General features: G+C 49.9%; 8 protein-coding genes and 1 long non-coding RNA gene across 18 annotated transcripts in view; 3 read left to right on the top strand and 6 right to left on the bottom strand.

Moving 5' to 3' along the window:
- The window catches only part of CPLX3 (complexin 3), a 4,841-nt gene extending 4,220 nt beyond the window's left edge, over positions 1-621 (bottom strand). Inside the window, exon 1 of the mRNA XM_034993632.1 lies at positions 322-621. Within this exon, the coding sequence (XP_034849523.1) occupies positions 322-485 (164 nt within the window). The 5' untranslated portion in view covers positions 486-621. The remainder of the gene's footprint in view (positions 1-321) is intronic.
- An 86-nt stretch (positions 622-707) lies between these two features.
- On the bottom strand, positions 708-18,806 carry LMAN1L (lectin, mannose binding 1 like). The gene is given in 15 exon segments (XM_034993634.1): positions 708-1,681; positions 2,737-2,864; positions 3,488-3,611; positions 4,694-4,761; positions 5,103-5,165; positions 5,167-5,196; positions 5,888-6,039; positions 6,376-6,508; positions 7,085-7,140; positions 7,971-8,091; positions 8,449-8,548; positions 9,895-9,953; positions 10,041-10,148; positions 10,262-10,416; positions 13,295-18,806. Coding segments are annotated over 15 exon segments (1,602 nt in total). The 5' UTR covers positions 13,473-18,806; the 3' UTR covers positions 708-1,554.
- A 104-nt stretch (positions 18,807-18,910) lies between these two features.
- On the bottom strand, positions 18,911-37,735 carry CSK (C-terminal Src kinase). Its single transcript, XM_034993631.1, has 13 exons — positions 37,250-37,735; positions 23,612-23,691; positions 23,133-23,246; positions 22,898-23,010; positions 22,331-22,550; positions 21,430-21,523; positions 21,179-21,244; positions 20,996-21,095; positions 20,809-20,899; positions 20,282-20,355; positions 19,999-20,194; positions 19,788-19,874; positions 18,911-19,530 (listed from the first exon to the last, which is right to left on the bottom strand). Exons 2-13 carry the CDS (start codon positions 23,624-23,626, stop codon positions 19,348-19,350), a joined length of 1,353 nt encoding a protein of 450 aa, XP_034849522.1. The 5' UTR covers positions 23,627-23,691; positions 37,250-37,735; the 3' UTR covers positions 18,911-19,347.
- Positions 37,736-62,704: 24,969 nt separating this feature from the next.
- LOC118002935 (cytochrome P450 1A2) lies at positions 62,705-68,343 on the bottom strand. The gene is made up of 7 exons (XM_034993543.1): positions 68,297-68,343; positions 66,647-67,474; positions 65,976-66,096; positions 65,413-65,502; positions 65,030-65,153; positions 64,047-64,133; positions 62,705-63,105 (listed from the first exon to the last, which is right to left on the bottom strand). Exons 2-7 carry the CDS (start codon positions 67,463-67,465, stop codon positions 62,808-62,810), a joined length of 1,539 nt encoding a protein of 512 aa, XP_034849434.1. The 5' UTR covers positions 67,466-67,474; positions 68,297-68,343; the 3' UTR covers positions 62,705-62,807.
- Positions 68,344-83,120: 14,777 nt separating this feature from the next.
- Positions 83,121-90,193, top strand: LOC118003748 (cytochrome P450 1A1). Its single transcript, XM_034994897.1, has 7 exons — positions 83,121-83,197; positions 86,403-87,267; positions 88,036-88,162; positions 88,251-88,340; positions 88,647-88,770; positions 88,916-89,002; positions 89,166-90,193. The coding sequence occupies exons 2-7, from the start codon at positions 86,422-86,424 to the stop codon at positions 89,449-89,451; spliced, it is 1,560 nt and encodes a 519-aa protein (XP_034850788.1). The 5' UTR covers positions 83,121-83,197; positions 86,403-86,421; the 3' UTR covers positions 89,452-90,193.
- A 24,964-nt stretch (positions 90,194-115,157) lies between these two features.
- On the top strand, positions 115,158-162,655 carry EDC3 (enhancer of mRNA decapping 3). Its single transcript, XM_034994304.1, has 7 exons — positions 115,158-115,285; positions 127,952-128,133; positions 131,627-131,946; positions 141,027-141,362; positions 154,940-155,093; positions 157,522-157,739; positions 160,180-162,655. The coding sequence occupies exons 2-7, from the start codon at positions 127,970-127,972 to the stop codon at positions 160,512-160,514; spliced, it is 1,527 nt and encodes a 508-aa protein (XP_034850195.1). The 5' UTR covers positions 115,158-115,285; positions 127,952-127,969; the 3' UTR covers positions 160,515-162,655.
- Positions 162,656-162,988: 333 nt separating this feature from the next.
- Positions 162,989-185,620, bottom strand: CLK3 (CDC like kinase 3). 9 transcript variants are annotated; one of them, XM_034994299.1, is made up of 14 exons: positions 185,543-185,620; positions 181,430-181,536; positions 178,594-178,641; positions 173,068-173,219; positions 172,278-172,494; positions 170,430-170,526; positions 170,087-170,153; positions 167,645-167,761; positions 166,807-166,973; positions 165,576-165,670; positions 165,361-165,490; positions 165,032-165,114; positions 164,479-164,558; positions 163,481-164,235 (listed from the first exon to the last, which is right to left on the bottom strand). In XM_034994299.1, the coding sequence occupies exons 3-14, from the start codon at positions 178,594-178,596 to the stop codon at positions 163,677-163,679; spliced, it is 1,767 nt and encodes a 588-aa protein (XP_034850190.1). In that variant the 5' UTR covers positions 178,597-178,641; positions 181,430-181,536; positions 185,543-185,620; the 3' UTR covers positions 163,481-163,676. The 9 variants fall into 9 exon arrangements, with proteins under 9 accessions (XP_034850185.1, XP_034850190.1, XP_034850191.1 ...); XM_034994300.1 differs by having other exon boundaries at positions 181,430-181,539; positions 185,549-185,588; XM_034994294.1 differs by lacking the exons at positions 178,594-178,641; positions 181,430-181,536; positions 185,543-185,620 and adding exons at positions 162,989-163,474; positions 176,589-176,684 and having other exon boundaries at positions 164,145-164,235.
- An 8,960-nt stretch (positions 185,621-194,580) lies between these two features.
- Positions 194,581-247,489, bottom strand: ARID3B (AT-rich interaction domain 3B). 2 transcript variants are annotated; one of them, XM_034994301.1, is made up of 10 exons: positions 247,392-247,489; positions 244,243-244,865; positions 222,898-222,963; positions 215,342-215,413; positions 215,059-215,131; positions 202,375-202,558; positions 200,964-201,235; positions 200,599-200,853; positions 199,097-199,195; positions 194,581-197,082 (listed from the first exon to the last, which is right to left on the bottom strand). In XM_034994301.1, exons 2-10 carry the CDS (start codon positions 244,795-244,797, stop codon positions 196,919-196,921), a joined length of 1,740 nt encoding a protein of 579 aa, XP_034850192.1. In that variant the 5' UTR covers positions 244,798-244,865; positions 247,392-247,489; the 3' UTR covers positions 194,581-196,918. The 2 variants fall into 2 exon arrangements, with proteins under 2 accessions (XP_034850192.1, XP_034850193.1); XM_034994302.1 differs by lacking the exon at positions 222,898-222,963.
- Positions 247,490-247,934: 445 nt separating this feature from the next.
- LOC118003296 lies at positions 247,935-269,094 on the top strand. Its single transcript, XR_004677302.1, has 3 exons — positions 247,935-248,013; positions 254,072-254,256; positions 268,902-269,094. It is a non-coding gene; the product is annotated as an uncharacterized LOC118003296 (long non-coding RNA).
- Positions 269,095-281,833: the final 12,739 nt, after the last annotated feature.

Genomic DNA, 281,833 nt, shown 5'->3' with positions numbered 1-281,833 from the left:
AGTTGGAAGATGCAGACAGCTAGGACCAGATCGGATTAAGGGATTACTTGTTTCGTCAGAAATGCACGTGCCCCCACCCCATCCCAGGTCCCTCCTGTCCCTGCCCCCACTCCCTCTGGGCCCAGAGTGCGAAGCTGGGACGGGGTCCTGGGTTTGAGATGGGGTGGATCTGGGGTCAGCCTAGAAAGCAGATCCCAGCTTCTTACCATGTCTAAAAAAGTAAGGTAAGGAGACTCGGGGTCTGAAACCGCCCTAGTGGTGGGCCAGGTGGCTGGAGGGGGTGGGGGAAGGTCGTTGGAGGCAGGAAAGGATCCCACTCACTTCTCTTCCACCAGTTGCTTCTGATACTCCTCATACTCTTCTCGGCTCATGCCCTGCGTTTCGGCCGCCGATTTGTCCCCGTCCCCCTTGTCATCGCCGCCCCCCAGGCTCCCGGTGAGGTTCTTCAGCTGGCCGCCCACCATAGTCTTCACCATGAACGCCATGGTCTTCGCTGGCCCTGGCACCGGGCTCCGGGAGCCAGGCACGTCCGCACCTACTTCAGCACTAGGTCTCGCGGACAGCTCCTGCCGCGGGCCGGCGCCCCACGCTCTGAGCCTCCCGCTGCCCGCCCCTGCCCAGGCCCGCCCCCACCTCCCCAAACCCCTCCTCACGGGGGGCGGGGGGCATGCACGGGGCTGAGGAGGCTGGACCACGTGCCCGCTCCGCACTCCCGCCTCCCCCACGTGCCTCCTTCCACGCCAAGCTCCGCCTGGGCATTGCTGACAACGGATTAGGGCCTGCGGGGGTGGGGTCGCTCCCCAGGGAAAGGGGCTGCACTGATGCGCCTGGAACCCTGCTCCCTACTCTTCCTCCACCCCCTCCTCTCCCAGGTCGCTGAGAGCCAGGATTTCAGCTGGCGGTTTCAAGTGGCAGCAAGGGGCAAAGATCCAGCCCTGGGCCCTACCCCATCCTCCCCATCCCGCTGCCCCAGCAGCTGCTCAAAGATCTGGACGCTGGGAAAGGGAGGGAGACCAGAAAGCAGGAATCCCAATTATGTCTCCATGGGTTGCCTCAGAGTTCTCCGTCACTTACCAGCCCCACTGAACCCTAAAGTTGCAAGAAGTGGAGAAGGAGAGGGTTGTTCATGGTGATGTTGGCTGGACTGAGCCAAGAAGGACCCCTGGAGATACCACTCTTTGTTCTGGGTGAATTTGGGGATAGAATTATACACAGTTGGGACTTCCTCTCCCTCCATTGTCTAAGGGCTCAAGGCTGTGGGGTATCTGGTCTTTTGGCAATCAAGCCAGTCCTTGACCTCCTTGCCTGCTTGGAGCCCACTGCCAGCTACCTGTCCAGAAAAGGTGAAAGCCTTCAGAAAGATTAAGGTGAAGTCCGAAGGTAAATGAGCCTATCAAAGCATGGGGCATGGGAAGATGTAAATCACCTTTAATAAGACTGGAGCTCCGCAAAAGTTAAGGTGCAGGCAGGAGCTGGGCACCCAGAAGGAGAAGGTATTGGCCAAGCTCTCTACTCCCTAGACACCATCCACCTCCGTCAGGGTTTTCAGGTGAGTCATGCATGCATGCTGGGGGAGAGAGGCTGCCTCCTCAGAACCCCCAGGGCCCCAGGGATGCGTGGTGCAGGACACAGAGGGCTGCCTGTGGACAAACAGTCCCAAAGGCTCTTGTCCAGCTCCTGCCTACTGCCAGGGAAAGGAGAAGAAGGTTACTTGGATTTCTGCCTTTGGGGTTGTTGAGACCAGGCTCCCACACTCACCTCTCTAGCATCTCTCCCCCAGAGCCTCCCCTGTTCTAGGACCTTTTGTGGCTCCCTGGCCTGCCCCATCAAGACCACATTCTTCCTCTGGCATTCAGGGTCTGTCCAAGTGGCTCCAGCCTTATGGCCACCATTGCAAGCCTACATAATGCATAAGCTTGTCATCATTTCCACTTTGTACCTTTGCTGTTCTCACCTGGAGGCTGTCCCCGCTTCTACTCTGCTGTTAAAGCTCAGCACACTTCACTTCTCCCCCGGCACCACCCCAGACCACACTGATTCTTCTTGTCTTGAAATTCCACCAATAAGGACTGTCAGTCCCATTTCTGAGCACCTTAGCACACTCTCCATCTCTAAATGTTTCATTCATTCAACAAACACCCACCAAGCAGAATTAGTGACCTCCGACCACCTTTTAAATTCTCTTTGCCCAGTTTCACAAACTGGTCCCACACTTTGCTTTGACAGTACTGAACTTGCCACTTCTTCTCCAGAATATTGTGCTTTTTTCATGCTTCCATGCCTTTTCTCATGCTATTCCTCTGCACTGATGCCTTTACTTATCTTGACAGGCTGGAAAACTTCTAGTTACCTTGATGACCCATATCCAATGTCCCTTCCAGGTCAATGCCCTGATCGCCCCAAGCTGGGTCAAGTGCTTTTTTCCTGTACTGTCATAGCCCCTGAGCTTCCTGCCATCATGGCACTGACCACATAACTATCAGTTACTCATCAGTTTCTCACACCAGCAAGTGATTTCTGTGATTGCAGGACTTAGGTGGGGCCAGCAATTGAGCCAGTGGTCAGTAGAGCCTATCAGAAAAATGGGTCCTAGCCTGTGTACTGCTCCTTGTCAGCTGGTAGACCAGGCACAGTCCCCCTGGGCCTCAGTGCCTCATCTCTCAAATCGAGTGGCTATGACCCAGAATTAAGAGATGCCAGGTAGGTGTAGGATGTCTTACCCGTGGGAAGACCCACCTGAAGTGCACGTAACAGAAGAAGCCTATAGTTTGAAGGAGGAGGAAGAACAAGAAGATGCTGGGCCGCAGGCATGAGGAGGCCCCTGGGGGTTGGCCAGGTGGGCGGGGCTTCTTGGTTGCTGCTTCCTGAAAGGGGACATTCTAAAGTCCTGGATCAGCTTCTCACCCAAAAGGAAAAAGGGGACCTGGGATCTGGGCCATGTGTGGGCTCTACTTCCTTTCCCCGGGCTTGGGGCACCCTGGCTCTCATCCAGGGAACTTGGAGAGGGGTCAGAGAACAAAGCATCCCCCACTCTAGCTCCATCTGTGGGAACAGCTGGGAAGGCCTAGGGCCTGGGATCATCAGGGCTCTCCGAAGGCTCTAGAGATGAGAAAGAGAGAAGTAGAGAACGAAAGACAAGGTGATGGTGAGGGCAAAGGTAAGAGCAAGATGGGGCACGGGGAAGGGAGGGCTTTATCACCGAGCTCTGAATACTCCCGTTTCCCTTCTGGTCACTGAGGGGCGTTGGACCCAAGGGTCTCCAGGGCCCTGCTGGCATTGAGAGTCTATGGGAGCCTCCAGAGGGCAGAGAGGGCAGAGAGAAGATCACATGTGTATTACAGACACAGACACTGGTGTGCCTGCCAGCAGTCCCAAGAGGGGAGCACAAGGGCAGGAGGGCCTGGGGATGCAGAAGTGCTAGAGGAAGGGGGCCTGAGCCCAGACCTCAAGGATGGGGTCCTCATGGTACCCCTTCCTTCCCTCTCACCAGTGGGCCCTGAAGGTCCTTCTGCAGGAGGCTCAGGATCTGGGCCAGCTCTAAGAAATGATGCTTGGTGCCCACAGGCAGATAGAAGAGCTCGGCTCTGGAGGCCACGTGGGCAGCTGCATCCCTGGTGGGGGGTGGAAACCAAGGGAGATGACTCATTATGCCTTCTGGTTGCACCCAAACCTCCTAACCATTTCTCATAATCCCTAACAGCAGCACCTGGTGGGAAACAGGCACCATCCATAGGGCACCTTCTTAGGGGCTGTCTTCTTTCTCCAAACCTTCTTCCTGTATCCTCAGACAGCTTTAGCTCAGAGAAAGGTCCCCTTAAAGTTGTCTGTCTCAACTCTAGCCTCCCTGGGCTCTGCTTTCCAGCCCCAGCCCCCAGGGGATTTAGTTCCTCTCCCTCTTCCCATGTCCCCACCCCCAAGCATCTAGATGTGGGTGAGGCACCCAGAAGCCAGCATCTAGCCTGAAGCTTTCCTCCTCTGTGGCATCAAAGTGACCTCCCTGTCCCCAGAGCTCTAGAGGTAGCTCCTGAGGCTTGGCCTAAAGTGGGGTGTTGGGGGGCTGGAGGGGGGGCAAAAAGAAATCAGGGACTGCCCCCCCCCTTCAGCTGGGCCCAATCTTGGTTATGGTTCCTCCAAGAATGTCATTAAAACATCCCTTCTGTGGGGCGCCTGGGTGGCTCAGTCAGTTAAGCATCTGCCTTTGGCTCGGGTCATGATCCCAGGGTCCTGGGATCGAGCCCCGAGTGGGCTCCCTGCTTAACAGGGGGTCTGCTTCTCCCTCTCCCCCTGCCTGGCTCCCCCTGCTTGTGCTTTGTTTCTCTCTAATAAATAAATACAATCTTAAAAAAAAAAAAATCCCCTCCTTCCAGGAGCTGTCACTGAAGGACGGCTCAGATTTATCAACTTTCCCTGGGCAAGTGGGGTGTCTGAGAGGGGCTCTCATGAAGAGTCCCTTCCAGGGAGAGTTACTTTTAAACTAGGAATTTCAGACTTTAAACTTGATTCAGTTAAGTTCAGGTCAACTGGACAAACCTAACTCTGCCCCAGCCCCTCCTTATGTGCCAGACTTCGTGCCAGATGCTCAGGAAGTGAGGAAAGGAATAGGGGGCCAATGGAGGAACTTGAGGCTGAGCAAGTGGGTGGAGCAGGGCTTCTCTGTCCCTCCCCCAGGACCCCTCCTCGCAGGTGCCCTTACCTCATCTCTTGCAGGTCCTGGAGCAGAGTCCTCTGTCCATGGAGCAGGGCGCTGACCTTGGCAGAGTCCTGCAGGAGTGCCGCTCTGTTCTCTAGGGCCCAGGGCACAGCCCCTCTCTTCTCAGAGTCCCTCTTCCCCAAGGACACTGTAGCCCTCTTCCTTCTGGAAGTCCTTGCCAGCTTGCCTGGCCCCTCATCAGTTTAGACATTATCCGACACACTGCGTTTCTCCTCTGTCCAGCTGGGCTTCTGGATTCCCCCTCCTCTCAAGCCCCTCCCCCTGAGGGTCATGGGCTTTCTGCCCTTTGCAGAAATGGTTCTGCCCCTGAAGGAGGCAGAGGCCCAGTCCAGTCCTCTCCTACCTACTACCCCCCAGGGCACAGTCCAAGATGGGGCCAGTGCCGAACAACTCTCAGTGCTTGGGCCTCTGTCTTGCTGAGTGGCCTGGAGAAGTGACCGCCCCTCTCTGGGGTGGGATAGAATCTGGCAGGAGGAGTTCGGGGCCTGGAAGCAGGATCAGAGAGGCCTGGCCTTGGGGTGCGGCACCATCCCCACTCCCCACCCCCACCCCACCCCCAGCAACCCAGCCTCAGCTGCTCTGGCCTGAGGACACAAGTTGAAAGGCCTGAGCTGCCAGAGCCCAGCAAAGCTCCCAGGAGTCACGGGTCTCTTCTGCCCGGCATCTCACATCTTGACTGAGTCCAGCTCTCAGGCCCCGGGCTGGGCGTGCCATGGGGCACGGCTTCTTGGAGGGGAAGCCAGGATGGCAGTGGAGATGAAACAAGGATTCTGGTGCATCTGAGCATTAAGCAAGCCGTATGTGAACCAAATCACATGTGGAGCTACATGCAAATTAGCACCCAGTCTATTTCTGGCACTTGTCTACAGCCTGTGTCCAAATACCTGGCATCTCCTCTCCCCAGCCCCAGCCGCGTGGATCCGTGGGTATGTGCTCATGCAGGGCCACCCTCCCGCACGCTCCTCTGCCTGGCAGGTCCACCCCATCCTGCCACCTGCAGCACCGCACCCCGGCTCTCCTTTCCCTCCAGACCTTGGGGGAGACAAGTTCCCAAGTATAGTGCTTGCTCCTCCTTCTGGACAGAGGGAGCCCACTGGTGCCAGGGACCCAATGCCTGAGGGAGCTTGCTTTTCCAGGCCTGCAGGCAGGGTCTTGGGTGCCCCAGGGGCCACTCACCCAGGCTCCCATAGGCCTCGTGTGGCCTGGGGACCCCAGCTGCTTCTTCCATTGCCTCTCAGCCTGGGCCAACTGTTGGGACAGACCCTGGAGAGCCTGCAGGATCTGGCGGTGTCTGCCCAGCATCTCCTCCAGGCCAAAGCTTCTTTCCCCTGGAGATTGGGGCAGAGCTGGGACATGCAGCCAGCTGCAGTGAGATAGCAGATCCTATCTTTTGGGGGCTCCTTGGAAGCAGGATCAGAGAGGCCTGGCCTTGGGGGAGGGGGAGCAGAAAGGCATGGCTTCTGCCTCCAAGACTCCCCTGGAAGGATTTGCCTGGGTGGTGAGGTGGGGATAAGACAGAGTAGCCGGGACCCAGGGTCTGCTAGATATGGCCTCCTTAGACCTTCATCTCCCCATTAGTTAAAGGACTCCTGGTTTGAAGGGAAGAGGATCCTGTGGTACTCAAATGGGCCCCTGCCCCACCTGCTTGCTCCCTGGGTCCCTACCCTCTTCCTGGACTTCAGAGCTCGGCTGTGGAATCGCATTCTTCCTGGGGCCCAGGGCCAGCTTTGCCCAAAGCCCTTCCAGCTGCCTCGCCAGCCGGAGCTCCTCCATCTCCAGAAAGGCCTGGGGGGGAGGCTGGAAAAAGAAGATAAAACTCAGGCCTGAAACCCGTGGGAGATCCGCAGGTGAAGGGAGCTTTCGCACGGGGCCTCCAACCCTCCTCCTGGAGCACTCCCGCTGGGTCTCCCTCGGCTCAGCCCCCAGGCCCTGTGGTTTCAGCCCAGCTGCTGCCGATCCCCACACCCTTCCCTCCTGCTGCTGCCCCAGCTCCCCACCTCTCTCAGGACGCAGACCTTTGTCCCCGCTGCTCCTCCTCTCAGCTACCTCGCTCGGCCCTTTCAAGCTCATCTCTTCCAGGTGGCCTTCCCTGCTCCCCCTGGCCAGTCAGGGCCCCTCTTCCATGCTCCCGCAGCCCCCAGCCAGCTGGGGAGATGCTTCGGGACAGGGCCTAGCTCTAGGTCACCTCTGGCCCCCAGCACTGCCCAGAACGAGGCCTGGCCTGAGCAGAGCTCAGAGAGATAGACAGATAGCTGTAGAGATAAAGGCTGGGACGATAGGACTGACTGCACGTGATGTGAGCAGAAGCATCTGGGGTGGGGAGGGGTCCCTGGGCTGTCTCTCCCCTGAAGGCCGGCCCAGGGCCGGCATTACCTTCAGACCCGGCTCACTCAGACTGAAGGTCAGGAAGGACAGGATGTCATGGTCATCTGGAAAGGGGGGAGAGAAGGGAAGGGAAGATGCCCCCCTCCATCCAGCTGCCCACTTACTCAGCCCCGCCCCCCCCCCCCGGCTCCATTATATTCCAGGCAGGCAGGAGACCTGGGTGACTTTGGGCAGCTCTATCCCTCGTCTTGCTCACTTCATAAGAAATGTGTGAGGGTCAGACAAGCAGATGGGGGGACTGTGAGGGTTGACCCACACACAGAGCCAAAGGTGGGCCACGGTGAGTGGCTAGAGACAGGGCAACAGACCGGGTGACACCCTCAGGCCCCAGAGCGTGGCTGCTACTGGTAGAAGCAACCACGCAATGACTGCCTCCTCAGCATGGCTCTGACCATGTCACTCTCCTCCTCAGAAACCTGCCATGGCTCCCTAATGTCTGGAGTCTGAAGACCAAAGTCCTAGCCTTCAAGAGCTCCCACTCTCAGATTGCACCCTGCTTTCCAGCTGTGGGTCCCTCCGTAGACTCTTCATTATGTTATATCCTTTTGTTCCAGTTCCGTAAATGTCCCTCATGGCTGTCCCTCTTCCACTTGCCCCACAGTTCCCAGCTAGGGGCACCTATGGGGCCATCACTGGATTAAAGACTTCTTGTGCTTTATCCTATTTGAGACTTTCAGCAACTCTGCAAGGCAGACATGAGCTTCCCCAATAGTAACAGAGGCCCAGAGAGGGCTCGTGCATGACTCCCCAGGCCACATAGAGGGCAAGTGGCTGGCCCACACCCAACCCAGAGCTCTTTAGAAGGTGTGCTCAGGATGGGTCATGGGTCATTAGGTATCACTCCTCTGCTCTTACCTGCCCAGAAGGTCCTCACCTGCCAGGGTGCTGGTGGCTGCCGAGACACCAAAGAAACCTCCAGGAGCCAAAAGCAGGGGCCCCGTGTCAACGCAGACCTCATCTAGGTCGTTGGGAGTGAGGCCACTGTTCAAAGACACCTGAGGGGCACAGAGGACTGAGCCCCTTGCGCATGGAACCCCCTCCTCTCCCCTGACCCTAGCATCATCTCCACCTCTGAGTCACTGACTCCTCTGGTTGTAAAGGCGGCCGCAGGGCCTGGTGTCAGAATGGCGTGGAGGGACGCGCTCACCTGGTCTCGCGCTAGCCCTCCTAAGTATGTGCTCTGGGGGTTAGCAATCTGTGCAGGGAGGAGGGTCCCACGAGAGCGCCGCCCATATGTGCCAGGGACGTGTGGTTGGGGTCATGGGTGCTCACATAGCAACTCTATAGCTCTGAGCCCTATGGTCTGCCCCTCCCTGCCCAGAGAACCTGCAAAAGCAGGAGGGGCTACTCACGCGCAGCCTCTGCCCCCAGTAGGTGATCCGTGCTCTGAAGGGGTACGGCAGGTTGCGGAAGTCCCGGTGGCAGGAGCCCAGCACCCCACTGGCTCCGTTCCTGTGGGCACTTGGAATCCAGCCTGGCCGCACAGGACCCAAGGCCGGGCCGGTGGGGGCGGTCCCAGAGGCCGTTCTGCGTGGGCCTGCGGCACCCCCACCCTCCCCACTGGGTGACCTGGGACGGAACAGGTCCCTGTGGTCTAGCTTGAGCCTCCCTTGCTGTAGTGTGCTTCTTTAGCAGGAGAGAGAGGAGTGGGAAAGTAAGCCTTGCCTGGCAGAGTGCTGGGACTCGGAGTTTACAGAAGAGGCCAAGGCCTTTCTGTGACTTTTCTCTCGGGGGACAGAGTCTGGACCAACAGTGGAGTTCTGCCCTCAGTCCCCCAGGCCCACTGCATCCTCCCATTGTCCCTCCCTTAACCTCCACGTGCCCCTGCGCCTCTGGAAAGGCTTCTCCAAGCTCGAAGGAGCAGGACAGACTCAGGACGGGCAGCACGAGCCGAGGTCTGCGGGCCAGAGGGCTCCCGAGGGTCTCCGGGCACACAGCCCAGCGCGGTCGCGGCTGCCTTCAGCCAGGAGGGAGGCGGCACGGAGCAGGGAGAAGCCACAGCTCCGAAGAGCAGCCCGTGGGACCTTGGGCAAATTACCACATCCTTCCAGACCCGAGTTGCCCCATCTTTAAAATGAGGATAATAATTGAAACTACCTCATGACATTGTTATGTTATAACTAAGACAGTGAGTGCAAAGTGCTTGGTGCTGTGCCCGGCATACCGGTAAGCTCTGCTCCATAAACGCTGGCAATTATTCTAATTGTTATGAGCTAAGGGATGTTTGCTAAGAGACAGCGAGGAGGCAGCCGGGCCCGGGGTGGGACGGGCAGCCACATCACCCGGGAGAAGGGGAAGGCCCTGGCAGGCGGGCAGCTGACGCAGGGCCAGGGCGTGGGCCATCTGGCCTCAAATCTCAGCTCTGCACACAGCTGTGTGACCTCGGGCAAGTCCCTCCACCTTTCTGGGCCTCAACGTCCTCCCTGTAATCAGGGACTAATAATCCCCCTTCTCCAGAGTGTTGCTGATCAGATGAGATGTTATGAGTGACAGCGCCCAGCACAGGTTCTGCCCTGTGTCGTTTCACACCCGGCCCCCCAAGGGGGGGCTGTTAGGTTGAATGAATTGAGGACTCGGTGGGGCAGTTCCGGGGAAGTGCAAGCAAACTCCGGCCCCTGCCCCGGAGGAGGCCCAGCTGGGACCAAGCTGGAGGGAGCCCGGGGCAAGAGGCCCAGGGCGGGGTGGGGGGTGGGGGGCTGTCAGAGGCTGGGCCAGGGGCATGAGTCGGCGGTGTGGGTAACCGCTGAGGCTCTCATGGCCCAGGAGAGGGGTAGGGGTCCGTCCAGACAGGCCCTTACCCAGGCGGCTCGTAGTGAGTGTGTCCATCGCTGGCCAGCACGCTGACGGCGGGGCTGTTCTGCATGGGACGGGATAAGCAGCCTGAGCCGCAGGCACAGGGAGGAACATGGGCAGTGTGGATGGCGGGGGGCAGATCACGACTCACCTGGGTATCCTGGGCCGAGGAGTCGAAGAGGATCCCGATGCCGTCCCACGAGGCCGGCCCCTCCAGGACAGAGCCTACTTGGCCCCTGCCCCGAGTGTACCACACGGCCTGCGGGTCCCCAGCGGCTCAGCCCGGGGGTCCCTCAGGACACCGGAACCTCGGGCTCCCCACCCGCCTCCCGGCCTCACCCCCTCTGCCCAGCCTTGGTTGGGGCCACTCACCACGCCCTGGGCTCCCCGGCGCCCCGGCCCAGTCACCCTCATCTGCACCTCCACCTCCCAGGCAGAGAAGAGGACGGGGACCCTGCTCCACACGGCGCCGCTGCGGTTCTGCATGGATGGGGCCAGCCGCACCTCTTCCAGGCCCAGTATGGCATCTGTGGACCAGGGCAGCTCAGGCCCGGGGCCCCACCGTCCCCACTTCCCCCATCATTCTCTCTCTGGCCTGGGCTGGGCCAGGGGAAAAAAGGAGGTAACATCAAGGCCTGCCAGGAAATAACAGGCCAGCTGTTGGACACGGGAACCCCAGCACAGCTGTGGGGGGGGGGGCTTTGCCAGGGGAGGGCAACAGATGCCAGATCCACGGGGTTGGGGGGAGGTTTACCTGCCTTCTCACACAAGCCTCACCACAAATCTGTGCAGTCTGCTTTTAAAAGACCCCATTTTACACACAAGGAAACTGAGGCTCAGAAGAGTTAAAGAACTAAGTGGTTTGGAACTCAGCTCCATCTGGTTCCAAAGTACAGCTGACCCTTGACTGATGGCACGCAAATGTTTTCGATAACTGCAGTATGATACTGCAAATGTATTTTCTCTTCCTTACGATTTCTTTTCTTTTTTAAAAAATTTATTTATTTTAGAAGGAGAGTGTGAGAGGGCACAAGTGTGAGCAGGGGGAGGAGCAGAGGGGGAGGGAGAGGGAGGGGGAAAGAATCTCAAGCAGACTCCGCGCTGAGCGTGGAGCCTGATCCCAGGACCCTGAGATCATGACCTGAGCCAAAACCAAGAGTCGGGCGATTAACAGACTGAGCTGCCCAGGTGCCCCTTGTCCTTATGATTTTCTTGATAACACTGTCTTCTCTCTGGCTTACCCTATTATGAGAATCCAGGATATAAGACATGTGTTATAACACATATATAAAATATGTGTTCCTTGACTGTCTGTGTATCAGTAAGGCTTCTGGTCAATATTAACAGTTAAGTTTTGGGGGCATCACAAGCTATACCCTAATTTTCTACTGTATGTGGGCTCGGCTCCCCCAACCCCTGCATTGTTCAAGCGTCAGCTTCTTCCACCACAGGAGAGATTTGTGTCTACCCCTTTCTGTGTCTCAGGTAGGAAACAGTCCCTGTAAAGGAAAAGGACGTGCCCAAGGCCACAGGCCAGCAGAGTGCTTTGCTAGGACAGTCACGCTGGGGTTCAGGACTCCAGGCTGTGGAAGCCTGGAGGGACTCCAGTGTAGCCACATGAGGCTGGGGGCTTCCTGGTGGGGGCACCTAGGGGACATTCAAAGGTGAGGAAAGCATGAAAGCAAAGGTGGGAACTGGCTGGCAGGACTGTAAGCAAAGGGTGGAGGATGGAGTGTGGGTGTGAGAATTCTCAGTGGCTGTAGCTAGGGGAAGACCTATGTGGAAGGAGGAGGGAAAGGGGAGAGAAACTGAGGCAGGCTTGGCAGGAATCAGGGGAAGGGAGATCAGAGGTCTCACCCCAGCTGGCTCCCCACCCCTCTGATCTGCCAGCCTGGAACCTGGCCCAAGGCCCAGGCCTTGCCAGGACTTTCCGGAGACTGCTAATCCAGGCTGTTTGCTCAGCAAGGCCAGGGCTGGGGGCGGGGAGGCTCAGAGGCTGTAAGGCCAAATGTCCTGGGGGCCCTTAGAGGCCACCACTGCATCCGAAGTGACTTGTACGAGGCAAGGATTGTCCACTGTATACGACACTTATGCATTCAGCTTTATGTGGATTGTCCATGAGACCTCATCCCAAACTGCGGGCTCCTTGAGTCTGACAGCCCTGTGTCTCTGGGCTGGGCACAGAGGGGCATGGTGGTGGAAGTCTGATGAAAGGATGAGTGAATGAATGAACGGACAAGACGAATATCACTGCGTGATCTTGGAGAACGTGCTTCTGCTCCCCTGTATGGTCTGGGACACTCCAGACTTGACCAGGCCCAGAACAGGGAGTGTTGGTTGTACAGGCTCTGCCTTCGTAGGCCTGAGGCAGAGCCTGGTTTGGTGCTGTGAGAATCAGCCCCTTCCTTTGTTTACCTCCTGTGCCTCTGTGAGGGAAGATGGGGCCAAAGACCCTCCTGACAAGGCCTGTCATCTTAAAGGGATATTTGTTCTGGTCTCAGTCAGGAATCGTGCCCTGTCTCAGAACTTCCCTCTCATAGACACAAACACATACTGGATCTGCTTTCTCTCTTTGCTTTGCCTGCTAGGTGGCTCTGAACCAGATCCATGGCCCAACTCTGAAGGGCGGGCAGACCGCACAGCATGTTTTGGTGACAAGCCATGTTCCTGGACTCATCTCCGGCCTCAGCTTTAACTCTTAATCTTGTTCATTCCTAATTTAAGCTCCTCGGTACTGCCTGGGTCCTTATAAGTCCTCAGAAAGCCTTTTTGAGGGGTGCCTGGGTGGGTTAAGCGTCTGACTCTTGATTTCGGCTCAGGTCATGATCTCAGGGTTGTGAGATTGAGCCCCACATCGGGGAAAAAAAATCCTTTTTGAACGAGATCGAGTAGAAGACAGACTCTGTAGGCCTGGGCTTGGAAGTTCCCGAAGCTAAGATGCTCTCATGCCTGCTTCCACCCAACACACACACACAGGGCAGAGCTGGTGCCCTCTCTGGCAAAACAGCTGGCCATGAGGGTACCTCCTTTCAGGCAGCCCCAGTTCTCCTGGCGGCAAGGAGCAGGGAGGAGGGAGGCGGGTGCTGGTCCAAGTTGCCTTGTGTCTGTGTGTCTGAGGCTCAGCATGTGAGCGAGCATGTGTGTACTTACGGGTCCAAGAGGCAGAGGAAGAAGAGGGGGTCCAAGGAGAGGCAAAAGGAAAAGAGGGAAGTCCTAGCGCAGAGAAAGAGAGAGGCAGAGAGGAGAGACTGAGACTGGTGGATGGGGGTGGGGTTGTGGTGGGTGGAGGAGGAGACAAGCCCTCTTGGGCAGCGGCTGGTACCGGCAGGCCCGCTCCCCACCAAGTCACAGCCACCTGCCCAGAGCTCGTCAGCCCCTCCAGCGGGTCCCCACCCCGCCCCTCACCTCCATGATGACTCCAGAAGGGTATTCCAGCCCCAGGCAGCGCCAGTCTTGGTCCTTTGAAGCTGAGCTTATACTCAAACCTTCTCTGAGGAGGACTGGCCCCCTCAGGGCTGTGGGGGCCCAGGAGCAGGAGGAGGAGAAGGCAGAACAAGGGCTCGGGGCCACCGACCACCAGCATTGTGAAGGGATCTGGTGTCCGGGCCCCTGGGAGGAGCTGTAGCTGGGAGGCCAGGGAGGGGCTCCCGGGACCGGGGACCGGGCCAGGGAGGGAGGAGCTGGTTTCTGGCACTGTCCTCTCCCTTCATCCACGACACAGACATCCTGTTCCTTCCAGGCCTGACCTCAGGCCCAGCCTCTCCCTCACCTCCAGCCTGGCCCCTGACCTCTCGCCCACCTGGTTCTGCCCCTGTTCCTGGGCTCAGGCCATCTTCCCGCCTTCCCTCAGCTCCAGCAGCCGTAAGGCCTCAGGGAGCACAAGGACAGGCCCCGGCCCTCAGCAGCCCTGGCCTCTCCCCTTGCTCAGGACGGGCCTCCACCTTCTGCCTCCTTCCTGCAGATAGGTGACCCGACTATCTGGACTGCCCGGTCATCCTCGGCCTTCCCTGTCCTGCTTGCTCCGCGGGGGCGCTCAGCTCAGTCCCACATTCGCAACACTCACGCCTCCAAGCAGCCGCGTTTCCTCCATGCATAAAGTACATGAAGAAAAGAAAGGGAGTCCTAACAGACAGAGCCAATAAATGCAATGTGTGGACCTTGTTTGGAGTCTAATTTTAACCAATGGAGGGGGGGAAAATGAGACTGTTGGGGGAAATCTGAACAATGAATACTTGATTAAAATAAGGAGGTATTGTTAAAGACCTTAGGAGTAATAATGGTATTGTGGTCACATTTTTTAAAAAAGTGTTTTGTCTTTTAGAGAAACGTAAGAAAGCTGTACCAATGAATTGATATCTAGGATCTGCTTCCAAGGGTCCCGGAGCTCAGAGCTTGGTGGGGGGGAGAAGGGGGCATGGAGGGCACAGCATTGGTCTGGAGCTGCTATTCAAGCTGGATGGTGAGGATGTGGGCGTTCATTAGAGTCTTCTCTCTACCGCATATGTTTATATGATTATTTCCATACTAGAAATGTTTTAAAAAAGAAATCCTATATTTCAAATATTTTCACTCAAATAAATGTTCATTTTCCTGAGCGGCTGGCTCATTTGCCAAGAAATCTGGCTAGCTGAAGTTTCACTGTACTTTGTAAGTTCCCAGTAGGATTAAGTTACTGAAGCTCTACAAATTAATTAAAATCAAGGCGATAAGTGGAAAATTTTAGGACACACTAAAAGGAAACCTTCATTTCTCAACAGTAAGCCCTGGGCCACCTCCACCCACTGTCCCCCTCACCTTCACGGCCCCAGCCATGCTGTGAAGGGCAGCATGTGGATAGGGGTGGCGCCGCTCCCTCGCCCCCCACTCAGTCCTTCTCGCTCCTGCCTTCACTGCCCCAAGACAACAGCTCCAGCAAGGCCTGACAATGACCCTGTTCTTTGCTTCTAGTGGACACTTCTCAACCTGTCTCTGCCACGTGGAAAGCCGCGAAACATTCGCTCCCCTGGCCCTGGCGGCCTGGGCCTGGCCCCTTAGTGGCTCCTTCGCCGCTGCCCTTCCTCCCCGGCCCCTCACGCTGCGGCTCCTTGTGCTTGCGCCTCTCCTCACTCTCCACCTGCTTCCTGGCCAAGTTCGCCTGTGCCCACGGCCTCCAGCACTGTTGCTGTGCTCATGACCCCCAAACCTCTGCTGTCAACCAGCCTTCTCCTGGAGCTGGAGGCCTGAATGATGTCTAACTCTGCAGGGGACATCTCTGCTTGGATGTCCCAAAGGCCCCCAGACAACACACCCATACTAAACTCCTGATCTCCTTGTCCAAGGCTAGGGTCTCAGGGGTGGCAGCCCCTACCCCGTACCTGGTCAAACCAGAACAAGCTCTTCAATCTGCTCTTGCTACTCTTAGACCGCCTTACCTGATCCTCTAATCTCCGAGCCTGTCTCTTTATCTGTAAAATGGGGGAATAATAGCATGTATCTCCAGGAGTTGTTTGGAGGGGTACATGAGATGACATCTAGTGTGTTGAGAATACGGCCTGGCCGATAGTGAGCACTCGGATCAGTACGATGTTAACTGTATTTACTTTCCTCTCCACCTCCTATGGCTTCCCCAGCCCAGGCTGCCACCAGTCACCTCCTGCCTGACCAGCTGCAGCCTCCCCACTGTCTCCCTCTCTCCACTCTGGACGCTCCCAGCCCCAGGGCAAGACTCTAGCCAGAATTATTTTTCTAAAATGCAGATCTGACCACATCACTCCTTGGTCCTGAACACTTCAATCACTCCTGGTCATCTTTGTACAAAATTAAACTCATGGGATCTGCAGAGCCGGGTGGGGTCTGGGCCCTGCTTTCTCTCCAGCCTTGCTTGCTCCTGAAAGCCCCCCACTGGCACCTGAGGCCCAGCCGTACCAGCCTATGGCACCCCAGCACCTTTGCCCAGGCAGTGCCCTTCTGTTGTCAGAAGCACCTCATTCTCTGTCCCTGCCCGAACTCCAGGCGTCTGAGAAGCCACCGAGAGCCTCCTGCTCCCTCCTCCTCGCCAGATTTCTGGGCATCAAGTTGAGCCTAAGTGGGATCCCCATTAGTCATGAGCTCCATGAGGGTAAGAACCCTGTCTTGCTTGTCTATGCCAAGCCAGCGGCCAGCATAGGGCAGAAGGATGAGAGAAAAGAAAGGAGGGAACAAAAAAGCCATAGGCCGAGTGAGAGAAAGGAAGGAAGGAATGGGGAGGACTCACAGGCCACCAGGTGGAAAGCCCTGGCTACCTGGGCCTGCACGCCCGCGGGTCCCTGTCCGCTGGCCCCGCCCCTTCTCTCCCGATCCCACGGCCACGCGCCATTGCAGGGTTCTGAACCACAGCCAATTGTCACAATGCCCCGCCAGTGAAGTCAGGCTGGTAGCATGACATTGGCCACAGCGGGAGTACACCACAGATGTCAGCAAACTAAATCAGAGCTCCCTGCCACGCACCCCCGGGTCTAGCCGTGACCGTCACTGGAGCGCAGCCAGTGGCTTCCTCCCTGGGTGCGGGCTCCCACTGCAGGCACACGCCCTGTGCTCCGGCGGGCGTCCAGCCACCGCTCCTGCCCTAAGGAAGGCTCCCCCTGCGATCACTGCCACTCCTGCACCTCTGTCTTTGCCCCCTCAGCACGTGGATTCGGCCTGCAGGTAAACGTCCTTCCCTTTGGCATCAGACTTGCTCACGCCTCTGCCGCCTTCAAATCCCCTAACTCGTCCTCTTTCCCCTTCTCACAGCTCTTACAATCTCCCAAGACTGGCAGGCTTCCCGCAGAGCTCACACCCCCTAGCCAGGCCTGGAATCTGCATCCCCGCAAACTCCGGTTTTGCTGAAGTCACCAACCCCAGTGGCAGGCTCCGGTCTTCTGGGAAGGAGGGACCTGCTGGCTTGTCTCTTGCCTCTGCCGCAGGGCAGTCTGCCACCTCCCTCTCTGTACCTTGCCTGGTCAGCCTCCTGTCCTTGGCCTTTGAACATGAAGAGCTCTCCCCAGCATGGTCCTGGGCCCTCTTCTCTTCTGCACGTCCTCCCAAAGTGACCTCCGCCTTGACTATGGCTTTCAATCCGAGCCACACACTGATCTGATTCCCCGCTCGAGCCTCTGGGTTCCAACCTTACTCATCGCCTCTTGGCAGTTCAATGGCGCACCTAAGACTCAGCACGCCCTTAGTAGAACTCATGATGTGTGCTGAACAGGAGTCTCCTGGTCCCCCCCCCGCCCCTCCCCACAGCCATTCTGCTCCTCAGGGGTTGCGCTGGCTCCTCGCCCCCCTCACCTACATCATGAAGCCATTGGCAAGCTCACTCAGCTGCTTCTCCCATCCCTCTGGAGGCTGTCCACTCCCGCCATCCTCTCTTACACTGATCAGTCCTCCCTGTGCTCCCTGGAACTTTTCCAATAGCCTGGGTGATCGTTTCAAAAATACCTTCCTGCTCAGAACCTGTCACCAGCTCCCCATGGCTCTCAGGTTGACAAAACCCAGTCCTTGCTCCAGCCTTCTCTCTCCACCTCAAGGCTCCCTGCATAGCTTCACCATCTTTCCAGAGACCCCGGAACAAACTGCCCTCCCTCCAGTCCCAGCATCTCTTCCTGGAGTGCTGCTCACCCTCACCTCCTGTTCACCCTTCTGATCTCAGCTTACATGCTGCCTCTTACAGGAAGCCCTCCCTGACCTATAGACAAGATCCGATTCCTATGGCATACATGTTTTTTCCATAGCACTTATCAGTTTGTGGTTGTCTGTGTGATTGTCCTCCCACCTGGAAACTCCACAAGGTCTGTTTTGCTCATTGCTGAGCCCCAGTCCTAGCACAAAGCAGCTATTCAATATATCTGCTGTTGAATGAATGGTCTGGTCTTGGAAAAACGATGCTGGTGATGTACAGAGGGGATAGATCAGGGGAGACTGCTGATCTGGGCTGGGGAGGGGAGGGAGCAGACCCTGGCAGCTGGGCTGCAGCGGGCCAAGGCACGCACTAGACACATGGCAAAGTCGGAACTCCCTGGATTTCGGGTCCTACTGGCTGGGACCGGGTAAGAGCCGCAACGGGACAAGGGGACCCCCACCCCCGGTGCCTGTCTCAGTGAATGAAATGAGCCTCCCCCAATCTTTGCAGCTTCTGCCCTGACCACCGACCCTGGGCAACCTGAGTGAGGGGAGAAAATGCCACGGCTGGCCCTCATTCTCCATCTGTGGCCCCCAAGATGGCATGGGGAAGGCCCTCCACCTGTGTGTCGTCAGGCACGGGGCTGGGCACACGCTGGGATGCAGCCGTGCTGTTCCATCTTGGGTGAGCTGTGAGAACCACCAGCAGCTCAGAGCCTCCCCTTCCCTCACGCCCCGGGTCCGCACCTTCTCTGAGCCATGAGCCATTTATCTTGCCTCCAACCAGGGAGCCCCGCTTCCATCTGGTCAGGCCCGGCTTCCTTCCCCATCCTTGGCTCCGGCCCTCCTTGCGCTGTCGGCTTGAGCACCAGGGTAGGGCAGGCAGCCGGGGCCCTCCCACGCTCCGGACGGCCGCCTGGGCCCGGGCCACAGCAGGACGGTGGGGGCGGGGGGAGGGCCCCCACGGCAGACACAGGACACTCGCTCGTGCAGCGACACAAAGCGGCGGCTACATCTCCCAGCCGTGCTCCCAGGGCAAGCACAGCCCCACTCACAGAGACAGGGCGATGGACAAGATAGCACAGAACAGGGGGCCGGGCGGGACAGGCAGGCTGGGCGGAGGAAGCGCCGAGGCTGGGCAGCGGTGTCCTCATGTGGTTTATTACGATTCCATCTCACAAGGCAGGTGGGCGGGTGGCAGTGGCACACGAATGGACTCCAAGCCCCTGACAGACGTCTGCCTCGGGCGCATGCAAACAGTGCAACGTGGTCAAGCGCAAACACGGGGCGACCGAGGCGACACGGGACACGGAACACGGGCACAAGGCTGGGGTGATGGGTCCCTAGAGAGGGGCCTGGTCTCCCCAACCCCGGTGGGCAGGACAGGAAAAATAAGATTCGTACTTCTTGTAAAATGCCCATTTGCTGGGTACTTTCTTTCTCCTTATCTTGAAAAATAATAAAAAATAAACACACGGGAAAAAATCTCAAAAAAGGAAAGGAATAAAACTCTAAGAAGGCGAGAGATGGGAGGCCAGGAGAAGCCTGACCACGGTAGGGGACATCTGCCTCATGCTCCCCAGCCTCCTCCCTTCCTGGCCCTTCGGTGGGGCTCCCGAAGCCCCACGGGTGGGTCCATGAGAAAAGGTGCCAGGCCTAGGCAGGATCTCTGGGGGGCCAGAGGGGGCGCAGGCTGGGGCAGACGAAAGAGGCCCACGGGCCCGCTGGGCTCAGTTCAGGCTTGGGCCCAGCAAGTGGGGGCACCAGGTCCACAATCTCTCCAGGTTCAGTCCCCGCAGGCCCACGACCTGGGTGGGGCGGGGCGCTGGGGGGCCCGGCGGTCACAGGTGCAGCTCGTGGGTTTTGATGTGCTCGAGCTGCTCCCGGAGCTGCAGGAAGGAGGGCCGCGCGGCGGCATCCAGGTGCCAGCAGTTCTTCATGACCTCGTAGACCGCAGGCGGGCAGCCGTCGGGGGCGTCCATCTTGTAGCCCTTCTCCACCCGAGGGACGACGTCCTTCAGGGGCTGTGGGCAGGTGGGTGGGGTCAGTCCGTGCAGGGCCTGACCCCGCCCCCGGGGGCCCCGACTCAGTTTCAGGGATCCCCTTCAGACCCGGGCTTCAGAGACAGGCCCAGGAGGCACCTGGAAAGTCCCAAGGGCGGCTCTGCGGCTCAGAACGGAAGGCAGGGCCCAGAATGGCTCCCTCTCCTGCCCAGCCCTCCCTTGCTCCAAAAGCCTCACCATCAGCCCCAGCCATGCCCCGGCCCCAGCACCCGACTCACAATTCTTGGATAAGGCACTCGCCCAAAAGAGTAGATTTCCCAGAGGAGGATTCCGAAACTCCACACATCAGACTTGGTGGAGAATTTCTGCCATGTGGGTGGGGGAAACAGTGTCAGGTCCTGGGAGCTGGGGATTTGGCGGGGGTGGGGGGTGGGGAACCCAGAACCCCCATCCCCCACTCCTCAGGCTCTGGGGAGAGGCCCGTCCCACCTTCTCTCTCAGGGCCTCCGGGGCTGTCCACTTGACTGGCAGCTTGCCCGTGTCCTGGGTGCTGGAGGCCTCCTTGGTGAGGCCGAAGTCGCTGACTTTGGCCACGTTGTCCTCGGACACCAGCACGTTGCGGGCAGCCAGATCCCGGTGCACGAAGTTGTTGCCCTCCAGGTATTCCATGGCCTCGCAGACATCTCTGGGAGAGAGCCAGCCATGCGTCTCCTCAGACGGGGCTCCCGCAGCCGGGCAGGGTCCCCCCCCCAGTGGGTGATGCTTCACTCACAGTGAAAACTTGAGGAGACAGTCTCCGCCCAGCACCGACCGACCCCTCGACCGCAGATAGTCCACCAGGCTCCCCTGGGGCAGGACAGACAGACCAACCGGCCCCACAGGTCAGACTTGCCCTCCAGCCCTCTGGAATCCCGGACTGGGGCTGGGTGAACACTTGAGGGAGATATGAGGAGAGGGGAGGAACGGAGGAAGGGCCCGACATCACTGCTGAATGAGTAGTAGGTTCTACGAGCTGGCCACTGCGCTCAGCAGTTTTCATGCATTCGCCCTTAAATCTCATAAATCTCTAAGGTAAACTCTGATACTATCTCCATTTCACAGATGTGGAAATCGAGGCTTGGCAAGGTACACAACTTGTCACAGGGAACAAATGACGAGTCAGGACAAAAGCTGAGCCCTGCCTGGTGACTTCAGAGTTCAGAGACAGGGGCCCGAGGGAGCAGTGAGGGGCTTGGGACATCTGGAAAGCCCGAGTGCTCGGCGCCAGGACGGGGGCGGGCCCTCAGGGCAGGTGCACACCTTGGCCATGTACTCAGTGACGATGTAGAGCCCGCCTTTCTCTTCCACGATCACGCCCAGAAGCTGTACCAGGTTGCTATGCCGAAGTTGCCTGGGGCAGGAGGGGGGTGATCAGAGCCTGCCAAGCCTCCCCATCTCCTCCCTGTCCCGGGGTGACCTCCGCACCCAGCCTCGGCCCCCAACTCACGTCATGACAGAGGCTTCAGCCAGGAAGGCCTGGGCAGTGGCGTCATTTTTAATGCACTTGACGGCGACTTTGTTCCCTCGGTAATCACCGAGCATCACGTCTGGGGGAAGAGGGCTGGAGGTTGTTCCCTGGACCTTCTGCAGGCCCTTGGCCCTCCCAGGGCTGCCACCCCCTCCCGCTCACCTCCAAACTCCCCCTTCCCAATGGTCTGCAGCAGCTTCAGGTCCTTCATGTTCAGTGCCCAGCCGCCTGGCGGGGGAGGGGGTGTCAGTGAGGGGTGAAGCCAGAGCGGGCGCGCAGCACACACAGCCTGGACCCCGTGTGTGGCGTTCCCTGGAGGTCCCCAGAGCCTCCGGGATGGGGGCAGTGCCAGGGAGCCTGGGTGGGAGGAGGCGGGTAGGCAGGTGAGGACAGGGAGCGGGGATGGCACTCACTGCGGAAGAACTCATCCTGGGCTGCCACTGTGCCCTCCATGACCTTCGGCTTGATGAGCCGCGTACAGAGCCCGTCTGCGTCCGAGGTGTAGTGCTGCGGAGGGCCGGGCAGGCGCTCAGGGCCGGCCCACCGAGCGCCCCCAGCCGCTCACATGCACTTCCGGCTCTAACCGCCAGAGGGCGGCGGAGGCCGAGCCCACCCAGCCGGGACTTGCTTTGGGTTGGGAGGGCTTCTCATTTCCCACCGGGGAAGGATTAGGGAGGCCCCAGACTCAGATCTGTGACCCACTTCCCAGTCACATCCAAGTGCTGGACAGATACCGGGCTGTTGCTACCACGCCGGGCCACGGGCCTCACCAGCATCCCGAGGCGGAGGCAAGCCCTGGCTCAGTCCAGAAACCAGGCTCCGGCCAGATGTGCCCAGGACCCTCCCCAGCCACAGGAGGCATCTGCCGCTGGGGCTCCAGGAAGCCAGGTGTGGCTGGCGGAACTGGCTTCAGGAGTTGCAAGGCCACGTGGCCATATCCATGCAGGTGCAGGAGCCCGGGGGGACCCCAGCCGTCAGGGTACAGCTCATGAAGACATGCTTACATACACACACGTGAGCGTGAAGTTCTGAGGGCCTGGAGGGAAGCCTAGTTCTGGGATGAGCCAGACCCAGCTTCTAGTCCTGGCACCTCTAATGTACGGCTGTGTGATCTGAGGCAGGTCCCTTAACCGCTCTGAACCTGTCTCCTGGCCTGTGAAATGGGGACAGGGCCGCTCTCCCTGTGGCGGCACTGTGGGGGTCAGAGGTCAACCCTGGCACAGAGCAGGCGCTTCGTCAAGGCGGGGGGGTGGACACGCAGGCTCCCAGAGGCCAGGAGAGGTGGGACTGTGCCGGAAGGCAGGCCTGGCTCACCTCTACCAGCTGCATGAGGTTCTCGAAGTACACCTCCTCGTCGATGCTGAGCTTGCTGGCGTGGTACATGATGCGGTAGTGCTCGACCTTGCCATCACAGCTCACACACAGCGTGTAGTCCCCGGGGTAGTTGGTGCTCTCCCGCACCAGGAACAGGCCTGTCTCTGGTGGGCACAGAAGCCGCTCCGCCTGCTCCCGTGTGATCTTGCCATGGAACCAGCTGGGGGGAGGCCAGGCCAGGGCTCATGGCGGCTGGAGCGTACTGACCCCCACATGTCTGCCAGGCTCCACTTTCTGGCTGGCACCTCGCCATGGCCCCCAACAGCTCAGCCAGCCATCGGAGGCCCTCATCTTCTGCTTGCCACCCTTCTTCCTTTGGTCCTCCCAGGCCCACCCCCCACCTTTGAGGTCTAGCACCCATGCCCTTCCCCTCACCTCGAAGAGTCTTCACACATTCCAACCCCTACTCTTGCCTCTGTTCTCCTGACTCCTCTAAGGGGAACCAGGGCTTCCTGTCCTCCTTCCTCCCCGCACTAGAGACCCCGACTGCTCCTCAGGAGTACTCACGGCATGAGGCTGAGCTTGGTGCCGGCCTTCACGCCCTCCCGCTTCTGGACATAGTTGGCTGGGATGATGCCCTCACGGCCCACCTTGTTCTTGGCTTTGTACCAGTTTGGGTCCTGGGGAGAGGACAGCCCAGACACACCTTCAGGCCCACCGTTGCCTGCAGGGGAGCCCGGACCCAGCAGGAAAGCCCAGAGGTGGGAGGGGGTAGGTGTGGCCATGTGAGGTCCCCGATTACCTTGGTGACCGCCACAATGGTGAGCACATCTCCTTTGCAGAAGGGAAGGTCCTGCTCAGCAGTGCCGTGGAAGTTGTACTTGGCAATGCATTCTGTACCGGATGGCCAGGCGGCCTGCAGGGCAGGTGACAGGTGGGCAGGTGGAGGCAGCCCGGAGCCCATCTCCACCGACCTGCCCACCCACTCTTGAAGTGAGAGCCTCTTGGCTGGCTTTTGTGAGCCAGGGTGAGATGCCCCCCACCCTTGCCCCGAGACCTCTGGGTGCGTTCCAGACAAGATTCCCCCACTGCCCCCAGATCTGTACTCCCATCTTGAAGGCCCTGGGTCTAACAGTGCACCCTAGAATTTGCCTTTGCTGAAAGTCAGGGTTGGGCCAAGGGGAGCAGATCGATATGAGCCCTTGTTCTCTCTCTTCCACTCAGAACCCCTCCACAGGTGGGGGAATACTCAACAGCCTTAGACCCCCGCCCCCACAGTACCTGGATTGCTGACATCTTCTCAGAAGGTCTGGCGTCCCCGGGTCACAGGAAGGCCGCCGTGTCACTTGGTACCATGAGAGCTGCCGGGAGAAGGGGAACATCAAGGAAGGGGTGAGGAGTTGGCTCCCCCCCAGTCACTGGGCTCCCATTCCTTCCCCGCAGCAATGTGAACAGGTACCGTAGGCCTCCAGAGCTGGGACTCGGGCCAGGACCATCCACCCTCTCCAGTCCCAGCAGCCTGAGAGTGCTGGATAGGGGGCAGGCAGGAGCATGAAGGCTATGGACCCCCAGGGACAGAGGAGTCCCCAGCCCTCGGCCCACAGGGGCCTTCCAGCCCGACCGAATGGCCAACAGAGGCAAAGGAAGCTCTGGGGTGAGCAGTGCCAGTGCCATCTGCCCCCCCAGCCCCAGGCCCGGATGTTAGCTATGTGGTCTGTGGGGGAAGGGAGCCCAGGGCTCTGTGAACCCGGGGAAGGTGCAGTGTGACTTGGGAAGGGCCTCTGAGTTCCGCTGCCTATAAAAACGTGCCCGGGCAGTATGTCTACAGTCAAATGTACGCCGACCTCACGGTCCAGCCCTCCCACTTCTAGGCACACACCCAAGAGAAAACAGGGCAGCTGTCCGCTGACAGGGCCACGAGAGCATCGCGCAGCACGACCTGTCGCCCACCTCACGTTGGGGACGGCTCCGATGCCCGTCAAGAGTAAGCTGGCTAAACTGTGGTGACTTCACAGAGCTTCACTGCTCAGCAGCGAACGTGAATAAACTGAATAATGAAACCACGGTGATGAATTTCCGAAATGGTATTAACTAAGAAGCCAGACAGAAGAGCACAGGCTGTGTAATCCCATTCTCACTGTATGAAGTTCAAAATCTGGCCAAGTCCATGGTGCAGGATGGCAACTGCCCTTGGGAGGGCTCGGTGCCACCGGAAGGGGGCTGAGTTCTCTTTGAGGTACTTCACTGAGCTGCACCCTTATGACTGGGGCACGTTTTGGTGGGGAGGTTTTCTTCAATAAAGTTGAGCCCCTCCAAAAAAACCTCCAGCCGACCCACACTGCCAGAGCAGCAAGCCTCTCCAGCCTGCACACCCAGCCTGGTGCCCCCTCGGCTGCTGCTGCCTTCCTGAAGCCCAGAGCCCCCGAGCACCTGTCTCACGAAGTCACGGGCTGGGGCTACTGTTCTCCGTTGACAGAGAGGAGACTGAGGCAACTGAGGCTCAGACAGGCCGGGGACTTCTCCATGGTCGCAGGGTGTTAGGAGAAAGCCTCCAGAGTCCTGTTCCCAGGCTCATCTGACAGGATGGACAAGGTCTAGGGCCAGGCAGCAATGCCACCTACCCCAGGCCACACAGTGGGAGGCGACGCTTGAGTGCGCGTGCCGGGGCGTGAGGTGAGCAAGGACTACAGGGCTTCCGCGGGTCTCTTGGAGGAGGGAGAGCCCCAGAGCCGAGCCCTGAAGAGCAGGGAGCTTAGGGACGGGAGGCAAGTGGGAGAAGGTGGCCCGGGTAGGGGTGACAGCCGAGCAAGGGGTTCAGGTAGACAGGGCCGGCCGAGAGCAAAGGGCCCGGCTGCAAGCCCACTGGAGGCGGGTGGGAAGCATACCCTGACCATCCGAGCACCCTACCAGTCTGCTGGTGGAGGCTAGTTTGGAGGGGGGTCCGCCTGGCGTCAGCCCTGCAGGTCAGCAGGGGCTTCAAACGCCCAACTGAGGAACCAGGGTCTGCTTCTGGGGGCCTCAGCAGGGAAGCGCGTGGCTGAGGACAGCAGAAGCCAGGGAGAACCGGCACCCCTTCCAGGCCTCGCTCCTGCTTCTGGTCAGGCAGACCTGGCTCTGTTGAGTTTGCAACTCGGAAGAATGACTCAACCCTTCTGAGCCTCAGATCCCTCACCCTGAAAGGTGGACAGGCAGGCCCTGCACGCAGGCTGAGACCCCTGGACTAAGAAGATCTGGCGCAGGGCTTGGCATAAACCCCGTCTCTCTCCTCCAGACAAAAAGGCTTCCCTTCCTCCCACGATACACAGTGCTTCTTGTCGCCAGAGGCCAGCCCGTAGATCTCTGCTGTCAGCACAGGGAGACTAGGGCCCAACAAGGGGGAGCACAGATGCTCACCACACCGCCCCCACCCCATCAAACACATTCACACGTCTGAGTTGGGACAGGAACCACCTGCTGGGTTCTTGTGGTCCACAAACCGTGGTGAGCGGTGAGCTCTTCTTACCCCCATTTTATAGAAGCAGAAACTGAGGCTCACGAGGTTGAACAACTTGGGTGAAGTCATATAGCTAGTTAGGGGTGATTGCCCAGAACCCGAATGAGGGTTCCACTGGGCTTGGCTGGGTCCCTGACCTTCAGGCCCTTCTGAACAGGGGCTCTGCTAGCTTTCCACAACCCCATGCCTCCCCCTCCCTCCCCAAACTCACCACCACCGCACCACCAGAGCAGGCATGGAGGCTGGGGCACTGTTAGTCACCCCACCCACCCGGCTGTCAGTTTGCAAACACCCCCTTCCCCGCCTGCAGCTGCCGCCACCTCCCCACAGACTTGATGATAATAATACAAATAATAACAGGCCCTGTTTTCTGAGCACTCATTCTGTGCCAGGCCCTGTCCTCGGCATGCTATGGCTCATCCAATCCTCTAACGAGAGAGGCTATTCTTACCCCCATTTTATAGACGAGGTCAAAGAGGCAAGGTGGCCTTGCCTGAGGTTTACACCTCAAGTGAGCATCCCGTCCCACTCAGGTTGTCAGACGCCCGAGCTCCCCGCCCCATGTCCCAGGAGCTGCCATGGGCCGCAGAGAGTGCCGCGGAGGAGAGAAGCAAGCGGGGCCCAGAGGAGGCGCAAGCCCGGCTGCAGTGGTCACGGGGAGGGGGGCTTCCTCGAGGGGCTGCGCTCTGACAACCATAGATTCGGAAAGCAGGGGAAGGAGCTGACCCCTCCCCTTTCTTCTACTGGCTAAAACTTCAGGACCTGGTTTCTCCATCTGTACAATGGGTTGGCGATACCCTGCAGCAGCCAGGGCTGCTCTGGAGACTAGAGTGGGCACCTCCCGCACCAGAAGCAGGACCTGCCTTTGCACAGAAATGCTGAGCGTAAGCTGTGGGCTCTCTGACAGCCCCTCCCTGGTGAAGTCACGAGCCCCGGGTGGCTCAGCGGTCTCCCTCCTGCAGGCCAGGGGCCAACCCCCTCCAGGCCAGAGAGGAAGAGCCAGAACAGCTGGGAGGGGCTACTGTGAACCTAAGCCTCTAGTCCTGCCTGGGCCAGGCACACCTGGGTCCTTTTGGGGTTATGGGAGCCTGCTTTCAGGCCACTTTGGGGAGGCAGTGCGAGAACACTGTTCCTGTTCCTGGCTCTGCCACCAATTTGCTGTGTGTGTGACCTTGGGAAAGTCACTTGACTTTTCTGGGACCCTTGCTGGCTCTCCAGCACCTCAGCCAGCCCTGTGTCCCACCTGCTGTTCCCACCTCCCTGCCTGGCATTCCTTCTCCACTCCCTCCCTCTTCTCTACCCAAGCAACTTCCTTCCTCTCAACCTCCGGCGCACAGCTGAGGAATTGCTTCTGTTTCACGTGTGCCTACAAAATCCGTCTGTGGCAGCAAGAGATTGGGAAACGATCTTTATGTCCATCGATGAGGGACCAAGTAAATAAACGGCCAGATACCCCTAAGAGGGAATGACAGTTCCAGCGGTGACGGGGCCTGAACAGACCTTTAGGTGCTGACACAGAGCACCCATATGACAGAGCAAGCAGAAACGGCAAAAAGCCAGCTCAAGTCGCTGAAGGAAAAGCTTCTGGGGGGAACGAAACAGTGACACGTCTTCCAGGGACCACCCCACAGATTAATCAGAAAGCAGCAGCAGCACCTGCACAATAGGTAGATCTGGCAGATATCTTGTTAACCATGCGATCGAATTAAGCATCACCCATAATGAAAGAAATGACACTGAGTGCCTCCTGCTAGGATGCATGGAGGAGGGCATAGCATCCTCGGGGTGGGATTCCCACAGAGCCTGTCAACCTGACTCAAATCAGGAGGATGCAATCAGGCACAGCCTTGACAACTGGCCCGGACTCTCGAAGTTAGTGTCATAAAAGACCAAACAAATGGGATGCCTGGGTGGCTTAGTTGGTTAAGCGTCTGCCTTCAGCTCAGGTCGTGATCCCAGGGTCCTGGGATCAAGCCCCGCATCGGGCTCCTTGCTCAGCAGAGAGCCTGCTTCTCTTTCTCTCTCTCCCTCTGCCTGCTGCTCCCCACTGCTTATGTGCTTTCTCTGTCAAATAAGTAAATAAAATCTTTTTTTTATTTAATGCTTTTTTTTTTTAAGATTTTATTTGTATATTTATTTGACAGACAGAGACACAGCGAGAGCAGGAACACAAGCAGGGGGAGTGGGAGAGGGAGAAGCAGGCTTCCCGCGGAGCAGGGAGCCCGATGCGGGGCTCGATCCAGGACCCTGGGATCATGACCCGAGCCGAAGGCAGACGCTTAACGACTGAGCCACCCAGGCACCCGTAAATAAAATCTTTTTAAAAAAAAAAAGACAAAACAAATGAACAGAGGCTGGGGAATATTCTCGATTAAACAGGACACTAGAGACACAGGACACATTAACAAAATGGCATTACACAGAGTGAGGAGGTGTTAACCAACCTTACTGCGGTAACTGTTTAGCAACACGCATACACGAAGTCACCGCGCCATACACCTTAAACTCACACAACGTTATATGTCAATTACATCTCCATAAAGCTGGAAAAAAGGGAGAAAGTGACATGACAACAAGATTCAATGAGTGATCCTGAACTGGATTCTGGCTCAGGGGAAAAAAATAGTAGGTATAAAAATCATTTGATGACAGTTGGGAAAATGGAAATGTTAGGTAATATTAGGGAATTTTAACATCAATTTTCTTCAGTGTGATCATGGTACTGTGATTATGCAAGAGGTGCATGCTGAAGTACTGAGAAAGATGTGATGCCTGTAACCAACACTAAAAAAACCAGCAACAAACCCCACATATACACGTCTAGGTATACAAAAGAGGTAAATCAAATGCAGCCAAATGTTAAGACCTGGTGAATCTGGGTAAAGGATATATGGGTATTCATTATACTATTATTTTAGCTTTTTATGATAATTATTATTTTTAAAAATTTTATTTATTCATTTCAGAGAGAGTGAGAGCCACACGAGTAGGGGTAGGGAGAGGGACAAGCAGATTCCCCGCCGAGTGCAGAGCCAGAAGCGGGGCTCGATCTCACAGCCCCGAGATCACAACCTGAGTGGAAATCAAGAGTCCCAACACTCAACCAACTGGGCCACTCAGGCGTCCCTATTATTATTATTATTAAGTAATCTCTACACCCAACGTGGGCCTCAAACTCACGACCCGAGATCAAGAGTCCCACGCTCCACCCACAGTGCAGGCCAGGCGCCTTATTTCAGCTTTTCAGTAGGTTTGAAAAACTCCAAATAGGAGGCTATGAAAAAAGATAAGGTGCAGGACCTCATCCATGGCATGTTACAAGTTGTGTTTTTCAGGGGACATAAAAGTCATCCCTAAACTCAGATATGCAGAGATTATCTTTGAAAGACAGAGGAAACTCCCTCCTCCCTCTCATGCTGTCTCTCATTCTCTCTCGCAAATAAATAGAATCTTAAAAAAAAAAAAAAAAAAACCAAAACTGAAAGACAGAGGAAACTGGCAACACGGAGTCGTCTCTGGGATGGGAAGGGGAGGGAGTCAAGTTTAAGGGAAAATTACTTTCCATTGTGTATTTGCTATTTTGTCCTTTTTGGTTTTTTTTTTTTTTTTTGAAAACCGCATGTATCTATTACTAACTTCCCCCTAAAAGTAAGGTTGAAAATAAGTCACTTTTTGACCCCCCTCCGCCGCCAGGAGCCTTCCTTGGTTCCCCAGCTGTGCCTGCCCGGCTCCAGGACTTCCACAGCGTCTCTCACACACCCCGCACTCCAGTGAGAACCTCACTGATCCTGGCCTGGGAGCTCTGTGGGGGGAAGGCGGGGAGCTGACTCATGTCCCCAGCAGGGGCTGAGCCCAGAGTGGCTGCTCAGTAAAGGAGTGCCGAATGAATGAATGAAGCAACAAAGGAAAGGAGGAAGCTAGGCCGGCTGCGCCACACCAAGGTCCCCTAACTGACAGGACTGTATTTAACCCCGAAGGGACAGCAGTGGTCAGCACACCCACCGAGGACAAGGGACAGGCGGCTTTGGAACTCTGTGAAGTCAGCGCTTCGCTCGGACTTCCTGCCCCAAACCCTGCTCCCAGCAGTCCTTGTGCTGGGGTCCCGGGAACAGGCTGGGCTTTGTGCCCAAGCACTGAGGTCAGTGGCTGCGGCCTCAGGCAGGCCTTTCTTGGTAGCCTGCACTGGCAGGGAGGTGGGAAGACAGGAGAACTGGGAGCACAAAAACTCCCAGGCTGCCCTTTCCCTGCCCTGGGGGCAGCTGTAGACGCGCCCCCCCGCCCCGCCCCCCCAGCATGTGCCGAAGGCCAGGGCAGGTCAAGGGGCTCCTGCCCTGCCCCCCCTCACCAAAACTCTACTGCCTAATGGGGCGTGGGAGCCTTCAGTAACTGTTTACACCCAGCTAAAAATACCCACTGAAAAGGGAAGTGCACAAGAGACCTGGGGAACTCGGGGCCGTGGCCCCCAGAGACTTTGGTTCTGCCACAGGACCCAGCTGGAGCGTCTGGGGGGCAGGGGCAGCTGCCGGGGCAACAGGAAGGTTCACTGTGCCTTCTCATTCTTGGAGCCAGGGTTCCTGGAGCCTCCCTGTGCGACCAGCCCCATGCTGGGCGAGCCAGGATGGGTAGGAGGAAAGGACCCATGAGACCCCAAGGGGCTCTAAGAACCCCACTCATCTGTCTCCCCTCTGGGCCCCGCCCAAGGCCACCACCAAAATGCGGCCCTGCTTCTGTCCTCCTGGCTACCAGAGAGTCAATCATGGCCAGGGGTGCTCGGTGCCCCCACAGACAAGAGTGACAAGGGCAACCCTGGAAAGTTTCCAGGAAGAAGGGGAGGGGAGCTGGAACCCGGAAGCAATTGGGAGTAGGGGTGTGCTCGACCAGGCCAGGATTAAGCTTCCAAAACTGGTATGGAAGAGTTAATTAAGGCAGAAGGTGGCTCAGGGTGGGGATCCACAGAGGCTCTGAAGCAGCCCGGAAGTTCTGACAGGTCACAGGACAGATAACAGGCAAAATTGAGGTTCCGATTTAGGCACGCCCCTTGGAAAGGGCAGTGCGCGCACCTGAGGAGGGCGGGGCGGCCAGCAGTTGGGCTGGTTTGGCAGCAGTAGGATCGGCCCCACCTCTGGTTCTGCAAAGGACACTCAGGCCGAGGGCACCGCGGTGCCCCTGGCCGCACACCAGGCTGTGGGGCTGGAGGGTGCCTGCTGACCCTGGCGGGCGGCCCAGAGCCCTCAGCCTACCCACCGCACACACGTCTCAGGGTCAGGCACTGCAGAATTGGGCACAAGACCCTCCGAGATGCCTAAACGTCTCCGGGGATCAAGAAAGGCCTGGAAGGTTGGCCCCACTTTGGCTCCAGTGCTGCCTGACCCCCCTCCCCACTCACCCTAGGGCTCCCTCAGTCTTCAGCACCCCTGCCCTAAGGGTAGGGGTGAGTTAATAGCTAAAAAATGTTTAATACGAAATTATAGCAACTCACTGCCTTTTTCCTGCCCCCAGTGGCTCTTGGGACCAGAAATCCCATCTAGTGGTTTGGGAGAGGTAGGGGCTGGAGTTAGAAAAGGCTAATGGGAAGCCACCTCCCCCAGGCACCACTGCAGCTTGAGGCTGACACTCCTGGCCCAGAAAAGTTTCTAATTACCGCTCACGAGCCTAATTACCTACATGCGCTGGGCAGCAGGGACTTGGGGCTTCCCCAGGGCCCTAACACAGGCCTCTGTCCCCCTGCCCCCCAGCACGGGCTGCAGGCTTTGCATGGTTATTTGCCTACACTTACATACAGCTTATCAGCACTGACCTCCAACGATGACTTAAAAATCATGAGTGTCCTTGTCCTTTATCCTGAAGTCTCCCATGCACATTACAGGTGGGGGGACTGAGGCCCAGAGGCCCATGAACTGCCTAGAACTTTGGCCTCCAGATTCTTGGTCTCCCCATCTCAGAACTGGGGCCCACAGAACACACAGCTCAAAAGGTAAAGCTATGGGGGCCCAACACAAAGGACTTACGGTCTTGCTACCCACCTGAGGGACAAGGAGGTTATCAACACCCTCCCCTAGCAGGATGGGTAATGAAAATGAAATGAAATGGGCACAAGACCATGGGAAGGAAAGCATGGGAATGACAGCCGACTGACCCAACCCTGTGTTAGTTACTTATTCCTCAAAAACCCCTGTGAGGTTTTACTGTTGATCTCTGTTTGACAGAGGAGGAACCAGGCTTACCCAGCTTCCAAGGGGGTAGAGCAGGGATCTGAACTCAGATCAGTCTAAATTTGGTCAGGAGAAAAATCCCCAGCCTCTCCTTGGGCAGGACGGATGACACTCCGAAAACAGGCAGCTAGGTGAGAGCAGGCAGCTGAAGGGAGGTCTGCCTAGAGCCTGGCCCTCCTGCTCTGGGAAGCAGAGGTTACACTCGTGTGCCCACTCCTTGCTTGTCTGCCATATTCTGCTTTGCACGAAGAGGCCAAGAGTTTGTCCATGGCCATCTAGCAACTACAGAAGCCAGCAACCACAGGGAAGGCAGAAACTCCAAGCAAGGAGCTCAAACGCTTCTTGGTTTTCATGGCCTTTCCCCTCCAGGAAGTCCTCCTGGCTGCTCCAGCCTACGCAGATCCCCCAGCTTCTGAGCTCCCACCAGCCCTGCCAGGAAGTCGAACCACAGGCCTCCCCTGACTCCTCTCTGAGTCTGGTCTCTGCTGCCCAGCAGAGGAGCTCTTGGGCTTCCTTCTCCCTTCTCCCCTTCAGTCTCCCTGCGGCAGGGACAGCACAGGATGCCGGCACAGGTCCCAGGGCTAGCAGAAACTGGGTGCGGGCTGGGCAAGGCTGAGAAGCAGCAGGCAGGGTGGGCAGGTATCAGATGACACCCAGATTTTCACCCAGCCACAGGGCTTCCAACTGTGTGGAGAGCAGCGGGGTGGGGTGGGGTGGGTGGTGCCTCTCTTCTGCTTGTTCCTGCAGCTCTGGGCCCTGATCACGGAAGGGGCGGGGGTGGGGGGGCAGGGGGACGGAGGGAAGCTGCGGTCGGAGGCCCAGCACCGCCGGGGCGCGCCTAGCTACTGTGTGATGAGAAGCTCCTTCATCGCAGTACCTCAAAACCAGGAAGTGAAACTGAGCAGGCAGAAAGGACGAACTGGGCTGCGTGGGGCCCTCAGGTCCCTGGACGCCTGCCAAGGGGAGCTCTTGGACAGTGGCTGGACAAAACACTTCCCCATTCTGGGCCTCCGCCTCCCCAGGGGAAAAATGGGATTCTCTCCCTGGTGTGGCCAGTCTGCCCCACTGGTGACGGATAAAAGAGATGCCCCCCATTGGTGGAGGACTCCCGATCCCCCAGTGGGGTTTGGCCTCTCCCGGGAAGCCCCCGGGGGTTTGGCCCCCAAAGCTAGCCCCGCCCTGCTTGCTTCTCCCCTCAGCCACGCAGGGAGCACACTAGCTCTTCCTTCACCAGCTCTTTATTTTTAGGTCTGAATTTGACTTTAATCATTACTTAGCGGATTCTATTTCCAGCCCTCGAATGAAGGGACCCACAGGAGAGGGAGGGAGGGAGGCAGTGCTCCCTGCCCGGCGTGGGGGGCAGCCTGCTCCTCCACCCATCCTGTCCCCAACCAAGGCAAGGGAACCGAGAAACACCCAAAGGGCTTGCCCCAGCCAGGCCAGCATCTTGGAGGGGACCCCACCCTGTGACCTCATCCCAGCCCAAGCTGTGGGACAGGAGGGCAGTTGTAATGCCCACTTCCCCTGCGCCAAGACCAGGGAGGAGGGAGACACTCCACAGGCGAACATCTAGCAGCTAGAATCTGAGGTCCTGTGCCTGAGGGATCTCTGCACCGAATGGGCCCCCTGGGGGAGGACCTCCGGCCTAGGTTAGTCCTGGGCTACCCTAGGGTCATCTGGGGCTATGGTCTCTCAGGCCCCAGGAGTGCCAAGTTGAGACTGCTTTCCTCCTACTGCCCGCAGTGTGGCCCCAGGAGGGCACTCCCAGTTACTCTGGCCTCCACAGAAGCAGAACGAGAGGAAGAAAGGGGGCGTCACAGCAGTATGCACTCAGGTCAGACCCACGTACCCCCTGCCGAAGAGGAGCCCACTACACACAAGACCTCCCCAGTGATTTGTGGACCGCTATGCTCCCTTTCCAACTGCTAGGCCAGAAACCCTCCCCCCACCACCCCCCACACCACTGGGAAAGGGTAGGGCGATGGGGCTGGCATGCCATCCCTGGGTTGGGGCTCAGGATGCCTGGGCTCTTTGCCCAAGTCGTGGTTTTCCCAGGGAAAGTAGGCCTCTGGCTCCACTAGGGAAATTTGGGGTGGCCTAGGAAGTAGCTGAAGCTGGCCTGGGGCAGGAGGCAGCCGGGCTCTCAGAGGAGAGGCCTTGTCCAGTCAGCTCTGGTGCCTGGAGACCAAAGGGGAATGGGGAGGGTCAGGTTCGTGTCCTGGAGCAGCCAATCACATGGTGATGGGGAGGGGAGAAGGCGAGGAGGTGGGACAGGGCACTGGCCAGCGTAGGGCTCCACGGGCCAAGACCAGCCCTCTGCTGGGTGAGCCACCAGCCGACCCTGGCCCAGGCATGGTCCCCACACACTGAGGCGGCCCGCCGTGGGTGCTTGGTGAACAACGCCAACCTCTCCTCACAAAGTGCTTACTGAAGGCTAGGGGCGGTGCCAGGTACTTTCTAGTACCTTGGTTAGTTAGTTCGGATTCTTCTCATATTCCCCTCTGGCCCAGGAATGGCCATCCCGTGGTGTACATAAAGGAACCCCATCTCGGAGGTGACCAGCCTGAATGGCATGGCTGGGCCTGGAACCACATGGGCTGGGTGCCAAGCTGCCCACTCTTTGCCATACACCAGGCTGCTCTGGGGGCCTGTGGTCCCACCCACTGTCACGGTGACAGGTGAAACAGCGAGCCTACTAGTCAGGGGGCTTGGGGGAGCCTGCTGCAGCCGAGCGGTTTGGAATAGGGCGCAGCTTCTCGGAGGCGAAGTTCCCCGGGCAGAGTTCCACCTTGTGTGGGCAACACGAGAAAATGCTCAGAGACAGAGAACTGAAAGGAAAAAAGGTGTCATGGTGCACATATTCAAATGACAACAGCAAGGAAGGAAACAAAAATCAGGAAAAGACAGGGAGGGAACTCCAAAATGCAAAGAGTAGCTCCTCTGATGAACAAACTGATTCTTGTGTCGTTTTCTACGTTTCCTGTAGCGCTATGTTGTTACTTTCTGCATTAAGAAAGTAACACGCACATAGTTTTCTCCTGAGCTCAGATTTGCTTCCATGGAACCTGACTGCCCCCCAGATCCGGCCCTGACATCTGGGACATCTTCCACGGGACAGCCTTTCTGATACGGAAGAGCCCGTCAGGCACGTGCGGGGCTCTCCCTACCTTCTCCTTCCTGGACCAAGCACCTCTTTCTCTGGGGACTATGTGTCAAGGCTTCAAAATGCCTCAAAAGATAGAGCCCGGAACTGGACCCAGGCCATTCTGCCCGCTGAGGCCTCCTGGCAGCTTGCTCGGGCATCTGCATCACACACTGTGAATCCTCAGCCTCAGCCCCTGCCTGTACTCTGGGCTGCACCATGGTGGCTCAGCCTCTTGGGGCCAGGTGCCCCCTGCAGCAGCCCTGGAGACGATCGTCTGGTCCTTCCTTGCCCCTGACCCAACGCAGAGAGAAGAGCTGCCACTTCTGAGAGGCAGGAAGGCACCAAGCTCACCAGATAAAAAACGCATCTCTGCACCTGCGCTAGCCTAAAGCCAGAGCCTTTCCTACAAAGGCCTCGGGACCCTGGGGTCGCACACATACAGCTCACAGTCAGTATAAAAGCGTCCAACCTTCAGGCCTCAGCCCCAGGCCCCCAGGCTGCAAAGGAAGTTAGGGCCGGGTGTGGGGAGCTTCATAGGCCCACCACATCTGGGTCCCCTCCACAATGCATGTCGGGGTAACTGGAAAAAAACCTCTACATCAAGGGCAGAGTCCTGAGCAGGACAAAACTACCAGCGGCCCCAAGGGGGCCCAGACATAGCTCAACATCCTCCAGGGAACCTCCCACCCTCCAGGGAGCACGAGGATCCTGCCACACTCCCAACCTCCCTCCTGCCCCGTTCCTATGAGGGTCCCACCACGAAAGACACTGGAACCACCAAAGGGTGGGGAGCTTGGAACAGGCGCCCTGTGTGTGCCCACTCTGACCACGCTCCTATGCCAAGGCTGTGGAAACAGGGCTCTCACCTTCCCCATGTGGATCCCATCCATGTTCTGAACCCGGCTGCTCCAGTGCTGGCTGGGCCAGACGTGTGGGAGGCCTGGGGCGGGACTGACTACCAGGCTGTTTCAACTCAGCGCCAGGGCCCCACCACACAAGGTGCCCCCTCCCACCACATCCCCTGTCGGTGGGACCCACCGCAGGCACCGAGGGGAAATCCCACGGGCAGTACCAGGGCTGCCTGAGCCCAGACCCAGGCAGAGCTGGGGCCGGAAGCCCTCTGTAGGGAAGCACGTGCTCACCCCACAAGGTCCCATGGGTCAGGCTGGGGGCCTGGGTCCTCGGTGGGTGAAGGTACCTGCCTGGTTTCCCTCCACCCACAGCAGTGCAGCTCGGCGGAGCACAGGAGGAAAGGATAGACAGCCTGACTCGGCCAGAGACCTGGGGTAGCAACTCCCCCCTGAGCCTCAGTACACTGGTCCTCAAAATGGGAGGGGAGGTGAACCCCTAGTTAAGCTCCAAGGATCTGGTGGCTGGACACGCCTCTTCCTGACACCTGGCCTGGGCCCTGAGGAGTCTGGGAGAATGAAATGACCAGGCTGCCAGGAGATGGGGGCATGGTCCTAATGCCCAGTGTCCCATCCACCCACATAGAGGCCCTGCCCTGTTTCCCCACCCAAGGGTCACAGGTCCCTTGGCTTAGGCCTGCTCTGCTGGGAGGCCAACAGGCTCAACCTCTAGCAAGCTCAAGGGAGGTGGCTGGGCCCTGGGGTTCCTAAGAGAGCCAGCTGGCTCTTCGGCGGGGGAATGAGGGAGGGTTCAGAACAGGGCAGGCCAGGGACCTGCAGGGAGGGCCTGGGGAGGCAGGGAACGGGCCAAGCGTCCATTCTCTAGAGCCCTGGCCTATGCTGCCCCCCTCCCTCCAGGCTCCAGCCAGCCCCAACCCCGGGGTTGGGGGGCAAGGAGGGGACAGACTCGGAGTGGCCTGAGACAAGTCCGCGGGGCTCACAGGGCAGCACCTCCCTGGTGAGGTCCCCTCCCAGTCGGGCTGACAGTGACTCCCGGGAGAATTCGAACCGGAGAGGAGGGGGGTAAGGGACGTGGGGGATGGGGAGTGGACGTGACCGCAGCTGCAACGGAAGCAACAGAAGCGGGACGCGCGACCTCCAACCTCATCCCCTCGGGAAGCATTCGGACGCCCACCTCCTCCAGGCCCTCCAGGCACTCACCTCTCTCGGGGCACTGCGGTCCGGGCCACCTCGCTGCGGGCAGCATCAGCGGCCTGCGGGACGGTCCATGCGGCCAGGGGGGAGGGGAGGGGCGCAGGGGTCCCCGGGGGGTACGGTACAAAGAGGTATTGGTGCGAAAAGAGGGGGAGGAGGGACGGCCAGACAGAGGCAGGGGGATGGCCGCGCGGCCCGGGTCGGGGAGGGAAGAAAGGCGGGGGAAGGGGGGCGGGAGGGAGTCGGGGGGAGGAAACAATGTAGCCGGCGCGGCCCCGGCAGAGTTCCGCTTCCGAACGCCGCCACCGAGGTTCGAGTTTGGAACGTCGCGCCGGCCGCCGGGATCTGCCCCGGACGCTGGATCGGGGGCCGCGGAGGCTCCCCGCGCTCCACGCCCCGGAGGCTCTGGCGGCCACAGGCTGGCTGGGGCGGGAGGGACGGCTGGCCGGGGGCCGGCCCCGACGGCGGCGCGGCCGGGCGGTCGCCCCGCTCGGACCCCACCCCGGCAGGCCCCCCGGGCAGGGTGCGGGGTGGGGCGGGAGCGGGAGGGCGGCGGTGGTGGCGGCGGCGGCGGCCGAGCTCGGCTTGCCCGGGGCTCCGCTGGGAGGAAGCTCGCAGGCCTGGCGAGAGGAAGCGCGGCCCGGATCCTCCGCCCGCGGCAGCGCGCCTGCGCGAGGGGGCCTGCCCGGCGCGCGGCGGGGCGTGGGCCGGAGGAGTGGCGGCCCCTGCCGGGCGCTGGGGGCACTGCGGGGGGTGTGTCCGCGCCCACGCCCTGCCCCCACCTGCCGGCCCGCGCTGAAGGCTCCCGAAGGTCCCTCCGGGAGGGCCGACCTGGCCGCCGTGGGGCGACCTCCGAGCCTTCTCTGGGCTCCGGTCCCCGATGTAGAAGCGATTGAGGCCGGACCTGGGCCTCTCTCCTCGGATCTATAGTGAAGAGCAGGCCTCATTCGCAGCTACTAGTAAGCATTCATTCACTCCTTCATTCAAACGATTCCTGGCTCTGACAGCGTGACAACGTGACACGTTCTGTTCTGAAGTCCGCTAGAAGGGCCACTTCACCTTACTGTCAGGGGGTTCTCAGCAGGATAACCGACAGGCCAACAGACAAGTGCGAAGAAACAACTGATAAAGGTGGAGAGGTGGTGTCCGAGGTCCACAGAAAGCAGGAAAGAGGGGAGGGCTAATGGGAAGGCTTAATAGAACTGGGACCCCAGGTGGGGGAACAGCCTGGACAAAGGCAGGCAATGATGGGAACCCTTGAAGGCTAGGGAACCCTAAATAGCTCAGTATGGCTGCAATTTGCAGAGTGGGTTCAGGAGAGTGGTGGCAGATGGGGTCTCTGCAAGCTGCAGGGAGGAGAGATCCAAGGAAGTTGTGGGACTTTCTTGGCTTTATTTTCGGCCTGGAGGCAATGAGATTGTTGGCAGTAGCTGTGTGTCCTTCGGAAAGTTACTTAAGCTCTCTGCGCTATGGTTTCCCCATTTGGTAAAATGGGGGAAATAATAGCACCAATTTCTTAAGGTTTTGTGGTGAGGAAATGAGTTAAATAATTTAAAGTGCTTAGTGTGCAGTGTTTGGCACGTGATCAGCCCTCAGTTAAGTACCACTGTTACATATCGCAGTTAATGAGGAGCAGGGAAGTGGTCTGCTCTGAGCCACAGGAGCAGACGGTGTGTGTGGCTGTGTGTGCGTGGGGGAGGGGTTAGTGATGGAGGAGAGACCAGACTGGTGTAGGTAGGAGGCGTCAAGGCGCTTCTTAGGGACTGGGCCCTGAAGGAGTCGGGGCTGGGTGGGCAGAGAGGAGGGGCACTGTCTGGTGGGGGAAATGAGGCATACTGGCAAAGTCTAGTGTACCCAGACTGAAGGAATGAGAGGGACAGTAATGGGCCCGTGGGAGAGTGAGCTGGAGAGATAGCGTGGCTGAGTGTGCAAAGAGCCTCAAACGCCAGGAGCATGAGTTGGGTGTGGCAGTCAGTCAAGCGTTCAACTCTTGATTTCGGCTCAGGTCATGCTCTCACTGTCCTGAGAGCAAGCCCGGGGTTGGGCTCTGTGCTGGGCAGTGGAGCCTGCCTAAGATTCTCTCTCCTTCTCTCTCTGCCCCCCACCCTCCACACGTGCACTCTCTCTCTCTCTCTCTCAAAAATTAATTAAAAATAAAAAAGGAGGGAAGTAGTAGTCATACCTCTACCCTTTGAGGAGACATCAAGTCTCAGAGATTGCTATGGTGTAATGGAAAAAAGCATGGACTGGGGGTTCAAATCTCGCAGTTAAATCTCAGCTGGGCCACTGACTAGCTGTGTGACCTTGGGCTAGCTACTTAAGGTCTCTGAGCTCAGTTTCCTCTTTTGTAAGATCAGGCTCAAAATATCCTTCTGCTCATGAGAGATGATGCAGATTCAGCAAGATAACCGCCCTGGGGGTGAGGAGGAGGAGGGTGCTCAGCCCCGGTTGGTTTCCCTTTCTTTCCTCTGAGGTCAAGATGGAATGATAAAGTAGTGCTGTGTGGGGCCACCGCTCAGCCTGAAGGAAAGCGGCAGCTCTGCAAAAGGCTCCTGAAAGGGAGAAGTTGACAGCTCCCCTCCCCCGACGGGGTCAGCTGGTGAAATGGGAAGGGACTGTGGGGATTTGGGGAAAATGCTCTAATTCCTGTCCCAGTTTTGTCACCAAGCCATCATCCTTTATCCCCAACACATATGATTTCCTCCCCTGGTTTGCTGCGGCCGCGAGTATGAACTTTGGAGTCAAATAGAGTTGCGTTTGAATCCTGGCTCCGCCTCTCCACGACGGAATGAAATATATTTTTTACCTTCCCTGCATCCCAGGCCCAGGGGACAAATCAATAAAGCGCCCTGGCCCACTAGGTATGCGCTAGCGGGAGAGCTGGTTAACCTCCAACTCCCCCAGGCACTTCTCATTCACTCACTCACTCCACAAATGCTTATTGAGCACCTACTAAGTGCTTGCCACTGTCCTGGAGGCTGGAGATGAAGGGGCAAGCAAGGCCCACCAGGGTTCTTGCCCACCAGGTTAAACAAACAGGATGATTAGACACTGTGGCAGGAAGGCATGAATGCTGGGTGGAAGAGAATAGGCTAGGGGAGCCAGGCACAGAGGCTCAGCAGCTTGAGGAACAGTCAGAAGGCCAAGGTGACAAGGCCCGCAAGCAGGGGAGAGAGGTATTGGAGGAAAGGGCCAGATCCCAGGGGTCCTTGTGGGCCAGGTGTTTTATTACATGAATTTGGATTTTAATATATGGCCAATGGGGAGCCAGGGGTGATGGGCATCGGGCCCCGTGGACAAAGGTGAGGCACGTGACAACTCTTGCTCAGGTACTATTTGTGGGGAGTGAGGCTCCTGGAGAAAGCAGGCCTAATCCTTGGGTACGGCTGGAGCATCTGGGGGGAAGGTGGTGGTCTTTGCTGAGGTGGGGACAACCTGGGAGAGGGGCAGGGGTGGGGAACGCTCAAGAGCTAGAGTTTGGACAAACCGGGTTTAAAGCCCCTGTGAGACATGGAGATGTCAAGCTGGCACTTGGAGCCAAGTCCTACAGACAAGGCCACTGTGGCTTGAATGTAAAGAACTTTCCCAGAGTCCCACCCCCAAGACTGGGATTTGGGTCTGAGGACCTCCAAAGCCTGGAGCACCAAACAGCCTCAGAACTCAGCAGACTATAGGAAAAGAAATCATCAGAGGAGGGAGGTCCTTGGGTTTTAGGACTGGGGAGGAAATTTAGGAGAAGCACTCCCCCTGCCACCCCCACCCTGCCCCCACCCCACCCCCGCCAGGTAGGCTCCAGCGCTTGCTCTTCCAGGCTGGGCTACTAGTCTCCACCCTGGGGGGGAGTCAAAAAAGAGAGGCTGGAAACTCATGGATGTGGAGGACGGAGCTTAGGACTTCTGGCTTCATTTTAATAATATGAGCTAGACCAGCTCTCCGCAGAGTCGGGTTGGTCGTTGGTTGCCAGAAGTCCAGAGCTTAAGCACCTTTATGGATGGACTGCACTGTGTTCCCCGGGGGGCCTTGGGAAGGGGAGGACCTCTCCTCCCTCCATCCTGCCTCCTCCCCTCCCCCCTTGGTCTGAGAGGACAGTTTAGAGAAGCTGGTGTGAAATAGTTTGAAACTCAGACCTTCTGGGCGGTCCCCCAGGGCAGAAAACAGGAAGCCAAGATTAAAGGCAGATCTCCAGCAAAGTCCCCTTCTAACTTCCTGCAGAGCAGGTGCTCAGGCTGAGCTGTGAGCAGCTACCCTTGCTTGACAGCCCCTCAGGCAGCCTCCTTCGGCCTTGCCATCACCATCTCCACTGGTGAGCGCCTGCCAGGCCCTTGGGGAATGAGCCTCCTCCAGAAAGAGGCTGTGGAAGGTGGAAGTTGGAAGGTTCGGTCACTGGGGAAGAGGCCTAGTGGCACTGATAGGAACTAGCACCTGGGGACCCCCGGGCAGCAGTGAGACCAAGTGGAAAGGGCATGGGCTTTGGGGGTCACTCAGGCCTGCTGTGAATGCCACTGCCCTCCTGCGGGGTCTCGCTGACATGAAGGGTGGAAGCAGTAGAAAGAGGGGCTCGAGGGAAGGTGGCTAGGGAGACCAGACCCATGTCAAGGGCTGGGAGTCCCTAGGGAAGGGCAGAAACCAGGAGACAGTGAGAGGCAACAGCGGCCTCTGACATCTCGAAGCCAGGGGCTGCTCGGCTGGATGGCCACGCTGATATCCACAGCTGCTAAAAGCTCAGGGAAACAGAGGCCAGGATGGGCTTCCCCTGGGACCTCTTTCCCTTCCTGACCTGCAGGACAGCAGGCTTCCATGGGATCCCTCAAGTCAAGAAGCTGCACCTGCCTCATGTAGGGGCAAGGCCTTGGCTTTCTGCACAAGCCTTCGAGCTTCAGCTTGAACTCCCACCCTTACAAAGCTGTCCGTGGGAGTGAGCGTGGCTACCTGGAATGTAGTTTCAATGTCACACATTGAAAACCTCCCTCCTTGGGCTGGCAGAGTTTATCACGAGGACGAGGTGTTGGCCTGGGAAACAGAGGCTTTAGGGACAGACCTTGCTTCTGACTTTGGGCAAGGCCTCCCTGTCTAGGCCTCAGCTTCCCCACCTGTGTGCTGAAGGGTCACAGCTGGGGTTCTCCTGCAGATCTGAATCTTCCAACTTCTGACTCCCCGGGACTAGGGAGCTGCCATTTGCTGAGGACCTACTATGTGCTGGGTACTTCATTATTATTACTGATGATGACGCCTAATATTTACTGAGCGCTTACTCTGCACAAGCTTTTTTTTTAATGTCAGATTAAGGTCCGTTCTCTTCACTGCACCTGTTTGCTCCAGGGAAATTTCCTAGGAAGTCAGTCTTTGTTTCTGACGTGATGGTGCTAGAAGTCTTGGTGGTGGTGGTTTGGTGGCTTCATGGCATTAGTGGTGTTAGTGGTGGTGGTGACCCAACTGAAAGGTCACTGGGGCGCTGGCAGGACCCACTCTTGTGGCCTGAGGCCGCCCGCACGTGGCCCTTCCCCCACCAACCTCAAAGGTCATGGGTCCTGGGCTGCCTGATTCAGAACCTCCCGGAGGTGGGAGGCTGCAGAGCTAAGTCCCGGGCACAGACTGGTTAAGGTACCTGTCGTCCCTGCCAACTGTCTCAATGCTTCCCTCATAGCACATATTTCTCTCCTTCTCAGTCCCTGTCTTCTTGGGATGTTCTGGCTAGTGGGGCACGGATGTGAGATGAGGTGATGGGAGTTACCAGGAGGGTGTGCAGGTGCGTTGTGGGTTCAGAGCAGAGGAAACCTCCTCACCTGAGCGCTCAGACCCAGCCTGGGAAGCAGGCCGATGGGCATCAGGAGCAAAGACAATAGAGCTGAAAGGGGTAGAACTTGCGAGAGGGGAGGGAGGGGGCCAGGATGGAGTGACGGGCCAGGCAGGGGGGCAGGGACCTGGAGCCCAGCCTCCTGGGGACCTCGGGAGTCTGTGGACCTCCTCCCCAGGCAGAGGGTCCCTGCTCTTTGGGAGTTTTACCATAGTGCCGGCCGCGCATTCGGATTTTTAAAGATACCCCTCCTTACAGGTGGAGAATTGACTGACTTTCTGTCCTCCGGGAAGCTGCAATGATTGGCCCAGGTCCCAAGGCTAGATCCCTCCCCTCTGCTGGGCCCCTCATTGGGCTCTGTCAGCATTGCAGCACTGACTCCCCCTTTGTTGGGGGCGTTCCTGATCTGCTCTTGGGGGCTGAAATGCAGCGCTCAGAGGTTGGTTGAATGAATGAGTAACATGAATTAGAGTTAACAATAATAATAACTAGGTAACACTCATATGGGGCTAACAATGTGCTGTCCAAAGGACTTTACATGTCCTTTTTTTTTTTTAAGATTTTATTTATTCATTTATTTGAGAGAGAGAAAGCATGAGAGGGGGGAGGGTCAGAGGGAGAAGCAGACTCCCCGCTGAGCGATGCAGGACTCCATCCTGGGACTCGGGATCGTGACCTGAGCCGAAGGCAGACACTTAACTGACTGAGCCCCCCAGGCGCCCCACACTTTACATGTCTTAATGGGCATTTCATCCTCACAATATACTTGCAAAGTAAGGACCCTTGTTATCTCTGTTTTGCAGATACAGAAACTTAAGAGGGATTCCATGAGGGAGCTCAGTTGCCAGATCCTGGGTGGGGGAGGAAGGACCCAGGATGCCACCACATCCTTATCACCCCATTTCTTTTAACAGCTCTGCGTTAGAGTCCTGGCCTCACTCCTGCCCAGCTGTGTGACCTTAAGTAAAAGTCACTTAACCTTTCCGAGGTTCAGTTTCCTCCTCCGTAAAATGGGAACGAGAGGCCCACCTCACAGGGTACTTATGATGCTAACCGGAGGCCATGAGAAGTTAACCACATAGTCCAGTGCTTTGGCACAAAGCGTGTTCTTACTCCGCAGGCAGGCAGAAGAGAAGTTTTGCTCTGAGTCCCCAAGAGGCTATGTGGTCCTGGCTCCCCCCTCCCCCCACCAGACCCCTTGCCCTCTAAGCACTCAGCAAAGCTCCCTGAGGCTTTTGTCTGAGCCTGCCCCTACAGTTGGCTACAGAATGGCTGGCGAATTCAAGCCCTCCTTCAGCATTTCACCAAATATTGAGGGTGTGTTTACTACTCTCCAGGTTCCAGAGCCCCAGGGATCGGGCAGGGCCAGAGCTTTCTTTTTTTTTTTCTTTTCTTTTCTTTTTTTTTTTTCTGACAGAGAGAGACACAGCCAGAGAGGGAACACAAGCAGGGGGAGTGGGAGAGGGAGAAGCAGGCTCCCCGCAGAGCAGGGAGCCTGATGTGGGACTCGATCCCAGGACCCGGGGATCATGACCTGAGCCGAAGGCAGTCGCTCAACCGACTGAGCCACCCAGGCGCCCAGGGGCCAGAGCTTTCTTGGTTGTCCCCTGGAGCGCTGGGCTCATAAACCCTCTTCTAGGTTGCTGCCCCCACCCCCCCAGTGCTGCCCAGAGACTCTCACCTGCCAGGTGTCATCTTTGAGCTGAGCCAACCTCCACCCAGATATGCGCAGGCTCTGCGTTGCAGATTGGAAGCCCCAGCTAGTGCTGTTTTGCCTTCTTAGAGGGAACTGTTTTGGGGAAAGCAAGAAGAGGGGTCCTGGGGTTCTCCAAGGTGCAAAGATTGGAAACTTGCCCCAGGGTGGGGGTTGACAAGGAGAAGGAGCAGGAGGTTTGCCTGGCTTGGGCTGCAAGCTAGAGTAGCTTAGTGCAGGTCAAGCTACACTCCCCCACACTTGCTCAGGTGTTGTACCTGTGAATAGGCCTGTGTGCCAACACCCTCCCTGTGGGAGATTAGGGGAGCTTTGGAAAGACCCCTCCCTTGGTTGGGAGTGGAGTGGAGCTGGGCAGGGAGGGGACCCTCTCTGAGCTGAAGGAGGTTCCAGAAGGCCCCTGAGTCAGGAATGAGGCCAGGAGGGCCTTTCTTCAGTGGGCTGCAGGGAGCCTGGGGGGAAGCGTTCCCTCCCTCTGGTTGTTAGGCCCCCCAGAGTTTAGTTCTGAATTGGGGGTGTCTGGGAGGGGTGAGCTCTCTGAGGACAGGGGCAGGATCCCTTTCCTCTGTCTGTCCACGGGGTGGCACAGAGCCGTGGCAGGGCGAGTTCTGGTTGGAGAGATGGCCCTCATCCCCTACCCCCCCCCCCCCCCACAGGGGCCATGCAACTCCAGCCCCTCAGCAGCGGGTAGTGCTGGACCTCAATCCCCAGCTCCTCTGGCCAACCAGCAGGGAGAGTGGCAGCTTCGGAGAGAAGTCAGGCCTGCCTGGGTCTGGGAGCCCGGGTCCTAGGTGCTTGATGTTGACAGGGACCTAGCGTTGGTTGAATGAGTGAAGGATTAAGGTTGGAGTGACAGGACCAAAGCTTGGAAGGAGCTAGTGGCTCCCCCCCTCCCCGAGCTTGGGGCGCAGAGAACAGGAGGCTTCATGTCAGCTAGGGTGAGGGTGTGGGACGGGGGGACGCAGCACCCCAAACACCAGAGACCCTTGGAGATTATTTTCAGTGGCAGCCGGCAGCCGAGAGGCCAGGGGCAGCATCCTGTTCAAACCGCACCGAAGCCCTGATCTTAGCTGTCTTCTTGTGGCCGTCTCCCTTGGGGGACTGCCATTTCCCCAGCGTGGTTCTCTGTCTTTTCTGCTGCTTTTGTTAACAATACGTTTATTTTTTGCCTATGGGAGCCAGAGGTCAGTTTCCGTTTGTCACTTAGAAGCCTCCCCAGTCGCCCTGACCCCACACCCATCGTGTGGCAGGAGTATGAGGTAAGGTCCTACGTGGGAAGTGTCAGATTCATAACAGTGATTAGACAAAGGTTATTTTCTTCTCCTTGCACTCCCCACGATGACTTGCCTTCTGCTCTCTTTTAGAATGAGTTTGGTCTCTCTCTCTTTTTTTTTAGATTATTTATTTATTTATTTGACAGAGAGAGACACAGCAAGAGAGGGAACACAAGCAGGGGGAGTGGGAGAGGGAGAAGCTGGCCTCCCACCAAGGCGCCCCTAGAATGAGTTTGGTCTCTGATGGTGCCGGCCTGTGGTCTCACCGTGGCGGAGGGGGAACAGCGCCTCCTGGTGGCCAGAGAGGAGATCCCAAGGGAAAGGGAAGGCAGACGGGCTGGAGGCAGGGCAGAGTCACAGAGCTGGGTGTGGAGAGCAGGAGCATGTCTTTTCTGGAAACAGTTGGCAGCTAGGAGCCTGTAGAGGACCCTGTCCCAGACTCAACTAGGGCCAGAGCTGACCCTCTCCAACTGGGAGTGTTGCAAGGCATGCTCTGGGCAGGGCTGGCCCGTGTAGATGAGGGCAGGGAACCAAGGACAGCTAGAAGGGGAAGAGATAAGGCGATTTCCGGAAAGCATGGGTGGGTTGGTCATCCCTTTACAGAGAGGCAAAAACCAGACCTTCTGGGAACCACTCCTAGTGGTTCTCCGCCTGGCTCTGGAAGGGCTTTTTCCAGAGGGGGTGCTAGTGGGGGACAGCCAGATCACCACCTGGTTGCCAGGATCCTCCAGGGTCCCCCACCTCGGGCTTCTCTCTGATTCCAGGTGCTCTCAGAGCCCCTGGCCTGGCCTCAGCATTGCTGACATCACTGGGATTCTCCAGAATAGCAGGACAAAGGGAGGGTAGGAAGGAAGGCACCCTTTTTGGAACACCTACTGTGTGTGTGCTGGGTGTTTGTACGCTTGATCTCCTTTGATCATTATCCTTCAAGGAAAATAGTGGCATCTAGATCTTATCGGTATGGCAAAAGAGAGGCTCACAGAGGTGATTTGCAGGACCATCCCAAAGCCTGGGCTCTCTCTCCTATCCCACGAGAGGCTCTCCGACAGTGGTTCCAGAGGGGGCCCCAGGTCCTAGGTTTGCTTGGCAGTGTTGGGCAGTGAGCCGGGGGACAGGTTTATAGCCCTCCTGCCAGTCCTCCCTTGAGGAAGAGAAGAGCTGCCAGGGCAGAGTGATCTCCCGCCAGAAGTAGTTCAGGTAGGAGGGTCTAGGTGGAATGGTCCCAGAGCCCAAGGTGGGAGGTGGAGCTGGAGCATGGGTGGAGGCAGGGCTGGGAAGGAGGGCGTGTGGGGGCAGACAAGGATCAAACTCCTGGCTTCACAGTCTGCCCTGAGCTTTCTTAGCAGGCAGGGCGTGTGGGCCCAGGGGTCACACTTCGGTGCAGGGAATTCTGCATGAGCTGCAGGGGTCACCAGCAAAGCTGAGATCAAGTCCAACTCTACAGATGACTGGTGGTGTCATCCTGGGCGAGGGACCTCCCCTTCTGCAACCTGTCCCCGTCTGCCCGGTGGGCATGAGGACACTGTCCCTCACAGAGTGTTGTGAGGACCAGGTGGACAAAGCAGCAGGAGGTCCCCAGCAGAAAGCAAGTGCTCCAGAGCTCAGGCCGACTCTCAAGCAGAGTCAGGGGGGCATCCGGGTTCCAGGTATCTTCCAGATTCTGACATTTAATTTCTTTGAATAGAAGATCCCTGAGAAGAGCTGGGTGGGGGTGGAGGTCCTTATAGAGTGGGCTGCTCTCTCTGGGACCGTCAGGGCTCCTGTAACCCTCATTTGCTCACCATTGCTCCAGGAAGGGAGCAGTGGGAGAGTCCACGGAGGTCAGGAAGTGTCTACACCAGCAGTGTTCCTGGTAGCCCCGGCATGGAAAATATGACAGGTCAGCCTCAGGGATAATGATTCCCTGAAACTGGAAGTAAGGGGACAGAGTTGAACTGGCAGGGAATTGGACAAAGAATTTCTACTTTGGGTGGGACCAGGCCAGGGAATGATGGGGGAGGTGGTGGAGGCCAGCATCCTCTGGCCAATCTTTTGTCTACAAAAATTTCTTATTTTTAAAGATTTTATTTATTTATTTGACAGAGAGATACAGTGAGAGAGGGAACACAAGCAGGGGGAGTGGAAGAGGGAGAAGAAGGCTTCCTGCGGAGCAGGGAGCCCGATGCGGGACTTGATCCCAGGACCCTGGGATCATGACATGAGCTGAAGGCAGATGCTTAGCCGACTGAGCCATCCAGGCTTCCCTACAAAAAAATACCATTGACACACGATGTTACATTGGTTTTAGATGTACAACATAGTGATGAGAGGAGTTTATACACTACACCATGTTCACCGCAAGCATCACCCTACAACACCATGACAATATCATTGACTATGTTCCTTATGCTGTGCTTTTTATTCTGGCGGCTCATTCATCCCATAACTGGAATGGATCACCCACTCCCCCTCAACCATTATGTCCAGACTCCCCCTCGCCTTCCCTCTGGCAACCATCGGTCTGTTCTCTGTATTTATTCCTCTGGCCATTCTTAGTGGCATCTCCAGAATTTCTGAGTAGGAAGGACTTGAGACTTGTCCTGAAGCTGCATTTGCAAAATAAACTTACTTTTCCTTAAGCCGTCTATTTGGGATGGGGTCGCCAGGGCGGTTCAGGAAAGCCTGTGCTTCTCTAAGTGGCCACGAGGGGGCGGCCCAGACCGCATTCTCGCTGCTCCAGCTCCTGGCAGGATGGGGCGGGAGAATTGGGGGGGCAGACCTAGGCCTGAACCTGGAAGAGGGGTGCAGAGTTGTGTGGGGTTGCGTGAAAGGGCCACTCTCCTTCCCGCAGATCACAAGCCTGACTTTTTGGCAGGGGTTGGGTGGGCAGGTGGGCATATTTCCTTGGAGCAATGAGCCCTGCTACTGGACAAATTTACAAAATCAAGACTGCAGCTCTGGCAAACCTCAGGGAAGCCTTCCAGATTGGCATTTAGGAATGGATTTAATTCTCCCTACTTCCTCTGAGAAGTCTGCCTGGATTAACCCAGCTCAAGTCATCATCCCTATTTGTCTCTTCATAGCACCCTTGCTTCTTTTTTTAAGATTTATTTATTTATTTTTAATTTTGTTTATTTATTTATGAGAGAGAGAGCGAGAGTGAGTGTGTGAACAGGTGGGAGGAGCAGAAGGAGAGGGAGAAGCAGGCTCCCCTGCTGAGCAGGGAGCCCGACACAGGGCTTGATCCCAGGACCCCGGGATCATGACCTGAGCCAAAGGCAGATGCCCCAAGATTTATTTATTTTAGAGAGAAAGAAAGAGAGGGAGAGAGAGAGCATGAGTGTGGGGGGAGGGGGGCAAAGGGAGGAAGGGCAGGGAGAAGGAGAATCTCAGGCAGACTCTGCGCTGAGTGTGGAGCCCAACGCTGGGCTCCATCTCCTGAGATCACAACCTGAGTCAAAACCAAGAGTTGGACACTTAGCCAACCGCACCACCCAGGTGCCCCATACCTTTGCTTCTTCTTAACACTCATTATAGGGGCACCTGGGTGGCTCAGGCGTTAAGCTTCTGCCTTCGGCTCAGGTCATGATCCCAGGGTCCTGGGATCGAGCCCCGCATCGGGCTCCCTGCTCAGCAGGAAGCCTGCATCTCCCTCTCCCACTCCCCCTGCTTGTGTTCCCTCTCTCGCTGTCTCTCTCTCACTTTCAAATAAATAAATAAGATCTTTAAAAAAAATTTTTTAAAAACCACTCATAATTTGTAATTAGGTGTTTATTTGTATGTTTATGTTTTTAGTATCTGTCTTTTTAGTAGACTGTAAATTCCATGAGAGCAGAAGATAACCATACTAATCTTGTTTATTGCCACATCTCCACCAGCCACACAGCACCTGGTACATAATAGCTATCCCATCAGTATAACACAAATTCCTTTTTTTTGAAATAGGAAATCTATAAACATGGTCCAAAATCCAAAAGTTACAAAAGGATGAAATATCTCTCAAACCCAGGTCCTCTAGATGTGCATTACCTTCTTTAGAGAAGAGCCTTACTTTTTCCTGTACAGCTTTGCAGGATATTCTCTGCATATATTAGTACACTGTTTTTAAAAACATAAATGGTAACAAAACGAGATACTCTGTCCTGGAGAATCTTCCATATCATGTATAATATTTTGTATGAATCTATTATAATGTGTGTAGTCATTTCCAGATTATTGGGATTAATGGGATGCTGCCAAAAAAAAAAAAAAAAAAATCCTTGAACATATTGTCATTTGTGTAAACTTAACCGGAGGATGAATTTCTAGAAGTGGCATTGCTGGGTCAAAGGTACACTTTTTTTTCTTTTAAGATTTTATTTTTTTTTTTAAAGGTATCTCTACACCCAATGTGGGGCTCAAACTTACAACCCCAAGATCAAAAGTCACACACTCCACCAACTGAGCCAGCCAGGTGCCCCTATACTGTAAAAATTTTGACAAATATTGTCAAATTCATTTTATAGAGGTTTATTTTTTTTAAGATTTTATTTAAGAGAGAGAGAGAATACGCATGAGCAGGGGGGAGGGGTAGCGAGAGGGAGAAGCAGGCTCCCCACCGAGCAGGGACCCCGATGTGGGACTCGATCCCAGAACCCTGGGATCATGACCTGAGCCAAAGTCAGACACTTAACTGACTGAGCCACCCAGGTGCCCTAGAGGTTTATTTTTTAACTAAAATTCACTTTCACCAATAATGAATATAAGTGCCTGTTTTCAGCACCCTTGTCAACACAGTGTTATCAGGTATTTCATCTTTGCCAATCTGGTGAAAAATTGTCATTTTAATTTTAAGTTATAATTCTCTTATTATATATAAGTGAGGCCAGGCATCTCTTTATAGTTTAAAATTCATTTGTATTTTCCTCTTCTGTTAATAGTTCATGTTCTTTGTCCAGTTTTATTAGATTATTGCTTTTCTGTAGGAACTCTTTGTATATTAGGGAAATTAATCTTTTTTTTTTAGAAAAGATTTTATTTATTTGACAGAGCGAGAGACAGCGAGAGAGGGAACCGAGCAGGGTGGGTGGGAGAGGGAGAAGCAGGCTTCCCGTGGAGCAGGGAGCCCGATGCCGGGCTCGATCCCAGGACCCTGGGAACACAACCTGAGCCAAAGGCAGACGCTTAACGACTGAGCTACCCAGGTGCCCCGGAAATTAACCTTTTATCTGTGTGTCATGCAGGGTCATGCAGGGAAACAGAGGGTATTCTTAAATGAGTTTAATTTGAGGAAGGTTTAATACAGGGATTATTTACAAGGGTGTAGGCAGGGAATCGAGGGAGCTGGAGGGCCGTTCAGTCGTCTAAAGGATGCTGCTCGAGTGAATGGTTGAGCCCCAGGGAGAGAGCTGCCTGGGGAGGGATGTCTGAGAGGACACATCCCCCATCTTCCATTACAGCTTCCATTCCATGAATACAGCTAGAAACCAGAGGGCATGAGAGCCTGTGGATGAGGTTCCTGACGGTCAGCTTCCCGTGATAAAGAGCAGGGTAGAGAAGGGTAGAGAGGGGACCTGGAGGGGCAAAATGGAAGATATCCAGCACACATTCATTGTATGTCTTTGACTTTGTTTATGATTCTTTTCAATGCAGAAATGATTTATTTTTATGTAGTAGAATCAATCTTTTCTTTTATAGCTTTTTGACTTATGTCAAATTTAAAAAGGCTTTCTCCGCTCTCAGATTATTTTAAAAAATCAATTTCATGTTTTCTTCTGGCCTTTTATGGTTTTATTATCAACATTTAACTTTTTGATCCATTTGAATTTATTTTGGTGTTAGGAGGGAGGTAAGTATCCGGTTTTTTCAACATTATTTATTCAATAATATATCTTTCCCACGCTGATTGGAAATGATACTTTTTAATAAAAACATGTTTGAACGAATAAGTGAATGACTGAATTGGTAGCATTGCTGAGAACAAAAACTCGTTGCTGTGTCATTTGCTACACAGCACTAGACCCCATTGTTATTCCTGGGCCTTCCCTGGGGTTCATCTTCAAAGGCCCGCTATAACCCTCGTGTCCTCTGAACCTCCAAAGTGGACACAGTGTGGGTCTGCAAGAGGTAGGTCCTGGGTGGCCCAAGAGTGCCGGTGGGCCAGTGGGGAGTGGCGGTAGGCACGGGCATGCATATCAAGTGCTAGTCCTGGGGGTGTGGGTAGAAGGCTGTGGCAGGGGGCGGGAGGGGACCCACTCTTGGTGGGCAGGTGCCCATGGCCAAGGGTGAGCCTGCAGTGGTCCGGTATATATGTGTGTGAGTAGGCCAGGTGTTTAGGTGGATCAGCACCCCAGCCAAGTCTGTGCGTGCTTGCAGCCAGGCGTGTGTTTGCAGGTGCGTCTGCTCTCGCCTGTGCCCTCCAGACCACGGGAGCTGGAGAACTGTGAGAATGGAGGAATCTCTCAGTCCCCAGATTAGAGCTTCCTCTGCGGTGGGGGTGGAGGTGGGGTAATTAGGCCGGTTTGGGGGGTATGGTATGGATCTTCCTGCTCACTGGCCGTGGTCACACCTGGGACCTTGGAGACCTGGACCCAGTGGCGCCACCCTCCTGGGCAGGGGGAGCAGAGACCCTGCTCAGGGCTCTGGCTGGGGTGGGGTTGGGGGGGCACATGTGGAAAAGCAAGTAGCTGGGGCAAGATCCAGCCAGACCTTAGCTTCCACCACACATCAAACAAGGCTGTGCTCTGGGCTGTGGTGTCCACACACCCAGGCCAGGAGTGCCCAGCCACAGGGACGGTCTTATCCAGCCCATGCCCCCCCCGCCCCCGCCACGGCTTCTAGGTGGGGAGACTGGTGCCTAGACAGGGTGGCCTATCCAGAGCCTTTGATCACTAGCCCACCCGGCGTGAACCCTCCACCATATGCCGCTGGGTGCGGACAGGTGTCGTGGAGGAAGAGCCCCCCACCTCCCCCCACCCTCCTCCCGGGCCTTAGAGAGCCCCTAGTCTGAAGGAGGAGATGCTTGACCCACCGGGAGTGAGGGTAATGTGCATGAGAAAGTCGGGGTGCGGGCGGGTACTGCTCTGCAAGTGAAACCCTATGTGTTGGAGGAACTGTTGGGGGAGAGCCAGAGCATCCTTCGCGCTGCCCACCCAGCAGGAGGCCCTATGCTCTCTGGAGGGATTTCTGGGGCCCTGATCTCATCACTGTCTGCAGTGTAAGTTTTGGCCGAGCCGGATCCTTCTCTCTCTCATCTTTCCTGGCTCAGCCCTGGGCCCCCGACGGTCCCTGGACTGGCTTCCTGCACTCGGTCACTCACTCAGTTGGTCAACACTCTCGGGGGCTGCTCGAGCCAGGCCACACACTGGAGACACAGAGATGAACGGGACAGGAGTCCTGGGCTCCTGGGGGAGTCCTGGGCTCCCTGTGGCATGTGCGCAGGGGTGCCTTTGCCAGAGGGTGCGGGAAGCCTCGCGGCCAGTCCAGGAAGCCAGTCCAGGTGGTAGGGACAGAAAGCTCCCACAGCGAGAGGCCTGGAGTACACGGAAGCCCTCCCCTTGAGCGGCACGGGGGTCTCCAGGCTTCCCTGGGGCAGGCGGGGGCCGGGGGGGGGGTAGGGTGGCCTGTCCACTGGGAGGTGAGTTTCCTTCCGGCAGCTCCTTCTCACGCAATTAGCCGGAAGGAGTTGGGGGCCTATTGTTCCCTGGCACGCCAGCACCCCAGGCCTCCCCAGCTTCTGGGGGGGGCGGCGGAAGGAAGTGGGCTGAGCCCAGGCCCTGGCAAAACCCCAGTGAGAGGGTGTAGGGTCCCGGGAATGCTGGCTCACATATATGCGCCTGGTATACGCACAGCTGCAAATGCAGCACGCATGTCATGGGTCTGGTCTTGCCCTGAGACCACCCTTCCCAGCATTCCTGGGGTGGGCGTGCGTGTGTTGAGCATTGACCTGGCACTTTGCATACCATATCTTATCAAGCCTCCCAGCAGCCCTGTGGAGCACGACTGTAATCCCCAGTTGCCCCGTGAGAAAAGCTACACTCAGAAAGGTTATGCAACCGTCCCCGGGCTAGTGCGTGAGCTGGGATTTGGACCTCTCTGTGAGCCACCCTCCTACCTTATCTCCTTTCCTTTCCTAGGCCCTGCTGGGAATTGCACTCCAATCATTCATTATCTGCCCAGAAGGAAGTGGGATGTGCAGAGGTGAAGGGGCCCTGTGGGGGAAACCTCTCAAGTATCACCATGTGATCCTTCTAAAACCGGAGAAATCTGCTGGCCCACGGGGCCTCTGGGGAGAGCACAGGTGGCCTCAGAGAGGACCCGAGGCGGCCCCCCTCACTAGGGCAAGGCTCCTTACCCCAAAGTTCTCCCTCCCTTGCACAGCCTGAGAGCCCACTGCTACAGCCGCATGTCTTTGAATTACGGCCCCAGCTCCAGGGGGATCCTAGGAGCCTGTGGTGTTATGTCTGTCGTAGAGGCATAAGCAGAACGCAGGGGCTTGGGAGCTAATTTTGAGGGAGGGGATCATCGAGAGTTGGGGAGCTGTGCTGAGGGTGCGATGACCTCTGGCACAGCCCCCATTCAGGGACAAGAGCCAATAGCAACGATGAGGGAGAGGGCAGACTCCTGGACTGACTTCCTGAACAGAATAAACTTTACACTAGGAAAATCCAGCCTCTTCTTGGTGTCCCAGATGTGCAGCCACCACCCTTCTTTCGGTCTGTCCCCTCCTCAGATTTCTCTGTCTGTTGGATCATCTTTCCTTGGGGAGCAAGTTGCCTTAGGACGGAGACTTAGCTGGGCAGGTCTGGGTTCCTTTGCATAGGGATAAAGGGGATCCTGGGAGAGAGGTCACCCTGATCGCCAAAGGACCAAGGCAGGACCACCTGGTTCAGTGGCCCAGCCCCCTTCAAAGAAGGCTGGGCTGTATCTGGGAGGGCTGTAACCACTTGGCTCAGAGGTGAACACTGCTCCAGGGGGACCTGTTCACTGACTAACCTGTGACCTCTCACCTATAATTATGGCCTGGGTCAAAAAGATGGCTTGAGCCCATCACATTCCTTTTCAAGAACGCGAACTAAGTCCTAGTCGGTGGTTGATACTTGAGATAAAAGGGATTGGGATCTGACTGGACACGCTGGGGGACAGAGGAGTCATTTAATTTTCCCTGTGAGGCAGAGTTGGGGTTTCCACTGTTTCATCTCCACCAGAAGGACCCCTCCCCAGGGCACTGCACCTCCAAGTTAGCCAGAGCCTCTCGGGATTTTGCCCACAGCCTGAGGTGAGGCTGGCAGAGCAGGGGCCATTGTTCTTGGCCTGTGCTTCCGGTTCAGACGTCAGAGGTGGCTGAAGACAGGGGTCTGAGGCCCAGAGATGGGGAGGGACTTGCCCAAGGTCACCCACACCTAGACCCTGAGCTCAGGGCTCCCAGCCCTCCCCCTGAGTGTCCTTTCCGACTCTCCACACGGCTCACTGATCAAGCTGCCTTTCTGAGCTGCCCCGTTCTATCCAGACAGTCCTGGCTACTGGGCGGGGGGGGGGGGGGGGGGGGGGGGCGGGGAACACAGGCAGGGAAGAGGCTCTGCACATGGTACAGGTGACACAGCCCTGAGTGTCCCCCCAACCCCCTACCAGTTGCCCAATCACAGTGCAAGCTTTCTGAGACGTGGGCTCCTTATCTCCAAAGAGGGTGGAATGGCACTGACCTCCTAGGGTTGTGAAACACATTGTCAAGGAATTGACTACCTGTTTTCTTCTAGGAGTTTTATGGTTTCAGGTGTTATGTTCAAATCTTTGGTCCAGTTTGGTTCAGTTTATTTTTGTACATGGTGTAAGATACCGGTTCATTTTCATCCTTTTGCACATGGCTGTCCAGTTTTCCCGACACCATTTATTAAAGAGACTGTCCTTTCCCCATTGTATGTTCTCGGCTCTTTTGTCATAAATTAATTGACCATATATGCATGGATTTTTTTCTTTTTTAAGACTTTATTTTTAAGCAATCTTTACGTCCAGTGTGAGGCTTAAACTTACAACCCTGAGATCAAGAGCTGTATACTTTAGTGACTGAGCCACCCAGGTGCTCCTCATGGGTTTATTTCTGAGCTCTCTATTCTGTTCCATTGATCTATGTGTCAGTTTTATTTTATTTTATTATTATTTTTTTAAGATTGCATTTATTTATTTGACAGAGAGAGAGTACAAGCAGGGGGAGTGGCAGACAGAGGGAGAGGGAGAAGCAGGGCTCCCTACTGAGCAGGGAGCCCAATGTGGGGCTCTATCCCAGGACCCTGGGATCATGACCTGAGCTGAAGGCAGACCCTTAATCGACTGAGCCCCCAGGCACCCTACTTGTAAGGTTTAATGCAAATACCATACTGTTTTGATTACTATAGCTTTAATATAGTTTAAAATCAGACAGCATGATGTCTTAACTTTTTTTTTCTTTCTCAAGATTGCTATTTGGAGTCCTTTATGGTTCCACATAAATTTTAGGATTGTTTGTTCTATTTTTGTGGAAAATGTCTTTGGAATTTCTATAGGGATTGCACTGAATCTATAGAGTGCTCTGGGTAGCATGGACATTTTAACAATATTAATTCTTCCAATCCATGAGTATGGAATATCTTTCCATTTATTTGTGTCTTCAATTTCTTTTATTAACGTCTTACAGTTTTCAGTGGATGGGTCTTTCATCTTCTTGATTAAATTTATTCTTAAGTATTTGTTTGTTTGTTAGTGTAAGTAAGCTCTATGCCCAATGTAGTGCTCAAACTCACGACCCTGAGATCAAGAGTCGCATGCTCTATGAACTGAGACAGGCAGGTACCCCCCCCTTATTGTTTTTGAAGCAATTGTAAATGAGGTATTTTATTAATCTCTGTCTCTCTCTCTTTTTTTTAGAGAGAGAGAGAAAGAGAGCACGTGTGTGTGTGGGTGGGGGGAGAAGGGTAGAGGGAGAGGGAGAATCTTAAGCAGACTCCATGTCCAGCACGGAGCACTACGGGGCTTGATCTCACAACCCTGAGATCTGAGCTGAGCTGAAATCAAGAGTCAGACACTTAACCAACTGAGCCACCCAGGTGCCCCTTAATTTCTCTTTCTGCTACTTCATATTAGGATATAGAAATGCAACAGATTTCTGTATGTTAATTTTGTATCCTGCAACTTTACTGAATTCATTGATCAGTTCTAATAAGTTTTGTTTTTTGGTGGAGTCTTTAGGGTTTTTTTTTTTAAGATTATTTATTTATTTATTTGACAGAGAGAGACACAACGAGAGAGGGAACATAAGCAGGGGGAGTGGGAGAGGGAGAAGCAGGCCTCCCGCCGAGCAGGGAACCTGACGTGGGGCTCGATCCCAGGACCCTGGGACCATGATCTGAGCCGAAGGCAGATGCTTAACGACTGAGCCACCCAGGCGCCCCAGAGTCTTTAGGGTTTTATGTATTTAATATATCATTTGCAAATAGTGACAGTTTTACTACATCCTTTTCTTTCTTTTTCTTGCTAATCATTCTGGCTAGGACTTCCAATATGATGTTGAATAAAAGTGGCAAGAGTGAGTATCTTGTCTTCTTCCTGATCTTAGAGGAAAAGCTTTTGGCTTTCCACCATTGAGTATGATTTTATTTTTTTTATTTTTAAAGATTTTATTTATTTATTTGAGAGAGAGAGAATGAGAGACAGAGAGCACAAGAGGGAAGAGGGCAGAGGGAGAAGCAGACCCCCTGCTGAGCAGGGAGCCCGATATGGGACTCGATCCCGGGACTCCAGGATCATGACCTGAGCCGAAGGCAGTCGCTTAACCAACTGAGCCACCCAGGTGCCCCTTTTGAGTATGATTTTAGCTGTGGGCTTGTCATACACGGCTTTTATCATGTTGAGGTATGTTCCCTCTACACTCACTTTGTTGAGAGTTTTTATCATAAATGGATACTGAATTTCTCAAATGCTTTTTCTGCATCTATTGAGATGATTATATGACTTTTTCCCTTCATTCTGTTAATGTGGTATATCACACTGATTTGCAGATGTTGAACCATCATCCTTGCATCCTTGGAATAAATTCCACTTCATTGTGGTGTACAATCCTTTTAATTGAATTCGGTATACTAATGCTTTATTGAGGGCTTTTGCATCTATGTTCCGTAGGGATATTCACCTGTAATTCTCTTTTCTTCTTGTGTGCTTGTCTGGTTTTGGTATCAGGATAATGCTGTCCTCGTAAAAATCCTTCCTCTTCTATTTTTTGGAAGAATTTTAGAAGGATTGGTATAAAATTCTTCTTTGAATATTTGATAAAATTCACCAGTGAAGCCATCTGGTCCTGGACTTCCGTTTGTGGGGAAGTTTTTTTTTTTAAAGATTTTACTTATTTATTTGACAGAGAAAGACACAGCGAGAGAGGGAACACAAGCAGGGGGAGTGGGAGAGGGAGAAGCAGGCTTCCCGTGGAGCAGGGAGCCCGATATGGGGCTCGATCCCAGGACCCTAGGATCATGACCTGAGCCGAAGGCAGATGCTTAATGACTGAGCCACCCAGGTGCCCCTGTGGGGAAGTTTTTGATTACTGATTCAATCTCCTTATTAGTAACCATCCTGTTCAGATTTTCTATTTCTTCATGATTCAGTCATAGTAGGTTACATGTTTCTAGGAACTTACCCATTTCTTCCAGGTTGTCTGATTTGTTGGCATATAACTGTTCATAGTTGTCTCTTATGACCCTTTGTATTTCTGTTGTATCAGTTGTAAGTCTCCTCTTTCATTTCTGATTTTATTGATCTGAATCTCTTTTTTTCTTGGTGAGTCTAGCTAAAAGTTTGTCAGTTTTGTGTATCTTTTCATTGATCTTTTCCATTGTCTTTTTAGTCCCTATTTCATTTATTTCCACTCTCATCTTTATTATTTCCTTCCTCTACTAACTTTGGGCTTCATTTGTTCTTATTTTTCTAGTTCCTTGTGGTCTAAAGTTGAGTTGTTTATTTGAGATTTTCTTGTTTCATGAGGTAGGCATTTATTGCTATGAATTTCCCTCTTAGAACTGTTTTTGTTGCATCCCATAAGTTTTGGTGTGTTGTGTTTCCATTTTTATTTGTCTCAAGGTATTTTTTTTAAGATTTATTTATTTATTTTAGAGGGAGAGAGAGAGGGAGAGAGCACAAGGGCACGCATGGTGGGGGAGGGGCAGAGGAAGAGGGAGAGAGAAACCCAAGCAGATTCTGTGCTGAGCATGGAGCCCCACCCAGGGCAGGATCTCACAACCCTGAGGTTATGATCTGAGCTGAAATCAAGAGTTGGATGCTTAACCAACTGTGCCACCCAGGCGCCCCTAAAGAATTTTTTAATTTCTCTTTTGATTTGTTCTTTGACTCTTTGTTTGTTCAGGAGCATGATGTCTAACCTCCATGTATTTGTGAATTTCCAGTTTTCTTCATGTAATTGATTTCTAGTTTCATACCATTGTGAAAACATGCTTGATATGATTTCAGTCTTTTCAAATTTATTAGGACTTGTTTTGTGATGGGCGCCTGGGTGGCTCAGTCGTTAGGCATCTGCCTTTGGCTCAGGTCATGATCCCAGGGTCCTGGGATCGAGCCCCGCATCGGGCTCCCTGCTCCTTGGGAAGCCTGCTTCTCCCTCTCCCACTCCCCCTGCTGATGTTCCCTCTCTCACTGTGTCTCTCTCTGTCGAATAAATAAATTAAAAATTTTAAAAAAAGGCTTGTTTTGTGGCTTAACATGTGATCTATCATAAAGAGTGTTCTGGGGCACCTGGGTGCTTAACTGTCTGACTTCAGCCCAGGTCATGATTCTGGGTTCCTGAAATTGAGCCCCAAATTGGGCTCCATGCTCAGTGGAGAGTTTTTCATCCCTCTCCCTCTCCTTCTGTCACTCCCTTGGCTCATGTTCTCTCTCAAATAAATTAAATAAATAAATAAATAAATAAATAAAATCTTTATTTTTAAATTTTTTATTTTGTTTTATTTTATTATTTTTTTTTAATTAAAGATTTTTATTTATTTATTTGACAGAGAGAGAGATAGCGAGAGCAGGAACACAAGCAGGGGGAGTGGGAGAGGGAGAAGCAGGCTTCCTGCTGAGCAAGGAGCCTGAGGTGGGACTCGATCCCAGGACCCTGGGATCATGACCTGAGCCGAAGGCAGATGCTTAACGACTGACCCACCCAGGTGCCCAAATTTTTTATTTTAAAAAAATTTAAAGATTTTATTTATTCATTTGAAAGAGAGAGCAAGAGTGAGAAAGCAGGAGCAGGGGGAGAGGCAGAGAGAGAGGGAGAAGCAGACTCCCCACTGAGCAGGGAGCCCGACACAGGGCTTGATCTCAGGACCCTGAGATCATGACCTGAACTGAAGGCAGATGTTTAACCATCTGAGCCACCCAGGTGCCCCTAAATAAGTAAAATCTTAAAAAAAAAGAGTATTCTATGTGCACTTAAGAAGAACGTACATTCTCTTACTTTTAGATGGAATGTTCTGTATATATCTGTTAACTCCATCTGGTCTAACATGTCATTAAAGGCCAAGCCTTCCTTATTGATTTTCTATCTGGGTGTTCTCTCCATTGATGGAAGTGGGGTATTAAAGTCCCCTACTATTATTGTATTACTGTCTATTTTTCTCTTTAGGTCTTTTTTTTTTTTTTTTTAAGATTTTATTTATTTATTTGACAGAGAGAGACACAACAAGAGAGGGAACACAAGCAGGGGGAGTGGGAGAAGGAGAAGCAGCCTTCCGGCTGAGCAGGGAGCCCGCTGCGGGGTTCAATCCCAGGACCTGGGATCATGACCTGAGCCGAAGGCAGATGCTTAACAACTGAGCCACCCAGGCGCCCCATCTCTTTAGGTCTGTTAGTATTTACTCTATATATCTAGGTGCTCCTACGTTGGGTGCATATTTACAAATGTCATATCCTTTTGTTGGATTGACCCATTTATCTTATGTAATGACCTTCTTTGTCTCTTATTATGGTCTTTATTTTAAACTCTTTTTTGTCTGGTATGTGTATAGCCACCCCAATTTTCTTTTGGTTTCCATTTGCATGAATATTTTTTTTATCCCTTCACTTTCAGTCTGTGTGTGGCCTTATATCTGAAATGAGTCTCTTGGAGGCAGCATATAGATAGGTATTGTTTCTTTTATCTATTCATCCACTCTGTGTCTTTTGATAGGAGAATTTAGTCCATTTACATTTAAAATAATTATTGATATGTACTGATTGCCATTTTGTTAATTGTTCTGTGGCTCTTTTGTATTTCTTCTGCTCCTTTCTTCTTTTCTTGCTCTCTTCCTTTGTGATTTGACGATTTTCTGTAGTGGTGTGTTTATTTTTGCTTTTGTTTTTTTATTTTGAACATAATATATATTTTTAAACATTTTATTTATTTCTTTGTCAGAGAGAGAGCATGCATACCACACACGTGCACAAGCAAGGGGAGCGGCAGGCAGAGGGAGAAGCAGATTCCCCACGGAGCAAGGAGCCTGATGCAGGACTCTATCCCAGGACACTGGGATCATGACCTGAACTGAAGGCAGAAGCTCAACTGACTAAGCCACCCAGGTGCCCAATCATTGTAGATTTGGATCAAGATATCCTACTAGCGGGCCACCTGGGTGGCTCAGTCGGTTGAGCGTCCGATCTTGATTTCTCCTCTGGTTGTGATCTTGGGTTGTGAGATTGAGCCCCGCCTTGGACTCCATGCTCAATAAGGAGTCTGCTTGGGATTCATGTATTAGGTCTTTGTCCATAGATCCTGGCTCATAGCTCCCCAAACCCTTGGAATTTCCTGTGTTGAGAGTGATGAAGGTGTCTTTTGTTATATTAATGAAGGTAACGTTTGGACTCTCCAGGGAGAGGAAAGGGGCTGGAGGATCAATCAGTCAATGGCCAAAGCCTTAGTCAGTCCTGAGTATGCAATGAAGCCTCCATAAAATCCCAAAAGGACTGGGATCAAGAGCTTCAGGTTAGTGAACACACAGAGTGGGGAGAGTGGGGTGCTTGGAGAGGGCACGGAAGTTCCGTCCCCCTTCTCCAGACCTCCCCCCTGTGTATCTCTTCATCTGGCTATTGATTCATATCTTTTGTCATATCCTTTAATAAACTGGTAAACTTAAGTGTTTCCTTGAGTTCTGTGAGCCACTTTAGCAAATTAAAGGACCTAAGGAGGAAGTGGTTGGAACCTCCAATCTGAAGTTGGTTGATCAGAAGCATAGGTAACAGCCTGGGGCTTGTGACTGGCAACTGAAGTCAGGGGTGAGGGGCAGTTTTGTAGGACTGAGCCCTTAACCTGTGAAGTGTCATGCTATCTCTGGGTAGGTAGTGTCAGAATTGAGTTGAGGGGCGCCTGGGTGGCTCAGTTGGTTAAGCGGCGGCCTTCGGCTCAGGTCATGGTCCTGGAGTCCCAGGATCGAGTCCCGCATCGGGCTCCCTGCTCGGCAGGGGGTCTGCTTCTCCCTCTGACCCTCCCCCTCTCATGCTCTCTCTCTAGCTCATTCTCTCTCTCAAATAAATAAAAAAATCTTAAAAAAAAAAAAAAAAGAATTGAGTTGAATTCTTGGACACCCTGTTGGTGTCTGAGAATTGCTTGGTGTTGCATGTGTGGAGAGCCCCCATGTCGAAACTGGGTCCAGGAATGCCCAAAGATCTGTGAATATACTAAAAGCTACTGGATTGTATGCTTTAAGAAGGTGAATTGTATGCTATGTATATTATGCCTCCATAAAGCTTTTATTTAAGAAAAAGGATAAAAACAAGGGCTGAGGCCCCATGGGTGATCCTTACCCCTCCCTCTGCTTTGGCATGCCGGAGCCTTCACTTGGTGGAGAAACGTGGCCGTGCCTGGACATGCTCACAGCGGGTGTGCTTCATGGTCAGCCCATAGATGGGGGTTAGATCTACTTTCACACCGTCTGGCACACTGAACTCCAGCCGCTGCAGCAAGATGGCTAGGAAGAGGAAGATCTCCCACTTGGCCAGGAGCTCCCCTATGCACCGGCGCTTGCCCATGCCAAAGATCATCACCTTCTCACTCAAGATCTTGTTGATTGAGGTGCCATCAGCAGTGAGGAATCGCTCTGGTTGGAACTCAAATGGATTCCCCCACACCTTTCTGCAGGAGGAACAGAGGAGATGGGATTTCTGGCTGGGGGAGACCCTGGGAGGAAAAGCCTTGGGGAGACTTCTGTGGATGGCACCAGTGTGAGAATAGATTGAGAGTAATGAGAAGAGAGTGGAGAGAGAAACCAAACTGTACTTTCATGCTTATTTCTTTTACAAAGCTATTTCTAAAATGATTGGCCTTGGGGTGCCTGGGTGGCTCAGTCGTTAAGTGTCTGCTTTCGGCTCAGGTCATGATCCCAGCGTCCTGGGATCGAGCCCCGCATCGGGCTCCCTGCTCCACGGGAAGTCTGCTTCTCCCTCTCCCACTCCCCCTGCTTGTGTTCCCTCTCTCGCTGTGTCTCTCTCTGTCAAATAAATAAATAAAATCTTAAAAATAAAATAAAATAAAATGATTGGCCTTGCAAATGGTGCTTTGTCATATCAATTTGTTATTTTAAAGAAATAATGTTTCAACTAAAAGAAATTAAAAGAAGGAAAACATCTCTATCCTACTCAATATACAAGAGGAATCAGCAGTATATCCTGGTTTATGCTTTATTGTTTTGGAGTAATTGTTGACAGCATCCCTTTTCACACTCAGAAGTGCCTCAGTTTGGGTGGTAAATTATATGGTCCCCCTACCTCTAGGCTAGAGTGGGATTTTCCAAAGAGAGGTCGCTGGGCCATTGACATCACAATCACCTGAGGTACTCCACTTTACCTACCAAAGTAGAATTCTGGGGGATGAGGCCCCCTAATCTAACCAACCTTCTGGTTATTTCCTATGTACACTAATGTTTGAGGAACATGGACCTAAATTTTGCTACTTAGAACAGAGTATATATAGCAATTGAGGCCCCACTCCTCTATTTATACCCAGTTCCTAGGGGGACAAACAGCCTTCCTGTCTGCTGAATCTCATGTATTTTTCTGTGGGGGAGGTATACTCACTGGTCATGATTGACATGCCACTGGTTTATGAAGACACAGCGTTCCTTGGGGATGTAGAAGCCTTTCAGTGTCGTGTCCCTTGTCGTGCTGAGGAGGGAAGAGGGCTCTGTCAGGCTCAGGGCAGGAACACCAGGGCATGTCTCTGGGAGCTACTTGCTCCTACTTCCCCCCCACCCCCCGAATAGCTTGCCCTCCACAGTCTCCATAGTCTCCATATCCTATACTGGGAGGGACTATCAGGAGCAGGGAAGGGATGAAACTATCCTTCCCCTTCCTCAGCTCCTTCAACTTCAGCAAGTGTTTACTAAACTTTTGTTTGTGTCCAGCTGTGCACTTGGTCATCCTCTGGAGCCAAGAGACAGGCAGTCTGGGCTAGCCCTGGGGAGTTCCCAGCCTGGCTAAGGAGTCAGGCCTTTTGTTCTGGGAATAACTAGACCAACATATGGGTAGAAGTAAATGTTCACTAACTCTCTTGACATTGTTAAAATCCCAGGACATAATCAAGGACAAATGACTGATCAGAGAATGAAGCTGTGCTAGCTGGATGAGTCAAGAAAGCCTGCTAGTGAAGGGCAAGTTTGTGATTGACCTTGGACAGGGATAGGGTTCTGGTAGTGGAAGAAGAGGTTAGAAGGCATTCCAAGCAGAAGGTCCAGCATAAGCAAAATTGGAGGTTGACTGCATCATGCTGGCCAGGTGCAGTGAGGCCAGCCTGGCTGGGTTGAGAATACTTGTAGGGAGGGAATGTGAGCAGAGGTGAAGGAGAGCTGAGGTCAGGAGTGTGACTTTCTCCTGAAAGCTGGGTAGTTTGATCATGGTTGGACTGGTTAGGGGCAGCCTAGAGGTTGAGGGTCTGTGAGGAACTTGGTGACACAGCCAGAAATGAGAGGCCAAGGTCTGAGCCAGGGCCAGGGCTGAGAAGATGGGAGGAAGAAACATGGTGAGGACTACAGAGGTGGCAGGTCAGGATAAGCTGGCTTTACCTGTGCGGGATGGTGAAGGGGACGAAGGAGGTGTGTCGGAAGATCTCCAGGATGAAGGCCTCCAGGTAGGGCAGCTGGGGTCTGTCGGAGAGCCGGGGCTGCCGGGCCCTGCCAGTCACTGTGTCTGCAGAGAACAGAAGACCAAACAAGGCTTAGGGCTGCCCTGACTGCTCCATGGCATCTAAGTCCCCTATTACGTGGAACTATGCCTTCTATATCTGAGGCCCATTAACCACCCTACCCCCAGCATGTTCTAGGCAAGAGTGGACACCACTGTATGCCCAGGGCTGCTACATAGTAGGTGCAAAACAGCTATATGGACATTGAAGAAATGACCTGGGGATCCCAAGTCTTCTCTCAGCTTGTACATCTCTACCACATACCCAACTCCTCCTGGATCTTTCTCTGTATCTCAGGGTTTGTCACAAGGTATATGAGGCTCCAGGAGATGGCCGTTGTGATGGCGTCAAATCCTGGGCAGCATGGTGCAAGGTGAGGAAGGGAGGAAGACAAGAACAAAAAAGCAGCATTTACTAAGCACCCAGCACTTACGTACCAAGCACTGTTTTCTCTGCCTCCTTCCCCCTACATCCTCTACCCTCCATGAGTTTCCTGAAGGCAGAGACCAGGTCTCCTCAACACAAATTTGAGTCACTAGTTTCATAATTAGCTGCTGGAATGACAGGGATCTAGACTTACAGGCTAGAGAACCCCTTATTGTTCAGGTGGGGAAACTGAGGCCCAGGGGCCAAGAGGGGCTTAGTTGAATTCCCACTGGGATCTGTTGGCCCAGCCTGGACTCCGACCCCGAATATGGGCCAGGTGTCTGTGTCCCACACCATCTGGTATGTGGTTAGCAAATGATCGGGTGGACTCAGGGGCCGGGCAAGTCTGTGGATGAACAACAGGCACTGATGGATGGAAGGGGCATGGGTCTGGTTCCTACCTGCCCCGAAAATATCACTGATAAGGCTGACGAGCTTCTCATGGGGCATGTGGCCACCACCAGCTCTGGAGCCCTTCTCGTTGTGCTTCAAGAGGGCCCCGGTGATGTCCTGGATGCTGCTCTGTGGGGACACAAGCTTGGGGCACCCTGGCACGTCCAGGTCAGACCTTGCCCACCCCACAGGGCACTCCCGCCCGGCCTCCAGGCAGTAAGCTGAGCTTCCGGGGGGGCTGGTAGCAGCCCTGGGTGCCCTTCCTCCCAATAACCCAAGGGGGCCAACTTCAAGGGAGGGGGTTGGGGGAAGTACTGGGAAGCCAAGTGCCACCTGAGCTGCGGATTAGCTTCTGTCAGGGTTCAGTTTCCTGCAGAACAAAAGCCTTCTCATGATAACAGCCCCCCCCCCCCCCGCATGTGGCACTCTGCCAGGGCCCCATTCACAGGCAAATATCTCTGGGGCTCTGAGCGACCCTGAGAGGGAGGCAGTTGGTTGAGAAAACTGAGGCCTGAGAGGGAGAGGGATTGGTCCCAGGTCACACAGCTGATCCAAGGCATTCCAGAGCCTTCCCAGGCCTTCGCAGCACATCAGCAGTGTGTGTACCTGGAGGCTGGGTGAGAGTGGCTACACCCAGGCCCCGCAGGGTGTCCCCTCACCACCAACACCCTGGGCTCACCTCGTCAAAGTCCTGGTAGTGCTCCTGCACAATTTTCTGCAGGAACTGCACTAACTTCTGGTTAAAGGCCTTGAATCTCTGCAAGGCGGGGTTGGGCATATACTGCAGGATGGGGAAGAAGTCCACAGGGTTCCCGGAGGAGGCAGTCTCCACAAAATCACTGCTGCTCTTGATGAGGCTGAGCATTTCCTCATTGCTCTGAGGGAAGTGCTGCCCAAAGCACATGGCACCAATGACATTAGCCACTGAGAGCAGCACTTGGTTGTAGGGGTCAAAGTGCCCAACCTCTGCCATCTGTTCCTGCAGCCTGCTGAGGAGGGCCTCGGCCTCCTTGCTCACGTGCTCTTCCAGGTAGCAGGAAGACAAGGAACCCGGGTCGGAGGCAATGGAGAAACTCTTCAGGGCGCTCTGGGCCAGGCGCCTGCGGGCAGCCCACACTGGTCCAGAGTCTGGGCTGAAGGACATGCTTTGGCCATTGGTAATCAGAGTGAAGCTGTAGAGGTCGGGCCGGCCCTTGAAATCCTCACCCTGCCTCACTAGGGCCTGCCGGACAGTGTCCAGGCCGCTGAGCACCAGCACGGGTGTGGAGCCGATGTGGATTTGCAGCACGTCCCCATAACGCTGGCTCAGCCTGGACAGCGCCAGATGTGGGTTCTTCCCCAAGGTCAGCACGTTCCCCAGCAGGGGCCAGCCCCGGGGCCCCGGGGGACTCTTCAGGCCTTTGGGAACCCGAGGCTGCCAGGCCCTGACCACCCAGAGCACCAGGCAGAACACAGCAGAGGCCAGGAGAAGCTCTGTGGCCATCTGGGACAACGCCATCTGTACCAACTACCAGGGAAGAAGGAGGAGCCAGGCTGAGTGTCAAGATGGAGCCATTCCTTCCTTCCTTCATTCACTCCCTCAGGCATACGTTCGGTGCTTGGCTCCCAGCCGCACAGCAGAAAGACTAAGATACACCCACCGTGGGTCCTATGTCCCAGGAGCGCACCCTGAGAGCATCATAGAACCTGAGGCCTGGAAAGGAACCTCAAAATGCCCAACCTGACCCTCCCCTCTGCCCGTCTCCTCAGTCTCCAATTCTGAGGCTGGAGTGGAGGCAACTGACGCTTCAAAACAGGGAAGCACCCTTGCCAGGCCCCATCGCAGGGTTATGCTCGGCATTGTGCCAAAGGGTCCGTGCCAATGCTGGCTTCCTGCCAATAACTCCTCCCACCCAGGGAACAGGGAGCTGCTCCCACCCAGCAACACCCAGGAGGCCAAGGTCCCACCCAGGGCTGATGCGAACGACTGGTGACGGCCCCTTCCCCAAGGCACTCTTTACCACATCCAAGGAGAGCACCTCCTCCCCATCCCCTCACAATATTAGAGCCTGAGGTCGGGCTGCAGCCAGATCCATGGCTGCCCCCGTGCCAGGTGGGGACCCCTCCCCATTTCTCCATTTGAATCACGCTAAGGGTCCTTAGAGATGGCCCAGTCCAAGCTGTCAATTGAAAAATGGAGAAACTGAGGTCTGGAGATGGGCAGGAAGGACTAGAACTCAGGCCTCCTACACCTAACCCAGGGTCCCTACATTCCTCCATCTCCACTGGTTCCCAGGATACATTGGGCGGGGGGTCCCCAGGGACTGGAAAATGAGCCCCAGAAAGGTACCTGTAGACGGAGGTGCTTGAAATCAGCAGGCTTGTGGAGGCTGGTACAGAGCTTCTGGCTCCGGGGGAGGGGACCTTTTATAAATACCACCCTCTGTCAGATTGGCCTGGCCATCCTGGTCACCTGATATCAAAGTTACCAAATGAAGCTGGAAGGGTCAGCCCTTGGCCTTGGGCCATGATCCCTCAGCTCCACCTACTACCTGTGGCTCAGGGCAGCTCTTCAGGGAGAGGTGCTATGTCCCTAGGGAGGAATGCCCAGCTCTTTTCAGGGTCCCTAGGATCAATAGACCTATTTTTTTCCAGGGCAGGGCAGGTGCTGGGAGCAAAAGTCTTCTGGGTTGTTCCAGGCTCCTTTCCCACTGCCCCCATGGAGGAGAGACCCTGCCTGAGCCCTCGGACCAGGCTGATCTGCTCCCCTCAGGAAGGGTGCTTTGTAGCACCCCTCCGACCACCTGCAAAACTAGGTAGGGAACGGGCATGCTCTGGTCACCTCTGAATTTCAGCCCAGGTCCTCAATCTGAAAACAGATGAAAAGGCTGCTGCATTCTAAAGGGCGACCCCTTAGCCCTCCTTCCTCCTGATAAGAAATGACAAGAAACTTAAAATCAAATGAAGACTATCCATGCTGTGAGCTGTTCCTCATGGCAACTGACTTAGATTCTTCAAAACAGTCAATGTCATTAAAAAATAAAAGGTCCTAGGTTCCTGGGTGGCTCAGTTGGTTGGGTGTCTGCCTTTGGCTTAGGCCATGATCCCGGAGTCCCAGGATGGAGTCCCACGTGGGGCTCCCTGCTCAGCGGGGAGCCTGCTTCTCCCTCTGACCCTCCCCCTCCTCGTGTTCTCTCTCTCAAATAAATAAATAATAAAATCTTTAAAAAAAAATACATAAAAGGTCCTTTTCTAGAACAAAGAGCCTAGAGACAGAACAACCAAATGCTAATGTAAAATTTCACTAGACCCTAGACCTCAAGAAAAAATGTTTTAAAGCTGCAAAAGACATTTTTGTGACAATTGGAGGCACATGAGCATGGACAGAAGATTAGAAAATATTATGGAATTAATGTGTATTTCCTTTTTTAAAAAAAATTTAAATGATTTATTTGAGAGAGAAGAGTGCACAACTGGGGGGATGGGCAGAGGGAAAGGGAGGAGCAGGGATTGGGGGGAGGATTGGGGGGATCCCAAGATACATCCAACATGGGTCCTGTGTCCCAGGGGATCCTTGGGGATTCCAAGACTCTGGGATCATGACCTGAGCCAAAAGGCAGATGCGTAACTGACTGAGCCACCCAGGCGATCCTAATGTGAATTTTCTTAGGTGTGAACATAGCATCGCAGTTATGTGGGAGGATATTGTAGGAAATCTTCTTAGGAGATTAATGTTGCAGCATGTAGGGGTGAGGTGTCATGATTTCTGCAACTTACTTTTAAATGATTCTGTTTAAAGATGAAATCGGAGAGGGAGACAAATCATAAGAGACTCTTAATCATAGGAGACAGACTGGGGTTGCTGGGGGGAGGGGGGTACCTGGGTAATGGACATTAAGGAGGACACATGATATAATGAGCACTGGGTATTATATAAGACCAATGACTCGGGGCGCCTGGGTGACTCAGTCGTTAAGCGTCTGCCTTCGGCTCGGGTCCTGATCCCCATCGAGCTCCGCATCGAGCCCCGCATCGAGCCCCACATGGGGCTCCAGGCTCCGCGAGAAGCCTGCTTCTCTCTCTCCCACTCCCCCTGCTTGTATTCCCTCTCTCGCTGTGTCTCTCTGTCAAATAAATAAATAAAATCTTTAAAAAATAAAAAAAAAGACCAATGAATTCCTGAACTCTATCTCTGAAACTAATAATACACTATACGTTAATTAATTGAATTTCAATAAAAAAGAAATGATTCTGTTTAAAAGTGTACATCCATGTGCGTATGTATATAGAGAGGAGAGTGAGTAGATACTGCAAATGTCAGCTATCCGAGGCCCTAGGGGAAAGTATGCGGGCGTTCAGTAAAAGTAAAGGAGACTTCAGGTAGCAAGAGGGCTGTTGCTTGGTAAGGAGTTCCACAGTGATTCTCTCTCCTCTCCCCGGGAAGGCAGGAGGAACTCACCATCTCAAGGAGCCACGTGAGGAAAGTCCAGGAGACCCTAGCTTTGAGAGCGGGATACCTGCAAGAGGGGAGAGTGGCTTCCCCTTCCCAGCCAAGGGGCCAGGTGGGTTGGAGAATGGGGAAGGGAACTCTGCCATTTGTATTATTTATCACATACTTTATAGAGCTTGATAGTTATGGGCCCAGTTGTTCTAAGAGCTTTACATGTATGAACGAAAAACATTCTCAGTAATCTTGTGGAATGGAAATTAACACTATTTTGTTTTGTTTTGTTTTTATTATATTATGTTAATCACCATACATTACATCATTAGTTTTTGATGTAGTGTTCCATGATTCATTGTTTGTGTACAACACCCATGCAGGACGTGCCCTCTTTAATACCCATCACCAGGCTAACCCATCCTCCTACCCACCTCCCCTCTAGAACTCTCAGTTTGTTTTTCAGAGTCCATCGTCTCTCATGGTTCATCTCCCCCTCTGATTAATACTATTTTTATATTACAGTGGAGTAATAGAAGCACAGAGAAGTGGTGTAATTTGCTCTAGGTCCCAGAGCAGTGTGTTAGAGCTGGCACCCAAACCTTCAGAAGACTGCTCTGGACCAGCACGCTATGCACCTGCCTGGAAAGTATCCCTGGACTGGGGGGAGCAGCTGAATGGTGGGGGCAGCAGAGGGCAGCCTGCATGACCAGAGTGGGGTGCAGTACCAGGATATGAGTCTCCTGAGAGTCAGGTAGATATCCCGTAGGGATGGGACCTCACTGCAGAAGAGAGGGACCCCTGTGGGGGTGAGCTGGTGGGGGCGGGCAAGATGTCAGCCAGGGTCCATCAGCCACATTGGGGCTCTGTGATGTGAGGACAGTTGGGGCTCTAAGGCACTTGATGAAAAGCTGGCCGTGGAACATCTGCGACGGAGGGCATCCTTAACCCAGAGAGATGATACACAGTACCAGCCAGATAAAAAGAGATTGGCTTCTCCTCCAGCACCCTCCCCCTTCGCGCCCTCTGATGGAGAGGCCAGCAAGGTGGGGGGCAGTGGAGGGAAGGAGTACAGAAACAGAGCAAACTTCTCCCCTTCCCACGGGGTCTGGTTGGGTCCCCGGGAGGCTGGGAATGCTCCCTACCTAAATTGGATATGAGAAGCCATGTGTGATTTAGATTGGACTGGGCTCTCTAATTCCTGAAAAGGAGAAAGCTGTGGGGTCAAACTGGGCTGAGGTCAAGGGGCAAGGTTGGGAAGTCTGATAGAGCTGCAGAGCATGTTTGAAGACCTTGGCTGAGAGAAAGGACAACTGTTTTCTGTCTGTATCTCTACTGGGTTCAGTTCACACAATAAAATGATCAAGGTCTGAGGCTAGGCTAAGTTTTATTTACAGAAAACTATTTCTCTCTTTCTGTCTGTCTGTGTCTCTCTTGCCCCCACCTCCCTCCCTCCCTGCCTCCCTCCCTCCGTCCTTCCCTTCCTCACCCTCCTCTCTACCTCTGTCTCTTTCTCCCTCTCCCTCTCTCTTGCTCTCATTCTTCAATGAACTAAAGTCATACTTTATTCAGATCTCCTTAGCTTTTGCCTGATGTCTTCTTTTGTTCCAGGGTCCCATCAGGAAGACACCATATAGTACTGAGTGATCATGTCTCATTAAGCTCCCCTTGCCTGTGACATTGCTCAGACTATCTTTGTTTTTGATGACCTTGACAGTTTTCACGAGTACCAGTCAGGTATTCTGTAGGATGCCCAGTACTGGAATTTGTTTGTTTCTTTCATGATAAGGCTGCGGTTATGGGTAATTGGTAGGAAGACCAAGAAGGAAAGTGCCATCTTAGTCATATCATGCAAGGCTACATGTTGTCAACCTGACTCAGGATGGGTGATGTTGGCCTCGACCAGCTGGCTGAAGTTTGTCAAGTTTCTGTATGGTGAGTCACTCCTTCCGCCCCTTTCCATACTGTGCTCTTTGGAAGAAATTCACTGTGAGCAGCCCACATCTATGGAGTGGGGAGTTCTGCTCCCCATCCTTGAGGTTGGAGTAGCTACATAAAATATTTGAACTTGTACATGACAGACTATCTTTATTTTTAATACAAATCTTAAAACTTTTAAATTATAAGATCCATCCAGAAAAGAGCAGCCATCATGTACAGCTTGAATTTTTACAGATTTAACAAAACCACATAACTAGCCATCAGATCAAGACACAGAACATTACCAACACCCTAGAGCCCCCCCCTTGTGCTCCCTCCCCAAGGGTAACCACAACCCCAACTTCTAATAGTGTAGATGAGTTGTGTCTGTTTTTGTTCTTCATATAAATGAAATCATGCTGTGTGTACTGTTTGTTTGGTCATGGGATATTTTTTTAATTAATAGATTTTTAAAAAGATTTTATTTATTTATCTGAGAGAGAGAGACCTAGACAGAGAGAGTGAGCATGAGCGGGGGTGGGGGCAGAGGGAAAGGGAGAAGTAGGCTCCCTGCTGAGCAGGGAGTCTGCTGCAAGGCTCGATCCCGGGACCCCGAGATCATGACCTGAACTAAAGTCAGACACCTAACTGACTGAGCCACCCAGGTGCCCCACGTGCTTGTATGTATTTCTGCTATGTATAGACCCGTGAGTAGACATGCTAGGTCATAGGCTAGACATATGTTCAGTGCTAGTAGATTCTGCCAAACAATTTTTCAACATACTAGATATGCCCACTAGCTATGTATGAGGGTCCATGCTTCTCATGCTCACTACCATGGAATATTTTTAATATTTTTCATTTTATCCATTCTGGAGTGTGTATTGACTACTTCCCTTTTTAAAATCCCTCAATACTTCCCATAGATTTCAGGATAAAAACCAAACTCCTGGGACACCTGGTTGGGCATCTGCCTTCAGCTTGGGTCATGGTCCCAGGGTCCCGGGATCAAGCCCCACGTCGGGGTCCCTGCTCAGTGGGGAGCCTGCTTCTTCCTCTACCCCTCCCCCGCTGCTTGTGATCTCTCTCTCTCTCTCTGTCAAATAAATAAATTAAATCTTAAAAAAACAAAAAAATCCTTTGTTTAGCACCCAAAGGCTTCAGCAGCAGCTCTTGTTCACCTCTCTGGCTCTGTTTGCCCCCATGAACCCCCTGCCCCATCCCCATCGTCTTCTCCATATGTCTGTCCCTTTGCTTGAAACTCATGCCCCCATCCTGTGTTCTCTGGCTAGCTCCTGCCTATCATTCTATACCCTGCTCAACTGTCACCACAGGCTCCACACTGCCCTCCTTCGTGCTGCGTCCCCTTTGGACTGTGAGCTTAAAGGTTGAGGTGGCCTCTGCTTCTCTTCTTATCTCTAGTATCTAGCACTGGGACTGGCACACAGCATGCATTCAGAATAAGATTTGTTGAATCAATTAGTGTTCCCAAGTAAGAATGCTAACCGGCACAAGAGCTTTGTGAAGACTCTGCTTTGGGCATTTTCCTGCATCGGTTTTATGGAACTTGCTATAATCCTTATGGTTAAAATTTATTGAGCACCTGCTATGCCCTAAGCTCTGTGCTGTGTGCTTAAGGTCGGCCATCTCTGGTTTAGCTTCATAGCAATCCTATCCTGAGGAGAGGATCCCAGGGAAACACACAGGGCTTGGCTAAGTTTAAGGTGAGGGGAAGGGTGAAGGGCACTCCTGGGTCACTCAACAAATTAATTCAGTGCACATTCATCAGTCTGGCTGCTGGTCAGGACTCAGTAATTGACAGCCCCTTTTCTGCTCCTTGGGTGAGTCCTTCTTTGTGCCTCTCATCATTCAATTCTCACTTCTACCACGGCTCTGGTCACAAGGACCTGTGGTTTTTGGCTGGCCCATCGTCTAACCCAAACTCCAGCAGAGACTGTGGGCCCCTTGAAGGCAGGGGCTGAACCCCTTTTGTCTCTGAGCCTAGACCTGGCAGAGAAGGAGCACCTTGATGGACACAGGTGAGTCATTAAATCTAGGGAGTCTCAAATCTACAAGATATGGACCTGGAGCTTCAGTCCTGGACATCCAGTCAACTACTGCATGTGTCCACCCCGAGACCCCCCTCTCACAGCATCTTCATCATGCCCAAATGAAGCACATCACCTCCCCCCACACACACACTTTCCCTCTGATCCTCACCCCAGCCAGAAACCTGGGAATCCTGGAAGTCTCCTTCTGTCATTCACTACTAGCAGAATTCTCAGGATTCTACAGTTTATTTATTTATTTTTAAAGATTTTATTTATTTATTTGACAGAGAGAGACACAGCAAGAGAGGGAACACAAGCAGGGGGAGTGGGAGAGGGAGAAGCAGGCTCCCCGCAGAGCAGGGAGTCCGATGCGGGACTCGATCCCAGGACCCTGGGATCATGACCTGAGCTGAAGGCAGTCGCTTAACCAACTGAGCCACCCAGGCGCCCAGGATTCTACAGTTTAAATACCTCTTGGGTCTCACTCCTTCTCTCCATTCCTGTGGCACAGCAGAAGGCTGTCAGTACCGCTTCCTGCCTGGGCTTTTGCAGGAACCCCCTACTTGATCTCACCACCTGTAGGCCAGTGCTGTCCCATAGCGCTTTCTGCAGTGCCAGAAATGTTCTCTGTCTGTGCCATCTGATAGGGTAGCCACAAGCCACAGGACCCAGTGGCAAGATGAATGAGAGCATTGCAGACTTACTGAAACTCCTCTTTGTCCTCCAGATCCAACCCCCTGCTCTTGCTCTGTGCACCGAGAGGCTGAACTCTGCAGACTCTATCAGTGGGCTGCCCCCATCATCTGGCTCCTTGTTGGGTTCAGTCAATAGGAGGCACTAGCATGAGATGCGAGGGTGGGAAGAGAATGAGACTGGCATACTTTTTCTCCACAGGTCCCAGCAAAGTCACTATGGTAGGCCACAGCTCCTGCCAGGCAGTCTTCCTCTCCTTAGTCTCTCTCTGGGTCCAGGAAACACCTTCTTCTTGTCCCTTCCAGCCCAAGAGAGTGAAGGCTTCTCTCTGTTACTAATTGTATGGTACCACACTATCCTGCGTTGGTTTCCCCAAGCCCTGCCCACACCTTTGTAAACCGTCCTTATTAAACTCTCACCAATGACCCAGTTTGAATGGATCTTGTTTCTTGCGAGGACCCTGAATAATAAATGGGTTCTTTGCAAATATGTGATCCACCATCCTTGGAACCTCGGCTTTTTGACCCAAGCTACCTCCCTCTGGTCACAAGATAGCTGCTGCAGTTCCAGCCATCACATTCAGACATGACAAGGGCCAGAGGGACAGGACTGCACCTCTTGCCGTGTATCCTTTTTCAGAGTGACGAAGCCTTTCTCAAAAGCTGTCCCAGTTGACCCTGTTTTCAGAATAGCTTGCCTTGAAGCATTTTTTCATTAAGGGAATCCCCCTGTCCTTCCTGTGGCTTTCAGTAAACAATCACAAATATGTTCCAGAAAGTATTTGGTCCCAGCTATAATAAAATTACTCTTAGTAACAAACAAACAAACAAACAAACAAACAAACAAACAAACAAACTCTGTCAGCCAAATGCTCTTGGATGTGCTCCCACAGTGTCTGCAAGGAGGTGGTCTCATTCAGACCTATCAGGGCACAGCCTGGTTGCCCCACCTGCCAGTGACAGGCCACTTGACAAACGGGAACCCTATCCTACCTGCCCCACCACTTGTAGACACCCGATGGCCATTCCTTATTTTTCATCCTGGGGAATAAAAACTCAAGCAGAATCTCAGTCTCTCTCCACCACACCTCTAGCTCTTGCCTTCTGTTTCCCTGCTGGCCACAAGGCTTTGGGGGGCATTCTGGGCCTTCTCAGGCTCTTGGGAGCCTCTGTCTTCCTGGCCAGTGGTGCAGGCACTGTCTAGGACCCAGCACCCTTAGGAAGAGCAGTGGCCTTGACTTTCAGCCCCTCCCAGGCCCCTTGGCAGCTGCCTCAATTGGACCTTGTTTCACACACAAAACAATACAAATGGTCCAAAAAACATTCTCCTTTCTTTCTGAAGGTTTTGCGATGCGTTGTTATCATTAACCAGTCTTTCTTTTTTTTTTTTAAATTTTAATTTATTTGAGAGAGAGAGATCATGAGCAGGGGGAGGGGCAGAAGGAGAAGCAGACTCCCCACTGAGCAGGGACCCAGACTTGGGGCTCCATCCCAGGACCCTGGGATCATGACCTGAGCCAAAGGCAGACCCTTAACCGACTGAGCCACCCAGGCGCCCCTTAACCAGTCTTTCTTAACCAGATTCCTATCATGAACCAGATTTCTCCTACGTATCATTGGCCAGAATCCTGTCACAGATCTGTGTTTAATCCAATCACCAACAAGGCACCTGGGGCCACGATGGCTGGTGCAGAGCAGCCGGGACCCAGTGCTTTAGGCCGGGGGCTAGGGTCAGCCTCCTCCAAAGCACATAGCTTGGGACAGGAAGATGGAGGACACTGCACAAAACTGGGCTTGAGGAGGGTGTTAGGAAGAGGAAAACTCAAGGTGGGGGGGAATGGCCATCGGGTGCCTACAAGTGGTGGGCCAGGTGGGAAGGGGTTTCTCAGTTGGTCAAGTGGCCAGGTCCTGGCTGGTGGGGCAGCCAGGCTGTGCCCTGATAGGTCTGAATGAGACCACCTCCTTGGCAGAGACAGTGAGAGGTCATCCAGGAGCATTTGGCTGACAAAGCAGAGGCCTTGCTTTGATGAGAGGATGAGAACATTCATTCTCAGCAGACCCCGGTGTTTATATATAAAAGGGCATCTATAACTGGGAATCGGAGCATTCCCCTGAGCATGCCCAACACCCCCTTCAGCAGGCCAAACATTTCCCTGCAAGGTTGTTTTCACAATCCACTGGCTTGGTAAACATTCCCCCAACAGTAAAGGCAACTGCCAACCTGAGTAGAATTAGTCAAATTCAGACATATACTATGGGTCTAAATGAATCATATCTGTTGCTATTGAAGGAAGAAGAGAAAAAGGAAGAAGAAGGTCTGCCTTCATTTCCATTGCCCTCTAGAGTTAGCCCAGAGCCTGTGGGCACTCTCCCCCGTTCCCCAGCCTTCTCTGTGTGGTTTCCCAGGTCTGCTCCTTCCCAGCTGTTCCCCACCTATCAAAATATGGAGGTCTCTCATCCCAATCCTGCAGAGCTCTCTGTGCTGAGGGCCACCCCAGAGCCTGCCCTCTGCCGATTATTGCGGGGGACCCGATTGTGGGCCCGTTGAGAGGAACCAGGAGGCTTTGAAATGGAAAGAAATTGAGGACTTCTGGTGACCATGGTTATGTGGTCAGCCATGTGGCCTCGCCCAGATGCTGGCCCTGGACAGAAGTGAAGGAGGCATAAGGTAGGATGCCTGATCTGGGCCAGGCTGAGATGAGCTTCTGAAGACAGGATGGTGCCCGATTGCCTGTCTTCTGGGAACAGAATGACTGACTCACTGAACAGGTGCTGAAAAAAGGATCCGGCGGGGGGAGGATCTATTCGGCTGACCACCTTGGACCTGGTGCCCTGCTCACAAAGACCCAGAATCTCACTAGGCCTCTGCTATTGAAAACTAGATGTGTTTTCCTATTTGGGAGTTTTGCATTTTCCATTCACTTATGTCACAAATATGCTTTTACCATCCACAATGTGCCAGTTTGCTATTGATGAAGCATTGATCAAAACAGACAAGAGGGCGTGCCTGGGTGGCTCAGTCGGTTAAGAGTCTCACTCTCGATTTTGGCTCGGGTCATGATCTCAGGGTTGTGGGATGGAGGCCCTGCATTGGGCTCTGCACTCAGCCCAGAGTCTGCTTATCTCTCTCCCTCTCCTCTGCTCCTCCCCCTGTTCATACTCTCTCTCTCAAATAAATAAATAAAATCTCTCTCTTCTCTCTCTCAGACTAAGAGAGAGAGAAGAGAGAGAGAGAGCACGCACAAGCAGGGGGAGTGGCAGGCAAAGGGAGAGAGAGAATCAGTCTCCCCACTGAGCAGGGAGCCCGATGCAGGGCTTGATCCCAGGACCCTGGGATCATGACCTGAGCTGAGGGCAGACGCTTAACTGACTGAGCCACCCAGGCACCCCTATAAATAAAATCTTAAAAGAAAAAAAAAAAAAAAAACAGACAAGAGTCCACACTCTGCTGGAGCTTACATTCTAGTCGAGGGACATAGACCATACACAGCATGATAAAATATACAGTATATTTGAAGTTTGGAAATATACAAATAAAACTCATGTTGAGAAGAGGGGTAGACTGGGAGTCAGGGTAAAATTTTACATAGGATGACTAAGGAAGGCATACTGGGAAGGTGATATATGAGGAAGTAAGACAGGAAGATTTGGGGAGAAAGTCTCCAGGGGGAGGAGAACAGCAAGTACAAAGGCCCTGAGGCAGAGTCTAGAACTCTGGCTCCTTGCTTCCTGGCCAGGACTCTACTGCCCACCACGATGTCTTGTCCCAGACTACCAGCAAAGCCTCAGGGGTCCAAAGGTGGACAGGCTGAGCCCCTGGGTCAGGGCCCCCCATCTCCCCATACTCCCGGACAGGTGCACTGGGGTTATGGGAGGCGTTGTACTTCTCATTGCCAACGCTGTGTCAGTGAACAGCCCACAAGACAAAGGAGCCTCGGGGCGCCTGGGTGGTTCAGTTGGTTAAGCGACTGCCTTCGGCTCAGGTCATGATCCTGGAGTCCCGGGATCGAGTCCTGCATCGGGCTCCCTGCTTGGCAGGGAGTCTGCTTCTCCCTCTGACCCTCCTCCCTCTCATGCTCTCTGTCTCTCATTCTCTCTGTCTCAAATAAATAAATAAAATCTTAAAAAAAAAAAAAAAAAAAAAGACAAAGGAGCCTCCAAATCACCAGGCAGAGAAGGAGGGAAGCAGGCAGGAGGTTAGAGGGCATTGGTGTGGAGCTCAACAGCCCGTCCTGGGTCAAAGTTCGCATGCCTTCGCGTGAGAAGATCTTTGGCTAGGATTCCCGAACCATCGATCCAGGAACATGGGGACAGCGGGGCAGTGAGGAGGGTAGAAGGCTCTGGGCTGAGGGTCTTGGCCCAACCAAGACTGTTTGGTCAGCACTGCTGAAGGCTGTGGGGGGTGGGGAGGGGGCTGGAGAGACAGTAAGATCCACAACAAAGCCCTCTCCCACGGTGGAGATGGAAAGCATGCCCCAAACAGCCTGTGCCAAATCTGGAAATGCTCCAGGAGCTGTGAGAAGGCTGAGACCCTGGGGTGGGGGCGGGTAAGGGACTCGGCGGGAGGGTAGACTAAGAAGAGTATAAGGGGGGCATTCCAGGCCTGGGTAGGAGGCATGGCAATGAAGAGCTGGATTTAATTGTTTTACCAATTATTAATATCTTGCAAAGGCTTGGCTTATCAATCTATTCCCCCAGGTTGGTGTTCGTTCCATGTTAGGGCATGGAGGAAGGAAGGAATGACAGGTTGGGTTGAGGTCATAACAAGGGTCCAGTGCCCTGAGAGTTACTATGGAGGAGTGCTGGAAACATAGATCAGGAGACACTGAACTAGCTGTGGGGAGGATTTGGGGTGAGGTAGGGGCTTCCCAGAGGAAGTGATGTTTTAGCTGAGATTTATTTATTTATTTAAAGATTTTATTTATTTATTTGAGAGAGAGATCACAAGCAGGGGGATAGGGGGATTGGGGAGAAAGAGGGCAGAGGGAGAGGGAGAAGCAGACTCCCCGTTGAGCAGGGAGCCTGATGCAAGGCTCCATCCCAGGACCCCAAAATCGGGACCTGAGTCAAGGCAAACCCTTAACTGACTGAGCCACTCAGGAGCCCTTTTTTATTTATTTTTTCAAAGATTTATTTATTGATTTATTTTAGGGAAAGAGAGAGAGGGAGAGAGAGAGCTGCCATGTGCAGTGGCGGAGGGGCAGAGGGAGAGAGCGAATCTCAAGCAGACTCCCCGTTCCATCTCATGACCCTGAGATCATGACCTGAGCCGAAAATCAAGAGTCGGACACTTTAACCGACTGAGCTACCCAGGTGCCCCTTAGATGAGATTTAAAATAGGGCAGATTAGAAGTAGGAGTGGTGGGGCTCCTTGCTCAATGGGGATTCTGCTTCTCCCGCTTCCTCTGCCCTTCCCCCTGCTTATGTGCTCTCTCTCTCTCTAATAAATAAAAAAAATTAAAAGTGTATACCTTAAAAAAAAAAAAAGAGGAAGTAGAGGTGGTCCAGCCTGGTAGGTTCTCTCAAAGATTCTGGTTTTCCTTCAGATGGGAACTACTGAAGGGGTATGGTTGTGACAGAATGAGATTTCCCATTTTTGAAAAGACCCCTCTGGATGCCACAGGCTTGAGAAGGAATTGGAGGGAGTGACAGGCAAGTGGGAACCAGGTTTGGAGGCTATTTTTACTCTAGGGAGTGATGATGGGGTCCTGGTGGAGGATGGGGAGGACGGGGAGGATAGGGCAGTGGGGCTGGACAGATGTCAGGGGGGAGTAACCTATCCTCCACACGGTCTGTTCTCAGCACAGGAGCCAGAGTGATCTTCTTCGCCTCACACCCCACAATGTGTCCATCTCACACACAGGAGATGTTTCTCAAGGGGGTGCTCTCTGTACCTGGGCAGGCGGTCACTTGAGGCTAGCAGAAATCCCTCACAAGACCACTGCCCATCTCCAGTGCACCTGGTACTGGCCCCTCCCTCCATCCCTCCCAAGGACCACCTTTAGGGGCCTTTGAACTTGCTGTTTCCTCTGCTTCCAGATACTTGTGCGCCTTGAGCCTTGATTCCACATTCTTGCCTCTGCTCAGTGTCATTTTCTCAGTGAGGCCTTCTCTGACTACCCTATTTTTTTAAAGTAGGTTCCACGCCCAAAGTGGGTCTTGAACTCACGACCTCGAGATCAAGAGTCGCTTGCTCCACCAACGGAGCCAGCCAGGCGCCCCTGACCACCCACCCTATTTTGAACTGCAATTTTCCCCAGGGTTTTCTACCCCTTCTCTCCTTTATTTTTCTCTAAAGCTCTTTTCACCCCCTGACATTCTCTATGCATTATCTGGCCCCGCCTCGCCCCGTCCCCAATGTAAGGTCCATGTGAGCAGGAGCAGTGTCAATTTTGTTCACTTGTATATCCATCGCCAGCATCCAGGACAGTGCCCGGCACATAGTAGGCGTTTGGTAAATATTTGTCCAATGTTTGAGTGGAGTGGTGAAAGGGAGGGATGAGGCTCTGTTTCTGGTTGGGCCGGCGGGTGGAAGTGTCATTCGCTGGGTCTGGGAGCACGGCGGGGAGGGCGGGTGATGTGGTTAGTTGGGGACGGGATCAGCAGGACAAGCAAATGCGCCCCCCCCCCCCGCGCGCGTTCTACAGCGGGAGGGCTCGGCAGGGGCAGGGGCAGCGTCGGAGGCAGGCAGCCAGGCGAGCCATGTGGCGCTGGGGCTGCGTGTCCTGCCACAGGCGTGGACCACAAATACCACACACGCAGGCTCCTGCTTGCCAGGCAAAAGCCTAGCTCCGCACGCAAACCTGGGCCCTTTGCACCGCCCGCCCCCTCAATCCAATCACTCACCCGCCCGGCTTCCCCGTTCCTCTCCCTCCCCCCTCACCTCCAGGCTCGCCTAGAGTCCGGCTCTTTAAAGGCCCCGCCCCCGACTCCCCTCCCCCTTCGCGTGACTGTGCAGGGACCCGAGGTGGGGAGTCGGGCAGCTGGGTGGCTGCGCCCGCCTCCGAGCCCTTCTCACGCAACTCCCGGGCACCGCGCCCCCGGCCAGGTGGGGCGGGGACGGGCCGCGTGACCTCTGCCCCCTGGAGGGGTGTACCAGACACTTGCACGCTAGCCCGGGGGGCTTCTGCGCCGGGCGCCCCCTCCCCTGCCCGGCCGGAGGGTCCCCCTCTCCTCGGCCACGGGGAGCTAGCCGCACAGCCCCACTCGCCGCAGCACAGCCCCACTCGCCGCCCCATTTCTCCGCCCCGCCAATGAGCTAGCAGCCCCGGGAGTCAAGAGGGAACCTCGAGGGCTTGTGGGTGCCAGCTGGAGGTACCCCGGGTTTGCAGCATTCCAAAGTGGCCCTAGAGCTAGTGAGGGCCAGTGAGCGCTCAGCGAGACTGCGCGTTTCCATCCATTCGCGTCTGTCTGTCGGGGAGCTCAGACATCGGCTAGTCACCCGGGCTCTGGGGGCTCTTGGGGAACGAAGCCAGCCCTTCGGCGCCTCTGGCCTTCCGGCCCCCGTGACCTCGGGGCTGGGGTCGCCGTGCTTCTCACGCGAGCCCGGACTCGGTAACCCGGGGGAAAGAGGTCATCACACGGCAGCCCCGCCCCGCCTGCCAGGCCACTGTCAACTAGTAGCAGGGGGGAGGCATTTGCAAGCCCAGTGTTCCAGTGGATGCAAAAATTAGGCTGAGGGGTTCCCCGCACCCGGGGATGGAGGGCTTCCCATACCGGGTCTTCGGGCTGCCTTGAGACTTCTCCCTCAAATCCCCACCTCAGTTGGGGTCTGCGCTGTCCATGGGGACCTTGGAACTGGGGTCTCAGGTGTCTCCAGCCCTCACCCATTTATGTGCTTGGATGAGGAGTCCCTATAGTGGGTTCTGACCTGTCCCTCTGAGTTCCCCCAACCCTGTCTTCTTCCCCACTTCCCAACCCCCTTCCCTCCCTTTTCCCTCTTTCCTAGAACCATCCCCCGCCCCACTTTAGCCCGCCCCTCCCTCTCTCCTAGCTCCAGGGGGCGTGGCCAAGCGCACAAGCTGTTTATAAAGGTGGAAGTGCTTTCACCCTCAAGGTTCCTAGGAGCCTTCCCTGATCTTCTTTGGGGCCTCTGGCTTAAGAGACCACTCCTCCCAGCTCACTTCAGCACCTCCTCACAGCCACAGGTGAGTGCTGGGGACTTCTAGCTTGCCCTTTCTCTCCCAACAGAAAGAAAATTTTGATGCCTCCTAGGTTTTCCTAGGTGGCCACTGGTCTGGCACCTCAAAAAAGGAGGCTAAGAGTGTCCTTAGTGACAAGGGACTCTGGCTCCATAGGGGGAAGACTGAGGCCAGGGCAAGGGCAGGAATTACCCAAGGTCCCACAGGTAGTGCCAGAATTCTAGATTTTACATGGCCCCCCTTCAAGGACTCCAGGATTCAGGCTCCGGTTCCATTCCCACTGACTCTCTGAATGCCCTGGGGCTTCCCCCTCAGGGTCACCTGGGAGGCTGGAATAAGGACACCACTGTGGGAAGCTAGGATGATGTGCAGCCCCTTGTCCAAGCTGTGTGAGGAGGGCAGCTTCTCCCTGGGTGGGCAGGATGGATGGAGGGGGCAGGTTGAGTTCTTATCGGTTGTACCTTGCCTTATCTAAAAGCTACCCCTGGCTGTCTCGACCCTCCCAAGGCCTGGCTTGTCAGAGCCAAGATGTGCTGGCCAGGACAAGAGATGCTGATCTGAATGGGAGTCCTGGGCACTGTCCTGGGCCCTTCCCTATCCCATTGACTGCCTTCTCTGTCCTGTACTAGGGGGCAATCTGTGTGAGAGACTGCCAGCTGCAGAGCTGGACTATCAGTCCCTGAAGACTCACCAGTCACATCTTTCTTGGCCTCTTACCGTCTCGCTAAGGCTGGAGGTCCTCGGGGCACCCAGTGTGCAGAAGGGAAACCAAGGCACCCCAAGACCTGTCCCTAGTTCACTCAGGGAGTCAGGGCTTGAGGGACCCAGCTCCTCCAGGAGGCCTCCCTAGATCGATGGCTATATACTTACAGTAGGAGCCAGACAATCTCCCCATGTTGGCAGGTTCTCCTGTGGGGAAACCAGGATTCAGAAGGAGAGGTTCCCCAGGTCAGATCTGGGTTTTCTCTTCTCTGAGATCTAGCTGGGCCCCCTGAATCAGAGATCATATGCCCCAGACCCCCACCCCAAATGATATAACTGGAGCCCAGAAAAGCAAAACGACAAGTCCAAAGCCATGCCACTGAGCCTGGAACACTGGAGCTCCTCATCTCCAGTCCAGGGCACCTGGCAGGTGCCCCAGTCAGAGGCCAATGTCTTGAGGAGAATAGTCCATGAATTTGCACACCCTTTCTAGAACAAGCCTTGAGAGAAAGTATTGTCTCCACTTCTGTTAAATTTAGATTGATTCCTAATTTCCCTAATTCCAGTCTAGTATTTTCTTGCAGCCCTTAACTCGTGAGAGTCTTCCATTTATTCTCTGTTCTCCGGTGACTGGGAAATGGGGGAGGCCCAGACAGTTCATTCATTGAGAACTGAGCCCAGTGAAAACCCTGGCCTGGATTTCTGTGACCCAGAGCCTCAATGTAGCTTGTCTCCAGCTGCTTTTAAACCGTGGGTCAGTTGAACTCAGAGAGCCTCATGAGGCAGAGTAGTGTGGCTTAGGCAGTGGCCTTCAGGTCCCCTGTCCCTTCCCTGCCCTGTCCCAGGGTCTGGGGTGGCAGGATTCCCTAGACCCTGGGATGGAGCAGAAGAAAACTGAGAGTTCTGGGAGAGAATCTGACCACTCTTCAAAGGGAGGTACCTGTGACAGGAGCTGTGAACTTTCCAGGGAACTTGCCCTAAGAGGTCTGAGTCCAGGCTCTGTCACTGAGTGCTGGGTGACTTTAGGCAAGTCAATGGCCCCTCTGGAGGTCAATTTCCCCAAATGTGAAATGAGGCAAAAGGAGCGCATGATCCCTAGTTCTGATGGCAGTGTTTCCCCAAGTGTGGTGGTTAGTACTCAAGGGGATTGGGGGTGACACATGTCAGTTATGTGTTTAATATACATTAGCGGGGGAAAAAGTCAAACCTGTACTTGGACGCAGATATTTTTGTTTGGGATGATGCTAAGTGGGTAGATTTAAAGTTGATTTTAGAAAAGCATAAAATAAGGGTGCTTGGGTGGCTCAGTCGTTAAGTGTCTGCCTTCGGCTCAGGTCCTGGGATCGAGCCCCACATCGGGCTCCCTGCTCGGCGGGAAGCCTGCTTCTCCCTCTCCCACTCCCCGTGCTTGTGTTCCTGCTCTCACTATCTCTCTCTCTGTCAAATAAATAAATAAAATCTTTAAAAATAAATAAATAAATAAAAGAAAAGCATAAAATAAATAACAGTAGAGGTGCTATATGGGAATCACAGACTGATGTGTGGAAAACCCTGTTTTATTTTATTTTATTTTATATTTTATTATTTTATTTTATTTTATTTTATTTTTATTGTAAGGGGGCTCCACGCTGGGCTTGAACTCATGACGCTGAGATCAAGACCTGAGCTGAGATCAAGAGTCGGATGCTTAACCAACTGAGCCACCTAGGTGCACCAAGGAAAACCCTGTTTTATTTTATTTTATTTTTTTAAATTTTTTATTTATTTGCGAGAGAGAGAATGAGAGACAGAGAGCATGAGAGGGAGGAGGGTCAGAGGGAGAAGCAGACTCCCCGCCGAGCAGGGAGCCCGATGCGGGACTCGATCCCGGGACTCCAGGATCATGACCTGAGCCGAAGGCAGTCGCTTAACCAACTGAGCCACCCAGGCACCCAAGGAAAACCCTGTTTTAGATTGGTGCAGGATTGTTCTGGAATTGGGCACTTTGGGTTGGGAGTATGGATCCAACACTTCCTGACTGTGTGAACTTGTGCAAGTTACTTAACCTCTCTGAGCCTCTCTGTGGACAGGACTGAATGAATGGCTATGAAATTATTTTATTTTATTTCATTTTATTTATTTATTTGACAGAGAGAGCGAGAGAGCACAAGCAGAGGAAACAGTAGAGGGAGAGGGAGAGGCAGGCAGAGGGAGAGCGAGAAGCAGACTCCCCACTGAGCAGGGAGCCCAATGGAGGGCTCAATCCCAGGACCCTGGGATCATGACCTGAGCCGAAGGCAGACACTTAACCGTCTGAGCCACCCAGGTGCCCTGGCTATGAAATTCTTGGTACACGGTGGCAGCTCAACAAACAGCTTCTCCCGTCTCCTCCTCCCCTTCATGTCCAGTTAGCTGTTCTGGATAGGAAAATTTCTCCTTTCTTTGACCAGCATGCTGACACTTTAGGACATTGGTTCCTCATATCCCCCCATCTGATATCTTGGTCTTTTCTTCCCACCCCATCTCTCAGCAGCCATCTTGAGAACTCTATGCTGATGATGTTCTCTGCGTCCAGATTGTCCATCCCCATCTCGGCCACAGAGCTTCTCCTGGCCTCTGCCGTCTTCTGCCTGGTGCTCTGGGTGGTCAGGGCCTGGCAGCCTCGGGTTCCCAAAGGCCTGAAGAGTCCCCCGGGGCCCTGGGGCTGGCCCCTGCTGGGGAACGTGCTGACCTTGGGGAAGAACCCACATCTGGCGCTGTCCAGGCTGAGCCAGCGTTATGGGGACGTGCTGCAAATCCACATTGGCTCCACACCCGTGCTGGTGCTCAGCGGCCTGGACACTGTCCAGCAGGCCCTAGTGAGGCAGGGTGAGGATTTCAAGGGCCGGCCCGACCTCTACAGCTTCACTCTGATTACCAATGGCCAAAGCATGTCCTTCAGCCCAGACTCTGGACCAGTGTGGGCTGCCCGCAGGCGCCTGGCCCAGAGCGCCCTGAAGAGTTTCTCCATTGCCTCCGACCCGGGTTCCTTGTCTTCCTGCTACCTGGAAGAGCATGTGAGCAAGGAGGCCGAGGCCCTCCTCAGCAGGCTGCAGGAACAGATGGCAGAGGTTGGGCACTTTGACCCCTACAGATATGTAGTGGTGTCAGTGGCCAATGTCGTCTGTGCCATGTGCTTTGGCAAGCGCTATGACCACGACGACCAAGAGCTGCTTAGCTTAATCAACCTGAATAATGAGTTCGGAGAGGCGGTTGCCTCTGGGAACCCTGTGGACTTCTTCCCCATCCTCCGATACCTGCCCAACCCTGCCCTGGATTTCTTCAAGGACCTGAATAAGAGGTTCTACAGCTTCATGCAAAAGCTGGTCAAGGAACACTACAAAACATTTGAGAAGGTACCGGCTGGGGAGAGGCAGGTGGGTGGTGGGAAGCAGTAGGGTTGGGGCCAGAAGGTCAGAGATAATTGGAGAAGTAGGGGATTTGGCAGGCTCTCAGGGCCTTCACCCTGAGATTTTGAGGTGAGTGGTTGAGTGGACTCCATCCTTGGCAGGGAAATAGAACTTTTCCCTGATTAGCCTTTCAAACCTTCCATCAGACAGCAATATATATATATATTTTTAAATAGAATTGTCTTTTTTTTTTTTTAAGATTTTATTTATTTATTTATTTGAGAGAGAGAATGAGAGCACATGAGAGGGGGGAGGGTCAGAGGGAGAAGCAGACTCCCTGCCGAGCAGGGAGCCTGATGCAGGACTCGATCCAGGGACTCCAGGATCATGACCTGAGCCGAAGGCAGTCGCTTAACCAACTGAGCCACCCAGGCGCCCCAGACAGCAATATTTACTGAATACCCAGTCTGTGCAGGACCCAAGGCCAGTGGTTGTGGGAAACAGGAAGAATTAAAAAGTTGGTCTCCTGGCCTCATGGGAGAAAGAAAGGTAAAGAGCATGTCTAGATGACCCCTCTCTCTCAGGTGTCCCTTGAGTTGGGGCTGCCAGTATTCCAAGGCAGGAGAGAGCCTTAAAGAGGCACGAGAAGCTGGGATGGCAGCCTTGAGGTAGAGGGGTCACCTCTTGAATGAAGGTTTGCGACGGTGAGGAACCAGGATGGAGAGGTTGGTCTGGGCTTGGGGTCTTGTTCACCTGTGGGCCTTCCCTACCCAGGGCCACATTCGGGATATCACAGACAGCCTGATCAAGCATTGTCAGGACAAGAGGCTGGATGAGAATGCCAACATTCAGCTGTCTGACGAGAAGATAGTTAATGTTGTCTTGGACCTCTTTGGAGCTGGTATGAGCTACCCCGTCGTGCCTTTCCTGTGCCCGACTGCCCCGGCCTGCCAATTGCTTAATCTTTCCCTTTGTTCTCCCCTGGTCAGGATTTGACACCGTCACAACTGCCATCTCCTGGAGCCTCCTGTACCTGGTGACAAGCCCCAGTGTACAAAAAAAGATCCAGGAGGAGTTGGGTAGGTGGTGGCTTCCTTTAATGTGCTCAGGGCAGAGGGCCTGGCCAAGTTCTGGGCAGCCCCTTCATCCACATGGTCCTTTTTTATTTTATTTTATTTTAAAGATTTTATTGCGAGAGAGTGAGCGAGAGGAGAGCACAAGCTGGGGGAGGGGTGGGAGAAGGAGGAGCAGATTCCCACTGAGCAGGGGGCCCAGTGCAGGGCTGGTCTCGATCCCAAGACCCTGAGATCATAACCTGAGCGGAAGGTAGACGCTTAACCCACTGAGCCACCCAGGTGCCCCACATGGTCCTTTATGCTCTGCAGACACGGTGATTGGCAGGGCCCGGCAGCCCCGGCTCTCTGACAGGCCCCAGTTGCCCTACCTGGAGGCATTCATCCTGGAGACCTTCCGACACGCTTCCTTCGTCCCCTTCACCATCCCTCATAGGTGAGGCCCCATGGATCAACTGCTGTCTGATACTCGGCCTTCCTCCAGTCCATGTACCTGATCAGGGCCGGAGGGAGGGACAGGTATGGGAGGCACGGGGATGTCCTTGTGGTCCTGAGCTTGACTGGGCTTCTTTCTTCCCCAGTACCACCAAAGACACAAGTCTGAGTGGCTTTTACATCCCCAAGGGACGTTGTGTCTTTGTGAACCAGTGGCAGATCAACCATGACCAGTAAGTTGAGAGGAGGCAAGGGCAACTCTGCCCTCTCCCAAGCTCCAGACCCTGCTGTCCCTGGGCCACTTGCCCACCCCCTACTCTTTGGGGCTGCGGTTCAACCCACTTGATGCTTCTGAGCCCCCAGGCTACCACTTCGGCTGTTTCTCTCTGATTACAGGAAGCTATGGGGTGACCCATCTGAGTTCCGACCAGAACGATTTCTCACTCTTGATGGCACCATCAACAAGGCACTGAGTGAGAAGGTGATTCTCTTTGGAATGGGCAAGCGGAAGTGCATCGGTGAGACCATTGCCCGCCTGGAGGTCTTTCTCTTCCTGGCCATCCTGCTGCAGCAGGTGGAATTCAGTGTGCCCCAGGGCACGAAGGTGGATATGACCCCCATTTACGGGCTGACCATGAAGCATGCCCGCTGTGAGCACGTCCAAGTGTGGGTACGCGCTTAGGAGACTGAGAGCCCTGCAGCCTAGCCTCTTGTCTACCTGGCCTATCTGGGCAGCCAGGCCAATGGGCTGGCCCAGGGTCAGGGAGGTATTCTAAGCTTCAGCCTGAAACCCACAGATATTGGTCTGGCTGGGTTTTGCTGTCTGGGCTGCAGGCAAGCCTGAAGGATCGTGCTTGCCCCCCACCCTGGACTTGCTCCTCTGCATACTGACCACGGACAGTGAACACAGCAGGGGCCACAAAGGAGCAGATGGGGCCTTCTGGAGTTGTGCTTGAGCCAGGAGGCTTGGTTGGGTTAGGAAGTCCTAAGCCCCAGGAAACCTCGAGGGAATGCTCTAGAAGCCCCTAAGCCCAGGGGCTGGCTGGTTTTCTGTGGGGGCTGACTGGCTTGAGAAACATTTAGAGCAGGCCACACCAGGGCCTGTCCAATTTCTTTGACACTTAGGAGCTGGCATGAGTAAAGGGAAGAGGCAGCTTAGGATACTACCGAGCGATCTGACCACATGGTTCTGGGACACTGTGATGCCTTTTTCTGCTCTCCCTGCAGGCAGGAACAGGGCTGCCTCGGCCTTGGAAGGCCCCTGTTCCTGTCCAGGAGGGGCTGAGGACTTGTGCCTAAGAGGAGTAGAGAGCAGAGGGAATGTCCAGATTTCAGGCACCAGAGACCAGGTCTCTATGCCCTATATAAAAATGCCTTTTAAAAATGTTTGTACACAGGGCGCCTGGGTGGCTCAGTTGGTTAAGCAACTGCCTTCGGCTCAGGTCATGATCCTGGAGTCCCGGGATCGAGTCCCGCGTCGGGCTCCCTGCTCGGCAGGGAGTCTGCTTCTCCCTCTGACCCTCCTCCCTCTCATGCTCTCTGTCTCTCATTCTCTCTCTCTCTCAAATAAATAAATAAAATCTTAAAAAAAAAAAATGTACACAAGAAGCTTTTTTTCCACTTGCACTGTACTGGCATGTCTGCATTTATCATATATAAGAGCTTAAGAACAATTTATTGAGTGCAATAGAAAAATTCTAACCCAAATATCCAGAAATGTGTAAGAAACCTTTACCTAAGCTAAATAAAGATATTATCCAGAAGTCCTACTGTGGAAATTTTTTGACTTTTTTTTAAAAGATTTTATTTATTTATTTATTTATTTATTTATTTATTTATTGCACAAGCAGGGGGTGGAGTAGAGTGACAGGGAGAAGCAGGTTCCCCACTTAGCAGGGAGCCTGACGTGGGGCTCAATTCCAGGACCCTGAGATTGTGACCTGAGCCGAGGGCAGCTGCTTAACTGACTGAGCCACCCAGGCGCCCCAGTTTTTGGCTCTTGAATGAATCCATCACTCCTCTACCTGCCCAGTCTGAGCCCAGTCTCCTGTTGGGTTCAACTATGGGAGGAAGAAGAGGAAGAGGAGGCAGTGAAGAGGTGAAGGCATGGCTCTCAGAAGCTCGCCATCCAGCTGAGGCACAAGACTACCACTTTACTGCCTTCCCCTAATTGATCACACATTGATGAAGTGCATTCTCTAGACCAGGCACTGGGGGCTATAAAGCAAATAAAACATGGTCTCTGCCTTCAAAAGCCTCCCAAATTGGTTGGAGGAACCAACTCATAAACACATCATCCACTTCCTTGTGATGAGAGCTCTACCAGACAGATGCATGCAGGAAAGCGAGGCCCAGAGCCAGAGCTGGAGGACGGGGTGCAAGGGGATGCTGCAGATCTTGGAGACAGCTATGCAGATGCCTTCTCAAAAATGAGAAGCGGGGAGTGCCTGGGTGGCTCAGTCTGTTGGGCCTCTGACTCTTGATTTCGGCTCAAGTCTTGATCTCAGGGTCGTGAGATCGAGCCCTGCCTCATGCTCTGTGCTCAGCGGGGTGTCTGCTTGAGATTCTCTCTCCCTCTCCTTCTGCCCCTCCCCTCCACCCACGTGTTCTCTTTCTCTGTCTAAAATAAATAAATATATCTTAAAAAAAATGAACAATAATAAACGGCAATGTCTAGGAATACACACTTGGTGACGAATCTTATAGTAAGAATAAGGAAATGATTACTATCAGGATATGGGCAGTGGTTACTCTGGTGGGGAGGGAGTGTATTAGAATTGAAATAGGACATGTAGAGGGCTTCCAGGATGACCGATAAAGTTCCATTTCTTAACTTGGGTATGTTTCAAAGATACTTTATCTATAAAAATAAGAAAAAACACAATTAACTTGAACTGCTCTTTGTTTTTTAGAAATGTAATAAATATATATGGTCAATGCCCTTCAACGAAAGACCACCAAGAACACACCTGTAGTGAAGCAAGCTGGGTTTATTATTCATTGCAGTGAGGGAGAACGCACACCATAGGAAACTGTGGGGTGTCTCAATAAGAGGAATGTTAGAACTTCTTACACAGTTTGGGCTTTGGGTGAGTTATTTAGGGGGGTTTAGCTCTAGATTGGATGCTGTTAGAAAGTGGAGACAATTCTATGATTGGGTATTTTGTGGGTAGCACTGTGACCTAACTGTGACCTATGCTTAGACAAAATTATGAAGCGGCCTTGTTTTTTTTTTCCATTTTTAAAAATTTTGGTAAAATACATATAAATGAAATGTACCACCTTAACCATGTTTAAGTGTACAGCTCAGTGATATTAAATACATTCATAATGCTTGCAATCATCCCCATCATCCATCCCCACAACACTTGTCATCTTGTAACTCTAGAACTCTACCCATTAAACAAAACTCCCTATTTTCTCCTTCCTGCGGCCATTCTACTTCTGTCTCTACAAAAAGTGACCTTGTTTGTTTCATTTTATCATGTTCTCAGAATAACCTTGTATGAGGTTGGTGTTCTGTAAGAAAAGAGCCAGAGATGGGGCGCCTGGGTGGCTCAGTCGGTTAGGCGACTGCCTTCGGCTCAGGTCATGATCCCGGGGTCCTGGGATCAGGTCCCACATTGGGCTCCCTGCTCTGCGGGGAGCCTGCTTCTCCCTCTCCCCCTCCCCCTGCTGGTGTTCCCTCTCTCGCTGTGTCTCTCTCTGTCGAGTGAATGGATAAAATCTTTAAAAAAAAAAAAGAAAAAAGAAAAGAGCCAGAGAAGAGGGGAACAAAGGAGACTGTGAACATTAGACCAACCTGTGATAATAGTGAGGTCTAGCTGTGATCAGTACACTATTTCCAGCTATCGGGGGCTGTTCTTTCTCGGTCCTCCTTTTGGGTCAAGTGCAGACAAAGTTAGGTCTTAGGACATTCATCCATTATTATATCCAGATTTTCATCATTGCCAGGGTTTTGCAGATTAAAATAAATTTGCTGATTAAGAAGAACATCTACTGAATGTCATCTATAATTGACCCAGGATTCATCTTTCTTCTGTTGTAGGATGAGTTATTGGACCATCTGACGTGACAATGGCTGTCCTCCCAATAGTGTCCTAGTAGTTCTTAGGATTCTAGATAGGCTATATAGGCCAATTGTAACATAGGCAATTATCAGAATCAAAATGACTATTAGTCTTTTGATACGTCTGGAAGCCAAGGTCCTAGATTATTAAATCCAGGCAATCAAAACGTGCCCCCAAATCAAGTAGGCCTATTTTAGAGAGTCATTTTCTTTTTTGCCTTATAGTATTTACACAGATGCTGCAAGTAGTGTTTGCTATAATCCAAATTTCCCCTTGATTGATTACAAGGAAATCATGGCTATACAATTATCTCTGACAACTCTAGTTAATGAATTTAGACTAGTTTGTTTAGAACAGAAGTGTGGTAATATATGACATGATAGGTCAGCGACAAGCTTTGAACTTTTTCTACTTGTACTAGTCCTATTGTTGTAGTTGGCGGAGGGCACACGAAGAGGGAATCATTTATCCCTTCTGGAAGGTCTCCTGAATAATCTATGCTTGCCTCATTTTGGGGGCTTCTGAGTGTCTTTTAAGGGAAGCATGTATACTTTAGTGCCTGTAAAAATACAGGCACATGAAAAGATGCTCAACCTCACTCATCATCAGAGAAATGCATATCAAAACCACGATATATCACCTCACACCTGTCAGAATGGCTATTACAAAAAGACAAGAAATAACAAGTGTTGGCAAGGATGTGGAAAAAAAGAAACCCTCATGCACTGTTGGTGGGAATGTAACTTGGTACAACTACTATGGAAAACAGTATGAAGTTTCCTCAAAAAATTGAAAATAGAAATTACCATAGGATCTAGTAATCCCACTCCAGGTATTTATTTGAAGAAAACAAAAACACTAACTCAAATATACATTCCCATGTTTGTTGCAGCATTACTTAACAATTGCCAAGATATGGGGGTACCTGGGTGGCTCAGTCAGTTAGGCGTCTGCCTTTGGATTCTGTCGTGAACTCAGGGTCCTGGGATGGAGCCTTGCATTGGGCTCCCTGCTCAGCAGGAAGCCTGCTTCTCCCTCTCCCTCTGCCCCTCCCCACTGCTCATGCTCACACACACACTCTCTCTCAAATGAATAGATAAAACCTTAAAAAAGAATAGCCAAAGATATGGAAGCAACCTAAGTGTCCATTGATAGATGAATGGTTAAAGATGTGTGTGTGGGGGGCACCCGGGTGGCTCAGTCGTTAAGCGTCTGCCTTCAGCTCAGGACATGATCCCAGGGTCCTGGGATCAAGCCCCACATCGGGCTCCCTGCTCCACAGGAAGCCTGCTTCTCCCTCTCCCACTCCCCCTGCTTGTGTTCCCTCTCTCGCTGTGTCTCTCTCTGTCAAAGAAATAAATAAAATCTTAAAAAAAAAAAAAAGATGTGTGTGTGTATACACAATGGAATACTACTTATCCATAAAATAAATGAAATCTTGCCACTTGTGATGACATGGATGGACCTTGAGGGCATTATGCTAAGTGAAATAAGTCAGATAGTGAAAGAGGAGTACTGCATGATTTCACTTACCAGCAGGATCTAAAAATCAAAGCAAACAAATGAAACAAAATTCAGACTCAGAGAGAGAGAACAGAGCTGTGGTTGTGAGAGAGGAAGGGGATTAGGGGTGTGAAATGGTGAAGGGGATCAAGAGGTACATACTTCCAGTTATAAAATAAATAAGTCATGGGATGTAAGGTACAGCAGAGGGAATATAGTCAATAACATTGTATTGACTTTGTATGGTGGCAGAAGATAACTAGACTTATCATGGTGACCGGTTTGTAATGTATACAAATGTTGAATCTCTGTGTTATAAACATGAAACTAATAGAATATTGTGTGTCAATTATACTTAAAAAAACAAAAAAACAAAAAAAAAGAAATACTATGTATTGCTGTGAAAATGTAAAATGATGTTGCTACTTGGGAAAATAGCTCCTTAAAAGGTTAAACCCAGAGTCACCATATAACCCAATAATTTCATTGTTAGGTATATACCCAAGAGAACTGAAACATATATCCACACAAAAATTTGTACATGGGTGTTCATAACAGTGTTATTCATAATAACCAAAAAAGAATAAATCAAATATTCATCACCTGATGAATGGATAAATAAAATGTGGTATATCCATACAACGGAATACTTTTTCTCTCTCTCTCATGTAAATAAATAAAATCTTAAAAAAAAAAAGCTAGTTTCAAAAAATAAATAAATAAATAAATTTAAAAAGTAAAAGCTAGTTTCATTAATCTTTTCTATTATTTTTCTGGTCTTTGTTTTGTTTATTTCTGGTCCGATCTTTGTTATTTAATTCTGCTAACTTTGGCCTTAGTTCCTTCTTTTTCTAGTTCCTTGGGGGTATAAAATTAAGTAGTTTATTTGAAATCTTTCTTTTTTCTTAATGTAAGCATTTATTGCTGCGAACTTCCGTCTTTGAACCGCGTTTGCAACATCACATAGGTTTTGGTGTACTGTGTTCCATTTTTATTTGCTTCGGGGTATTTCTTGATTTCCCTTTGGATGTCTTCTTCGACCCACGAGTTGTTCAGGAGTGTGTTGTTTAATTTCTACATATTTGTTCATTTTTCCTTCTTTCCTCCTTTCAGTTATTTCTAGTTTTATACCAATGTGGCTGGAAAAGATACTTGGTATTATTTCAATATCCATAAATTTGCCATGACTTGTTTTGTGACCTATCATATGATCCATCCTGGAGAATGTTCCTTGTGCACTTGAATAAAATGTGTATTCTGCTACTACTGGATGGAATCTTCCATATATGTGTGGTAGGTCTATTTGGTATAAAGTATGGTTCAAGTCCAATGTTTCCTTGTTGATTTTCTCTCTGGATGGTCTATCCATTGTTGAAAGTGGAATATTGAAATCATCTACTATTATTACATTGCTGTCTACTTTTCCCTTCAGATCTGTTAGTATTTACTTAATATATATTAGGTGCTCTGATGTTGGGTGCAATATAGATATATATATTTCTTTTTTTTTTAAAGATTTTATTTATTTATTTGAGAGAGAGAGAGAGTGAGAGAGAGAGCCCAAGAGGGGGTAGGGTCAGAGGGGAAGCAGACTCCCTGCTGAGCAGGGAGCCCGATGTGGGACTCGATCCCAGGACTCCAGGATCATGACCTGAGCCGAAGGCAGTCGCCCAACCAACTGAGCCACCCAGGCACCCTAGATATATATATTTCTATTATTATATCTTATTGATGAATTGACCCCTTTAACATTATATGACCTTCTTTGTCTCTTGTTAGCATTTTTGGCTTGAAGCCTTGTTTTGTCAAAATACAACTACCTATGCTGTCTTTTGGTTTCCACTTGCATGGAATATCTTTTGCCATCCCTTCACTTTGAGTCTTTGTGTGTCCTGAAAACTGAAGTGAGTCTCTTGTAGGCTCCCTGCCCAGTGGGGAGTCTGCTTCTCCCTCTATACCTCTATACCTCCCCCTCTATACCTCTCTCTGTCTCTCTCTCAAATAAATAAATAAAATCTTTAAAAAAAATATCTAGGGTGCCTGGGTGACTCAATTGTTGAGCGTCTGCCTTTGGCTCAGGTCATCGTCCCGGGGTCCTGGAATCGAGCCCCGCGTCAGGCTCCCTGCTCAGCGGGAAGCCTGCTTCTCCCTCTCCCACTCCCTCTGCTTGTGTTCCCTCTCACTGTGTCTCTCTGTCAAATAAATAAAATCTTAAAAAAAAAAAATCTAATTTCTGTTTCCCAGCTGCCTTTTCCTATACCCTAAGTTTCTTTTATTTTTATCTTATTTTTTATTTTTTCCTACATTGTTTTAAATAAATCAACAAGGATTCTTTATTTCAGGAAGGATTAAGATTCTTAGTGATTATCATGCTTTTATTATGTTATTGTTTTAAATATTGTTATTATTATTCTGATTAATGAGGTAGCCAAGATAACATATTCCTTGTTCTTGAAGCCGGTCTGTTCTAACAACCTTTTTTTTTTTTAAGATTTTATTTATTTGACAGAGAGAGACACAGCGAGAGAGGGAACACAAGCAGGGGGAGCGGGAGAGGGAGAAAAGCAGGCTCCCCGCGGAGCAGGGAGCCCGATGCGGGACTCGATCCCAGGACTCCAGGATCATGACCTGAGCCGAAGGCAGACGCTTAACGACTGAGCCACCCAGGCGCCCCTCTAACAACTTTTTTAACACTGCCTTTCCAAAATTCAAAATAATGAAGTATTAAGTCTTTGAGATAGTGATGGATGGTTATACAACCTTGCAAATGCACTTAATGCCATTTAATTGAACCCTTAAAAATGGTTAAAATAGTAAATTTTATGTTATGTGTATTTTATGTGTATTTTACCACAATTTTTATTTATATTTTTTAGGATTTTATTTATTTATTTGTCAGAGAGAGCGAGCGAGCACACAAGCATGGGGAGCGGCAGGCAGAGGGAGAAGAAGGCTCTCTCTGACAAATAAATAAAATCTTTAAAAAAAAATAAAAGAACAAGAGTCTTTTTTTTTTTTTTTGAAGATTTTTTACTTGACACAGAGAGACAGCTAGAGAGGGAACACAAGCAGGGGGAGCGGAAGAGGGAGAAGCAGGCTCCTGGCTGAGCAGGGAGCCCGATGCAGGGCTCGATCCTGAGCCAAAGGCAGATGCTTAACGACTGAGCCACCCAGGTGCCCCAGGTCTTTTGTACCTAAATTGACTTTGAGGTTTCCCAGATGGTCAGTGAGAAACCACAGAGATTTGCTTCTTCTCATGAAAGGAGGAATAAGAGGTTTATTTGTTAATTTCTAGATTTTATATAACTCGAAGTATTGGAAAATTCTTTTGTTTTCCAAACCCTGGATAAAAACAAATTAAATCTGACACATCAAAAAAAAAAAAGAGGCCAGTTTTGATATATATATATATTTAAGATTTTATCTATTTACTTGACACAGAGAGAGAGAGAGAGAGAATACAAGCCGGGGGAGTGGCAGAGGGAGAGGGAGAAGCAGACCCGCCCCCGCCGAGCAGGGAGCAGGATGCAGGGCTTGATCCCAGGACTCTGGGGCCATGACCCGAGCGGAAGGCAGAAGCTTAAGGACTGAGCCACCCAGGCGCCCCAGGTCAGTTTCAGATATTAATATAAGTATGTTTTAGGGACTATATATATTTTAGCTTGAGAACAGGCATTCTTGTGTTCACCTACAACAACTGAAACAGTAACTGCACAAGGCTGATGAACAACTTTTGCATTTCAGGTGGAAACAATCATAAGAACAACTTGGTGGGGGGCACCTGGGTGGTGCCTAGGTTGAGCATCTGACTCTTCATTTTGGCTCAGGTCATGATCTCAGGGTCGTGCGATTGAGCCCCACGTCAACTCCATGCTCAGTGCAGAGTAGGCTTAGGACTCTCTGTCCCTCCCCCTTGCTTTCTCTCTCTCTCTCTCCCTCCCTCTCTCTTTCTAAAACAAACAAACAAATAATCTTTTTTTTTTTTAAAGATTTTATTTATTTATTTGACAGAGAGAGAAAGCACAAGTAAGGAGAGAGAGAGGGAGAAGCAGGCTCTCCACTGAGCAGGGAGCTGGACGTGGGGCTTGATCCCAGGACCCTGGGATCATGACCTGAGCCGAAGGCAGCCGCTTAACCGACTGAGCTGCCCAGGCGCCCCTAAATAAATAAAATCTTAACAGCAACAACAACAAAACTTTGTGGTATAAGTGGCAGACTGAATGTGTATTATTCTCAAGAAAGGATTCCACTTCCCTTGTTCTAGTATTGTTGATATTAAAATAAATTAACCAGAGGGGCGCCTGGGTGGCTCAGTCCTTGGGTGTCTGCCTTCGGCTTAGGTCATGATCCCAGCATCCTGGGTTAGGGCTAGGGTTAGGGTTAGGCATCAAGCTCCCTGCTTGGCCAGCTTCTCCCTCTCCAGCTCCCCAGTGCTTGTGTTCCCTCTCTCGCTCTCTGTCTCAAATAAATAACATATTTAAAATAAAATAAAATAACCAGAGCCATTCAGTCTTCTCGAGTAGGTTTTTTTTAAAGATTTTATTTATTCATTTGACAGAGACAGAGAGAGAGAGAGCACAAGCAGGGGGAGCGGTGGAGAGGGAGAAGCAGGCTCCCCGCCGAGCAGGAAGCCCAGTACAGGAACTCCAGGATCATGACCTGAGCCAAAGGCAGATGCTTAAGCGACTAGGCCACTCCGGCGCCCCTCACCTTTTAATTCTGCTAAAAGATACATTGTTAATGATTTAAATCTTTCTTTAAAAGGTAATCTTTTGGGGCGCCTGGGTGGCTCAGTCGTTAAGCACCTGCCTTCGGCTCAGGTCATGATCCCAGGGTCCTGGGATCGAGTCCCGCATGGGGCTCCCTGCTCAGCGGGAAATCTGCTTCTCCCTCTCCCACTCCCCCTGCTTGTGCTCCCTCTCTCACTGTCACTCTGTCAAATAAATAAATAAAATCTTGGGGCGCCTGGGTGGCTCAGTTGGTTAAGCGACTGCCTTCGGCTCAGGTCATGATCCTGGAGTCCCGGGATCGAGTCCCGCATCGGGCTCCCTGCTCGGCAGGGTGCCTGCTTCTCCCTCTGACCCTCCCCCTCTCATGTGCTCTCTCTCTCTCATTCTCTCTGTCTCAAATAAATAAATAAAATCTTAAAAATAAATAAATAAATAAATAAATAAATAAATAAATAAATAAATAAAATCTTAAAAAAAAGGTAAATCTTTTGATGATTTACCTTTTGATTATTTTAATTCTAATTCTCTTTTTTTATTATTTTATTATTTTATTATTTTTTATTTATTATTTATTTTTTATTTTTTGACAGAGAGAGAAAGACAGCGAGAGAGGGAACACAAGCAGGGGGAGTGGGAGAGGGAGAAGCAGGCTTCCCTGCTGAGCAAGGAGCCCGATGCGGGGCTCGATCCCAGGACCCTGGGATCATGACCTGAGCCAAAGGCAGACGCTAAACGGCTGAGCCACCCAGGCGCCCCTAATTCTAATTCTCTTAATAATGAAATTTAAATTTTTAAAATTTTCTGACCATCCTCATCTAGGACTAACTTTTTATATAAAGACAGCTCATTTGTTAGATTTAGTAGCTACCTCAGGAAATTTAACTTGCTGTTGAATTTGTCATTTGTCTCCAAGAAGAGTGGGGAGCTCTCTTCTATTAAGGTATTCTGTCAAAGATGCCACCAGCTGCAATTGTAATAAGGCTCATTCATGGGAATTAATTTGTTCTGATTGACCCACAATTAACAACTTTAATGTAAAAAGAAAGTACATCATACAGACTGATTACATTGAGGAAATGAAACTAGTTATAAGAGTTCAAAAAATTTTCTAGATTATATGGTTTGAGTTAAGATAGCTCATGTCAATATGACATAAATATCTCAGTTATAAAGGACGATAGGTTTTCTGTAAAGCCGTATAATAAAATCTTGCTGATTATGTCACATGACAAGAAGTAACCAATAACACTTTGTGACACTCAGCTAATTGATCAAGGAAAATGTCCCTGTGCTGGCAGGACTAACTACATTCTTTTGGTTGTCTCTTTAGACATATTTAGCTATAATCATTCCTAGACATCTGAGAAATAGTAAATTTAAGAAAACTACAGACTGTACCTTAAGTGTTAACGCCAAACAAATATTGCTCCACAATGGGGACCCTGAAGAGAGTGAGAAGCCTGCTAACTAGGAATGTTTTTTTATGCCATTCGTGGATTTCAATACTATTATATTCTCTGATAGTCTCTCAGATGTCTTACTCTGCTCTCAGTGGCATGCCTCTTGAAGTGCAGATCATCTAGGAGGAATCCAAGAAATGACTTTCCTAGCCTTCGTGAATGTCTTTGCTCCTTGATTTGGTACACCTGCACTGGAACATTATATGCAAAATCCTTTTCTTTCTATAACATTCATTATTGATGCCCAGTGAAAAAGCCTTGATTCATTTGCCACCATGGCATTAGGTTATAGAATTAGACTGAGTTACTTGTTGGCTGAATAAGGTGCTGTCTGTCCATTAGGAAATACCTCCTCTTGTATAATTGGAGAAATGCTTCGCTTAAGTAGAAAAATCTTTATATAAAATTAAAAATAAGGTAGTTGGGGGATGCCTGGGTGGCTCAGTTGGCTAAATGTCTGCCTCTGGCTCAGGTCTGATCCCAGGGTCCTGGGATTGAGCTCCACATACAGCTCTCTGCTCAGCAGGGAGTCTTCTTTTCTCTTTCTCTCTGTCTGATGCTCTGCCTGCTTGTGCTCTCTCTCTCTCTCTCTCTGTTAAATAAATAAATAAATAAAATCTTTTAAAAAATATGCTACTTGCTTTTTTTTCTTAATATATTTATTTATTTATTTATTTGACAGAGAGAGACGGAATACAAGCAGGGGGAGTGGGAGAGGGAGAAGCAAACTCCCCACTGAGCAGGGAGCCCGATGCAGGGACTCGATCCCAGAACCCTGGGATCATGACCTGAGCCGAAGGCAGATGCTTAACAACTGAGCCACCTAGGCACCGCCTACTTGGCTTTTAAAAATACCCTTTGGAATCAATTCTCATGGCTAGCTCTCAGGAAGACATGAGTTATGGTTTAGAAGTGCTTTTTAAACTCTTCTCAAGGTTCTAATTGGTATTTTTACATCAGAGTGACAGGACGCTTGAACTCTAGAGTCCTAGAAGCTACTGTGCAACTGCTATTTTGAAAATTGATTCATCAAATGATATTGCAGAGAAAGAAAGTGGATTAATTATTTGAACAACTGATGATCAACTGGACAAAGAGAAGGAATAAACACAGCTGTGAAGATCTGGGGACATGAATCCAAATTTAGTGGTCTCTTCTTAGATTAAAAAAAAGGATCAAAAGGGAGATTTTAAAAAGGACAAACAGGGTGCTGCTACTGATAATAAGTATCGAGGGCATAATATTAGGGCTTATGTTCATTGAAATCATATCAATGTCAATGATATGCTGAGAATATTGTTCTTTTAAATCATAAGACCTGGGAAACTTTGCAGATGCTTAACCAACTGAGCCACCCAGGTGCCCCAGTATCAAAATGTTAATGAGGGAAGTTGAATCCTTACCTCACACCACTTACAAAAATTAATTCAAAATGGATCAAAGAGCTAAATATAAGAGTTAAAATCATAAAACTCCTAGAAGAAAAACACAGATGCACATCTTTGACAGTAGTTTCTTAGATATGACATCAAGAGGCATCTGGGTGGCTCAGTCGGGTGGACATCTGATTCTTGATGTTGGTTGGCTTGGGTCATGATCTCAGGGTCGTGGGGTTGAGCCCTGCAACAGGCTCTGCACTCAGCAGGGTCTGCTTCTCTCTCTCTCCCTCTGCCCCTCCCCCCGTTTCTCTCTCCCTCAAATAAATAAATAAATCCTAAAAAATAAAAAAGATATGACATCAAAAGCACAACAACAATAGAAAAAATAAATTGGACTTCATCAAAATAAAAAAAAGTAGTTTTTTAAAGGACACTATTGAGAGAGTGAAAAGACAATACACAAAAGGGAAAAAATATTGGCAAATTACATATCTGATAAGAGACTAATGTCCAGAATATATAATGAACTTTTCAACCCAGTATGAAAAAGACAAACAACCCAATTAATACATTAACAAAAGACTTGAAGAGATGTTTCTCCAGTGAAGATATACAAATGGCCAAGAACATAAAAAGAGGGCGTCTGGGTGGCTCAGTCGTTAAGCGTCTGCCTTCCGTTCAGGTCGGGATCCCAGGGTTCTGGGATCGAGCCCCGCATCTGGCTCCCTGCTCCGCGGGAACCCTGTTTCTCCCTTTCCCACTCCCCCTGCTTGTGTTTCCTCTCTTGCTGTGTCTCTCTGTCAAATAAGTAAATAAAAGCTTTAAAAAAAAGAACACAAAAAGATGCTCGGTATCATTAAGCACGCAGAAAATGCAGATCAAAATCACAATGACATCACTTCATAGTCAATAGAATAGCTTAAAAAGGAAAATAAAAAGTGTTGGGAGGGTGTGAAAAAATTAGAATCTCTATATATTGCTGATGGGAATATAAAAAAGCAGCTGCTGAGGAAAACAGTTTGTTGGCTCCTCAGTAAGTTAAACACAGAATTACCATATGACCCAGCACTTGCACTCCTAGATATATACCCAAAAGAACTGAAGACAGGTGTTCAAAAACTTGTACACAAATGTTCATAGCAGCAATATTTACAATAGCGAAAAGGTGGAAATTGCCCAAATATCCATCATCTGATAGTTAAATAAAATGTGGTGTGTCCACACAATGGAATATTATTCAGCCATAAAAAGGAATGAAGTGCTGGTACCTATTACAACATGGATGAATCTTGAAAACATTCTAAGTGAATGAAGCCAGACACAAAGGCCATGTGCTGTAATAATTCCATTTATATGAAACATCCAGAGTCAGCAAATCCATAGAGACAAAAAGCAGATTAGTGATTGACAGGGGTGGCAGGGAGGGAGGAATGGGGAGTGACCGCTTGATGGATATGGGGTTTCCTTTGAGATGATGAAATGTTCTGGAATTAATAGTGATGGTTGCATAGCATTGTAAATATACTAAATGTCACTAGTGGTAAATTTTATGTTACGTGTATTTTACCTCAATAAAAAATTTTTTTAGGGCGCCTGGGTGGCTCAATCAGTTAAGCGTCTGCCTTCGGCTCGGGTCATGATCCTAGGGGCCTGGGATTGATCCCTGTGTAGGGCTCCCTGCCCAGTGGGGAGTCTGGTTCTCCCTCTTCCTCTGCCCCTCCCCCCCATGCTCTGTCTCTTGTTTTCTCTCTCTCTCAAATATATACATAAAATCTAAAAAAAATTTTTTTTTAATGTAAAGAAAAAAAAACCTCATAAGGAGTGGGACCCTTGTAGAATGTTGAAGTTGCTCAGTTTTGGTCTAAGAACCAATCAGAATCTTTTCCCATGTCTGTTAGGGCCATTTAGAATCTCTCCATTTCTGTTAGAGCCAATCAAAATCTCCTGCATTTATTCAGTGTAAAATCTATCAGACCTGCTCAAGCATTGCTGGGAGACTTTCTGAATGAACACAGGGCTCCCTTGGCTGGCAAGTTGAATTCATTCAGTTTTGTCTTTCTGTTGGTCTTGGTATCTTATCAATAGTGCAAATCTCAGCTCCTCCATTTACTGTATGACCCTCAGCAAGTGACTTCAACTCCTTGAGTCCACATTTTCTCAACTATGAAATGGGGTAATACTTCCTACCTGTTCTATCATGTACATGTTGGATATGGTATGATAAAGGTGGTGAGGCTACAGGAAGAAACAGGAATGAGGCTTGGAAGGAAGAAATTTGTATGCACAGGTCTCCACACACCACGCAGGGCCATAAGAGAAGGGCCTTGTTACTTGCTTTGGTCAATAGAATGAATTGCAAGTGATGGCGTGCTAGTTCTGAGCACACTGCTGTCCTTTCTTGGGCTCCTGACACCAGCAGGCGCAAACCCAGGCTAGCATTCTAGAGAATACAAGACTATGTGGAACAGAGAGCAGTCAAGGCCACTTTAAACCAGACAGACCCTGGCCAGCCTTCCTTGAGGAAGTCCAGCAAAGATGAGCCAAGCCTAGCCCGATCAGGAGAACTATCCGACTAATCCACAAACTAATTAGCTGAATAAATGGTTGTTATTTTATTTTTTATTTTAAAGATTTTGTAAAATTTTTTGAGAGAGATAGAGATAGCGACAGAGATAGCAAGAGAGAGCATGAGAGGGGAGGAGAGGGAGAAGCAGGCTCCATCCCAGGACTCTGGGATCAGGACCTGAGCCAAAGGCAGATGCTTAACCGACTGAGCCACCCTGGTGCCCCAAATGGTTGTTATTTTATTTTATTTTAAAGATTTTATTTATTTGACAGAGAGACACAGCGAGAGAGGGAACACAAACAGGGTGGAGTGGGAGAGTGAGAAGCAGGCCTCCTGCTGAGCAGGGAGCCCGATGTGGGGCTTGATCCCAGGATCCTGGGACCATGACCTGAGCCACCCAGGCGCCCCAGTGGTTGTTATTTTAAACCACTAAATTTGGGGGGGAGTTGGTTACATAGCAATAAATAATTGATACAATGTATTAATTTGGTTTCCTTGGTTGAACAATAAGCTTCTTCATGGCAGGCCTATTTCTTTGTTGCCACCATCCCAGTTTTTTTTTTTTTAATATTTTATTTATTTATTTATTTGACAGAGACACAGCGAGAGGGAACACAAGCAGGGGGAGTGGGAGAGGGAGAAGCAGGTTTCCCGCCGAGCAGGGAGCCCGATGCGGGGCTCGATCCCAGGACCCTGGGATCATGACCTGAGCGGAAGGCAGACGCCTAACGACTGAGCCACCCAGGCGCCCCTCCAGCCCAGTTTTTAACATGAGGGATGAGCACAAGGTTGGCATTCCATACATCCTTGTTGATTTCTTCCCTCATAACTTTCTCTGTTGGTTGGGTGACTTGGAGCCTCTTATTTTGCTTGTCCGGGTTTACTTTTCTTCTGTTTACACCTCTGTCTGCTTTTCCACAGGATTGGGTTATAAATAAATAAAGATGTAAATTGCCCTGTTGGGGCTTTTTTTTTTTTTTTAAAGATTTATTTATTTATTTATTTATTTATTTATTTATTTGAGAGAGAGCACATGAGAGGGGGGAGGGTCAGAGGGAGAAGCAGGCTTCCCGCTGAGCAGGGAGCCTGATGCGGGACTCGATCCCGGGACTCCAGGATCATGACCTGAGCCGAAGGCAGTCGCTTAACCAACTGAGCCACCCAGGCGCCCCCTGTTGGGGCTTTTTTTCCTGAGCATTTCTTTCTTTTTTTTTAGAGAGGGGAGAAGGGGCAGAGGGAGAGAGAGAACCTTAAGCAGGCTCCATGGCCAGTGCGCAGGCCTGACAGGGGGCCCAATCTCATGACCCTGAGAGGAAATCACGAGTCAGATGCTCAACCAACTGAGCCACCCAGGTGCCCCAATTCCTGAGTGATGTAAGAGAGATGTTAGGGTTCAAGCCAACGGCCAAGAAAGAATTCTTGAGACATCTTTGATGAAAAAGGGTGGTTTTATTAAAGCATGGGACCGGACCCATGGGCAGAAAGCTGCACTGGAATTGTGAGGAGTGGCCCATTATATACTTTCAAGTTGAAAGGGGGTTAGGGATAGCTTAAGCCTCCCAGGTGTTTTGGAAACAAGGTTTCCAGGATCCCGGGGGGCTAGCTATTGTTAGGTCATTTATTACTATTTAGTAAAAATTCAGTCATGAGACCCTTCAGATGTATATCTGTGGGTCATATGCTTGGAGGATGATTGCCAAAATGTATCTTAGGGGGTAGAGATAAAGCGAATTTCCAAAGGAATTTTTATATGCTAAAGTAGACTTACAGGATCCTGAAGATTGAGCCTAAGATTGCCTTTTGCCCTTAGCAAAGTATTAACATCGAGACAGCTGAGTTCCTAGAAGAATGTCCCTCTGCCTGTTTCAAGGACTTGTCAATGGAAGTAGTAAGGAAAATTGATAATTTTTCTTCTGCCTTTGTTTCCCACATCACTGAGCATTTTTTGGTGGGTCTCCAAAAGAAGACTCAATCTATTTAAGAAAAATGCAGACTTGTGAAACAGGCCATGGAATTCTTGGGTTTGTCACCAAATTTGTTTAAAGGCTTTTACCCTGCATGTGAAACTATTCATTGATTTCCCACTTGGCACTTCTCTTGAAGGGGAAATGTCAGAGATCTCAGGATGTGGTACCCAGGTGCGTGGTAGTGGAGAACAAGGCATCATGGAAGTATACGACCTGCAGTCATCACCCATTTGGGCTGTGGGGAACACCCAGAAGTGTCCTCAACTCCTAATCATTCCGCACAGCAAGTCTGACCCTTGAGGTATGCTGGGGGAACATAGCTGGCTTCTAGGTCCCCAGGAGCACGATGACCCCAGAAGGGAGCCCACCCTCTGGGCCGTCTGCCAGGACGACCTAGGTTTTTTCCATGGAACACCTTCCCTGCTGACCTCCAGACTTCTGCTTGGTCCCGCTCTGTACCTGTACGGTGAGATCTTGTCTCCTGAGTACTTTAATAGCTGGCTTGCAGGGTCCGCAGAGGAAAATCCGCAAACCTGCGCACCCTCGCAACCCCTAAGGCTTGCCTGGGAACCTGTGAAGCAGGGATTCCCCAAACTGTTTAAAACCCCGCAACCAGAGTAGGAAGTGGCAACTCAGCAACACCATCTGAAAAAGCCAATTGTTGCTGAGCCAGTTCATCCCTGAGTATGTAGGAGGACAAGGGGAGGGAGAACAGGAGGCTGGGTGGCTGGAGCTGGGAGCCTCCTCCTGCCTGAGGCCTCAGCCGGGACAGTTGTCTGTTCTCTTCCTGGACATCTTTTCCAACAGGAAACACACCCTCCCCTAGTATCCAGCACAGTTCTACCTTCCCCTTGTTCTTTATACTCAGTATCTATCCCTGCCTTATTTAAAAAATTAAGACCATTCTCTCTCGTCTGGATATTGGGAAAGGAGCTTGACAGAGAAGGCCAAGAAGGTAAAGATCACAGGTTGTGGTGGGAGAGGTGTAGAGGTGATGTAGTTTTGGAATATGGGTGAGGTTCGGTGGGGTGAGGTCCGGAGGCGTCGACCAAGAAAGAATTCTTGAGATGTCTTTGGTGCAAAATGGTGGTTTTATGAAAGCACGGGGCCAGGACCCGTGGGCAGAAAGAGTTGCTGCCCCAGGGTTGTGAGGGGTGGCTGATTTTATACTTGGGATTTGGGGGAGGTAAGGAAAAGGGAGGATTTCAAAAGAACTTTCATATGCTAAAGAGGACCTCCAAGATACTAGAGGCCTTGCTATTATCAGGCTAAGGTGGTTTTTCTCTCTAGTAAGGCATTAACACTAAGACAGTTGCGAGCTTCTTGGAGGAATGTCACACAAATCCCACCCAGGAGTGGGGGAGGGGGAAGGTTGCTGGGTGTCAGCCTGTGCTTTGTCCTCAGCTAGCCTTCTGCTCCCTCTCAGGGCTGATTCCCTCTTGCCATTAGCAAAGTTAGTATTAAGGCAGCTGAGTTCCTAGCGGAATGTCTGTCTGTTTCAAGGACTTGTCAATGGGCTGTGGGCAGTAAGAAAATTTAATAGTTTTTCTTCTGCCTTTGTTTCACACATCACTTACTGCTTATAGCCCATTGACAAATACCTGAGACAGGCAGAGTATCACCTTCCTCAAGGAACTCACAACCGCCTTAAGGTTATTGTCAATGGGCTGCAAGATGTAAGGAAATTTAATTGTCTACATTTCTTTTGCCTTTGTTCTCATCTTGGAAGCAGCCAGCCACAAAAGACCATGTACTGTTATGATTCCGTTTACGTGAAATGTCCAGAAGAGGCGAATCTATGGAGACCCTGGGCCCATTTATGCATAGCCATTCCCCATTTGCCCCTCCCCTGAGCCCCAGGCAACCTCTAATTTAATTTGTCTCTACGTTTATCTGTTCTGTTGATGGACATTTAGATTGTTTCCACCTGTTTCCAGCTATTGTGAACAATGCTGCTATGAACATTTGTGTACAAAATTTTGTTCGAACATGTTTTCAGTTCTCTGGGGTATATACCTAGAAGTGGAATTGCTGGGTCATATGGATATTCTAACTTTTTGAAGAACTGCCGAATTGTTTTCCACAGCAGCTGTACCATTTTATGTTCCCACCAGCAACGGATGAGGGTTCTGATTTCTCCACATCCTCACCTACACTTCTTCTCAAAAAAAAATTTTTTTTTAATTATAGCCATCCTAGTGGGTTTGAAGTGGTATCTCATTGTGGTTGTTGATGTGGAAACAAAGGCAGAAGGAAATGTAAATAAAATTAAATGTCCTTATAACCTGCAGCCCATGGACAAATACTTGAGGCAGGCAGAGTATAATGTTCCTCAAGGAAATTCCCAGCTGTCTTAATGTTAATGCTTTCCTAGAGGGAAAAACAACCTGAGCTTGACAATAGCACTGCCTCTAGTATACTTACTGTGAGTCTTCTTTAGCCTAAAAAATCTTTTTGGAACTTCCCTTACCATTACTTCCTCCAACCCCAAAGTATATAATCGGTTGCTCCTCACAATCCAGGGCAGTAGCTCCTTCAGCTTTAATAAAACCACCTTTTTGCACCAAAGATGTCTCAAGAATTCTTTCTTGGCCATCGGCTCGGGACCACACCAACCTCACCAATATTCAAAAAAACTACATCGTTTGGCATCTCTACCTGGGGCTTCAAGCCTTTTCATCTGGACTCTGAGCTTCGGTACAAACTTGGTGAGTACTTTCCTCTCCCTTTACTCTCAGGGACTTTTTAAGGAGTATGGTCTTTTTTTTTTTTTTTTTTTAAAGATTTTATTTATTTATTTATTTGAAAGATAGTAAAGATTGAGAGCACAAGTTGGGGGGGCGGGGTCAGGGGCAGAGGGAGAAGCAGACTCCCCACGGAGCAGGGAGCCCAATGGGGGGCTCGATCCCAGGACCCCAGGATCATGACCTGAGCCGAAGGCAGATGCTTGCTTAACTGACTGAGCCACCCAGGCACCCCTAAAGAGTATGGTCTTGTTGGAACACTCATGTCTATTGCTCAGGCTCCAATCCTCTAGCCTGTGGCTGCTCTATGGGGAGGAGAAAGCCTGCCTTTTGGCTGGAAGTTAGTACCCTGGCCAGGATGGTAATAAGACCCAGAAACTTGATGCCATCTCTTTATTCCTGTTCTGTACAAAGTTGTCTGTCTTGGGCATGGGACAGCCACCTATGTCATCAGGACGGCTGCCAATCTTAAGAGTCCCGTGTGAGGTTTCCTCCTCATTGGTCTAATGTGATCTCCTCCACATCCCTGGTCTAGCATGGCCTCAGTAGGATTTATCAGTTCTGCAGGAAACAGGGCACATAGATGGAGGTACCCTAGGTCCATCCAGGCCTTCGGGGCTCTAAATCAAGACCCAGACATAAATGCCTCTTGCAGAATGTGTTTCGTCATAACCAGACCGGTAAACTCCTTCCTGATATATTGGATGATAATTATCTAAATAGGCCTCCTCCGAATAAACCCAGATTGGAGGAAACACAGGCCATCCCTGACAAAGGGGATGCTGACTCTAATTGTTCCTCCTATTAGATGTGGGGGCTTTGCCCTCATTCATTTCCCAGGTTATTGGCTATGATTGGAACCAACTGTCTCTGTTAGTCTACTCCAGGACGAGGGCTTTAAGGAATATTCCTGGGGCACCTGGGTGACTCAGTTGGCTAAGTGCCTTGGGCTCAGATCATGATCCCAGGGTCCTGGGATTGAGCCCCACATCAGGCTCTCTGCCCAGCGGGGAGCCTGCTTCTCCTTCTCCCTCTGCATGCCACTCCCCCTGCTTGTGCTCTCTCTCTCTCTCTCTCGCTATCTCTCTGACAAATAAATAAATAAAATCTTAAAAAAAAAGAAGGAATATTCTCAAGCAGCTGTCGAAACTCCCTTTGTTTCAGGATAAATCTGTCTTCTCCAGCTGGATGTGGACTGCCTATTCCCTCTTGTTGGCAGGAAAACATGGCATCTGCTCTCTGTTGAGCTGATGAGCTCTAGAATGGGGAACCCTTTCTCTGCCTCTGGCAGCACTTTGCCTCTTCGGTCTCCCCTTTCCCCTCCCTTTTGTTTCTGTACCACCTTGGGTGCAGCCTACATAACTGGCTTCTAGACCACCCTGAGTGCCTCTGGCACCATGGCTCCTCCGCCTCCCCTCGCTGTCCAGGAGCAGAGCATACTCTGGATTTAACACTGCCCACTTCAGATTTCCCCACCAGTCTCTCAGGTAAAAATTAACAATGGGGAGCAAACTCACTGACTTTTAAAAGCGGATCCCGGTGGAACATAGCTCGGTATTTCAACTAAGTTTTTTGGTTTATTTAAGGTAGACCTATCTTTAGAGTTATCAGCATTTTATTCTACCAAAATTTACTGAAGGTCAAATAAGCTCGTGTTATCTCTGTTGCAATTTTATTTTTTTTTAAGATTTTATTTATTTATATGATAGAGAGTGAGCAAGCACAAGTAGGTAGAGCGGCAGGCAGAGGGAGAGGAGAAGCAGGCTCCCCTCTGAGCAGAGAGCCCGATGCAGGGCTCCATCCCAGAAACTGAGCCGAAGGCAGACGCTTAACCAACTGAGCCACACAGGCGCTCCTCTGTTGCAGTTTTAGTAAAAAGATGACTAAAATCATGATTAATGGTCTGTCTCAAAATTTTCATGGGTAATTGTTAAGATAGCTTTCAAAGTCTTTGGTAACCTGAAACTTTAAAATTTTGCTTGGATGATAAATTGGATTGAATTCATTGGACATCTAGGTCTTTTACAAATAGGATAAAGTGCTAAAGCATTGATTACTGGATGTAGGTTTGTGCTTTTGACTTTTTTTTTAAAGATTTTATTTATTTATTTGACAGAGAGAGACACAGCAAGAGAGGGAACACAAGCAGGGGGAGTGGGAGAGGGAGAAGCAGGCTTCCTCGCTGAGCAGGGAGCGCCCGATACGGGGCTCGGTCCCAGGACCCTGGGATCATGACCTGAGCCTAATCAGACGCTTAACGACTGAGCCACCCAGGCACCCCAGCTTTTGACTTCTTATTGCAAATAAACTAAGGATATTTAAGTCTGTTGGTAAATCTGCTTTGTGCCTAATAGATTCATAAAATTGCCATCTAAAGAATTCTGGTGTGACAGTTCACAATTGGTTACTACTTAGTTTTCACAGGAGACTAAGGTCTCTAAGAGTTAAAATTCTGCTAAATATAATTAAGACTGATGGAAATAAGGGAAGCATTGTTAAATAATAAGCCTTAAGTTGTATTGCTTGGGTAAAAGCTCTAATTATTCTAGAGATGATATGCAGTTCCTAAAGTTTTAATGTGTTCTGGTATAAGGCCATTACTTAATATTCTGATTACTTAAGTGTTGTGTGTCACAGAAATAACCAGATTTCCTTGCCAGCTATGTTGTATTGTTACCTCTCATCAAATCTTTAACCCTGTCCATTTTTGAATCTTTTGTCATGAATAGTTATTGTTCTTATTCTCTTGCAAAACGTGTTTCATCTCAAGGGGATTCATAAAAAGGGCTTTTGACAAATACAGGTTTGTTTGTTTTTTTTTAAAGATTTTATTTATTTATTTGAGACAGAGAGAGCATGAGAGGGGGGAGGGTCGGGAGGGTCAGAGGGAGAAGCAGACTCCCTGCCGAGCAGGGAGCCCGATGCGGAACTCGATCCAGGGACTCCAGGATCATGACCTGAGCCGAAGGCAGTCGCTTAACCAACTGAGCCACCCAGGTGCCCCCAAATACAGGTTTTTATTATCTTTAAGATCATAAAATTGAAATGGGTAAGAATTTCCAGAACCAACTAAGCTGAGGATGATTATAGTTTGACTCTGGTTTAAAACATTGGTTCTCTAATATTTATTCTTCCAGACTAAGGAAACTTTCTCTTAAGACATCAATGATATACAGAAATAATAATAAAATAAATTAAAGCCTTTAACTTTTCTATCTGAACCCTCTGAAATTCAAAGGATCTCCATAAGTATTCCTTCTTTCATCAAGTACAGTCATTTGCATAAGTTCATTAAGAATCTGTTCTTCTTGGGCACCTAGGTGGCTCAGTGGGTTAAGCCTGTCTTCGGCTCAGGTCATGATCCCTGGGATCGAGTCCCGCGTCTGGCTCCCTGCTCAGGGGGAGTCTGCTTCTTCCTCCACCCCCACCCCTGTTCGTGATCTCTCTCTCTCACTCTTTCAAATAAATAAAAATCTTAAAAAAAAAAAAAAAATCTGTTCTCCTTGTAAGAGGACACCATGGGAAACATTGGTTATTCTACCAAGACTTTGACAGGAATGTCATATTTGAGAGACTTGCATAGACTCATATATGACCATACAGCTTTTTTTTTTTTTAAGATTTTATTTATTTTTTAGAGAGCGAGCAAGAGAGAAACAGCACGAGAGGGGAGAGGGTCAGAGGAAGAAGCAGGCTCCCCGCTGAGCCGGGAGCCCGATGTGGGACTCGATCCCACGACCCTGGGATCATGACCTGAGCCGAAGGAAGACGCTTAACCATCTGAGCCACCCATGCGCCCATGACCATACAGCTTTAAGGAGCTAAGGTTGACTTTATGAAGCATGGAGCCAATAGAGTCCCTTGTAAATGTTGGCCTGATACCTTGCTTACAGAGTTCCCAGCAGCCCTACCAGGTGAATAGAGAATGTTACTTCGTGGAAGGTGCAGGACCCTCAGGATATACTGGGGACCCCGAGAAGAGGAATTTGTCTAGATATACAGGTATGCCTAGCAAGCACTTGGCTTGGTTTCCGGCCCAGAGAAGCTACTAAAAGTTCAACTTAGAGATTCCTTATAAAAAGTTCCAGGAAAGAAGATTTAATTTTATTTATTTATTTATTTTAAAGATTTTATTTATTTGAAAGAGAGAGTGCGAGAGAGAGCGAGCAAGCATGAGTGGGGGGCAGAGGGAGAGGGGGAAGCGGTCTCCCCGTTAAGCAGGGAGCCCGATGTGGGGGCTCCTGGGATCATGGGATCCTGGGATCATGACCAGAGCTGAAGGCAGACGCTTAACCGACTGAGCCACCCAGTCTCCTGGCAAAGCAGATTTTAAAACATCTATATGATCAATCACTTCTTGCTGAGCTTATATAAATCATTAGGCCAAATCTGTTAAAATTGGACTTATTTCACAATGAATTAGTCCTGATTTGGCTATCTCTGATTAAAAAAAATGTTTCAATAACACATCTTTGTAGATACTCAATCTTAAGCATTGAGACTCAGGAAAACTGGAATGGGGATTGCCCCAAAACAACCAGTAGGATTAAGTCCTTTTGAGTTAGTATATGGAAAACCTTTTCTCACTGTAGACCTATCAAAAGATGGAGAATATAATGCTCTGTTAAATTATTCACTTGAGGCCGGGTTAACTCATAAATCTCTAAATGAATATGCAAACCATATCCTCCCTAAACTTGATCTTACAGTCACTAGCAACCCACCCCATGTAAACCCTGGAGACAGTTTATTTAAAGGATTGTGATGAGGGAACAGAAGGCAAGCTGAGGACAAAGCAGAAGCTGACCACCCCCCAGCCCCCCACATGGGATATATATGACATTCCTCAGACACTCCTGGCTGCCCTATAGCTAAAGAAAAACAAATATTGTAGAGATCACAATCCTGCAAGAAAGGAGTCTCCCTCAGTTTAGAAATGTCTTAGCAATATACAAGAACAAAGCAGTTCTATCAATAACCTAGTTTCCAGAAAGAAATGTAGATAGAATTAAATGTCTTTAGAACCTGCAGCCCATTGACAAGATACTTGAAGCAGACAGAGTGTAAAGTTCCTCCAGGAAGCTCCCAACTATCTTAATGTTAATGCCTTGCTAGAAGGAAATAAAAAACAACCCTTAATTTGACAATGGCAAGGCCTCTGGTATATTGTAGGTCCTGTTTAGCATATGAAAGTTCTTTTGAAATCCTCCCTTTTCCTTACTTCCCCTAAGTCCCAGGTATAAAATCAGCCATCCCTCACAACCCTGGGACAGCAGCTCTTTCTGCCCTCGGGTGCTGAACCACCATTTTGCACCAGACTCTCAAGAATTCTGTCTTGGTCGTGGGCTCCGGACTCCAGCCCACCGAACCTTACCTATATTCCAAAACCATCAGGAGGCTCTAAAATGCCCCAAGGAGAGTGGCACTTTCCCTTGTACCAAGTAGTAGGGTGTGTGTGTGTATGGGGGGCGGAGGCCGAATGCAAATACAGAATGGCTTAGCGCTAAATCCAAAACGAGAGGAAGCTGATACACTCTTAAGATTAACCACGAAGGGAATTTAATCCCTCGAGGGGGGCCTACTTATTGCTTCCCACAGCTGCAACTAATCGAGGATGGGGTCCACGTCACCAGGCACTCTCCAAAGTCCTCCGGTCTTCATCAGCGATAAGCCCAAGGGGTCTGGAGGGAAAGCGGGGACATTTCATCAGGACTGCGCGGGAGAGTGGAGTCCCCCAGGTGTCTGGGCGGGAGAGTAGAGCAGGACCCCTACTCCAACCAGGCCTCTACCCAACAAAAGTAGGCGGGGCTCACAAAGTGGGCGCCCAGGCCGGGTTCAGGAAGGCTGAGCGCCTGCCCTCGCCGCGCTCTCGCAAGCTCTCAGATTTCCCGGGCGCTCTGCTTGCCAACAGCCTGCCGTCTGGTTTCCAAGGCGTCGCGCCGGAAGTGACCTCACGACGGTGGCGTGGAGTCGCGGGGCGCTTCCGGCCGCGGCGTGGGGGTGGGTGTGGAGAAGCCCCTCAGCCTCCGGGTCTTCTCCTGTTGCGGGGTCGACGTGGCGAGGTGTGCGGAGGAGGCGGCGGCCAGACGGCGTGGAGGTGGGAACGAGGGGGCCGTTGGGCTGTGGGCGCTGGCGGGAGGGGGCTTCCGGGGTTGCCAGACGCATTTGCTTTTAGGCTTCGGGTTCCAGGCCTTGTAGACTTTTATCGAGGCGGGCGCGAGCTCGGGGCCAGGCCCTAGGGGTTTCCTCAGGGGGTATGGTTTGAGGTGGAAGACTGAAGGCAGCAGGATTCTAAATAGCCTGGGAATCGTGTGAGGTGTGAGGCATGAGCGGCCTAGGCTCTTGGTTTCGCCTCGTTGATGGCCGCTGCAGCTCGCCCGCTCTTTGCTCTTTGCCTCAGTGTCCTTTCGCACAATGGAGTAGGGTGGCATGGAACAGCTCGGGTGCCACATCTGTGACCGATGTAGCCTGCGGGTAGACGTGAACTGGGGTCTGAGAGGGAAGGTTGGTTGAGAAATAATGATACCTGCCAGGGCGCAGCTTCTTGATTCTTTCCAGCTGTAGGTATAAGTCTGAGCTTCTTTAAGTGCTCTTTGTATGATTGAATTTATGAATTGAATTTATCAGTAGTTGGCTTGGTTTTTTTTTTTTTTTTTAAAGATTTTATTTATTTATTTGAGAGAGAGAGTGAGAGAGAGAAAGAGCACAAGAGGGGGGAGCGGGAGAGGGAGAAGCAGACCCCCCGCCGAGCAGGGAGCCCGATGCGGGACTCGATCCCGGGACTCCAGGATCATGACCTGAGCCGAAGGCAGTCGCTTAACCAACTGAGCCACCCAGGCGCCCCAGTAGTTGGCTTGTTGAGTGGTTCAAGTGTTTTGGCGTGTCCTCGCCCATTGGTTTTCAGGGAATCTCCCAATTCCAGAGCTAGGAGGAGTCCTAACAGTTCTCTCCTGTGGTTACGGATGAGGAATCAGAATGGTTTTTGTTCTCTTCCCTAGCCACAGACTAAACTGATTTCAGTCAACTGTCAAATACAGGTCTTACTACCATCAGAACATAAATGACTATCTCTGAGCAGGTTAGTATTTCAACTGGAAACCTCAGATGGATTCTAGGCCTTTTTTAAATGATTGGCAGATTAGGTGTACCGAGTTCAAAATTTCTGTTGGTTTCTCTGCATGAAATGAAGATGGCTACAAATAACTTTTGATTACTAAGAATTTTTTTGGTGGAGCTTCCTTGTGGGGGCGGGGCTGTGGGACTAGCAAAGTGTGTTTTAAACTTTGTTTGACCTGAGACCCACAGTTAGATACATTTACATTATGACTTAATGTGCTCCCAGCATGCACAGAGTACACACATACAGCCCAAAAGTTTACCCTTTCTGCATATGATGCCCTTTGACATTTTCTGTTTCATTAAAAGAAAAAAAGTTGATTGCAGCTCACTAAATTGACGGCTAATATGACCGCTAAAGACCTGTAGTTTGAAAAACAATGGGCTAGGGGCGCCTGGGTGGCTCAGTCGTGAAGCGTCTGCCTTCGGCTCAGGTCATGATCCCAGGGTCCTGGGATCGAGCCCCACATTGGGCTCCATGCTCCGCAGGAAACCTGCTTCTCCCTCTCCCACTCCCACTGCTTGTGTTCCCTCTCTCACTGTGTCTGTCTCTGTCAAATAAATAAATAAAATCTTTAAAAACAAAACAAAAAAACTTTGCTGAAAAACAATGGGCTAGAAAATGTTTAAGATAATTTGTAATTCCTGAGATGCTGTAACTAACGTAAAGTGAAAAATGTGTCCTTTTCCTATCCTTAATAGCCAGAGGAGCAGGGGTGCTAGAGTTATAAACAATGCGAGAACAACAGGACAGGACATTCACATTGTCAAAGGAATATAGTGATAGTGTGTCAGAATTTTAGCAAGACATTTGTTAAGTCTTTTATGATGACCTGGTGGGTGAGATAGGGGAATTTGCCAGATTGTGGTAAAATTAGATGGAGTCCTGGTTTTGAACATCAGGGTCTGGAGGGGTTTGATTTATGGATACAGCTTAGAGTTGGGATTCTGGTGGGTTGAAGCTGTATCACTTTCTTTATATACAGTGTGTATTTTAAAGCCTTATCTGGAAGGTGTGCTTATCAGATTTGTTACCTTTATGAAGTGAAGAGAGAAAATATCATCTGGTTAATTGCAAGATTTGTCCAATGCAGTTTAATGAAATGGAAGGGTCATATACATGTGAGAAATTTCAGTTGGGTCCAAAAAGTGCAATTATACTAGTTGATGAAGGTAGAGATGTGACTTAGAAGGGGTTCAAGTGGAGTCTCAATTCATCTGAATCAGTGATGTGGTTAGAACTGAGGTGACCTGTGGTAGTAGATTAGATTAGGAGAATATAGAATCTAGAAGAAGAAAGGAAGGTTGACCCCAGCCCTGGTTGGTTCCATCCTGGAGTATTAGGTTTATGTCTGGGTATGCTACAAGAGTAAATTAATTTGGGGGTAGAAGTTAAAAGGAGTTGGAATTTGTCAAATTTTCAAAAATAATTTTTTATTGGCTGTCTGAAGATATGGTGGAGTTGCTTTGGCATGAATGATTCTTTTTCCCTTGTTACTCAGGTCTTAAAACATTTTTTAGTGTTTAGAACATTAGAAAATCTATGTATCTCTTACACATTAAGTTGGCATTTGAAATTTTTTCATCATAAATTTGAGTAGTTTAAATAGTTTAGGATGTAATTTTTGACGTGTAAATATTGACTTTAAAAAAAATAAATACAAAGGATGCCTGTGTGGCTCAGTTGGTTAAGTGTCTGCCTTCGTCTCAAGTCATGATCCCAGGGTCCTGGGATCGAGCCCCGTGTCGGGCTCCCTGCTTGGTGGGGAGCCTGCTTCTCCCTCTCCCTCTTACTTCTCCCCCTGCTTGTGCTTGTGTGCTCTTCTATCTCTGTCAAATAAAAAAAAAAATAAAATGTTAAAATAAAAATAAATAATAAATACAAAGTTATCTAAATACACAATTCACTATTTTTATTTAATTTTATTTTTTAAGTAGCTCCATACCCAATGTGGGGCTTGAACTCACAACCCCAAGATCCAGAGCCACATGCTCTACTGACTGAGTCAGCCAGGTGCCCCTTGATGTTTTTAAAATGTACAAATGACCTTTTCTATATTAAAAAAAAAAACAAACCCTCTAAGATATATATAAGATATGTGTAAATGGTGTATTACATTGCTTGAATTTTGGATGTTAAACCAATCTTGTGTTCCTGGATTGAACCCCACTTAGTCATGGTGTATATGTTTTTTATATGTTGCTGAATGTAGTTTGCTAATATTTTGTTTAGGATTCTCATGTCTGTGTTCCTGAGGGATACTGAAGTTTTCTTGTGACGTCTTTGGCTTTAGTATCAGAGTGATAGTACCTTCATAAAATGAGTTTGGAAATGTTTCTCTTTTGTTTTCTGAAAGAGTTTGTGTAGCATTTTTTATTTTTCTATATATTTGATAGAATTTACCAGTGAAGTCTTCTGGGCCTGGGCTTTTCTTTATGGGAAGATTTTTAATTACTAATCCAGTTTTTTTTTTTTTTTTAAGATTTTATTTATTTGACAGAGACACAGCGAGAGAGGGAATACAAGTAGGGGGAGTGGGAGAGGGAGAAGCAGGCTTCCCACTGAGCAGGGAGACCGATGGCGGCCGGATCCCAAGACCCTGGGATCATGACCAGAGCCGAAGGCAGACGCTTAACGACTGAGCCACCTGGGCACCCCACTTTTTTTTTTTTTTAAGATTTTATTTATTTGACAGAGAGAGAGTGAGAGGGAAGCACTAGCAGGCGCACAAGCAGGGGGAGCGACAGGCAGAGGGAGAGAGAGAAGCAGGCTCCCTGTGGAGCAGGGAGCCCGGTGTGGGGCTCAATCCCGGGACCCCAGGATCACGACCTGAGCTGAAGGCAGATGCTCAACCAACTGAGCCATTCAGGCACCCCAGTTTTTTTTTTTTATTATTTATTTGAGAGAGAGAAAGTACGTGCATAGGGGGAGGGCAGAGAGAATCTCAGGCAGGCTCCTGAGCGAAGAGCTGGAAGGGGCCCCATCCCATGACCCTGAGATCATGACTTGAGCTGACATCAAGAGCCAGAGGCTTAAATGACTGAGCCACCCAGGTGCCCCACTTTTTTTTTTTTTTAAAGATTTTATTTATTTATTTATTTAGAGCACAAGCAGGGGGAGCAGCAGAGGGAGAGGGAGAAGCAGGCTCTCTGCTGAGCAGGGAACCAGATTCGGGGCTGGATCCCAGGTGCCTGGGATCATGACCTGAGCCGAAGGCAGATGCTTAACCGACTGAGCCACCCAGGCACCCCCCCTTTTCTTTTTAAAGTTTATTTATAATCTCTACACCAACATGGGGACCTCAAGATCTAGAGTCACATGCTCTACCCACTGAGCCAGCAAGGCACCCCACTAATTCAGTTTCTTTACTTGGTATAGGTCTATACAGACTTTCTGTTCTTGAGTCACTTTTGGTAATTTGCATTATTCTGGGGATTTGTCTATTTCGTATTTTTCCTTTTTTTTTTTTAAGATTTATTTATTTTAGAGAGTGTGAGAATGCAGGAATGGGAGAGGGAAAGAGAATCTCAAGTGGACTCCATGCTGAGCTCGGGGCTCTATCTCACAACCCCAGCCAAAATCAGGCTTCTAAGGCTCAACCGACTGAGCCACTTCCAATGTGGTTGTGTTCTTCTAAACCTTGATTGGTAGTGAGTCCTATTTGGCCCAGGGGCTGTAGTTTTCAGACTCATGTCCTAAAATAATACATTTTATGGTTGAAAATGTTTTATTGATAATCCAATTATGTGGGCTGATCGGGTTTATGAAAGACTGGAAATTGATTCCTTTGCTTGTTCCTTGAGAGGGAACACATGCAGGGGGAGTGGGCGAGGGAGAAGCAGGCTTCCTGCAGAGCAGGGAGCCCGATGCGGGGCTCCATCCCAGGACCCTGGGATCATGACCTGAGCTGAAGGCAGACGCTTAACGGCTGAGCCACCCAGGCGCCCCTGTAGTTGCATTTTTGTAGTTTTGTTTGGGTAAGAATGGAAGTGGCCTTCACGCTATGATTTTCTAGGGCCATAACTCAAGTCGCTTATCTGGCCAATATTTCTGCTAAAAGGAGACGTTTGAAATAAAATTTACTAATGATAGAAACTATATAGATTATCTCATTTAATCTCCACAGTAGTTCTCTGAGGTGGTGGTATAATTGGTATAATAGCCATTTTATAGTTGAGACAGTTGAGACTCAGGATAATTTGCCCAGGTCAGTGCTGGTAAATGGTGAAGTCCAGAAGTGAACCTGGGCCTGTGATGTTTGACTTCAGAAGTCCATGCCCTTTTCACTGTGCTGCTTTTTATGGAAGATCTGGAATTAGTACTAAGATTGTACTAGATGTTTTTTTTTTAAGATCTCTGCCATTCCCAAGATTTTGATTAAACAGCTTTCCAGATAAATGTGTGGAAAAATACGTCTGTAACTAACCACTTATCTCCCGCTGGTAATTATAACTGTCCTTAGTGGACCAGAGCTGTTCCTTGGATCTGAATGGTGTGAGTTCTGTCTGATGTGGCAGATGAAATGGAAGTTGATTGGTCGGTAATTGGCAAGTTGTTCATTTGTAGTTTATGAATTATTTTGGCTACTGCCTCAGTTGCATCATGGGTGGAAGATCATTTAGGGCTGACTGTTATCTAAAGGCTTCTTATGAGGGAAGTGATACAGAAAAGTCTCATCCTTAATGTGGAAAGAGTGATAGTTTAGCATTTGAGCAAAGTAGTCCATACATACTCTAGGACTTCCTGTGTAATATGGCCAGCATAAATGGGTACATTTGTTCCCCACAAAGACAAATACAAAAATGTTTAATCTTTATTCATGATAGCCCCCCAAACTGGAAATAACTCAACTATCAACAGTAGGATGGGTTTATACATTGAGGCATAGTTATAGAATACTATGTAGCCATGAGAAAGAATGAACTATTGCTACAGGCAGCAATAAGGATGAATCTCACAGGTATAATATTGAGCAAAAGAAGCCAAACATTTTATTTTATTTATTTATTTTTAAAAGATTTTATTTATTTATTTGACGGAGAGATACACAGCGAGAGAGGGAACACATGCAGGGGGAGTGGGCGAGGGAGAAGCAGGCTTCTCGCTGAGCAGGGAGCCCGATGTGGGGCTTGATCCCAAGACCCTGGGATCATGACCTGAGCTGAAGGCAGACGCTTAACGACTGAGCCACCCAGGCGCCTCAAGAAGCCAAATATTTTATTTATTTATTTATTTTTTTTTTTAAAAGATTTTATTTATTTATTTGAGAGAGAGAGAATGAGAGACAGAGAGCATGAGAGGGAGGAGGGTCAGAGGGAGAAGCAGACCCCCCGCTGAGCAGGGAGCCCGATGTGGGACTCGATCCTGGGACTCCAGGATCATGACCTGAGCCGAAGGCAGTCGCTTAACCAACTGAGCCACCCAGGCGCCCCAGAAGCCAAATATTTTAAAAGAGAACCTTTATGATTCCATTTACATGAAGTTCAAAAACAGGCTAAACTAATCTTTTGTGTTAGATATCAGAATAATGGCTACTTTTGTGGGCACAGTGAAACCTTTTGGGGTGTTTGAAATAGTCTGTCTTGATTTAGGTGGTGGTTATGTGGGTGAATTAGTATGCAAAAAATTCATTCAGCTGTACACTTAAAATATGTAGACTTACTATATATATTATACCTTGATGGAAAAGTAGAAAGTAAAAGGCATCAAAGATTGGTCTCCTTGTGGCTCCTAGATCTCTGCTTCAGCTGTTGCTCTTCTTTTGACATGAAGGTGTTAGCCCTATAATTGATGAAGGCCCTTTCCTTAGTGTGTTCTTCTGATTAGGAGCCCAGATGGTGGCACTCACTTGTTTTAGATTCACTGTTTTCAGTTAATAGAGGAATGTTCTTTATAGTTAAACCTTTTTGGTGAATTTTGAATAATGTATTAATGTTGTATTTTATATAGAGGGAAGTTTCTGATAATAAAAAGGGCAATTTGTTACATGTTGAGTAGTTACTTTTTATAAAGTTTCTATTGTAGAACTGGCAGTCCACATTTTGAAACTATTAAAAATTCTACTCAATTATTGGGGTGCCTGGGTGGCTCAGTCATTAAGTGTCTGCTTTCGGCTCAGGTTATGATCCCAGGGTCCTGGGATCGAGCCCCTCATCGGACTCCCTGCTCAGCAGGAAGCTTGCTTCTCCCTCTCCCAGCCCCCCGCTTGTGTTCGCTCTCTCACTGTGTCTCTCTCTGTCAAATAAATAAAGTCCTTAAAAAAATTCTACTCAATTATTAACAATATAAACTTAAATGTACATCAGTGTCTTTTTAAATTATAGTTGATGTACAATGTTATATTGCACGTGTACAACACAGTGATTTGACAATTCTGTACATTACACTATGCTCACCATACACTGTTGTTGAAATATTAATATCTTAAGATTTTATTTATTTTTTTTGACAGAGACGGCGAGAGAGGGAACACAAGCAGGGGGAGTGAGAGAGGGAGAAACAGGCTCCCCGCTAAGCGGGGAGCCCGATGTGTGGCTCGATCCCAGGACCCTGGGATCATGACCTGAGCCAAAGGCAGACATTTAACAACTGAGCCACCCAGGTGCCCCTGTTGTTACAATATATTTCCTATGTTGTACTTTTCATCCCTGTTATTTATTTTGTAAATGGAATTTTGTACCTCTTAATCCCCTTTACCTATTTTGCCCATCCTCCTAACCCCTGCCCCTTTGGCAACCACCTGTTCTCTATGATTCTTTTTCTGTTGGTTCATTTGTTTTGTCTTTTATATTCTACATGCAAGTGAAGTCATATGATATTTGTCTTTATCAGACTTATTTCCCATAGCAGAATGGCCTCTAGGTCCATCCATTTTGTCACAAATGGCAAGTTCTCATGCTTTTTGATGGCTGAGTAATATTCCAGTGGTTGTGTGTGTATACCACATCTTATATATTCATCTATCAGTGTGCACTTAGGTTTATTTCCATTTCTTGACTATTGTAAATAATGCTGCAATGAATATAGGGGCACATATATCTTTTCTTTTTAAAAATTTATTTATTTTGAGAGAGAGAAAAAAAGCACGAGCAGGGGGAGGGGCAGAGGGATAAGCAGGCTCCCCACTGAGCAGGGATCCTGGTGTGGGACTCCATCCCAGGACCCTGGGATCATGACCTGAGCCAGAGGCAGACACTTAACCAACAGAGCCACCCAGGCGCCCTGTGTGGTATTTCTACTTTTAATTTTTTAGGAATTTCCGTACTGTTTTCCACAGTGGTTGCACCAGTTTGCATCCCCACCAACTGCATGAGGGTTCCCTGTTCTCCATATTCTTTGTTGTTTCTTGTCTTTCTGATACTGGTTATTTTGACAGGTGTGAGGTGATACCTCATTGTAGTTTTGATTTGTATTTCCCTGATGATTAGTGATGTTGAATATCTTTTCATGTGTCAGCCATCTGTATGTCTTCTTTGGAAAAATGTCTATTCAGGTCCTTTGGCCATCTTTAATCAGATTATTTGTATTTGTTGTGTACGTTCTTTATATATTTTGGATATTAAACCCGTATTGGATATATCATTTGCAAATATCTTCTCCCATTAGTAGGTTGCCTTTTCCTTTTGTTGGTTTCCTTTCCTGTGCAAAAGCTTTTTATTTTGGTTCAACATCAGTGCCTTTTTTTTTCCTTCTTGAGAGAGCGAAAGCACCCACGAGTGCAGGGAGGGACAGAGGGAGAGGGACAAGCAGACTCCCTGCTGAACGTGGAACCTGACACAGGGTTCAATCCTCAGTCCCAGGACCCCAAGATCATGACCTGAGCCAAAGTCAGGCTTAACCGATTGAGCTACCCAGCTGCGCCTTAACATTAGTCTTTTTTTTTTTTTTTTTTTTAAAGATTTTATTTATTTGACAGAGAGAGACACAGTGAGAGAGGGAACACAAGTGGCGGGAGTGGGAGAGGGAGAAGCAGGGTTCCCGAGGAGCAGGGAGCCGGATGCGGGGCTCGATCCCACCATGACCTGAGCTGAAGGCAGACGCTTAACGACTGAGCCACCCAAGCGCCCCGCCTTAGCATTAGTCTTAAAGATAACGTGTTGAATGAGGAAGAAGTAAGTCTTTTTCACCTCTGATTAATTTCTGGTATTGAAAAAAATTCTTGTTATCACAGCTTTCATTCTGCATCTATCTAATACAAGCATCAGAGTAGGATTATGATGGAGTATAAATGATAGGAAAGGAAATTCATACTTTTGTGGTATTAAGTAGACAGAGTTTTGTTAGGACATGGGAAGTAAGCCTAAAGTGTGTGTATTTTGTGCCTTTTACCATTATCAGTGTTGTGGAAATTGTGTTGCATTGGAAATTCACCTGATTTCTTAAATTCTTAGATTGATAATTGTGGCAGCCAAGTGATGGGTATGTAGGGTTCATTATGCTGCTCTGTCTACAATTGTGTATGTTTGAAATTTTTTATAAAATGTAAAAAAAAAAATCTTATGATTGAGCCTGCTAATACATTATTTTCTGTTCTGTCAGCATAGTTTTCTTTTTTTTTTTTTAAGATTTTATTTATTTATTTGAGAGAGAGAATGAGAGAGAGAGAGAGCACATGAGAGGGGGGAGGGTCAGAGGGAGAAGCAGACCCCCTGCTGAGCAAGGAGCCCGATATGGGACTCGATCCTGGGACTCCAGGATCATGACCTGAGCCGAAGGCAGTCGCCTAACCAACTGAGCCACCCAGGCGCCCCCAGCATAGTTTTCTGATATTGCTTAGTTAGAGCACTGGAAAACAACCTGAGTTTTCTCTTTAGGTTTTTGTGTTTCTGATGGGTCATACTCTTTTTTTTTTTTTTTTTTAAGAGTGTTTTTTATTTTTCCTTCGTTAGACTCTATATTTTATGTAGGTATGTTTCTTTTTTTTAAAAATAATTTATTTGAGAGAGAGCCGAGTGAGCAGGAGGGGAGGAGGGGGGAGAGAGAGCGCAAGAGAGAGACTGAGTCTGCACTGAGCACAGAGCCCCATGTGGGGCTTGATCTCACAACCCCAAGATCATGACCTGAGCCAAAACCAAGAGTTGGAAGCTTAACCGACTGAGTCACCCAGGTGCCCCTTATGTAGGTGTATTTCTGAAATTGATATTTGAAAACAGCTTGAAATGCTATTCTGTTTTTTTATTTTTCATGGAGAATGCTAAGCAATAATTTCATTTTGTACTTAATATTGTATGTTATGTTTATATTCATGTGCTACTTCCTGACTTCCTTTGTGTGTAGGGCAGTGTTAGATTCCATATATATATATATAAAGATTTTATTTATTTGAGAGAGAGAGAGAGCCTGCACAGGAGGGGAGCAGCAGGGAGAGGGAGAAGCAGGCTCCCCACTGAGCAGGGGAGCTCAGTCCCCCGATGGGTCTTGATCCCAGGACCCTGAGATCATGACCCGAGCTGAAGGCAGACGCTTAAGTGACTGAGCCACCCAGGCATCCCTAGATTCCATATCTTATATAGGATTTTGCATAGAGTATGCTTAAAGGGTATTATGATTTTAGATCCATTTCCAAGAAGAGCTGCGACATTTAGATATAAATAGATACTCTAGATTTTCAGTGATTAACTTCTGTCAGATTTATTACATGTAATTCATTCATTGATTGGATAAATATTTGAGTTCCTTTTTCATTGTAGGCACTCTATTGGCTGAGCAAGACAAGGTTCCTTGCCCTCATGAAGCTTACATTTTAGTGGGGTGATATAACATAAACCGAAAAGATAATTCATATAGTGATGAATTTTGAGATCATAACAGAAGGTGAGGTGTTGAAGAGTGATGGGTAGTGACATTAGATTGGGGTAGCCAGGGAAGACCTCTTTGGGGTGGTGACATTTTAGCAGATACCAGAAAGAGATAGAATTAGCTATTCATAGAGTTTTGTTGTAGCATCTTTTGTTCCTTTTTGTTGTTGAGTAGCATTCTGTTGTATAATACCATAATTTGTTTATCTCTTCTCCTTGTTCCCACTTTTCCTGCTTTTGTGAATAAAGCTGCTGCGTACATTTGTGTACAAGTTCTTTTGTGAATATGTTTCCATTTTTCTTGGGTAAATCCTGGGGATGAAATTTTGGGTCCTAAGTGTGTGTTTAATATTATAAGAAACTGCTAAACTCTTTTCCAAAGTTGTATCATTTTACACTGTCAGCAGTGTCAGGGGGTTCCAGTTGCTCCACATCATCACACACATTTGGTATTACCTATCAGCCCTTTTAATTTTAAACCATTGTAGTGGGTGTAAAATGGTATCTTACGGTGTTTTCCCCAACTTAATGATTTTTTGTTGTTGTAAAATACATATAAAAGTTACCATTTTTAAGTGCACAGTTCAGTGGCATTGAGTACACTCACATTGTTATGCATTCATCACCACCATCCATCTCCAGAACTTTTTCAGGTTCCCAAACTGAAATTCTGTACCCATCAAACAATAATTTAGCTCCTCCCAGTTGTGGCAGCCACCTTCTACTTTCTGTCTCTGTGATTGAATAGTCTGTTGTGATAAGTAGTCTCTTGAGTACTCTAGGAACCTTATGCAAGTGGAATCATACATGATTTGTCCTTTCATGTCTGGCTTATTTATTTCACTTCTCATAATGTCTTCAGGATTCATCTATGCTGTAACATTATCAGGCATCTTTTTTTTTTTTTTTTTAAGATTTTATTTATTTACTTGACAGAGAGACAGTGAGAGAGGGAATACAAGCAGGGGGAGTGGGAGAGGGAGAAGCAGGCTTCCTGCGGAGCAGGGTGCCTGATGTGGGGCTCGATCCCAGGACCCTGGGATCATGACCTGAGCCGAAGGCAGATGCTCAACCGACTGAGCCACCCAGGCACCCCTATCAGATATCTTTTTAAGACTGAATGATACTCCACTGTATGTGTTTACCACATTTTATCCATTCGTCCATCATAGACATTCGTCCATCATAGACATTTGAGTTGTCTGGTTGTGTTTTAATTTGCATTGCCCTGGTAATTAATGATGTTGAGCAGCCCTTCCTATGTTTATTGGTCATTCAGATAACTACTTTTGCTCATTTTTTTTTTTTAAAGATTTTATTTATTTATTTGAGAGAGAGAGAATGAGAGAGAGCACATGAGAGGGGGGAGGGTCAGAGGGAGAAGCAGACTCCCTGCCAAGCAGGGAGCCCGATGTGGGACTCGATCCAGGGACTCCAGGATCATGACCTGAGTTGAAGGCAGACGCTTAATTACTGAGCCACCCTGGCGCCCCTCAAATAAATCTTTAAAAAAAATAAAAAGATTAATATATTAGAGAGTGTGCAAGCACACAGGAGCGGGGGGAGGGGGGCAGGCAGGGAGGGATAGAGGGAGGAGAAAAAGAATCCCAAGCAGACTCCCAACTGAGTTCAGGGCCCTATCTCATGACCTGGGGTTCTATCCCACAACCCCGATATCATGACCTGAGCCGAAATCAAGAGTCAGATGCTTAATGGACTGAGCCACCCAGGCGCCCCCAGAATGTGTATTATTAAGCAACACCTGGTTCAGAGCCTGACATAATATATGCTGAATTTAATTAAAGGTTTGTCTGTTTCTCAAGATTTGCATGGCTCCTTCTCTCTACAGTGGTCTTACTTCAGAAACATGGCTACGGATTGGCTGGGCAGTATTGTGTCCATCAACTGTGGAGATAGCTTGGGGGTCTATCAGGGAAGAGTGTCCGCAGTGGATCAGATCAGCCAGACCATTTCTCTCACCCGGCCTTTCCACAATGGAGTGAAGTGCCTCGTGCCAGAAGTCACCTTCAGGTGAGTGTCCTGACTGATTTCTTCAAGTCTAGTCTGGTGGTTTGTGGAGCTTGAATCTAGGTCCAGTTGCCAATATTCTCTTACATAGGGCTGCTTTTGAGGAGTGTCTTGTCAGGGGTGAGATTTCTGCAGTCTTAACGCTTATAGTCTAGCTGCTGTTTCAGTATAGACTTTGTGTCCTAATTAGCTTTCAGCTAATGAACTAGGGTTTGTGGAACCTTTTTCTTATCTTCGTCAAGCACTCAATATTCTTATTTAAATGGGTCAAATTCAGAATCATCTATTTTTTTAGGCTTTTATTATTTGTGTTTTCTTATATCTAAGGCCTTTGTTGATCTCCCCCCGCACACATAAACGTGTCTCTCTTTGTAGATTTGTATTATAATTTATCTTCAGAAGCGCACTGTTGCCAGTAGCTGATGTCCTTAGTTACAGGAACGTATGTTTCTTAGTGTTTGCGGATCTCAAGTTCAGTTGTCTTCATATCCGTCTTTTCACCAGTTTGTCACAAAATCTCCCTTTTTTAGGTTAAAATGGCAACAACAACAACAAAACTGTCAGACAAGACTTTCTGAACAATACCTTCACTTAATCTTTTCTGTAGGAGTATCCATTATTAATGTCTTACCCCTTCTGAAGTCTCAATAGAAGGCGTAACCTCTGTGTTCAAGGCTACCCTTATCCCATATGCTTTATATACTATCCTTTTCTGTCTCCTTTGACACCGTTCTGTCTCTTTTGTGTCTTCATTTTCAACCTTCATACCTGTTTTCCTCTTCGCATTCTAACGTTCCCAGCCTTCCCCCACAGTTCACACCCTCCTACATACCCACACCCACCTACACACAGGCACACCCACACACCCACACACCCTCCACAGCTTGCTTTTGCCATTAGGTGTTGCCCTGTCATTTCCCTTCTCTTTATACCAACAGTTCTTTTCAGAGCAGAATAGTCTGCTTTCATTCCCTTTGTGGCCTCATTCTCTAGTCCTTCCTTACCCCCACCGTTACTTTTTTCTAACTTTATCATCTTGTTGAACTAGCTCTTGCCAAAGTTATAAATGACCTAATAGACAAATTCAGTGGCAGTGTCTTAATGTTAACTTTATTCAGATGCTCCCTAAGTGTTGAAGTGCCCTCTTTAATTTCTCTGTCACCCCTTTGGGTCTTCTTTCCATGTATTCCTCCATTCCTTTACGTCCCCCCGGCACCACATTCCTTTTCTTCTACTCACTTTTTAAGATTGGTTTATTCAAGTTTTATTTTTGATTCTTTTCTTAGTCTGTAATCTCTCTAGACCATTTCATGTGTACTTCTTACATTAATGAGACTCCAAATCTTTAAGACCCATTATCTGAACTCCAGACACTTATTTTGTCTATTGGCCATTTCCAGGTGGATATCCCAGAAAATATCTTATAAGATTTTCAAAGCTGAACTCATTATGTCCCCTGCAGGTTTCTTTTTCCAAAGATCTGCCCTTAATTGGTGGCTAATGACACCTTTCCAAGTTAGAAACTTAGAATCATTGTAAATCCTTCTTTCTCTTTGTTCCTCATGTTCAGTTAGTTGCCAAACCCTAGGGATTCCAAATTGTCTCTTGGGTTCATCCTCTTCCTTTGCATTGTCACTTGTCCTATTCATCCCCTCTTATTTCTTGCCTGGTCTCCTAACGGGTGTTCCTTCCTCTAGTTTTTCCACCTTCTCTACAGCCACCAGAAAAATCTAATGTGATTATGATCTAGCCCCCGATTACCTCCATAGCTTTACCTCCTGGTGGCCCTCCACAAGCATCTTTACTGTTAGTAACACAATGACTTGGCAGTTCCTCAAGTGGGCCACATTTTCTCAATCTCTGAGCCTTGGTCTGTGATGCCCCTCTCCCTGCTATACTCTGCAGGGCCAACTCTTACTTTCCCTCCCCACTTAGGCTTTGCTTAAATGTTTCATCCATCTCTGCCAAAGTAACTTACATATTTTGCTTTGGGGATCTCTGGTACCCTATACACACCTCTGTCATAGTATTTAACACTTTTGGTTGTCTACTTGTCTTTTCCACTGACCAGACTGTTCCTTTTTGGACATGTGTTGCTTTTCATCTCTATTTATTCCATTCCTAGCACAGGGCTTACCATATAGTAAGTATTGTATATACGCTCATTGAATGACAAAGTGTGTGAATGAATGAAAAAAAGAAAGCCATTGGGCATTCTGGAAATCTAAGATGCTGGTGATAGTTTTGTGATTAACAATAGGTCTCTTTAAGGCCAGTGCTGTGTCAGTTGACTGTTGGTGCCTGAGCCTTGTCTTTAAGTATTTTACCACCTTTCCTCATTTTTGTCTCTGATACTTCAATGAAATGGAGCCCTGCCATTAAGAGGTACAGATTTCCAGTTATAAGTAAGTAATAGGGATGTAAAGTACAGCATAAGGAATATAGTCATTAATATAAAATAACTTTATATGGTGACAGATGGTCACTAGACTTATTGTGGTGATCATTTCATGGTATATATAAATATCAGATGACTATGTATACCTGGATTTGTATATCAACTGTACTTCAGTTAGAAAAAAAAAATACAGCTCTGCAAAAGTGTAGCTGGTTGCTATTGATCCCAGTTTCATCATTTTTATTATTGTTAGACATTTTGTGGTGTTTTGTTTTTTTTTTTTTACATTGCCTGTATTTTTAATGTGGTAAGATATCCATAACATAAAATTTACCTTTTTTTTTTTTTTTAAAGATTTTATTTATTTAACAGAGAGAGAGAGACAGACAGAGGGGGAACACAAGCAGGGGAGTGGGAGGGGGAGAAGCAGGCTTCCTGCCAAGCAGGGAGCCCAATGCGGGGCTCGATCCCAGGATCATGACCTGAGCCGAAGGCAGATGCTTAACGACTGAACCACCCAGGCGCCCCCAAATTTACCCTGGGATCATGACCTGAGCCGAAGGCAGATGCTTAACGACTGAACCACCCAGGCGCCCCAAAATTTACCCTTTTAACCATTTTTCAGTGTACAGTTCAGTGGTATTAAGTACATTCACATAATGTGCAACCATCACCACTATCCATCTCCAGAACTTTCTATCCTTCCACATTGAAACTTCATACCCCATTAAAACGAACTACAGTCCCCCTTCCTCTAGCCCTGATAACCACTTTTTTACTTTCTTTCGCTATGAATTTGACTATTCTAGATATCTCATATAAGTGGGATCATTTAATAATTGTCCTTTTGTGATGGCTTATTTTACTTAGCAGTAGTGTCTTCAAGGTTCATCCATGTTGTAGCACGTGTCAGAATTTGCCTCCTTTTAAAGGCTGAGTAAATATTTCACTGTATGTCTTTACCATATTTTGTTTATCCATTCATCTTATAGGGGACACTTGGGTTTGCACCTTTTGGCTATTGTGAAGTATGCTGCTATGAACATTGGTTGTAACACTATTACAGTTTTGAGACTTGGACTCTTTTGTGTATTTCAGGGCAGGTGACATTACGGAATTAAAAATTCTGGAGATACCAGGTCCTGGAGAAAACCAACATTTTGGAGACCTTCATCAGACAGAATTAGGCCCATCTGGTGTTGGGTACCAAATGGGTATCAGTCAGAATGGCATGGGCAAGCTGGTGAAGAAGCCAGCCTCTTCCAGCAGTGCCCCTCAGAATATCCCTAAGAGGACAGACGTGAAGAGTCAGGATGTTGCTGTTTCCCCACAGCAGCAGCAGTGCTCAAAGAGCTATGTGGACAGGCACACGGAGTCCCTGAGTCAGTCCAAAAGTTTCCGCCGTCGGCACAACTCTTGTAAGTTGGATCAAGTTGATGTTTTTTCTTAACCTTGTGTTTCAAGGCTATAAGCTCTTATCCACTGCTGTTCTTTAAACAAATTCTTTATTACCCTTGTAAAAAAGGATGCTGGCAGAGCTTCACAAAAATACAGCATGATCGTCTTACTGCAGGGCTAGTCCCTCAGGATATTAAGGGAAAGGAAATAAGCTGTTAGAGACTCACACCAGCTCCCTGCCCTCTCCCTCCACTTAACTTCCTTCATGAAAAGTCAGTTACCTATCTGGAGTTCACATAGACGAACGCCATTATTGTCTTTAATCTGGTAACTGATGGAGGTGATGATGTTTGAGTGAGTCTGCACTTGGCTGTTCCAGGAGATTCTTGAATAACTTGTGATTTGGCTTCCATCCTCAAGAAGAGAGGAAGGTACTGGCCTACACATCTCTGTGATCAGACAGTTTCTGACAGACTAAATTTTAAATTTGCTGTATTCCCTGTCCTTACACATCAAGGAGAAAATGCACAGGTGTATTGATTGCCTAGTTTTGTTTGGCACTAACAAATTGTTGAATGCCATTTACTCACTATGGAACCATAGATAATTCACTAGAATCTGGTATGCTCTTTAACATATGCACTAGAATAATGTTATCAAAGTGAATTATAATAGATTCACCAGAATCTGTGTGGTATCTGTGTTAGGGGCCAACATTTTTTTTAAAAAAGATTATTTATTTATTTATTTGACAGAGACACAGCAAGAGAGGGAACACAAGCAGGGGGAATGGGAGAGGGAGAAGCAGGATTCTGGCTGAGCAGGGAGCCCGATGTGGGGCTCAGTCCCAGGACCCTGGGATCATGACCTGAGCCGAAGGCAGACACTTAACAACTGAGCCACTCAAGTGCCCCGGGGCCAACATTTTTAAGTTTTGAAAATGCCTTGGGCGCCTGGGTGGCTCAGTCATTAAGCGTCTGCCTTCAGCTCAGGTCATGATCCCAGGGTCCCGGGATCGAGTCCCATATCGGGCTCCCTGCTCGGCAGGAAGCCTGCGTCTCCCTCTCCCACTCCCCCTGCTTGTGTTCCTGCTCTTGTTATCTCTCTGTCAAATAATTAAAATCTTTAAAAAAAAAAAAAAAAAGAAAATGCCTTGCTTTTGTGAATAAGCTATTGAAATTTTGGAAATTAAAAAAATGTATTTCTAGACATTTTCCTTCATTGCTTAAGTAACTGTCTGAATTGGGGCACCTAGGTGGCTCAGTCAGTTAAGTGTCTGCGTTTGGCTCAGGTCATGATTCTGGAGTCCTGGGATCGAGCTCCGCATTGGGCTCCCCACTCAGTGAGGAGTCTGCTTCTCCCTCTCCCCCTCCCCCCCGATTGTGCGTGTGCGGCTCACTCTCTCTCAAATAAATGAATAAAATCTTAAAAAAAAAAAGTAACCATCTGAATTGACAATAATTGAAAACCTGAGACTGAAATTGAATTGTTACTCCTGTATCCTTTGAAAAGCTGTAGAATGCTTGGATAGAAAATTTATTCTTTCCATTTCTACTTTAACCCTCTCTGCTTTACTCTCCCTTTTTTATTTGTTTTTTAACATTTATTTATTTATTTTAGAGAGCTTGTGCATGCACTTGTGTGCAGGAGTGGGGAGGGGGGCACAGAAGGAGAGGGAGAGAGAGAATCTTTTTTTTTAAGATTTTATTTATTTATTTGAGAGAGAGAGAATGAGATAGAGCGCATGAGAGGGGGGAGGGTCAGAGAGAGAGGGAGACTCCCCGCCGAGCAGGGAGCCCGACGTGGGACTCGATCCTGGGACTCCAGGATCACGACCTGAGCCGAAGGCAGTCGCTTAACCAACTGAGCCACCCAGGCGCCCGGGAGAGAGAGAATCTTAACCAGGCTTCATGCCCAGTGTTCAGACCCTGAGATCATGACCTGACCTCAATAGAAGCCAAGAGTTGGGTGCTCAACCAACTGAGCCACCAGGTGCCCCTATTCTCGCTTTAAAAAGCCCTTTTTTCTTTACTGAAAACATGAACTTGTTTGTTTAAAGTTCAAATATTCAAGCAGTTTATAGTTTCTCATGTGCTTGGAGACAACCTTCATTAGCAATTTTTTTCTACATACTTTTTGCTCCTGTTATTAGTGTCTTACATTACTAAGGTAGATTTGTTATATTAATGAGCTAATGTTGGTACATTATTAATTAAAGTCTGTATTTCATTCTGATTACCTTAGTTTTTATCTACTGTTCTTGTTAAAGACTTCTGTTCAGCACACCACCTTATATTTAGTAGTCACGTTTCCTCTTGCCTCTGATGGTTTCTCAGACTGATTGGTTTTGGTGACCTAGACTATTTTGATGAGTACTGGTCAAGTATTTTGTAGAATATCCCTTCATTGGTATTTGATGTTTTTCTCATGATTAGATTGTGGTTATGTGTTTGGGGGAGGAAGACCACGGCGATAAGTTATTTTCATCACATCATATTAAGGGTATGTAATATCAACATGGTTTATGACTTGATGTTGACCTTAATATCTCGGCTGAGGGAGTGTGTGTGTCACATTTCTCCTCTGTAGAGGTCTCCCCACCCCTTCCATATTGGAAGGAAGTCTCTGTGTACAGCCCATACCTAAGGAGTAGAAAGATATGCAGAGTATCTGCGTAAATTATTTGGAATTCTTCTACATCAGAGATTTGTCTTTTCTCCCCTGTTTATTCAGTTATTTATTTATTTATTTATTATTATTATATTTTTTAAAGATTTTATTTATTCATGAGAGATATATATATAGAGAGAGAGGCAGAGGGAGAAGCAAGCTCCCCGCGGAGCAGGGAGCCCGATGCGGGACTCGATCCCAGGACCCTGGGATCGTGACCTGAGCTGAAGGCAGACGCTTAACCGACTGAGCCACCCAGGCGTCCCTCAGTTATTTATTTTTTATCAGTATGGATTCATAGTTATTTATTTTACACTTTGGGTTATAATTCATCACTGCTTTATTTTAAAGATTTTATTTATTTATTTGACAGAGAGAAACACAGCGAGAGAGGGAACACAAGCAGGGGGAGCAGGAGAGGGAGAAGCAGGCTTCCCGCTGAGCAGGGAGCCCGATGCGGGGCTCGATCCCAGGACCCTGGGGTCATGACCTGAGCTGAAGGCAGACGCTTAACTACTGAGCCACCCAGGCCCCCATCACTGCTTTATTTTAGTGCTCAAATTGTTTTCGCTTTGGCCACTGGTAGCTGATTCAGTTAGCTCCTGTTTTCCTTTGACATTTCCCCATTCTTGTGGGTGGGTTTTTCCCTAGTACTTCTGTACTTTTTGGCACTACAGGATGTTCCAGGTTTATCTTCTCTATTTCCTACCCTAGCCCTAGAATCAACCATGTCTCCAGGGAGTCCTGTTTCTTTTATTGGAGAATGGTATTACAAGCCACTGTTTGGGTGCTAGGTGTGCTCATTGCTACTGGGTGTTGCCTTTTCAGCTAACAGGGCAGGGAAATAGATATCTGTATACTTGTCCAGTGTATATTACATGTATCTATTATTATTTTCCTGTGTAACTTTACTATATTAAGCTAAATGTGAGTTCATACTGATGTCTCCAACTCAAATCCATTACCACATTGCATCATTCTAGCCGCCGCCTTTTTTTTGTGTGTGATTTCTCACTCTAACAGTGAGAGACCTGTCTCCTACCATCTGCCATCCATTGGCTTAAATGATTTCATTCTAGTATACAGGTATAGCACTATCAGAATTGCCAACCTGGACCCACACTCCCTTCATTGACTTGCTTTATCTATTTGTAACAGATTGTTTTGTTGCCTTCTGCCTCCATCCATCCTGGGATCCTCCCACCTCCTCGATGATATTTTAAAAATTTGCATACATTAAGGCTTATTCTTTTTTAAAGATTTTATTTATTTATTTGAGAGGGGGAGAGAGAGAGTGCACAAGCTGGGCGAGGAGTAGAGGGAGAGGGAGCAGCAGAGGGAGAGGGAAAAGGAGACTCCCTGCTGAGCAGGGAGCCAGACTCCAGGATCATGACCTGAGGACCTGAGCAGAAGGCAGGTGCTTAAACCATTGAGCCACCCAGGAGCCCCATTGGCTTATTCTTTGTGTTCTTAAATTCTGTGGGTTTTAACAAATTTAGTGCCTCTGTGGATTTTAACAAATATAGTGCCTTGTATCCATCATTACAGTATTGTACAGAATCCCTGTTTCACCAGTTCAGTCCTTCCCCTTTTTCTTCCATGATCTTTCCCCCACCTCAGCAACTATTGACCTTTTCACCATCTCTCTAGTTTTGCCTTTTCCAGAATATCACATAATTAAGATCATGCAGTGTGTAGCCTTTTGAGACAAGCTTCTTTCACTTAACAATGTGCGTTTAAGATTCATTCATGTCTTTTTGTGGCTTAATAGCTCATTTCCTTTTATTGCTGAATAATATTCCAGTGTACAGATGTGTCAAAGTTTGTTTATCCATTTATCTATTGAAGGGCATCTTAGTTGCTTCCATCTTTTGGTGATTATGAATAAAACTGCTGTAAACATTTGTGTGTGGGTTTTGTGTGGACATAAGTTTTCAGATCAGTTGGGTAAATACCTAGGAGTGTGATTGCTGGATGTTATGGTAAGACTATCTCTTTCTAATTTTTTTCCCCTTACCAACAATTATACCAGCTCTCTTTTGAAAGAGTGTAGTTAAGTTCAAAACAAGTAATTTATTTGATCTTTAGTAAGTCATTATGGTAAAAGAGTGGGATCACTCTCAGAAGCATCCCCTGCTTGATGCTTTTTCTGCTTTTGCTGGTTAGTCTATTCCCTAGATTTTTTTTTTTTTTTTAAGATTTTATCCATTTATTTGACAGCGAGAGAGGGAACACAAGCAGGGGGAGTGGGGGAGGGAGAAGCAGACTCCCCGCTGAGCAGGGAACCCCTGGGGCTCCATCCCAGGACCCTGGGATCATGACCTGAGCCGAAGGCAGATGCTTAAGGACTGAGCTATCCAGGCACCCCAGTTCCCTAGATTTTTTTTTTTTTTAAGATTTTATTTATTTATTTGAGAGAGAATGAGAGACAGAGAGCATGAGAGGGGGGAGGGTCAGAGGGAGAAGCAGACTCCCTGCTGAGCAGGGAGCCCCCCACGCGGGACTCGATCCCGGGACTCCAGGACCATGACCTGAGCCAAAGGCAGTCGCTTAACCAACTGAGCCACCCAGGCGCCCAGTTCCCTAGATTTTTTAAGTGCACATAAATAAGGTAAAGAGATCATGGCAGTAAATGTTACTCTCATTCAGAGAACTTCTTTTGAATCCAGATTAATGTGGAAAATGTCTGTGGCCTGGGAATTTGATGATGAGATGTGGCTCAGAATTGGTTTGTGATAGAAGGTGGAGTTGCCTTTATGTATTTGTTCAGTGAACCCTGTAAGATGAGTAGAAAGGTCTGCCAGAGATTTTGCATTTTATGTGGCATTTTAAGGATTCCAAGAAAATAGATTGGTTTTTTTCCCACTGTAGTTGTAGTTGTAATGTAGATTATCAGTGTTTTTCTCATCAATGAGTGAAGAAATGGAGATTAAGTATTTTTCTCATTAGAGATATATAAGTAGAATTTTCTCTGGTATATGTGCATTGATATTGAGACTAGTATATTCCTAGTAGGAATATAATCTCTCTGGCTTTTAGTGTTCTTTCAAGGTTAATGATGAGTTGTTGAGGATTTGTTGGTTCTAGTTACCTAATCCAACGTTGATGAGAGATTTAGCACAAGCAGATTTTAATCTCTTCTTTAGGTTGTGTGTATATGTGGGGTGGTTATAGAGGATAGTTCCTGTGACCTTTGTCATTGAATGGACCACTGAGAATATTTGTCAAGTAGATGAATGGAACATGAGTGCTGGGGAGTAGAGGGAAACCATTTGAGACCACCTAAGGATATAGGTTTGTGTATGGTTTGTTCAGTGTAACAGTGATCCCACCATCTGAGGTTAGAAAGTTTTTATGGTCTTACTGAGGTCCTCCTGTGACTTAACCTCCTTGGGTGTGCTTCATCCAACAGGCTTGAAAACCCTGGTGCTGCTGCTGGAACCCAAGAAGTTGACTGATTACTAAGGCCTGGAATTTGGGGAGTTGAAAAGAAGGTCCCAGATGCTCTCAGTCACTTCCTCATGAAGCCCATTGAGTCTGACATTAAAACATTTGTAATTTGACCTTCAGGTGCCCTTTAGCGTGCTAACTGCAGGACAAAGTTCCCCTTTACAATATGTGTGTGACAAAAACCAATAAATAAGTGGCAGTGAGGGTTACACAACAATGAGTTTGTTGTCCTGGCCAAAGGGCTTTTGTGCCAAAGGCTGGCAGCAAAATGGCACAGGAAGGCGGCCAGCCTCTAGTCTTAACACATACTTGGCCCTTGTAATTGAAAGGTAAAGAAATCTATGAAGCACTCTTTATCTTTTCCAAGGGAAGTGTTTTTCTCTCTTAGTGGCCTGAGGCCATTTTAAATACAGAGCCAGGCCCTTTGGGCTGAGTAAGCCGAGTATTGAGACCACTTATTCACCCAGGACTTTCTAATATTTTTATTAAAGTATGAGCAAAAGGAAGAAAGACAACTGAGCATATTGGCCTGCCTTTCATTTACTTTATATTGTCTTATCTTTTTCTTGCTGACCTATGATGTCAGTATTTCCTCTTGGGTATTTTTTCACTGTCTACTTTCCTGACAGTATTTGGAACATAGCTGGTCCTTAGTGTATATTTGTCAAAAGAGTGAATGTAAGGTCTGTCTTCAGAGAGAGCATGAGGAGAAATACCCGATACCTTCTAAAGCCACAACTCTGGTTTGGTTGCAAGTGGTGTTTGTAGAGTCTTCAGGCTGAGCCAAAAATGGCTTCCCATTTTGCTGCTTTTACCCTATCTTCTCTTACATTGATTAATTGTTTATCTTCATCTGTCATTGTGATAGATCTGGGATAGTTCATTGTCAGTTCCTACTGGGCACAGCTGAACTCCTTTCCTCTGAAACCCGGGCCTTATGTTCCCTCTTGTATTATTGTTGACAACTTCATGTTCCTGTCCTTTTCAGTCACACACAGTTTTTTTTTTAAAGATTTTATTTATTTATTTGACAGAGAGAGACACAGCGAGAGAGAGAACACAAGCAGGGGGAGTGGGAGAGGGAGAAGCAGGCCTCCTGTGGAGCAGGGAGCCTAATGGGGGGCTCGATCCCAGGACCCTGGATCATGACCTGAGCTGAAGGCAGACGCTTAACAACTGAGCCACCCAGGCGCCCCAGTCACGCACAGGTTTTTTTTTTTTTTTTTTTTTTAAGATTTTATTTATTTATTTGAGAGAGAGAGAATGAGAGACAGAGAGCATGAGAGGGAAGAAGGTCAGAGGGAGAAGCAGACCCCCTGCCGAGCAGGGAGCCCGATGCGGGACTCGATCCCAGGACTCCAGGACCATGACCTGAGCTGAAGGCAGTCGCCCAACCAACTGAGCCACCCAGGCACCCCACGCACAGTTTTGATAGCTGCTTTTCTTTCCCATAGTTAATCTCAAGTTGCCTTTTCTTTTGTGACCTCTTTAGACTCTTAACTTTTGTTGTTTGCTTGGGGTGTTTTTAGTTTGTGTGTGTGTGTGTGTGTGTCCTTTTTTTTTTTTTTGATATAGCGTTTTTTATTCAGAGATTTGTGTATTTATGGTGAGGGAGCTGTAGAATTGGGTGACAGGTCTGAATGACATGGTTCTGCCCTTTGTTGGATTACAGCATCCTTGGGGAGTTAGAGTAAGAATACAGATAACTGCAGAACAAAGTAGGTAGCATAGGGCAAGTGCTAGCTGAATGGTACCCACACTGCTGCAGGTGGTCAGATGGGGGCGATCTTTCAGCTGCAGTTATCGAGGTGGTGTGTTTGGGCTGAGTTTATAACAATAAAAATGAGAAATAGCTTAAAAGCTCATCTGTAGGTATGATACAGATCAGTAGGGTGTACTCTATAAAAAATCATATAGAAAGATATTTGGAGAAATCTTTCATGAAACAGAAATAAGCTCCTAGGGGCACCTGGGTGGCTCAGTCATTAAGCGTCTGCCTTCAGCTCAGGTCATGATCCCAGGGTTCTGGGATCGAGCCCTGCATCCGGCTCCCTGCTCGGCGGGAAGCCGGCTTCTCCCTCTCCCACTCCCCCTGCTTGTGTTCCCTTTCTCGCTGTGTCTCTGTCAAATAAATAAATAAAATCTTAAAAAAAAAAGAAAGCAAGAAAAGCTCCTAAGCAAGAAAGCAAGGTATAAAATTTTGTAAGATGGATGCATATTTTTGACTAAAAGGAAACATGTCAAAATGTTAAGTGAATATCTGCAGTTTTCTATATGTTTTATGCATTACTGTGAAGTTATTTTATTTTTTTTAAGATTTATTTATTTATTTTTTTTTTTAAAAAGATTTTATTTATTTATTTGACAGAGAGAGACACAGCGAGAGAGGGAACACAAGCAGGGGGAGTGGGAGAGGGAGAAGCAGGCTTCCCGCTGAGCAGGGAGCCCGATGTGGGACTCGATCCCAGGACCCTGGGATCATGACCTGAGCTGAAGGCAGTTGCTTAACCAACTGAGCCACCCAGGCGCCCTTATTTATTTATTTGACAGAGAGAGACAGTGAGAGAGGGAACACAAGCTGGGGGGAGTGGGAGAGGGAGAAGCAGGCTTCCCGCGGAGCAGGGAGCCCGATGCGGGGCTCCATCCCAGGACCCTGGGATCATGACCTGAGCCGAAGGCAGACGCTTAATGACTGAGCCACCCAGGCGCCCCAACTAATTTCCTTATGAAGGATAGAACTGGTTTAGATTTCCAGGAGTTGTACTTATTTTATATTCACTGTTACTTGGGTAATATATGAAATCTATTATTCTGTGAGATTTGTGGTAGTTTTTGCTACTTAATATGATCTAGAAATAGCTTACCTTTACTATCTTCACTTTGATTCCTGTAACACTCTCCATAAAAGACTGATGTATTTTCCATTTCCACTGAGTGCTTTCTGTGGGCACACTGACCTTAGTCCCTGTTTTTTCTCTAGGGTCATCTAGTAGCAGACACCCAAATCAGGCAACTCCAAAGAAAAGTGGCTTAAAGAATGGCCAGATGAAGAACAAAGATGACGAGTGCTTCGGGGATGATATCGAAGAGATCCCAGACACAGATTTTGATTTTGAAGGGAACCTGGCCCTTTTTGACAAGGCAGCTGTGTTTGAGGAGATTGATACCTATGAGAGGAGAAGCGGTACCCGTTCCCGGGGCATCCCAAATGAAAGGCCAACTCGGTACCGCCACGATGAGAACATCCTGGAGTCAGAGCCCATTGTCTATCGGCGGATCACAGTGCCCCACAATGTGAGCAAGGAGTTCTGCACGGGTGAGTTGCACAGGCCTACATACCATTGGCTGCTCTCCCCTTTCTGTTACGTTTAAAAGAGAATGACCTAAATTCTGAATCAGAGTCTTGTAGTAGGAATTAACTAAAGTGGCTTTGTGGTTAGCTATTATTATTGTCTCTTGGGAATCGTGGTTAATATGGCATCCTACCTACCATGGGGGATGTGACAGTGTGGGTTAGGGGGCTGATTTCATGTCCATTTATATCCACATCTGACAGGTTCTGGTCTGCTCTTTGTTTAGTGTGTCATGATTAACAACTAAAGGCATAGGAGCCAGCTGTCTAGATTCACATAATCAGATCTTTGGCTTTTCACTTTGGCTTGCCTGTTACTACCTGTACATCTCACCAGAAGTTCAGTTCTGTTTTACTAGTTGTTGGGGTAAAAAACAGAGATGGACGGTTGAAACCACTGGCTAAAATTGGGGTTTCAATAAATTACATTTGTTTACTATACTATCCTCATCTCCTACTCTCCCTGGTCAGGGAGGGTTTGGCTAGTCCTATTTCTCACGTAACAGAGTAGTGCCTTGGCAGTTAGGTCGGTCATTGTATAGGATAGTTTAGTCTATTGCCTCAGTGGTTTTAACATTAGGAACTTTTCTTCAAACGTGGCATTAGAGGGGCATCTGGGTAGCTCAGTCGGCTAAGCATCTGCCTTCGGCTCAGATCAGGATCCCAGGGTCCTGGGATTGAGCCCCGCCTCAGGCTCCCCGCTCACTGGGGAGTCTGCTTCTCCCTCTGACCCTCCCCTGTCTCGTGCTCGCTCTCTCTCACTCTGTTCTCTCTCAAATGGGATTGAGCCCCGCCTCAGGCTCCCCGCTCATTGGGGAGTCTGCTTCTCCCTCTGACCCTCCCCTGTCTCGTGCTCTCTCACTCTGTTCTCTCTCAAATAAATAAAATCTTAAAACACCCCCCCCCCCCATTAGAGGCAGATAAAACCAGCTATAGGAGAGGTGATCTACCTCACCCCTATCCCTGTCGCTTCCCACTAAACCACATTATTATCTGGGCTTCTTCAAATACAGTTGGAAAACCATTCTTATTGAATGATCTTGAAGAGCTGAAGGAGGAATCCTAATCATTTTAATTAAGTAGAGAAGGAACTAAGTACAATATTCATTTTGGTTTGAGGGTTTGAATATAGGGAATATAAATTTAGAACAGTAGTAGCGGTTATAGGACATATTATGGAGATGGCTTAATTATATTTGGAGGAAAGTCAGATATGGCGTGGTTTTTTTGTAGACAGCAGTAAAGCTGTATTGTATTTGGTTTGCTGAGTATAGAAGTTTGCACGTGCTTTTCATGTGGAAAAAAAGGTTGTCAGGCTAAGAGAGTACCAAATTATTTTTCCATTGTTTGCAGGTGGACTCTGGTGGGCATACCTCTTTACTAAGGTAGTTTCCCTAAGTGGCACTGACATGTGACTTCCTGAACTCCTTTGATTTTTACCACTTGTGTGTAGGCAAACAGCCCAGCTCAGAATCAGGCTTCTGATTCAGTTGCCAGGTGTTAAGCTTTTCAGAGGCAGCCATCATCCAGCAGGTCTGGTAGCATACTCAGTTCCTGCTATTCATCTGCCCCTACTGCTCCCCTCTTTTATTGCCCTCATTTGCAAAATAAGCCGCCTCTGCTGGTAGCTCTCTGAGCTGAGGTGGTCCAGTGGTCAGTCATGCAGCAGGTCGTTTCCCTGAATTTCCTGAGCTTGGGGAGATAGAGCCTGCCTTGGAGTGAAGTGGCTAAAAGGGAGAGAATAGTAGCCTCAGGAAAGATTCTCAGATCTAAAAGAACCTGAGAAAACATTGCTAAAGTAGACAAAGGGGAGGGTGGGAATTTTTTCCTATTACACGTTCCACCTCCCCAATTTGATTTTCACACCTTATTTAATTTAATGACAGAAGTAAAAAGTTTCCTTCTCTTGCATGAAACTATTTTTCCAGAATTGCCATTAACAAGTGAACAACAAACCACATGAGCTGGTCATCAGCCAAGCGCTCAGGTATGGCGGCATGTGGTGTGCTGGTGACCATTTGCACTTCATTGAGTCATCACAGCGAGAGGCGAGAGGCCCTGCAGTTTCATGCCGTCTGGTTTTCCTCTTTGTCCTCAGTAGAGATAGCAGTGCAAATGAAGCCCTTTTGCCAAGCAGGGTCTATGTTGGAAATAGAGCAAGCAAGCCATTGCCTTGCTGAGCAGCTTCTCCTACAGGTGGTTTTTATCTCTGCTCCAGCAACAAGACCCAAGCCTCAAAGTCGGTTTCTACTCTTACTCAGATTGTGCCTGGCTGGGGACACTTTTCCACTTGGATCTTCTATGCAGATGTTACAGTCAGAGTAAGGCAAACTATCTCGAATATGTGGGGAAACAACCTAAGACCATCAAATGTTAGTGTTAGGTTACTTGATCGCTTAGTATGATTTTCTCGTTTTACAGATGAGGACATTGAGGCCCAGAGAGATAAAGACTCTCACAAACCTTATCTGTCACATTTCCTTTCATCTTCGGAAGGTGGCTAAGTTAAAGGGGAGGAAGGACATCGTTTCAGAGGAGAAGGGCAGTGTAACGGCACAACAGACTACAGTCATTTGTCTTTCAGTGTCCTCAGAAACGGGCTGGCTTAGATCAGCAGTTGTGGAGGGTGGCTTGGATAGCTCCCCAACTTTTGGCATTCATGTCCTAGAACCCCCAATACTTTATTTTCTGCTAATCTCCAGGGTAGCAAAAGAACAACATGTTTCCTACCCATGTGGTGTGATGGCTTGGATCTGAGCATTTTGACAGCTTGCTGCTGGTATCCAGCACATTGACTGCGTGCTGAGTGGTGTTAACAGTTTCCAAGCCATTATGCTATAATTGCTCACACTCCTCTTGGCAACAGGGGAGAGTGTGTGTGTGTGTGTGTGTGTGTGTTATGGGGGCAGTGTTATAAAAGGTCTGTTGATTGGGAAAACACATTCAGGAAGCAACTAAATTTAGCTCTTTGTTTAACCCACATCTTTTCTCTCTGGAAAGCCTTTTTGAGTCCTTTGACAGTGCTGCTGTCTCCAACAATCAGAGATTATCAGACATTCCTCCAGCTTGGACTTAGCCTGCTAAATAATGCTATCCAGTGGTCACATACTTGTTTATTAAGTTTGGCTGTAAAATGTGAGATGCGTGTGAGCACTCTGTTCAGTGGTAAGAGGTTCTCAAAGAACACTGGTTAGGAGAGAGGTAAGGCTTCAAAGAAGAATCTTTGCTCAACATTCATATTATTTTAAAAGAAATAGGTTAGTCCAAATACTGTTGCTTATTTTGTGTAAGTCACTCTAAGATTTTGTATTCCTTATTAAGCTGTATTAGGAAGGGGCGCCTGGGTGGCTCATTCGGTTAAGTGTCCGACTCTTGATTTCGGCTCTGATCTCAGAGTCCTGGGATTGAGCCCTTCATGGGGCTCTGTGCTCAGAGGGGAGTCTGCTTGAGACTCCCCCCCCCATATGCACATGTGCACACATGTGCTCTCTCTCAAATAAATCTTTTTTTTTTTTAATAAACCTAAAAAAAAAGGTATTAGGAATGGAAGGATACCATATATGCCTGGAGTCCAGTGGTGTGGATGTTAATTACACTGGATGTTGAGAGGCAGGAGAGGTCCTGAAGGCTGGGCTGATCAGGAACAGCTTCACAAAGGGAGGAAGCCTTGAAGCATGGGCAGAATTTCACCAGGCAGAGAGAAAGAGATGTGTGGGTAGGCTGGTAGGTGCTGGTGAATAGTGTGAGTAAAGGGCCGTGTGGGAGATAGGCCATCAGCAGGTTTGGCCAGGAGAGAGAGTGTTTGTGTGGGGGAGTAGCAGGAATTAAATAAGCTTTGGACCACAAGAGCACAGAGCCTTGTGTGCGTATGCTATCCTTGTCCTATGCCATAGGGAACAGCTGAAGGATTCTGAAAATGACATGATCCCAATCTCTTTTAAGAAGACACAGAGTCTTTTTTTTTTTTTTTTTTTTTAATTCTATCTATCCATTTGACAGAGAAAAAACAAACGGGGAGTGGGCAGGCTGAGGGAGAGGGAGAAGCAGGCTCCTTGCAGAGCAGGGAGCCCAATGTGGGGCTCGATCCCAAGACCCTGGGACCATAACCTGAGCCGAAGGCAGATGCTTAACCGACTAAGCCACCCAGGTGCCCCAGGAAGATTCAGAATCTTCAGGAAGACTGGTCTCATGATAGATTTCAGGGTGGAATGAGAGGAGAGAGACCAGAGTAGGAAGACTAGGTTCATACATAACTAATGTATCAGAGGTTTGGACTCCTTAAAGGAAAGGAAAGGAAAACAAAGGTGTGAGAGAAGTGATGAAGGGAAATTTGATGGTTGAAAGCAGGTGGAAAAGAGAGTGGAGGATTCAAAGGCATTGAACCTGTGGGGCAGGAAGAATGGCACTGAGAGTCTAGTTGTCGTTAGATTGCCTGTCTGTAGCGGGCCAAGTCTGCATGGTTTTGTGATTTCCCTCCTGCGGTGCTTTGTGGCTGAGCTCAGAGAAAGCAAATAGTAGAGTTACCACACTGAGAGAGAGGTCAGGGAGTTATTAAAAGCTTCAATGAGGAGGCTTCTGTAGAGTCAGAGAATGGAGTTATGTAGCCAAATGGGGGCTACTGAGCCTGTTTCCTTATCTGTAAAGTGGAATAAAATTGTCAATTAAATGAGATCATGTGGAATAGCAGCTAGTACAATGCCCAGTTTATGATTGTTAGTCAGTTTTTGACTTCAAATATGAATTGCAGAGGCTGCCTCAGTAAGGTTATTTCAAAGCATCTACATTTATAAAATTTATACTGTGTGTGAGGCACCATTCTAGATCCTCTGGGTAAGTGATTGTCACCCCAGGGGCCTTACAGAGTAACCAAATGTTAAAGAGTAATTTGTATTACTCTGTAATTAAATTATAGATGTGTATACAAGGTTTGGAGGTGGCAGCAAGGGGATGGTGGGAGTCTGGTTGAGGAGAAGCAACATAATTATGATCAGTGTCATAGTATTGAAAGTTCATTGGATATTTACAGTGTCACGGGGAACCATTCTAAGCACTTCACGTAGGTCACAATTTTCATGGTGCATCTGTGAGATTTCAGTGTTCTCCCCATTTTGTTATTATCCCCGTTTTGTTGGCATTAAGTGATCCAGTAAGACTTTGAAATCAGGAATGACTTTAAAGTGTCTCGAATTCTTCATTTTCTGAGTGCTAATAAATTTTTCTTGGGTATATTAATTCAAGAACCCTTCCTATTGGGTAGAATTCCTATTTAACTTCCACCATTTGTTTTCCACTCTGTAGCCTCCTTCTGTCCTCAAGTGTTTAGAAGCCCAGATGGGAGGCAGTGGGGTGCTGTTGGTGCCGACAGTGAATCTCTGTGGTTGTCCCATTGCTTTGCTTGAAGGGTGTTCCTTTGCCTCCATACTATCTGTCTGCTGAGATTTGGGGAGCAGCAAGTATATGAGGAGGATGACATGAAATAGAAGTTTTTGTTTTGTTTTGAAGTTTTTTAAAATTTATTTGACAGAGAGAGACACAGCGAGAGAGTGAACATAAGCAGGGCGGGTGGGAGAGGGAGAAGCAGGCTTCCCATGGAGCAGGGAGCCCGATGCGGGGCTTGATCCTAGGACCCTGGGACCATGACCTGAGCCGAAGGCAGACGCTTAATGACTGAGCCACCCAGGCACCCCTGAAGTAGAGTTACTGTTTACTGTCTTGAAAAAGGATCAAGTCCAAGTTTGAGTGAGGCACTCTCTTAAACATGCCCATTTCTTTTGGTAAAAGCAGTTCTGGTTCCTGCTCTGAAGGGGAGCTGCTGGTGAAGCCACAGTCGGTTTGTTCCTGCTGCTTTATGGCTTATCTCTTTACTCTTCCCACCTTGGCTAGCTAAATCTTTGAACTTTTTTTTTTTTTTTAATTTATTTGACAGAGAGAGACACAGTGAGAGAGGGAACACAAGCAGGGGGAGTGGGAGAGGGAGAAGCAGGCTTCCCGCGGAGCAGGGAGCCCGATGCGGGGCTCGATCCCAGGACCCTGGGATCACGACCTGAGCCGAAGGCAGACGCTTAACGGCTGAGCCACCCAGGCGCCCCTAAATCTTTGAACTTAAGTGAGGATGTGTCTTGCTCTCAGGACAAGCTTGACATTCACGTTTGAGGCTGGCAATGTCTTCCACACCTAGTGTTCCATTTCTGCCTCTGAGCTCTGGCTGCCTTCTTTTGCTTCTTGTCACCAAGAGTCCCTTAAGAAATACTCTGATGCTTTTAAGACCAGCAGTTTGCTTATCTCTTGAAGAACAGATAATCAGGAAATCTGCTTTGGGTTTGTATGTGTGTTCAGCAGGAATTCAGGAAGAAATAAATCTTTGAGTTTAGAAGTGGCCATTGAAGAATTTTAATCTAAAGGTAGTGAGACCTCCTTCAGCAAATGTGCTCCTCAGAGCCCCAGGGACACATCAGGAGGTAAATTCTAGGAGATGTTCTGGATCAGAACGCCTGCACTGACACATCTGTGCTGCAGCAGGTGCCACCATAACTTTTCATGGAACAGAGTTAAGGGACCTAGTTTCTGAAATGAACCTAGTGTCTCTGCAGGCAGACTTTCTTGACAGTGACTTGGTTGATTTTAGGAACCTCAGGTTCTAATCAGATCGCCTGGTGCCAGGAGTTGAAGGAGTAGTCAGCCCTTTAATGTGGTGTCCTTCAGAGTTTCTGGGCCTGGAGAATCAGGTGGATACTTGTCATAGGCCTTGGCCTTAGAGCCTTCTGAAGTCTGGGCCTGCCTACTACTCTAAGCCAGACTTCACATCAGCCTTGGGGCTCTGGCAGGGAATTTGCATCTGCACAGGTCATCCAGATTCCAGCTTGGGGAACTTTGCTCATGGTTCCTCCCCACTCCACCTGGAGTGCTCTCTCTCCCTCCTGTCCTGACTACAGTCCTGCCTGCCTTTCCAGGCATGGTTGAGAATTTGAACCTATCGCCTGCAGCTCCTGGTTGAGATTTTTTAATTTTTATTTATTTGTCAGCGAGCACAAGTAGGGGCAGTGGCAGAAGCAGAGGGAGAGGGAGAAGCAGGCTCCCCGCCAAGCAAGGAGCCCGATGGGGGACTCCATCCCAGGACCTGGGATCATGACCTGAGCCGAAGGCAGACACTTCACCGACTGAGCCACCCAGGTGTCCTGAAGCTCCTGGTTTGAAATCTATACTTTACACGTGTGCTCAGGATAACAGTTTAGTGTATTTTCTGGTATTTGCACATATATATTTTTTGTTTTCAGCTAGGTTGTAAGACTGTGGGAAACAGGGTTGTTTTTGTATTTTTTTACTTTACTCTCTTGTCTCCTGCCACTCCCCACCCTACCACTGGCTTGATGTGTTAGCTGGTCATCTTTGAAGGCACTTAACTCTCTCTTTTCTCCCCACAACTTATTTACTTACTTATTTTAAAATACTTTAGCCTTCTTTTTTTCCCTTAAAATTTTTATTTATTTATTTGAGAGAGAGAGGGAGAGAGTACAAGCGGTGGGGAGGGGCAGAAGGAGAGAGAGAAGCAGACTCCTTGCTGAGCCGGGAGCCCAACACTGGGCTCTATCCCAGGACCCTGAGATCAAGACCTAAATCATGACTTGAGCCAAAGGCAGAAGCTTAACCGACTGAGCCACCCAGGTTCCCCCCGCCAAAAAACTTTTTTATGTTGAACAATTTTACACTTTAAGTTGCTAGAATAGTATAATGAACATCATGCATTCTTCATTTAGATTCACCTATTAATATTTGCCAAATTTGGGCACCTGGGTGGCTCAGTCGTTAAGCGTCTGTCTTCGGCTCAGGTCATGATCCCGGGGTCCTGGGATCGAGTCCCACATCGGGCTCCCTGCTCAGTGGGAGGCCTGCTTCTCCCTCTCCCACTCCCCCTGCTTATGTTCCTGTTCTCGCTGTCTCTCTCTGTCATATAAATAAATAAAATCTTAAAAAAAAAAATATTTGCCACATTTACTTTATATTAACACAAGCGCATACCTGAACCACTTGAGATTTAGTTGCTCTCATTACATTTCGTTACATTACCCCTACATACCTCCCTGTACATTCAGTAGGATGTTGCTCTTACAACCACACTGTAAGATTGCTCTCAGGAAACAGAGTTAACACAAAATATTATCTAATATACATTCCTTATCCACAGCTCTCCAGTTGTCCCAATCGTGTCCTTTATAGCTGTATTTTTAGTCAACAGTTGTGCATTACATCATATGAGATGTAGTCGAGATACAGTTGTATCTCTTTTGTTTCCTTTAACCAGGAGAGTTCCCACAACTTTTGTCATCTCTTGTGATATTGACATTTATGAAGAGTCTAGGCCAGTTGATTTGCAGAATATCCCTTAGTTTTATTTACTGATTGTTCTTTTTTTTTTTTTTTTTAAGATTTATTTATTTATTTGAGAGAGAGAGAGAGCACACAGATGGAGAGGGAGAGGAAGAAGCAGACTCCCTGCTGAGCAGGGAACCCGATGCGGGACTTGATCCCAGGACTCTGGGATCATGGCCCTAGCCAAAGGCAGACACTTAACCAGCTGAGCCACCCAGTGATTGTTCCTTTTGATTCATGTGATTTATGTTCCATGTGATTCATGTTAAACATTTTCCCCACGATTTTGGTGGGGCTCTGTCCTTTGCAGGGTATCACATCGTAAGAATATACAGTGTCAGTTTGTCTTACCATTGGGGCTGAGTTAATCACTTGGGTGAGGTATCGTCCACTGGGTTTCTTCTTTGTAAGGATACTTCTCCTCTTCATAATTAATAAGCCATCTTGTCAGGAGGTCCTTTACCTCTTGAGTCCAAAGCTTGTTTCAGTGGAGCTTTAACCTGAAGGAATGAGGTCCAGGGTGGACAGAGGGTTTGTCTAGTTGTAAATGGGGGAGGGGAAAGAATCTGAAACATCTCACCCACACTTACCTTTGGTTACAGCGGGGCTCTTACCCAGCTGCAGAATGGAACTCGCTGAGGCAGTTGTACAGGTTTCCTTCCCATTCTTTTCATTAATTCCACACACATTTATGTAGACCCGACCAGGCCCTGTGCTGACAGTGAGGGCACCGTGAAGAACAGGCTAGCGCAGTGAGCAAGACAGACTCGGTCACTGCCTTCATGGAGCTTGCAGTCTGGTCCAAAACGAAAAAACAGTTATTTACAAGTTGTGTTCAGTACAGTGAAGAAAATAAGCAGCCTGCTGAGACTGAGGGATATTTAAGAAGAGGGGGAGAAGAAGAATGAGGGACTTCTTTTTTTTTTTTTTAAAGATTTTATTTATTCATTTGAGACACAGAGATACAGAGAGAGAGAAAGCATGAGCAGGGAGAGAGGCAGAGGCAGAGGGAGAAGCAGGCTCCTCGCTGAGCCAGAAGCCCGATGTGGGGCTCGATCCCAGGACCCTGGGATCATGACCTGAGCTGAAGGCAGGCGCTTAACCATCTGAGCCACCCAGGCGCCCCGAATGAGGGACTTCTTTAAGAAAAATGAGGGACCAGCTATGAGTGTGGGTAGAATATTGGAAGAGAGAAAAGAGTCCCAGGAGAGGGGACATGCTTCCTGAGGCCAGAAGGGACTTGGAATATGTTTAGGAACCAGAAGGCAGCCAAGGTGCCTTGGAGCATGGTGGGAGTTGGGGTCCAAGGTAAAGGGGGTGAAATAAACAGGGGCCAGATCATGGAGGCCTTGTGGGCCCTAATAAAGAGTATTGAGTATTTAGGCCTCTTGTAATAAATCCTTCTTTCAGAGATACAGTTGACACCAAATTTCATTTTGTGTAGCTTTCATGTAAATCTACAGGGGCTCTCTTGTACAGTGTGGGTCTGAGGGTATGAATTTACTGGTTTATACTCCTGAAAAGAACCTGTGTGTTTAACTATAGAGAACACACTGATGGCTACCAGAGGGGAGGTGGGCCGGGGGTGGGGTGGGGATATGGGTGAAATAGGTGATGGGGATTAAGGAGTACACTTGCTGTGATGAGCACTGGGTGATTAAAGTAAGAACTTAAAAAACCAAACCAAACCAGTGTGATATCCCCCCACAGTTGTGTGATCCCCACAGAATGGAATCAGAATTCATAGCCCTGGGGAAATCACCTGCCCTCATTGAGGCATTGAGCCTTCAGTGAGCTGTGCTCCTCATTGGTAACACATGGGGCGCACACAGCCTTTCTCACTAAAGGGCCGTGTCAGTGTGAGGACTGAGTTTAGATCTGAGCTGACGTTTTGTTGTGGGAGTTTTGTCACACAACCAGAAGGCTGGGGGGTTTGAAGGACAGGAAGGGATGTACATGCAGAAGCTGCTGGAGAAGGTTTGGACATGGTGCTTGAGGGTGTGAGAACGAGGCTGAGACCTTAAGTCGTATGTACTGGAAGGAGCCTGTGGAAGTGAGAAAGACCTGACGAAGGGGAGGCCGCAGCAGGCACTGTGGTGGCTGGCCTGTGAGGTTGCAGGGCCCTGGCCTCATGCTGTGGAGTGAGCTGTCTGGGGAGGAGTCTTGTCTCCCAGCCTGTACAGAGTGTGCTTAAGCTGTTTTCCTGGATACCCTAAGGTTAATCAGATCCTAAGATGTGCTCTGCTTGTCACGAACTGGCTGTAATTATATCTCCCTTTCTTGTTTCACCGACAGCTGTAAAATACATAGTGAGAGAAACCCTACCAACTGATTTTACTGCCTTGGTTCCAGAACAATAAAGATCCACCTGCCAGCCCAAACATAATTAGGCTTGGCTCATGTTCAGGCTTTGGCAATGTTATTGTTTGCCATTTACACGCTATGTTCTTGGTTCCCTTCCTTTGGAGTTTATTTTATTCCCTCTGCCTGTTTCTGATAAGCCAGTCTGACTGGTGGTGGGACTTTTGATGTGTAAATGTTGAAAAGGAACATTTTGTGGTGCTTGCACATTCCTCTCAGAGAAACTGAGTAGGGTACTGCGGAGTCCTAGGCCCTGTAACTGGCAGACTGAGGAGAAGGGATCCCGGCCTTGTCTTGCCCTAGGCTACAAAGTGTGCCAGTTCATCAGCAGTGCTCCCCACCATCAGTGAGCTCCCCGCTGGAGCAGCCAGCCAGCCGGGGTGTGGGCTCTGCTCTCCTCTCCCTGTACTGTGAGTTTTGTACCTTTCAGGACTGTGAGGAGAAAATGCTCAGCCTGCCTCCAGAGAGCCCTCGGAATGGGAGAGGGAGGTGCCCTGTACCTACACCACAAGACGTAGACCCACAAAGAATGCTTGATTTGTAGGGTGACATGCTCAGGACTCCCTACCTTGGTCCGTTTCAGAGTCAACAGAAAGCAAATAAATGGGTGAAGAAATGCACAGGGTCAAGGGGAAGCTCTCTTGCGTGACTTTGCAGGTAAAGAGGGTGTTTGAGGTAGACATGACTTGTCTGACAGGTTTAAGGTTGTTAGTGGCTTAGGACTCCTGAGAATTCCTTTGGCTTTTCACACTGCTATCAATGATTCCTAATTAGTTCCGATAATATGTGCGTGCCTGGAGCAGGCCATAAAAATGGCTGTTTTAATCAGCTGTTGACATGCAAGGTCAGGCTGCAGCCTCCAGCACTGGCACTTAGGACTGACATTTCAGAAAGAGAGAAGAGGACTGACATTTCAGAAAGAGAGAAGAGACCATCCATGTTCCTAATGGCAGTGTTTGTGCCAAGGCCGGGATAGGACTCAGGCAGGTAGAAGGCTTCAGTTAACCAACAGGATAGTGTTAATTTTGATGTGTAGACATCTTTCTTATTGTCATTACTACATTAAGTTATTATTTCGCCTTCCTTTGAGAGGATATATATATACCTTAGTGCTTTGGGTTCAGTCTTCGTGCTTGGATTCCTGTTGTTCAAATGTACCGCCATAGCCTCGTTCTGTGTGATTTTAAGAGTCTGTGGAGGCAGGGCTGGATATCTGATAGAACTTCAAGAAATTATTTCTGAAATGATCAGGGAGGAAGACAAGTTTTTCTAGACAGGGCTTTGCAACCAATAGGATAGATGATGAACTTCCTGAAAACTTCTACCATAGAGTTAGGCCAGACCAGAAATAGCACTAGGTTTGCATCATTTGTATGTTTGAGTACTTGATGAGAACTCACCTCTGTTGATAAATGTAGCTGAAGCAAGTTGAAGAGATGGGGGCCAAAGAAGTAAAGGGTTTATTTCCCTGCTTGGAGGAGTTTACAGTCCAGTATAGATGAAGACACAGGATCTGAAAAGGCATCTGATCCAGCCAGACAAAACTAGTTACATGCAGTCCCACGATGACTTGCTAATTGGAATCTGTATGTGTTGGTCTGTCAGCCAGTGAGGCCAAATGGGGATCTTTGGCAAAGGTCTGCTCCCTTGGGGCCAGGCCAGTGGCTTGTAGTATTTGTAAGATGGCATTGGTTGCCAAGACGAGCTGCTCATTACAGATCACAGTTTTTTACTTTGGCGTTTCTTTCCTGTCCTGGTTTTCTGGGCCCTGAAATGGCACCTGTTGGTGCTAATGCAGGTAAGACTCTTTCAAGTGTCTCAGCTGCTGCAGACTTTGGCCTTATAAACCAAGTATTTTCCATGCTCTACTTTCAGTGATTCTCCCTAACCTTAATAGAGTTCCTTTCTGTATGGCAACTGTTCAAGATTCTTCTGAGTAGGTTGCTTTCCATGTACTCTTGCCCTGAGGTTTGAGTATTAGGTTACATTTGCCCCAAATGTGGGGAGAAAATGACAAATTATTTGAAAAAACAAGTTGCTCATTAAATTTCTTAAGCAAAGAGGAAGGACTAAGTAGAAGGAGGAGGAAGAGGAAGTGGGGAGCAGATGGGATGAGCAAGTCATCCAGCCGAGACCTGGGACAGCACAGCGGGGGCAGAGGGTCTAGAGGCTTGGCATCTGTTCCACTTGTGGGGAAGGAGGAATCTGCTCGCGAGGACAGTCCCACTGCCAGGGGTGCCATTCCCCCCACTCGGGGAAAAGACTGTTCTCTTCTGACGTGGCGCACAGGCTGCTGTTCGCAGGCTGTGCCAGCCCTTCCCTGTAATAACCTGAGAGATCCGGGTAGCTTTGGCTTCTGTGGTCTGAAGCTGAACTGTTAGAGGGGGGCGCCTGGGTGGCTCAGTCGGTTATCGGCTCAGGTCGTGATCCCAGGGGCCTGGGATGGAGACCCGTGTCGGGCTCCCTGCTCCGCGGGGAGTCTGCTCATCCCTCTCCCTCTGCTCCTCCCCCTGCTCCTGCTCGTGGGTGCCTGCATGCACGTGCTCTCTCTCTCAAAATCTTAAAGAATCAAGTGCTAAGACAGCTTAAGCTTGTCCCTGCTCTTTGGGACCGGGCACAAGTTGTTACTTCCCCACCCGCTACTCTGGGGGGCTCCATGGTGCACCTCTGCCCCACATTAGGCCGACAGGCCAGGGGAGGGCCAGTCTCAGAGTCTTGGCTTTCACAGAATTCTGGCTCAAGTACAAACATTTGTGGATCTGGTTTCCTGTAATCACTTTCCCTTTCTCTCTTCACCTCCTTTTGAACTGCAGACTCTGGCCTGGTTGTCCCAAGTGTTTCCTATGAACTGCATAAAAAGCTGTTGTCTGTGGCTGAGAAGCATGGGTTGACTCTGGAGCGGAGACTGGAGATGACAGGAGTGTGTGCCAGCCAGATGGCCCTGACGCTGCTCGGAGGACCCAACAGGTAAACTCCGGACTGGCGGGGGCTATGCGTGGGGAGGTGCTGCTCTGCTGGAGGAGTTTGTCGGGGTGCGTCCCTCTGTGAAGTCCCTTTCCTGGGTGCTCTGAGGGTTTTGTTTGCCCCTCTTACCCACCTCCCGGAAGTCCTCATTCTTCTCTCAGCAGCCTGCCCTTTGACCCTTTCTTTCCTGATAACAGCTGGCTTTGACACTCCTGCTGGCTACCAGAGGCCTGCCTTCTAAGAGCCTTCAGAGACTCAGCCTTTGGCACTTGTCCTTCACTCAGAGATCAACCCGAGTTCCATACCTGAGAGCTTCTAGAACCACCCAGTGGGAGAGCTGGAGTTTGGTGCCTTCCTACCTGCCCTCTGGGCCCATATGTCAAAAGCAGTGCTTAATTTCATTTGTGGTCATTTACTGATATCATGTGCCAGTCCTTGTGCTAGGATGAGGGACACAAAGAAGAATAAAATACTACACCTGCCCTCTGGAAGGCTAGTGAGGTCTCCAGAAAGTACATTGTGGTGGTAGAGGAAACAGAGGATCGTCCCGGAAGCCGCAGTAGCATCCAAGCGGAGTCCTGCGGAGGAGGGGGGATTAACAGAGGCCAGCAGGCAGGGCAAGGAGTCTGGGTCTGAGTAGCCTGTGCCGAGGTCGGACAGAACAGAGCCCGTGGTCGTGGCTGGGATCTGTGAAGTCATTCTCTGGGACTGGGAAGTAAGGCTTTGCAACAGCTTTGCGGTAGGGAGCTGAGCTGCCGACGGGATTTCAGAAACAGCAGTGTGGGGGCAGGGTGTGAATGTCCTCACCCCATCACATTGCCCTCTAGCCAGCCTCTTGGGGCTAGCTGTCCTTGGACCTGGCTTTTCTCGCTGCCTCTGACCTCTCAGAAGGGCCACCTCCTGCAGCTCCTTTGAGAAGGATCGCCACAGCTAGTAATCTGCTTCATGTGGGTCCAGTACCATGCAGTTTGTCACTGTGCTTTCACGGCTGTGTTTAATTTGGTCCTCATGACTTCACCTTGAAGGTAAATAGTAGCCTGGTGTTTGAGGATGAGCAAGCTAAGGCTCAGAGAGCAGAAAGGCGTGGCCACGTTGGCACTGCTGGTACGTAGTGGAGCCAGGTCTCCCATCCAGATAGGTCTGTTTCCAGGGTCTGGACCCTGCCCTCTGCTGTCGGCTGTGTGATGCCAGGGTCTGCTTTGAGTCCTCCGATGGGGGATGCCTCTGCGAGAGGAAGAGTCTTCAGGAACAGACATGGGTGAGTCAGATGCCACAACTCAGGTGTCTGTCTGAGGGGAGAAGTGCTCATCATATTTCCTTAACATGCAGACATAGGCGGGAAATGAATGGTTTGGTATATACGCAGAGTATATTGCTAAATTCCCCCAAATGTATTTGGAGCACAGGGGCTTCCTCTCCGCAACAGCATCTGTCATCTGCCTCCCTTCGGGAGACTAGTAAGTGACTGTCATTGCTAAGGAGGGACCTAAGCCCGTTTCTTGCTGTCCATCTCCCCCGCCTTCCACCCTGGAGGCAGACCGCACTGCCTGTGAGTTGGGAACAGCTCCAGAGTTAATCTTCCAAACCTCCTTACCTATGGCTCAGCTTTGGATGGCAGGATCTGGAAATGACTTCATCAGGAAGTGGATATCCAAGGGAGCTGCCAGTGTAGGAGACCAGGAAGCCCCTAGCCTGCTGCCTCCTCTGTGACCTGGGCTGTCACGGGTCAGGCCCTGTTCTAAGTACTATATGTGCGTTGATCCACACAGCATCCCATGGAAGATCCCATTAGTATCTAGTGTTGCCCTTATTTCGCTTACTGGCAGCTCAGTAAAGAGAACTTGGCCTGGCACCTGGTGGAGGATGATTTAGAACGGCCCCGTTTGGTCCTCGCTGTGAGTTTCTTAGGAGTTGAGCCAGAGTAATCCTGGAAGAGGTGAGCCTTGAGCTGGATTTCAAAGAAAAGGTGGGTCAGAGTTTGACAAGTGAAGGGCTTTCTGGGCAGGGGACATCCTCTGAGGAGAAGCAAGAAAGCCTTACAAGAATAGCAGAGGGTGAGGCCAGGGAAGAAGAACCAGGAGGGCTGTCGAGGTGGAGAAGCCTCTTTGCTAATCAGAGTTTGGACCTCACAGGTCCCACAGAACAGTTACGTGTTTCTGGTCAGAGAGCAGTGTTCTGGCAACATTGTTCTCTGGAATGAGATCTGGGTGAACTGCCTAGTGAGAGGACCCAGCAGATGAAGTGACACTGGGGTGTGGGACCGTGGGAATGCCACCCTGTAGTCCTGGAGTTTGGTGGCTTTTCACCCCCTCTGGGACCTGGGGCTGCCAAGAACTTGAAGAGCGACAGGTGCTGAGAGGTACTCGTCTGGTTTAGGGTGTAGGGATTGGTAGGTCTGCAGCTGATAATGCTAATTTACCTTCTGTTCCAGGTTGAATCCCAAAAATGTTCACCAGAGGCCCACAGTGGCCCTGCTGTGTGGCCCCCATGTAAAAGGGGCTCAGGGGATCAGCTGTGGAAGGCACCTGGCCAACCATGATGTCCAGGTCATCCTCTTCCTGCCCAACTTTGTCAAGATGCTGGAGTCCATCACCAACGAGCTGTCTCTCTTCAGCAAGACCCAAGGCCAACAAGTATCTAACCTCAAAGGTGAGCGCTTGCGTAGGGCTGGGCTAGGGCCTCGGCCTCCTCCCTCCTCACGTAGTTTGATGGTCTGATGCTGCTGCCCAGTGGCGACAGGTGGAACATCACAGATGTAAGGCATGCTCTGCCTGTTAGGAGTCTTTGTACACAAAGGAAATACTTTGGGTGTTGACTTGCTTACTTCCCATCCCTTCGCTGTCCTCCCTCTCCCACTACTCAGATGGAGAGCTGGGGACCCACTTGTTCACTTTACAAACATTTACGGAACAGGCACTACTCCTGACACTGAGGATGTGGCAGTAGACTTTTTTTTTTTTAATTCATGCTTCATTCTACTTAGGACATTGGACAAAGAGACAAGTAACCTTTCTATTAGGCCAGATGGTGGTATTACAGAGACAAAGTAGGGAAGGGAACTAGAGACGGTTGGAGGGTTGGAGGGTTGCGTAAGAAGTAGCAGACTTAGACATTTCAGGGTCAGGTGGTGAGGGGCCTGTGGATCACTGTAAGGGTTTGCACTTTTACCCTAGCTGAGATGGAGAGCCACTGGAGGAATAAGTAGCAGGAAGGTAGAATTCAGCTCAGATTCCAAATGATCCTCCAGCTGCTCTTTGGGAGTAGACTAGAGGTCTACAAAGAGAGGTGTTAAGAGGCTATCGTGCAAAACCAGAAGGAGATGCTGGTGGCTGTGTGTAAGCCCCGATGATCTCAACCGGCTGGTGGTAGTGGGAGAAGAGGTGAAGGGGGGTTAGTTTCTAAGTTAGTTTTGGAGCTAGAGGCTGCAGATTGGATGTAAGGGATGTGACGGGGAAGGGTTAAGAACGACTGCAAGGTGTTTGGCCTGAGTGACCAGAACGATGGAGGTGCCATCCTGAGATGGGAAGACTTCTGGGAGGAGGTTTGGGGAGGAAGGTGCCTGTTGGATATACAGGTGGAAATGTTGACTGACACAGATGAGTCCGCAGGTAGGTGAAGGGGTCAAGCCTGGAGTGCCGAGTGTGTAGGTGGGAATGAGCCCTAACGAGCCTGGATAAGCTATCTTCTAGGAAGAGGTAGGGAAGTTAAGTCTGAGTTCTTTGTTTAGAAGTCAGGGAGTTGAGAGAGCAGCTCAGGAGACAGGGAGGGAGAAGGAAAAGCAGGAGAGCCTGGCACCTGGAAGGCAAGTGAAGACGGGGGTGTGGTGCGGTCAGCTCTGCCAGCAAGCCGCTCTAGGTTAGGCTCAGATGAAGGCTGAGAATCGACCACTGGATCTTGCTGTGTGGAAGCCCCTGATGATTTCAACCAGAGCAATTTCAAGTGGGGTAGGGTGGAGGGGACAAAGTGATTGGAGTGGGTTTTAGTGAGAGTGGGGGAGGAGAAGAGAGAAGAAATACGAAGAAAGGGCCTTGCCAGGGGTCAGATGGCAAGTTGGGGCCAGACCCTGGGCCAGAACCTCAGTCTCCTCTCAGGCCAGGCTCCTGTGTGCACGTGGAAAGTAAGACCCTGTTCTTACTCTTGAAAGCCTACTGGCCCCCGGCAACATCCCCCCACCCCCTTGTCCTGGTGGTCTGTTCCAAGTAAGGAAGCCCTGAGTCCCTAATTGAGAAATATCATTACTGTAGCCAGGAGGTGGGTCTGCTCTGGGTTCCCCCGCTTGAGATCTGTAACATGAAGCCTTGTTTTAGGCAATTCTTCCTCTGGCTACCTAAAAGCTTTCTGATTTCAACTCCAAGAGCCAAGTCTGAGGATGCTGACCTTGAATTTGGTCTGATTTCTCCTATTCTCAAATTATCCTCTTAGGCTGGTCAAGACTTACATAGTTGTTGAGACATCTCTTCTTATGCTGTCCCTCCCAGAGGCTTGGTTTGAGCAGAGAAACTTTTTTAAGTGCCTGGAGAAGTGATCGGTTCCCTCCCTATCCCTAAGATTGGGCTGTAAGGAGAGCCCATTTTGATGACATGGGGTGGGGGCGCGAGGCGGGATGCAGCAAGACCAGGCTGGCTCCGGTTGGGTGAGGAGGCTAACCCAAGGCTCTGGCCTGCTTGCAGTTCTTGGGCCACTCAGCACATGGCCGTCAGCCCATTTCTGCTGGGCTCTGGGAAGGGCTCCCTGGGAGCGCTGACTCGGCAGTCGGCTCCCCCTTCTCAGAGCTTATAATGTACCCAGGGTGTTAGTCGGATGTGCATCTGCTGCGCCCAGAGACGACCTGCACGGCCAGCAGCACGGCGCTTCGGCCTGGGGGCTCCACGAGGATGGTGGTCCATCGGGCTGACACGTCCTTAGTCTCTGGTACCCAGCCCAACCTTGGAAGGCCTGGGGCCTGGCCCAGCCTTGAGAAAGCCAGCCTGTGGCGAGGCCTCGGAGTGGTGTCAGAACAAGACCCCCTTGGGGCCATCTGGGTTCTAGTCCCGACCCAGGCTGCTCTCTGCTTATAGCGATTCCCATGTGGTGCTCTTTCCACCCGCAGATCTGCCCTCTAGCCCCGTGGACCTGGTGATCAACTGCCTGGACTGCCCCGAGAATGCCTTCCTGCGGGACCAGCCTTGGTACAAGGCAGCGGTGGCCTGGGCCAACCGGAACCGGGCGCCGGTGCTCAGCATCGACCCACCCGTGCACGAAGGCGAACAGGGCATCGACGCCAAGTGGTCGCTGGCTCTGGGCCTGCCTCTGCCGCTGGGGGAGCGCGCGGGCCGCATCTACCTGTGTGACATCGGCCTCCCCCAGCAGGTGTTCCAGGAGGTGGGCATCAGCTACCACTCACCCTTTGGCTGCAAGTTTGTCATTCCATTGCACTCTGCCTAGAGGGGCTCTGGGCGAGTTGGACCCTGCAGTCCCCTGCTGCTCCGGACACACTGAACTTGACAACGAACGCCTTAAGGATGTGAAGCTTCATGGACCTTGTTAAATTTTTTCGCTTTTGGATTTGTTACTTCTGTGAGAGAACAGATCATATTTAAAAATGACCTGTCACCTGCCCGTAGCCGAGGAAGGCTTTCCCACTGGGTGTCCTGGGTGGGCGGCAGGCTGAGTGGCTCTCTGCATCTCTACACGTGGCCCCCTGCGTGGCTGGGTGGGGCTTTGTTTACAGACTTAGGCAGCTCACGGACCGAGTTTTCAGGTTTACAGTCACTGGGGCCTGGGCAAGCGCCTTGCGGGGTGGGGCGGGTCCTGTTTGGGGGCCTGTTCTTGCTATGGCCCCCTGTCCCCTCCCCCCCCCCCCCCCCCCCCCCCCGCAGCCTTTCTCCCGATCATGTCGAACTGGCTGTGCTGCAGCTGCCCGCCAGAGGGCAGACTTGCACTCCGTTCATTTTGAGGGCTTTGAGGAGGCCTTCCTAGAGCCCCACCACAAGTTGATTTGGGGACTCTCGACCCTTTCTCCTGAGCTGATGCAAGTTTTATGCTGGGAGTTTTTTCAAGGGTCCTTCTTCCTTTCCACTCCATCACTCTGAGAGGCAGGGAAGGGGGTGGCATCAGGATGGTTTTACTGTATTGGGATTTTATACTGTTTTTCTGTTTTCAGCATAGGTAGTACGAGACTATGTTACTATAGAACCACAGTGCCCATCTTGCCAGCAGTGCCCCCAGCCCCATACCCTCTCTGGCTGGGGGCAGAGCCTTTGCCTAGTCTGGGGCCAGAGCTCAGGGTGCAGCTTTAATGTTCAGTATTGGGGAGGTCCCTGGGGGAGCCTGGTGCTGAGCCAGAAGAGGCTCCCTGGTGCTTCTGTCTTAGGCCACCACTACCCCGCTCCCACCTCCTTGCCTGCCTCTATACCCCCTTTCTTCTGCCCCGTCTCTTTCCCCTGAAACGGTCTTTTGCAGCTGTTGTCCCAGAGCAGGGCGCATGTCCCTCCCCTGTCTGGGCCCCACCCCAGTTCTTACAATGTCTGGGCTTTGAACCCTTTATGGTTGTCCACTCTAGATGAGTACGCTTGGGGCCAGCACCCTATCTCAAAAGATGCCAAAATGAGGCTAGTTCTAGATGAGCCAGCTGGCGGGGCTCAGCCATAGGAACATACTGCTGCTCAGATCCTAAGGCAGGAAAGCCCTTGGACCTCATAGGCTTAGGCCTTGGAGGCTGGTGTCAGAACAGGAGCCATGCCCTGGAGTCCCTGGCAGGGGCCCTTGCAAAAAAGTTCGTGCTTTAAAGCCTTTTTCAGGCCTTCAGGCTTACCTTCTGCTCTCTGCTCACCCACTCTGGTTAAGGGGGTGAGTGGGAGGGCTCACCAAGCATCATGGACACAGGGTAGGCCCTGCTACCATGGGCTTCAGGCTACTTAACGCTTTTCTTATAGGAACATAGCCAGGAGCAGATGAGGCAGGGCAGAGGGCTGGTCCCTCCTTTCCTCCTGTTCTCCCTCAAATGTTAAATCGTCTCCACCAGTGGGAGGAGGCCAGAGACTGTGAGCCTTGTTGTGTATATCCTCCCTGAGCCTCTGCTCACTCTCAGGGCCAAGAAGCTCCCAAGAGGGAGCCCTCTCTTTAGAGGCAGGGTCATAGTCTGCGGAGCAGTGCTGGGTTATAGGCATTTTAGTAAGCAACCATTAAACAGTTTCTGGGTGCCTGCCTGTTCATGCAGTAAGGCCCCCCGCTTGGGTACGGTGGAAGAGGAGCTTGAGGAGCCCTGGCTCAGCAGACTCTGATTGATCCGGTAAGTTGCAGTGGCCCTGGGGGTGAAGGCCTTGTTGAGGGGCCACTGGGAGGTTGTGCCCAAGCCTGTCTTCTCTCTGCGGGTGGCTCTGGAGCCTCTTCCTGCCCTTAGCCTCGGCCTTCCCCGGTCCTATTAAAGATCAGCATGATTCCTCTACCTTCAGCTCTTTTCAGAGGCATCCTGCCCCCACCCCCCGCCCAGTCCCCAGGGGGCCCCATTCAGGTGGTCAGGACCATCACCCATGCAGCTCTTGGGGAACCAAAACCAGCACTTAAAATAAAGCTGAATGACAAGAGTCCTGGGCTCTAGTAAATTGTCGTGTGGGCCGCAGTGAGGGGTTGCCTCCCAGCCCCAGGAGCCCAGCTTGGTCGGCTCACGGTTGCCAGCCTTTAGTCGGCCACAGTTGGGCAGGTACAGCCTGAAGTGGCGGCTGGTGATGGGGCCAGGAGAGGTCAGACTAGCTGCTGCCTGGCTGGGCTCGGTCGGCCCTTTGCCTTCGATTCCGTGGGGCCGAGGGGAATCGGTGCCTTCCAGCAGGCCCGCCACCTCCGGGCTCTTGTCTGGGGCCCAGAGGGATCCCTGGCTTCTGTCTTGTCACTGTTCACACTTAGCTCTCCACAAGCTGAACTGCTAAGAAAGACTTTATTAATAAGGTAGGGGGAGGGGAAGGCAAGGAGCCTGGAGACGGACACACCGGTACCAGGGGTTACAAACAGTAAGAAACACTTTATTATAACTTTACAACATATAAATAGCTTGGGTCAAATCTGTGCTTTCTGGCAGCTGGGCATCAAGTCTCGTCCCCTGCAGGCTCCGGCCTTCCTTCACATTGCACTGTTCGCTGGGTGGCTCTGGCCCTGAGGCCTGGCGGTGGAGGTCGGAGAAAAGGCCGGGCAGCCCAGTCCCGCGCTCCAGCTCGTGGGGTGGCCTACGCCTGTCATCTGCTTGGGTTGCGGCTGGTGTGGAAGGACCGCTCCTCAGGGGTCAGGCCAGCAAAGAAGGGGTGCAGCAGGGCCTCCGCCAGTGTGATGCGCTGGGCAGGGTCAAATTCTAACATCCTCCTCATCAGGTCAAACAGCTGCACGTGCTCCAAGGAGTCCTGGAGCATGTAACTCTGCTCAGGGACACAAGGTGCCTCAGTGTGATGGCAGGGTCGTGGGAAGCCACAGCAGGTCCCTGTGCCTCTGGGAAGCCTTGCTGCAATGGGTTGAGGAGGCAGTGCTGCCTCCCTGGAGGACTACTTCCGCCCTCCTGGACAGTGAGCCGCTCCTTTCCTTTCATGCCTGCGTAGAGCGTTTGGCTCTGAACTTGTCAGGCTACTGGGTAGTCTTGCTGGCTCGGTGCCTCTGCCCCTGCATGCAAAGTCCTGACAGGTGGGTAGCATCACCTCTGCAGAATTCACTTGTCCGGGCACCAAATGCAGTTGACAGAGGCTCTCTGGCCATGTCTAGGTCTTCCCTCCCCCTCACCTCAGTCCTGCCTAGTTCTTCCCAAAACCGAGAGAAGAGGGGGACAGGAAGCAGCAGGGTCTCTGACATCTGGCTCTTCTGGTGTTCCCCCATTACATCCATAGCCACCCTGTGGGGAAGGGGCGGGGCTAAGGGCCCCTCGGGGGCGGTCTGCAAGCAGCCCCACGGCCGGCACCCAGCAGCCTCGGGTGCGGCCTCCCACAGAGCCGGAGCGAGGAGGCAGCTTTTAGCTGCCTGGCCTGTGTCTGCTGTGTGTCTGCCCAGTGCCTGGGGTCTCCTTGGCATGAGTTGAGCTGGGGGAAGCCAGAAACTGACCTTCAGAGGTTTGCAGTTCTCCTTCACATACCGGCCATCAGAGCTGTTCTCATCCCAAACCAGGCCCCCTTTGTAGAAATATTTCTGTTTCCTGAAAGCAAAGGAAAGGAAGGGGTCAAGCGGTAGGGGTGGCAGGGGGCGACGCGTCTTGGGTGGGGGCTGGGGGGCAGACAGCGGCAGTCTGGGGAATGGCTGCGAAGCCAGGTGGGGGAACCCGGCTGGCCTGGTGCAGCAGGGCGGAAAGGTCTGGGCAAGTGGTCTGCCAGGTCACTCAGAGTAGGGGACAGGAGGGAAGGCCGAGAGGAGCCCCGAGGGCACCACCAGGGCTCCTTACCTGGTACGGTGGATCATGTGTGATGGGATGGGCCCTAGGATCTTCTCCATCATCACCAAATGTTCTCGGTTTTCATGGGTCTATTGGAATGGCAGGGGCAGGGCAAGCAGGCGTCAGTACCAGCCTCTGCCCCCTCAAAAAAGTAAGGGACGCTCCTTACCCCCGAGAGATGTGAACCCACCAGTGAACAGTAGTCCTAGCCTCTGGCCTAGTGGCAGCCTGCCAGCCTGTTCGCTCAAGGTCAAGTGCACGCTCCCTAACCTCTAGGGTGGACTTGCCCATCACCGCACCTCTCTTTCCACTGACTTCCCTTACTCTTCCCAGAACGTGCCCCGCCCCGGCCCCTCTCTCTGCCCTCCCTCGGGCCGTGCCCCCTGCCTCAGATGCTCGCTCCTCCTGCCCTGAGCGCCCCACTGCCCCAACCTCAGGAGCCCGAGTGTCCCAGCATGCTGCCCGAGGGGGGGCGGTCACAGAGCTCCCCATGCCCGCCCCTGCAGCGCGCCCGAGGAGCGGCGCTCAGGCGAGCTGCGTGCTGCGGGAGGCTCGGCCTTACCTGGAAGAGCGTGAAGCCCCGGTAGTACTCGAAGAGAATGCAGCCAATGCTCCAGACGTCGCACGGCTGTGCCCAGCCCAGCTCTGAAAGCCAACGTGGGGGGAGACCGTGAGACTCAGCCCCGGGCTCCCAGCCCAGACGTCAAAGGACAGCTGCCGCTCTGGCGAGGCGGGGTTCTTGCCCGAACCCCAACAGAAGACCCTTTCTGCATACGGCCAGGTGAGCCGCCACAGTGACCCTGGCCCCTGGGGGCGGGCGCATCCCTGCCTCTAGCCCTCCCCTCCCGACAGCGGTCCGCTTTATCGGGTGGCGGCTCTCCAGTCACTCACCAAGGATCACCTCGGGTGGGCGATAGTGACGGGTGGCCACGATGGTCGTGTGATGCTCGTGGTCAAAGGTAGCGCTGCCGAAGTCAGCCACCCGGATGCTGGTGTTCTTCACCGACTTCTCCTCACAGCTCTGACAGGCAAGGAGACCAGGTCAGGAGTCTGGCCCGGCGGGGCACCCAGCCCAGAGCGCGGCCCTGCCCTCTCCCGGCCCGTACCTTGTGCTCATTGTAGAGGGTTTCAAACTCCGAGTTCACAAACAAGATGTTCTCTGGCTTCAAGTCTGTGTGGGTCAGCTGGTTTTCATGTAGAACTGGGGAAGCAGGAAGGACAGAAGCAGAACCTTGAGAAGCCCGGCTGCTTCTCAGGCCCCTCCGCCAGCGCTGGGCCCGACTTCACCTCTACAGCTGGCCTGCCGGCGACCCTCGCACCCCCAACCTCTGCAGGGGGCTCGGGGAGCAGAGCGGCCTCTCGCCTTCTCGGTGCTTGGGGCCTTGGCCGGGTCTGATACTTTACAAGAGGGGCAGGGGACGCTTTTCCCGTTTCGAAAACCTCCTCAAGCCTCTCCCCGAGGCTGCAGCATCAGCCTGGGGCGGCTCCCTCTCCCCAGCACCAGCTACATTATGTGCGGGTCGGGGGCAAAATGAAACGCAGGTCCCCTTACTCAGAAGTTTCAAAGAACGTTAAGATGGCAGCAAGAGAACACGGAACTAAAATAACCACAGGGCCACCCCTGAAGCCAGCCCTGCCTCTTCCCGTCCCCCAGCCTGGAAGGAGACCTCCACCTTTCTCCTCCAGTCCCTGGCCACCACTTAGCACCTTCCGGCTCCAGGCTCCCAGCTGGTGGTCAAGACCGTCCCCGCGGTGTGACGCACCTCTTCCCGACAACGGGCCCTCTCTTCCTCGGAGTGAGTTTCAGCACGCGCCGGGGTCTGGGCCCTCACTGAGCCGCTCCCCTCGCTGGGAGGGCTCGTCCCTGCCCCCTCCATCTGTGCGGACCCCGGACAGCCTACCTCTAGGCCTATCTACCTCCTCTCCAAGGAGCCTCTGCCCTGCCCGGACCACCACACCCCGCGGCGCGCGGCACGTGCACCTCCAAACGAGGCTCCCAAAGGCCGGCAGGCAGATGGGAAGGGACTGTCGGACGGAGGGCGTGTGCGTGGGCAGCGCCCGGGGCTGGGATCTACCAGTCAGCCTTCGACCTTTCCACCCTCTGCGGCACGGCGAGAGGCGACGGCGAGCTGGGCAGATTCTGGAGTGCTCTCTCCTTTCTTCCTGAGTGCCCGGGGCATAGGCGGGCTCAGGCGCCCCTGGAGGCGACCGAAGCCTCTCCCTCCTCCCAGAGTCCTCCCTGAAGGCCTTTCAGCCCAAGGGGCCCCGGCGCCTCTCGGGCCGGGCACGATGGTCGGCAGCTGGTGTGAACGGGGGAGTGGCGGCGCGCACACTTACACCGGAGGGCGTGGCAGAGCTGGTAGGCCATGTGCCGGACGTGCGGCAGGGGGTAAGGCTGGAAGTTATTCTCCTTCAGGAACTCAAAGGTGTTCTTGCCCAGGAGCTCAAAGGCGATGCACATGTGACCGTGGAAGTTGAACCAGTCAGACATCAAGACACACAGGCTAGAGGAGAATGATGGGGGGGGGGGGGGCTCAGTGTCTGCTGGGGGGCTGGCTCCCCGCCCCTCCCTCAGGTGAAGCCGGTCCCTGCTCCTGGGCCCCTGGGTCACACGTGCTCATGAAGAGAGACCATCAGTTATAGACAAAGAGCACGTCTGCCATCAGAGGTCACCCAGATCAGCTCAGGGCGAGGACTAAACCTCCTACTGCCACAGGGTCCTGCCGTCGACTTATGACATGGCCATAATCCCTGCACCTCAGAAAGAGATGGCATCGTGCCTTCCTTTCTCCGGCTCCCGGAACTGAGCTTCCCGAGCCTGCAGGGCTTGGCACGGGGCTGGCGGGAGAGGAAGTGCTCAGCGCGCGCGAGCCCCAGCAGCTTCGGGGCTGCGTCTCGTCTGACCCCCGCCGTGAGCCACGAGGCCCCTGTTTACAGAAGCGGGCCTGGGAGGCGGCCTCAGCGCGCACACAACGGCTGGGGTGGAGCCCGGGCTGCACCCTGAAGGCTCCTCCGGCACGGCCTCTGGGCCCGGCCGCCCGGCCCTGCGCGTCGGGAGAAGGCCTGGCGCCAACCAGGTGAGAGCACACGGCTCCACCAGGGGGTCTAGGCAGTTGGGGCCGGAGTGGACGCCGTCCCCACGGAGAGCTTCCCTCTGCTTCCCTGTGACACTCACAACTTGTTCTCTTTGTCCTTCTCCTTGATTTTTTTGAGAACGTTGATTTCTAGCCGGGCAGCCTCCCGGTACTTGCCCACGTTGCGGATGATCTTCAGGGCAACCTGAGACTTCCCTCTGGGATCCAGGAAGGAAGCAGAGGTTCTCAGGAGAAGTGCCCCTGCCCTTCTCCCCCCACCCTCCACCCCAATCTGGCAACTCCTGGCAAACACCACTCAGGACTCCAGAACAGGACCTGCTCTGGCGAGCGCAGACAACTGACCCCCAGCCCGCCCCCAGACGACGCCACACCTCCCCTGTCCCGGCAGCAAGCTCCCCTGGCATCTCTGAGTTAGCGCGCCGGGGCCAGCCTGGGCTTATCTGATGCCAGCCACTGCCAGCTCCCAGCAGAGTGCGCAGAGGGGTGGAGGCCTAGCCCGCCAGCAGCACTGGCACCAGCTCACTCAGTAACCCGACCTGTAGGCCAGCCAGCCCTGACCCTGGCCACGCCATCCCAGCCAGAACCTTCTCGCAGCACCTCTTGACCTTCCTAAAGCACATCTCCAGGTCTGGGCAAACAGCGCCCCCTGGGGTGGGGGTTCCAGGATGGGACGAAGCCTTGGTAAGAGTTAGGTAAGGGTGCCAGCAATAGGGTCTTCTCGCTGGGAGTCCCCGGGGCGCTCCCTTTACTCCACTTCCTCTGGCCCCCCCAGCCTGCCTACCAACCAGCCACAGCACGTATCACAGACCGCTGAGTGCCAGGAGGCCCCTTCGGTGTCCAGTGCGGATTTTAAGAACTCCTGCCCCTGCGCTTCCCATCCGCCAGCCCCGCCCCATAGGCCACCCGCAGGATGCCAGCAGAGCAGGGGACGTGCTGAGGTTCGACCGCCATGCCCGGCGGCTATCGGGAAGGGCCAGCCAGACTTCAGAAGCCCGGTGGGGAACTAGACTGAGACAGCCCTGGCCCCTTGAGAGGCCTCCCTCTGGGAGGCTGGCCTTGGTGCCTAAGGAAAAGGCTCTCAGGCCCTAGGGCAGAGGCATCTTCTGGAGAATACCCTTGTTTTTCTTTCCCTCTCCCATTTTCCCAGATTTTCAGGGCTGGGAAAGACCTCAGAGGAAAGGCCACCTGCTCCAGGCTCCCTCAATGGCGTTCTGATCTTCAACACAGGGAGCTCGTCACTCCCACAGGCAGCCGCCACCAGGGTTGGATGGCTCTGAGGATCAGGCCCTTTCACCGAGGTGAAATTTACCCCCTCATAACCACCCCTCTGGCCAACTCCCTTTGGACCCCCTAAATGTCCCCCGAGCCTTGTGCCTGCCCCTCAGTGACTTCAGAGGCTCACTGCCCCTCCAGCTACTCGGGGGCATGGCCCAGAGAGCTTAGCTGCCCCCGCGTGTCACAGCTCGCAGATCTGCCTCCTGTCCCTCTGGTCCCAGTGCGGTCTACACGTCCCCATGCCCACTGGCCCCAGCCCTAACCTGGCGGGCCACACTGGGTCTGAGGAGTGGGAACTAGGAGCCCAGGGAGGTTTCCTGTCAGTCACTGTCACTACCTTATATGGAGGCCACAGGGCTAGCTGGATGGCTAGGTCCAACTGTCCTGAGCACCCCGTACGGTGGTACTTGGCGCCAGCACTCAACACCTGGGGGGTATGGGTCAGATCTCTTCACCTCTAACACAGTGGAAAGGTCGTGATGGGCGGCATGTGGCTCAAATGACACAGCAGGGACACGAGCATCTGGTAGCTAAAGCACCAGACCAATAAGAGTGCCATCAGAAGAGGGAGGCAGTGGGCTCCCAGGAGGCAGCCTTCCAGCCTAAGGCAGAGGGGCACGAGTTCTGGTCTGGAGGAATGGCGAGGGGACAAGAGCGTTTCACCACGCAGCCTGGAAGGCAGCAAGGGTCCCCAGAAGCACCCAAACACACACAGAGCCCTGTTCTACCTGCGCACGCTCAGAGGGACCCGCAATCAAGCCTGGCCACGTGGGAGAAGGCGGCGGCCGGCTAGGTCAGAGAACCCGAGTCCCGTTCCTCTCAACCGGGCCGCGCACAGCCTCTCAGGCAGACCTCCCGAGCGGGGCAGGGGGGCTCGGGCTTGGTCTGGGCTCAGCACTATTCCGAAACCCCTCCCAGGCCCAACCCGCCACGAGATGGCAGGAAGCGGACCCGGACCGCTGAAGAGCCGGGGCCTCGGCCGTGTGCCCGACAGCCGCCACCACAGCCCCGGGGGGCCGAGGGGCTGCCAGGGCAGCGCCCCTCATGGGCCAGCAGTCCGTGAGCAGGGAGGCCACACGCCTGCGGAGCCCCGGGAATTTCTCCCTATTTCAGGGGATCAGCAGAAGCCCAACACGCCCAGGCCAGCACCCTGCTATGGCGCGACCCTTCGGAAAGCCACGGGAGAGGCTCTGCCGCCCGCCGCCCTCAGGAACCGCAGGCTGGCTCTGCGCAGGAGGACCGCTCACCTGGCGTGGTCCAAGCACTCCACCACCTTGCCAAACGTGCCTTCGCCCAGGTTCCCCACGATCTCATCTAGGAGAGAAAAGAAGCAGGGCATGAGGGCCTGGAGGGCAGAGGGCCGGCAGCTCCTGCAAGTTCACAGCATTCAAATTCTCAAAAACAAAAAAGGTTTCTTTCTCACGGCTACGCTCTTAAAAACAGAAGTTGCTAGTGTCTGTGTCATTCAGGCAATTACTGGTGGCCCCGCTAAGGCGCCACGCGCACTAGAGGCCCCTCCGGGCAGGAGAGGTCTCGTCTAACAAGGGGGGAGAAAGTAGAGAGGTAAAGTTTTACGAAAGGTGGCTGTACATCGCTCTTGGAGCCAATCGCCGATCCGGCACACCAGGTGGCCCTCCTTGTCATCTTCCACACTCCGGCTGCTGCGCTTACTGCTCTGTTGGCTTCTCTGCATGCACCGCCCCCCGAAACGCCATCCGACCAATCGCATGGTAGGCGGTTCCGATTGACAGATTGAGGTGTCAGTCAAAGGCAGAGGTGGAGACGGTGAGGAGCCGGTGGGTTGGTTGGTTGGATTTTCCAGATCCCAGCATTTCATAAGGCACACAGCATATATAACGATAGGGATATTGCAAGGGACACGTCAAGACACAAACTGACTTCAAAAACAGAAAAGTAAAACAGCTACAGGTATGTAAAGAAAACTCGGACATTATCTAAGAGAAGGGCGCCACAAACGCTCAGAAAGACGACCAAGCCTCCGCTGCCGAGGGGCCGGGCGGCGCCAAGAGCCCCGGGCCCCGGCTCCCTTCGCCACCGAGGGTCCCCCTCCCGGGCCCTCCCGGGATGGCTCCAGCCAGCGTGAAGACGCAGCGAGAACGGCGCAAGAAGGTGGCTGGCTCAGCCTGGGTCCTCGTCCGCAACGGCCAGAGGCCGCTCTGGCTTCAGCTGCACAACGCCCAGCCGGCCCTCGCCTGCCTCAGCTCGCACACGCAGCCCTGCGCAGGCCCGACAGCGGCCACTCGGGAGCCAAGCCGCCACCTGCCCCCACACGGGCCTCCGTGGCCACACGTCCCGTCACCACCAGAAACGGCCTTCCGCCGGCGGCCCTCGTGCCGCCTGCCTCGAGCAGGCCGGGCGACCCTCCTACCACGACGGCCCCCACGGGCCCCACGCCAGCTTCTGCCCTGGCCTCGACGCCCACGATCTCAAAGGCCGGGCCATCCCGCGCCTCCTGACGACAGAGGGCACCCGGAAGAGAAGAAGCCTGCACTGCCATCCTGCAGCAGCGTGTGGCGGTGTGCACAGAGGCCACCGGGCCGTGCTGGGCCGCCCGCGGTCAACCCTCAAGCCGTGGCCGCTCAAGGAAGTCACAGGAAAGCTGAGCAGAAGAGAAGCCTGGGCCCTGCACCGGTCCCGCCGCCACTCCTCAGGGGCCTCCTGGCCGGCGGGAGGCAAGAGGGATGGGGAGGAGAGGAGAAGACGGCACGCGACCCGACAGACACACGAGGGGCCCGAGCGCGGCGCGGCGGAGATCCGGACCGCCTCCACGCTCCCGACACGGCCAGGCCCCGCTCCCGGCGTGTGGCCGGCCACCGCACAAGGCCTGGGGCTGCGGGCCTTTCTGCCATCCGTCCACGCGCCCCGGCACACGGGCGGCCTGTCCCCGTCTTGACCGCCCCTCACGGGAAGAGGCGAGGCTGCAGAGGGCCCGGCTGGAGGTCAGCGGTCAGAGGGGGAAGCTCCCGGTCTGAGCTGACTGACAGGCCGCCCCTACCCGTGGGCACTCCAGCCAGCGCCCGCGACTGCGGGCCATCTCCGGGTGGGAGGGACCGGGCCACGCAGCTCCAGACCACATACCAGCAACCCTATCAGGTTCCCCAAGTGTCCCCGGCCACGCGCACCACGTGGCCCGGGCCCAGAGCAGCGTGGAGACACAGACAGGCCGGGGGGCCAGCCGGCGCCGGAACCAGAGCCTCTCTCGCCGCCACCGCCGCCGCCAACGGCCAGAAGACGGAGGGGCCGGGCCCCCCGCTCAGCCCTGCGCCTGGACCAGACGACACAGACACACACACATGCACGCACACCCAATGCGCGTGCGGCGGGGCTGGCAGTACTCACCCAGAGCAGCCAGCCTGAGAAAGGCTAGAAAGGACGGGGCCCTGGAGCCCCAGCCAGCGCCCTGTGGCCACCACTCACCGAGGAGGCGCTGCTACAAGACCTGGTGCGGCGTTTGCGGCAGTGGTGGGCGTGCCTGCGGGCCCGGTACGGCTCCCTCTCCCGCGAGCGCCGGCGATGGTGGGACCGGGAAGACCCGTAGCAGTCCTCGCCGAACGACGGGCTCCGCTCTTCGCACCGGTACGTGTCGCTGTCACGGCGCTCCCGGTACCTCCTCTGGTAGGGCAGGCGGTCGTGGCTGCCGGGAGGGGCGTGAGGACACTGGTAAGGTGGGGACCTTCCTCCCACTAGCCCGGGTTTCGCTTCTGGGCAAAAGGCGTGTGGTGAGGCCCCACAACGAGCTCACAGAGCGGCCTGCTGGAGCGGAGGCATGGGGGGGCGGGGGGAGCGTGTGCATGAAGTCCCGCCTCTGGAACCCGGGCAGCTGGCGGCACCCCTCCAGGGCAGGAGGCTCAGCACCGGGCCTCAGAGGGTCCCAGCGCCCCAGAGCTCCCTGTGGCTGCTCACACAGGACGAGGGGCCGAGCTCTGGAAAGGACAGAGGCTGCGTTCTCAACCCCACCGAGGGAGGCTCAGAAGTCAGCAGGGGCGATGCCGGCCTAGAGTCTGGAGAAGGAAGACTCAGACAGAGAAAGGGGCAGCAGGACGGCAGCGAACACAGAGGCCCGGGAACGCAGCTGAGCTCGGGGGGGAGGGGGACAGTGGCAGAGGGGCAGCCCCCGAAGGAGCCCAGGGCCGCCACGAGCCTCCACGCTGTCTCCCCAGCCCCGCTGAGGGATGGAGCCCCTCCCTCCCACCTAGCCCCCTGTCACCTTCTGGACCGAGATCTCCGGGGCGGAGGCTCCCTTCGAGACGGGTACCGCAGTCTCCCTTCATGCTCCCGACTGTAAGACCTCCTCCTCTTCCATCGGTAGCTCAGGTACGGGTCTGGCTCAGGGGAGCGGTATCGCTTACAGTGATGCATCTAGGCCGCGGGAAAGAGAGAGCGCTGCTCAATGCGCAGCCGGGCCGCCAGCCACCTCCGGCCACTCCGGCCCCCGGGCTGCTCGGGCGCCTAGGCGCTCCTGAAGAAGAGGCCCATTGTTGTGTTTGGGGGCAGCCCCTCCCAGGGGTTTATGAAGCGAAAAAGAGCTCTGAGGTCACACTGGTCAAACAGCACACGACGGGCAACACCCTCCTGTGCCAATGAACAAACAGCTGCCTCCCCAGCATGGCAGCGCGGGGCCTGGGGGCCTGGGGGCTCGGGGCGCCCGGCAAGCCGGCACAGGTGCAGACAGAAGGGGGCGGGGCTGGTAAGCACCATCCCAGGAGACCAAGGCCAAGGAGAGAGGAGAGCCTCCTGGGTGCAACTCCCTCCTGTCTGTGGGGTCCTATGAAGTGACTGGTCTGTCAAGCCAGAGGCCAGAGTCAAAGGGCTGTTGGCAGGGAGCCAACACACAGGAGCAAAGGGTGAAAGCCCTCAAGTCCAAAGCCAAGTTGCCTGGCTGAGGCCCTGAACTAGACCCCATCAAGGGAGCAAAGACCACACATCAGTGGGAGAGGCCACAGGCGGAAATGAGAAGACCAGCCCTTGGAGGAGGAGGTGCACAGGGTCTTACAAACATTCCCTAGCCGATCCGAGGGGCTGGCCAAACAGACCTGGGGGTCCGTCTAGCCCCTGCTGCTCCACGCTCTGTCTCAGCACCAGCACACTGGGGCCAGCATCCTCAGAGCACCCGAGGTTCTTGCCCAAGACCCCTGGGGCACCCTCCGACCAGCTGAGATGCTATGCCAGCCAGTGCCTCGCCTCCAACCGTACCACCGCTGCTAGACCCCCTGTTCCGGTCCCCTCTCCTGTGCTCATCTCAGGAGAAGCCGGAGGGCTGAGTGGCAAGCTTCTGTGCTCGGAGAGGCAGGCCAAAAGGGCCCTACCTTACTGTCCCTGTTCAGCAGGGACTTAAGTCCACCACAGGAAATTGTCAGGCTGGACCAGACACCAGCTGAGGAAGATGGCTATGTGAGGCCAACTCACTGTTCCACCCACACCCAGAACGCTGGCCAGCCTTCCTCCCAACCCTTTACTTGGCCTTAGCCAACCTCCAACGGTGGTCAGTCCTGGGCTCGCCTGACTAAGCACATTTGGACAAACCCACTGAGGCTGTCCCATCTCATGAGAAGGGTCTGTCAGGAGAGCAGAATGAACCAGCTCCCTGTGGATGGGCAGGGCAGCCAGGCATATCTGACTAAACCCCTGGGAGCTTCTCCATGATCCTGAGGAAATCCCTGCTCTCGATCTCCCACCAGCAGGTTTCTTCCCCTATCTATCTACTGCCCAGGCCCCGCAATGCTTGGAGGTAAATACTATGTAAAATCACCAACAGCTCCTCAAGAGCTTAAACTGCTGTTCTGTTTTGATGATCAGCTGACTAATGTTTCACTGTTTTCCTGCAATTACCCTGGGTCAGGTGCCCAAGTTATAGAATGAAGGCAGTATCTCACATCTCCCAAAGTGACATGGAAGATGCTCTGGTGGCCAGGCAGGCAAACCACCAGAGCTGGACAATGTGGTCTGGTCCACACCAGGCCAAAGACCTGGGTGGACCTGGGACCTAGGTCCTGAGACCTAGACGATTCTTATTCCCACACGTGTTCATGTTAGTGGGCTGAGCACAGATTCAGAGTCAGACAGATTTCGGTCTGAGTCCCGACACCACCACTTCTAGCTGTGTGCCTTCAGCCAAGTTATTAAACTACTCTGGCCTTCAAACTTCTCTTGCAACAAAGGGACAGTAATCTCTGATAGGGCTGTGAGAATTAAATTACGCTACTTCTTTAACAGTGCCTAGCACACGCCTTTAGGTTAAAAGCATTAATGAAGTCAGCTTTTCATTAACAAGGTTAAAAAGATTCCAGACAACACCTCTGGGTCTATGTTAGGACATAAAGAATATTTTATAAGTCCCTTCCAGGGGGAGAGAGCGCTCTGGGTAGAAAACCCCAAACTAAATCCCAGTGCTGCCACTTACTGGCCTCATGACGCTAGGCCTTGGTCACCATACCTGAGAACTGGGAGACAACACCTCCCAGCCAACTTGGCAATGGAGATGACAGGGATGAGAGCTATAAAGTACCACACAAGGTAATCAGAGGAGATAACCTCTGCTTCAACACATTCTAGGTAGGGGAAATATTGGGAATACCAGATGTCCCTCATTATCTTCCCAGCCAAGGCTCTAGATCCCATTTCTCTTCAATTATCTCTGAAGCTCTGAGACCCCAGCAGATAGGTTAAGGAAGCGAAGGGTCACAATTATGTTCAAGAAGGCTCTGCTCTTACACAGGGAAGAAAGAGATAATGTAAAGGAAACCAGGCCAAGAATGCCACCTTTTCTCTGAGCATAGGCCTAGTTGACTTCTCATTTGCAGTTCCTGGCCAGAGAACTGGGTTGACAAGAAGAGCAGCCAGCCAGGTCAGCGTCTACCCTCCCGGATCCCAGCCACTCCAGCGTCCCATGGTTATTTTTGGCTGACGCTGCCCCACCACTGCAACCTCAAACCTGCCACCTTACAAGCCGCCACCACCGGGTGAAACGCTCCTCCTTTTCAAGGGCATGGAGGAGGGAAGCTGGAAGGCAGCCAACTCCGCCTCGACGGGGGCCTGGCCCAGGCAACTCCCACCCCAGCTCCACACCAGAGCACCCGCACCCGGAACTAAAGCACACACAGACTCCCGGACCAGGGAGCAGCCCGGGCATTTGTACTGTCAGCTTGGCCCGGCCCCTCCCCCGGGCTGGAGCGGCTCCATCATCACAACAAAACACGCTGGAGGCCTACGGCCCTCGCTCGCGTCCCTTCCCGAGGCGCCCTGGGTCTCAGAGATCTGAGCCCCTTCCCCCATAACCGCCGCCAGTGGCGGCGAGGGGCGACCCGGGAGACAGGCGGATGGCCAGCCTGAGCTAGAATCAAACTTCAGGCCGCGCGGGGAGGAGGAGTCTGCAGGCCTCGAGCAGACGGTATGGGAGGGGTCTGAAGGCCCCTCCAGGCTCTCCCAGGTAGGACCCCGACCCCATTCCGTGGGAGGTGCAGGGCCTCAGAAGCCGCTCTGGCTCAGACTCCGACACCGCGGGATCGAGAGGTCGGGGTCTGCGGTGACCGCCCCTCCAGGGGAGAAGCGGCGGGTCAGGGGTGAGAGGTCGCGGCCGCGGCCAGAGGCGGGCCGAGGGGGGAGAAAGAAAGAGACAAGGCCGAGACGGAGCCGGGAGCCCGGAGACCCGCACCCAGCGCGCCCGTCCCGCCGACTCACCCCCCGCCGCTGCCGCCGCCGCCGCCGCCGCGGGCCTGGGCCCACACTCACCGTCTCCCAGGATCCGGCTGTGGCTAGGCCCCACTCCCCGCTCCGAGCGCCTCTTCCGCTTCCGGCTCCAGCCTCCGCCCGCGGCGGCCCCGCCCCCCGCGTGACGAAGCCGTCGCCAGTCCCTGCTCGACCCGGCTCGATGGCCTGGCCGCTCTAGGCCCCGACTCGAAGGCTCTGGAGGACCCGCCTTCGCCGCCCCGATTCGGGCGGCAGCAGTGGAGACTGGTTCCGGGATGGCAGAGGGGACGTTCCCGGCTGCGGCCCGCCCCCCGTCGTGTCGCGACGCACGTAGGCCCCAAGTCTCGCCCCGAGAACCGTCCCCGCCCGCGGGCGCCGGGAGCCGAGAGGTGGAGCCCCGACCCGGCCGGGGGACCCTGCCTCCTCTGTGGATCCGACCCCGCCCATGCCCGCCAGCCCTTTCCAGCGCGCGGAGAGGCGGGCATTGTTTCGCTGTTGCCTCAGTGAAAACCGGGCGGGCCTTGAGTGTCCGTCTGGCCCCGGGACCCCGGAGGGCGCCAAAGATGACGGAGGCCTGTGTCCTGAGAGGCTCAGGAAGGCTGGCGCCGCTCCCGGTTTCGTGGAAGAAGCAAATGAGACCTTATTCTCTTTGTGTGGGGGTGTCTATTGAAGACCTGCGGCACGCCCGCATTCCCGTGGGCATCAGAACAGTTTCGGGGAAGATCCCCGAGAGCCACGTCGGCGGGGTTTCTGGAGAGACGGGGTCTGGGGGAAAGGGAGTCCCCTTTTCCTTGAGCAGCGCCGTACGCAGACTCGCACTGTGTCTCCGTTAATAAAACGAAAACGCCGCCAAAGGAAAGCCCACGATCAGGCCCCGCGGGCCATTTTTCCGAGTCACGCGACGCCCCCTTTTGCCGAGGCGGCGACGGTGGGATCGCTGAAGCCCCCCCCACCCGCTGTCCCGCCCCTCGTCGGGGCGGGATAACGGGACCCAACTTTCCACAGGAGAAAGCCAAGGTCGGGTCTTTTGGGGGACCTTACGGATTGTGAGCGTTCACGCCCCAGGGCTCTAGCTGGTATCGCCCAGCTAAGCGGGCGGGAGCGGCCTCTGGTGGCCCACACGCCCCGCCAGCGCCGGAGCGGGGGGGCCGGGCATCTTCGCCGGCCCCCGCCCCTCCCGGGACCGCTCTGTGGGGGCGGGTCACGCCCACTCCCCCAATGAGGGCTGGCCACGCCTCCGACGCGAGGCGTCCTCTCCCCGCCGGGGCAGGCGCGCTGCGAGTCGGGCCCCTCCTTCCGGAGTTGAGGCTGTTCCTCTGATCTTTGGTCTCCGGCTCTCGCCTAAACTGAGGTCCGACGGCGTGGCCTGAGGGGGGTGCTTACTACCCCCCGCGCCCCAGTTCTGTTAGCTCCACCACCCCATCCGAAGTAAACAAGCGAAGCTAAAGCAACACGGAGGCTTGCTACGCTCACGTGGCCTCAAGAACGAATCCCCGTCCCCTTCCAACCAAATGCACCCGCCCCCCAAACAAATTCAGAAGGCGCTTCCAGTGTGCTGTGGGTGACCGAGAGCCCGGCTGTCCCCGCCCGTCGGTCCCGCTCCCTTGGGATCCTGCCTCCGGGGCCGGAGGTAATGAGTTGCCATTCTTGCCCGGGCCCCCTTGCGGGGCCTGTACGACCACACCAGCCTGGTTTCACCTCAGGGTTTCATCCACTCAGCGACGCGAAAGGACTGTGTGTCTCCTTCCCCCCCCCGCCGCTTGGTGTGGCCCGCGGTTTCCATGGCTCCTAGAAGCCAGGACCGCGTGGGCAGCTGAGGGTGGAGGAGCTCGGGGAGGCTCCTGTCTCCAGCCCTGCCCTGGGCGCCGGGCTCCGAGGAGGTAAGTCGGGCGCCTCTTCCCACCAGCCCTTCCCACATCGGGAACCCAGGAGTCCCAGCCTCCCGGTAAGGAAGCCGCTCTCATCCTCTGAAATGGAGTAGGAGCCATCTCCCAGCCCCCTCTCCAAAATCTGCAGTTCAGTAGTTGTCCCGTGCTTCAGATTCTACCATTAGAGCTTCCTTCTTTTGTCTTTTTGCTCCCGAAAGAACGCACACCTAGGAGAAAAAGAGGCAGAGTGTCAGGCCCTTGGAAAAAGATCTAACCTGAGGTGAAGTACAGGTAACTACCCCCCCCCCCCCCCCCCCGCCCCACACACCCTCCCGCCTCATTCCCCCAGTGCTGGAAGGCTGCAACTTTGGCAGGTCTCGGCTGGGGAGTTCAAGCGGAGGGTCACCTCCAGAGGACCGTTGCTCCACATCCCCAGCCCCTTGGGACCCACCTCTTTCCCCAGGCCTCTATTCTTGTGCCCACCAAGCCTCTTCTGTGCTGGCCGAGAACTGCAACACAGTTCAAGGGCACCGGGGAAATGCCCCTGCCCTGCACCCTGCTACCAGCCACCTGAGACCCACAGGAGCTCCTTCCTGCCCCTCATGATCTCCCTTTTGCCCTGCTGGGCTCCTGGCTTGGCTTGCTGCCTTCTCCAGGCCCCAGCTCCTCTGATCCCCTCCTTGTCCTGCCGCCCTTGCTCTCTCTCTCCCTCTCTCGTCTGCCACATCCATCTTTGCCTTCTCTGGGGCAGTTAATTCACCTTTGAGCTTCAGCTCCAGGGTCACCTATCTGGAAAGCCTTCCTGGGCGCTCCAAGGGAGAGTCAGGCTCCCCTTCCCTGTGCTCCCACAGCATTGGGGGCTGTGCCTTCCTCTGCGCAGGCTCTGTAAATTCAGCATCTGGCCCGTGCCACTCCCCACTCCCGCAGACCACGAGCCCTTCCACAACCAAGCCAGGCAGAGTTGGGGTTCTCAGTAAGCGCTGGGGGCGGTCTGTGGGGGAGCGCCTGTTTTTAGTGGGAAGACAGAGCACCCAGCCAGAGTGGAGTTGTGGGCGCTGCGCCAGGGTGTGGGAGGTGGGGGCGGCGGACAGTCCTCATAGTCCCATCTTGGAGAGGCCTTGTGTGGTGGTGAAATGTGGAGAGAGCTCGGAAGCGGCCGCAAGAATGTGGGCGTGGAGTCGAGAGAGAAGAGGTGTCTGCGGGGAGAGGGCTGGTGGGTGGTAGTGCCATCCTGAGCAGGGAGCGGGTCTGGGAATGTGAGGAGTGAGCAAGTCAGTTAGGGGGGCGGGGGAGCTCAGCCCATGACCCTCTCCTCAGTGGGTACTTTCTCCCTGTGCCCACACAGAGCTGGGGCACAGTGCTTGGTGCCCAGGTGCGTGGGTGGGAAGACAGTGGTAGGATTCTGAGGCTCGGTCCCTGGAGGTAAATTGGGTGGGGCCTAGGGCTCAGGGCCCCCATCTTCCAGCTAAAGCTATGGAAGCCAAAGGGGTACTGAAGCAGTAACTTGGTTTAAGGGCTTCTGACCCCCTATATTAGAGCTAAACTACGGTGTCCCCAAAATGTTTCCCTGTTCCCTGCCATTTCCAGACTCCTATACTGGGAAGGGGAGCAGCAGGGGTCGGGGAGTGTGGGCCCAGTCTGCAGTGGACCCCCTTCATGACCTGGGGCAACTGACGTCCCCTTTGGAGCTTCAGTTCCCCCTCCTGAAGCCGGGGAGGGCCAGGTGAACTTGGTAACAACCAAGTGGCTGGGCCAGAGTCAGCACCGCGGCTCATAGGAGCTGTTGGAACTGAGAACTGTTTAGTAGGGTTGAGGCAGATGCTTATTTGAAATTTGAATCACCAGGGAAAATCCTGAGCCAAGGTGTTGTCAGGTTTAGGTGCATGCTCAGCACCAGGGCCTCAGTTTCCGTATCTGAAGGGGCCTCAGAAGCTGGTGCCCCAGCTCCAGGGTCTCCCAACTGTCCTGCTCTCAGGACCCACACTGAGGCAGAGCCCCATGGACTTGATGCCCTGCCCCCATCTGGTCCCCCTGGCCCTCCTGTCACTTTTGGCCACTGGACTGTGCCTGCTCACTGAGCCCCACTGAAGGGTGTAGGTGAGTGTGGGAAAGGTGGGCATGGCAGCCCCTGAGGCCCAGGCTGAAGCCTGGCTCCTCTTTCCTGGCAGGTGCTCAGACAGAGCCTTGGAGCAGGACGGGAGGCCCTCAGATAAGGCCCTGTGGATATGGCTGGTAGAGAGCGGGGGCACTGGGCCAAGCTGGCTGGCCACCTGCAGGCAGCGCTGGAGGCCATGTCTAGCCAGCACAGGTGCTGTGGAGGCAGGGATGTGAGTTGGGACTCTGCAGGGCCCGGGGTGAGCTCCTCATGCAGGAGCAGAAAGTGAGGCGTCCATCCTTCCCTCCCTGATCTTCCTTGCTTATCCACAGGGGACCTCAGGAGGTCCTCTGTGCTAGCAAGGTCCTCTTCCCAGGCTGGGAGCTCCAGAATGCGCAGGGCTGGTGCTCACATCTGGGGTCATGTTCTCAGGAAGAAGGCTTGTCAAGGTCTGGGGCATCCAAAGGAGACAGACGGGAACTGGGTCCCCAACAGGGCTGCTGTGCTGAACAGTGTCATCTCCGTGAATGGCGCCCTCTGGAGGTGTGCAGTGCATTGTTTGGTGTGGCTAGAGGCGCTGGTTGGAGGCAAAGGAAGGACTGGGGTCCCTGTGGCCCCCCCAGAGAGAGTTGGAGGGAGAGGCTGGTTTTAGCTCAGTGGACAGAAGAGTTTCCTTCAAGGCCCAGTTGCCCTGGTGAAAGCTGCAGTCCCCAGGGAGAGAGGAAGGTGAAGGTTCATGCAAGCTGAAGGTTCTAGGGGAGGCACCCAGCACCCCTGCCCCATGTGAAGGTGTGGTGGGCAGGGCCACCTTGTGATAGCCTAGGTACCTAAGCCTTTGGTGACCTGGGGGTCTCAGCCCATAGCTGCCCCTCCTAAAGCTCCTGCTCCATACGGTGCCTGGGGTGACCCTGGGGACTCACCTGACAGCCTGTCTGCTCCTGCCTCCCAGCTCTAGCATTCCACGACAGTGTCCCTGGTCCTCTTGCTGGAGCTCCAAAGCCATCAGCAGCTGGTGTCTCAGGTCCAGCTGCAGGTGGAGGGTCACACATCTGAAGCCCGTAGTGAGAATAGCTGGGCACCCCCTTGGAGCTGTGTCCCTTGTGTGTAAGCCAGGGCACGGGGCTGTGCTGGGCTGGCAGCTGGGCCCCTGGCTGGGCTTTTCACAGCTGGTGGAGCCAGCCTGCTTTATCAGAATCTGCAGGCACTGCTGTGCCTGGGGGCAGGGAGGGCCCTCTGCAGGGGTTCAGTGCTGCCTTCAGCCCTCCCCCCAGCAGGTGGAATGCTCCCTGGCCCACCTGGAGCAGGAGGGGCACCAGCTGCAGGAGTCCCAGGGACAGGAGTGGAGGAGGCCAGACCAGGACGCAGAAGACAAATCGGGGTGCCCGGTCGTGGGGGAGGGGCCTAGTGGCAAGAGGTCCTCCGGTAGGATCCGCTACTGCAGACAGAAGTGGGAAAGGCCAGCTGTGTTTGGACCAGAGGAGCCCACGGCCCCCTGGCCCAGAGCCCTCCTCTAAGTGGGTGCGTGGCAGGGCCCTGAACACGGGCCCTGCCTTGTACTTCATTCTCTGGTCTTCATTCTTGGAGCAGCAGCTGGAGAGGGAGGGCAGTGCAAAGATTTCTGTGCAGCCCAGAGAGAGCCCCCCCACCCCCAACATTTGGGAAGACCCTGCCACGACCCAGCCCACTCCCCTCCTGGATCAGATGGGAAAACAAAGCCCCGAGGGTGGGGAAGAACTCGTTCAGGGTCGAAACAGTGTGATCTGGAGGCTGTGAGGAGACCCCGGGGTGTGTACCCGCACGAGATGCTGGTGTCAGGCCTGCAGGGCCAGGAGCAGCGGTGGGATGGGGACAGGGCCCAGGCACTTCAGGGCCTGGGTGGAGTCTTAACCCCTGCCCAGGCTCAGGACGCAACCTTGCTGCAGGGCAGCTGCTGATGCTCGCCCAGGTGGCCCAAGACAGCCGGCAGGGTCGGCCCCACAGGGAGTCCAGGGTGCCAACTGAGCCAGCCTGTGCCACCTGTGCCAGGGGGGCAGAGAAGCAGGGGAGTCTAGGCCCTGTCCTTGGGGGATTCCGAAGTCAGGTGAGGAGCTCTAGGGACACCATGGGAAAGAGAATGTCCAGGCGGGACAGATTGGAGCAGGGCCTTGACATAGCACAACTCTAGCACACGCCATCCACCTTGTGGTCCCAGAAAAAGAGCACCCTTTGGTAGTGTGCATCCTGGTACTGTCCAGTGTTAAACCATCTGGTCCAGAACCAAAGCCTGGGGTTCGGAGAAGCCTCTGTGGGCTGGGGTCGGAGGAGGCCTCCTGGAAGAGTTGCGTCCCAGAGGATGAGGAAAGCAGGGGCTCTGGTGGAGCGGGCTCACGGGTAAAGGCCTGGCAGCTAGCCTGAGCAGACTGATGCCAGCCACGTGAGCCCCACAGTCCTGGTGGATGCTAAGCCATGACTGGGTCGAGTGGGGGGTCTTCACAGGTGAACAGGAGACTTGGAAGAGCTAGGCGGAAGTGCCAATGACCAGTGGTCCACTTAGAGCAGCCATCCTAGCGGCCTCAAGGAGAGCAGGTGTCGGAGGGCCCCATGCAGGCCCCAGAGGCAGAGCACCAAGGCTGCGTGCAGGTAGGGCGGTGTTGCCGTCAGTGCTGGGGGTGGCCCCTGGCCAGGAGACATAGCAAGTGGCTGCTCAAGCCCACCCTCAGGTTGTCCAAGCTGGAGTGGGTGTCCTGCTCCCACACTGGGTGAGATGACCCTGTAGGCAGGAGGTGGGCTAGCCTCTGTCTCCAGCTGGAATAGTCCAGAGCCCCAAACCCTGAACCATGGGGCCAAAGCCAGGCTCCCTTCCCCAGGTATCAACACTCCTGGTTGTCCCATTTTGACCCTTTTAGGGGAGCATGTGGGAAATCTTAAAGCTTCAACAAGTCCTGTCTTGGGCGGCTGGGTGGCTCAGATGGTTAAGTGTCTGCCTTCAGCTCAGGTCATGATCCCAGGGTCCTGGGATCAAGTCCCATGTCAGGCTCCCTGCTCAGCGGGGAGCCTCCTTCTCCCTCTCCCGCTCCTCCTGCTTGTGCTGTCAAATAAATAAATAAATAAAATCTTAAAAAAACAAAACAAGTCCTGTCTCTGCCACACATGGCCAAGCCCCCGCTGCTGGCCCAGGACCAGCCTGGTGGGGCAGGGAGGTGAGATGACCTTAGCTGCCGGGCTGCTAAGGATGTCAGGATGCTTGGGAGCGGAAGTGCCCAGGACAGAGGCTCTGTGTGTGTAGGGGCCATGGAGGAGGCATCTCTGCCCCAGTCCCCATCCCAACCAGTGAGACATAGTGAGGACATCTGTGCAACTTGGAAAGAAACCATTGAAACTTGGCTATCTGGGGCCCAGGTGGTGTTCAGACTGCTCTGTTTCTACTAGCACCCTCCAGGCCCAGGAGGTACCAGTGCCCCTGCAGGGAAAGCTAGAGGAAGAATCACATCAGAAGGTGGCCAAGCCCTGGAAGGCACGCGAGCACCAGGTGGCATTTGTCCTGAACTTTAAAGAGGAGCTGCAGAACTGCCAGAGATAGAGTGAGGCCTGGCGTCCCCCGCTGGGTGCCCTCTGTCCGCCTTCCTCCCCCTCCCCACAGGCCCTCCTCCTCGCTCTCTTCCCCGCTGCCCAGTCTCCCCTACTGCAGGCCAGTTAGTCAATCTCTGCTCTTAGGATGGCCCTTAGCTTTACCCTACACTTCCTCCCTTTCTCCTGCTTCTTCCTCATTATGCTCCACCCAGCCACCAACCCACTCATCCATCCATCCATCCATCCATTTAGCATACATTCACTGAACATCTACTACATGTCTGGCCCTTTTCTGTGCACAGGAGAACCACAGTCAGATCAGACCACTCCTTGTCCCCAGAAGCTTGTGGTTTGGGGCCACACAATCATCAAGTGAGCAATTACAATATGCCCGCTGAGGGGAGAGGCACTGTGGGAGTTGGGGAAGGGGGCAGCAGATGGGTACATCCTCCACAATGAGGGGATTTCTGAGCCTCTGAACTGTCACGGAAGGATGAACAGGCGAAGGAATGAAGGGCATTTCAGCAAGAGGGAGGAGCACATGCAAAGGCCCAAAGACGAGAGGTGTGGAGGTGGGGCAGTGCTGTGAGCAGTCTCCGGCCCAGCTGAGAAGTAGAGGGGGTGAAGGGGTGAAATGTGCAACAGGCCAGAGCAAGGGGGGCAGAGCAAGGGCTGCGGTGTCCACCAGACCTGAACTCCAGTTTGGGGGCTGCCTCCTTCCGGCTGGTGCCCTCCCTTAGCCTCCAGGGCAAATGTTTGTGTGCACAAGCAGACTGGTGGACACACACCCACCCACACCCCCAGAGACACACGCATGCTCCCAGATGTGCACACACAGACACAGAGAAACAGAGTCAGCAAGGAGGTGGCTGGGAGATGCAGGGATGGAGAGTTGCGAGGACCCAGGATGGGGGCGTGCTCTGTTGATCCGGCTGGAAGGAGTGTGAGAGAAGGTCTCAGCAGCCTTGGGCCTTGTAAAATGTGGGGTTGGTCTGAATCAGTGTATCTTGAACTGGGGTCCAGAGCTTTGCTTTGAGAGGGCTGTTCGTTCCTCAAGGAAGCAAATTTGCAGTGATTGCAACTGCGCATTTGTACAGAAAGAAATCTCAAGTTTTTGTCTGTTTCTCGACCCAGACCCCTGAGGGTCGGGGGTTGTCTCCTCAGGGCCTGGAGAGAGACTCTACGCTTTCTGGGGTGTGCACACTAGTCAAGATGGGGGTCCGCAGTGGACAATGTCCGTGAGAAAGCAGGGCTCACAGTGCCGGAGGGTGAGCAGTGCTGCCGAGACCTTCTCTCTGCCTCAGGGCAGATTCAGGTGCCCGGAAGGAAGTGGTGCAGGGTGGGTCCTATGCAAACAACATGCAAAGGATCCATAAACCAGTGTCCCTGTGGGCCCCAACTCTAGGGCCTTCCAGTCCTCCGCTTCTCAGGGACAGCAAAGGCCATTTCTCTCCAGTCCCCAGGGAGGCCTGCCCAGGACTCACCTTCTGTGAGCAAGTGGGTGACCCGGGCTCTGCGCCTGTCCAGGGAGGGTGGCCTAGAATTCCGTGCTGGGTCATGGGCAGGAGTCCTGTGGGGAGCAACCGATTGGTCAAAGTCACAGCAGGGCAGAGGCTCTCAGGGAGACTGAGCAACAGCTGGCTCGCAAGAGGGTGTGAGGGGCTCCCAGGGCCTCCAGCACCCTCCACCTCAAGCTCCTTCTATACTGACCCCTTCTGGGGCTTTACCTCAGTCTGTCTTCCTCCAGTCCTGATCCCAGGATCCTGTGCTCTTCACTGTCCCCACATTAGTGGTTAAGATTGTGGGTTCCGGAGCCTGAATACTGGGCACAAATCCTGCCTCCACAGTCTACTCGCTACGTGACCTTGGGCAAGTTACTCTCCCTCACTGGGCCTCATCTGTAAACAAACAAGGAAACAGACACCAAGAACAGTTCCAGTTCTCCAGCAGCTGAGTAGAAGGGTTCAAGCCGGCAAGCACGGAAAAGGCTCAGAGCCGCCGGGTCGGCTCGCAGCCACAAAAGGTTCGCTCTGATCAGTACACGCTTCCCGCTGCTGCAGGCAAAGCCGCCTGGAGGCGAGAGGCCCCCTTCCAGTCAGGGTCCTGCTGGGGCCAGGGGCCTGCGGCCCGGGGTTCCATCTCAGCCCCCCTCTGTGGTAGTGTGCTAGGGCTGCCCTGACAAAGTGTGAAGTACCACCACCGGGGGTGTGTGTGTGTGTGTAAGCAACAGATACTTCCTGTCTCGCAGCTCAGGAGGCTGGAAGTCTGAGACAAGGTGCCGGCGGGGGGGGGGGGGGGGGTCCTTCTGGGGGGGGGGGGGGGGCACCTGTGCCTGCCTCTCCCGGGCTTCTGTGTGGCCGTAGTCCCTGCTGTTCCTTGGCTTGTGGAAGCATCACCCCAACCTCTGCCTTCCTGTTCACAAGGCGCTCTCTGTGTTGTGTGTGCATGCATGTGTGTGTGTGTGCGTGCGTGTGTGTCCAAATTTCTCTTTTAGAAGAACACCCATCAGATTAGGGCTCTCTCTAATGGCTTCATGTCACCTTGATTACCTCTGCAAAGACCTTATCTCCAAATAAGGTCACATTCTGAGGTACTAGGAGTAAAACACAAACATAGCTTTTTTGGGGGGGAGTATACAGTTCAATCCATAATGCCTCTCAATTTACTTCCTGCTACCTTCCTGTTGGGCGGGTTGGGTATGTCTTGAGATCTTGGGAACCCAGCTGTTGTGTCTTGCTCTTCCCCTCATTTAACCCCAGGTCCCTGACACGGCTGTAGAAAGACTGGAGGGGCCACAGGAGGGGCCACTGTGAGGAGGGGTGGGCACTGCTCAGTAAGCCCCCAGGCAGGCTAGGGTCCAGGCTGGAGATGGAGCTCCTGTCTATAGGCCAGGCCCTGCCCAGACCCAAGAGCCTGTGTGTGTTTATGGGCACAAGAGGATGGGGTGGGGGTCCCCTCAGATGGACGCGACAGAGCAAGATGCAGGCTCTGGGGAAGAAAAACCAGATGGCTGCCAGGATCCAGAGGTGGAAGGTGGGGAGGAGCTGGAGGCTGCCTGCGGGGCCCTCAGGTCCGCGTGGCCTGGGCCTGCTCATAGCCCAGAACAAGAAGGAGAACCTGGACAGTCCAGTCAGCCTAGAAGGGAGGCCAGTGTCCCTGAATCCTAGCCACCCACCCTCTGCCCACAGGTGCAGGCCACGGCAGAGCCCCCAGCAAGCCCCCAGCGTCTGCACAGGGCAGGTGAGCTCTGCTCCACCCTCAGCTCCCCTGAGGAGGCCCGGGGACCAGACTGGCACCTGCTGAGTGGGCACCAGGCAAGCCCACTCCCACTCCCCTTAGCCTCCAGCCACACAGCCTGTTGGGGAGGCCCTTGTGGAATCCTCCCTGGGCCTCTCAGGCGGGGAGGACAGGGTTCCTAAGGACACAGATGAGGCTGTGGCCTAGTGGCCCTGGCTATCTTGGCTCAGCTCTTCATCTGTACACTGGGAGTGGTGTCGGCAGTACTTAGGGGTTCTGATCCTCACTGATCCCATGACCCTCTTCGGTTTACCCAGGGGGTCACTGTCCCTGGGTCACACTATGTCCAGCTCGTAAGAATTGGGCCTATGCCCCAGCTGAGGGGCCCCCTGGCCTTGGGCGGACTAATGGTGCTCAGAATGGGGTGGGGATGAAGGGACAGATCTTGCTGTCCCACCAGGCCCCAGGAGCTGCCAGAGCCAAAGCTGGTAAAGGAGCCAAGTAGTGTTGAGGGTGGGCGCCACCAGAGGTAGAGGGGAGAGCTTGGGGGCAGGCAGGACAGGAGCTGCTCCAGCTCCCACAGGAGGTAAAAGCTGGTTGGGGTCCTGGCCGCCCTCCCTCAGATCAATGTGGGGGCAGGGCTAAAGGTGGGGCCTCCCAGGCAAAGGAGAAGACTCTGATCCACCTTTGCTGTGTGGGCTGGGCCCTCTAAGACCACACTGGGCCCTGGTGACCAGGGACCGGAGGAGCTGAGACCAAGGCCACCTGGGGAGGTGAAGGCAGGGCTGAATTCAGGAGGCATGGAGGGTAGGGTGCCTGGCCTGTTGGAACCAGGGAGTTGGGATCAGGGTGTGCTCACTGAGGGTCAAGAGCAGAGACTGGGGGTGCCTGGATGGCTCAGTTGTTAAGCATCTGCCTTCAGCTTGGGTCATGATCCCAGAGTCCTGGGATCGAGCCCCGCATCGGGCTCCCTGCTCAGCGGGAAGCCTGCTTCTCCCTCTCCCACTCCCCCTGCTTGTGTTCCCTCTCTTGCTGTATCTCTCTCTGTCAAATAAATAAAATCTTAAAAAAAAAAAAAAAAAGAGCAGAGCCTAGACCCATCCCGGGCTGGAGCACCAGGTGGTCCTGCCCCTGCACTGTGGCTTCCCAGTCAATGCAAAGTGCATCAGGGCTAAGGCTTTGCAGGCCAGGGACCTGCATGAGGGGACACGGGAGGATCTGGAGATGGGGAGGTTTTGGAGACCTGGCCTCATCTCAAGAGCCCTTAGGCTGGGTGGTGTAGCTTATACGGAGCACTGAGGGACTATCACCCATTTGCATTTTTGGATTCGGGGGAATCTGTAGTCACCTGTACGGTGTAGAGGAGCAGAATGAGGCCATCCTACTCCCTCCCCCAAGTGCTGTCCTATCAGCCTCTCCCAGCACCTGACGGCCAATATGCCCCTTGTTTGGGTCAAGGCAGAGTCCCAGGCAGGCCCCTGTGAGAATGGGGCTCTGAAACCAGAGTGGGGTGATGTCCTGAAGCACCCGATCAGGTTAGGAGCCAATGACCCCCTCTCCCCGCGCCCCCTTTCCCAGCCTTCCCTGAAGGAGGTGGGCTTGGAGCTGGCCTGGATGTGTGCTGAGCTCCAGAAAATCTGGGACCCAGAGCTGGAGGGGCTCAGCAGCGGGCCCTAGAGGGTGCCCAGAACCTGGTGTTCAGCACCCCTCCGTCTCTGTGCTTCTGCCAGGCCTGCATGCCCAGGGGGCCCACGGTCCCCTATGCCCAATCCCCCGTGCCCCTGACCTGCCCTTCCCAGACTTGGTCAAACCCCTCCTCATCTCTCACTGCTTCTTTCCCCCCTCCCCAAGGTGGCAGAGAGCCGTGCCAAGAAGCTGAGGGTAGAGCAGCAGTGGTAGAAAAGTGAGGACCATGGAGTGAGGGGCACCTGGATCTGAGGGGCTCTGCAGGGAGGAACCCCCTTCCCTCACAGAGGGGCTCACAGCTCTCCCCGCTCCCATAAGGATTTGAGATAGACAGGAGAGGGCATTTGGGGACATGCTAAGAGAGCCCTGTCATCCCCTGGGTGGGGGGGACACAGTGCCAGGCCTGGGACTTGGTGTATCTCCTGGTCTGCCTTCTCTCTGAGGAGGGGAGCACAGGGGAAGAAGCAGGAGGGGCATGGCGAGGAGTTAGGACATCTGGGTTCCTGGGCCTGGGGTCACGAAAGAAAGGAGGGTGGCCTTCAGAGCCAAGAAGTCCTGTGCTCGCGTCAGCTCCACCACGGACCAGCTCAGTGAGCAATGAGCAAGTCTGCCTTCTCGAGGCCTCAGTCTCCTCATCTGTAAAATGGGGATACCACCTTACCTACCTCAGAGGATCATGTGAGGATTACATGAGATGGTGCGCCTGGCTCCGTGCCTGCTGCCTGGTCCCCCTGAGTTTCCCCTGGGGTCCAGTTAGGGTGAGTCAGTACTAAAGTCATAAAACCATGGAGGTGTGCCCAAGACCACCTGCATATAGGGCTTTAGTCACAAAGTCTATTTATCTAGTATTTCATCAACAAGGCATTATTTACAATTAATAAACTCAGGAAACAATGTGCTGTAATATGCAGCCGCCAATGATAGACAATGTAGCATGTTCCACTGCCTGGAGCAGCTCCTGCTTTATACTTGAATACCATGGAGGTCCTCATCTTTCTGACCCTGCATGGAGGAGCCTCATGGGATACAGACTTCTATCTTTTGCCTCAACTGCTCTCTGGGGACCCCTTAGAGAATGGGGTCAACTCCAAGAGTTCTGACCCTCAGGCTGAACAGGGTCCCCAGAGGGCAGGAGCCGGTGCAGCTCTGAGCATCAGTACTCTAGCACCGGGAGGGCAGGAACCTCCAGTCACCTCTCAACCCCTGAAGGTAATAGCTGGGGACTCTCCAGAGAAGCAAGCAGAGTGACCCCTGCCTCCCTGTGAGACCCAGGCCCAGTTTCTCTCTCTGCCTTGTCTCCCCATCTGCAAGCTGGGGGTGGGGGTGGAAACAGGCCCAGAGGGTCCTTCCAGCTTGGGCCTTTGCTGCTTCTGAATGGATTCCTCAGCTCGCCTCCCCTTTCCTGGGTAGAGCTGGAGTTACTCCACACCTGGTACCTGCCCTGCCTCTCTGCCCTCTATGGGCTCAGCTGCTGCTTCATCTGTCCCCAGATGTCAGACAAAGCCCAAGAGCCAGGGAGGAGAGGTCTGAGAAAAGCTGGCAACCAGGGCAGTGCCCCGACTGGGGGAGAAAGGTGGTGTGGAGACTGAGGCCTAGAGTGTCACTCTGCCACACAAGAGACTGAGGTCTGCCCTTTGCCCACAGTGAGCTAACAGCAGACTGACAGGCTTTAGGAACCAAGGGTGGGCAAGGACTCCCCGGGGAGAGGAGAGGCCTGTATGGCTATGCCTTTAGCCCCCCATGCCAGGGTTTCTGTCAGGCCTGAGCCACGGGACCTGTCACAGGTGGCTGCAGTCAGAGGCCTCCCTGTCCCCTGCCTGCCATAGAGGGCCTGAAATGCCCTTGTTGGCACAAGGTTCCTGACTCTCAGTGGATGAGGCCACCTGCCCTTTCCCAGGGGGGACCCTGTGGCTAGGAGTAGAGCTGGGCAGGGAGTGGCCAGTGGGGTTCTGGGGTCCTTGTGGGGCTTGTTGGTCCATTCATCGCTTTGGTGCCAGCAGAATGATGACCACGGGCCTTCTGTCTTGCTGGTGAAGGCCTTGGGCACTGCGCTTTAGACTTTTCAAAGTGAGTTCTGATTCACTTGTGATCTATAGATCACTCTATAGTCCCCATTTTACAGATAGGGAAACTGCCCAGACAAGGGCAGTAACATGCCCAAAGTCATATAGCAAAACAGCAGCTAAACCCCCTGGTTCCCCTAACCTGTCCCAGAAAGGTGATTTCTCGTTTCTGAGCTTAATAGAATGGCCATCTTCAATGGCCACAGGCAAGGTTGACTTAGAGTTAACCTCCCTCGAGGTCACCTGACCATTTTTCTCTTTCTGAACTTCCTTCCCTACCCTGCTGTGTGTTTCCTTGCCCTACAGAGCTCTGTCAGCTGGGCCATGTGCTTCCAAAATTGGAACCCTACTCAGCTCCGTCACTCTACTTAACTTCCTCCATCTACTGACTTAACTGAAGCAGAGTTCTGCAGAGGGCGAATCTGGCAGGGTGGAAGAACAGAACACCTCTGAGATTGTTTCTCAGTGTCGTTTCTGCAAAATGTTCTCTGCCCTCCCTGCCATTCACACCACTGCAGTGGGGGCTGCCGAGTTCTCAGTGGATGGGTCCAGCACTGGGTCCTGAGCCCAACTGAGCCAATGGCCCCTTCCTGATCACTAGACTTGAGACAAAATCGTAGTCTCTCCAGGGCTGAAGACTGGACACAGAGAGAACTTGGGAACTGTCAACTGCTGTTTCTCACGGCAGAAAAAGCTTAATTTCAGTGAGAGCAAATGGAGCCGACAATTCCCAGGAAGTGGAATTGGGATGGCGAGATTTTGGTTCAGCCCAGGAGGTCTCTTGTATGGAAAAGACATAAACTTGACCTCTGGGATGGTCATGTCGCCTTGCTCTGTGGCCGGGGCAGCAGGGCGAGCTGGTCTTCAGAAGGAGAGGAGTACGTTCCATTGGCAGCGCTTGCTGAGGCCAGCCCCAGGTTCCACTGTCCTTGGGGTCCTCCACACCCGGAAAATAAATCCCTCTCCTTTCTGCTTACATGGGCCTGAGTGGTTTGGGTCCCCTGCCAAGGACCCAGTGCGCTCCAAACCAGAGTGCTGCCCTCCCGGAGGGCCCTCCCGTCGGGCCAGGCACCCACCCTCCACCGGCTCCTGTTTGCCTTCTGCCACAGAGGGCGACCCCGCCACCCGTTGGCCTTCTTGTCTGTCCCTGTGTCCCAGCTGCTGCCGGGCTTTGTACCTCACTGTTTCCAAGCGCAGCAGGGCCCCCTACTCGTCCCGGTCCTGCCTCTCTGCTCGGTTCCTTCTTCCCTTCCCTCCGGTGGTGATTCCGAACCTTCTTTCAGAAGCCGCAAGCCACCAACTCTCCTTTCCTTCCGGGCAGGGACTGTCAGGCGAAGGCGCAGTCGGCGTCCGGGCTTCCCTCCCCGCACCGCGCTAGGTCGCCCCGCCCCTCGCTCCCATTGGCTATGTGGAGGGCACGTGACCAGCCCTGACCAATGAGGTGGGGGAGGTTACGGCGGGGAGCCGGCACGGCGTCTCCGGAGCACCTTGGGGCTGCTAGTGGCCGGCAGGTGACTCCCGGCCGTGCAGAGAGCAAGGGGGATATGGGCAGAACGGAGCCTTGGGACAACTAAACACACCCTCCAACCTCTGCTTCCTTCTGTCACCGGGCTGGGTCGCCCCCGCCCCTCACTGAAGGGAAGCACATGCAGGAGAGGTTAGGGCAGCTGATTAGTCCATTCCCAGCCCTGCCATTCACTAGATGTGTGACTTCGAGCACATTCCTGCTCTTTAGTTTCTTCATCTGTAAAATGAACAAAGTCACTGCCTCATAGGGGTGTGGGTGGAGTGGACACTGTGCGTAGAATGCTTAGCAGTTGTGGGGAGGGCAGACTTTGGGCTCTGTCGCCACTGAATTAGAAGCCCTGCAAGCTCTTCTCACTAGTTAAAAGAACTCAACCTAGTTACTCAGCTTCTCTGTGCCTCAGTTTCCTCATCTGTAAAATGGGGATAATAGTCTCATCTCATAAATGTTTAGAGGATCCAAGGAGTTAATTCACGCAAAGAACTTAAACAACACACACCAGCCTTCAGAAATTTGCTCTCAGGTCTCCTGGGGGCATCCTTGCAGTTCCTCTGGGGTACAAACCTAGGAGCAGAATTGCTGGGCATGTGTCACTTTACTAGGTAATGCCAAAATGTTTTCCAAAGTGGTTAGACTAATTTACACTCCCTGGCAGTCTGTGAGAGTTCCCATTGCTATCTATCCCTGCCAAAACCTGGCATTGTAAGACTAAAGTTTGTGCCAATCTGATGGTGTGGAATGGCTTTCTGAGCATTTCCTTGATCACAATGAGGTCCAGCCATTTGTATTTCCTCTTCTACAAAACACCTGTTCATGACTTTGCCCCCTCTCCCCAGCCCTTCTTTTTGCCCCCCCTCCCCTTTCTTAAGATTTTATTTTTTGACAGAGAGAGCACAGCAGGGGGAGCAGCAGGCAGAGGAAGAGGGAGAAGCAGGCTCTCTGAGCAGGGAGCCCGATTCGGGGCTCAATCTCAGGACCCTGAGATCAGGACCTGAGCTGAAGGCAGATGCTTAACCAACCGAGCCATCCAGGAGTCTGCTTCCCCCTCCACCCCAGTTTGTCATTTTAAATACCGGTATCTTTTGGTAAACTCTTTTGGAGGGTCTAATTTGAGAAATTCTTTCCTTGCTCAAGGTCTTTAAGATGTTCTTCTGTATTTTCTTGTTAATTCGAAATGGGACGGAATTGCAGTGGCCCGGCACTTTGTTCTTCCTAGATTCTCCAGGTCTGTCAGGAGCCTTACGCATCTGCCACTTTCTCCCTCAGCATCCCCCTGCAGTCACAGAGCACTGTTTCCATCTTGGAGGTCTCTGGACCCTGCTTCTCTTCATCTCTGCTAGGCTAGGCCCACTGCGGCTCCACGTGGCAGCTCCCTGCTGTGTCAAAGGAAGCTGTCAGATGTGATACCAATTACTGGTTACCAGTTATTAAAGGACTGGGGATGCCTGGCTGGCTCAGTCAGTAGAGCAGGCAACTCTTGATCTCAGGGTTGTGGGTTTGAGCCCCACGTTGGGTGTAGAGATTATTTTTTGAAAATGCACTACAAAGGTGCTTGGGTGGCTCAGTTGGTTAAGCGTGATCCTGGGGTCCTGGGATCGAGCCCCGAGTTGGGCTCCCTGCTCTGCGGGGAGTCTGCTCCTCCTTCTCCCCCGACTTCTGCTCTCTTTCTCTCTTGCCCAAATCAATCAACAAAATCTTAAAAAACAAAACACTAAAGGACGGTTCATTTCTTTCAAAAGGTGTTTAGAAATCAGTGAGAGAAGCTCAAGACTGTCCCAGTGTCTCCCTCATCTGCTAGCACTTCCAAACGGCAAAGAGGTCCCCATCTGCCTGCCTCAGAGGGCTGCACAGACAGGTGAGGCATGTGTTGTTGCGGAAGAGGGCAGCTATAGATCCCCCATGCTTTCCCTCCCTGCCTGTTTCTTTTGGTTGCACCAAAACTGGGTTGTAGCCATAGGATGTGTATCATGGCAGAAAAAAAGGCTGAGCACTCTGGGGTCTCGCTGCCCACTGGGAGAGTCACAGAAAGCACCCAAGAGACCTGCTTGTGTGAAGAGGTAGAGGTTTATTGAAATATAAACATTCGAGAACATGTAAGATAGAAAATAACCACCACATATACAGACACTTGCTGCAAGAGGACGTCTGAGGTATTTATCACTGCCTAGGCTACCCATGTGCTAGAACATTTTCCTGGTCAGAGTACACATAGACGGGGAGGGGGGGGGGGGGGGGGGGGGAGCCCAGAGCGGCCCTGGCCCACAGCCTACCCTGTGCCCTTCAGGGAAAGCTTCTCTTGCCCGGGGCCCTGCTCCTGGGACACCTGCTGGCATCCCCTCTCTTGGGCTTTCAAGCTGCGTGGGGAAGGGGAGAGGATCCAATGACCAGAAAGCCACAGTGCACTGTCCCTGCGTCCTCTGGCTGGGAAGAGTCCATCCTTTGTAACCAAACCCCTGAGAAAGACACACTGGCCAAATGTTGCGACACTTTCAAGTGGGCCCAGCGCCAGCCAACTGGGCTCCTCCCTGGCACCAGATCCCAGACGCCCTTCTCTGCTCACCACCTGCGCTTACCTGGTGGGTAAGGTGGGAAGGCTCCTGAGGCCAGAAGAGGGTCAGGCCCCAGTGGACGGGGCTGTGTGAGTGTGTGAGAGCGAGTGTGTGGAAGCCTGGGGAGGGGAGCGAGAAGATGAAGTCCAGCAGAGCTGCAGCTTACCAGGCTGAGGTAGCTGTTTTGTGCTCAAGCTTTTGATTTCCTTTTCCTTTCATAGACAGGGCCGAATGCTAGCCGCACCAGGGCTCCCGCCAGCGATGTGGCCTCTCACCATCAGAGCCTGATGATTTCCCAGTGGGTGGTGTTCTATGAGCTCTGCAGGGCGTACTCAATGAGAGGGGAGCCCTGTGTGACAACCACTCATCTTTCCAACATGGGAGCAACCTGCTCCAGCCCAGGGTCCCAGAGGAGGACGGAGTTCACAGCATCCCCTTATCCCCTGGGGCAGCTCAGCCTCTCTGGCCTGCCCCTACCCTGAGATGGGAATGCTGAGTAAAGGGCAACCGTTCTGTCCCCACCCTGGGGAGCCAGGGAGGGGTGTGCGACAAGCCTTGCTCCGGCAGGAAATGGGTCAGGGGCCATCTCCTGAACTGTGTGGTCTCAGGACCCAACCTTCATGAGCATGGGCCTCTCGTTCCACCGCTTCCCCCGCCACTGTGATCCCTGAGTCATCTCTCCTGCCTGCCTCCCCGCCTCCTCACTGGGGTCTTAGCGAAGGGCCGGAGGGGCTGGGGTACCAAATGTTTGCTCGGCTTTGGGGGTGATCTGCTTTCATTTCTTTGGTGCTACAGTAACAACAATAAAAATTAAAAACAAAAAAGTCAGCAAAACACATATAAAAAAGAGTTCAGAGATGCAAATACTTCCTGAAGAATCAAACATCAACAATTACAAATCTGAGGTATTTCAATGAACCTGACATCAGCAGGTTTGGGGATGCCGGGGCTGAGGTGGCCCCATGAGAAGGGAGGGCCCAAGGGACAAGTGGGCTGTTCTTGGGAGAGCTGGCCGACAAGGGCGAGTGAGGGCGTGAGGTCTGGGAGGGCCAGAAAAAGGTCAGTGTGAAATGGGTGCCAGGGCCTGCCTGGGCAGCCAGCCCCCTGAGGCTCTGCCTCTCCCTCAGCAGGTACCCGGTAAGCCCTGGAACTTGAGGACTGCCCTCGTGTGCCCCTTTTCCTGGGACCACTAAAAGGGGAGTATGGGGCCCTGAGGACTGCTTCAAGACTTGGATTTGAGGGACCCACACCCCTGGAACCACACATGGTAGTCAAGGTGGGTTAGGAGGGCCCCATCCCATGCTCACAGAGAAAGGCCGTGAAGGCATGGTCTTGGCCCCTAGCAGCCCCACGTGGGAGTTAAAGATTGGAGGACTGAGCAGGGGAAGAGGCCAGTGACCCTGGGGTCCTGACAGAAGGCAGGGGAAGGGCAATAAATTAAAGGGGAAGGGCTGTGGAGGGCCTCCAGCCCTGTGCTGGCTTACAGATTGTCGACACACTGTGCCCAGGACAGGAGGTGGCCTGGGAACCCGGGAGGAAGCTGGACGCCCGCAGACCCCGCCCGCTTCTCCAGGGCGATCCCTGATTGGACAACGCTGCCCTGTCCTGCCCCTGCAGCCTCTCCCTGTCCCCAGAGTACAGCAGGACCTGAACGGAGCCTGGACAGACGGACATGTCCAAACTCTCAACATCTGGCCAAATGGTGTTTGACATGGGCTCCGTGAGATGAGGTAAATTCTGTGCATCAACCTCCTCCATTCTCGACAGGAGAGTGGGGCGTGGGGAGCTGGGTCCTGCCCCTCAGAGGGACCAGCTGGTGGAGGGCTCGGCGTTGGGGGTGCCCCGGGACGAGGTAGGACTCGGCGAGCAGTGGGAGCTGCTGCTGCCGCTGGCGCTGCCACCCAGGCTCTGGGGGGCGGGCCCCGCGATGAGGTGGACCACGGGCTTCTGGGCAAACAGCACACCTGGGGGGAGGGTGCGAGTGTGAGCAGCTGAGGAGACACGGGCGGGCGTGCTCTGTCCCCGCAAGCGGGCACTGCCTGACCCAGCGCGGGGCTGCGCCCCTCCGCACCCCGCGCTGGCCGCCGCCCGGAGTCCCGAACACCTTCCCCCAACACCTTCCCCCTTCGGGTGCTCACGGGCCGGTGAGGGGGCAGAGGTAAACCATGCTTTTGAGGAGACACAACTAGTGCTCTGCGGGCGCCGGCGGGTGGTGGGAACAAAGAGAAGGTCAGAAGGCAAGGGCGAGCAGGTCAGGAAAGGCTCCGGGGGAGAGAGCAGGCCTGGGCGCGCAGAAAGTGCGGCCTGAGGAAGGGCCGGCGTGCCAGGCAGAGCTGTGACAGAGCCGCGGCGGGGGCCCAGCAGCGTGCACTCAGGGCCGGGAGAGACGGGAGGCCCGTGGGCCTCTCAGGAGGCGCGTCTTACCCTGCACTGTGCTGACGGTGACGCCCCTGGAGGTTTTACGGGGAGGGACAAGATGAGATCTGTGTCTTACAATGCTCTCCATGGGGCTGGGAGAACAGGGGCGATGGAGGCCTGCAAGGAAGCCACTCCAACAGCGGGGAGAGGCCCAAACCAGGGTAGCGGCGGTGCAGGCAGCAAGAGAGGGGGAGAGAGCAGAGTAGCGGGGTGCGCTCGGCTCTGCGGGCTCCCAGGAACAATTTCCTGGTTCCTGGCCTGCGCGACTTGCACACCCACTGACAAAGGGCACAGGTGGGACGGGGACTGAGGCAGGTGAGGTCTGGGGAACTTTCACCTCTCTTCTGACTGCTCCCCATTCTGAGAGAAGGAAGTGTGATCTCCTCCTTTCTCCCGAGAGAAGGAGAGGATTATCAGCTCCAGACACGGATCCCCTCCTTCCCTGCTTTCTCCATGGACCCCCTCACAGCCCCCAAGCCTCCTAGGCCACCGAACACCACCAGATGGCAAAGGGCACCTAGGCCTTGCCTGCTGGCTCGCCTGGTCTCCTCGAGGGGCCCCCGGTGTCAGGCAGAGACTTCTGAATGTGGCCTCCGAAGCACCAGCCATGCGGTGACTGGCAGGCAACTTGGCATCACTGCTTCTCTGCAGGCTGCCTCCAGGAGCTCTGTCCCTTCCCTGGATGCAACCCTGATGCCCACCGCTGGTGGCCCAGCAGAGATCCAGAGCATGAGGCCTGCAGTGTGGTGCCCCAACGGGGCCCAGCCCCCAGAACAGGAACATTCAAAGGGACAGAACAGGCCCTGAGGAAATGCCCCCAGTGTGACAGAATGTGCAGCTTTAAGCCCCTCCACCCGGCACCTCCCAAGCCCTCTGTCCAACATGAGGCTAGCATGCCTGGGCTCTCCGGCCCCCACTCATCAAGTTGCTCTTAGTAAGAGTTGGCTGGGCTCATGCCGAAACTCACACCTAAACCAAAGAAATGGGGGGTGGGGAAAGGGCTGGTTTCCAGCAATTGGAAAGACTCGGTAGAGGTGCTAAACCAACCAGCCAACAAACAAACCACTGCCCAACCAGACTGAGAAGGACAACTGTGAAGGACTGGGCGAAATCCTACAAACAGGGGCTGCTTCTGCCGCACTCAGATTCCTCTGCCTGCATGTCAGTCCTTGATCCATTTTAAAGAAAGGGAATGACAGGCGGTGTTTAGGGAGAGCGGGGTTGAGCCGGTCCGAGGAGAGCAGTATGTCACAGGTGGCTTATGACATGATGTTTAGGGCATGGGTAGCTTCACACTAAAGGACGGTTGTAATTAACGAGCCAGCCATTGGTCCAAAAGGGTCAGATGGAGGATTTCTATCGTTCTGTCAAAGCTGGGGGGATCTGTCACCCAGTTAGCAACCCTCAGCTTCTGGCCGGAAAAAACACTTAACCTTTGGAACCTTGAGACTACATGCAAGAAAGCCACCCCTGGGAAGGGGGTTCAGATGGGAGGGTGACAAGCAGGGCCAGCCAGGACTGCCACGCTGTGGACCTCCCTCAGAGCTCCAAGAGCCTCACCTGCATAGGTGGTGCCATCGATGTCCACAGACATGTTGATGCTCCCGATGCTGCCAGTGGCCAGGTTCAGCGCTGCAGCCGAGGCCTCTGATCTGTCTTCTGTTGGGGACAAGGGAGACAGCGGGCCTGGTCAGGCCTCCCGGCACTGCAATGTCCTCTCAGAGACTGTCCCACTCTCCTGGACTGGCCACAGCTGGCCGAGGCCTCCCACTTCTAGAAAGCATCCGTACACCTTCTCCTGAGCGTCAGGTCTGGCAAGAGAACCCAGACTTGCCAATGTCCTATCACTTGCTTTCCCCATTTTCCGCTGAGCCACTTACTTCCCCCACTTCCTCTGTTGTCCAAGGAAAGGGATCACAGGCAGCAAAGCACTGACCCTGGCTCCTGGCTGTGCACCGACACTTTCAGCATGACTCGGCCAACCCTAACTAAGCACCTACCGACCCATCGGGCTGGGGAACCGAGATGAGGAAGACCCAGTCACTACCTCTGAGAACCTGCCTTTCCTTCTCCTCCACTTAAGCGGGCTGGGTCCTCAAGGAGAGGGTTTGCCTGCCCAGTGTGTGGCCCGGCACCTGTGACCCATTTCAACCTGACCATCTGTGAAAGCTGCAGGTGCTGGTACCCGGGGCCTCTGCCTGGCTCAGCCCAGACTCCGTCCTTTCACCATGCAGCCAAGAATTCTTCCAGATGAGCTGTTTTTCTCTTAGTGTCTGGCTTGTGCAGGACCAGGGGCACCGGCCCTGAGAGGGGCACAGAGCAGAGCTGTTGCCGCCAGCGTCCTGCTCCTCACCTGGGGACAGGGGGGCAGGGAGTGCTGCCTGCGAATACACACAGCTCCCTTCACACCTGACTTCTTCCCATCACATGCTTGCTGAAGTTTGTTCTGCGACAGTGACAAGGGCAAGAACCGCAAAGAAAGTGTGGGGGCAGGGGGAGGAGGGAACAAGGGGCATGGAGTGTGTGATTCAGGAGAGGAGAAGACAGGGCACCTGAAAAAACGAGGAGGGGGAGGGAAGGATGTCAACGATGCTACCAAACTTGTATTTCCTCTTTTCCCCTGGTTCCGGAGGGTCACAGGCAGCCTGGCCTGAGGCACTCAGGCCCCTGTGGAGGCTTGGGGATGGAAGGGCTGCCTTCCGCCCAGAGCCCAGAGCCCAGCTCTACATCCGGGGAGGCGCTGGGGGGAAGGCTGAGCCCTTTCATTTAGACAGATCAAAAGGCTGGTGAGGAAGAGGAGCACAGCAGCTGTCCCTGAGGGCCTCTGGCCCCTCCTCCTTGGACTCCTCTTTTTTGCCAGAGAACGGGGCGCTGCCTAAGGCAATTTTTGGTCAGCTTGGTGAGCTGAGATCCCAGTGGCTACAGAAGCACCATGTGACTTTCTGGCCTTGAGACCGTTCTGGGATGTGAACCCCAGTCCCAGGATGTGAACGGGCCCTGGAGGGGAGCCCAGGTCGGCACCCAGCAGGAGGGGAGGCCCTGCCCAGGGGCCTGGCGCTCACCCCTCCCGTTGATCCTGATCTTCATGGGCAGCTGCCGTGCCACGCTGAACAGGCTGCGCTGGAAGGCCTGCTGCACGAGGCGCTGCTCCTCCTCCGACAGCCTGGACGCCTTCTTCTCGGGGGGCTCCCCTGACTCCAGCCGTTCCCGCAGCTGTTCCAGCGCGGCCGTCCGGGTACCGGCCTGCTGGCCTGCCAACGCCACGGGCACAGCCAGGCGATTTGGCACGGGCACTGTCGTCACCGGGACGCCATCACCTGGCAAAGGCACAAGCGCTGGACTGACTCACGATCCCCCGCCCCGCACCTGACAGTGGGCTCTGCCACTCCCGCCCTGCCCACCCTCCTCCCCGCGGGGCCCTACAGACCTTTCCTGAGAGTGGTTGTGGGGGGTACCCGAGGGCTGCTGGCATTGGCGCCACTGCTGGAGCCCAGCCCGAGGATGGGGAAGCGGATCTTGGGTGGGGAGAGAAGGGCAGGGGCCCCGGCGGTGGCGGCAGCAGGCGAGTAGCCCAGGAGGGAGGAGCTGTAGCTGGGCCGCCGGCCCTCCCTCCGGTTGCCGTCGATGGCAGCCTGGAGCTCGGCCGGGGAGCTCAAGGCTTTCTTCTCACACTCATAGGCATAGAGATACTTCATATACCTGGAGGGAAGGAAGGAAAGGAGGAGAATAGTCCAGGACGGTACCAGAGGCCACCCAGTTTAAGTTTATGGGTCTCTGTGGGACAGGCCTCTGGGACACAGGATCACTTGGCAGAAGAGAAAGGTCCAGGGTGGCCAGATGCCCTGCCCCAGGCCCCTCTAGCTGCTACTCAACACTGTACCAAACTCTGCTCCAAATGGAGGCACCGTTCCTTAAGAGAAATAAAGAACATCATCACTCATGTTTCATGTTTGTTTTGGCACCGTTTTAGGTACCATTTAGAAATGTTTTTGCAATGTCTTCCTGGCTCCTGGATGCCCTCACCATTCTGAGTCAGGCTGGTCAGGTAGGAGCACTGTTTCCTGTCCCTCTTTGCATCACATGTCCCAAGAAGCAATTCTCTACCCAAGAACCTTGAGAGAAGGACTGCTGTACTGATTACAGCTCCGTCCCCAACTTCTGCTGGAACAGTTCCAAAGATAAAGCCTTTCTCCTTTTCAGCATTCTGCCTCGCTGATGCTCATTCCATATTCTCCAGAGAGCAACAACTAGTGTGTGCCAACGAACAGATTCCCCTCAGCCCTCATTCTCTGATGCTACTCTTGGTTCCCCTGCTCCTAGGACCCCCATAATTAACTCAAATGATGACAAAAATAGGTCCCAAATCCCAGGTCCTCTGTTGCCGGGCAAGCAGAGTGTCGGGTAGGAAGGGCTAGGCTTAGGGTGGAGGTGCCGTGTGGGAGATAATGTCCTGGAAAGAGTGGCTACGGGGCCAGAAGCCCAGGGGTGAATCTCAGCTCTACTACTACTAGCTGGTATGGCCTTGATCAAACCACTGAACCTCTGAGACTCAGTTTCTGTTTCCTGAAGAATGAGACAGCACCTACCTCACAGGGTTGATGGTGAGGTCTGAAAGAAACAGAATGGCAAAGTAGCCTAGGCAGACACTTGGGAAATGGTGGCTCTCATGATCACTTAGGTGTAGAAAGGGATTCATCTCAGAATGCTCCTGGCTGCATTGGGAATTCCTCCCATCTTGCCCACTGTACTGTGGAGTTTCCTTCCTTCCTCTCCTCTAGGTTAAAACATCCCCTTTCTCCCAGCCTCAGCTTCCTTTGCCTAAGGCCCCGGCCACTCACTGGGTCCTCAGGGTAAAGGCGGCGCTGGTGATTGATGTGGGCAGGTTCAGGCCTTTGGTGATCTCCCGCCAGATCTTCTTGTTGATGATCTCTACCAGGCCCCCCTTCTCTGTCACCAGTTTATACAGCATATACAGGTCCAGGATCTGCTTGGCCATGATGGGGATTCGGTTGATGGGGGTCCCTGTGATTGTCCAAATAGAGAAACAGGGTTGTGTCATCAAGCAGAGAAAGAAGACATATGCACGTGCCCAGCTTTTGCAGAGTTGGAAATATGTTCATGAATCTGCTTTAATCTGACTCAAATTCCCAAAGCTGGAAGCTATCAAGACTAGCTGCCAGTTCTCCTTGGGATGAGCACAAAGACAGGTCTGACTCAGAGGCTCTGTGGTCTTGCTTAAAACATGAGCCTCTGGCTCCGTCTTCCCATCTGTAAATAAGAGGGCTGCACTAGGTGGCCTCAAAGTTGGGCTTTTGTTTTGTTTTGTTTTTGGCGAGCAGGAGGAGTCCAGATTCTTTCCTAATGATGTGGCAACTCACACCCCTCTGGGGCCTTCAGAAGCCACTTGAGCGGTTCCACCACCCACCTGCACGGCTCCGGTGCACTCTGTAACAGTACCGCCTGCTTCCTCCTCTCCTGCGGCAGGACAGAGAGATGTTTTCTCTCCTGTGTCCCCACTGAGTCAAAGGGGCTGCTGGACACACACAGGTCTCCAGGGGGATGAAAAGCCACTGAACGACTCTCTCCCCACTAATCGCTCCACCCCTCCCTGGCCTCTGAAAGAGGGAGGGTCAGAGCAGCTTCCGCCACTGGCCCTGAAGGGAAGTGAGAGGAGCAGGGACTTGATTAGGAAGCCTGGCACCAGGCAGGAAGGCCCACTAATGAGCACCAGGGGACGGCAGGGAGGGCGGGCCCAGGGTCCTTCCACAGGCCGCTGGGATGCTCGGCAGGAGGCGTGATGGATGACTGTCATTTGGCAGCCTCAGGATTAATGATCTGGAGGTCAGAGGGGAGAATTCCACAGGGAAGGGTCACCGTCCGGGGCAGGGTATGAGACTTGTTGCCTTTTGATGGCAAACTCCTTTTACTGCACACAGGCTGTTCTCCTCTGCCTCGGCCCCCTCCCACCGCCCAGTCTTGCCGAGGTCTCGCTGACTGCCTGGTGGGCGGTGAGCCAGCCTGATTTTCGAGCAGTGCTGTTTGTTTCAGCTCCTCCTGCTTCTTTCCCCTCAAGGAATGGCATTTTCTTCCCAGCCCTGAAATGCTGGCCTCAACAACTCTTTCACGGGGTAATTCAAGCAAGAGAATGGAGCAAAGGGTCCCATGAAGAGCAAGCAGCATGAACATGGGGGCGGGGGTGCTGTGTGGCAGCAGTGTGAGGAGGGGGCATGAGGTCTTCGAGAACTCCGTCTTGGTCAGCTGGTCCTCGGAGGGTCAAACACAAAGGGGTCATAGTGTTAGATCCAAAGATACACAGGTAAAAATAGCAGAGGACTGTGGGTACCCTGCCAAGACATGCAGCTTGTGTTGGTTAACTTTTTCTCTCTGTGCTGCTCTGGACAATAAATCTGATTCCTGACATAAGCACAAGAGCCTGGTCTGGCAGAACTGGTCTCCTGGTAGGACCAGGGCCAAGGTCCACCTCCTTCTGGAGGCCTGTCTGCCCGAGCACACTCATGGTCCAGGCCAGTTTGCATCCTCATGGCATCACCTGGAGCCTCTGGAAGGACCACTCTCAAGGTCCCCTCACATTTCCAGAAGCTTCTAGGACATCTCCACGGTGACCTGTTCACTTCCAAGTCAGAATGTTCGCACTGAGCTCACCGTTATCCCCAAAGCCAGCCCCTCCTTTCTCACCACTTCCTCTTCTTCCAGCAACACCATCGTCCTCTGAGGTCTCAGGCAGCACTGGCCCCTCTTCGTTCCCCATCGCCCACCCTGAGGTGGTTAGGAGGCTCCACTGATTCTTCCTTGGAGGCGCCTCTCAGACGTATCTTCCTTTCCGCCCACGGCGGCCTCTTACCCATGCGCTCCACCTGCGCACTGCGGCCACCACGATGCTCGCGTCCTTGTTCCACACCACAGACCCTGACGCCTGCCCAGTCTCATCACCCGGGTTCCCCACACCCCTTAAAAGATTGCCTGTGAAGTATTTCAAACATCCCGACGACGCACTCTCTCACTCTTTAGCTGGGTCTCCTCATGACCCTCCCCAGACCAGGCTCATTTCTACTCTACTCTCTGCTTTGTGCTTTCCCTCATCAAGCCTAACGTGACCTGCCTCCGCTCAAATCCTCTACACATTGGCCTTCAGGAAGAATCTTCTAACTATCCCAGTTCAGGGGGATTTCTTCTCTCTCAGAATTCCTATTACAAGCCCTACAAAGCTCAGCAGGTAGTCTCTAATCGTTTTACGTACATTCACCTGGCATCCTAGGAGGATTGTAAGCTCCGTGAAGGCAGAGAGAGACTGCTTCCCCCTCACCATGCCCTATAAGAATTATAGTGTTTAACAGATTAAACTGTCGTGCAGATGGGGGAAAAAAAGGTTTCTCACAGTCAAAGCAACCAGCTATGGGTTACCCAACTGGGACCCTCTGACGCATTTCTGTCATGCTTGTGGTATGCCCGCCAGACCTGTCACCAGCATCGCGTGTCTGATGCTGACAGCCCTGAGCAGAAGTCACCTTCTCCTCTCAGGTCCCAGCAGGTTCATTAGGGTCACGACCCTTAGTAAACAGCCTGGGAATGGAGGCCCAGGGTGCGTAAGCTCTTTGTGTCCACGTCCCACGCAAAGTGGACAAGCAGCAGCAGAACAGATGGAGAGCCAGGGGGGTTGGAGAAGGTAAAGAATCTATGACTGCACTCAGTGGGGTCAAAGGGATGAGGAAGCAGGGGTTAAAGAGTGAAATATAGCTGGGTCTGTGCCATACACAGATGGGCGCGGCTGAGTGTGTAAGATCAGGCAGGGGGCTTGCCCAGCCGATGCAGTGCTGTCTTCCAGAACAGTCACCTTGGGGAACCAGCTACCCTGCGGTTTTGGAAATCCATTTGCAAATGGCCTTCTGAGTTGGCATTATTTTCATTAGAATCTCCAATGGTGGTAAACCTTCAAACATAAAGGGTGTATTTTACGTTTAGAAATGGTCGTTCATGGAGGCAAGCCAGGAGAATACGAAGTGACCAGGCCGTTTACACTGATTTTATCTGAAGATGAGGTGTAGTCATAAACCATGAGAGGTTCTCAGGTGTGGCTCACACTGCTTCTGGAAACAACCCCCTAGAGAGGAATTATACATTTACTCTGAGCAGTCACTGCACTGTCTAGTTATTTGAGGTGGCTTCTTTGAAAGGTAACGATGTTATAGTTGTAGAAATTTCATGAGAAATGCGCCTTTTTATAGTCGTGGAGTGTGACTGCATGAGGCTGAGAACTGCTCAGGGCGGGGGAAACAGAGGTAGGTATGGGAGCTAGGACAAGGAAGGGGAAAGTGGCATTTGAAGTCAAGACTGTAAATCTAACCAAAAAGTGACTTCTTCCCAGCCCCTCTGGGGAGAAAACCACAGGTCTGGGGTGCACTGGCACCAGGTGGTGGGCCCCACAGTCCTGCTCTGTGGTCCAGCCAGGCACCCTGGTTCAGAGATCAATGGATAAGGAGACTGGGCACGTTCTTCCCAGAGTCTGGCCCTCTGTGAAACTGCTAAAAATAGCTCCCAGGGCAGGAGGCCCCCGGGTGCTGTCAGAAACAAAGCTGAGACTATTCTGAGTGCCAGCTCGAAATGACGGTATGGTTTTCTCAACGTTATCCAGACAATCCAGACACAAAACCTGTCCTGGCTTCCATTCTTCTGACAACCAAGAAAGAGGCTGGATCCTCAGGCTGGTCTGTCTCTACAGTCTGCTCTAACGGACCTGGCACCCATCTCCCTTGTCCCAAGGAGACTCAGCTATGAAGAGAGAGGGGGAGAAGGCCTTTTAGCTGAGTTTACCTTCTGAACGAGAACCAATATATCATACTGGGGGGTGGGGATGAGGATTGGACATATTCAGGTCTCAGTTTCTCCATCTGTGAAATGAGGAATTTGGATTAGATGACTTTCAGTCCCATGAGTCTATGAATAAAAACTTAAAACAAAAATTGATAGTCGTGGTTATTACCAAAGGGAGGGTGGCTTGGTTTTAGGAGCTTGCCTGAATTATGGAATAATGTTGCCAAGTGACCTTGAGATGGTGGTTTAGGAACTTCTCCTAGGAAAGCCCCTGTGTGGCCACAGACCACAACGTTCGTTCTTTCCTCAACCTTGAGGGGAAGAGGGGTGTCTCTGGTCTGCTCTCTGGGCTGGATTAGATCTTCCTCTAAGGAGGCTCTTCATCTGAGAGGTGACAGGTGTCTGTCCACAATAAATGCAAAAGCAACCTGCTAAGAACCAGGAAGGAAGCAAGCAGCCACTTCAGAGAGTGCTCTGTGGGTCACTGGTGTTGGCCCTGCAGGAGGCTGAATCTCCGCCCCCATCACGCCTCCCAGAGGGGGTGTGAGTACCTGACGGGGAAGCCTGTGTACTGTCAGTCACTGCTATCAAAGCAGGAGCTAGGATTGAGGGTAATTAATCATGCTCCTTCTGACAGGAATCCAGGGCCTTATCTGTACCCCAAGAAATGCCGCTGGTCTCCAGTTCCCTCCTCAATAAAAGAGACTGACAGTTCCAACAAAGAGGGCCCTTATCAGATTTCAGCCAGGGAGCCTGAGGCAGCCCAAGGGACAGTGTAGAAAAGGCTTTTATGAGGGCCAGGGACCCAGCGAGGCTGTGGGGCTCCTGGGGCTTTAACCCTTGGGTGGTGGGAATGCTGCTGGGCACGGGCACTCGCAAGGCCAAAGCTGTCATCAGGAGCTTCCAGCCAGATGGAGCCAAACAAAAAAAAGTCCTGCTCCCTGGCACTTTGTTCTCCTTCCTGCCACTCAGACTGTGGAGATAGAGCTAGGGGTAGGGGTGAGGGCAGATGGAGGAGATGGCCTCCTTGGGCACTGGAGACAAAGATGGGAGATGGCAGGAGTGTGGGAGGGAGGGCGACTTCCTCCCCACTGCAGAGAATGGGCCCACTGCAATGATGACCAGATGCAATTGGGGGCAGGGACCCCAGACAGAGTCACATGGCTGCCTTCCTGCCCACTGATCAGGGGTGAGGGCCCAGGACCCAGGACACGGCCCTGCCAAGGACCCTCGCTACTTTTTCCTGGCTTTAAAAAAGATCATTAATCATTTCCATTGCCTGTCAAGAGAGCTGGGCGGCCGAGTGGAGAGCCTAGTAGAGTTAAGACCCATGTGAAGCAGGGAATGTGCACAGGCAGACAGGCTTCCTGTCCATTCCTCTGCATATTAATTCTTACCCTGCTCTGGTCCTGCTGCCCAGAAACAGACAGAGAAATGACTGATTTCCCTCCTAACTTGTTTACGTAGAAAATACTTCACCCTAGGAAACGGGGCAGCCGCGTCTGGCAGCGTGCAGCACAATGTGCAGCCGACTGTTCCGCAAAGCAGAGCAGAGGCAAGATGGACAAATATTGCCATTTTGCACTGACAGGTGTCTCGAAGCCTTCCACCTCTGATGTCCCAGGGAGCAGGTCTAACAGATACATTCTACAGCGCACTAAGCTGAAGGATACAGCTCACTGGAGTTTTACTTCTGTGTACACTCCTCAGATCAAAATACAGAATGCTTCCAGGGCCGCAGGAAATTCTCGCGCCCCTTCCCAACCAATATGCATCCCCCACCTCTTCCCTCCCAGGAGGCAGCCATTATCCTGACCCGTATGTCCGCAGGTGATTTTCTTCAACTTTGTATACGTGTAACTATGTCGTATCTACTCTCTCATGTCTGGCTTCTTTTGTTCAACATTAGGTCTGTGAGAGCCCTCCCGTGTGTACAGCAGTTCATTCCTTTTTGTTGCGTGTGGAATTCCACTATAGGACTGTGCCACCGTTTGTCCATTCCACCGCTGATGGACGCTGGGGTTCTTTCCAGTTTTGGGCTCTAACGAATGGTACTGCTCTGAAGACCCTGGAGATGTCATTCAGTGAACGCAGCATTCATTTCTGTTGGGTATACGCGTAGGAGTGGAGTTACTGAGTAACAGGGTCGGCCTATGTTTAGCTGTAGTAAATCCTACCAAGTACATTTCCAAAGTGCTTGTGCCCATTTATACTCCTAGCAGCCAACCTGAGAGGTTCACTTTAAATTCCTCACTCTTTTTGGTACTCTAGCTCAGACTAATTGCTTTAGGTGAAGGTCAGTGTTTAATGCTGTCTTTTCCTATGGCTAATAATCAAATGAAGGTTAGGGCTGTGCTGTCTCCTTTCTCAAAAACTCTGTTCAGAGAAGTTGGCCAAGGAGTTAGAAGGAGGCGAACCACTGGGTCTTCTCTGCTTTGACTGCTGCTGATCAACAGACCTGACTGGTGTTTCCAGGAGAGGGCGCAGAAAGTTGGCTGGGGAAAGGCCCAACAACTCAAGGGCCTTTTGGCCTGGGGAGTGCATGGCTGTCTTTCATTGTCAATCCGTGGCACTAGCTTCTCAAGTGTAAGTGTGACCAAACCCCTGCTTTAGACTTTTCCTGCACCAACCCTTGGATGAGGTACTAAGTATTAGTTCACCTGGAACAAAGACGGCAAAACTATCAACTCCATTTTACCAAGTGCTAAAAGTATCAATAAAAGATTTGAGGAGGTGGGCGCCTGGGTGGCTCAGTTGGTTAAGCGACTGCCTTTGGCTCAGGTCATGGTCCTGGAGTCCCGGGATCGAGTCCCGCATCGGGCTCCCTGCTCAGCAGGGAGTCTGCTTCTCCCTCTGGCCCTCACCCCTCTCATGCTCTCTCTCTCATTCTCTCTCTCAAATGAATAAATAAGATTAAAAAAAAAAAAAAAAGATTTGAGGAGGTAGGGGGCATGCCTGGGTGGCTCAGTCGGTTAAATGTCTGCCTTTGGCTCAGGTTGTGATCCCGGGGTCCTGGGATTGAGCCCCATGTTGGGCTCCCTGCTCAGTGAGGAGTCTGCTTCTCCCTCTCCCTCTGCCCATTTCCCCATCTCCCCAGCTCGTGTTCTCTTTCTCTCTCAAATAAATGAATAAATAAAATCTTAAAAAAAAAAAATTGAAGTGGAGGGGGCTAAATTTAATGACAAAATTGGGCTCTTCAAATTAATCATGCCTTCCAAAAACCAGGATCCCTTCCAGTTATTATGGATAACTAGTAGATATAGGGCATTAAATGACTATTACAAGTGGAAAAAAGAAAAAAGCAGTTTATCAGTAGTAGTTGAAACACCTGAGGAGAGAAAAAGATTTGGCCTCAAAGGCTGAGAGACAAAGATTTGCATTTTATTTTATTTTATTTATTTATTTATTTTTAAAGATTTTATTTATTTATTTGACAGAGAGACACAGCGAGAGAGGGAACACAAGCAGGGGGAGCGGGAGAGGGAGAAGCAGGCTTCCCGCTGAGCAGGGAGCCCGATGCGGGGCTCGATCCCAGGACCCTGGGATCATGACCTGAGCTGAAGGCAGACGCTTAACGACTGAGCCACCCAGGCGCCCCAGATTTGCATTTTAGACTTTCATTTGGGGATAAAGTTAGAAAATGAAGCCCCAAAGCCTATTTCATCTGACAAAGACAACATATTTTAGTCGATCAGGAAGAGTGTCCATGGCACAGACCATTTACTTCAAGATAAAAAGAATATATGAGAAACTGCCTCCACCAAAAGGCAAAGCAATATATGTCATGAACATTTCCTTGCCTGAGATGGATAGATAAGCACACAACAGAAGGAAAAACACTCAAATTGCACTTTGAGGCAGACCAAACCCTTTTCCCACAGTAAATTCTTTGTATATACACATCAAAACCAGATTCAACAATCCATTTGGGAAAACCAAGGTCAGTTTGCAGCCTTGAACAGAACTAGTGGGGGAAGGAGGGCAGTTCTCTGGGTGAGGTCTTGACAAAACTTGTCCTCTCTGTGACTAAGCAGTTCATTTACCTGGTGTGTCCAGCTGGGGCAGGGAGAGGGTGCTCTAGGTGCGTGCACGATGTGTCAGAACTTCCGCCTCCTATGCCCTGCACCTCCACCCCATCCTGCCCTGACAGATGGCAGCCTCTGTGCTACTGTGAACTGTCACATCTGCCCTTCCCTGAGAGATAGCCTTACCCTGAGGTGAAGACTCCTCTTACACGAATAGTTCTACCTCTGAGTTTAATCGGCTAGATGCTGTCAGACCCTACCGGACACCCCACCATGGAGGCGGACCAGCATTCTCTGTGGGGCTCAGAAGGCTGAAGGAGAGACAGGCCTGCCCATTGCCCGAACAGGAAGCGATGGAGCTGCTGGTACTAAGGACCAAGTTTTCAAGTGCAGGAGAGGGAAAGAGCACTGGCCCAGGAGTCAGGGGACAAATGCTAAATTGGCTCTGCGGCCTAGGCAAGTCCCTTAACCTGGTGACCTTTGCTCTAGCTCTACCCCTTAGAGCTGGAGCTGTGGGGAGGAGATCAGAAAATGGGTTGAAAGGGTTCTATAAAGTTCACGGGATAATAAAAATAACAGCAAAATCGATTCTTTCTGTTTCACGGCCTAGGGAACAAGAAAACAAGCTTTTCTTCCTCACTGATGAAGAATGGAGTTGTTTATAAGCCTCTGCTTATCAGACTTCCAAATCAGTTCCCCTCTGGCCTACTTAGATTTCCCCCTGGAATATCTATCACAGAATGATATCTCAGAAACCACCCACAGTCAATTTAATTAGCCAGAGAATTTTATTTACAATAGTTTCGCTTTATTTCTGGCACAGAAACGTGTGTGTATTTTCTACACACACATGTGCGTGCGTGTGCATGCAGCCAAAGGTAAGCAAGAAGGGGCATCGGAACTCTGAAATCTAACCAATCTTTCTAGAGAAACACTGGTGGGGCAGCAGAAGCAAAGGCAACTTGTTGACTTCAATTTGGCTTAGGTAAGGAAAGGGGAGAAGCACTTGGTCTTGGGGGTCAAAACACAATTGTTTTGATAGGAAATTGCTAAAGGGGCTTTTCTTTTTTTGGTCACTCAGGGTGGCTCATTATGTGTTGGGAGCTCAAAAGACAGTCACAGACGTAATACAGAACATAGAACTTGGAAGAAACTTCCAGATTAACTCTAACTGAACCCTCTCATTTTACATATACAGAAACTGTGGCCCCCAGAAGGAGAAGGATTTGCTCTAGCTCATGGAGATGGGTGGGGGGCGGATGTGAGCCTGGCTTGGCACTCAGCCTACAGCTCTTTCCCCTGCCTGGGTCTCTTCTCAGGCTCCTTCTAGGGCAGCTTGCTCTGCTGGTGGGGGAGGGGTCAACGGGGTGCAAGTCACCCTGGTCTGGCCCAGAAACCAAGGTGCCTGGAGCTGAAAGGCCCATCTGTTGCAGTCAATTCACTCAAACATGTTAACAAGCGAAGGAGACCCTGCACAAAGCAGCAGTTATGGCCTGGCCCCTCTCCCACTGGACAGCCGTTTTATCACCTGCAGCTGCGCTCACTGGGGCAGCCTGCTGGCCGCTGCCTCCCTCAGAGCCCTGTCCCCGTCCTCGGCGGTGCAGCCTGCAGTATCAAAGCTGCCTGCCCCCACTCCCGGCCCAGGGGGGAGTCACCAGGCCTTTAAACTCAGGCCGTTTTCAGTGGCTCCTGTGAAGCCTACGTTTCTCCTTCCCGTTAGCTCTGGAGGAGCATCGCTGGCCTGCTGCCGGCGTCTCTGAGGCTTTTCCTCGGACCCAACTAATTATATCTGGCTCCTGAGTGCCCCAGACACTCCGATTTGGGAGTGATGAATCAGTCACCAATGTCCAGGGGGCCCTCGGTCTCACCATTGTGTGAAGAGCAAAGACAGCAAGCTTCACATGAGTAAAACTCTGATCTGCTCGCAGCCCTCCTGAGGCGCCCCTGCTAGGTTAGAGGATCAGATGCGAGTTTTCCAGGGAGGAGATCACCATGAGTTTAAAGGGAACCACCTCCACCCTGCCTCTGTGCCTCGCTCTCCCCTCTCTACCCACCGCCGCGCCGCCCCCCCCCCCCCCCCGCTTGCCACAGCAAGCTTCCTGAAGGCCCAACTCTGGTGACACTCCCCATGTTCTACGTGCATAGACCAGAGTGCTAACTTCTTGGTCGGTGGGGTGCCGGCTGTGCCCGGGTCATGGGGTCACACGCTTCTGCCTCCGCCTGTGTGGGTCCTCCACTCCTGTTACCTCCTATCCGGGGGAGGTGCAGCTATTCTCAGAGGCCTCCCCTGAACCCCAGCCTGGGAAAGGGTCCCAGCACCCACCCCTTGAGCACTCAGCCGCGGGAGGGGCCCCTGTGATATTGCTCGGCGCAGGCCCCCGCCGCCCTCAGGTCCTGCTACCTGAGTGGAGGTAAGATGATTTCCAGAAAGAATTTCTCTGCAAAGGAAATTTTAGACCTTCACCCTCTTTCCCATCCTTCTATAGTAGTGGTTCTCAACGGGGGGTGCGGTGGGGGAATGTGCTTTTGTCCCACAGGGGACGTTTACACTGTCTAGAGATATTTTTGGTTATCATGACTGGGGGGGTGCCCCCTACCACAAAGGACTGTCCAGCCCCCTAAGTAAATATGCTGAGGCTGAGAAACCTTGTATTCAGGTAACTAACAAGTAGCAAAATAGACTCCTCTGTTTCTATGGGTGATGCCAGCAAACAGTGAAATACCTCACGTTTTAAGTGCTGAGGACAAAAACGATTTGTCCAGCCTGAATAACCGTGAACTGACGCGATCAAGGGGAGTCACTTACTCCCGCTCAGAAACTACTCGATGGCAGTCTGGCAGTCCCCAGCCGCCGCGGAGGGGAAGGCTTTGCAGCGCACGTTGCTTTTTGCTGCCGGCTTCCAATTATAGGGTGGCTATCGAAGGGGGGCAGCTCAGCCTCCCCGCGCAGGGCCTGCTGAGTAAGGAAAACCTATAGGACTGCTCATACGGCAAACACCTTTTGAGCACCTCCCTGTCTGGCCCCGTGCTAGGCTGGGGACACAAAGAAATGACAAAGTGGCTGTCCTCAAGGAGCTCCTAGTCTAGCGGGGACACAGAGTAGTAAACAAATCATTTCTGAGATTCACTCTTGGCTAGGCTGATCTAACTTCTATTTTCCTTTAAAAAATCCTTCTGGGAAGGGCGACAAACAATAAAGTAAAAAATAAGGCAGTGGAGCCACACTGCTGATTAAAATCTATATTGCTATGGCAGCCCCTCTGAGACGGGATCAGCTCCTGGGTCTGCACCAGCTGGGCTTGTGGAGCGTGTAAATAATTAAAAGGTAATTGGAAGGGAGACCAAAGTATTAAGTGGATTTTTCGCTCTCAGGGCAACCAGGGAGTTTCATTGCTGCCAGTCACATTATCTTTCAGGATTATATTCTTGTTTTTTACTGACACATGCAGCTCCAGATAGCAGTTGGAGGAGTAAACTAATTAGGCTGCTTAGACTGCTTTGAGAGGCTTGGAGATGGGAGGACACCGAGACTCAAAACTTTCAATTGTCTTTGTAAGAAAAACCAGCAGTAATGGGCATGCTACTAGGACAGCAATGAGGCTTTAGAAGGTAAAGGAAGAGGAAGGAGGGGGAGAGAGGGAAGGGTGTGTTGAGGAAGGGGGGAAGAGGGAGAGAAAAGAGTTCACAGAGAATAGTACCTGCTGGGGGCTGCCATTATAGCTCAGCCTAAGATGAAGAGGAGGATTTCAGTCCCATGTCTCAATAAAGGAGCTGACACAGAAACCCGGGGATGCATGATTAGACATAAGCAGAGTCCCAGGCAAGAGCTCTCTCGTGTGGCTTTGTCCTGAAGGTGATGAAGGTGGAGCTATGCAGGTTGCTGAGGACCTTCTCCTAGAGAGGCTGGGTTTCTGGCCATGCTTCCTGAGGGCTGACCTGGCTGGTGAACCCATTGCTATGACAGGATATAAAGCCAGGAAGTTGAGTCACTGGGCTCAAGATTCAGTCACACCAGGGTCCAAAGTGGAGATGGCTGGGGAAGGGGGGATGGGAATGAGAAGGAGAGATGGACAGAGAAGTGGGAAGGTGTATTATGAAGCAGATGCCCACGCAACCTACAATTAAACTGCAGGAACGGCCCAACCAAGCCAGTGCGTGCAAAAAATCAAAGAGCCAATGGATAAGAAAAAAGAGTTAGCCTTCCCTTTTCCCAGATCATTTCAGACCCTCTCAGCAAATCCTGAGGGACCTCTATTCTTTTATTGGCCTTTCTCAGTCTCTTTAAGACTAGGTACACCAATAGGAAACCCCACATACTAGTTTAAGTGATGTCTAAGGTTGCTAGAAGGCTAAGGAAAAAGTACATTTGAATTCGAAATACCTCCAGAGACCAGTTAATCAGAAGAGAGCATCACAAATCAGGCAGGACCAAGTTTGGATGGATCATTCCATTCATTTTCTGCCAAGGCCCTCTCTGCCCATTTCGATCTCGTTGTCTGCCAATTACTCTGCTAAGGCCAGAACCGATCGGCAGGAAATGCCTCTTGTTCTCCTGGGCTAAGTAAGATGCTGGCACTCTGCACGGAGGAAGCCTAATGGTGACTTGCACACAGTAGGCACTCAATTAATATTCACTGAGTTGAAAAACTGCGTAGACTGCACACTCACCCCTCTTCTGCATAAAGATGAAGAGGTCATCCAGGAACTCTTTCCTTTCCGGATCACCGTCCAGTTCATACAGCTGCAATCCCAGTCCCCCCAGAAAAAAAAAAAAACACACAATGAAAAAACACATAATGCAGAAAGTCTCACACCAGAGATACACAACCATCTCTCTGTTTGACTACAGATGTGACTCACAGGCCACTCCTGTCCTTATTCCTTGGGGATCAGATACAACAACCCACTGGAGAACTGCCCCTTTCGTTATCACAAAGGAAACATTACAGACCTTGGCAAAATCTCGAGAGATCTCTCTTCCCCGGCCTCCATCCGCATCATCATTCCAGGCCAAACCACCATTCTGAAGGGGAACAAAGCACAGAGTTCAGAAGGGAAAAGGACAGAGTGGCAGAGGGCAAGGCAATCATTCGGGGCAAAGACGAAAACCCTCAGCAACTGTGCTATCCTGGCTTAGACTATAAAAGACTGCTCAGCTGACCACCTCTGCCACTCCTACAGGGACATCTTTTGCTTTCAGTTACAGTTCCAAAATAAGAGGGAGTCAGGTGGAAGAATCACATCCATTTGTTGGAAGAGGGTGGGTGTTACTTATCCTTGATAATCCTGAAAGAGAAGGACACAGAGGCCCGACTTTCTGAGAACCTGCTCATCCCTAGCTGATCTTCCAGAAGCCATCACTCTGAGCTGTACCACTTTTCTTCAGGTTCTGTATGGTCTATGCATTTGTATGATTTTTATGGCGTGCTTAGATACTATACGGTATGTTATATGGTATGTTATTAAAGACACCTAGCCCAGCTTCCCTCATGAACACTCTAAGCGGAGGATAAAGGGTCACAGGGAGCAGGACACAGGTCCTGAAGTTCTGGTCTCTTGACCAAGCCTCCCCAGTAGAAGCTGTAAGTCTAGTGATAGGAGGGTCCTCAGAGCTTGATATTATTCCCAAGGTACAGAGACTGTGCCACTAGGGTAAAATGCATTTCCATCAGAGAAATAACGAAAACCTAATCCTAATTTAATTGATTAGGTTAAACCAACACCACTCAGCCCAATAGGAGGAAATGGCAAATATGCCTTTGTTTATGTTCTTGGGACCTGCTTCCTGCCTTTATTCAGTTGGGTAACTCTTAACTCTTCGGATTAGGCAACATCTTCTGGGGGAAGCCTTCCTCTCACTTGTGGCTGCGCTAAGTACTCTGGAAGCAATCTCTGTACATTTTAAGTTTGGAATTTAACGTATCTTGGAATTATCTATCATCCTCACCACACTGTAAGCTCCTTGAGAGGAAAGGGTCTCATCCATCTTTGTACCCCCAGCATACAGCACACTGCCCGGCGCTTAATAGGCCCCGGTGAATGCTTGATGAACTATAACATTGCTAAAAGGCAATAACTGGCTATTTTAATCAATTAAGCACCTCTTCTAAAAATACACACATCTACCGTACAGAAGAGTCAAAAAGGCCCTCCACTAGTGGGGAATATGAAATGTCACAGCAGAAGTCTGCTATTTACTTCTGCCATGCTGGTCAGCGGAGGACCTGGTGGATGGGACCAGATGCACGGAGCCTGTCACTCTCTCGCTTCTCCTCCAGGACTACATGTGCATGTGCAAGCACTGGGGTGTGCAAATGGCTGGGGAGGGGCATCTGGGGATGGGGAGCAGAGGTTTTTGGGAGGACTTTCTTTGGACTGCTCAGGGATCGGGTTGTAAAACCTTGTCAGTAATACAAAAGCCTAGTCTAATTCCCTTCTTTCCTATCTCCTCCTCTAATCAAGCTTGCCTGAAAGCAGGAGGTTATTATTCAGTTACATTTTGGGACCATACGTTGCTTCCCCTACTCAAAGAGGGCTCTGAGATGCAGACCCATTTTCTGATATCAGCAATTTAGTACACAGGGAGGGAAGTATAATCAAGAAGAACTGACACTCTGTCAGCTGAAATGAAACAGGCTACACCAAATTGTTCCCCTGCTTATCTCGTAAAAGATGTGTGTAAGGAAGTGCTCAGTAAATGCTATCTGACTGTGCACTCATCATCTCCCCAGGCAGACGTTAAGAGATCTCCCTACAGCTCTTCAGCTCAGGGAGGCCAATAACCAAGCAGGAGAAAAAAAAAAAAGAAAAAAAGCTAAGATTCATCCCCACATTGTAATTACAGTCAACAGAAATCTGGTGTCATCTGGTGGCAACTAGCACAATGAATAATCAAGATGAATTATGCCTGTCAGGTCAGCAAAACCAGACAGAGTTACAGTCCCCCTTTCAAAGGATGCAGGAGGTTGCCCTAATGCCCAGTGATTTTGTTTGAGCCAGTAATTCCTGCTGGAAAGTCAATTATCCTGGGAGCCCCTATCGGCTGAAAGACATTTAATGGGGGATCATTGCTGCTTCTGTTATGTCAGCTGTTTACTGCGGCAGCTCAATTCCCAGCCTCTCCAGCTGGAGATCTGAAGCGGATTCTGTTCACAGGAGGATTCTTTCTCTATGGGTCACGAAGAAAGATGAAAACACCATTTTTTTGCTAATTACAGTAACTTCCAGGCACTCAGAATGCTCCCTCAGAAATGATTTAACACTCAGCTGGGTGGGGAGGACGGAATCCACAACCCAGAACCCAGACAGGGCTTCCCACAGCAGGAGAGGACTGTCAAAACCAGCACACCAGTGCAAGCACCGTGTGACTACGTGTGAAAATAAACACCCAGGTGCGAGAGCTCAGCTCAGGAACAGAGGAGAACGCCTTGGGGGTGGGGGTGGGGAGGGGACTGGGGGTTGTCATGACCCCTTGGCTTTCGCCAGCTTTTCTCAAATGGTATCAGAACCCGAGCGGTGGGAGGGTCGGACCTTGCACTAGCTTTGGCCTGCTGTATATGAAACCCTTAAAAATCTGCTTAGTGACGGGCTTTTAGTCTGAAGCACCCCTAGCTCAGTGACCGCAGAGGACAGGGAGATTTGCCAGAACAGGACGGAAAGAGGACATCCAACTCTTTGGGCAATCCCACCATTCCACAGATAGGAATTTTAGTGATGATTTAAAGAAAACAGAGGGCGACAGTTTCCCAGGAGTGGAGGTGTCTTCTTCTGTCCAAGGCAAGGATGGGCCATTACTTAATCTAAAATATCCCGTTGGGGATGATGGGGAAATGTCCACTCTCTTTGCATTACTCTTTGTCTCGGGGCTGTTAAACCCTGCTTCACAGGATTTTCTGGCTGAAGTGAGAGTAATTCCTGGACCTGCCCACCCTTCACAGTCCTGCTGGAATGCTGTTTCCCTGCACGAAGCCTCCCGCCTCTGCCCACTGGGCAGAATCAGGCAGAATCAATGCCTTTCTCCTCTGGGCTGTCACCTAGTGTGCTGGCGACTTGTGCCCCCGCCTCTGTCCCCCGTCTGCGTGCGGCCCATCAGGGTATCTCCCACCCCCAGCACATAGAAAGCACGGACACGTTTACTGAAAGGCAGGGACCTCCAACCCCACAACGCCTCTGTTCTCCCTCCTCCTCTCACAAGGAGGACTACAGGCTTCCACGCTATCTTCTTGGCTCTGATCAACTACTGCAAAACACAGCTCCTTTAGGCACTTCGAGGTTATGTGCGGGTTTCCTGGCTTATTCACCCGGCTGTGGGTGTGACTGCTGGAAGCCCAGTGATGATTCTTTCTTGGATGCCAAGTGTGGCCGACTGCGACCATGGTGGGGAGGCCAGTGGGGAGTGGCAGACGTGAGTGTGGGGAACACACGTCCAAAGGGAGCCAGCTCAACAGGGCCGAGGGGTCCCCGAGAAAAGCATTTCAGTTGAAGGGCCGCTGCAGGCAAGTCTACGGCCCAGGGAAACAGGCTCTGTGACATTCAATAGCCCCACGATGCGTGCAGGGAAGTCAGCAGTAGCTCAGCGAGGGCTCACTTACTACCATTTACAACCTTCCCAGCCTCTCCTACTTGAGAACCCTCTTAACCTCTTTGATCTCACCAGGAGCTCACAGGAAACTGACAGTTTGTCCCCAAATACCCACCCAGGACTACTTTGGCTACTATGTCCATATTCAGCTTCTTTTCCCCAGGGAAGCCATGGTGTTGTGCCTTTAAATCCCTCAAAAAATGGCAGCGAAAGAAGGTTGGGGGAAGGGGGAAGGAGAAAGGGGAGCGGCAAGCTGATGTTTGTGCATCTTCTGTGCAGCAAGGGCTGGGCCAGGGGCTTTGCAGGCATTTTCTCACTGAGTTGTGTGATGTAGAGGTGGTTATTTGAGAGATGGGAAAACAGTGGCTCAAAGAGCAAATGGGTTAACTGGCCTGGGGTCTCAAGAGCTTCCAAGTGGCAGCGCCAATATATCATGAACCCAGGTCTGGCTCTCTCTGTTACGCCCGTTCTGCCTGGTGGGTAGAAAGAAAAAGTGTTCTCACTGGGACAACAGGAAAGGAGAGAGGGAGGAGGAGAAGAAAAAAAATCCTCCAGTTACAGAATGCCTACAATGCCAAGTCATGGCCCTCGGGGGTCCTCTCAAAGGGAGATTCTTTAATTCCCTGATTCATTTCATTGGTGACAGCTGGGAAGTACAGCCAGCCAGGAAACCAGCCTTCACACATCATCGGCTGGAGACTTATCTAGGGTGCTGGGGGTACTGGAATAAGAATTGCTAACCTTTCACCACTACCTCCAAAACAGAACATCCAGGGTAGGATGGGCCCCTGTCTTCCCCCGGGGCCAGGGCATCAGGGGAAAGAGAAAGAGAGATAAGCAGGTTATGTCTCTGGGAGGACCAGTGGAATATGGCACCTAGCACTGTGACTCACACATAAAAGACCTTCAAAAAACAATGAATCAGTGTAACCTGACTGCTCAAAATTAACACAGTGCTTCCTCAACACCTCAACCCTGGAAGACCAAGGAGACAGAGGGGAAATGTATTCACTCCTAGAAAATCTAAAAGGCTGCCTTACAGAAGAAGAGGAAGGGTTTTTTTTTTTTTTTCCCCTTTTCCTTTTTTTCTGTAAAGCCCAGAGGGCTGAACTAGAGTTACTGGGCAGAAGTTGTCATGAGGACAATTTCAGGTGGACAGAATAAGGACTTCTCTAACAATCCAAACTGCCCAGGAATGGAGGGGGCCTTCTCAGGAGGTGGGCAGCTTCCTGCCCCTGGATGGCCATCTGTCTGGGACGTCATGCTGTGGAATCCAACATGAGACAGGGCTGGATGAGAGGGCCTCTAGGGGCCCTTTATGTCCTGAGAAGCAAAGACCCTATAACAAATTCATTCAACACTGATTTCCTGAGAAACCACCCCAGGTAGAGCCTTGTGCAAACTGCTGAGAATAGCCCACCCCCCAAAAAAGTGATTCTCCCCACTGAGAGTTTTACCGCATAGTTGGAAAAACAAGCTGGACACACACAACATTTAATACAGCAAGTCAAAGTGCCAAAACACAAAGTGCCCAGGAGGTGGAAGAAAGGTGGAGATAAAGCCGGCCTGGAAGAATGGGCTGAGGGAAGATTTACAGTGTAAATGAGCACGGAGTGGGGGGGTAAACAGGGCGTGTTTTGGCAGGGAGGATGCAAGTCTGAATAGCTGAGGTGGAAACAGGCTGTGAGATGCCTTGAATACCAGGAGGAAATTTAAACTCTGAACTGTGAACAGGGGGGAGGCAGTGGATGTTTTCTGAACAGAAAAATAAGTTATTAAATTGGTGTTTTAGATGATTTTAATGACCCACTTTTGTTGGAGAAAATAGAATATAAACATACAAATGTATGTAGATACCTAATTGGATTGAGATTATAGGGGATTTTCACTTTTCAATTTTTCATTATATTCGTTCACATACAAACATTTGATCACCTAGGATATACCAGATACTGTGAAGGGTTCTGAGGGAAAAAGAACAAGATAGTTAAGAACCTCTGACCTCATGGATCTTAGTGGAGAGAGAGACGATTAAAAAAACAATTGCTTATTTTTTCTAGATTAACTTTGACTCATCTATCAAGCCCCATCACTTGCTCTCCCGCTTCTCCCTTGCCCCCAGTGAGGAAAATCTGGATTGCAATGAAATGATAGAATAATTCAGTGAACTAACACCTTCACAATATGTAGTCTTTCCAGTAAGGGAGCAGTATGACTCTTCATTTAACAAGAGATACTTTGAATGGCCCTCACTAATGATTTGCAATGCCGACATACTACTTTTGTAAACGGCACAGAAGACCAGAGAGGGAAAGCCAGCACTGGGGCCTGCTGGCTGGCTGTGCGGGAGTCATGCAGAATCCAGGGTGGGGTGGGGGGCAGTAGGACCAGGGAGAAATGACGGGATCTGTACTAAGGGTAGGAAAGAGAAAGAGGATGACTGTGAATCTTACCAAGAGAATGGAAATGCAGAGACACTGGGCAGGGAATCAAGCAGGAAGCCTTTGAGCGCTAATGAAAAAATAGACCACTGTCTCTGGTGGATAGGGTGTGTGAGAGAGAGACAGAGAGAGGGAGAGAGAATATCCCATAACCCTGGAAGAAGCCAGGTTATGGCAGCTGGTGGTGGCAAGAGCCAAGCTTCTGGGGAGGAGAAAGGGAGAAATTCAACCAGTGTTTCCTGACCAGAGAAGGCTACCTTGGGCCTTTCTTTTTACTGGGATTTGGGGAAGGGGGGGGGGGAGAGAAGAGGCACAACCAGACCACGCCTCCAAGATCTTAGGAGCCAGCACTGCATTCCTTAGAGCTGTACCTCCCCAGAGACAGGAGCGCCTGACTTTAAAAGCAATTAAGTATCTAGGCTATTTTAGGATTACTCCTTGACCACCTGGAATATCTTATTAAAGCACAGCTCAGATGTCCAAAGCAATTTTAGTTCCCATTCCTCACTCCTCCCCAAGGCAAGAGTTAACCCTTTCCTTCAGATTGAAAGTGCAGAGGCTAAGCTTCCAACTCTTCACTTGGGCTCCCCATATTCTGAAACCTCTAAGAAACCGTCCTGTCCTTAGAACACTGTCACACATACTGACAAACTCTATAGGGATTCCTGAGTGTTCTCTGAAAACACAGAATAGTAATGTGTTTCCTTTCTGTCTACTCTATAATCTAATAGATTCTGAACCCCAAGGTCAAGGATGTGGGCAAATTCCTGGGGCCTGAATCTCAAAGTAGTCATTAGCAAAGGAACTAGACTTCAAAGGGGCTGATAGCAAACTCATGGATACTATTAACTGCTTTGAAATATAAAATGTAACCAAAGTATTTGGGCTGAATATTGCTGTTGTTACTACTGTTATTTTTTGAATAAGCAACCCATGAACTACCTTCTCTTGGGCTAGACCTCGGCTCTACTGTGGGTAGCACCTACACACCACATAGCTCTACTGCTGGCCAGGCTTTGATGCTGTAATGTTAAAAGTCCAATTCCCAGATCTTGGTAGGAAGAAAAGAAAAGTATCTTTGCCCTCCCACCACTTTTAACTGATTCCAGGAGGTAATGAGACATGCACAAGGGGGTAATGGGCAGGATTATAGGAGAATCCTAAGAGGCGACTGAAGCCTCAGGAAGTAAAACAGATATTGTTATAAGCAACACTGTTGGACTACAAAACCTTCCTGATAAGATCAGGATTACTGCTCTTAGCTAAATCGCTCAGGCCTTGGAAGCCCTAGAATTGTAATTATCAGATGCACGCCTTCCGCTGTCAGGTAACTTTAGCAGGAACCAGAAAGTGCCTCCCCACCTCTCACTAACAGCAAAGATCAATTCAAACTTGGTGGCTTGGAAAAAGAGCTAAGGGACACTTTTCTGATTAAGCAATAGAAAGGAGGAAGTGTGGGGGGAGGGGAGAGGACAGCAGTCTTACCTTCCCATCTAGGCACACAATCCCTCCAGGCCATAACCAAGAAGACTGCCCAGAAATGGGGTGTTCCTACAAAGGGAGGAAGAAAAACTAAAGTGCAGTGTTGGTGATGTGGATACCCCTCTGCCAAAGAGTGAACCTGCCGGCCCGGCCAAGTCTAAGTCTGAGCCACAGAGCAAAATCCCAGCTCCTTCTCCCGGCAGAATTCCCGTAGGCAGCACCAGCACCGCTCGTCCTGCCCTGCAAGCTACCCGCTCCTGAACTCCCACAATGACCGCTGCCATCCATTTACACCACAGAGCTCAGAGAGCCAGCGGTGGAGAGCTGAGGAGAACACCTCATCTGACCTTCATCTGAAAGAAGGGGAAACTGAGATCTGAAGAGGTTAGGAAACTTGCCAAAGTCAGTGCTTCAGAAACTTTTTTCATGAAACTTCACGAAACTTTTTTTTCCCAAGCTACATTTTTTTTTAAAGAATTATTTATTTTTGAGAGAGGGAGGGGGAGAAAGAGCGAGGGTGTGTGTGTAGGGGCGAGCGGGGGGGGGGGGGAGAGGGAAAGGGAGAGAGAATCTCAAGCAGGGTCCCCACTGAGCCCGATGCAGCATGATCCCAGGACCCTGAGATCATGACCTGAGCTGAACCAAGAGTAGGACGCTTAACCAACTGTGCCACCCAGGTGGCTCCACAAGTACATTAAAAAAAAAAAAAAAAAAAGTTTTTTTTTTTTTAAAGATTTTATTTATTTATTTGACAGAGATAGAGAGGGAGAGTACAAGCAGGGGGAGCGGCAGGCAGAGGGAGAGCAAGAAGCAGGCTCCCCACTGAGGAAGGAGCCCAACGCGGGGCTCGATCCCAGGACCCTGGGATCATGACCTGAGCTGAAGGCGGCCGCTTAACCGACTGAGCCACCCAGGCGCCCCCAAAAAGATTTTATTTTTAACTAATCTCTACACCCAATGTGGGGCTCAACTCACAACCCAGAGATCAAGAGTCACTCCATCGACTGAGCCAGCCTGGTGCCCCCAAGCTACATAATTTAAACGTATAGGAAGAACACATTTTTAAAAAATGCTATGATGAATTATTTTATAAAGTAAAAAAAAAAAAAAATCCTTTCATTTCAAGTTTGGTATTCCACAGAGCGGGTTTCCTCACACAGAAAACAGTTGCACTTTGTGTTTAAAAGTCAGCCCCTTTTACAATTCTGAGAGCTTCTCAGGCTCCCCCAAACCCCACAACCCCATCACAGGGGTGGCAGGCACCATGGTGTCCGTGTCTGATGCCCACTGCCCTGTGCTGCCTGTCACCTCTCCCAGGCTGTGCTCTCATAAACAAATAGTGACTTACAGAAGACTGAATCAGAATCCAAAACCTTCCAACAAAGAAAAGCCTGGAATCAGATGGCTTTGCAAGTAAATTCTACCAAACATTTAAAGAAGAATTAACATACAATCCTTCCCAAACTCTTCTAAAAACTTAAAGAGGAAGGAATACTTCCAAATTCGTTTTATGAGCTCAGCATTACCCTGACAACAAAGCCAGAAAAAGACACTACAAGAAAACTACCTGATGAATACAGATGCAAAATCCTTCATAAAACACTGACAAACCACAATCAACAGCACATTAAAAGGATCATATACCGTGACCAAATGGGATTCATGCCATGGGATGCAAGGATGATTCAACCCACAATAATCAATCAATGGGATATAGCACATTAACAGAGGGAAGGATAAAAATCACATGATTATCTCAATAGATGCAGAAAAACATCTGACAAAATTTAACATCCTTTCATGACAAAGATACTCAATAAACTAGGAACAGAAGTAAATTACAAATTACCTCAACATTTTAAAGGCCATGAATGAAAAGCCCACACCTAACACCATACTCAATGGTGAAAAACTAAATGCTTTTCCTCTAAGGTCAGGAACAAGGCAAAGATGCCTACTCTTACCATTTCTATTCAATACAGTACTAGAAGTCCTAGCTGGAGCTATTAGGCAAGAAAAAGAAATAATGGAAAGGTAGAATTAAAATTATCTCTATTTGCAGATGACATAATCATATGTAAAAACTCTAAAGATTCCACACACACACAAAAAACCATTAGAACTAAGAAGTGAGTTCTGGGAAGTTGCAGGATACAAAATCAACATACAAAAATCAGTTTTGTCTCCATACACTAACAATGAACAATCCAAAAAGGAAATTAAGAAAAACAATCCCATATTTGATAGCATCAAACAAATAAAATACTCAGGGATAAACCTAACCAAGGAGGTGAAAGACTTGTGTACTGAAAACTACAAAATACTGCTGAAAGAAATTAAAGAAGATACAGAAAAACGGAAAGACATCCCATGGTCATGGATGGGAAGACTTAATACTGTTGGAATGTCCATACTACCCAAAGAGATCTATAGATTCAATCAACCCCCACCAAAATCCCAGTGGCATTTTTAATTTAATTTAATCTTTTATTTTTTTAAAGATTTTATTTATTTATTTGAGAGAGAATGAGAGAGAGAGCACATGAGGGGGGGAGGGTCAGAGGGAGAAGCAGACTCCCTGCCGAGCAGGGAGCCCGATGCGGGACTCGATCCAGGGACTCCAGGATCATGACCTGAGCCGAAGGCAGTCGCCTAACCAACTGAGCCACCCAGGCGCCCTCCCAGTGGCATTTTTTAAATAGAAATAGAAAAAACAATTCTAGAATTCATATGGAACCACAAAGGACCCTGAAGAGCTGAATCAATCTTGAGAAAGAACAAAGCTGAGGCCTCATACTTCGATTTCAAAACATATCACAAAACTACAGTTATCAAAACAGTATGATATTGGCATACAGACAGATTTTATAGACCAAGGGAAAAGAACACAGAGTCCAGAAATAACCCACACACATATGGTCAATTGCTCTTTGACAGAGTACCAAGAAAACACAATGTGGAAAGGATAGTCCCTTCAACAAACAGTGCTGGGAAACTGAATATCTACATGCACATAATGAAAATGGACCCTCAGCTTATACCATACATAAAAAATTTAAACATAACCTGAAACTATAAAGTTCCTGGAAGAAAATACAGGATGAAAGATTTGTGACATTAGTCTTGGTAATGATTTCTTGGATAGGACACAGGCAACAACAGGAAACAGACAAATGGGACTACAACAAAATAAAAATATGCTTTTGCACAGCCAAGGGAACACTCAACATAGCAAAAGGCAACATACAGAATGGGAGAAAATATTTGCAAATCATATATCTGATAAGGGTTAATATCTAAAAGATATAAGAAACTCCTACAGGGGTGCCTGGGTGGCCTATTTGGTTAAGCATCCAACTCTTGATTTCGGTTCAGGTCACGATCTTGGGGTCATAAGATGGAGCTCCGTGTTGGGCTCCATGCTGAGCAGGAAGTCTGCTTCTCTCCCTCTTCCTCACCCTCTGCACCTCTCCCCACCCCTCCTCAAATAAATAAAGTTTAAAAAAAATAAAAAAGAAACTCCTACAACTATGGCAAAAAAAAAAAAACCCCAAAAAACCAGATTACAAAGGGGGCAAAGACTTGAATAAACACTTCTCCAAAGAAGACATACAAATGGCCAAGAGACACATGGAAAGATGCTCAACAACACTCATCATTAGGGAAATGCAAATCAAAACCAGTAAGATATCACCTCACATCTGTTAGGTTGGCTATTATAAAAACAAACAGAAAATAACAAGTATTGGAGAGGATGTGAAGAAACTGGAATCTTTGTGCATTGTCAGTAGGAATGTAAAATGGTACAGCCAATATGGAGAATAGTATGGAGGTTTCTGAAAAAAATAAAAACAGAACTACCATATTATGCAGTAATCCTAGTTCTGGATATTTATCCAAAAGAATTAGGATTTTTTTTTTAAGATTTTATTTATTTATTTGACAGAGAGAGAGAGTACAAGCTGGGGGAACATCAACGGGAGGGGGAGAAGCAGGCTCCCCACTGAGCAGGGAGCCCAATGCAGGGCTCGATCCCAGTACCCTGGGATCACGGCCTGAGCCGAAGGTAGTTGCTTAACTGTCCGAGCCACCCAGGTGCCCCCAAGAATCAGGATCTTTTTTTTTTTTAAGATTTTATTTATTTATTTGACAGAGAGAGAAACAGAGAAAGAGGGAACACAAGCAGAGGGAGTGGGAGAGGGAGAAGCAGGCTCCCCGTGGAGCAGGGAGCCCGATGTGGGGCTCAATCCCAGGACCCTGGGATCATGACCTGAGCCAAAGGCAGACGCTTAAAGACTGCAGGCCCCAAGAATCAGGTTCTCGAAGAGGTATCTGCACTCTCATGCTCACTGCAGCATGGCTCACAATAATCAAGATATGGAATCAACCTAAAGTGTTCACTGAAGGATGAATGAATAACGAAAATGTGGTATAGCAGAAATAAACTCATGCTTATATGGTCAATTAATCTATAACAAAGGAGGAGAGAATACACAATGCGGAAAAGACAGTCTCTACAATTAATGGTGTTGGGAAAACTGGACAGCTACATGCAAAAGAATGAAACTGAACTACTTTCTCACACCATACACAAAAATAAATTAAAAATGGATTAAAGACCTAAATGTGAGACCTCCAACCATAAAAATCCTAGAAGAAAACATAGGCAGTAATTTATTTCACATTGGCCTTAGCAACGTTTTTCTAGATATGTCTCAATAGGCAAGGCAAACAAAAGCAAAAATAAACTATTGGGGTTACACCAAAATAAAAAAAACTTTTGCACAGCAAAGGAAACCATCAACAAAAGATCACCTACTGAATTGGAGAAGATATTTGCAAATGATGTATTTGATAAGGAATATCCAAAATATATAAAGAACTTATACAATTCAACACCCAAAAAACCCCAAATAGTATGATCTGAAAATGGGCAGAGGACCTGAATAGACATTTTTCCAAAGACAGACAGATGGCCAACAGACACATGAAAAGATGCTCAACTTCACTAATCATCAGGGAAATGCAAATCGCTGTCTTTTTTTTTTTTAAGATTTTATTTATTTATTTGAGAGAGAGAGAGCATGAGCAGGGTGGAGGGGCGGAGGGAGAAGGAGAAGCAGGCTTCCTACTGAGCAGGGAGCCCGATGCGGGGCTCGATCCCAGGACCCTGAGATCATGGCCTGAGCTGAAGGCAGACACTTAACTGACTGAGCCACCCAGGTGCCCCTTGGGAAATGCAAATCAAAACCACAATGAGGTATCACCTTACACCTGTTAAAATGGTTAGAATCAAAAAGACAAGGGGCACCTGGCTGGCTCAGTCAGTGGAGCATGTGACTCTTGATCTCGGGTTGTGAGTTCAAGCTCCATGTTGGGTATAGAGATTACCTAAAAATAAAAACCTTAAAAAAAAAAAAAAGAAAGAACAAATATTGGTGAGAAAGTCAAGAAAAAGTAACCCTGGTGCACAATTTGTGGGAATGTAAACTCGTGTAGCCACATTAGTAAGGAGGTTCCTTAAAAAATTAAAGATAGAAATATCATATGATCTAGTAATTCCACTACTGGGTGTTTACCCAAAGAAAATGAAAACACTAATTCGAAAAGATATGTTCATTCCTATATTTACTGCAGTATTACTCATTATTTACAACAGCCAAGATATGGAAGCAACCTAAGGGTCCATTGGTAGATGAATGGATAAAGATGTGGTACACACACACGTACACACACACACAGGACTATCATTCAGCCATAAAAAAAGAATAAGATTTTGCTATCTGCAACAACATGGATGGACCTAGACGGTACGATGCTAAGTGAAATAAGTCAGAGAGAAAGATAAGAGCCATATGATTTCACTTATATGTGGAATCTAAACAACAAATTAATAAACAAGCAAAGAATAAGCAGAAACAGACCCATAAATACAAAGAATGAACTGATGGTTCATTCCTCCAGAGGGGAGGGAGATAGGAGGATGGGCAAAATGGGTGAAGGGGAGAGGGAGATATAGGTTGCTGGTTATGGAATGAGTAAATCATGGGGATAAAAGGTGCAGTAATGGGGAATCTAGTCGATGATATTGTTAACAGTGCATAGCGACAGACGGCAGCTACACTTGTGGTGAGCGCAGCATAAAGTAGAGACTTGTGCAATCACTGTGTTGCACACCTGAAACTAATGTAACACTCTGTGTCAACTCTACTCAGCTGCAGAATACTGAGTCATTAAAAAGAAGAAAATCCTGCAGGATGTGATAACATGGATGAACCTGGAGAGGATTCTGTTAAATAATGTAAATCTTTCAATAAAAAGTTAAATAAATGTAATGAAAGTGAACTAAGCTAGTCATAAAAGGACAGATACCGCATGATTCCACTTAAATAACGTATCTAAAGTAGTCAAAGTCATCAAAGCAGAAAGGGGAATGGTGGTCACCAGGGGCTGGCGGGGTAGGGCGATAGCGAGCGGCTGTTCAATGGGTTTAAGTTTCCATCATGCAAGATGAGAAAGTTCTAGAGATCTTCTGTGCAACATTGTGTTTATAGTTAATGTGTACTGTACACTTAAAATTTTGTTAGGAGGGTAATCTCATGTGTTTTTTACAATTAAAAAAAGAAAGAAAAATGGACAAATGCCACAAGTAGGATAAGACAAGAACAAATAAAAAAGGCAAACAGGGAAAGATAATAATATACATATACCCTCTGATAAAACAAACTCAATCTCTAGGATAATCTCACCTACCACAGAAATGTAGACACAAGGGAAGAGGGTTACACAGCATCTACAAAAATAGTTTAATTTATACTAAACACATACACACACTCTCTCTTCTCTAACACATTCTGTAACTACACAGTTCAGTATATATATATGTGTGTGTGTGTATATTCATATATATATATATATGAAAAGCCCTAGAAGCAGATTCATGAAAAGCCCCAGAAGCAGATTCATACCAACTGGAGCCTCCTGTCAGATAGGGTGGGGTGGGATGGAAGGGAGGAGTAGGCAACAGAACACTGTATTTTTTTAAACTATAAATTTTTATTCTGTATCTTCCTATGTAGTTTTAATTTTCCTGAGCATCTATGCATATTACTTATATAATTCTGAGATAAATGCTTATAAAAATATTAATATAGATCATTATGAACACACAGGGAAAGACAACCATAACACTGAGTAAAACAGTACCTTATAGAATAACATGTAGAGTTCCTACTTTTGTTAAAAACAAGCAAAATGGAGGCACCTGAGTGGCTCAGTCGGTTAATTGTCTGCCTTTGGCTTGGGTCATGATCCCGGGGTCCTGGGATGGAGCCCCGCATCGGGCTCCCTGCTCTGCGGGGAGCCTGCTTCTCCCTCTCCCACTCCCCCTGCTTGTGTTCCCTCTCTGTCAAAAAAATAAAATCTTAAAAAAACAAACAAGCAAAATGTATTTGTAAAGAAGAAAGTTCTGAAAAGATATAGAGTACCAAGTGTTAACAACAATGACCAACTGAAAGTCAGGCTTTTACTTTATGCATTTTTATTTCTAAAATTATTTAAGTTAATATAACTTCTGTAATATGTATTTTTATTAAACGTTTAAAATAATCCTTTACAATAAATTTTAATGATAAAAATTCCTCAAGGTCTACTAGGTGATGAAAGTTGGGCATGAAATTATATATAAAATGCCTATCACAGGCATTTTTAAAAAAGATTTATACATTTATTTGAGAGAGAGAGAGAGCACACAAACACATGCTCTGAGGAGGTGCGGAAGGACAGAGAGAATTTCAAGGAGACTTCCCACTGAGCTCGGAGCCCTGACCCAGGGCTTGATCCCAGGACCTGAGATCATGACTTGAGCCGAAACCAAGAGTCCAATGCTCAACCAACTGAGCCACCCAGGTGCCCCTACAGGCATTTATTTTTTTTTAACACAAAGGAAATACAGCTGACCCCTGAACAACACCAGGGTTAGGAATGAGGGATGCTGACCCTGCATGCAGTGGAGAATCTGCGTATAACTTTTGATTCCCAAAAAACTTAACTACCAATAGCCTATGTTGACGAGAAGTCTTACCGATTAAACATACAGTTGATTAACATATATTATGTATATATATTATATGCTGTATTTTTATAGAAAACTGAGCTAAAGAATAGAAACTGTTATGAAGAAAATCATAGGAAGAGAAAACACATCTGCAGTACTATAGCGTATTTATGGGGAAAATACACATATAAACGGACCCATCCAGTTCAAACCCGTGTTGCTCAAGGGTCAACTGCACAGGAAAATGTTCACAGTTACATCTAAGTTATGTGGTTATAGTGATGATATTTTCTCCTTTACAAATGTTTATACTTTTCGTGTTTTCTAAAATGAATCTGAATTACTCTGACAATGAGAAAAAATAAATCAAAGTTACTTTTATAGAGTAATGTGAGCACTAAAAAAAGATTATCCTTGCCCTGCTCTATCTGGAATGGAGTGAGAGGGAGCACAGGAGGAGGCAAAGTGTGGAGGCTGAAGTCAGACCCCCCGGGTTAATATAATAGCCCAGCTTCCCCACTGTGAGACTATAAGCAGCACAATTCTTTCCTCATTTGTAAAACAAACACATAAAGGCCTGCCTCACACAACCCAGTGAAATAAGGCAAGTACCTGGCACACAAGAGGTCAAAAGCCTTCGCTATTAAGATCAAAAACAAAAAAACCAGCAAGCAAAACCATGATTGAGGACAGGCTGATATGGAGGAAGTCTACTGCCCCCCTCCCTCTCCAAAGAAAACCTCACTCAGAAATGCTAGATAAAATTCAGCTCTCCACACTCCTTATACATACAGCTAAGCTTAAAACCAAGAGAGAAAACAGAGTCCACAGTGCCAGAAACAAAAATGAAATCAACCCACAGTGAGCAGGTGCCAAAGCTGTAGGACTCAAGGGAGAAGGACCTGGGTATAGTTCTTAACATCTAAGGCCCGAGGACCTCGGATTTAATCCCAAGGGAGAGGAGTCCAGGCTGCAAGCCCCCTGCATGCCAGGACCCAGCACTGAGATAACTGCATAAAGCCAGCAGCCAGGAAGGACTACACTTCCATCACCCATTAACTGGGGCTTAAAAAACTGCCCACCGGCCTGAAAAAGAAGGAAACTTGCCACTTGTCACGGCCCTCATGGAAAAATAGGGTCCATAAGAGATGGAAGCTCTGGTTCTCATGACGCACAGACAGAGACTCCAAATTCACATTACCCCAACACAATGACAACCAGCTAAACTTGTAGGGCTCCCGGCGTAGGAGCAGACAAAACTCCCCTTAGGAATGCTTCCATAATCTAGCACATGGGACTCCCATGGAACCAAATCCCAGCTCAAAATGAGCTTACACTGGGAAAACAAAAACACCACAAGAGGAAATAAACCACCATATGGGAGAGTAACATGAAACAAGAACCTGTATTCCAAGAATGATAAAGAGAATCATCTAAAAGCGTCTCTAAAATAAGCATGTTTAAAGAATGGCAGAATGTTGGTAATTGTTGAAAGCTGGGTAAAGGACAGGCAGTTCATTACCATCCTCTCTTTTGTATGCAGGAGATTTTCGTAACAAAAAGTTCTAACAATTCCGTACTGTTTTTAAAAAGTTAAAGATGTTTAAAGAGTTTACAGGAAGGAATAGAAACCAACTGGTAAAAACAGGCAGATTTTTAAAAAGTCAAAAAAAGTACAGAAATTAAACACAATATTAAGATAAACAATATTTTAAGTTACTAAGTAGAATAGAGAGAGCTGAAGAGAGAACTCAAAATTGGGAAATAGAATGTGAAAATATTCCAGAATGCAGGGGGATGACATAAAAAGATAAGGCTATAAAAGATAGAGAAGGGGCGCCTGGGTGGCTCAGTTGGTTAAGCGACTGCCTTTGGCTCAGGTCACGATCCTGGAGTCCCGGGATCGAGTCCCGCATCGGGCTCCCTGCTCAGCGGGGAGTCTGCTTCTCCCTCTGACCCTCCTCCCTCTCATGCTTTCCGTCTTTCATTCTTTCTCTCTCAAATAAATAAATAAAATCTTTAAAAAAAAAAAAAGATACAGAGAAGAATGAATGAGAGGATCCAAATACTTCTGTTAGAATAGCAGTCAAGAAAAAAAAAAAAAAGAGCAGCCAAAGAAAAAAAGGACTCAGACCAGGTTGAAGGAGCAGAACAAGGCCCACGTGGAATAAATAAAAGTAAGTCCAAACCTAGAATACTGAAGTACAAGTGCAAAATAACAGAGTCAAAAAGAAAAATCTTAAAAGCCACAAGAGAGAAAAAGGATTCACAAAGGTGAAGATTAGACTGACAACAGACTTCTCAACAGCGAAACAGTTGCTAGGAGAGAGTGGAATCATATCATCAAAGTGTTAAAAAAAAATCAGGGTCTACTTAAAAGAAAAGGGGGAATGTGCCTGGGTGGCTCAGTCATTAAGTGTCTGCATTCGGTTCAGGTCATGCTCCCAGGGTCCTGGGATTGAGTCCCGCATCGGGCTCCCTGCAACGTGGGAAGCCTGCTTCTCCCTCTCCCATTCCCCCTGCTTGTGTTCCCTCTCTCGCTGTGTCTCTGTCAAATAAATAAATAAAATCTTTAAAAAAAAAAAAAAAGAAAGAAAGAAAATGAGAAAGGAAAATCAGGGTCAATCTAGATTTAAAAGCTATAATCAATCACACAAGAGTAAGGGCAAAATAAAGATATAAATTAAAAAGACTTTTTTCAGACATACCAAGTTTACTATATACAAATCTCTGCTAAAAGAGTTAGTTAAAAAGTATAAAGAAGACCAAGCCTAAAAGGGAGAGAATGGGCTGTAAGAAGTCATGGAGAGCAAAGAAATGGATAAACCTGGTGGGAAGTCTAAATACCATTAGCATTTGGGGGAAAAAACTAATTTGGGGGAAGAGTTAGAACAAACTGGAACTAAAATACTGTCCACAATAAACTGGAAGATGGGAGTGGAGTAGAAGTTAAAACTAGAATCTCTAAAGTCCTAATATTGTTTGAGAGTAGAATAAAAAGTCAAGAATGCAAGGCAAAATCTAAACGTAACCAAGAAAAGAATAGAAACAGAAATAAAACTTCTAAACCAGTAGAGGAGACAAAGACTGAATTAAAAAAAAAAAAAATCAAATGACAAAAGATAGGAGAGGACAAAACAAGAAGCAAAGAGAACCCTCGGTCAAACTGAAAATCCAAAGCTAGAGGGCAGAAATAGACCCACATGTATCACCGATCCTAATAACTACATGGATTAAATTAATAAAAAGGCAGAGATTATAGGTCTTTTATATGTGGTCTTAGGATATAAAGATTGGAATGTGTAAGAAAAAAAATGTACTAACTAACACTCATCAAAAGAAAGCCAGTCCTACCCTGGAATACTTTAATTCACCACTTTTTGAAACTGATTACACAAAACTTAGTAAGGATAAGGAAGATTTGAATAACACAACTAATAATAAGCTTGATCCAACAGAGAGATACATAACCCTACATCTAACAAAAGGAAAATTTACATTCTTTCCAAGCACACATGGAGAATTTATAGAAACTGATCATACATAAGGCCAACATAGGACATTGTAACAAATTCCAGAAAATTATCATCATACCAGCTCTCTAACCACAATGGTTAGAGCTTAATTATAAAGCTATAAATTGATATATTTTAAAAACCCACATATTTGGAAACTAAAAAACATTTTGGGGGCGCCTGGGTGGCACAGTGGTTAAGCGACTGCCTTCAGCTCAGGTCATGATCCTGGTGTCCCTGGATCGAGTCCCACTTCGGGCTCCCTGCCCACCAGGGGGTCTGCTTCTCCCTCTGCCCTCTTCCCTCTCGTGCTCTCTGTCTCTCATTCTCTCTCTCTCAAATAAATAAATAAAATCTTTAAAAAAAAATAAAAAATAAAAAACATTTTGAACAACCCATGGATTAAAGAAGCAATGACAACTAAAAAAATGAAATGTTTAGTACTAACCAATGAAAACATTACATACCAACATTTGTGCAATACAGCAAAAGTGTGCCCTTGAGAGAAATCTGCAGCTTCAAATGCATTATTATGTAGATATATTAAACATACAACTAAATAGGCTTAAAAAATAAACACAGAGTACAAGTAAAATTTGGAAACTCTAAATGGGATCAGTGGGTAATAACATCATCAATATCCAAGTTGTGATATTATACTATAGGTTTATAAAATGTTACATTGGGGGTGCCTGGGTGGCTCAGGCAATTAAGTGTCTGACTTTGGCTCAGGTCATGATCTCAAGGTCCTGGGATCAAGCCCTGATCAGGCTTCCTGCTTAGCAGGGGAGTCTGTTTCTCCCTCTCCCTCTGCCCTTCTCCCTGCTTACTCTCTTTTGCTCTCTCTTTCAAATAAATAAAATCTAAAAAAAAAAAAAAAAATTTAACTGAATAAATAAAATAAAAATAAATAAAAGTTACTGTTGGGGGAAACTGGGCAAAGTGTACAGGGACCTCTCTAAATTATTCTTTTTATAACAGCATGTGAATCTACAATTATCTCAATGATAATGTCAATTAAAAAAAAAAAAGGCCAGAATACCAAACATTACTACCACCAAATGCTGGCAAGGATGTGGAACCGTCATTCATTGCTGGTGGGAATGCAAAATGGTACAGCCACACTTTGGAAGACAGTTTAGCAGTTTCCTACAAAACTAATCATACTCCTAACATACAATCCAGCAGTCATGTCCCTTGGTATTCACCCAAATGAGCTGAAAACTCACGTCTACACAAAAACCTGTACACAGATTTTTATAGCAGCTTTATTCATATTGCCAAAGCAACCAAAATGTCCTTCAATAGGTGAATAGATAAATAAACTGTAGTACATCCAGACAATGGAATCTTATTCAATGCCAAAAAGAAATGAGCTATCAAGCCATGAAAAGACATGGAGGAATCTTAAATGTATATTAATAAGTGAAAGAAGCCAATCTGAAAAGGCTATATACTCTATGATTCCAAATATATGGTATTCTGAAAAAGGTAAAACTACAGAGACAATAAAAAAATAAAAAATCAGGGGTTGCCAGGGGTTGAAGGGGAAGGAGGGATGAATAGGTGGAGACAGAGGATTTTTAGGGCAGTGAAACCACTCTGTATGATACTACAATGGCGGATATATGCCATTATACATTTGTCAAAACCCACAGAACATACAACACCAAGAGTGAACCCTAAGATAAACTATAGACTCGGGGTGCGAATGATGTCTCAGTGCAGGTTCATGGAATGCAACAGATGTACCACTCTAGCAGGGGATTTTGATAGTGGGGGAGGCTGCGCATAGGTTGGGGCAGGGGTGGTGTGGGAAATCAATGTACCTTCCACTCAGTTTTGCTGTGAACCTAAGACTGCTCTAAAAAAATGAAATGGTGCCATTCGCATTAAAAAACAGAAACAAGGAGCACTGGGTGTGATGCACAAACAATGAATCATGGAACACTACACCAAAAACTAATGATGTAATGTATGGTGATTAACATAACAATAAAAAAAACCAGAAACAAAAACAGGGCCAAGTAAAAGACAGTGGAAGACACAAGTATTTATTGAGCACCTATTATCTGCCATCACTCCACGGGGCACCAGGATACAATGATAAGCAAGGCAGATATGGTCCCTATTCTTTTAGAGTTTACCATCTAGTATAGGAATCACACACCAAACCAATCAACCACACAAATACAAAAGGATAATGTTCAATGACAGCATATAACCTGATCTACACTAAAGGGGAAGACAGTGCCTCTGAGGAATTGATGTATAAGGTGAGAACTAAAGGCTGGGCAGATTTAGCCTAGAGGAGTGTTCTAGGCAGGACTAGCATACTAAAAGGCCAGGATGGTTGGAGTACAGTGATAGGTGAGGACATATGCAAAAATAAGGCTGACAAACAGGCAGGGATCAGATTATGCAGATTTAACCTTTTACAATTAGAGCAACTGACATCATACTTGGATGGCATTAAAGGAGTGGCATAATCTGATTTGTTTTTTAGAAGATCATTCTATCTACTGTGTAGACAATGGATTAGAATGGGGGAGGGAAGACACAGACACTTGTTGATAGCTCCAGCAGTAGGGAGGTAGCCTGGATTAGGTAGGTGATAGTGGAGAAGGAGAGAAGGGACAGAATTCTAGACATTTAGATGGGAGAATTGATAAGACTTGGTGATGACTGGACATCACCAGACGGAGTAACAGAGTAGGAGGTATGAAAGACAGTCAACTCTAAGGTTTCTGATATGAATCACCAAATGGAGAGAAATGTCCTTTACAGAGAAGGAAAAACAAAGGAGGAAGTAACTGTAGGGGACTAGGTTGGAAATCAACAGTTCAGGTTTGTATGTGTTAAACTTGAAATGCCAGTAAAATATCTAAGTGGAATTGTCCAGAAGGTAGTTGGGAATACAGCGATTGAGCTCAGAATGGAAACTTGGGCTCAAACAATGCACACTGGAATCAATGGCTTGTGGAGATTATTTAAAACCGTGAGACTGAAAGAAATTGCCCGGGGAGGGGGATATAGAGAAGAGGGTTTAAGACTAAGCCCTGGGGAACGTGGGGTTCTAGTTGTCAGACAGAAGAGACAGAGAAAGGAAAATAAGCCAACAGAGAGGGTACGGAAAGCAAAGGAAGAGAATGTTTCAAGGAGAGGGGTCTACTGTATTCGATATGAGAAATCAAGTGAGGTGAGGGTAGGCTAGGCTTAGCAACATGGCGGTCACTGGGAGGCCTCACCAAGAGGAACTTCAGGAACACGGAAGAGTCAGAGTCTAGACTGAAGCGCACGGAGTAAGCGAGCTAGAGGTGACAGGCGTGCAAACAATGCTTCTGAGAGGCTCTGCTGTGGGGACAGGAGACAATGAGAACTAAGCTGGAAGGAAATGTGTCCTCAAGGGAAAGTTTTTAAAAATGACTTCTAATTCCTTTGTAACAAATGAACTAAACAGATTTATTGATTAAAGGAGTTTTTTTTTGTTGTTGTTTTTAAATCTGGGAGACAGCAGAACATGTATCAATGTGGAAAAAGCTTCAGAAGCCAGTGGGTCCAAAAAGTCAGGGAAATAGGCCTTTCTCTGATGGAGCAAGTCCCTGAAAATTAGGAGGGGGATGGGATCTCAGAGGTGTGTGGTGGGATCAGTGTTTGGTAAGAAGGGTAAGGACCTCAGTTAAGTCATGACCATGTATTTATAAGAATTCAATGTAAATATGGGGCACCTGGGTGGCTCAGTTGGGGTTAAGCATCTGCCTTCAGCTCAGGTTGTGATCTCAGGGTCCTGGGATCCAGCCCCACATTGGGCTCCCTGCTCAGTGGGGAGTCTGCTTCTTCCCTCTGCTCCTCCCCCTGCTTGTGCTCTCTCTCTCTCAAATAAATAATAAAATCTTAAAAAAAAAAAAAAAAAAGAATTCAATGTAAATAAAGCCTAGTTCTACCTAAAGAAGAAACAAGCACATACCCCTATTTTAACGTGGAAAGCAGCAGCTTCAAAAGTACAATGATTTCTCAACAAAGAGAAAATAAAAGATTTTTTTAAAGTGCTGACTGAAAAAAGGTGCACTGGGGCGCCTGGGTGGCTCAGTCGTTAAGCGTCTGCCTTCGGCTCAGGTCACGATCCTGGGGTGCTGGGATCGAGCCCCACATCGGGCTCCCTGCTCCGCGGGAAGCCTGCTTCTCCCTCTCCCACTCCCCCTGCTTGTGTTCCCTTTCTCGCTATGTCTCTCTCTGTCAAATAAATAAATAAAATCTAAAAAAAAATAATAAAATAAAATAAAATTTAAAAAAGGTGCACTGGTTTCAGCTCACATAATCCTGAAATGTTTCAGAGAACTCCAGAATACGAGAGTTTGGTCACAGCTCTGGGAAACGTGAAATGGAATTGTTTCAGAGCAGTGTCTAGGATTTACTACAAAAGTAGGAAAGACTGAAGAATTACAGCTTCAAAACGTATTTTGGTGCTAATGCCAATCTGACCCAACCTTTGTATGATGGTATAAATTTACAAAGATCTTTCACACTTGTAATTCTCCTTCCACGTTGGTAATAACTTTACCATCGCTCCCTGAGCACAGTGAGAGAGGATAATTTCCAGCCTCCGGGATTCATGTATGTATGGGTTCAGAGTGGTAGGTTAGGACACCTCTCCCAAGTACTACGGCGTGCAAGAAGCGGAGCTGGATCTAAATCCACATCTTCTGGCTCCAAAACCAATGTTGATTTAATAATTAAATCTGTTACTAATTAACATGTTAGCTGAGTATTTATGCCTTAACCTTTTGGGGTTAATGTCTAAAAGGGCAACCAAGCGGTCTCACAAATCACCACAGACATCTTAGACATCATGGAATGCTAGGCTAGAAGCACCACTGGTTGAGCCAAAAGAGAGAGCACAAGTTCTAGGTCTCAATCCTCTCCTAAGTGACAGTTTGGTCACCCAGATGACTATGGGGAAAGACATGAACTCAACACAGATACTGAAAGTAGATGTGACGAAGACTCAAGGTTGCCAAACTCTTCAGTGACCAAGACTGAAACACAAAGGAACGGAGTCTAGGGCAGCGTCTGATGAAAGCATGGCATATGTTCTTTTTCTTTTCTTTTTTTTTTTTTTTAAGATTTTATTTATTTATTTGACAGAGACAGAGACAGCGAGAGCAGGAACACAAGCAGGGGGAGTGGGAGAGGGAGAAGCAGGCTTCCTGCTGAGCCGGGAGCCTGATGTGGGACTCGATCCCAGGACCCTGGGATCATGACCTGAGCCGAAGGCAGTCGCTTAACCAACTGAGCCACCCAGGCGCCCCTCTTTTCTTTTTTTTTTAACTAAAGATTTTATTTATTTCTTTGACAGAGAGAGACACAGCGAGAGAGGGAACACAAGCAGGGGGAGCGGGAGAGGGAGAAGCAGGCTCCCCGCGGAGCAGGGAGCCCAATGCGGGGCTCGATCCCAGGACCCTGGGATCATGACCTGAGCTGAAGGCAGACGCTTAATGACTGAGCCACCCAGGCACCCCATATGGTCTTTTTCCAATGACACAATGTAAAGCTGGTTTCTCAACACAGCACTGCTGACATTGTGGACCAGGTAACTCTTTGTTGTGGGGGCCTGTCCTCTGCAGGACAGGATGTTTACCAGTAGAGTCTCTACTCACTACAAGCCAGTAGCACATCTCCCCCATCTCAGTCTCGACAACCGAACATGTCTCCTGACCCTGCCAAACAACATGTGGGAGCAGGGTGGGTGGGTGGAGATCAACCTCAATTTAGAACCACTGACTGGATTCCACTGTGACGGTAGGAGCTAAGGACATGCAAGACAGACCTATAAAGAAAAGTGAGGAAAGCCTATGACTTTATTTTTATTCAGGCAATAGTTGCACAATCTTTACAAAAAGCATCAAATGTTCCAAAGACATGCAGTATATGTACCAAGAAAAGTAGGACTAGCCCAACAAACGACACCTTACTACTTAGAGGAACTCTTGGTAATAGATTCCAGAGACCAAGCAGTCAGCCATCCTTCCTCCTTCCCACACTCAGTAACCGAGGTGACTGCCAAAGTATGCAAAAAATCAAACATACACACTTTGGCTCCCCCATGCCTATCAAGCCATTGCTCATCTTTCTACTTCTGGAAACCTGGCTCCATTAACAGGCTCAAGACCGGCAAAGCCTGTATTGCCTAAACTACCCTCTTCCCAGGAGGACAGATGACCACCCTTAATAGGTCAGCAACACCCCCCACTTGGTTGTATGCTGACAGGGCTCTACTGATCTCCCTTGAGAGAAGGGACACGCAGCTCTTTGTCTGTTGCCTTGTTTTACAATTATTTACTCTGCCCATCGAAATCTGATGGGCTTTAGAATGCTTGGCTCAATAGCATTATCCATCTTCCCATCACTCTGGTGTCAGAGAATACTATACTCTGTCTAACGATCTGGGCCTTAAGAAGCAATTACTTTCTAAGAATTTCTTTAAAGAGAATCCATAAAATTATTTGACTTCACACGTTCTAAGAAAGGGATTACAAAAGATAATCTGCGGAGACCTTAAGCTTTTTAAATTTTGTTTTTTTCGTTGGCAGATGCCTGCCGACCTGCACCCCCCAAAGTCTTACAAAATATTATTTGAGTATTCCTATTGGTTTACCAAGCTATGCTAGCTATGCTGTAGACAAAATTAATGTTTTTACCTTGGTATGTGAACGTCTGAAACAAAATCTTGTTTTAAAATATCTGCAGCATAGGCCTCCTGGGTGGCTCAGTAGGTTAAGCATCTGCCTTTGGCTCAGGTTGTGATCCCGGGGTCTTGGGATCAAGCCCTACATTGGGCTCCCTACTCAGCAGGGAGTCTGCTTCTCCCTCTCCCTCTCCCCCAGCTCGTGCTCCTTCTCTCTCTCTCTCTCTCAAATAAATAAATTAAAATTTTTAGGAAAAAAAAGAAAATATCTATGGCATAGCTAAGACTGGGCAGTTGGGCTTCAGCTGACTTAGAACAGAGTGAAATTACTGCAACCCAAAACCCAATGCCCCCTGAGGTTTCCACACAGGGCCTCTGCTTAGACTATGAGTTCCTTAGTCCATGGAGCTCAGGCCTGCCCCAATGAAGCCTCTGTAACAAAGTCTGTTGTATAAAAGAACAAAATGGACACCTCAACATATTGACAGTGCGATCATTTTGTATTACCTGCAGAAGATCTTTGTAACTGTTGCTGGAGCAAGGGATACTCCATTTCTGCTCTCTGCAAGTTAACTGCATAAGAAACAAAAGCTAGTTTCATGTCTGTAATGGTTTCTACAGGCTCTCCCCAAGGATATTTTTTCAGCCCCACTTCATAAGCACAACTTTAAAAAAAGGTTTTTTAATCCCTAAGCATATTATTTACTCCTTTATTTTATTTTTTTTAACATTTATTCATTTATTTTGAGAGCAGAGAGAGCGAGAGAGCGTGAGAGAGCACCAGCAGGGGGGAAGGGAGAGGAAGAGGGAGAGGCAGACTCCCTACTAAGCAGGGAGCGTGATGCGGGGCTCGATCTCAGAACCCCGGGATCATGACCTGAGCCGAAGGCAGACGCTTAACTGACTGAGCCACCCGGACGCCCCTTATTTACTCCTTTAAAGGCAGGTTTAGACAAAGGAGGAGGGCACAGACTGGAGCAATTTTGTAAAATTAAATGCAAAAGGAAAAGGAGGTACGCATCTGAGGTTTCAAAGTCATTGTAACAATGACCCCCTAACCCAGTTCTCGATCTCCAAATCCAAGGGGAAGGGGACTTTAGGGTATGAGATTAGGTCTCAGCTCTGCTGGTGTTTATAAAACATTCTGGCAGGTGCTCTGCCAGGCAGTCTATAATTAGTGAGTATGCCTCAGAAACTTAAAATGAACTCAAAGGGTTTCAGAAACCAACAGCCAGCTCCTGAGCACTGAAGTGTGTAGGCATGGGGCTGCCGTGCCCAGAACACGGCGCTGGGTGCCTGCCACTGTGCACCCGAGTGTGCACGCGCACGCCGCTTCTGAAGAGTCTCTTTTTTCAAAGCTCTAATGGCTTGACCTCAACACCTGCTGCACTTCCTGAAGACAGACAGGCTCTGGAGCTCCACTTGTTCCTCGCACGCGGCTGCACTTTCTAGGAACGACCGCACACACGCAGAGGCTGGCCAGCTGCCAAGGCGGGGGCAGCCCAGCCGCCTCTGGGCCTGAACTTTCCCAGTGCTGTCAGGGCGGGATCCGGCTCCGAGCTGACTCAGCCGCCCAGCTGACTCAGGGCCGGCATGGAACCCTGCCAGCCACAAGGCAGCGCGGGGGCTGCAGGCAACTCACAGATGTTTTGCTAAACTAAAGCAATCAGCCAGGAGGCGGGTCTGGGCTGGCGGCCAGACTGCCGCTGTCGTGGAAGCTGGGACTCTCTGATCCAAGTCCCAGCTCAGCCACTACTGCCTGGTGAACTGAGGAAAAACCCCAGGGCACCTCGGCATCTTCTGCCTGCTTCCGAGCCTGTCCGTGGGGCTACAGCAGAGCATGGCACTCTGTGCATAAAAGAGCACCCGGAGTATTACTACCTACCGCGCGCTAGCTCGGTCTAACCTCACACCGTCCTTGGGAGGCCCGCTTCGTCATTTTCACTTCACAGATGAAAGACGCAGGCTCAGAGAGACTGAGAGCCCTCCCGAAAGATCACAAGGGTAATAAATGGAAGAGATGGGAATTGAACCCCCACTCTGCCTGCTCTGGCATCCACTGCAAACACTGCTGTGCTAAAACTCTGATCAACTACACAGGGCTCCTTTACACAAAGACGCGGATTTTTCAGGTTCCAAAGGACCTTTCTTAGATGACTTCTCAGTTGCCCTCTGAAAACCGACAGCTCTTCACAACGGATTTCCAAAGAGCACCAGTGGGCCACTGAAGAGCATGTACTTATGGGGAGTACCCAGGTACTACCAGCTTTGTCATGAACTCCCTAAGCATCAATGAGTCACTTAACCTGGAACAACCCATCAGCACTCCCATTCTTTGGGTGAGGAAAAACTCAAGCACTGCGGGTCAGAAAGAGAAGAGTAATTAGAAGCCAAAGGCTTGGTTAAGAACATAGATTCCTTAGGCTCCATCCCAAAATAATTCTTTTAAGACCCTGGAATCTGTATTTTCTAAAGCTCCTGAGAGGACTGTGATGCTCACCCATGTTTGGAAATCACATAAGCTTGCCTTGGCTAAACGGGGAATTTGGAGGTCTACCCTTTCCTGTTTCAAAGGGGGTGGTGTAAGGGTGAAATGAAATCATGTCTGCAATGCTCTTTGTTGGAAAATACACACAATGCAAGCACTTCTTGTCAGCTATACTTAACTGCAAAACAACAAAACTGTCCTTAAAGAGCATGATCCTGGTTTAGCCTGGAGCTAAGGAACAGTCTTAGGCAAGATTGTTGTTTCACTAAAAGAACTGTAATTAGAGTCACACATTACATTTTTAGATATCCCTTATAACACTGTTGCAACCTCATCCTTCCTTTAAAAAAAAAAAAGATTGTACTGACATTCTTTCACACCCCACTTGAATCAATCTATATTAGGAGTCACCTGCACACTTCATTGCTGTAATCAAGAAAACAAGTATGAGAAAAAAAAAAAACTCAAGTCTGTTCATGGCTAGGCGGTTGGGTCACGGAGGTGGGGTGAGAAGGCACGGACTGGCAGAGATCCTGGCCCTGACAGGACTCCTCTTGGCCAGCCTTTAGGAAGAACAAATGACCCCCGCACCACGAAGACTGACCTGCTTGAGTTGCTCATCCAGATTCCAGCTCGGCTGCCCAGCTGTGGAGACTGAAGGTGGGGCCTTGGAAATATCTTTGGTATGGTCTTCTTTAGCTTGCTGTCCACGCAGTGGGAGCCCTGGTGCTGGAAGCAGACCAGATCCAGACGTTGCTCTGGGGTCCTGGCGAACCACTTTCTGCACATGAAAATACTTGGATGCGGCCTGGGCCTCTTTCCCAGCCACCTCTGCAACTTCATCATCCCCATCCTCATCTTCCAGACCTCCTTCCTCCTCCTCGGGCTCGGAGTTCACGTTGCTCCGTTCAAAAACTCGGGCCACTGCCACAGCTGGTGGCCCTCTGGCCAAGGGACCCAGGGCGGGGCTGCCAGATGGCCTCCCTGGGGTGGCAGAAAGAAGAGTCTGCTGTGTGACCAGCTTCTGGGCATACAAGAACGGGGCTTCTCTCATCTGTTGTCCCTGCTTCTCTCTGGCGTCCATCTGCAGAGGAGCCAGGCGTGGGGCCTGCTGTGGCGGAGGCTGCCGAGGCTGCTTCTGTTGCGCCAGCGGCTCCATCACGGCCTCAAGCTTCACCCGCCGATGAGCATGGCTCTGAACCTGGGTACAGCCCAGCCGGCACACTCCTTAAGTGATTAACAGAAACCACAAAGAAGGAGAAACAAGGGGGAAAAAATGGTAAAACAGGTATTAAAAGACTTTCCTTTTTCTAGCAAAGGGTGTGAGTTCTGAACACTAGACATATGCTCCAAAGCCTGGGTTCTAAGAGGAGTGGTTGTGGGAGCTGGGGGTGGGGGTGGGGGGGTAGAGTGGTAGGGAACAGTGTGAAGAACGGGATTTAAGAGAGGAAATGCAGGATGAATCTCAGCAGTGGTGGACTGTGGTTTAAAAAAGAAGTAAATCCTGACGGTATCTAGCCTCTGTGTTCTGATCTTTCTCTCTTGACATTATCAAACATTAGCCTTATTTATCCCTGAAAAGGCACTGGGTTTGCACTGTACAAAGGTTGTGAGTATGAGAACCACAATAATGAAGGCAAGAAGGGCCTGCCTACAAAGGAGAGAACGCGGCTTATGTTCCCAGGCCCATCAGAGAAAGAAAGTACCATCCTAGCTAGACACAGAGCTATCAGGCAGACAGAATGATTTCTCGCATACAAAAGCAGAACATAGCAAATTGCTCTTTGGTTTAAACTTTTCAAATTTCCCAGATAGAATTGCCAGCCTGCTTTTCAAGTGGGCTGAGCCACGCTAACTGTACATTACGGCCTCAAAAAGAATCCAATTTCAACAACATGAAAGAAACACGCAAGGAGGCAAGAGTTTCAAATTGCAATGGTCACTCAAAAAACAAACGGGGGAATTCCTCTGGAGATTTTAAAGTTAATTAAATTGAAACAGATATCAATATTATCTAACAAGTTAATGCTTCTTTTTCATAAACGGCCAAGTAAATCTCTTCACATCCCTTTTCCTTCTGATTCACTTCTACTATGATATTCTATGACAAACGCAAACAGAAAAGGCTTTCAGGCCAAAAGTATTCTGGGGGCAGGTTTATCAGCATTCTTACCAATCAATCTCCAAACACATCCCCCTTTCACACCCTCCTCTCCACTCTAGCTCCCCCTTTCCCTTCCTCCTCTCCAGATCTCCACCCCCAACAAACCTCACTTGAGTTATGTTTCCTCAGCACGTCTCCATAACTGAATGGATTACTGTGCACGGGCAAATTTTAGGTGAACAGGACTTGCAAAATGGCGTACAATGTTGTCATCACATGAAAGAAGCTTTACTGCACAGGTTGAGACTTGATATTTGCATTGTTTCACTGTTTTAGAACTAAGTATAAAGATAAAAAAAATACTACATGCCTTCAGCATCTTCAACAATTCATGGGGAAGGAATCACATCCCTAGCAATAAAAACTGCTTGCATTTACTAATCTTTTAAATGGGTAGGGGGAAAAGGTGCAATTTTTTTTTAAAAGCTAGGCAAAAAAGTAAAGATAAAAATTCTCATTGTCTGTTTATCTGAGAAGCACTGCTTTTGCCTTTTGTAATCTGTGAAAGATTCAAATTCCAATTTGCCTCTTACTGCCTTTACTTCCTCTCTTGGCACTTGAGAAAGTGTGATTTAGGCCTGTAGCGCTGCTTTCATTCTGCTTTAGCCCTTTTTATAGTATAACAAAACATGAGAAGATTTACACCCACATTAAATCCAGCTGGCAAAAGTATTCATTTAGGATAAAAACAATTGGCATCAAAAAAAATTAAACCAAAGAATAAAAAGCAAATAATTCGGCGATCAATTTAATTTTCCTTATAATCATTACAGTCAATCAATCACAAGAGGAATCATTTTTCAACTGAGTCCTGCCAGTCTTTGAACAACTGCTTCTTGTCCTGTGGCACCATCTTCTCAGTGTGCTGTCCCCAGCAGAGGGGGAGGTGTCTCACTGCTTCTTTAGTAAGATTGAGATGACTCAGTTCCACAACTCAATACACACACCCTCCCCCAAAGAGCCCATCTACCCCGTCCCTAAGCAGAAAGATCCAAACAACAATGCCACCTGCCTACATTTAGAAAACTTGCGTCTCAGAAATCTAAGCCACTTCATCCCTTCACTCGGCCCCCTCCCCCATTTCCCCTAAAGTTCTCGGACCCCCACGCCCGGTGCAACGGACTGCTTGTAGCTTTGAACCCGGCCTCCCCTACCATTCCCGCTACCTTCGCAGCCGAATCCCTTTGGCCCCGGTCCCCTTGAAGCCCCATACCTCCTTCCCCGGTTACGCCAGCCCCCACTTCTTTATACCCCCCAGTCCAGCCCTATCACTTTTACCTCTACCAAGCCCTCCCAGCCAATCCGCTGGCTCCTCTTCGATCGCCCCAACCCCACCTATCCTCGCCCTCTCAGTTCCCGGGGGCCCTTACTCTTCCCATCTCTTTATCTCAAATCACCCTAAGGGTTGCAAGGCGCTTCGGGTATCCTCCCAGCGCTCTCGCTTTTCCTCCGCAGCCCCCGGACTCTGCTCGCCCGCGCCTTCGCGTCTCCCCCCACACACCTGCCTCCCCTCGCACCCCTCCGGCCCCTCCACCTGCCACAGGCCCCGCTCCCGCGCGACTGAAGGAGCCGGGCCCCACGCGGCTTACCTGTGCAGGGCGCTCCGGGTCCGCCGGCGGTGGTGGCGGCGGCCGCTCAGGCCCCGGCGCAGCAGCTGCGTCTCGGACTCCTCCGCAGCCGGGGGCCACAGCCGGGGCGGGGCCCGCACCGGAAGCGGTGCCGCGGGGCCGGGACCGCGAGCCCGGGGCGGGGCGGGGGCGGGGCCACACTGGACGGGGCGGGGGCTAAGGCCGGAAGCGGCCAAAAAGGGACCGAGGGGCGGGGTCAAGCGGAAGTGACTTCTAGGGACGGCCCCGCCCGACCGAGTCGTTGGCGGAAGCGGACTGACGCTAGCGGAAGTTTCCGCCAATGGGAAAGCGCGGACGCCGCGGCGTTCCGGTGTGAGGACTTCCGCGCGGAGTTGAAAAGAGCCAGTGTGAGCAGCACGGGAGTTCTGACCCGCTCCGTTTCCGACCTGGGCCGGTTCACCCCGTCTTAGGCAACCTGGTGGTCCCCCGCTCCCGGGAGGTCACCATATTGATGCCGAACTTAGTGCGGACACCCGATCGGCATAGCGCATTACAGCCCAGAACTCTCCGTCTGCGTTCACTCTTCTCTGCCTGTTTTCTAGTTGCGGAGGTTGGTGTGGCGCGGCGTCAGGTTGGGAGGAAGGTAAATAAAGGACGGGGGGTGTCCGTGTTTTCTTCTGCGTGGGTCCCCTCCCCAACTCACTGCTATCAAATCGATCTTCCCCTGAGATTCCCGCCCCCAGATCAGTTTTCTCTCAACTTCTCCGACTGAGACCTGGCTGTCCCCCGAGGATACGTCATCCCCTGGAGAATTAGTGTTCTCACTTCCCAGGTTCAGAAGGTCGGGGAGCTAGCTATGTGCCGAATACTGTCACCTCTTGTAAAAACCCTTGCTTCTCCGACGCTTACTGTTAAGACTTTGCCACCTGTTTAACCGCCTCTTAGAGATCATCTGTTTATTGGTGCATCCAGCTTTTTGTCTTACTTTTCTCTCCTCTGTCTTCCATCTTGATAATTTCAGTCAGACTGCCCGGTTACCGTACGGGCCTCACCTCTAGCGACCCTTACATCAGCCTCCCAATCCTAATAAAAAACCTGGACCCTCTTACCAGAAACGTTATAGCGTCACAAATTAGTAATTGGAACATCCTTCTGTCCAGTTACAGCCTGATGTCCTTTCAGCTTGACTGCTCAAGAACTTAACTTTTTTCACTTTATCAGTTCCTCTAATCCGTTGAAAGCCCCCATTAGTTCACATTCTTCACGTCCCCTCTTAATACATCTTAGATAAAACGGTATTCCATTACAGTCCTACTCTTACCTCCTAAGCCTGCCCGCCACTCTCTTTTCCCCACCTACGTCTCCCACCCTAGATGGACCAACATGCTTCTCCGTGCCTGTATCTTGTTGTAAAAAATTGTCCTGCTGAACAGACTGGCATCACTAAGTTATTAAATTTCAACCTTAAATGGGCTCTGAACAATGCCTGGGAATTTCATTTTATTTTTCTAGTTAACTTGCTTTCCACTATCTGCAAATCTTTAGCCCTACACTTCCCATACACCTTCCCCTGATTATCTTACTGTATAAGTAACAGGAAGTGCAGAATGCCCTATACCCCCAAAATGCAGAAACACTAAATAAAAGGAATACATGCACCCCTATGTTTATTGCAGCATTATTTATAATAGCTAGATTATTATAAAAATAGCCTGAGTGTCCATCAGTAGAGAATGGATAAAGAAGATGTGGTATATACACAATGGAATATTATTTAGCTATAAAAAAGAATGAAATCTTGCCATTTGCAACAATGTGGATGGAACTAGAGAGTATAATGCTAAGTGAAATAAGTCAGGCAAAGAAAGACAAATACCATATGATTTCACTCATATGTGGAACTTAAGAAACAAACAATGGGTGCCTGGGTGGCTCAGTCAGTTAAACATCTGCCTTCGGCTCAGCTCATGATCCCAGTGTCCTGGGCTCAAGCCTCCCTGCTCAGCGGGGAGCCTGCTTCTCCCTCTCCAGCTCCCCCTGCTTGTGTTCCCTCTCTCGCTGTCTCTCTTTGTCAAATAAATAAATAAAATCTTAAAAAAAAACACAAAAGTAATGTGGGGGGAGGAGAAACCAAGAAACAGACCCTGAACTATAGAGAACAAACTGATGGTTTCCAGAGGGATGGTGGGTGGGGAGATGGGTGATACAAATGATAGGGATGAAGGAGTGCACTTAAGCCCCGGGTGATGTATGGAATTACAGAATCACTATATTGTACACCCAAAACTAATACAACACTATATGATAACTATACTGAAATGAAATGAAATAAATGTAGAATGTCCTAAAATCTAGAAATCGACATGTGTTTCCATTCTGTTTTTTCCCTTATTAAATAAAAAATATTCATTGAACTCACACTATATGCCAAGCAAGGCACCCATTTACGTGCTTGTTAAGCAGTGAACAAAAAAAGTCCTCATCCTAAAAGATTTTTCTAGTATTGAGAGACAGAAAAACAAAATATGTGTGCTTTGATAAAGAACAAAGCAGAATAAGGATTAGACAGTGGTGTCAGGTAGCTGCTATTTTAGGTGTTAGAGAGGGACTGATAAGCAGAAACTGGAATTGATTTGATGGGCTGAGCCACGTGGATATCTAGGAAAGGAGTATTCCAGACAGAGGAGACAGTGGATTCAAATGCTCTGAGGCAGGAGCATGCTTGGCTTGCTAACGGAATAGCAGGGAGACCCCTAGAGCTGATATAGAGTGAGTGAGGGGGATGGTGGCAGGAAAAGAGATCAGAGAGGTAGTCAGGGGCCCAATCATGTGGATCTTTTAGGCCATGGTGACAACTATGGATTGTTAACACTGAAACCACTGGAGAGTTTTGAGCAGAAGAATGGCCTGATCAGATTTAAGTCTCTAAAAGGCTCATTCTAGCTGTTGTGTAGAGAACAGACTGAAGGTGGAGGGGTAAGAGTAGAAGCACTTGGCCTGGCAAAAGATGATGGTGGCCTGAACAAGATGACAGCAGTGCAGGTAGTAAGAAGTGGTCAGATTCCAGGTCTATTCTGAAAGTAAAGCCACCAGGATTTACTGATGGATTGGATGTGTAGGTTGAAGAAGAGAGTTAAGTCAAGGATGAAGCCAAGGTTTCTGGCCCGAGTCACGGGTAGAATAGTGAAACCATTTACTGACCTGGGGAATGCTATCAGAAGCTGACCCCAATGGGATACTACTTAGCAGTATAAAAGAATGAAATACTGATATACCCAACAACTTGACATCATAACAACATAACAATAAACGCATTACACTGAATGAAAGAAGCTAGTCTCAAAGTGACACTCTTGAAAAGATGAACACTGTAGTGATGGAGAATAAGTTAGTGGTTGCCAGGAGTTAGGGGTGGAGGAGTGACTATAAAGGGATAGCAAAAAGGAAGGTTTGGGGAGATGGGACTCTTCTGTATCCCAACTGTGGTGGTAGTTACATGAATCTATGCATATGTTGAAATCTATAGAACTGTAAACAAAAATATAATTTTATTGTATGATAATTTTTTGTAAGCCAACCATTTCATGCATGCTTGAGTTTCCCTTCCCAATTCCCAGGGCTCTCCTTCTAGCCTCTTGCAATACTGGATCCTTCCATCAGTATTCTATCAAGCTCTAGTTTCAACTATCTTTTCCTTAAAAAACAAAAAACAAAACAAAAACAACAACAATAACAACAAAATCTTTCCCTTAACCCCTTGTTCTACGACTAAAGGCTTATCTCACTATTCCCCTTCCTGAAAAAGTTTCTGGAATTACTATCCTCACTGCAGCCCAAGTGATCTTATCTCTCTTTAAAATGCTCTTTGGCTTCCCATTGCTCTTGGGATGAAGACTGAAATTCCTTTATGTGGCCCTCAGAGCCTCTGCCTTCTTTGGTTTTATCTCTTTCCCTCAGGTGCAGTAGCAGACCCAAGATGGCAGCCTTACTAGATGACCTCAGTAGTTAAACAGAAAAGTCTCCCCCCACCCCCATGGAAATATGTTTAAACCCTGAGATAAATCACCCATTCTGGTTATAAGGAATATTATTCAATCTATTTTGGCTTCCAAGATATAGTAGATTGAACAGAATAGCCTTGGTATTTTCCAGCTTCTCCCCACAAGAGGTGTAGTCTCTCTCTCAATCTAGGCTTGGCTGTGTGACTTGCTTTGTTCCATGGACATTAGCAAATCTGATACATGGAGATTCTTAAAAAAGTGCATACAAATTGTGGCTTGCTCTCTCTTGCTGCTGGGAACTCTTCCACGACCTTGTGAAAAGCTCATAGCTGACCTGATGGGTGAGGAGAGACCTCATCTGACATCTAACCAATTGCCAAACATATGAGTGTGGCCCCTTAGACCAACTAGCTTGCCAACCCCCAGACAGTGAGCCAGGCCATTGTAGACTAAGTCCAGGTGTGCCAGCCCAGACCAAAAGAAACCCCCAGTGAACCCACAGACCAGTGAAAAATAATGTTTATTGTTTTTAAGTTAAAGGAATAAATTTTGAGATGGTTTTGGGTGCCTGGGTGGCTCAATTGATTAAGTGACTGCCTTTGGCCCAGGTCATGATCTTGGAGTCCCAGGATGGAGTCCCGCATCCGGCTCCCTCTCAGCAGGGAGCCTGCTTCTCCCTCTGACCCTCCCTCCTCTCATGCTCTCTCTCTCTCTCTCATTCTCGCTCTCAAATAAATAAAATCTTTTTTTTTTAAAGATTTTATTTATTTATTTATTTATTTATTTATTTATTTATTTAAAGATTTTATTTATTTGAGAGCGAGAATGAGAGACAGCATGAGAGGGAGGAGGGTCAGAGGGAGAAGCAGGCTCCCTGCCAAGCAGGGAGCCCGATGCGGGACTCGATCCAGGGACTCCAGGATCATGACCTGAGCCGAAGGCAGTGGCTTAACCAACTGAGCCACCCAGGTGCCCTCAAATAAATAAAATCTTAAAAAAATTTTTTTTGAGTTTTTTGTTTGTTTGTTTTTTGTTTTGAAGTAAAAAATAAGGATACCCGGGGCATTTCTTTGCATCTATTAGGCTGGATTTAGTTGGATGTATTTCTTGGAGCTGCTTAGCACCTAAAGAAGAGAGCCACCATGCATCCCCTTCACATGGTTAGTCTATGTTACCTTATGTTTTCCCATCTGATTTCTCACTGTTTTGCTTATTTACAGCAGGGGTAATCTTACATGTCATATCTATTGTATTTCTTTTTTTTTTTTTCAAGATTTTATTTATTTATTTGACAGAGAGAGACACAGCGAGAGAGGGAACACAAGCATGGGGAGAGGGAGAAGCAGGCTTCCCGCTGAGCAGGGAGCCCAATGCGGGGCTCCATCCCAGGACCCTAGGACCATGACCTGAGCCGAAGGCAGATGCTTAACGACTGAGCCACCCAGGTGCCCCATGTCTATTGTATTTCAACTTGTTCGGTAAAACTAACATCATTTGCGTGGTTTTCACTGATTTTATTGCTCTTTTTTAAGAACTAAAGGTTGAATTGTATAAGTATTGGGTATCATTTGTATGTATGTTTTGTTATAAATTTAATCTTAAATGTACAGGGCGTAAAAGCTAAGAAACAGGGAAATGGTCATATTATAGAATAATAATGTAATTAGTCATAACTAGTAAAGGGAAAGATGGCTTCCATTTGTGTTCATGATAGCCAATATTAATTGTTAATGTAATTGGGTCTGTCTTAATGAGATTTAGCACTTTAGCACGAATGGGTCAGTTTGGGGACTCAAGAAACAAAATGTTTTCTCATTGACATTACTGGTGATTACACTTTCAGCTTGCATTGGCTCCACAAGAGGTTTTGCAGGATTAACTACCCTAGTAAGGCAGGAGAGGACTGTCCTGCAGTTACTGTACCTTTAATGCCATGGAAAATTAAAATGTAACCAGATGATTAAGGTTTCCTCTTGTCCTGAGATCAAGGTATAGCCTCAGGAACCTCTATGAGTGTGTGTAAAGCCTCTGCTGAGTAAATGTTATGAACATGTGTAGAGAAAGAGTGTGACCGTCCAATGGGGTATGAGAGGTGGTGGATCAAGTCCACAGATTCCTGAGGGGACCTCGTCACAGAGGTGGAGGCACCAGTAATGTTGTCCGCAGCCTGATTGGGCTTTCACTGTGCAGTGTGTTTTCCCACAGAGCGGGGAGGGGATGCCCATCAGGCTGACTCTTCAGTCCTTTCTTTTACTGAACTGTTCATATTTTGAATCAGACAGTTGTTATTTGATGTCTGATGACTTGGGTTACCTGATGTGTGAGCTTCCACAAGCTAGTCAACCCTGGAAAACTGTCAGCACCCAATTACTGAGACCCAAAGCTGAACTTTGAGAACAGCTTCAAAGTAACAAGGACTCCTGGCAGCGGGCAGCCAGCCTTCTGCAGGTAGCTGCTCTCTTGCCATATTCCCTTTCGACCTACTTTCACTGCAAACCTGTGGCTCTGGGATTGGCCAACATACTGATGAACGGCCTTAACCATATTGTTCTTCCCCTCACTGAGGAATAGAACAAGTCAGACCTCTAAAGCAATTAAAAAGGGACTCACCGATCCCAAAGTGACTCACCTTTGAAAACACTGGATTGTCTCAATCTCCTTGATACTTAACTGAAAGCTGTCTTTGCAAACTCCATCCAGATTTCTTTGGTGGCTCTAGCACTCAGCTGTCCTGCAGACTGGCAGAGCAAAAGGCAGCAGTTCAAGCCATCTGTCCCAGAACGAGACATCTGGTCATAGGTCTGTGCCTCTGGTCGGGGCTTTTTGGAAGCCATCTGGCTCCCCATCCAACGGAGCTGTGATAAACCAGAGGCTGTCAAGTGCTGGTGAGTCTAAGAGGAGAGGATGCCTAAGCTGAAGCTGGCCTGGCAGTGAGCTTGGTTGGCTGGGAGAATCATGGTGCCAACCAATTGCTGTAAATGTGTCCACAGACACCTACACATGCCTGGGGGTTTTACATCCATCAAAAAATCTTTATTTCCAGGTACCATCACTGAATGTTGAATTATCAAGAACAGTAATATGCTTTTTCTATTGTTAAGGTTGGCCAGGATTCTTGTCCTCTCTGAATTAAAAAAAAAAAAAAAAAAATCTGTCAGTTTCAGGAGAAAAAGTATAGAGAATTTATGGTGGTATTTTGGAAACGTGGGCTTAGAGGATGCAAGGTATCCTAGGGAAACTTCAGTGAAAAAGAAGCTTCCCAAATATGGGGTGGAGAAAAGGAGTTTCTCAAATGTAGGGTGGGGAGCACTTGCTTTTGTGAGGCGTGAGGTGTTTGGGTCCCTGGCTCATCATGTCTTTATTGCCTCCATAAAGCACATGACACAGCCATGTTCCCGTTGCCAGCTTACTGCTATTTTATCCCTCATCCTTAGCTAAAGAAACCTGAGTATAGTATAACGGGAATTCCTGGTATTTTATTAAGGTGAAATATATGAAATGCCAGAGAGGCTGAAAGGGTTGTCTGTACCCCATGGCTTCTTTACTACTTTATAGCAAGAGCACATGTTGAGTGCTTTCATTAAAACCAATGTTTTTTTTTTTTTTTTTTAGATTTTATTTGTTTATTTGACAGAGAGAGACACAGCAAGAGAGGGAACACAAGCAGGGCGAGTGGGAGAGGGAGAAGCCGGCTTCCTGCAGAGCAGGGAGCCCGATGTGGGCCTTGATCCCACGACCCTGAGATCATGACCTGTGCCAAAGGCAGAAGCTTAACGACTAAGCCACCCAGGCACCCCGATTCAAACCAGTCTTAACATAGGATTTCCACCTGCTGCAATTTCAGGGAATAACAGATAACCTCATTTGGGAATCTGATTCAGAAACTTCAACTTTAAAAACTGAGCTGAGGGGGCCCTTGGGTGGCTCAGACGGTTAAGCATCTGTCTTCGGCTCAGGTCATGATCTCAGGGTCCCGGGATCGAGCCCCACGTAGGGCTCCCTGCTCAGCAGGGGATCTGCTTCTCCCTCTCCCTCTGCCGCTCCCCCTGCTTGTGCTCTCTCTCTCTCTCCCTGTCAAATAAATAAAATATTTTTTGAAAAATAAATTTATTTATTTGAGAGAGAGAGAGAGAGAGCACAAGCAGGGGGAGGGGCAGAGGGAGAGGGAGAAGCAGGCTCCCCGCTGAGCAAGGAGCCCGATGCGGGACTCGATCCCAAGACCTTGAGATCGGGACCTTGAGATCGGGACCTGAGCCGAAGGCAGACGCTTAACCGTCTGAGCCACCCAGGCATCCCTAAATAAAATCTTAAAAAAATAAAAAATAAAAAACTGAGCTGGGGGTGTACCTGGGTGGCTCAATTGGTTAAGCATCTGACTCTTGATTTCAGCTTAGGGCTTGATCTCAGGGTCGTGAGTTCATTAAAAAACAAACAAGTAAACAAAAAAAACCAACTGAGCTAGGTTTTCAGGCTCTCCAATTGAAGTGAAAGTTTGATTTTACAAATCTTATAAGTGCATTGAGATTATGCTGGAAGAGAATAGAGTGGTTCTAAAGCTAACTGATCTAATCATAATATCCTCCTGACCAATTCCCTTCCATGTCACCCCCACCCCCCCGAAAGCAAAATACTGAGCTTAACTGTGTGGTCATCAAGCAACCAGTCATTTCCTAATATGGACAGTTCAGCCCTCCAGTTTCACTTCTGGAATTCAAGTGCTAGGAGAATGGCATTTACATTTGCATGTGTTTTCTACAATTCTTTCTCACTTCCCAAAGCAATGAAGCCTCTGTGTTGTTTGCCTTAACATCAATGATAATATCGACAATGACTGAATTTCCTGGACCTGTAATATAGGATCAGCCCTGACCCAATACCTTAATATTTTGATAGAAAACTCATATGAACAGTTACAAGTATGAGGGCTTTGTCCTTATTAAAAATGAGTAGTTACCCCCAAAATGGGTATAGCCATTAAAAACAATGAAGTCCATAATTTCTACTGACATGGGAAGATGCCAGTGGTAGAATTTAAAAAGAAACTACCAAGTTGCAGAAAACTATGTAAAGTAAAATCATTTTGAAAAAGAAAAAAACTTGAATGATTTAATCTTTTGAAAAACAATTCCCACCTTAAGAATAAAGATACTTATAATGCATGCCCTAACCTCAGAGTCAAGTCCAACTTTTGCTTTCTTTGGTCATTAGAAAAAAAATGCTATATTAAGGAAAAATCTACAGTACTTCTTAACTGATAGTTACTGTGAGGATTAAATGAGAAGGTAGGTGAAGCATTTAGCGCACAATAACTCCCATTTTACAGGTGAGATAACATGCTTAGAAGAGTTAAGTAACTTGCCCAAGGTTAAGTTACATGTTATAGGGAGCAGGGCTGAGATTTGATCCCAGGGCTGTCTGACAATTCATGCTGGTAACCACCATGCCATATTCTTCCCAGCAGTGTCAATATTTGACTTGTAACCATTTGAGTTTATTTTTCAATATACAATTTATCATAGTGTGCCACGGAGAATCAGTAATGTCACATATTAGCTTTGCAATTTGGCTAAAAGAAGCTAAGTAAAGTCCTCTTTGGGGACTATACGGTCCTAACAGCCTGCTTCCCGATGGTGCAAGTCTGGAGATCCAAGTGTTGTTTTATGGCTTTACTTATTTATTCAGGCCAGGCTTGTGGGGTTATGGCAATACAGTTCCCTCAGAAACTTCAGGTCAACTTGCTTCTAAGCAGCTTCTTGTGCCAGAAATCATGCCTAAAAGATTTTTTTCAGGATAGACGTATCAACTTTCATTTATTTCTTTACTCCATGCCTCTCTCTCCCGGCTTAAGGGCAGTTGCAGGGAAGCCATATGAATCAAAGGCGTAGGTGGAAGGAAAGCCTCGAGACTGTTCTTTGCACTAGTGCTGGAGTCCTCTGTTTAACTGAAATATCTTCGTGGATAACCTTTTCAGTCTTTTATCCTGCTGTTGGGGCACAAGACCCCACTTCTGTGCTCCCTCGATTCCTTTTCCTAGCCACGTGCAAACCAGGACGTTCTTGCCTGAGCTTACCTCTTACGGTATCTTGTTAAACACAGCAAGGAGCTACCAATATACTCTGACATTATGACTCATGGTCTGACTTCAGCAAATCATGGAAAGAAAGAGAACGTTTTTTTCTTTTTATCTCCTCAAGTGTCCCTATTAAAAACGGGCACCAAATAAGCGAGTTTCTTGATTTCTTGGGAATTACTGTCATGAAGTGGAGGCCCACACTAAAAAAAAATTAGAGGAAACACTTTTGCAGATCATTATGCTAATAAGCTGCTCTATCTGAAGTCTTTAAACACAGTGATTTCTTTTAAAAACTGAATGATGAGCCTACAGAGAGGTTCAAGAATGCCATCATATAGGCACAAGATTGGTTGCAAGATCCAGAAAGACAGCCTCCATAGCACCAGAAAACTTCAAATGGACACTGGACACCACAGAAGGGACAAGTTGGCCATGATATTAAAGATTGATGGGGAAACTTTTCTGAGACAGCAGAAGACATGGTCAATGCATGCCTTACCCGTGAACAAGGTAACCCAGGAAACCTTATAAAAGTGGGACATATATTAGAATCATGTCCTAGGAGACGGTTGGAATATATCCAGAGACCTCACACAATTATCTCCCTATATGAGTCATGAGTATTTATGGTAATAGTGTGTTTCTTTTCCGGATGAGTTGAAGCATCCCCCTGTCAAAAAGTCACAGCACCCACAGTGGCTAAGAAACTACTGGACTTTGCATTCCCTCCATAGGATATTCCAACTTAGCATCTCATGATAAAGGAACATATTTTACTGGGGCAATTATTCTCGAGCTGTGTGAAGTATTGCCTCTCATGTAGAAGACTCATTGCCCTTATCACTCTCAGTCACTGTGAAAAGTGGAGAGAACAAAAGAAATATTGATACTTTAATTAGCTAAATTAGTGGACACCACTTGAGTTCCCACGGCCTTAAGTACTGTCCTTGGTGCTTAAGACTCCGTGTTCTTGGGGCGCCTGTGTGGCCCAGTCAGTTAGGCGTCTGCCTTGGGCTCAAGTCATGATCCCAGGGATCCTGGGACCAAGCCCCACATCGGGCTCCCTGCTCAGCGGGGAGTCTGCTTCTCCCTCCGCTGCTTGTGCGCAATTTCTCTCTCTCTCAGTCAAATAAATAAATAAAATCTTAAAAAAAAAAAAAGACTCCTGTGTTCTTCCCATTCAGGAACTCACAGATTGTCTCCCCATGAATTTGTCACTGGCAGGCAGGCCCATATAACTATGAATCTCTCCACCTATACTGGATTCTAACCTCTTATAGGCAGAGCTGGCCGCATGTCACAAAGGATTAACCCAATCTCCCCAGTCTAAACAGTAACAAGCACAGGCCACGTTCCCTCGCCAGCCACCTAACCAGCTTCTTTTTCCACTCTAGGTGTTCAAGAATATATAATTAAAAAGTTATTTGGTAGTAATGTCAGACTTACAGAAAAGCTGCAAAATTAGTACCAAGAATTCCCATATACCCTGCCCCGGACTCTGCAAATGTTGACATTTTACCACATTTGCTTCATCATTCTTTCTCTCTCTGTATCTGTGTTATTATATTCTTTTTTCTTTTTTTAAAGATTTTATTTATTTATTTGACAGAGAGAGACACAGCGAGAGAGGGAACATAAGCAGGGGGAGTGGGAGAGGGAGAAGCAGGCTTCCTGCCAATCAGGGAGCCTGATGTGGGACTCGATCCCAGAATCCTGGGATCATGACCTGAGCCGAAGGCAGACGCTTAATGACTGAGCCACCCAGGCGCCCCACATGTTATTATATTCTATGAACCATTTGAGAGTAGTTTATAGACACAACATCTCTTTATGCCTAAATATTAAATATTTTAGTGTGCGTTTCATAAATACAAGTACATTCTCCTATATAACCATTGTACAGTTCTCAAAATCTGGAAATTAATGTTGACACAATACTATTATCTAACTTACAGATCATACCCTATTTTTCTAAATGTCCCCAAAATATCCTTTATGTCAAAATAAAACAAAAACTTGTTTTTCTGGTCTAGGATCACACACTGCATTTAAAATTATCAAATCCCTTGGGGGCGCCTGGGTGGCTCAGTTGTTTAAGTGTCTGACTTTTTTTTTTTTTTAAAGATTTTATTTATTTATTTGAGAGAGAGAGAATGAGAGAGAGCAAGCACATGAGAGGGGGGAGGGTCAGAGGGAGAAGCAGACTCCCTGCTGAGCAGGGAGCCCAATGCGGGACTCGATCCAGGGACTCCAGGATCATGACCTGAGCCGAAGGCAGTCGCTTAACCAACTGAGCCACCCAGGTGCCCTAAGTGTCTGACTCTTGATCTCAACTCAGGTCTTGATCTCAGGGTCTTGAGTTCAGGTCCAGCACTGGGCTCCAGTCTGGGCATGGAACCTACTTAAATTAAAAAAAAAAAAAAAAAAAGTCCATCTCTTTATTTTCCTTTAAATGAATAATCTACAGTCTTTTTGTTTTATGACTTTGACATTTTTTAAAAAAGATTTTTGTTTATTTGAGAGAGAGTGCGCGTGCATAATGAGTGTGACGGCAGGGGGCAGAGGGAGAGAGAATTCCAAGTGGACTTTGCCTTGAGCACGGAGCCTGACATGGGGGCTCGATCTCATGACCCTGAGATCATGACCTGAGCCGAAATCAAGAGTCAGGTCGCTCAACTGACTGAGCCACCCAGGCACCCCTGGCTTTGACTTTTTGAAGAGTACAGGCCCTTTATTTTGTACAGTGTCCTCAGTTCGTCGGGTTTGCCTGATTAGATTTGAAGATATGCATTTCTGGAAGGAACACTGCAGAAGTGGTATCGTTTATTTTCAGTGCATCATATCAGGAGGCATATGGTATGGTGATGTTAACTTTGATCACTTGGTTAAGGTGGTTTTCTGCCAGTTCTCTGCACTGTGAAGTTATTCTTTTTCCCCTCTGTGATTAGTGAGTATTTTATATGGACCCAGGTTCCTTCTGCCTATCATCCTTGATGTCCTTGTCACCAACTGTATCCAGTTAGTGGAAGAGGAAAGAAAAGAGTTTCATGGTGGAGGCGGGCAGTGGGGAGCAGTTGTTACTAGGCCAGTCCTGGAAGTGGCACCCATCACATTAACCCTAACCCGGCTCACATTCCATTGGAGAGAACGGAGTCTAAAGATTCTATCTAATTGCAAGGGACACTGGGAAATATTGCCTGGCTTTGTGCCTGAAGGAGGGAATGTGCATGAGTAGGGAGCTAGCGGTCTCCAATGCAGGGTGCAACCCTTCCACTGGCCCTTTAATTTATTCTCTGGGGCTCTAGTTTTCCCTTGTCCCCTTAGATGAAATCTTGGTCAGGTCCCTCAACTTGGCTGATCACTCTTATGTGTCATAAGTCCTCCTGTCACGCTAGTCTCCCAAACAGCATCAGTTAAGCAACAAAAATGCCCAGCCCCCTGTAATAGTCATCACTCTAAAACTGATTGAAAACTGAGACTTCTCCCTTCTAGCTTGGGCCTCTGTGAGGTGGGTCGCCTCCCACGGAAAAGGACCGTGTGATCAGTTTCACTCCTTCCTCATTCAATACTTCTGTTCCTTTCTTCCTCTTGCTGGCTATTGCTGAGCCCTCCGTGCTGGGTGGCTGCTAGTCTATGTGCTGCCTCGGTGTAGGTCAGAAAGAGGTTCCCCTGTGGATGGATGCCACCCCCTGGGGAGAGAACTGTGCCTCTGTGTGAAGTAGAAAAAGGCAGTTCTTCCTGCAAGAAGACACAACCCCCTGCCAGGGCATATGGTTCGGAGCACAGAGAGCAGGCTGGATCGCAGCCCCTGTTTACACCTACAGCCAGGAACGCTTTTCAGTGAGCGACTTGCACAACCCTAAGGCCTGTTAAAGTTGGAGTGCATGGAGGAAGTAATAGGCCAGACGGTCAAGTTTGTCCTTAACCAGTGCTGTCCTGAGTAGCATCTGCATTCTCTGGGGTTCGCAGAGATTTAAGGCTACTCTTTTTGGGGAAGGGACTGGATTCCTTAGTTCTATAAAGCTCCCTCATTCCGTCGATGGGGATCACATCTTTGTGGTTTCTTTCTTGTAGATGAATGCATTGCTTTTACAGTTGTTTGTTCATAATTCGTTCTCAAGACTCTGGGCATCTGGGGATGCACCTCCACCCTCCTCCCACTGAAATGCAGTCCCTCTGGCAGCTTTCTGGAACAGGATCCGAGACCGAGCTTCTCCAGAGCCCCTGCAAGTATGTACCACAGCAAAACATGTTCAGTTGAGCCACCATTGGGAGTGCTGCCACATCCCAAATCATAGCCTCATCTCTACCCCATGGGATGCCTAAGCCAGCCCTTCACCTTTGACATATTCCAGCCGTAACTCAGAAATTGGCCACTGTGTCTCCCAAATTGGAAGGAACACATATTATGTACTGCTGGGTGATCCCAGTAAAACTCCTTCCATCAGTGTGAAGTGCTGGGCACATACTCCTCACCATGAGGTTAGGGGTGTGGCAATGACTCAGGACACCAGTAGCTTTCTCTAAAAACCTTGAATCTCCTCTCTTTTTCAACCTCTCCAACATCTTTTATAGTCTGGAGGTGGGTGGTGAACTGAGAGTGAAAAACTGGTTTTCTACAATCTTCCACTGTAAATCTGTGGTGGTGGACTTGCATCTAACTTTGAATGGGACTTCATTGTTTTGGGATCTGAGACAAACCTGAGACTAAGTGAGGTTCACTTCAACATCCATATCTCTGGAAGTATACATACGGAACAGGAAATATTGGTTACCTTTGGTGGGAAATGTGTTCACTCAGGGAAGCCATGGGAGGGAGAATTTTTCACACATACTCTTTGAACTGTTTTTAAATTATATGTATGTAGTACCTATTTAAGAAATTTAAATGAAAGAAAGGTACCTTCCAAATACACTAAAGTACATTCGCATAATAGAGCACTTTCTAACTCTGAAGAAGAAGGAGCCATATATTCTGATGGAGAACAATCTCAAAGATGTTGTTAGGTAAGAAAAGGAAGATCAGACTATCTCATAATATATTTACATACAGTAAAATTATGCATAGGTACATATTTTTAATACATGAGGGACATTTTCAGGACATTTTTATTAGGATAAACTAAATCATGTTGTAGTGACAATATTAAACTTGAAATATCAGTTACTCACCACAGCAAAGGCTTATATTTCTTGAGCATCCAATGCGAATTGGGCAATTCTGGATGGCAGCTCTTCTCCATGTGGTGACTCAGGGATCCAGGCTGTTTCCATCTGGTAACTCCATCATCTAAATCCATGGCTTCCACAGCTGCTGCACCAAGGGAAGGGACAGCTGGGGAATCGTACACTGGAACTAAATGTTCTGGCCCAGAAGTGCACATATCACTTCTCTGCATTGCCCTTGAGCCAGAACTGGCCTCCTGGGCAAGGCTCACTGCAAGGCAGGGTAGAAAGTGTTGTCCTCTTGCAGGCCTAGAAAGAAGAAAATGAGATGGGTTTCGGTATCCTGTAACATTGTTTCTGCCACAGGGACACAGAAAAAACAAATAGCAGGAGGAGGGAGTCAGGATCTGATATCAGAAGACTTACTTTTCACTGTACTGTTTACTATATTCATTACGCTGTTTGGATTTTTTGCACCATTGAGTCATGTGTACCTTTTCAGTTAAAAGAGTTAGTGACTTGGGACACCTGGCTGGCTCAGTGGGTGGAGCATGTGACTCTTAATCTTGGGGTTGTGGGTTTGAGTCCCACGTTGTGTGTGGAGATTACTTAAAGATAAAACCTAAAAAAAAAAAAAGATTTAGTAACTTTAGCCTCAATGGATACTAAAATTAGTGGGTGAAAGTTTTACGAGGAATAGGATATGGTATACAAATACCTCCCACCACGGTACTTATTAATTAGAAATGGACAAAGAAAAACCTGACCAACCCCACCTTAACCTAGGAATCAAAATCAATTAACATCACCAGTAGTGAGACAAATAGACATCATATGGCTCCTGATTTAATGAACCGAGATGAACACAGCATCATTTTTTGTGATATTCCTGCCCAAAATGCATAGCCTGAACTTAATCATGAGGAAAATACCCATATAAACCTAAATGGAATGATTCTGTACACAACATCGGGCCTGTACCCTTCAAGTGACAAGGTAATGGCAGGCCAAGAGAGACTGAGGAATTATTCTAGATTGAGGGAAACTAGAAAAACTTGTTGATGAAATACAACATGTGATCCTGCATTGCATCCTGAACCAGAAAAATACTTTTTTCCTCTATGCTATAAAGGACGTTATTGAGACAATTGATGATATTTGAATAAGGTTTGTAGGTTATATAATATTAGTGTATCAATGTTATTTTTCAAATTTTATAATTTTGCTATTGTTATGTAAAGAATGCCCCTGTTTCAGGAAATCAAGTATTTAGGGGTAAAAAGGCATCATATCTGCAATTTACTCTCAAATGGTTGAGGAAATGTATATATAATAAAAATAATACATTTTTATATATAAATATATAATATATAACTTTGTATATTATATATTTAAATATATAAGTATATATGATTATTTCCTGAACCAGTTGACCATTTGAGAATAAATTACCGATACGCCTTTTTACCTCTAAATGAACATATATGTGTGTATATATGTGTATATATGCATGTGTGTATTTATATATATATATATGGGGTGAAGGATGATAAAGCAAATGTGATAAAATGTTAACATTTTAGGAATCTGAATAAAGGTATATGGTAGGTCTTTGTATTCTTCATACAACCATTCTATAAATCCGAAATTCTCTCAAAATAAAAAGTTGTTAAAAGTGACGAGTAACGGGCACCTGGGTGGCTCCGTTGGTTAAGCGACTGCCTTCGACTCAGGTCATGATCCTGGAGTCCCTGGATCGAGTCCCGCATCGGGCTCCCTGCTCGGCAGGGAGTCTGCTTCGTCCTCTGACCCTCCCGACCCTCCCCCCTCTCATGCTCTCTCTCTCTCAGTCTCTCTCTCAAATAAATAAATAAAATCTTTAAAAAAAAAAAAGTGACGAGTAACTATACTTATTAAGTTTGTGGACTTTTGTACTACACATAATGCTGATCAGCAAATTCTATTTGTAACAGAATAAAGGTACAGGGTACTTTAAAAAATTATATCTCACAGAATTATTATTATATTTTTTAAGATTTTATTTATTTATTTGACAGAGAACAGCAAGAGAGGGAATACAAGCAGGGGGAGTGGGGGAGGGAGAAGCAGGCTTCCCGTGGAGCAGGGAGCCCGATGTGGGACTCGATCCCAGGACCGTGGGATCATGACCTGAGCTGAAGGCAGACGCTTAACGACTGAGCCACCCAGGCGCCTCTATCTCACAGAATTACTGCAAGGATTTGTTGTAATATGTGTTAGTCTGTAAACCACTATTCACATGCATTGTTTTCACTGTTACTATTGTTTTCATTTTTTTTAAGTTTTATTTATTTTTTAGTAATCTCTATACCTAACGTGGGGCTCGAACTCACAATGTGGGGCTCGAGATTAAGAGTCACATGCTCTTCTGACTGAGCCCGCCAGGAGCCTCTGTTGTTTTCATTTTGACTGAAGGAGGTGATTCCCATTGGAAAGCAGTGGAGGTTGGGTTGAAGGAGTGACATGAACAACTTATTGAATAAGAAGATGAGTACTAGGCCAGGGGGCTTGGATTTTGCCTGTAGGGGTCCCTTTTGGGTGGTGAAAAGTTGTTACTTACCAAAATGGGTTAGGGGAAAGCTGAATTCTTAACAGTGCTGGAAAGTATCCAGAAGGATGAGCTCAGCCTCCTCATTTTACAGTTAAGCTGGTGGGTTTTACAGATGAAGCATCTGGACTAGGTCTTAAAGATGAAGCTATGAAGATTCAAAGCTTGAGAAGACAGATGAAGAAAAACAAGGAGATAAGAAATGTCATGCCGCTAAGACCAGCTACGCAATTTGGGGGGCCCAGTGCAAAATGAAAATGCAGGGCCCCTTGATCATAAGTTATTAAGAATTTTGAGGGGCGTTTGGGTGGTTCAGTCGGTTAAGCATCTGCCTTTGGCTTAGGTCATGATCCCAGGGTCCTGGGATCAAGCTCTTGTCCTGGGATCAAGCAGGGAGCCTGCTTCTCCCTCTCCTCCCTGCTCCTGCTCTCTTTTGCTATCTCTGTCGCTATCTCTGTCTCTCTCTCTCAAATAAATAAATAAAATCTTTAAAAAAAAGAATTTTGAAACAGTAACAACATAACAGTAAACCAAGCTGGGGGCGGTGGGGGGAATACTACTAAGCATGAGGCCTCACGTGACAGCAAGGTCACACACCAGTGAAGCTGGCCCTGCACATCACAATCCACCAAGGATGTCCACATTCAGTCATTCACCCAAGGTCACTAGGTGCTTTCAGATGAAAGGGACTGAAACTGATGCAAAATGGGCTTAAATCAGAAGGAAATGCAGACTGGCAGAAGGTTGCTCTTCAGACACAGGACGATCGCTGGTGCCTGACATCATCAAAGGCCCAGGTTCTTTCAAGCAAATCTCTGTGCTCAGTGTATAGAATTTGCTCCGAGACCCCATAACTTCCAAAGTAAGAAATGGGGCCCCTCTTCCTGTTCTCTTGGGCAGGAGCAAAGATGACTTTCCCAGGAGCTGCACACATTTCCTTAGCCAGAACTGGGTCCCATCGCAGGAAGACTGTGGAGCCATGATTGGATTAGGCAATTAGGATGCCCCTCCTGTAGCTCAGAGTGGGGCCATCTTCCCCTGATGCACAGAGCCATGTGGAGGAGGGTGGATGCCTGAACAAAATCAGGGCCTTGGGGGAGCCTGGCTGGCTCAGTCAGTGGAGCATGCGACTCTTGATCTTGGGGCTGTGAGGTCGAGCCCCACATTGGGTGTAGAGATTACTTTAAAAAATGATAAATAAATAAAAAATCAGGGCCCTGGTGGGAAAGAGGAGGAGTGTTTGCTATAGGTTCCTGACACAGTTTCCAGAATTGCTGATATGAGCGCGGGGTGGTTGGTTAAGCAAATAGCTGAAGGGGGAAGTGCAGAGAGGGGAGCAGTGAGAGGAGCCTGGGGAGCTTGGTGGGGGTGTGATCTTGTGATTCATGTTAGCCAGTCTGCGTTTCATCCAGTGGGCCATTGAGGACCACACAATGTAACCTTAGGCAGGCCACAAAAGAATATTATTTCAATAGATACGTGTTTATTCTTACGCATATTTTAAAAGTAATTAGTAAGCAGAATACAAAAAGTGCTGACCATAAAAAAAAGATTGATAATTCGAACTTATTAAGATGAAGAACTATTATTCATCAAAGACACCATTAAGAGAGCAAAAAGGCAAGCCACAGGGAGGAAGATTATATTTGCAATCCATACATCCAACAAGAGACACTTATCAAGAATACACATGCACAAGGTCGGGGGGATGGGAGAAGATGGTGTGCATAATTTGTGACAAGCCCCAGAGAGATCCCTGGGTTCTGGAGCAAGACCATGCCATCCGCAGTGGAGAATTAAACACTCTTTGGAAAATACATATGAATACTACAAAACTAAAAATCATTAAGAAAAAAGATAACCCAAATAAGAAAAGGGTAAAAGACATAAACAGGCACTTCACAAAAGAGGATATGCAACTGACTGATAAACATAAAAAGTTTTTCAACCTCATTAGTCATCAGGGAAAGACAAATTAAAACCACAATGAGATAGCCTTTATACTAGTGAGAATGGCTAAAATTACAATGACTGATGATATGAAGTGCTGCTGAGGGTATGAAACAACTAGAACTCTCATTCAGTGCTCCTTCGAGGAGAAATTGGTACAGCTCATTGAACAACTGTGAGGCAGAATGTAGTAACACTGAACATATATAACCTATGATGCAGCAATTTAACTCCTAGGTATATACCCTCAGAAATGTGTACCTGCGTATACTAGAAGACATGAACAAGAATATTCATAGCAGTACTATTCATAAATAAATGTTAAAACCTGGGAACAACCTAAATGTCCATCAGTGGTAAAATGGATGAGCAATTTAGGGTGTGATCACACAATGGACTACTTACTATATATCAATGAGAAAGAATAAACTATTGTTATATGCAATAAGATGGATGAATTTCACACACATGGTGTTGAAGGAAAGAAACTAACCACAAAAGAATACACATGATATAATTCATTCCGTTTGATAAAGTTCAAAAGCAGGTAAAGGAGTACATTCATTTATAGCAGCCTTATACACAATAGCCAAAAGGTGGAAGCAACCTAAGTGTCTGTTCACAGATGAATGGATAAACAAAGTAAGGTATACCCATACAATGGAATATCAGTCAGCCCTAAAAAGGATGGAAATTTTGACACATGCTACAACATGGAACCTTGAGGACATTATGCTAAGTAAAATCAGCCAGCCACAAAAAGACAAATACTGTACGATCGCAATTATATGAGGTACCTAGAGTAGTCAAAATCACAGAGACAGAAGGTAGAATGGTGGTTGCGAGCGGGTGAGGAAAGGGGAGATTGGGAAGTTGTTTAATGGGTATATATGCATGTAGAGAGAGGGTCAGTTTTGCAAGAAGAAAAGAGTTCTGGAGATGAGTTGCACACCAATGTGAATGTATTTAACACTACTGAACTGTACCCTTAAAATAGTTAAGATGATAAATTTTAGGGGCGCCTGGGTGGCTCAGTCGGTTAAGCATCTGCCTTTGGCTCAGGTCATGATCCCAGGGTCCTGGGATTGAGCCCTGCATTTGGCTCCCTGCTCAGCCAGGAGCCTGCTTCTCCCTCTGCCTGCTGCTCCCCCTGCTTGTGTGCATGCTCTCTCTCTCTGACAAATAAATAATAAAATCTTTTTTTTAAAGAAAGATAAATTTTATGTGATGTGTATTTGATCACAGTTAAAGAAAAAAAAGCAGGTAAATGAGTCTACAGTGATAGAAGAAGGATAGTTACCTTGAAGGAGAAACACTAAGAGGGATATATGGGGCTTTTGTGATTTCTTGAGCTGGGTGATGGTTACCTGGGTGAGTTCACCAAGCTGTACGCTCAGGATTTACGCACTTTCATGTTACTGTGGGACACATGGCGATGTGTTGTCCAGGTCCCCTTTCAAGGAAGGACCTGCTGCCCAGCTGCAGAGGGAGTAATCAGCAGGCAGTCTCCAGTGTCAGTTCCTTCAGAGCCTGCGAAGGCTGCCCTGCCTGAGGTCATGCCGTTCCTGGGGCAGGCTGCATCAGGCGACTTAACAAAGTAGGGGTGTAAAGGTTTAGCCATTTTAGACTTGATGCTTGACAACCTGATGGGACCTCTCCCTCCAAGGTGAACTGCTGATTGGCTGAGACTTTGGTGACCCTGCAGCACAGACTTCCTTCAGCCCACTCCTGCTTTTGCTCCCTTCCTTTCATAGGTATGGATCTCTAACAAGCATTTTACATCCCAAACTCCATCTCAGCATCAACTCTTGAGAACCTGACCTTCTGACAGTTGGTACGAGAGGTGGATGAGAAAGCTGGTGATAAGATGGGGTTTTGGAACTGGATCACCACCCATCTTATCACGAGGACCCCATCACTGGAGGTAGGTGGAACACACCCAGTGGTGAATTGGGAGAGTGAACCAATAGAATGGAATGCTCTAGAGGGCACAATGTACCAGATGCTTGAGATGTACATAGGAAATAGTAGCTATAAGGATGATGGAACTAGAGCTATTGCTAAGCTCCATGGATGTGCTACAGGGTAATGCTGGGTATAAAAACCAGAGGGCCTCTTTGGTTCATAGAGAGAAGCCCACATCTCCTGCAGTGGAAGGCCAGAGAAGCTGAGGACTCAGCCCAGGATTTAGTGGTCTGAGTGACTGACTTCAAAGACAGTTAAGGGGGCGCCTGGGTGGCTCAGTCGTTAAGCATCTGCCTTCAGCTCGGGTCATGATCCCAGGGTCCTGCAATCGAGCCCCGCATTGGGCTCCCTGCTCCACGGGAAGCCTGCTTCTCCCTCTTCCATTCCCCCCCTGCTTGTGTTCCCTCTCTCGCTGTCTCTCTCTCTCTGTCAAAATAAATAAATAAAATCTTAAAAAAAAAAAAAAAAGACAGTTAAGTTCCCAAATAAGGCAGATCTCTTAGGCTAAAGTCAGGGTCCTGGCTGGAAAAACCCGAGATTCTGACACTTGGAATGGTGATATCTGGGTGGATGCTCCTGAAGATTTTAGCTCCACAAATTCCTCTGAATCTTCTGAGCCTCCAGAAGTAGCCCACTCCTTGCTAGTGAGAGCAAGTGTTCCTTCTCTGCTGGAAGACAGGGCAGATGGCTCGCCCTCACAAAGCAACAGGTGTCCCTTCAGGATCTGCCCCTACTTCTCCTAGCCACTAGGCCTATACTAGGTTAGTTGCAGCATAACCCAGCATGGAAGTGCTGGGCCTGATAAGGGAGGAAAGGGACTCAGCCCCATAGAAGCGGCAAGGCCTAGCCACTATGAATTTGAGAAGCCAGAGGGAATACATGTGGAGCAGGATTCGGAGGGTGCTTGTTGGAGGGGGAAGGAACATAAAATCAGGAAAAGAAGGGCTTATCGATCCCCTCCACTTTCTTTTACATGTACCTAATTTTGGATTAACTACTTTTTTTTTTTAATTATTAGTTAAGGAGATGGGGTAGAGGGAGGGAGAGGGACAGAGAATCCCAAACAGACTCCACACTGAGAACCCCATGTGGGGCTGCATCTCACGACCCTGAGATCATGACCTGAGCTGAAACCAAGAGTTGGATGCTTAACCAACCCCAGGCGCCCCCTTAAAGTTTTTATTTAAATTCCAGTTAGTTAACATACAGTGTAATTTTAGTTTCAGGTGTACAATATAGCAATCCAACACTTCGATACATCACCTGGTGCTCATCACAGCACACGCGCTCCTTAATCCCCATCACCTATTTAAGTCATTCTCCACCCACCTCCTCACTGGTGACCTTCAGTTTGTTCTGTTTGTTAAGAATCTGTTTCTTGGTTTCTCTCTCTCTCGTTCCCTTTGCTCATTTGTTTCTTAAATTTGTTTCTGTTTCTTAAATTCCACATATGAGTGAAATCATACGGTCTTTCTCTGACTTATTTTGCTTAGCATAATACTCTCTAGTTCTATCCACATCATTGCGAATGACAAGATTTCCTTCCTTTTTATGGTTGAGTAATATCTTATTGTATATATATATACCACATCTTCTTTATCCATTCATCTGTTGATGGACACTTGGGCTGTTTTCATAATTTGGCTATCATAGATAATGCTGCTATAAACATTGGGGTGCATGTATCCCTTTAAATTAGTATTTTTGTATTCATTGGGTTAATACCTAATAGTGTGATTGCTGGATAGTAGAGAAGTTCTATTTTTAACTTTCTGAGGAAACTCCATACTGTTTTCCAGAGTGGCTGCACCAGTTTGCATTCCCACCAACAGTGCGAGAGGGAGGGTTCCTTTTTCTCTACATTCTTGCCAACATCTGTTGTTTCTTGTGTTGTTGATTTTAGCCATTCTGATGGGTGTGAGGAGATATGTTATTGTAGTTTTGATTTGCATTTCCCTGATGATAAGTGATGTTGAGCATCTTTTCATGTGTCTGTTGGTCATCTGTATGTCTTCTTTGGAAAAATGTCTATTCATGTCTTCTGCCCATTTTTAAATTGGATTATTCATTTTTTGGGTGTTGAGTTTCATAAGTTCTTTATATGTTTCAGATACTAACCCTTTATCAGATACGTCATTTGCAAATCTCTTCTCCCATTCTGTAGGTTGCCTTTTAATTTTGTTGATTGTTTCCTTCACTGTGCAGAAGCTTTTTATTTTGATGATCCCAAAAGTTTATTTTTGCTTTTGTTTCCCTTGTCTCTGGAGATAAATCTAGAAAGAAGTTGCTATAGCTGATGTCAAATTACTGCATGTGTTCTCTTTTTAGGATTTTTATGGTTTCAGGTCTCACATTTAGGTCTTTAATCCATTTTGAGTTTATTTTTGTGCTTGGTGTAAGAAAGTGGTCTAATTTCATTTTTTTGCATGTAGCTGTCCAGTTTTCCCAACACCATTTCTTGAAGAGACTGTCTCTTTCCCATTGGATATTGTTGCCTCTTTTGTTGAAGATTAATTGAACATATAGTTGTGGGCTCATTTCTGGGTTTTCTATTCTGATTGCTCTGTGTCTGTTTTTGCGCCAGTACCATATTGTCTTTTTTTTAGAGGGGGGAGGGGCAGAGGGAGAGAAAGAATCTTTCGCAGACTCTACGCCCAGCATGGAGCCTGAGGCAGGGCTTGAGATCACAACCCTGAGATCATGACCTGAGCCAAAATCAAGAGTTGGACACTTAACTGACTGAGCCACCCAGGCGCCTCCATACTGTTTTGATCACTACAGCTTTGTAATATAACCTAAAGTCCAGAATTGTGATGCCTCCAGTTTTGCTTTTCAAGATTGTTTTGGCTATTCAGGGTCTTTTGTGGTTCCATACAAATATTAGGATTGTTTGTTCTAGCTGTGAAAATTGCTGTTGGTATTTTGATAGGGATTACATTAATCTGTAGAATGTTTTGGGTAGTATATACATTTTAACAACATTTGTCCTTCCAGTCCATGAGCACGGAATGTCTTTCCATTTCTTTGTGTCATCTTCAATTTCTCTCATCAGTGTTTTATAGTTTTCAGAGTACAGGTCTTTCACCTCTTTGGTTAGGTTTATTCCTAGATATCTTATAGTTCTTGGTGCAGTTGTAAATGGGATTGATTCCTTAATTTCTCTTTCTACTGCTTCATTATTGGTGTAGAGAAATGCAACAGATTTTTCCATATGTTGATTTTGTATCCTGCAACTTTACTAAGAATTCATTTATCAGTTCTAGCAGTTTTTTTTGGTGGAGTTTTTCAGATTTTCTATATACAATGTCATGTCATCTGCAAATAGTAAAAGTTTTACTTCTTCCTTGCCAATTTGAATGCCTTTTATTTCTTTTCATTGTCTGATTGCTGATACTAGGACTTCCAGTACTATGCTGAATAAAATTGGTAGGAGTGGACATCTCTGTTTTATTCCTGACCATAGAGGAAAGACTGTCAGATTTTCCCCGTTGAGGATGATGTTAGCTGTGGGTTTTTCATATACGCCTTTATTATGTTGAGGTATGTTCCCTCTAAACCTACTTTGTTGAGGGTTTTTTTTTTTTTTTTTATCATGAATGGATGTTGTACTTTGTTGAATTTTTTTTTTTTGCATCTACTGAAATGATCATCTGTTTTTTCTCCTTTCTTTTATTAATGCGATGTACCACGTTGATTGATTTGTAAATACTGAACCACCCTTGCAACCAAGGAATAAATTTGGGACCCCTCTCTTGAGTTACAGGATTCAGTATCCTGGCAAAGACCAGGAGATATTGCAAAGTCACCACTAGGATGGATCCTGCAAGCATGGAAAAAGTGATGATGACCCATGCTAAAGAAAGCTTAAGTTAGAATTTCTAAGGAAGATGATGCAGGTGGGGTTACAAGACTCAGGTATGCCAGAATGGACCATAGATAACCAGAAGATCTGCCAGATAATTATGTTCCATGGAAAGAACTAAAAGACACACTATTTACCAAGGCCATGAGAATCTGCTGGTGAGAGGCCCACCAGAATCTCTAAAAATGTTAAGTGGTGGCTCTCCTCCATAGACCAGGGCTGACGATGGAAGATACCGTTACAGAACTTGGCTCACTGATAGCAATGGGGACAATTGGACCCTAAAACAACAAAGGCCAAGTGGCAGTGTTTAACTTCCAGAAACGAGGGAATGGCAATTCTCATAATGGCTGGTAAGGCTGGAGTGGCAGCCAGGAGGACCTGGCCCTAGGGAGTTATGGAGATGGTTAATCCAGCAAAGCATCCCTAGAGGCAAAATAGATGGACAACTGTCAGGAGTACTACTTAGCTTGTACCAGCAGAAAAAAAATTTTTTTAAAAAGATTTTATTTATTTATTTGACAGAGAGAGAGATAGCGAGAGCAGGAACACAAGCAGGGGGAGTGGGAGAGGGAGAAGCAGGCTTCCTGCCGAGCAGGGAGCCCAATGAGGGGCTCGATCCCAGGACCCTGGGATCATGACCTGAGCCGAAGGCAGACGCTTAACGACCGAGCCACCCAGGCGCCCACCAGCAGAAAATATTAAGGATAGGTGACTGGAAGGCTGGAGAGACACTAGTTCCCCGAAAAAGTCTCAATCCCTTCCCAGAGTCCAGACTTGAGGCAATTTTCAGACCATGACTGAAGAACTGGCCAGGTCCGTAGGAGGAAGGATCCTCAACACTATAGCAAGAATATATGCTAATGATTCCCCCAGTCCTTTCCCAAAGAGATCTATGGCCATTTACTTGGGTAACTTCACTGGGAAAGGGAGAATACCCAGACATATCAAGGTCTGTGCGATACAGGGTCTGTGTTGACACTGATGCTAGATGCCTGAAGTATCATCTGCATGCTCCCAGTTAGAGCGGGGGAGGCACATGGGGCCAGGTACTAAGCAGAATCCTGTCTTAGGTTTGGCTTACAATGTGTCCACTGGGTTCTAGGACCCACTCAATGGTCTTTCCTCAGTCCCTGAGTATATAATAGGGCTTGGTTTGTTCCTGGGGGTCCACAAAGAAAAGTGCTGAGAGTAAAGATAACAGAGATTATTAGTTCCATCCTTAAGGATATAAAGGATGCAGGGAAGCTGGTTTCCATCACCTATCTGTTTAATTCAAGATTCTCACCCCTGCAGAACCCATTATCCTGGGAGGTGACTATAGACTACCAGGAGCTCAACCAGGTCCCTTAGCCCTGACTACAGCTGCTGTGCCTATTTGCTAGAGCAGGTTTCTCCAGCCTCAGGTGCACGCTGTGCAACCACTGATTTGGCAAATGTGTTCTTTTCTATCCCAATCAGATAGACAGGGACAGAAAAAAATTAGCATTTATGTTGAATGGACAGCAATATACACTTAGAGTTTCCCCCCGGGTTATGTTTCCTATGCTATGTCATAATATAATCTGAAGAGATCTGGATATCTGGACATACTGCAGAGTATCATATTGATCCACCACTTTGGTGGCATTATATTAATGGGCCAGATGAACAAGAGTAAACAGAAAACTGGTGGCTTTGGTAAGGCACACACACTCCAGAGGGAGCTCCGTGAAGATTCAGGACCTTCTACATGCATAAAATTTTGAGGAGTCCAGGCATTGGGGCAGGACGACTCCCCTCCAAAGTAAAAGATAAACTATCGCCGTCTTACATCTACCACAAAGAAAGAAGCCCACCACCGCGGGGGATTCCGCAGGTTCTGAGCCTATCATACACCTGGGGATACCACTGCAGTCTACAGCAGGAGAGGCTGACAGCTCTGAGTGTGGCCTGAAGCAGGCCCGCAGCACACGGGATCCCTTCCGTCCCAGAAGTGCCAATGGCTCATTCTCAAAGGAACAGACGTATTCCAGGTGTGGATCTGCCTTTCCTCCCCATGAGGTCTTGGTCAGCACCGCTCACCGAGGGCTTATGGAATATTCGATCCACTATCATAGAATTCCACAGAAATATATCAGGTCAGGGGCCAACTTAAAAGCAAAAGTGTCATGGGAGGGGCGCCTGGGTGGCTCAGTCGTTAAGCGTCTGCCTTCGGCTCAGGTCATGATCCCAGGGTCCTGGGATCGAGCCCCGCGTCGGGCTCCCTGCTCTGTGGGAAGCCTGCTTCTCTCTCTCCTGCTTCTCCCTCTCCCACTCCCCCTGCTTGTGTTCCCTCTCTCACTGTGTCTCTCTCTGTCAAATAAATAAATAAAAATCTTTATAAAAAAAAAAAGTGTGATGGGAATAGGCCCAGGGCCATGGTATTAAGGGTCATGTCCCGTGCTGTACCTGATACATGAAATGCTTACCCCATAGAGTGTTGGGGCAGTCTGCTGAAGGCACAGCTGAAGCTGAAGCGATGCTCTGCAAAGATAGGGTGCCATTCTCCAGGACATAGAACATTCATTGAATCAATATAACGGCAGTGGTGCACCACGGGTATTTGGAATTATGCTAGGATGGATAATATAGATTACTAGTATGGGTGACTATCTTGAAATAATTTCAAACGTAAGAGGAATTGCAAGACTAGTGCAAAGAACTTTTTTGCCCTGAGCTATTTAAGAGTATGTTGCCCTGGCACCCATGAGAATACCTTACTTTGTGTATTTCCTACAGTCAACAACATCCTCTTACATAAGTACGACACAACCATCAAAACCAGGACGCTGACAATGATGCGTTACTACAGTCGAACCCCCAGAGACCATCCAAGTTTCACCAATGATCCCAAAAATGTCCTTGCAAAAGAAGCCAACCCAGGACCACCCTGTTTTCGGTTTTCATCCCTCTCTGGTTTTCTTTAGTCTGGAACATTCCCTCAGTCTTTCCTTGACTGGTACAACCACTTTTGATGGTGATAGGCCAGGTGTTTTGTAGACTGTCCCTTGATCTGAGTTTGTCTGATGTACTGTCGTGTCTAGATTCAAGTTATGCACTCTGGCAGGGATATCTTCCTGTTGCATCTTATCAGGTGATGCACAATTTCAATTTGGTACATTACTTGTGATGTTAACTTTGATTACTTGGTTTACTTGATGAAGATGGTCTCTTCCAGGCCTCTCAGCACTCAGAATCTAAGATCTCAGTGCCAAGTAGACTTCTTGCTTCTGCATTGTTGTTCCCAGTCTTTCTTCTTTCTCAGTGGACAGATCAAGGGAATATATGTTTTAGATATACATACATATACATACATTGTTACCTATTTATTATATTAAATGAAAACCATTCCAATTCCAATCCAACACCACAGGGTTTTTCTGGTTTCTCCATTACTTATTTGTCCTTTCGTTTTTGATAGTGAGAAAATTGGTTCCTATTATTCCATCATCCTTGACATATTTACTTATTTGATCAATCCCTTTGTATCTTCTTCTTCTTCTTTTTTTTTTTTTTAAAGGTTTTATTTATTTGTCAGGGAGAGAGAGAGAGCACAACAGGGGGAGCAGCAGAGGCAGAGGGAGATGCAGACTCCTTGCTGAGCAAGGAGCCCGATGTGGGACTCAATCTCAGGACACTGGGATCATGACCTGAGCCGAAGGCAGATGCTTAACTGACTGAGCCACCCAGGCGTCCCCACTTTGTATCTTCTGTGTCACCACGGTCCTGCCCCTCCCTGAACTCTCTCCTTACCTGGCTTAGACTCAGATATCCCAGCTGGGTGGCGACTGCCACGTCCCCATCCCACTATAGAAACCTTCCTTGTTCTTGGGCTCAACACCTCACTCCTGACCATCACCAATCCACCTCTCCTCACCAGACTTCCTCCTCATTCTGCTTTGGCTTCAATACTCTGAGCTGAGTCATGGAATGGGATTTTTAAAGCCAAGGGATTAAGAATGTGCACTATAAGTTCTGACTGTGATGAAATCAGCCATATGTCTTTGTTTGGCATGAGGACAAAATTAACAATATTCTGTATTTATGTTAGAGTTCTTAAAGTACCAACTACATTTCAGCATTTAATCTACTTGGCGCTTGTTTTTGTAAATGGTATAAATTGGGGTCTAGTTTCTTCCCTGGTAGATAACATCAGCACCATTTATTATATATTCATCCTTTTATCACTGAATTTCACTTTTCATACGTTCTATCCTTTAAACACATTTCTATTCCTGGATTTTCTAGTCAGTTACACTGGCTCATTTGTCTATTCCTATGCCAATTTCATATGGGTTTTATCATGGTAGCTTTACAGCATCTTCCAATATTTGGTAAGCTGAGTGTACCTTTAATGTACTTCTTCCTACATTATTGGCTATTCACAGGTACTTTATTCTTTCCAAATGAATTTTAAGATAATCTAATCCAATTAAAAAGAAACAGGGTGGAGAATTAATTGAAATTAATTGTATATAAATTTATGGAGTTGACCTTTTTGTGACATTAAGTCTTCATATTCTAGGATAAAACAATGAGCCCATACAATGCTTATCATTGTTCAGATCTTGTTTCATTTATTTTTTTATTTTTATTTTTTAAAAGATTTTATTTATTTATTTGACAGAGAGATAGATAGAGAGAGAGAACAAGTAGGCAGAGAGGCAGGTAGAGGGAGAGGGAGAAGCAGGCTTCCTCCGGAGCAGGGAGCCCGATGCGGGGCTCGATCCCAGGACCCCAGGATCATGACCTGAGCCGAAGGCAGCCGCTTAACCGACTGAGCCACCCAGGCGCCCCTTGTTTCATTTATTTATCCAACAAATATTTTTGAGCACCTACTACTGGCTAAGCCCTATTCTAAATGTTGGGGATACAACAGCGAACAAAACAGACAAGTTTCCTGCCTTTTTTAAGTATAGATTCCAGCAGGGCAGACAGGTAATAAACAAATACGTAATATACATAACAAGTAAATATGCAATGTGTCACACGGTGTTACATGCTACGGCAAAAAAAAAAAAAAAAAAAATCCAACTGAGGGGGCGATATAGAATGATGGATGTCTATTTTTTTAAATTTAGGGCAATAAAGTGATATGGTGACGTTTGTGCGTAGCCATGAAAGAGTAACCCAAGCGGTGCAGGTAGAAGAGGTAGCTCCTGCCAGGGCGCGCGCATGCGTGGTGTGTTACACTGGCAGAGGAAGGGCAAGCCGCCCAGCATGGCTAGCATGGAGTAAGGGGTAGTAGATGGGTAGGAGGGGAAATGAAGACATTGGCTTTAACTCTGACTGAGAAAGAAAGCTGCTCCTGAGTTTTGAGCAGAAGAGTAACATGATCTGATGAAGGTTTTAAAAGATCATTCTGGGGGCGGCTGGGTGGCTCAGTGGGTTGAGCCTCGGACTCATGATCTCAGAGTCTCCAGATGGAGCCCCCGGTGAGGCTCCACACTCAGGGGAATCTGCTTCTCTCCTCCCTCTGCCCCTCCCCACGCTCGTGCACGCAGGCATGCACTGTCTCTCTCAAATAAATAAATCTTTTTAAAAAAAAAAAAGATCATTCTGGTGGACAGGAGGGGAAGGAGGGAGACCCATCAGAAATCTCTTAGGATAATGCTTGCCTGAGGCGATGGCTTGGACACGGTGGAAGTGGGAAGAAGTGGGGGATTGAGAGGCCTGACTGAAGTGCCACCGTAGTCCACCAGGGGGCAGTACACACGTGTCTTGAAGGGACCAAGCCGCGACAGCCGGTCCTTCTCCCTCCCATAGTGATAGTTTGTGATTATCTTCCTATATAACAGCCAACCCTTCCCCTTTGCTGCTAGAACTTACATTTTATTTGGGACTGTGGTATGCCCAGCCTTAAGGGATGAATCATGACGGTATAAGCACCATTTCCATCTCCATGATGGCAGTCACCTAATGTCATAACCATCAACCCCACCTTCTATACGTGTACAAGCATCAACGAGTGTATTCCTGTAGTCTGGGAAAGCAGGTTTGCTGAGTGTGACTAGGAGCTCCTTTCTTTGCCATTATTTCTTATGGGAACATTGTCTTTTTAAATCTGTAAGGCTGAAAGGAAAAAAAACATTTTTAAAAAATTTAATTCATGGACACGTGAAGAAAATTTGAGATGTACAAGAGCTTACAGCAGCACTGTCCAATAAGACTATGTAGTTTTAGAGCCACATATAGAGCCACATAGGTAATTTGAAATTTTCATTTACACACATAACCAAATTTTTTAAAGTAAAAGGAAACAGGTTGAAATTAAGTTTAATAATGTATTTTATTTAATCACATATATAAACCCATTATCATTTCAAAATATAATCGATATAAAATATACTTAATGAGATATTTTACATTCCTTTTTTTCATACAAAGTCTGAAATCTAGTGGCTAATTTGCGACTATAGCACATCTCAACTTGGACTGGCCACATCTCAAGCGCTCAATATCCACCTGTGGCTAGTGTCTGCTGTACTGGACAATGCAGGTTACAGAGTATACAGGAACATCTTATCGTCCCCCCAGCGCTCATTCTTTTCTCTCTCTTTTTAAAGATTTTATTTATTTGACAGAGAGAGAGACACAGCGAGAGAGGGAACACAAGCAGGGGGAGTGGGAGAGGGAGAAGCAGGCTTCCCGCCGGGCAGGGAGCCCGAGGTGGGGCTCGATCCCAGGACCCTGGGATCATGACCTGAGCTGAAGGCTGACGCTTAACGACTGAGCCACCCAGTCGCCCCTATCCTTTGTACATTTATTGGCGGGTATTCTTCTATGTAAGAGAGCTTTGCCTCATCATCTGGAATTGAACAAGAGTTCCTTCTAATGAGGCAACATAAATGCTTAATGACCAGTTTTCAAAGAGAGGAGTGGGTGTAATAGTCACATCAAATAATTTAAATTAGAGCCCTCCTTTTGGCCCTCCTCGATTCATGGACTTCTGTTTATTCACTTAAAAAAAAAAAAGATTTTATTTATTTATTTTGACAGAGAGCAAAAGCAGGGAGAGCAGGAGAGGGAGAAGCAGACTCCCTGCCGAGCAGGGAGCCCGATGTGGGGCTCCATCCCAGGACCCTGGGACCATGATCTGAGCCGAAGGCAGCCGCTTAACGACTGAGCCACGCAGGTGCCCCCCTCTCTTTGTTTTATTATAGATGCATCCCACCCTCAAGTTTAACAATGCATATGAATGCCCAGCTGGAGACACCATCTCCCAGCCTCCCTAAAAGTTGCGTGTGGCCATGAGGCTTCATTTTCTATTACAGTGTAAAAAGCTACTACAAACTTAGCAGCTTATAATAACACCACTTATTGTCCCAGAGTAGGTCAGAATTCTGAGCTTGGTTATTTTCTGTTCCGGGTCCCAGAAGGCCAAAATCAAGGTGTCAGCTGGGCAGGGCTCTTGTCTGCAGGCTCCGGGTAAGAACCTCCTTCTAAACTCTTTCAGGCTGTTGGTAGAAGCCAGATCCTTGTGGCCATGGATCTGAGGTCCCGTTCCCTGCTCTCTGTTCCCTGAGGCTGCTTGGACCCCTTCTCCTGTGGCCCTCTCCATCTTTAAAACAGCATCAGTAGAGCAAGTCCTCAGGCTTTGAACCCTTGACTTCCCCTTCTGCTCACCAGAAGGAAAAAGCAGTACATTTAAAGGGCCTGTGATTAAAGTAGGCCCACCTGGGTAGCCTTCTTTTTGCTATATAATACAACACGACCACAGGATGATATTGATGTAGGAAATAAAAGCAGAAGAAAAATTATTAAATTTCCTTACTACCTACAGCCCATTGACAAGTCCTTGAAACAGGCAGAGTGACATTCCTCTAGGGACTCAACTGCCTCAATGTTAATACTTTGTTAAGGGCAAAAGGCAATCCTAGCCTGACCAGAACCGCAGGATCCTATGAGTCTACTTTAACGTATAAGAATTCCTTTGGAAACTTCCTTTATCTCTAAACTCTCCAAGGTATGTGTTGGCAATCATGCCCCAAGCATATGGCCCACTGATATACATCTGAAGGGTCTCACGACTAAGGTTTTAGTAGACAGTAATAAATGACCCTTTTCCAACAATAGCTAGCCCCCTCAAGGTCCTGGAAACCTTGCTTCCAAAATTCCTTAGAGACTTACGCTGTCTCTAATCCCCTCCCAACTTGAAAGTATATAATGGGCCACTCCTCATGACCCTAGTGCGGCTCTTTCTGCCCATGGGTCCTGTCCCCGCGCTTTAATCAAATCACCTTTTTGCACCAAAGACGTCTCAAGAATTCTTTCTTGGCCATTGGCTTCAAACCCTAATAACGTCTTTCCCACATCAAGATCATACCCACACTCGAAGGGGAGGGATTTCACGGGATGTTGAGGGCATTCTTAGAATCCGGCCTCTTATAGCATGTGACTAAATGCCAGGCAATAGGAAGTTAATGGCAATTCTATCCTTCCAGCTGCTCAGGGCAACGTTTTGGGTGTCATCCTTGTCCTCTTGCTTTTCCTTACACCTCACTGGTGTTAAAAAACAATATTTAACCAAGTAATTTAAAGATCTTATTGGCTTTATTCAGCAATTCATAAATCAGGCAGCATCCCATCTAGCAGGGAGAAAGGAGCTCCAAGTTGCTATACAAAGTGAAAGACTTATAGGCAGAAGGGAGTGGGAACAAGGAAGCTATACCAGCAAAAAGGGGATTGTGGTGGTGAGGTCACTTTCCTTTAAGGGATGGCCGGGGTCTATCAGGCAGATTACCTCACTAGTGCAGACCGGGTGATTCCTGATCAATTGATTTAAGATTCTACTTCTGGGAGAGGCCAAAACTATAATTCAGTTAAGTCTCGGTTTGG

This window comes from Mirounga leonina, unplaced genomic scaffold, assembly GCF_011800145.1.
Source record: "Mirounga leonina isolate KUSES-001 unplaced genomic scaffold, KU_Mleo_1.0 Mir_91, whole genome shotgun sequence".
NCBI lineage: Eukaryota > Metazoa > Chordata > Mammalia > Carnivora > Phocidae > Mirounga > Mirounga leonina.
This window is presented reverse-complemented; position numbering and strand designations above follow the sequence as displayed.

What these genes read in the sequence shown, in the direction of transcription:
- CSK (XM_034993631.1), bottom strand. An exon ending in ACCTCATGCAGCTGGTAGAG is followed by an intron (nt 21,524 to 22,330) that starts GTGAGCCAGGCC and finishes GGCCCTCCGCAG; the next exon opens with CACTACACCTCGGACGCAGA. An exon ending in CCAGGATGAGTTCTTCCGCA is followed by an intron (nt 21,245 to 21,429) that starts GTGAGTGCCATC and finishes CTCCCCCGCCAG; the next exon opens with GCGGCTGGGCACTGAACATG.
- LOC118002935 (XM_034993543.1), bottom strand. Translation starts at nt 67,465, where the DNA reads ATGGCGTTGTCCCAGATGGCCACAGAGCTTCTCCTGGCCTCTGCTGTG. An exon ending in ACTACCAGGACTTTGACGAG is followed by an intron (nt 66,097 to 66,646) that starts GTGAGCCCAGGG and finishes GTGTCCCCACAG; the next exon opens with AGCAGCATCCAGGACATCAC. An exon ending in AAAGATCCAGGAGGAGTTGG is followed by an intron (nt 65,154 to 65,412) that starts GTATGTGGTAGA and finishes TGTTCTCTGCAG; the next exon opens with ACACAGTGACTGGCAGGGCC.
- LOC118003748 (XM_034994897.1), top strand. Translation starts at nt 86,422, where the DNA reads ATGCTGATGATGTTCTCTGCGTCCAGATTGTCCATCCCCATCTCGGCC. An exon ending in AAAGATCCAGGAGGAGTTGG is followed by an intron (nt 88,341 to 88,646) that starts GTAGGTGGTGGC and finishes TATGCTCTGCAG; the next exon opens with ACACGGTGATTGGCAGGGCC. An exon ending in CCCTTCACCATCCCTCATAG is followed by an intron (nt 88,771 to 88,915) that starts GTGAGGCCCCAT and finishes TTTCTTCCCCAG; the next exon opens with TACCACCAAAGACACAAGTC.
- EDC3 (XM_034994304.1), top strand. Translation starts at nt 127,970, where the DNA reads ATGGCTACGGATTGGCTGGGCAGTATTGTGTCCATCAACTGTGGAGAT. An exon ending in GTGCCAGAAGTCACCTTCAG is followed by an intron (nt 128,134 to 131,626) that starts GTGAGTGTCCTG and finishes TGTGTATTTCAG; the next exon opens with GGCAGGTGACATTACGGAAT. An exon ending in ACAAGTATCTAACCTCAAAG is followed by an intron (nt 157,740 to 160,179) that starts GTGAGCGCTTGC and finishes TTCCACCCGCAG; the next exon opens with ATCTGCCCTCTAGCCCCGTG.
- CLK3 (XM_034994291.1), bottom strand. Translation starts at nt 181,558, where the DNA reads ATGTGTGACCCTCCACCTGCAGCTGGACCTGAGACACCAGCTGCTGAT. An exon ending in AGGAGCAGACAGGCTGTCAG is followed by an intron (nt 178,642 to 181,429) that starts GTGAGTCCCCAG and finishes TTTTTCTCCTAG; the next exon opens with GTGTGCGTTCTTTCGGGAGC. An exon ending in CCCTCTACAATGAGCACAAG is followed by an intron (nt 165,491 to 165,575) that starts GTACGGGCCGGG and finishes CTTGCCTGTCAG; the next exon opens with AGCTGTGAGGAGAAGTCGGT.
- ARID3B (XM_034994301.1), bottom strand. Translation starts at nt 244,797, where the DNA reads ATGGAGCCGCTGGCGCAACAGAAGCAGCCTCGGCAGCCTCCGCCACAG. An exon ending in TTGTGTGCCTAGATGGGAAG is followed by an intron (nt 215,414 to 222,897) that starts GTAAGACTGCTG and finishes GTTCCCCTTCAG; the next exon opens with AATGGTGGTTTGGCCTGGAA. An exon ending in GCCTTTACCCTGAGGACCCA is followed by an intron (nt 201,236 to 202,374) that starts GTGAGTGGCCGG and finishes CCTTCCCTCCAG; the next exon opens with GTATATGAAGTATCTCTATG.